The 216,160-nt window shown below is 43.7% G+C and overlaps 4 protein-coding genes across 13 annotated transcripts; 3 read left to right on the top strand and 1 right to left on the bottom strand.

Annotated features, from left to right (window-relative positions):
• Positions 1-23,468: 23,468 nt before the first annotated feature.
• LOC129335111 (uncharacterized) lies at positions 23,469-24,431 on the top strand. Its single transcript, XM_054987569.1, has one exon. The coding sequence runs from the start codon at positions 23,469-23,471 to the stop codon at positions 24,429-24,431; it is 963 nt and encodes a 320-aa protein (XP_054843544.1).
• Positions 24,432-45,106: 20,675 nt separating this feature from the next.
• On the top strand, positions 45,107-83,784 carry ERAP1 (endoplasmic reticulum aminopeptidase 1). 4 transcript variants are annotated; one of them, XR_008597511.1, is made up of 20 exons: positions 45,107-45,353; positions 48,329-48,884; positions 50,164-50,302; positions 51,294-51,428; positions 53,623-53,743; positions 54,135-54,289; positions 55,642-55,755; positions 62,930-63,061; positions 66,495-66,626; positions 67,674-67,754; positions 68,036-68,193; positions 68,735-68,814; positions 69,086-69,269; positions 70,126-70,282; positions 71,841-72,025; positions 72,775-72,936; positions 77,103-77,243; positions 77,331-77,412; positions 77,997-78,200; positions 78,979-79,064. XR_008597511.1 is itself a non-coding variant. In XM_054986461.1 (20 exons), exons 2-19 carry the CDS (start codon positions 48,406-48,408, stop codon positions 79,126-79,128), a joined length of 2,787 nt encoding a protein of 928 aa, XP_054842436.1. In that variant the 5' UTR covers positions 45,107-45,353; positions 48,329-48,405; the 3' UTR covers positions 79,129-79,161; positions 82,474-83,784. The 4 variants fall into 4 exon arrangements, 3 of the variants coding, with proteins under 3 accessions (XP_054842436.1, XP_054842437.1, XP_054842438.1); XM_054986461.1 differs by lacking the exon at positions 77,997-78,200 and adding an exon at positions 82,474-83,784 and having other exon boundaries at positions 78,979-79,161; XM_054986462.1 differs by lacking the exon at positions 77,997-78,200 and adding an exon at positions 82,474-83,784 and having other exon boundaries at positions 45,107-45,574; positions 78,979-79,161.
• On the top strand, positions 58,612-59,265 carry LOC129334376 (40S ribosomal protein S7-like). The gene has a single exon (XM_054986465.1). The coding sequence runs from the start codon at positions 58,625-58,627 to the stop codon at positions 59,114-59,116; it is 492 nt and encodes a 163-aa protein (XP_054842440.1). The 5' UTR covers positions 58,612-58,624; the 3' UTR covers positions 59,117-59,265.
• On the bottom strand, positions 80,217-160,549 carry CAST (calpastatin). Of its 7 annotated transcripts, none has more exons than XM_054986455.1 (34): positions 160,323-160,549; positions 146,183-146,242; positions 139,346-139,417; positions 130,940-130,999; positions 126,149-126,214; positions 125,024-125,068; positions 122,814-122,870; positions 122,611-122,727; positions 121,483-121,584; positions 121,330-121,398; positions 120,129-120,215; positions 118,845-118,925; positions 118,711-118,758; positions 118,035-118,133; positions 117,806-117,898; positions 116,329-116,430; positions 115,326-115,409; positions 113,401-113,448; positions 102,958-103,062; positions 102,101-102,202; positions 101,614-101,712; positions 101,070-101,168; positions 100,239-100,340; positions 99,200-99,283; positions 96,961-97,008; positions 92,802-92,885; positions 91,719-91,817; positions 91,101-91,202; positions 89,859-89,951; positions 89,373-89,426; positions 88,655-88,747; positions 83,775-83,849; positions 82,441-82,501; positions 80,217-81,521 (listed from the first exon to the last, which is right to left on the bottom strand). In XM_054986455.1, exons 1-33 carry the CDS (start codon positions 160,368-160,370, stop codon positions 82,451-82,453), a joined length of 2,628 nt encoding a protein of 875 aa, XP_054842430.1. In that variant the 5' UTR covers positions 160,371-160,549; the 3' UTR covers positions 80,217-81,521; positions 82,441-82,450. The 7 variants fall into 7 exon arrangements, with proteins under 7 accessions (XP_054842430.1, XP_054842431.1, XP_054842429.1 ...); XM_054986456.1 differs by having other exon boundaries at positions 117,806-117,901; positions 139,346-139,414; XM_054986454.1 differs by having other exon boundaries at positions 117,806-117,901; positions 160,323-160,548.
• Between the last annotated feature and the right edge of the window lie 55,611 nt (positions 160,550-216,160).

Raw genomic sequence — 216,160 nt, 5'->3', positions numbered from 1 at the left:
ACTCTTAAGAAGAAGGCAAACTGGTGTCTTTGAACTTCCTTGAGTGAGAGGGTCTAACTTGTTGTTTAGGCTGTAGAAGCCTGTCATAAACAATCAGATTCAAGGAAAAGGCCCTGAATGATAAAAGGCTGAACAACTGTCATTCAGTGGTAGTTTAAGGTTTAAAGTCTCTGATGTCATACATTAGACTGGTGAACTTAAATTCCATCCTGAAGCTGTAATTAGTGAATAACTATTAGTAATGAGGCTATTTCTTGACTGAGTTTAAAAGCTCGTGCCAGCTAAAGTGTTCTTTTAAACTTTGGTGACACAAATAAATATTTTTTTTTAAAAAAAACCCTCTTTCCTCAGAGATCTTAGTGTCCTGCTATCACAGATCAAAATTTACTTTGCAGCAGCAAACTATTTTATTTACCACAATATATTTTAATTGAAAAGAAGAGGTTTGGGGAAGGTTTTATTTAAATGAGTCTGATTCCCGCAAAATCTTAGGGGGGGCGTGTATCCCCTTGGTTTTTAACACGGGAAGCAACCTTGGTGTGACTGTAACTAGTTTATTTCTGGGGATATGTCATCTGTTCTGGAGTTCCTGTTTGCCTTCACTTATGACTTATATCCATAAGTAATGCAAATATTATAAGACTCATCATATATATCTAGTGTTTTCCTTGCTTGCCCTACATAAAAATTATATATTACTGTCTTGAGAACATTTCATCACTCAGGAGTGTGGAAAATGTGTTGCAAAACGTAATATGCATAGACGGCATGTTCATTTATAACACATCTACTCAAAGCCCAGGAGGTGACAGAAGTCAAGGAAGATTCCTACTGGTAGGGACGGGCAAAGGTTGAAGAGCCTGGAACTTTTTAGTATAGCAAAGAGATGCTAGATGGGGAGGCATGCTAGAAGTTTATAAAATTATGCATGGGGTAGAGAGAGTGGACAGAGAGAACTTTTTCTCCCTCTCCCAATATACTAGGGGCATCCAATGAAGCTGATGGGTGATAGATTCAGGATGGACAAATAGGAGCAACATCTTCTCCGATCTCTGCTCATTCCATGGTTTCCCATAATTTGCTCCAAGGTATCCAGAATGTGCTTTCCTCCAATCTAATGTTTTTAAAGGCAGTACCAGTTACTCCTTAACAGCACAGTACTCTTCCTGTATTCACAATTAAAATGGTCTTTGTCATCATATGCTGGACAACTTACCCCCCCTCCCTTGTTATCTACTGAATATCCAGTTTGATGAAGCGTTCAGTTGAATTGTTCTGTTAAGACAGTGTGGATAGTCCTAATAAAATGGTATTATGTGACTTTGAAAAAAATAGTCTGCTGACCAATGTAGCTACTTGCAATTTTTGATGGTTAAAGAATATCTCATTTGGCCACTTGTCCAGTTGACACCTTTCCTACACCCTCCTGTTCTTCCCTTTTTCTTCTCTCTCTTGTGTTTCTTCTTGCTTACTCTGTTGAAGACCAAAGAATTCAAGACCACAGATAACTCATGAGTGCACAATTAAACTATTAGAAGTGTCTTCACTTCTAAATAACTTTTCTGAATTGCAAGATTTTATGTTTGCCTTATTGTTAAAGATAATGCAAAATTTCAGTAAACTATTTGTAAAAAAAATGGTTGCAGAGATGGGAAAACCCAAGAGAAACAAACAATGTCTGGGCAGTTTAGGTGGGTAGTTGTGTCAGTCTGCAGCAGAAAAGTGGGGTTTAAGCCCCTCCTTCCACAGAGCAGGGTCCTGCAGCATCTCTGGCACCCCTTTGACGTCAGGAGCAGACCACCTGGCGCCCCGCCCAGCGGCTGCCGCTGCAAGCCCTGACAGATTGTATTTTGGTACTATGATACTTTTAGTGTTTCTCTTCAGCTTTATTCTAATTTTTGATATTAGCAATTCAAGATCTGTATCACAATCAGCTCCTGGTCTGGTTTGAGCTGAGAGAATAGAGCTTCTTCATCTTCTGCTTCCAATTATGTAATCTGTTTGGTTCCTGTATTGGTCACTTGGTGATTTCCATGTATACAATGGTCTTTTTGGTTTCCTGAAGCATGTATTAGCAATGAACAGGTTGTTGCCTTCACAAAATTCTATGAGCTGCTCTCCTGCTTCGGTTAATGATTCTAATCCAAATGTTCCAACTATGTTTCATTCTGCTTTATTGCCTACTTTTGCATTCCAGACACCTATGATTATCAGCACATCTTGTTTAGGTGTATGGTCAATTTCTTCTTGGACATTTGCATAGAAGTTTTCTATTTCTTCCTCCTCAGCAACCATAGTTGGAACATAAACTTGAATGATGATTATGTCAACAGGCTTTCCTTGAAGTCTGATTGATATTACTCGGTCAGACTTTGCGTTGTAGCTCTTAACTGCTTGTGCTATGTCTCGCCTCACTATTAGAGCAACACTGTTTCTTTTGAGTTCATCCGCAGTAAAACACTGTGATTTTCTGACTGAAAATGTCCCGAGTCAGTCCATGTTAGTTCACTCATACCCAGGACTGCAACGTTTAAACATTCAGTTTCTTGTTTTACAATTTCTAGCTTACCCGTTTTCATACTTCTCACATTCCATGTTCCTATTATGTGTGTCGCACAGCTTTGGATGTTCCTTTTGCATCTATTCATGTCTGCAACTGGATGTCCTTTTGGCTTTAATCCAGTCCCATCATAAGGAATAGTGCTATTTGTACTTGTCCTCAGCTCTTCCCCAGTAGCCAATTGAGTGCTATCCGACCTGGGGGTCTGTCTTCCAGCACTATATATTTTTTCATTTTGGATTGTCTCATCATAGGGTTTTCAAGGTAAAGAGATTAGGAGAAGTGGTTTACTATTGCCTTCTTCCTCTTCGCACTAGTAACCAGGGTTAGTTGAAGTAACACTGCCGTTGTCTGTGAAAGATCTTCCGCCAATGTCACCTTCCACTACTGCTGCAGCTCAGTAGCTAACCTTCAAGAATTCTTCCGCTCCCATCACCATTGGAACATTCAATTCTCTTTGATTGTTACCAAATGCAAAAGCATATGCTTCCTGGGAACACCTCACTTTGGAGCATCAGGCTTTGAACAGGTAACCATTTTATGGCACTTTGCAAGGAAACATCTCAGAAGTCTGAGGATGCATGATCTGTGGTGGTCCAAAGCTTGTGTGTGTGTGTGTTGTGTTTAAATATCATCAGTATTTATACCTGAACTGGAGAATCAGGAATCTACTACTGCAAACAGGGAGCTTCAACCGAGGAAACATTTTTTAAAAGGATTTACCCCCACCCCCGGCTATCCAAACTGGAGAGCCCCATGCAGGTTGACCGAGAGCTGGGAGGCAGAGGCCAGCACCAGGGGGCAAATCAACATAATGAGATCATGATCTTACAATGTTATAACATAAAAAAGTATTGGGAAAGGAGGGAAATGATGGGATGGAGGGGAGAAGGGGAGGGAGGAGCTGAGAGGAGGATGTAGAGATGAATTAGCAAGAAGTGGCCTACAAAAAGGGGGGGGCAGAACAGAGGACAGAGGTGAAAAAGCAATGGAAAATTCTGCATGATTGAAAAAGCTGAATCAAGAAAAACATTGGGGAATAAGTGGAGGCAGAAAATCTGAAGAGAAATCTTGAAAACGCCACATTGAAATCTGAAGGGGGAGTTAAGCATTTGGAATTCAGAAGAAAACCCAAAGAGATATGGGACCAAAAGCAGGGAAAATTGGTCATACAAAAAAGGCCTGAGAGAGGGAGAGAGGCGGCTTTTTGAGGTGCTTAGAGGAGGCAGCAGAGAGTCAGCTGGCAGTTAAACCTGTTCTGATACCTTGAAATGTTCCCTGTTTAACTCCAGTATGTTTTTGAATTTAAAATCATTCACTTCTACATTCCATCTTGTAAATAAAATTTAATTTTGTTTTATTTATCCTTGGCTGGCTTGGAATTGTTGGCTGAGGGAAAAGATCACACACACAGACCTCAGACACTCTAGTCACATTACATGGGCCTAGTGAAGCATACATAGGGAAAATAACCTCTAAGTTCCCTTTCCCCAATAGCCCTGGGCATTAACTGGGTGAGGGAAGGTAAATAAAGGGAATGGGCTGCCTGTCTGATGGAGCCTCTGAAAGAGGAAAGAGGACACCCTGTAAGGAAATGGGTCAGAGCTCTCTGCCTGCTAAAGTTGAGGCTAGACAGGTGGCATGATGTGACCAGTCTTTTTACCTTCCTGGGAAGCCCCAAATCTGTGAAGGGAGGTTTAGTGTGGGTGGCAGGGTGTGTGAAAGGTTGGTGTGAGAAGTCTTCACCATACATGCATAGGACTGAACTGTGACTAATTTCATATAGGGACTTTTCTTATGAGCATTTCATCATTTGAAAGTTGCTCAAAAGAAACCCTTATATGCATGGAATCTCAGATGTTCCAAATCTGCAGTCAGTAATTTTACCCACTAACAAGATGTGGCTTTCAGCACAGTCTGAAAATATTGGATAAACCGTGCTTCCCAAGCCACCTTGTAATTAGGAACATAAACTTTTTGTACCTTCTGTAACTCTATCAACATTTTTGCAGTGCATGTATATTTATACAATGGGTACCTTATCACTCACACAGGCTTCAGTTTGACTGAAATAGAACTTGGCAGCTGATATTTGACTCACCAAGACAATGTACTTAAAATGTATGAAATATGAGTATTGGCCTGACTACTGTTGTCTATAGGATTGCAAGGTCCAGTTTGGGAAGTTCCTGGAGATTTTGGGGGTGAAGCCGGTGGAGGGCCGGGATTGAGGAAGGGAGGGGCCTCAGTGGGGTATAATGCCATAGAGTTCACTCTTTAGAGCAGCCATTTTCTCCAGGGGGACTGGTATCTGTTACCTGGAGATCAGTTGTAATTCTGGGAGATCTCCAGCTACTACCTGGAGGCTGGCAACCCTAGTTGTCTACATAAAGACCTAATGGTCATCATGCTTGCTTACCCTCTGTAGACCTGAGACATATTTGGTGACCTTCCTAAAGTCATTGCTTGTCAGCAACAAAATCTTTCCTGTTCCACAGCTGATGACTGCAATGTGCTCTGTGTTAGTCAAGTATTTTATGAACAGTAGCTCCTACAATTAATATCACAGATCCACGTGTCCAGAGCAGAGACCTGTGCTGAGATGTAGTAGAGAGACAGACTACCTAAGTCCCATGAACTATTTTGCCACAGCTAGACTGCGCTTGCTGTATAAATGCCTCCTGATCACATAGTTAATGTAAAATCTTTGTATTTTCTCCTAGTTCAATACTCATAATTTTAACTAATGATTATTGGACTGATTATGGCCTTACCATGATTGTCTACGGATAGATACCAAATTGAAAAATGTAGCAAGTAAGACCACAAATCTGCTTGTATGGTTTCTCACATTTATGAGACATTTTTGTCTATCCCATAAGGACAAAGTAAATGCCCTTTACTTAAGTTTGCTGGCATGTTCTTGGGTTCTCACAGCAACTAATTCTTTGTTTCACATGTCCTGAAATTAGCCTTGAACTTAAGGACAAGTAGAAAAACAATCAAGAAAGCTTTATCCTGTTAATTGAGCTAAAATTGAGTTTAAAAAATCTTGCTTCCTTTTTGTACAGCCATGACTTCAAATGTCACCATGGTATATACAAAGACTTGGGGTATGTGTGTGTTAAATTTTTCATAAGAAATTATGATGTCCATTAGCAAACATGGGTTTGAAAGTGGGCTACACATATTCTTGAAGGAAGAATTTGTCAACATTCATTGGCCAGAAGAGATATACGGGCCCTGGATTTCAGATGCAAATTACTCTGGGGCCAAATAACATCAGAGGGCGTTTGTCACCTTCCCAAGCTCTACTTGTAAACTTTCCAGGGCCACTGATGGATAACAAAATCATACAGACACATATCTTTGAAAATAGCAGTTTATAAATACAAGGAAAAATCTTGCTTATAGACATACTTGCCCAGTGGGAATCCTAAGTGGCCTACATCATTCTGCTCTCTGCCATTTTATCCTCACAACAATCCTGTGAGGTAGGTTAGATTGAGAGTGTCTGATTGGTCCATGGTCACTCTGTGAGCTCCATGGCACAGTGAGGATTTGAACTTGGACCTCACAGATCCTAATCTGAAACTTTAACCACTACACTATACTGGATCTCTATGACATGGACAAAATGAAATTGGAATGCAAACTCTGTGCTCTTGATGTGGCAGAAGACAAACTGCTGGATTAGATAAAACTTTGCTCTAATTGAGAGGCTATTCTTTCCTTTCCTTTGCAGTATCACCATGTTGTACTAATTTTTAATTTACTGATTTTACTAATTTAGTGATCAATTTTTCTGTTCAGCAGTCAATGTTGTTCCAGTAAAAGGTATTATCTTACTACTCTGTATTAGAGATGGGCGCGAACCTAAATACGAACCAAATAAACCCATGAACCAGCCCGGTTCGGGGTTCACAAACCAGGGTTCGCAGAAACTCGTTTCCATGAACTTCAGTGAACTGGACTACTGGTCTGTTTGGTTCATATTAAAGGGCCAGTTTAAATGGCCATTTCCCCAGGGGAAATGGCCCTTTAAACTTTTCCTGCCGACTGCCAGCTGATAGTTTAAAGGGACCTGTCACTTGCAAGTGGCAGGACCCTTTAAATGGCCCATCCCCCTTCCCCAGCCCCTCACCCCCCTCCCAAACCCCATACCCATCCCCCACTTACCTTCCATCTGATGCTGAGGTGGTGGAGGCCTCCTCCACTGCCCTGCAGGCCCACGTGGCAGCGGAGGAGGCAGAAAAGGGCCCTCCCACATAGCTGCCATTTGAGGGGAAGCAGGGAGGAAAAGGGCCCTCCAGGCCCTCAAATGGCAGCCACAGCTGCCATTTGAGGGGCAGAAAGGGCATTTTTGGCCTTCTCCTCCGCTCCGTGGGCCTGCAGGGCAACAAAGGAGGCTTCCACCACCCCAGCATCAGAGGGAAGGTAAGTGGGGGGCTGGGGCTTGGGGGGGTGAGGGGCTGGGGCTGGGGCTGGGGGCTCAGGTTTGGGCTATTTAAAGTGTCCTGCTGCTTGCAAGGGGCAGGTCCCTTTAAACTATCAGCTGGCAGGCAGCAGGGGGATTCCTGCAAGCAGCAGGAAAGGGCCCTTTAAATGATGAAATGCCCCTTTCCCTGCCAGAAAGGGGCATTTAAACCCCATGAACAGGTTCGTAACTGGGTCAGTTCCATGGCAGTTCATGGTTCATGGAAATCCCAAGAACCACGAACCCCAAGGTTTGGTTTTTTTTCTGGTTCATGCCCATGTCTACTCTGTATCTCAAATAAAAAATAATTTATACCACTCTGCCTCACTTCACCAAAGTCAGAAACTCTTAATCCAAGACAGACCTGTGGCTTTCATTTGGGAACAGCCTTATGTGGTTTCCCTGTTGCTAGTGCAGCTGCCCAGAGCACACAGTGGCAATAGGTCTTCCACATAGAAGGTTTCTCTACAGTTTTGCTGCCCAGTCCCCCAGTAATGGCCATCTCCCCCCCCCCCCCCCCCGGACCACCAGGGCTTTTTCATTTTTTTAAAAAAAGTCAGTTTCATATTGAATATTGTAATAATAATGTGTAAGAGGTTCTGTGAATTTCTAGCTTTCAATTTTTTTAAAACGTAAGTCTCTAGCCTCTTTCATTGAAGAGACATAAGGGGAAAGGTAAACCTCCACAATGGAAGGGGCTAGATTTTCCCATCAATGCAGCAGCCATCCAGAGTTTACTGTAATATTTACCAAAACTTCTCAACAAAGCAGATTGGGAAAGATTTTAGAAAAGCCAGAGAAACCCTGGGAAGTGCACAAATGCACCATAGTGCTGTGGGGAAGCAGGAAAAAACTCTACTTCCAACAGCATTGAACCCTGGATGGATAACCCATGTGGAAATAACCACTGACTTTATGGCACATACAACTGGAGAGAGATTAAAGCAGTATGGTAAGGTTCACCCAGACCAAACCAATTTCCTGGATGCAGTTCCCCTTTCCCTCTCTACACAGAGCTACAGCATTCTTTGGGTTTTGGGAATTTTGTTTATCTAGGTCCCAATGCCAAACAACGACTATGTCTGCATCATTTTGATTTGCATCATTTTGCAGATTTAATCCTTTTGTAATCACAGTACTAGCTGTTTATAATAATCTAAAGGCATCACTTTTACATTCTGTTGGTAACTCAAGTGGTACAATTTTGGTTGTTTGAAGGTTTTGGGGGGCAATGTTGTTGATGTCCTGGATTTTAGTAAAACTTTGTAGCACTTAATAGTATACACAAATACTAAAGATGAGAGATATACTTCACAATATTGTAGTGATGAAATGTAATGTAGATGTACTGTAATCTGTATCATTCCAATTTTAGTATATGTGCTGTTGAAATGAGCATTTAGATTATACAGTAATGTTTGTAATAATTTTCCCTCCGACTTTCACTGATGAAAGAAGAGATGCATCTGAAACATTTGTTTTCTCAAAGCCACTAGTTGAGCCTCCCCCATATTTCTATTCAAGATACGGTACAAAAACATAATTGCCCTAAATTTTGTTAGCAATGCTTCAAAATATGCCTCAACACCTGTAGCAGGTGAAATAGCAAGATATGCTAATTTGTGGTGCTTTAGTGATCATGCACATGTGTTTGCAAGCATTTGCACTAGAGACAAGATGCAACCATTCCCCACTGTGAAAGTCAATTGATAAAGATCAAATGAAGGGGCTAAATTCTGAGGAATTATAAATCTACCAACTTGCATTAAGGTCTTGTGGCATCTTAAAGACTAAAAAAAAATCTAGGTTAAAAAAAATGTGACAGGGCATTTCACAAAGACAAAAATAAAAACAAAATTGGGAAAGTGAATTACCATGGGATGGGGCCATAAAATGCAGTCTCTCTCTCATAAATAGGGACAGAGGGAGCAGTTGGAGTACAGAAGTTAGTGGAAAGTCTGACCCAGGATTTAAGATGTCACCTGTCTGGGATGAGGTTGCACTCCCCTTGAAGGAACAGGTCTGTAATCTGGGGATGCTTTTAGATCTGGGCCTACTACTGGATAAGCAAGAGGCAGCAGTGGACAGGAGTACCTTTTTAAAAGCTTCAACTGGTTAACCGGATATAACCTTCCCTGGGCAGAAAAAGATCTCCCATGGTGATGCATGCCCTCATTACTTCTAGATTAGATTACTGCAATGTGCTGTACATGGGACTACTTTTGAAAAGTGTTTGGAAACTTAAATTGATGCAGAATGCTGCAGCCAGGATGTTGACTCAAGTAGGTAATAATAACCATATCACTCCAGTCTTGGCCTATCAACACTGGCTCCCGATCTGTTTCCAGGCACAATTCAAGGTGCTGGTGTTGACTTTTAAAGCGCTATATGGCTTGGGACCAGCATACCTGAAGGATCGCCTACTCTTTTATGAACCTACTTGACCAATATGGTCATCTTTTCAGGTCCTGCACTGGGGTCCCCCATCTTCTGAGATTAGGTGGGTGGTGATCTTTTCGGTCATGACACAAAACCTCTGGAATTCTCTTCTTGAGGAGATTCATCTGTTGCCATCTTCTATTAGTGGGAGAAAACATTTTTGTTTTGTTTGATGTTCCCTCAGTCATCCCTCCTTCCTATTCAATGTTTTATAGTTTTATGTTTTTGTAAGTGCCTTTTAGCTCAGAACTGAATTATTTTAATGATGTGTTTTTGTTAATAGTTTTTAAGATGTGATTTTATTGTGTATGTTTTTGTTAGCTGCCTTGATGGTCCTTTTGAGGGCTGAAGGATAAGGTATACATTTTGTTAAATAAAAAAAAAGTATAAATATTTGTCTTGTGCCAGAGTCCTATAAAAGTAGCTCCTTATTTTACAATTTACTTTGATTTGTATTAAGGAAGGAAACGGAGTATTATGACAACGTGCAATGTTTTTTTGACACTATTAAAAGCAACTGTAAAGCAAACTGTAATTGATGCTAGATTTTCCTTATTAACAACCTTCCTCCCCCTCCCCTGCAGTCTATGCAAATCAGCTGTGGAGAAGAGACTGAAGTCTGATGTTGCACCTTCCTTGTATGTGTTGGTGTATGTGTAGAAATTATACCTAATTCTTTCTATATAAATTGTATCAAAACTTACTGGATTCCATTTCACCTTATGAAATGAATTACCAACTATCTGTATGTACATCTGTTTCTCACTTTCTGGATTTTAGACTAAGAAGAGCTAAGCACACCCACTTGAAATGAGTAAGGCAGCGAAGGAGGATGTTGTGGTTGTTAACGGTTTTGATGTTGGCTCCATATAAGAAACACAGGCCAAGTGAGCCTGTGCCTTTTATTAGACTGAATAAAATACAAAAAGCTAGAAGAGCTTTTAATAGTTCTTACCCATGCTTAAAATATGAGGTTCATGGCATATTTGCAGTTACTTGCAATGCTCCGAGGCCTTAACCAGACATTGTTTTCCATGCTTTCACTTACAGGTAACATATAATTGCTGTGTATGTCTGATCATTGGCTTTCTCCTAGAGTGAAGCAAACATCTGATGCTGCTGATAGTGCTATGTTGGCTACCAGGAAGTGGCAAGAATTGCATGGCAAACAGAATATGCTCAATAGGGTTTCCAGCACCAAGAATCCTTCCTCATGTGAGAGTTTGGCCACCACCTGTCCTACACAGACACATCATGATCATCTATATTATGTCCTATAAATTACTTGAGTGAATATTGTGGCAAGAGTTGGCATCTGGTTTGTTGCAGGGTCTGGTACTCAAGCAAGCTAGCATGTGTTAGGAATGCTATTTTTGTTGATTTTAAAAAAAATGTTTTAGATAGGGTAACTGTCAGTGAGCAAGGAAAGGCCTGCCACCATGGATCTGAGAAAGAGAGAAGCAATGTTGTTCAGAATGGGTTATAGTTGACGTGTTGGACTGGCGTCAGCTGGTCACTATGGGGGGCAACCAAAAGTGTTCCATTATCTCTTTTGGACCTTTCTTGTATAAAATTATTTCTCAATGCCAGTCTGACTCTGTCACTATTTTTACTTTGCTGGACAAGTATTGCAGTCCCAAGAATTCTTCATGTAAGCCCTTCAGATGTGAGTCCCTGCCCAAGGAATGGGAGCAGCTTAGTGTTTGACTATAGATAATGGACTGCACGTTATGCTCAGAGTGTTGGAAGCATGTAGATATAACAATAACAATAATCGTAATAATAATAATGTGTTCTATATTGCCCTTCTGGACAGATTAGTGCCCACTAAGAGTAGTGAACAAAGTCAATGTTATTATTATCCCCACAATACAGCTGGGGAGCTGAGACTAAGAGAAGTGGCTTACCCAAGGCCATCTGCCGAGTTCATGGCAATCATGGGAGTCAAACCAGCAGAGTGTGTATTCCCATCCCAACCATTTAGCCACGATGCTACGACAGATATGCTACAGTCAGTACTTTGGGGTATAAAGAGGTCTGGAAGACTCAATGGATTGTAGTTTTCTGAGGTCAGCAATGTCTCTCAAATAATTGGAGTTGCTGTTGCTGATGATGTATGGCCTGCAGACAGAGAACATATGGCTTGGGACCATGAAAGCCCTTTATGGCTTAGGACCAACATACCTAAAGAACCCACTTTCTTACAAACTTACCTGACTGCTACAGTCATCTTTTGAGGGCCTGCTTCAGGAACTCCTACCTTCTGAGATTAGGCAGACGACAACCCTGGAAGGGGCCTTCTCAGTCCTGACACCAAATCTCTGGCCCTCACCATTCCATTGTGGTCTTCTGCCAGCGGGTGAAGACTTGTTTCATCTGGCATTCCTCCAGTGATCACTCCTTCCTGTCTATGTTTTAATTGTTGTTTCTATGTTTTTGTATGTGTACTTTAGCTTGGTTTGGTTTAATGATGTGTTTTGTTTTTGTTTTAATGACATGCTTTTTTATATATTTTAATCTGTTAGTGGCCTTGGTGATCCTCATGAGGGCAAAACCGCTGGGATATAATTTTTGTTAATAAATAACATAAACAAATACATCCAATCTATGCATGGGACTGGCAGGTTAAAGAATGCCTACCTAGATACCTTGATAGTGTCTACTGATTAAAAGTATCATAACCATATGTAAATAAGGAATTGCATCTTTCTTGTAAGACTTAAATAAAAAGTAGATTCTCTAGAAGCTTGCCTGGACCCTGCTGACATGCTAGAATATAAATAGATATATCCAGCCATGATGATTTTTTAAGTGAGTGATGAGTAGAAGAAAGAGATGTAAAGGGCAGGACATCATGCAAAACAAGGCAATTCCAGGAAAATTAGTTGCACTTAGGAAATCTTTATAATTAGATGATTTTGGAAAGCACAAAAGCTGAGGTAATGCTGTCATAGAGGCACTGTCTATTCATATTATAGCATTCTGATGTTCTGAAGAGGACCTCGTTATCAGTAGGGAAAAGGAGAATGATAATTATCAACATTGACATTAATTATCAAAATTAAATGCTATTTATACTGCTAATGAAACTAACTTAGTGAGCTAGTTTACAAAGATTTAAAACTACCAGAAATGTTCTATATTGGCCTGGCCAGGGAAGATCTTTGATGAAAGTTTTAGTCACAGTGTCTTCAAAGAAGATTGGTAAAAACACTGTTACACTCTATTTATGCCTTTCAGTTTGGAAAATTCCCCTCAAACCATATTCTCTTTTCTTAGTGGGAGCAATTTTAACCAATTTTAAATTTGAACGAAGCTGTAGTGTAGCCACTTCTAAAGAAACCCTCACAATGCCAGAAACTTGCACAATTATTGTCCTGTCCCCAATAATGTGTGATGGCACAATTATTCCTCTGAATCTGGTTTCAGGCCTCTTTTTGGATCTGAGATTCCTCGAGTCATTCTAGCTGATGAATAATGCTGGGAGATACACTGGAGTGGTGTATCCCTCAGGCTTCTTCTGTATTGGTTAGTAACTTTCCATACTGTTGGCAGTATCTCCCTCAATTGCCTTGCTTGGATGGTTGGCGGTAGTGGGGTACTACTTTGTAGTGGCTTTGATTCTGCTGCTGCGGGGGAGGGGGGTCCAGAGGGCAGTTCTGAAATACTGTTCTTGAATACTGTGGGTCTTTATTTATTTAAACATTTATTAGTAGCTTTTCTACTTTGCAGGAACTCAAAGTTGCTTACAACATAGACAAAAGAACAGTCATAAAACAAATATGATGCTGTTTAAAAACAGTTTAGGACTGCCAATAAACATAAAAACAAAGTTACTTAAAAGCAGTTCTTTAAAAAATCATTTTCCGCTGCCTCCTGAAGATCAGGAGAGGTGCCCAGGCACACACCCCTGGGATGCTGTTCCATAGTTGTGGGATTATCACTGAAAAGGCCCTCTCTCACGTACCCACCAAGTGACCTTCTTTAGCTTACGGGACAGTCAGGAGGGCCTCTCACTGTGATCTTAATACTCAGGCAGAAACACATGAGAGAAGTTGGTTTTTCAAATACCCCAGGGTCCCAAGCCAAGTAGGGCTTTAAAGGCCAAAATCAACACCATGAATTGTGCTTGGAGTGGATTGGTAGCCAGTGTAATAGTGGTAATATTGGGGACACGTCCCCGATAGCTGGCTCCAACCAACAGTCTAGCCTCAGCATTCTGTACTAGCTGCAGCTTCTGATTGCTCATCAAGGGTAGCCTCAAGTAGAGTGAACTGCAACTGACCAAACTAGTTGTAACTAAAGCATGGATCACTGTGGCTAGATCTAACTGAGCCATGCACAGGCACAGCTGGTGCACCAACCAAAAAACTCTCCCAGTCATCATAGCCACTTGGGTTTTCCAAGGTGATTGCTGTGTTGAGCAGCACACCCAAGCTGCGAACCTGACTTTTCAAGGGAAGCATAACCCTGCCCAAGACAAGAGAGATCTCAAGTTCCTGGTCTGCCTTTCTACTAACCAAGAGAACCTCTCTGTCTTGTCCGGATTCAGTTCCATAGATTATCTATATGAAGCTAATGGTTGCAATCAAATGGAGACATGGAGTGATATTCCATCAATATGGAGATTACACTTAGTTCTCTCTTCTGCTAGAATTTAGAAAAACAGTTGAGGTTCTAAACCAGTGTCTGAGATCAGCAATGGACTCACTTTGTGTGAATGACGTTTAATCTAGATAAGTAGCAGTACAGTTAATTAGGGATGTGACTGATAATGGATTATGTATTCAGCCAGTGTCAAATAGTGTTGAAAACGTCTGAAGATATTTAAAGGGAATTTTGATTCTTGAAAATTTATACCCTAAAAATCTCACTGAGTCTCTTGTTGGACTTGAATTATATTGATACCTTGTTGCCAAAATTTAGGAGGCAGATGAAGAGTCTTCTCTTTCTGTATACTTTTGGATTTAAGTTGTTTATTGCCTTATTTACAGTTTGATTAATTTTGTAATTATAAAATGTTCATGTTTTATATTTTATTGTAAACCATATTATGGATTAGAATTTCAGAAAACAATGTCAGGCCTTTGCCGACAAACTGACAATAGCTAACCACCTGACCTATACTCACCTCTGCTCTCTCCTCTCCAGGGTCCCAGATGTTCCCCGTTCTTGGCTACTCCTCTTCAGTGTCAATGTATGGAGCAAATTAACCTTCCAGTTAATAGGCAGGCCAACCCTTTACTGTTTACCATCTGACAATTGCCTAATAATAATGGCTTAAATTGCCAAAAATCTTCTCCTTTAAAAAACTGTTGAAATTAATATGAACTGTACAAAACAAAATGGCATTCCTTTCAATAGGGCTTGCATAAGGGAAGTCTTGGCTGACTGTGCCACAGGTCCCCCTGGATGAAGAATACAAGTCAACATATTTGCTCAATCACCCAGATGCAGTAAAGTTATTTTTTCCCAGTTTTACAATTTAATTAGGCATCATTGCTACAGAATCCTTTCTTTTTTGTTTCTTCAAAACAACCTGTAACCAGACAGCCAGAGGAGAAAGCGTTTAAATCAGTAATGAAATCCAAATGGCAGTATTGTTTAAGTGAAAGGTACCCCGATTCTCCTCATTTCTTTGAAACAATCATAATTACTTGCAAATGTTGACAGATGGACAGACAACTCTGAAGTAGAAGGTTCTTGTGAACTCTGAACACATTTGCTTTCTTCCCTGGAAAAGATTAATGCCAGGTAATTGACAGACCCATAGCATAAAACGATTTTAGAATAATAATATTTAATGATGGCTCAGTGCACATGAATGATCTCTTTTGAAATGCCTGACGTTCTGACCTCCTCGGCACTTCAGGAAATGGTTCTGTTCATAAGGAACTTTCATCTCTATACTGCATTGTACAAATTTTAAATGAAAAACAGCTACACATAGGACAGGACAATGATCCTTACTTTGTAAAAAAACAAAAATCTGATCTTGGTGTTCCAAATATATATTGTGCAGAAATTTCTTTTGAAATGTGAACAAAGAATTTTGATCATAAGTTTGTTTCATATAAATCCAGAGGAGTTAGCCATGTTAGTCTGTAGTAGCAAAAATAGAAAAGAGTCCAGTAGCACCTTTAAGACTAACCAACTTTACTGTAGCATAAGCTTTCGAGAATCACAGTTCTCTTGCATCTGAAGAAGAGAACTGTGATTCTCGAAAGCTTATGCTACAGTAAAGTTGGTTAGTCTTAAAGGTGCTACTGGACTCTTTTCTATGTTTGTTTCAATACACTGAAATACATTTCCCCTCAAGACTACTGTCCACATAAATGATAAAAGCCATGTTAGTTTGTATGACACTTTGCCTTGTACAGTTTTGCAAGCATCAAGCTATTTCAGATACATCATGCAGCATAAAGCTAATTAGCCTATAGCCAGATTTTCCCCACCCTTCTCTGTCTATATATGAATAAAAAAAAGAGAATTTAAAAACAGCAATTTCTTTAAAATAATTTTAAACCTTTTTTGTTGATGGCCATGCACTGCTGTAATATTTTGAAGATGTGTGTGATCTAGTTCAGCTTGGGAATAAATGGGAATTATGCATTTGTTGCTTAACAGCACCACCATTATTACTACCAAATATTTATGTAGTGCCAAGACTGTGCAAGATGTTATTCAGTCCCAGTACCTCAAAGTCTAAGAATCGTAAGTTTGGCCTTGTAATTCATGGGGTGGGACTTGCTGATGTCATGTTAGCAATGATGGTAACACTTCCACACACCACTAGCAATTGCTGTGAATGTACTCAGTCATGTGGTTTGAAGAGATGGATTATTCACCACAGAAACAAATAAACATATAGAGTCTATGAGCCGAAACAGACGTGACGCATTTCACGTGCCGTCCACGCGATTGCACTTACACGTGTCTCCAGCGGGTTTTGCTGTTCACGTGCTGCCCGTGTGTTTCGGCACCCCCCCTACACGCGTTCGCGGTCGACCGTCCACGGGTTCTCGGCTGTACTTCTGTGACGCGCTTCCCTTGGCGCATGCTCACAGGAAAATGGCCGAGAAATAGGCCATCAGTTGCTGCACCTGAAGTGGCCGGCAGGTGGCGTCATGCATTGATCGTCACTATAAGTTGGCATCGCGTCATAGCACTCTATGCGCGCTGTCCGGGTTTGCCGACGCTTGTTGGGGTTTGCTGAAAGGGCTGTTCGAAGTGACGCGGGGTGCCAGCCCCAAGAGCAGCGGGCAGGTCCTGCACCCGGCATGACCAGAGCCCGCCACACGCTGACTGGCCGCATGTGTGCAGGACCCACGGCTGTGCAGACACCTGTTGGCGTCTCTGGCCTGAAGGACTGGGCTCCCCGGTCCTGTGCCCGCCGATTCTGTTACGTCTTGAGGGCCGGCTCCCCGCCTGCATGTCCGCCCAATGAACATTTTGCTGACATTCAATTCCCTGGATGGTCCAATCCACCTTTCTTTGTGGTGGGGGCGGATCTTGGGGTTGCCGAATCGGGGCGCCTCGTGATGATTGATGTGTTCCGCATCCCCTCGGGGTGCGTGGAGTGTGGCTGTGGACCGTTCGCCGAGGGGATATAACAGTCCTTCCAGACGCGAGCGCGCCGCACAGCGTGGAGCGATGCCGCCTCGTGTCCGAGCGCGCAGCCCCTGGCGTCGGTTCGAGGTCCACATGCTGCTCACAGCGATCCTGCGCATGGGCTACGCGGGGGAGCTCATGCGCGGGGCGCGGGCACGTGCACCGCACGCCTGGGAGGCGCTCTCCCGCGGCCTGGCGGTGTCGGGCGTCGCGCGCTCGCCACAGGAATGCCGTGGGAAGTTCCGCCAGCTCCGGGACCGCTTCCTGCGCTGGCGCCAGGGGGGTCAGCTCCGACCACCGCCACACCACCGCGCAATGGAGCGCCTTCAGGAGGAGTCTGAACGGTTGGCGGCGGCGGGACAGCAGCCGAGAGGTGAGCAGCTTTTCCGCTTTGCGCGCTTTGCGCCGGCCCTGACTTTCTTCGCACGCCCCCTTTGCCGGTGGGGGACAAAAAAGTGCGCGGTGCGCCGGCTTGGCGGGCCAGGGGAGCGCGGCGCTGGAGCTCTGTGTCTTGACTGTTTGCTCTTCTGCAGGGGAGGAGCACGGGGCAGAGATCATATCCGTGACCAGTGGAGAGGAGGCGGAGGAGGTGCCGGGCGCGGTTGTCCTCCGTGCGCCGCCATCATCGCCCACCGGAGTGGTGGCGGATAGCCCGATCCGCCCTGAGTCCGCCACAACCATGGAGCAAGGTGGGTCTGCAGGTGTGACACGGATGTGCGGATGAGGGCGGGGGAGGGCTCCCCCCCTGCCGCGGCCAGGGCGCTTGATGGGCCTGGCGTTGGCAGAAGTGAATCTTTTGCCCGCCCTTGAAATCCCTGAACACATAACGTTTTGTACCGGCACAGACTCATCCGGTTCCAGCGCGGGGACTTCGCGGGAGGAGGGGCGCAGGGCAGAGCTGGAGCGGGAGGCTGTGCCCATAGCAGTGCGTGGGCAGGTCGCGGTGGAGGCCTGCCTCAGAGTGTGTAAGCGGGGTGCCATTTCTGCTTCGAGAGGCGGGTGGGCCATCAGGGTTTTGGGCCACTGGCGACGGCGAAGATCTGTGGCTATGTGGTGGCCGCGGTATTGATCACCGTGCCGGCAAGATCCATTGTCCTATGTTTCCCCAATGGAGACAGGTGGGGGGGGAGGGAACCCATTACTGGAGATGGGGTGAGCTGCCGGGATGGCGGGTGCGTGGCTCTCATTGTGCTCTCTCCTGCAGTGAACCGAACCGAGGCGGCGGTGACCAGGATGGCGGAGGAGATCACAGCTATTGGTCAAGCGGTCCAGGACATGCGCCGGGACATGGCCACACTGCTGGGGAGGGGGGGGGGCGGGTGACGGTGCACACTCATAAAGAGAGCCTGCTGTGATTGGGGTTTGTTCAAGCACGGTTGCGTTGTAAATAAATGTTTCTTGTATCCCTGTTTACAGTCGTTTCGTGAGGAGACCCCCCCCCACCCCCCACCTCCAGGGGCCACACTACCCTGCGCGTGCCTGGACATGTCCCGAGCTGAGAGGGACAAGGGGCTGGGGAAGCCTTCAGGTGGCTCTTGCCAGGCAGAGGGGGCACACATAGCACCCATCTTTGGCATGCAGGCTTGCTCCCTTCTCCTTTGAGGCCTACTGGCTCTTGCCAGGCAGAGAGGGCACACATGGCACCCATCTTTGGCATGCAGGCTTGCTCCCTTCTCCTTTGAGGCCTACTGGGTGGGTGCCTGGCGTGGGACGGGCGAGAAGCGTGCCTGGACATGTCCCAAGCTGAGAGGGACAAGGGGCTGGGGAAGCCTTCAGGTGGCTCTTGCCAGGCAGAGGGGGCACACATAGCACCCATCTTTGGCATGCAGGCTTGCTCCCTTCTCCTTTGAGGCCTACTGGCTCTTGCCAGGCAGAGAGGGCACACATAGCACCCATCTTTGGCATGCAGGCTTGCTCCCTTCTCCTTTGAGGCCTACTGGGTGGGTGCCTGGCGTGGGACGGGCGAGAAGCGTGCCTGGACATGTCCCAAGCTGAGAGGGACAAGGGGCTGGGGAAGCCTTCAGGTGGCTCTTGCCAGGCAGAGGGGGCACACATAGCACCCATCTTTGGCATGCAGGCTTGCTCCCTTCTCCTTTGAGGCCTACTGGCTCTTGCCAGGCAGAGAGGGCACACATAGCACCCATCTTTGGCATGCAGGCTTGCTCCCTTCTCCTTTGAGGCCTACTGGGTGGGTGCCTGGCGTGGGACGGGCGAGAAGCGTGCCTGGACATGTCCCGAGCTGAGAGGGACAAGGGGCTGGGGAAGCCTTCAGGTGGCTCTTGCCAGGCAGAGGGGGCACACATAGCACCCATCTTTGGCATGCAGGCTTGCTCCCTTCTCCTTTGAGGCCTACTGGCTCTTGCCAGGCAGAGAGGGCACACATGGCACCCATCTTTGGCATGCAGGCTTGCTCCCTTCTCCTTTGAGGCCTACTGGGTGGGTGCCTGGCGTGGGACGGGCGAGAAGCGTGCCTGGACATGTCCCAAGCTGAGAGGGACAAGGGGCTGGGGAAGCCTTCAGGTGGCTCTTGCCAGGCAGAGGGGGCACACATAGCACCCATCTTTGGCATGCAGGCTTGCTCCCTTCTCCTTTGAGGCCTACTGGCTCTTGCCAGGCAGAGAGGGCACACATAGCACCCATCTTTGGCATGCAGGCTTGCTCCCTTCTCCTTTGAGGCCTACTGGGTGGGTGCCTGGCGTGGGACGGGCGAGAAGCGTGCCTGGACATGTCCCGAGCTGAGAGGGACAAGGGGCTGGGGAAGCCTTCAGGTGGCTCTTGCCAGGCAGAGGGGGCACACATAGCACCCATCTTTGGCATGCAGGCTTGCTCCCTTCTCCTTTGAGGCCTACTGGCTCTTGCCAGGCAGAGAGGGCACACATAGCACCCATCTTTGGCATGCAGGCTTGCTCCCTTCTCCTTTGAGGCCTACTGGGTGGGTGCCTGGCAGAGGGGGCACACATAGCACCCATAGCGAGGGGTGCGGCAATGCAGCCTGCATGTTTGTGGAACGGGACACGCGGCTTGCAAGCTTGCTCTTTTCTCCTCTAGGGCCAAGCTGGGCACCAGGGGGGGGGCATGGGTGGACCTCCGTCAGGAAAGGGGGGGCTCGTGGGACTGGGTGGGTGCCTGGGTGGGGAAAAGGACAAAATGCGCATGCGCGGTCGGTTGATCAGTACTCCAATCGCCCACGTATGCGCACACCGGGTTCGAACGCGGGGCGCCATAGGCAGTGGGCGAGCGCCGTGCGCACTGCCCGTGGGGCCCCGCTAAGGGTAGCTGGTGCTATTCGGGCTTATCTCTCGCCCTGTAAGGGGGGGGCGGCCTCGGCCAACAGAGACCCCGGGGAATGGGGGGGCGTGGCCTCGGGGGGAAAGGTCCAATCGGTTTGGGGGGGTGGGAGGGTCTGCAAAACATTTGTTTGGATTGCCGGGAATTTGGGGGCGGGAATGAAGTGAACCAAAAATGTTTCCTGCAGCTTAAAAGTGGCAACCATTGGGCAAATAAACGGGAAAGGAGCCAATGGGCAATGAGCCCGAGGAAGCCATCACATCACCCCGTGATGGGGCTTTTGGGGGTCGGTGTGTGTGCTTGCTCTTTATTCTCCCAACCGCGTTCCCTCACTGGCCCGGGGGGGGGGGCCGTCACGGTGCAGGGTGGCGACTGATAAAAGTGCACACGCGTGGATGACTGCTTGAATGTTGCGATCATCCACGTGTGTGCACTGCGGATTCGAACGCGGAGCACCGATGACAGTGAGCGGGCGACTTGTTCACTGGCCGCGGTGCCCCGCCAAGGGCAACGGGTCTATTCGGGCTTATGTCATGGCCGGGAAGGGGGCCGTTCCCTCGGCGAAGTAGGAAACATAACTTTACATGTATTGTTTTCTGATAAAATGGGCAGGGAATGGGGGGGGAGGGCGCGCTTCCTTGCAGAAGGAGGTGAGGCAGCGTAGTTTGGGGTGGGGCGAAGTGAATGTAAAAGGGAGGAAAAACTTGTTCCCCTTTACCAATCCCCAGTGTTTGCTAAAAAGACAAGCAAAGCGGTCGTGAAAGTGTCTTTATTCAGGAAAAAAAACATGGTGCACTCAATTCAAGCGAACATTAGAAGTGCTGGAGCACAAGTCAACGAGGGTGGTGCTGGATAACAAGCAACCGCCCCCCAACCAACCCCCGTGGACCGTGACCGGCACAACTGGCCGCCACCCCTCCCCGGCCGGATCTCTCGAAAGGCCGGCGTCTCCCACCGCCCAAGCTCCCACCCTTATGCGTCCGAAATCCGCCCCACAGCCGACACCGGTTAGAAACAAAAAGTAACCCCCCCAACATTGGGAAAACACATTAATAGGAATGCCCGATCAGACGATTAGACCCCGGTGCAGAGGGGCCTCATACACCCTACAGCCGGTAGCGTCGTGGTGGGCAGCGCTGCCTTTTTGCAAACAGGTAGCCCCTAGGAAGGGGTTCGGGGTCGGCCCGGACACGGAACCTCTTTGGGCGTGGAGCGGGCGGCTCCGGCGGCCGGTTCTCATCTGCGGCGGGATCCGCCGTGGGAGCGTGGTCGGGAGCGTCGGCTGTGGGGGCCTCACCGTCTGCGGAGTCCCTGGGGCCGGCAGTGCTTGATGGTGGGGCAGCGGGGGCCTCAACCGCGGAGACCATCCTCTCCAGGAGGCGCACCATGTCGCGCATGCAGCTTTCTGCCGTGGCTGCTTGGCGCTCTGCCGCTTCAACCGCCCGGCTAAACAGTTCTTTTTGCTCGCCTCGGTCAGCAGCCTCACTCTGCCGCGCCTCCTTCTCCACTGCGCAGGAGTCGGTCAGCTCCGACGATATTTTCTCCACCGCACGCCGAGTCGCCTCCATGCACACGATCGCCTCGTTGCGCGGGCGCTCCCGGCGCCGAAGTCGGAGGTTCGACATTCGCTCCGCCGGAGACAGACGGCGTGTCCCGGCGGCCGTGGTGTCGGCTGGGTAGCGTGTGAAGAACGAGGGAGACGGTGTTAGATGGGGGCCTCCCTCCCGCAGGCACCCCGCATTCCCGACCGCACAACTGCCCACGGGACATTACTCACCGACGGTCTCTGCCGCGGAGTGGTCGCCGGCCGCTGCTGCCACAGATCGTTCTGGGAGGCAATCGCCGGCGGGCTCCTCGAAGGTGTCCTCGGTGTCCTCCGTTCCAACGCCGGCCACATTGTCGGTATCCCCCTCCGGTTCCCCCTCAGTGGCTCTGGCCGAACGTCGACGCCGGTCAACGACGGTTGGGGGGACGCCAGTGCCCATCACCCGTGGCACCACCAGATCCTGCTCCAGCCGCAGGAACCGGTTCAGTTCCTCAAAGAAGGGCCAAACCCTCCGCCCGTGTCCCGAACGACTGTTCCCGTCCACACACTCCTTGTAGCCCCTTCTCAGAGTCTTCGCCCGCTCACGACACTGCTCCCAGTCCCTGGGGAAACCCCTGGCCGCCATCTCGTTCGCGATCCACTGGAACTGGCTCACATTCGTGTAGCTTGCGGAAAGCCTGCTCTGCACAGCGTCGTCCCCCCAAATCTGGATGAGGGCTCTCGTTTCCTCGTCAGACCAGGGGGCGGCCTTTGCCTTCTTGCCTCGGGCCGCCGGGACCACCGAGAGTCCGGCACCGGTGCAGGACGTGGGGCTGGTGCTGAGGGTGATCAAGAGAGGCAGACTGCTTGCGGGTTCGGGAGGCGCGGTGGAGTCCATGTTGCGGTTGGCCGTTCTGGGTGTCCTTTGCTGGGCTCGGGAGCAACAAACGATCGTCAACGGCTGTCTTCGCGGTCAGTTTCGGGCTGCCTTTACAGTAAGTTGGAGGGGGGCGCGACGCTGACGTGGCCGGCAGGGGACCAATCGCCTGTCGACTCGCTGCAAGAGACGGCTGCTCGAGAGCGTCTGGGCGTCACACTCGCGCGGCATTGGACAGTGTCGGCCACGTCACGAGGGGGCGGGGGGGCGGACGTCTAAGGAGAAGGGGCCGTTGTGGGGCGGGAACCGTTGCGGTCGCCGTCACGCCATGGCGCCCGCTCACGGGAAGAGGAGCAGCAGGGGCCAGCCGCCGAGAGAAACACTCCGTGCCTTTGCGGTCGCGCTCTCCTTGTTCGCGCGGTCGGTCATCCGCTCTACGGCTGCCACAGCTGACACTGTGGCCCTGCTCGGGAGGCGGCTGGGAGAGGAAGTTAACGGCCGCCGCGCGCGACAAAGAAGAAGACTGCGGCAGTTGGTGGCAACACTTGCGTCCGTGGAGGAGATGGCGCAGTGCTTCATTGTTGCTTTCCCGCCGAGGAAGGCATGGGTGCTTCCCCGGGCATGCCCTCACTGGTGGCCGTGGTGGGAGCGCTACGAGTTCAGTGACGGGCAGTGGCTGCAGCAGTTCAGAATGCGACGTGCCACGTTCGAGTACATTGTTGGGGAGCTTCGCGAAGATCTCGTCCGCGAGACGACCCACATGCGCGACCCAGTCCCTCCCGAGGAGATGATCGCCATCACCATCTGGAAGCTTGCCACGGGAACCACAAACTCCGCGACACTGCCCGCATTTGGCCGTGGCGTCTCTACCGTCTGCGGGATATTCGACGAGGTCTGCGAGCTCATCGCTGCAAAGCTGACCGAGAAGTGGATCTGCATCGATTACCTCGAGGACATTATCTCCGGGTTCGAGGAGAGGGGATTCCCCAATGCCTGGGGCGCCGTGGACGGGACACACATCGAGATCCGTTCTCCGCCTTTCTCTGGGGACAAGTACATCAACCGCAAGGGATACTGCTCCATGATTCTCCAGGCGGTGGTGGACAGCGATGCACGATTCCTGGACATTTTTGTGGGCTTCCCGGGAAGGGCGCACGACGCGCGTGTGCTCCGTAACTCGCCCCTTTTCAAGAGACTCGAGGATGGCGCCCGTCGCCCGAAGCGGCCGGTCACTCTGGAGGGGGTCACATTCGACCCGGTAATCATCGGGGACCCCGCCTATCCTCTTCGGCCCTGGCTCATGAAGCCCTATCCGGCGCCATCAACGCGCGCCCAGGAGCGCTTTAACTACAGACTGAGCCGGGCGCGCATGAGTGTGGAACGCTCGTTCGGAATTCTGAAAAATCGCTGGCTTTATTTACAGCGGCCCCTACTTGTCAGCGAGCGCCTCATGGTCGCGGTAATCACCACCTGCTGCATCCTTCACAACATTTGCCTCTCGCGCGGGGACATCGTTTACGGGCCGTTCCCGCGCGAGCCGCTGATGGAGCCCGCGGATGAGCGGCCGCAGATTCCCTGGTCCGAGGCCGCTCTTACCGCGCGGGCAGTATCGATTCGTGCCGCCATAAGTGCGCACTTCCAGCATGGCCGATAATCCAATAAAGCTGTGACCGGTACAGCCGGTTTCAGACTGTGTGTCTCTATCCAGGGCGGGGGGGTGGGATGGTGGTGAGGCGGGCGGAGGGACAGCATCTGTGTGTTTGGGCGAGCACGGGGGAGGGGGGGCCGCGTCGAAGGTGGTGGTGGGCGGGGGGCGGGCGGGCGGAGGAACAGCATCTGTGTGTTTGGGCGAGCACGGGGGAGGGTGGCCGGGTCGAAGGACTGCTCTTTGGTGCCGTTCGGTGCCGTTTTAGGCAGAGGACCCCATGGGCACGAGGATAGAACGACGGTTTTGTGCTCATGGGGATCCTCGCTCGATCCTGGGCGACCCATCACGTTCGCGGTTTTTTTGTTTATTGCCGGGGAGGGGCCTCTAGAGGCTTGGCTGGTGCTTGGACCGCCCGCCTGACCGGAGTTAGGGCAACCCTCTACATGCTCTGACTTTTATTTTTCAAGAGATCGTGCTGTTGCAGCCTGGCGGTTGCTCTGGCCTGGGGGCGGGAACCGCTTCGAGTTGGGGCTCACACGGCATACCCCGGGTTTGGTTTGCTGTGTGTTCCCTATCCCCAGGTCCCATTCCGACCGGTGCATACAAATGGAAAGAGGCACACAAAAAAAAAACCATCATGGAAGACTTCACCCCAAAATGTGTCTCAACCTATAATGATGTTTAAAATCGTCTCTTGCTAAGCAAAGTCCAGCTCCTGGGTAGCCGTTCTTAAAATTACCCCACCCCAAAATTGCTTCTAGTCTGGCTTTCACTAGATTCCAACAATTTCCTGAAACTTTATATACCATTGATAAATATCTAGCAGTCACTCTTTATAACACCTAATGAGTTCATTGCGCTGTTTGGTCACCTGAATTAAACATGACCCCCTCATAGGGTTGCGGCAAACTGTTGTGTGTGTGTGTGTGTGTGTGTGTGTGCGCGTGCATGTGACATTTTGGTTTAATAAAACAACTATAAAGAATTGGCTCAACTGCATGAGGAAATCATATTTTCTTTGGGCAGAATCTCCCACATTTGGTGACATGGAAAACCAGCAGACTCCTCACTAAAAGCAAATCTGGAAGCTGCTTGCAGGGAGAGTTTTCACAGGAAGGGCCCGGGGGGAGCCTTGACTGTGCTCTGGGCCGGGAGCGGGAGCACACGCCTGGGATATTTTCCGGGGAATAATACAGAGGGGACCCTGGTTGGCAGGCCTGGGAGCAGGGACACAGAGCTGGGATTACTGGGGGTGGCACATACAGCCTACTGGGCTTCGCTTTGTGTGCGCCTTTCAGGATGCCTGGTGCTCTGCTAATGTCCTTTACCAAGAGATCGGGAGGGTTGCGTGAGGGCCCTCCCTTATTCAGAGCCAAATTCGAAGGCCAGGCTATTGGATCTTTAGTCTAATCCGGCCTGGTCCGGGCATTGCCGCACAAAATTTAACCACAAAGGAGTGCAATGGTGAGAGTCCCGGTTCCACGTGGAATCGGGGCCCTCCACCACCCTGCCGGCCACAGTGTGGCAGCAGGGCCATGTGGGATTTCGGCGGCGCCCATGGAGATGTGGCGACTACGCCGCCAGCACACCACGCAGCGATCGTGACGTTTCAGTCATGGTGGGCGCCAAGGCAAACCGCAATCCAGCCTCTCCGCAGCCTTGCGAAAGCCCAGGTGTGCTTGCAGCGGGGAAAGAATGTGCTGACTGTGCCTGCTCCTGCCCGGCGCCCGCCCAACCATTGCAGCTACTCTGCTCCCATGCTCTCTGCTCTCAATTTACATACGAATAAGCGGGTTGGCCAGCCAGTCATCCAGGCTCCGCTCCACCCACAGGACTTCCCCACCCAGGCCTACTCATGGTGATGGCTTGCCCATTGTCTGCGCCCTTCCTTTTGTCACTGTTTTGTCGGGCCCCCGCGGGGGCCCTAAGTGTTGTATCGTCTCAGCAGAAGCTGAGTTCATGGGTGGGCATATGACCGCAAGCATTTTTCGAGCTCGCGAGAAACCCTGCTCCACGTGGAAACGGGGCTCTCACCAAACCGCCACATTGCGCGGCGGTCGAACTTGGCTCTGAATAAAGAAGTCGCCCTCATATTCCCGGTTTTATCGCCCACAGGCTCCATCCCAGCCCTCTTGCGGTCAGGTCACGGGTGCTCGACGCTGCGTGGCGGATGCCAAGTTTCAGCATCGGGCGAAGACGAGGGGATGGTGCTTGGTCGGTTATGGGCTGAAAAGCCTTACTTTTCGGGGCGCACACCGGTTAAATACCGGCAGTACCGGGCGGATAGGCGTGCACAATAGGAAAAATCTGCATATTCCTTCCCAGCCTGCCGTTTCTCGGGGCAGGGGGAGGACTTTCCCCACCACTGTTCCAACGGAGCAGGTTTCGTTCGGGGGATCAAATGGGCGCGCGGCAAGAGGGATGGCTTTGAGTCCATTGTGATCCCCGTTCGATCCTTGCCTGGCCCGCGTTGCCTACTTCTTTTTTTCTGGGGCCCAAGTTGCTGTGCAGGCAGTGTGATTTGCACATGTTTCCGCGACAGGCATGCCCTGGCCGCGCCCCGGGGACCTCTCTTTTGTCCTTCAGATCACTCCTGCGAGAAAACACTAGCCTCTCATTGAATTTGAACGACTGGCCAGCCGCGGCCTCTGTTCTCCAAATCTTCCTTGTGTCCTGTCCTGCTTCTCCCTCCCTGCCCCCCCCCCGATCTCAACATGGAGGACACAGGCCACTTCGGGGAGACTTGGCGAAGGACTCCCCAAACCCCCCTGCCGTTTCTGTTCTCCTGACTTTGTGTTTGAGGGACAATTATAGGACTTGCAGGAGAGATTTGCCTTGTGCCAAGAGTGGCGGAGGGTTTCCGGTGAGGCCTGCCGCGGGGCTCCACCATGAATAAGCGACCTGGCACCTGGTTCCAACAGAGCAGGTTTCGTTTGTGGGATTCAATGGGCGCGCGGCAGGCCCCGTGGGGGCAGGTTTTGCATGTTCTCCTCTCAGGGCCCCAAGTTGGTTTGCGGGCCGTTTCATTTGCACATGTTTGCGCGACAGGCATGTATTCGACGCGCCCCAAGCGCCACTCCTTTGTCCTTCATATTTCCCTTTTGTGCGATGCAAGGGTGAAGTCATCCGATGTTAAGATGCGCTCTGCCTCCCCCCCCCTGAATTCCCTCCCCGAAGGTCGCAGCCGAAATATGCATGCTATCAGAGGGGGCTGCCGCACAGGAGTCCCGTAGAGCAACAAGCAGGAAGGCCTGCTTAGTGCCCTGGGACTCCTTGTTCGAGCCCCGCATCGCCGCCCGCCCGGCCCGCCTCCCTTTTTCGCGTCTGCTGAGACCGACGGGTGGGAACCGCGCTGGCGGCCGCCGGTGTCCCCATGAATTTTTCACCGACCGGGGGGGGGCGCGACCTGCGAGATCACTCCTGCGAGAAAACACTAGCCTCTCATTGAATTTGTACGACTGGCCAGCCGCGGCCTCTGTTCTCCAAATCTTCCTTGTGTCCTGTCCTGCTTCTCCCTCCCTGCCCCCCCCCGATCTCAACATGGAGGACACAGGCCACTTCGGGGAGACTTGGCTAAGGAGTCCCCAAACCCCCCTGCCCCCCCTCATGTGTCAATATTGAGCCAGAAAAGGGTTTGCTCCAGGCCTCCCCTGCCTGTGGAGACACGGCAGGGCCGTGCATGGCTCTTCCCAGCCATGGCCCAGCGGAGAAAGGAGCAGCCCTGCCAGATCTGTGTTCCTTCCCCCCCCCGCCCAAATCCAGGGTGCTGGTTCCAGGCCCTTTGGCCAGATCACCCCCCAGGTGTGCCCTGGACCTCATGTGTCAATATTGAGCCAGAAAGGGGTTTGCTCCAGGCCTCCCCTGCCTGGGGAGACACGGCAGGGCCTTGCATGGCTCTTCCCAGCCATGGGCCGGAGGAGAAAGGAGCAACCCTGCCAGATCTGTGTTCCTTCCCACCCCCCGCCCAAATCCAGGGTGCTGGTTCCAGGCCCTTTGGCCAGATTTGCACGTTTCCGCGACAGGCATGCCCTGGCCGCGCCCTGGGGACCTCTCTTTTGTCCTTCAGATCACTCCTGCGAGAAAACACTAGCCTCTCATTGAATTTGTACGACTGGCCAGCCGCGGCCTCTGTTCTCCAAATCTTCCTTGTGTCCTGTCCTGCTTCTCCCTCCCTGCCCCCCCCCCCGATCTCAACATGGAGGACACAGGCCACTTCGGGGAGACTTGGCTAAGGAGTCCCCAAACCCCCCTGCCCCCCCTCATGTGTCAATATTGAGCCAGAAAAGGGTTTGCTCCAGGCCTCCCCTGCCTGTGGAGACACGGCAGGGCCGTGCATGGCTCTTCCCAGCCATGGCCCAGCGGAGAAAGGAGCAGCCCTGCCAGATCTGTGTTCCTTCCCCCCCCCCCCCGCCCAAATCCAGGGTGCTGGTTCCAGGCCCTTTGGCCAGATCACCCCCCAGGTGTGCCCTGGACCTCATGTGTCAATATTGAGCCAGAAAGGGGTTTGCTCCAGGCCTCCCCTGCCTGTGGAGACACGGCAGGGCCGTGCATGGCTCTTCCCAGCCATGGCCCAGCGGAGAAAGGAGCAGCCCTGCCAGATCTGTGTTCCTTCCCCCCCCCCCCCGCCCAAATCCAGGGTGCTGGTTCCAGGCCCTTTGGCCAGATCACCCCCCAGGTGTGCCCTGGACCTCATGTGTCAATATTGAGCCAGAAAGGGGTTTGCTCCAGGCCTCCCCTGCCTGGGGAGACACGGCAGGGCCTTGCATGGCTCTTCCCAGCCATGGGCCGGAGGAGAAAGGAGCAACCCTGCCAGATCTGTGTTCCTTCCCACCCCCCGCCCAAATCCAGGGTGCTGGTTCCAGGCCCTTTGGCCAGATTTGCACATGTTTCCGCGACAGGCATGCCCTGGCCGCGCCCTGGGGACCTCTCTTTTGTCCTTCAGATCACTCCTGCGAGAAAACACTAGCCTCTCATTGAATTTGTACGACTGGCCAGCCGCGGCCTCTGTTCTCCAAATCTTCCTTGTGTCCTGTCCTGCTTCTCCCTCCCTGCCCCCCCCCCGATCTCAACATGGAGGACACAGGCCACTTCGGGGAGACTTGGCTAAGGAGTCCCCAAACCCCCCTGCCCCCCCTCATGTGTCAATATTGAGCCAGAAAAGGGTTTGCTCCAGGCCTCCCCTGCCTGTGGAGACACGGCAGGGCCGTGCATGGCTCTTCCCAGCCATGGCCCAGCGGAGAAAGGAGCAGCCCTGCCAGATCTGTGTTCCTTCCCCCCCCCCGCCCAAATCCAGGGTGCTGGTTCCAGGCCCTTTGGCCAGATCACCCCCCAGGTGTGCCCTGGACCTCATGTGTCAATATTGAGCCAGAAAGGGGTTTGCTCCAGGCCTCCCCTGCCTGTGGAGACACGGCAGGGCCGTGCATGGCTCTTCCCAGCCATGGCCCAGCGGAGAAAGGAGCAGCCCTGCCAGATCTGTGTTCCTTCCCCCCCCCCCCCGCCCAAATCCAGGGTGCTGGTTCCAGGCCCTTTGGCCAGATCACCCCCCAGGTGTGCCCTGGACCTCATGTGTCAATATTGAGCCAGAAAGGGGTTTGCTCCAGGCCTCCCCTGCCTGGGCAGACACGGCAGGGCCTTGCATGGCTCTTCCCAGCCATGGGCCGGAGGAGAAAGGAGCAACCCTGCCAGATCTGTGTTCCTTCCCACCCCCCGCCCAAATCCAGGGTGCTGGTTCCAGGCCCTTTGGCCAGATTTGCACATGTTTCCGCGACAGGCATGCCCTGGCCGCGCCCTGGGGACCTCTCTTTTGTCCTTCAGATCACTCCTGTGAGAAAACACTAGCCTCTCATTGAATTTGTACGACTGGCCAGCCGCGGCCTCTGTTCTCCAAATCTTCCTTGTGTCCTGTCCTGCTTCTCCCTCCCTGCCCCCCCCCGATCTCAACATGGAGGACACAGGCCACTTCGGGGAGACTTGGCTAAGGAGTCCCCAAACCCCCCTGCCCCCCCTCATGTGTCAATATTGAGCCAGAAAAGGGTTTGCTCCAGGCCTCCCCTGCCTGTGGAGACACGGCAGGGCCGTGCATGGCTCTTCCCAGCCATGGCCCAGCGGAGAAAGGAGCAGCCCTGCCAGATCTGTGTTCCTCCCCCCCCCCCGCCCAAATCCAGGGTGCTGGTTCCAGGCCCTTTGGCCAGATCACCCCCCAGGTGTGCCCTGGACCTCATGTGTCAATATTGAGCCAGAAAACGTTATACCTCAGCCTCCCTTCCCCCCAAATCCAAGTTGTGTGTGTGTTCCAGCCCCCCGGCAAGAGCACCCTCCAGGCTTCCCCAGCACCTTCTGTTTAAAGACTATCCCAGAAAATGGGTTCCCAAAACATGCAGACCTGCTCAAAGCGCAACCCGTTTCCGGATCCAGGACATGTGTATTCAGTGTGCGGAGCCTGTTAAGTTTAAACAAAGCTTTATTTTGCCGACAGACAGGGCTCACCATGGCAGGCGGGAACCCCAGGCCCCCTGTGTCCATTCACTCAACTGTCCATCGAGCCAGACGGCCCCCCCCTTCGACGGCCAAGCACCTGGGCAAAGCTCGGGACACGCGAGAATGCCCTCACTCTTTTTGGCGAGGGTGGACGCGGGGTCGAAGTCCCAGGCTCTTCGCGGAGTTGCTCGGGTGCGTGCGGTCTTCCACGCTGAGTTGCCGTGAGAAAGGCGGCAGGAGACATCCCACCATCCAGCAGGTCAATCTCCTCCTCCTCCTCCTCCTCTTCCTTCCCCGCAGTGGGGCCTGCTGGCGGGAAACCAATTGGAATGCAATAAGCAGTCTTTGCCCCGACCAACCATACTACTGAGCATTGTGGAAACACCGACCAAAGCCCCCATCTAGGCGCCCTCTGTCGACCCAACAGTGACCTCGCAGCGCCCAGTGGGCCGCCATTAGCCACTTACTCCAAAACTGGTCCCGGCGTGCCTGGATTCTCTCATGGGCCAACCCCACAGCCTCCATCCGTCGCTCGGTGTCACTGGCTGAAAGACAGGCGGTGTAACGATTAAGGAATTTCAATCGATTGGTGATGCCCATCCCCAAACCTGCAAGCCGTGTGTCCCTTCTCCCTGGCAATCGCCACCCCCAGCCTTCCCCAGCACCTCTTCTGTCATATTGGGGGATGACCGGGCCCGCTTCTCTACTGACCGTAAAATTGTCTGGACACGCTTCTCGCCCGACCTATGCCGAGTGCAAAAGTGGAACTTGCCCGGGCATGCTGCCGGCCAAGCCCATGCTCCGCTTTAGCCAGCTAGGCCTAGAGAGGAGAAAGGAGCAAGCCTGCAAGCTATGTGGACCCTCCCCAACCATGAGTGCTATGTGCGTCCCATCTCCCTGACAGTTCCCCGCTCCAGGCTGCACCAGGACACACAGCGTGCATATCCGCTGGACTCTTGTTGGTCATATTGGGACGTGTCCGCGCACGCTGCTGGCCCAGCCCATGCTCCCCTTTAGCCAGCTAGGCCTCAAAGGAGAAGGGAGCAAGCCCGCAAGCTGTGCGGCCCCTCCCCAAACATGCGAGCCGTGTGTCCCTTCTCCCTGGCAAGAGCCACCAGTAGCCTTCGCCAGCACCTTTTGTTGACCTATCCCCAGCACCCAGAGTATAGAAGTGGAACTTGCCCGGGCACGCTGCGAGGCCGCAGGCCAATGTCCCCCTTTGGCCAGCTAGGCCTCAGTGGAGAACAGAGCAAGCCTTCCAGCTGTGCGTACCATCCTCAAACATGAGCGCTGTGTTTCCCAGCTCTCTGGCAGCTCGGCCTGCGCCTGGCGCCACACAATCGGCTGTACAGTCGGTTTGTTGATGTAATATTGCCTCTGACAAGCAGAGCTGCAACCTTTTGTTTATGTTCACTTCTGTATCACCATCAATTGCTGACCATAATCATTATAACCATTAGATATCATTTTAATATTTCACAGTTTATTCAATCCTGTTAAGAGCAAGCACAAAAAAATCAGCTCTTTAAAAGTTCTCCTTTTGGAGGTTGGGTGTATAAAAAACATATAAAACCTGCATTGGTACTGCTGCATAGTCCTTTACCTAACCTCTTTCCAAAGTGCAGAATCTTGTGATCTCAATCACATTCTTCAGATGGTAGATGCTAAAATAGCATGCCACACTCCAGAACTTCCTATATAGCAAAATGCACACAAAAGGTTGAACACTGGAAGCTCTCTATCTTGCTTCAGGAGGTAGAACCATGCAGGCAATGTACTGTGCACTGAGCCCGGCTTCTACTGAAATCAATAGAAATGCTTTTCTAGGTTGTGGGACACTTGGGTGCAGACAGGATTTCTAGAACTCAGAGGAGAACCTAACTTTGGAGTGCTGACCAGCCAAATACCAGCTGGTAGAGCTGTGACTGACCCAAGGCCATGCAGCTGGCTTCAAGTGGAGGGGTGGGGATTCAAACCTGGTTCTCCAGATTAGAATCCCGTGGCTCCTAACCGCGCTGTGCGGCCGTAGGCCAATGTCCCCCTTTGGCCAGCTAGGCGTCAGAGGAGAACAGAGCCGGCTTGCAAGCCGCTAGGCTAGGCCTCAGAGGAGAATAGAGCAATAGAGCTTGGGCCGCCCAACAGAGAATATAGTTTGGGCTGCCCAAGCTCCTGGAGTTCAAAGGTGGAACATTCCTGGGCCCGCTGCAGAACACTGCACCCATCGAGGAACAGCTTCCGGGGGCCGCCGCCCACTCGTTTCTTGACAAGACTTACTTCGTGGTCGCTCGCCCAGAAACTCCTTCTCCACCATGTCGACCTCGATGTCCTCCACAACAGCGGTCAAGTTCCTGCGGACCGTGTGGGCGAGATCGACACGGTCAGGGAACAGCGACTCCAGGCGGAACGGCACCATGGTCTCCTCCGCCGCCTCCCGCTCGTGCTCCGTCAGCCCCTTTTCCTCCATGGCCGCGGCCGCCTGCTCCGCCCACTCCTCACGCCAGTTGCTTGGCACCCACTCCGCCATGCTTTGCGACGATGGCGGAGGCACGTCTGGTCGGCAGGGGAAGCCTCACGAGTTTGCGGGGGTTTGCGCGGGCAAACCAACTGCACAGCCAATTGCGTTGCACCACGCGGAGGCCGAAAGCTGGTTGGTCGTAGCCGAAAAAGCGGGAATCGGAGACACCGACCGGGTCAATGCGGCAGGTCAAGAGCTGATCAAGCCCCCCCTAATTCCTGGGGCCTCTGAACGGAAAACCAGACGCAGCCGTGATGGGGTCCACCCGGAGGCACCAGGGGCAGTGCGCCCCTGGATTTTTGGCAAGAAAATTTTTTTTGACAGACATGTCTTAGACCTCGCCCGTGCACTCCCCCCAAGCCCTGGGCGGGCCCTGGGATTTCGGACAGTCCCGTGTGTGTTTCTCACAAACATGTTCCCCCCTCCCCAAGTGAAGACATGTCTGTGTTTGCCTGTGTTTGTCAAAGGCATGCCCTCCCCCAGTGGACAAGCACCAACCAACGGACAGGGCCCCCCGCCCCGCTTCGAAGCCCTCAGGCAGCCGGGCAAGATCCCGGAGTGCGGGGGGGAGCCAGGGGGGCCATCTCTGACACGAAGCCAAACAGTCATCCAATCTTTTGAGGCCCGCGTTGGAGGCCCCCGGACCAGTCCATTGCGCGTCACCTGCTCGCTCGCAAGCTGCAGGCAATAGCGCCATCTAGCAGTCATTGAGAGGTCCACAGCCCCCGGGATGGTAAAAATAGCCGCTCTGTTCTGGGAACTCGCTGGTCGTCAGGAGGGGCACGTGCAGACGCGGACACACAATCACAGGTCTGGTGCGGGCAGGACACGCGCCGAAATTCTGAAACAGCCACGGGCGGGCCGAAACAGACGGGAGCGCGGACACGTGCGCAACCACGTGTAGTTCTTAACGTGTGTTTTGGCTCTATGTGCTGAATGTAAAATGTAGTTCAGCTGTTAATGACTTGCACCTCCAATTTACATTTCAGCAACTACCACAAAGAAGCATGCTTACAAGTCTTAAAAGGTGTGGGGGCTAGTTGATGGCCCTGAGATTTCAACATGCCACCACATGTAGAGGCCCTGATGATGAAGTCCAAAACTAGAGCCTCAGGGCCAAAGCCAGAGACCAGGCAATCCTAGTTCCTGTATATGACACAGAAACTACACTTCCTCTCTCAGAGTTTTAGAATGTACTACATGCTCAGGAGAAAGAATACAGTAATAAAGTGCTGGAATAGGAAGCATTTAACCACTAGTAGAATGCACAAGAAAGGTAATGGGGGGGGGGGAGGTAAACGGAAGTTGTAAAATGGAAGCTAGACATTTTTGTAATGAAATCTGGAAGCCTGTGGCTTTGCCCAAAGCAAGAAAAATTAAGAAGTACTTTCTGAAGTACTGAAGCAAAAACTTTAATCATTTGGTTTCCTTTTAGTTGTAACATTATTTATAATTGAAAATTTTAAAAGCAGTTAAACCAGTCAATTGTTTATCTTGAAATCAAGCGTACATTAACAGAAAAGGAGCACAAATTCTTTCATGTATTCTTTTGTTTTCTGCAGTTTTGTCACATGGCAGAATTAAAGAAGTGGGAAAACAGCCACCTCTTGTGGCAGCAAGCTGCAAGTTACTTTGTAAATTATTAACATCTTATTATTTATGAAACTAATATTCATGTCTGTTCCAAAAAAGAGCTTACCATTGTCGAAAATGGAAATTATATTTTGTTGCAATGATGTTGCCCAAATCCTTTCCCTTGTACCTTAGTATCCTGGCACTGGAATTCTAAAGATACCAGGAATGGATTATAGGATGGACAAGTTGACACAGATACCTTCAGAAGTGGCTTTTCAAGAAATAGGAAGAGAAGTTATTAAAGCATTGTGCTGTAGAAACATCACCTTCTACTCCATACATCAATATAAAACTTCTGAGCAAGCATAGATTCCGGTGCATGACCTGTTTCTTTCTCCACACCCTGCACCCTTTCCCACATAAATTCAATGCTGATATTATCAAGTTCAAGGAACCCATCTGATATGGCTTCAAAACAGGAAAATTCAGTGACCATGGTTTTCCTCTCCAGACTGCCAAATATTTTAAGGTTATCATATCCAGTGCAAATGCAGTAGATAATAACACTGAAGTTAGATAGTTCTAAACATTCATATATCATGGATTCTTTTTAAATAATGAGAACTCTAGTCATCTTAAACATATAGTACATGCTACTCTGTCAATAACAAATCTCTTGAAGTGCAAATGCACTTCTCACAATAAACTACTTTGAGAAAGGTAGGTTATTACAGTGAGAAAGGTCGACTACAAACATAAATAAATGGCAAGTACAAGGAGCCTCTGTATACTTAGCTTGTATCTTGCTGTGTTAAATCTGCACACAACTTGCCACAAGAGATGCATACCCTCTTAGGAGCGGAAAGATGGAGATGCCTTGGTCAATATGTGTGTCTACTTAAACATATTGTGCCTAACAGGCATGTCAGATTTTTGACACTGATAGCAATAATCACTTCTTAGAACAGGAGCTGGATTCTGCAAACATAACAGCAGACTCAGAATGTTATTTTATTTAGGGAATTTTTATGCCACCTCTCCCAGGGTATCAGCCCTAGGGAAGGCTTTCTGCTATTTTGTTGCGTGGACTGAAACAATAATCTTTTTGCCCTTTGGAAACAAAGTAGCTGAAAAACACAAGGGAAGGAATATAGTGATTCACATGTTGATATATTGTTGAGGGAAGTAGCAATTAACATTATATACTTTTCCACTTGGGCACATAACGATCCATGAGGAAATACATTTTTGTAAAGGAATGTTACATTTGATGCTGCTCTGAGAGTCAATTTATATAGCAGACATGATTATTCTGTGTGTCACTTCCTGAACCAAGAATACACACCATAATATCTAAAGGAGAGAACTGGCTGTGAAAACATATGGTGGGCATATACTGGTGAACTGCAGCCAAACTGTGGGTCTCAAGTAGGGGTGTGCAATTCGGTATTCTGATTAGGTTAAAAATACCGAATCAGGGCCGTTTCGGTTTTTTTCAGTATTACCGAAACTTTTTCTGAATACCGAAAAATTTCGGTAATACTGAAACAGAGATCGCCGAAACGATTCAGCCATTGTTTTCTATGAGAAAACCTTCTCCCGGCTTTCTGGGAGTCTGGGGGGCCATTTTCTGTCCAAATCACACCAAACTTGGTGGAGACCTTCTAACTCTCCTCTAACTACCCCCAAGTTTCAGAAAGCTTTGGGGGGCCATGTTATGCCCCCCCAAAATAAGGTGCCCCCATCCTCCTACACTCTCCATGGTTCTCTATGGGGAAAACCAAGTTATTTTTCTAGGTGGCTTGGGGTGGCATGTTGCAAGCAAAATGCAACCAACTTTCAGGGGACTTGCTCCCACCTGTCCTCCCACCCTCCACCGAGTTTCAGGCAGATTCTGCTTTGGGGAGCCATTTTACGGCCTCCCAAAGAAGGTGCCCATATCCACCTCCACACCACTATTCCTATGGGGGAAATAAGAGAGGCTTGTCTGGCTAGGGGTGGCATTTTGCATGCAAAATGCCCCCAAACTTCAGGGGCCCATCTCCTACCTGTCCTCCCACCCTCCACCCAGGCCCAAGCTGATCCCACTTTGGGGGGCCATTTTATGCCCCCCCCAAAGGTGGTTCTCCTGCCACACCACTTTGTCTTTCTACTGTGGGGAAGACTTCCACACCGGGATTGGGGCTGCCAATGGCCACAGCCACAGTCCACCTGCACCCAAACTGCCAAATACCCCACACCCCCTCCCCAAAACCTAACCTCCCCTGTCCTGTGGCCAGCCACTTTCTATTGATTCCTGTTATGGGAAAATCTCCCACAGCAGGAACTCACGGAATGTGGCATCTATGGCCACAGGAACAGCCCCCCTTTTAAATCCACCCCCCACACACTGACCCAAAGACACCCTCCCCAACATTCCCACACCGGCCACTACCCCAGGAGCAGGCTGGCCAGCCGTCCCCCATTGTTCCCTGCAATGGGAACTTTTAAACTCTCTTTCCCAGGGCAATTATGCAGAGCCCAAGGGTGCCATAATGGTGGGCACACTCCTGAGTGCGAGCTTGTCCCTGTGAAAGAGCACCTGAACCACAGACACCCTTCCCCAAATTCCCCCACCACCTTTGTTCCCTATGATGGGAACCAACTGCACAACAAAGAATAAAACACAAACACACTGAATAAAGTTTTTTGAAAAATATTTTCTCACTTTCAAAGTACAAGTAGGCAAAGCATTGTGACACATTACACCAGCAGTCCCCCACACAGAAAAATAACACAACTCAACATCAGAGAATCACAAAAACATAATTCCTGTCAAAAACACACTATTTCTTTAACAGCTATATGTTATACAGCAGGGGGGCACACCAAAGGGCATTCCAGCATCCCCCTACACAAAAATAACACATCTCACTTCACATTAAAGAATCAGAAAAACACAATTCCTGTCAAAAACACTTTATTTCTTGAACAGCTTTAGGTAACACAGCAGGGGGGCCCACCAAAGGGCATGCCAACAGTATCTTACACAAAAATAACACAACTCACTTCACATTAAAGAATCACCCAAAACACAATTGCTGTTAAAAACACTTTCTTTAACTGCTTTAGGTTACACAGTAGGAGGGCACAACAGGGCATAAAAGCAGTCTACTACACAAAAATAACACAACTCACTTCACATCAGAGAATCACCCAAACAGAATTGCTGTCAAAAACAGTGATGTGAGTTGTGTTATTTTGTGTAGTAGACTGCATTCATGCCCTGTTGTGCCCTCCTACTGTGTAACGTAAAGCAGTTAAAGAAATAAAGTGTTTTTGACAGCAATTGTGTTTTGGGTGATTCTTTAATGTGAAGTGAGTTGTGTTATTTTTTTTGTAAGATACTACTGGAATGCCCTTTGGTGTGCCCCCCTGCTGTATAACCTATAGCTGTTAAAGAAATAGTGTGTTTTTGACAGGAATTGTTTTTGTGATTCTCTGATGTTAAGTGAGTTGTGTTATTTTTCTGTGTGGGGGACTGCTGGTGTAATGTGTCACAATGCTTTGCCTACTTGTACTTGGAAAGTGAGAAAATATTTTTAAAAAAACTTTTTTTAAAAAACAATTTTATTGGATGGGTTGACATACAGTTCATTCATGTCTTACAAATACATTCCCCCCTATATCCATAGATGCATCCCAACCCCTCCCCCTCCCCCCTTTTCTGTGCAGACTCCCGACAGCACTACGGTCCCATATTTTCTTATCATTTGTTCTATGTTGCTTTTCATTTGTCCCTACTAACTAGAGGAAAAATCCTAACTTACCATTTCTTAATACAATTCTGTAACTATTAATAAACTATCAAAAAGCCATCAAAACATATTTCTTTTGCACATGTAAATTTCTGCAAGCCATTCATTTGTAATTCCCTTTTTTAACATACATTTACCTTAATGTTTTCCCAATCCTTTAATTTATTCTCTTCTATAACACTTTAATTTAAAATTAACAATTTAACCTTTCTCTTAGTTCCTTCTACAATTTTGTATATAAATTTACTTAGTATCAATTTGCCTAATTAACTTTACATTACATTTCCCAATTTTTCCATTTGTCTAAAAAAACTTTTAACAATTTAACCTTCCTCTTAATTCCTTCTACCATTTTATATATAAATTTATTTGGTATCAATTTACCTAATTAACTATACATTACATTTCCCTTATTCAATTTATCTTAATTTACTAATTTCTTCAATTAACTTTTAATCTTAAAAACAACATACATCCCAATTCTAAAAAGTAAAAAATAGACTCTTCAGACTTTAAACTGTGGCCTTAGTCTTTTAAGTAACTCCCACTTGTAACTTGATCCTTGTATTCATATTACTTTTCCCGGCTTTCTTCTTCACTTGAATTCTTCTATCACTTGGTAGCTTCTTCTGCTTGAAGTAACTGGGGATGGTTCTCTCTTTCATGCTTGTTGCTAATCCTTGCACTTGATTCTTTAAAAATCCTGGTAGCTCTTCATTCAATTCTTCGTGCAAATACTGCTCCATTTCTCCTCGCCCCTCGCGTTTTTGTTGCTTGCATCCTGCTGTTTTGTAGTCGATTTCTGCCACCTGCTCCTCTCCTTGCATTGTCTGCCTAGTTGCTTGCTCCTCATCTCTCGATTTCACTTCTGTTTTAAATGTATCCTTAATACTTTTAATTAGACTTTCGTTCATTTCCCAAATAAATTGTATCAATGCTTTGTGACCCTCTGCAACTTTTTCTCCCAGCGATCTTATAGCCGATCCCATAGCAGCCTGCCATTCCTTCTCCACTCTCTTCAAGCTTACACTAGATTTCTTCCCCCCCCCCGACATCTTCTTTATCTTTTGCTTTAAATATTCGTATTATTTTAATCTCACCAGATATTGGGCGGAGAGTCTCTATGGCAACTCTATGGTAGTTCAAAGTAATGAATATCCACTTCCTCTTGCCTTCTCGCTGCTATATCTCGCATTGTTTCTTCAGGGTCTTCTTTACTGCTTTGCTTCCTTCTTCCTGCTTTTCCAAATCAGGCCTCTCTAGGCAGTTCCTCTCGGTGTTCTTCTTGCATTCCGTTCTCTCGCGATATTTACTCAGCCATTCCTCCACCTCCTCCCATTTTCTCACAGCCAGCTATCTTTCTCCAAACCACAAGTATGCATAAACAAAAGTTATTTTCTCTTCTTTTGCACTTCATAATCTATCAAATTTCAAATCTTCCTTCAAGATGCCTTGCTCCTGTCTTATTCTATCATCTCAGTCCAAAATTTTCATTTTTAGTAGAAATTTTCCTTCTCTTTTAAAATCCGAAAGCCAGATAAAGATCTTTTACCTCCATTTGTTCCGTTTGGGTCTTTCGTGCTGCCTCATTCGTTACCAATAAGCCAAATCTGGTTCTGAAGCTTGGATCCTGGCGGGCTTATGCCGAACAACGACTCAGAGAGTGCTGCAGAGATGTTAGCTCATCCTTCTTCGAGAGTACCTCAAAGCGATGTGGGAGATCCATCGTCCTGGACCCTCCCCCCCGCTGAGATCTCACTCTCTCCCTGGAACTTGTAGCGTTCTGGCTCCTCTCCTACCTGGAGAGGAGTGGCAGCCGGTGATCTGAGCACCTGGCCTGCCCAAAACAGCCACTATTGACGGTCCAGCTCCCTGGACCGCATCAGCCCACCATTAGCCAAACCGGAAGTCCACCTATTTTTTAAAAAACTTTATTCAGTGTGTGTTTGTGTTTTATTCTTTGTTGTGCAGTTGGTTCCCATCATAGGGAACAATGGGGCTGGCCGGCCAGCCATCTCTGTAGGTGGTGGGGGAATTTGGGGGAGGGTGTCTGTGGTTCAGGTGCTCTTTCACAGGGACAAGCTTGCACTCAGGAGTGTGCCCACCATTGTGGCACCCCTGGGCTGTGCATAATTGCCCTGGGAAAGAGAGTTTAAAAGTTCCCATCATAAGGAACAATGGGGGGTGGCTGGCCAGCCTGCTCCTGGGGTAGTGGCCAGTGTGGGAATGTTGGGGAGGGTTTCTTTGGGTCAGTGTGGGGCTGGGGGGGGGGGAGAGATTTAAAAGGGGGGCTGTTCCTGTGGCCATAGATGCCACATTCCGTGAGTTCCTGCTGTGGGAGATTTTCCCATAACAGGAATCAATAGAAAGTGGCTGGCCACAGGACAGGGGAGGTTAGGTTTTGGGGAGGGGGGTGTGGTATTTGGCAGTTTGGGTGCAGGTGGACTGTGGCTGTGGCCATTGGCAGCCCCAATCCCATGTGTTTCTGCGGTGTGGAAGTCTTCCCCACAGTAGAAAGACAAAGTGGTGTGGCAGAAGAACCACCTTTGGGGGGGCATAAAATGGCCCCCCAAAGTGGGATCAGCTTTGGTGGAGGGTGGGAGGACAGGAAGGAGATGGGCCCCTGAAGTTTGGGGGCATTTTGCATGCAAAATGCCACCCCTAGCCAGACAAGCCTCTCTTATTTCGCCCATAGGAAATAATGGCGAAAGGGGAGGCTAAGAGCAGCATCTTTGGGAGGCCATAAAATGGCCTCCCAAAGTGGGATCAGCTTGGGCCTTGATAGAGGGTGGGAGGACAGGTGGTAGATGAGCCCCTGAAGTTTGGGAGCCAGACAAGCCTGTCTTATTTCCCCCATAGGGAATAGTGGAGAAAGGGGGGGCTAAGAGCAGCCTCTTTGGGAGGCCATAAAATGGCCCCTCAAAGTGAGATCTGCTTGAGCCTTGGTGGAGGGAGGGAGGACAGGTAGGAGGAGTTCCTCTGAAGTTTGGGCGCATTTTGCATGCAAAATGCCACCCCTAGCCAGACAAGCCTCTCTTATTTCCCCCATAGGGAATAGTGGTGTGGAGGTGGATATGGGCACCTTCTTTGGGAGGCCGTAAAATGGCTCCCCAAAGCAGAATCTGCCTGAAACTCGGTGGAGGGTGGGAGGACAGGTGGGAGCAAGTCCCCTGAAAGTTGGTTGCATTTTGCTTGCAAAATGCCACCCCAAGCCACCTAGAAAGATAATTTGTTTTTCCCCATAGAGAACCATGGAGAGTGTAGGAGGATGGGGGCACCTTGTTTGGGGGGGCATAACATGGCCCCCCCAAAGTCCAATCTTTCTGAAACTTGGAGGGTAGTTAGAGGAGCGTTAGGAGGTCTCCACCAAGTTTGGTGTGGTTTGGACAGAAAATGCCCCCCCCCCGACTCCCGGAAAGCCGGGAGGTTTTCTCATTGAAAACAATGGCCGAATCAAGCTGAAATGCGAATACCGAATCGGCTTGCTGTTTCGGTATTCCCTGGATACAGAAACGGTTTCCTGATTCAGTTAAAACCGAATCAGGTTTAACGAAACAGGCAGGCCTTGCACACCCCTAGTTTCAAGCGCATGCTTACCATTTGCACCTTTGTCGTTGTAGACAGACATCTTCCTCGCAGACACACAGCTGACACAGAGAGCCAGTTTGGTGTAGTGGTTAAGAGTGTGGAACTCTAATCTGGAGAACCGGGTTTGATTCCCCACTCCTCCAGTTGAAGCCAGCTGGGTGACCTTGGGTCAGTCACAGCTCTTCCAGACCTCTCTCAGCCCCACCCACCGCACAGGGTGATTATTGTTTGGGGGGATAACAACAACATAATTTGTAAACTGCTCTGAATGGGTGTTAAGTTGTCCTGAAGGGCAGTATATAAATCAAATGTTATTATTGTTATTAAAACACATTATCATGCTTTGTACTGTTTGAAATTGCACAATGGATAATTCTTCACAATTATAATTATTCACAGTTAATATGACTATCAGTGAAACCTGAAGCAAAGTTACTCCAGCCTAAGCCCATTGAAATCAATGGACTTAAGACTGGAGTAACTCTGAAATCAATGGGCTTGAGACTGAAGTAATTCTTCTTAGGATTTCACTGTATATGTCTTCCACAGAACTCGTGTCTCAGTTTCTGATACTAGCTTTCTTCTTACTCAATCTAGCCTGGAAGATGGCTCCTAACACTGACCCAGCTGATCTGGCCACTTGGATACACACCATGGTAACATCAAGAACGGACAATTGTAATGTATTCCATATAGGTCTCCCTCGAAGTCAACTTCAGTTGGTGCAGCATACCACAATTGTTATCAGAAGCTAAGCAGAGCATGCATATTACTCCCATTCCGCAGTCATTCCATTTGCTTCCCATCAGTTACCAGGCTCAGTTCATGGTACTGGCTGTTATTTATGAAGTCCTTCATGACCTATCTGCTGGACTGCTTCTCTCCCTATGCTCTGCCACAGCAATTTTGCTCACCTGAACAGGGCCTTCTGCAATACCACACTGTAAATGGCAAAATCAACATCTTCCCATACTCATGCATTCTCTGTTGTGGCCCCCACTTTGAGGAACAGTCTGCCTGATGAGGTCTGGGGAGCTCCCACTCTCATGGTTTTCTGCAAACTGCGCAAAACTAAATTATTTGGGATAGCTTTTTTTTTTACAAGGATAGGACTGTACTTTAAGGAAATGGTTCAAATTGGTAAAGAAATAGGGACTATAGATTATACTACTGTATACTGTTTGTTGCAGTAAATATGCTTCTGTGCTGTTTAACATGTCGTGTTTAATTACTTATGTTTTGTTTCAGCATTGTTTTGGCTCTGTATCAAATTTCTGTTCATTTTTAAATTACTACAAATTTTGTATTTGCATACCTTGTTGCATTGTTCATTGAATGTCCCAGCTGTTCCTCATATTGTTACACTCTTGTGAAATCTGTCTTGAAAGTATCAGTGAGAAAGGTGGACTATAAATGATGTAAACAAATAAATAAAAATAGTGAACTGGGTGTGCACCTGAGAGTTTCAGTTTGGCGAGTTTCCCCAGCTCTGCTATCCAAGATTCTCTCAATTGGGCCCTACCTACAGGACCATTCTTTTCCTTCCTATTCAGCACCCATACTCCTTAAGCATCAAAAATCACATATGAAGCTATGGTTTTTTTATCATATGTAGTGGATATGTAAAAAAAAGCAAAACATTCTGGAAAGACGCGCGCACAGAGATTCAGAAGATTTTGAAAATTAATTTTGCTATGAAATCTCAGACTATGTTGTTGGGTATTTGTTGATGGCAGCAAGAGTGGTAATGGTGAGCAAATGGAAAAAAGGAGAATGCCCAGCCAGAGAAACTTGGAAGGACAAAATGTCAGAATACGCAGTGAGGGCAAAACTGAAGAATTACATAAACAGAAAGTCTATTAAAGACTTTGAAGAGAAACAGGGAAAATATTTTGCCTATGGATAAAACTTATGTTTTAGTCCTGTAAATCTCTAAATGACTGCATATTGATACATTTTATAATTTGATTATAAGATAATTAGTTATATAAAGATATTTGGTAGAATAGACTAGAATATTGAAATATTGGTAAAAAGTTAATATTGTTATTGTTAAGCAAAGTATAAGTAAAAGGTAATGATAAACAGAGAGGAAATAAGGATTTTTCTTTTTTCATCTTTTAAGATAAGGAGTAGAAATAGGTCAGAATCTTTAATAGTTCTTTATATCAATATTCTTAAAGGATGTGACAATTAGTTATATTAAGTAATAAACATTGTTATTGTTAATAACTGTGTTAAAAATGGAAAGGATAAGTCGAATAATGAAATGAGTTTTCTATTATCAAAATAGTAAGTAGAAATAGGTTTGAACTTCGTATGTGTAATATATGTGGGAAAATATATACTAATAAGGCTTAATTATTATTTTAATTATTATCCTGATATCAACAAAGGGTATGATTTTTGTACTCTGTATTTTAAGAATCCTTGTAGCACATAGCTTTATATTTGTCTTGTTTGTCCCCTTCCCCCTTTATTTCTATACTCCCCTTTTAATAAAAAAAATCACGTATGAAGCTGAAGTGATTAACACCACCGTGTTGCGAGACAAAAATCTATCTTGTGCTTTCACCCTGCCCCCTCTTCTCCATTTCAAAACTCAAAACTAGCGAAGTTGTAAGAGGAAACTAATCTTCTGCCAGCCCAACAGAAACATTTGGAGAGGCCATGCTCTAGAACGGCGTGCACATGACAGAGTGTGCCCGCACGAATCTCTGTACCTATTAGATAGATAGAATCGGTTTCGGAGATGCCTCGTTGACCTCCAGCGGGGGTTCGAGGAAAGCAGGCTGGCCGGAACGCTCAGCTCACAGCGTTGCCAGCGCGGAGAAAGAGGGGCCGAATAGGCAGAGGAGCTAAGGGCAGCGAGCGACGAGGAGCTTGGGGGACTCCCTCGCAGTCTGTTCCCTCGCTTTCGCTTTCACTCCCGAGCTGGGCGCAGAGGAAGCGCTTAGAAGAGCGGCGGCCTCACAGGTGAGCTATGAACAGCTAGAGGGGCTGGTGCAGTCGATTTCTGTCCTGCAGCTGAGCAAGCAGAGGTACCAGCTCTCCCGGACTGGAAAAGAGACCAACAGTTGGCGGTTATTAAAGGAAAGAGCGAAGCGTAACAGCATACGCAACCCACTGCGCATGCTCAGAGTGGCCCCGGCGGCTGCGCCTTCCCTGCAAGGCCGGATCCCCTCGCTCTCTTCAGAGTAGGATCCGCTCGGTTGGGGTTTATGGCGGCGTTTCTCGGTTGTATCTCAAGGCCGCTTTCCAAGTCCCAACAGAATTTGGGATTAGGCGCCTCACCCCTGTCGCCTCCCTATGGGTCTGGCTTCGTAGGACCTAGCGCGGAATTTTCTGTCCCAGAACATGCGCAATGTTCCCTCCCTGTCGGCAAACCTCGCGAGTTCCGCCTGCGTTCAGAGCTGGGCTTTCGGGTTTGCTTTTCCCGGAGGCCCTCCTCGCAGATCCTGCCAAGGCCAACGTTGCTCCGCTGGCCTGGGCTGGCAAAGTTAAACCGCTCTCCTCCCTCGGACGGGCAGCAGGGGCCGCTTCAACATCTTGGCAGTGGGGCACATGCTGGGGAGGAGGGAAGCGGATGGCCGCAAGCTGTGCCCGGTGCCTCATCTCAAATCGCCGCCCTTCACCGGTTTGGTACTAAAGGGGATCTGTACCTGCGAGTCGCAGTTCGAGGAGCTTTCCAGCTCTACTCTCTGAGATCCTTTCAGGTGGCCCTTATTTGTGGGACTGCTCTTTCTCTTCTCACCCAGCGTCCGTATTCAAACAAGATTCCCCTGAAGCTGCCAAAGAGAGTCCCACATGCTGGGGCAATTCAGGGCTAGTCCAGTCCACATGTTTAGTTGTAATCTGTCAGGCAGCTTAAACTGGAAAACCAGGAGCACTGACCCAGGTTCCCTGCGCTGCTGGGTTGCTTAGCCGGTGAGAAATACGAACAGTTCCCACTGGGGCTTTCACCACAAAGCCTGTAATTCTCCCCAGGGTTTCGCAACATGGTGCCTATGGGCACCATTGCACCCACCAACACCTTTCCTCCCCCCCCAAATGTTTTTAGGAAGTGGGTGGAGCCCAGCATGGCACTGGAAAGCATGGCTTCTGATTGGCCATTGGAGATTTGATTGTGCAGATTTTTAAAACATTGCTTTAACAGAAGCTGCCTCCACACTGGTTAAGGGTAAGCTGTGGCAGCCATTTTGTGCTAGCACCCACCACCCTGTGTCAGAATTCCAAATGTGCCTGCAGGCTCAATAAGTTTGGGGATCCCTGTTCCAGCCCATTTAGAAAATACCAGTCTCTGGTACCACTGACTGACAATAAAATATCTATTTCCTTCCTTTAATCTACTGGAACTTGTTGATGTGGGAGGTGACAGCAGAGCAGTATTGCTTGTTCTTAGGAGTGGGCAGCTGACATACATACAATGGTCCATAGGAATGAGCCTCAGGCCTGTGCACTCATTGTTCCTCACTGTGCATATTGTTTATTTAAAATTTTTATAGGGCTCTTTCCCCATAAACAGGTTCCTTATGCAATCATTGTGTGTGGTGGACCAAGGACTACCTATATTTCAGTTCTCTTTGAAGGTTACAGGTGTTGGGAGAAGGTGCACAAGGTTGTCTGTGCCCCACTGTGCCCCACTGTGCCCTGTGCTTGTGTCTGTGTCCCACTGAATTTGTTACCATCATGCTAGATTGGGGATCAGTACAGGAATTGGCCAGAGACCCTGCATCTAGTGGACTTTTGCTTGCTCATGGGGCCCAGACATGTGTCCTGCAAAATTAATGGAGGCTTAAGTGCAAAAGCAAGTCATTTACACTTGGCCCAAGAGTAAGTTGGCAATAGTGAGGTAGCTGTCAATCTTCCCTTTTAAGGAAATATACCAAGCTTAAGGGTAAAATAGCAACATTGGGGTTAATGTTCACTCACTGATATTTGGAGATAAGCTGTGTTGTAACTTGTTTATTGGTTCCCTATTACTCTTTTGTTACAAAGGAACATAAAAGATTGTGATGCAAGTTGCTCTGTGCTTTTTGGGATGAAGACTCCCAGAACGTGTGCATGTAGAAATAAGTGCTTTCTAGTTTCAAGGAACAGAGAGGCGGTTTCCAGGTCCAGTCCAGCAGGGATAGCCTGGCTGGCCTAAATGAATAGGTTCTCAGAACAATTGGCAACCCAAGTACTCTGTCAGTTACTAAATATCTGTCTAGGAGCAGCAGTTCTACCCTGTTTTTCACAAAGCAGGCCTGGGTCTAGAAGCTGTTCTACGCTCTTTGCTTGGTTCAGAACGGTAACAGCAATCCCATCTGTCACAGGCAACCAGTTCCTCCCACAACAGTGACATTATCTCTATTTTGTCTGCATTGTTTGTTCACTTCCATCCACTTGCCCAGTTTGCATGCCCTGGTTCAATACAGAAAGGGCAGCTTAGTTATTGAAATCTGAAGCTGAGTATTGTCAGAACATTGATGGCGTCAGCCCAAAATACTGAAGATGAGCTCAGCTGCTTGATATTGATATTAAATAACTGGCAATAGTGCCAACCCCTGTAACCTTGAAAAGCAGCCTCGTGGGGCATGATTTGAACTGCAGCCAAGGTGCTGAGAAAAACAGTTTACTCTCCACATGGCAATTTCATGCAGACACCCCATTCCCCCAAACTGTTACCAACTTTGGTAGGGGGAAAAGACAGTTGTGATATGAACATCTGCCTTTTTTCTGTTCAGGGGCTAATAGCAGCTTCAGGGTGTGTGGTTTTCCTAGGGAAATGAGACAGCTCAACTCCTTCCACAGTGCTGTGGCCCTGCTCTAAATCGGAACGCCTGTGACTAAAATTTAAAAATATATCTAGAGATCCAATCATAGATGTCAATGAGAATATAAATGAAGTGCTAGTGAGGAAAAGCAAGAATTATATTTGTATTAATTTGATTTAAATTTTGTTCTAGCTTTGCATCCAAGAATATCATAACCATCTGAATAACCTGACATGCTGCTGTTTTGAGATCAGACTTTCGCTTTGAAGATGGTGAAAATATTCTTATTGCTAGGTATTTTAAATCTTGCTATTCCGTTGAGCTGTGATCACCATAATGAGACAGGCTATTCAAGCAAACCATTTCCTTGGAATAAAATGAGGCTTCCCAAACATGTTGTTCCAGTTCATTATGACCTTCTTATTCATCCAAACCTGACCACTCTTACCTTTACTGGATTTGCCAAAATAGAGATTTCAGTACTTCAACAAACCAGTTCAATCATCCTGCACAGCAAATATCTCCACATTTCCAAAGCTGCCATTCAAGGAGAAATGGAAGGTATTAATACTAAGCAAGGAGTGACAGTTTCAGAATACCCACCATTTGAACAGATTGCACTTCTTACTGGTGAAGCACTGCAGGCTGGAAACAACTATTTTATTATTATTGAATATTTTGCTAATTTGTCAGACAATTTCCATGGCTTCTATAAAAGTACATACAGAACTCCAGAAGGAGAAGAAAGGTAAGTCGTCTTTTAGACTAGCATTTGATTGGTTGGTGTAGTAGTCCTTGGAGCACAATTTTTTTTTAACCTTTCAGCAAAATTGTGGGTTACTATGATATCCACTAAGCAGATGCTGGAAATGCAAAAAGCTATAGAAGTACCTATTGTGAAAATATAGTCTCATCTCTCCACCCTTTCCCAGTATTGTTTAATGTTATATTTATTATCAGAATTAAGGTATGGATGGCTTGGTTTGCTTTATCTTTTAAAACTACTCTCTATGTTTTTAAAACATAAGAGTTGTTAACAGTACAGTTACACTCTTCTAAGCCCATTGACTTCTGCAGACGTAGACAGTCTTAAGATGGCAGTGTTTGATAAAATTATAAATACCTTTCTGAAATTAAGGTTACTTTTATTATATTTAAGGTTATATGGTCACCTGGTGCTCTTTTCCTCAGTGGCATAGTGTCAGGAAATGGTACTTCTGTACTAGTGGAAAGAGACAAAAATCCAGTCTTCAGTACTTTAGAATACTAGTATTTATAAAAACCTAAGGTGAATGCAACATCAGAGAAAACTTCATTTCCAAGAATTCTCCTTTGCCAAGAATGTTTTATGTTTCTTATTCTAAAACATAGAAACCAGGAATGAAGAGAACATGTGAAAAGTATCAGAATAAATCCAGTGTTAGATAACTACTCTTGGACCAGTTTTTCCAGTTGTAAGTGTTAGAAAAGGTGGTACATGACACCTAAGACTGCATTCAGATGACAAAGTAAGGTGACATTAAGCCAACATTGTGCATGAATCTGACTTGTTCCTTGTGCTTATGTATGCACCTCAACCCTGTCCTCATGTGGAGTGCAAGGAATCCTGGATAAAAAATCACTTACTGTGACATACAATGAAAACATCTAGGTTAACAGGAGCTAGCTTTTCCGCACAAGCTGTGATTCCACACCAGGTTTTAATCCAGTTTTAGAATCCTGGCTTGTCCAGGCAAAACTAAATCCAGCTGATTCAAACACCTGCATTTGTGTGTTGTTGGTAATTGGAGTTTATTTTAAACCTCCCTGCACAAGAAATGATAGTGAGTAGGCAGAATGAGCCTAGTAAGCTTATGAACCATGTTGGATTATTGTTATGTCTGAATGCAGCCTAAATGTTTTTGATTTTTAGTATTGTTTCTGATTTGCCCCTGATGACAAAATATAAGCTGTTCATTATGTGATTTATAATATACTTCTGTGAGTACAGTCTATATCAAAGTAACATTATTTTTTCTTAACTCTAGGGTGCTTGCATTAACACAATTTGAACCAACAGCTGCACGAATGGCCTTCCCTTGCTTTGATGAACCAGCATTCAAAGCTAGATTTTCTGTTAAGATCAGAAGAGAACAGAAACATCATGGACTATCTAACATGCCTTTAGTATGTATAAACTTTTAAGTGCCCAGTTCAGGAAAACAGAATAAAATAGGGGAAAAGTAACAATTTCTTTTAAAAAGAAAACTACCAGTTTAAACAACAGATACTATGCTTGATACTCACTTTTGGCATTTACATAACATCAAAATTCCTGTAGAAGGCTGTAAGGCTTACGTCAGTTGCATAAGAAGTAGAGAGCAACCAGCTTCTCCTATAGAAGTTTCCAGTATTGTTGAGCCTATAGGCTGCTTTGGAATTCTGAGGAAGGATTGAGGGTGTCATGACAAAATGGCTACCATGGGGATGGGACCAGCCCATTGGGAGAGAGAGATGCTCTTTGTTTCAATTCCAAGGAAAGGGAGAAGTTGCTGAGGCTAGAAACACAAGACAATCTGCATCTTTGACCAAGCCAAGGGTACATGGCTGCCCAGGAGGAGTTTGGTGCTTTGCAAGTTAGGGAAACCAAAGTTCACTGTTTTTTTTCTTTTCAGTTCAAGACATTTTAAGATTGTATTCCAAAAACTCGAGAAGTAACTATATATTAGAAAATTAGTAACTATATATTAGAAAATATGTTGGTGGGAACCAAGTTAGAAATCACTTGGCATGGCCAAATTTAGTATAGTTCACTTCTAGTAGGTTTTTTATATCCACTGCTTGGATCCCACCTAAATTTCCATAGGTGTAAGGGGTGACTTTCGCTGACACGCTCCCCTTTCCATGGCAGACCTCTGATTCCCACCCATTTTATTTCCTCATCCCCTAGGAACAGCGTTTCAGGGAGCATTTTAGGCTGCCATGGGGAGAACAGCAAAAATCCTGTCTTCCTTTTGGCTTTGGAAATTCTATACAGGATCAAAGGCATAGGTTTGCGGGTGTTAAAAGATGGTACATAGCCCTTAGCTATGAAGTTGTAAAATGTAATGTGTATTTGTGTAGCACATGCAATTCTGAGTCAGAGGTAAAGAAATAATGGAGTTTTTATTAAATTTAGGTGAAATCGATAAATATAATGGAATGGCTCATTGAAGACCACTTTGAGATGAGTGTAAAAATGAGCACCTATCTGGTAGCCTTCATGGTTTCAGATTTCAAATCAATCACAAAGATGACCTCTCGGGGAATTAAGGTATACTTTTCATGTCACTGTTTCATATTTATACTAATAATATACATTGTAAGAATTTATAATAACAAATCCAAGACCATAAAAGAAGTAAAATTATTATATTTCAAATAATTTTTCTCTAATTTAATATGTTAAATAATCAAAGTAAGAACTGGGTGCAGCCCCACAAGGGTCAGGTGTTGAGATTGCACTACTCTCAGCCTGGCCAGATGTGGAGTGGGTAGAACTTTGGTGTAGTGGTTTGGTGTAGTGGTTAAGAGCGCGGGACTCTAATCTGGAGAATCGGTTTTGATTCCCCACTCCTCCACTTGAAGCCAGCTGGGAGACCTTGGGTCAGTCTCAGCTTCTAGGAGCCCTCTCAGCCCCACCCACCTCACAGGTTGTTTGTTGTGGGAATAATAATAACATATTGTCGAAGGCTTTCACGGCCGGAGAATGATGGTTGTTGTGGGTTTTCCGGGCTGTATTGCCGTGGTCTTGGCATTGTAGTTCCTGACGTTTCGCCAGCAGCTGTGGCTGGCATCTTCAGAGGTGTAGCACCAAAAGACAGAGATCTCTCAGTGTCACAGTGTGGAAAAGATGTAGGTCATTTGTATCTACTCAGGAGGGGTGGGGTTGAGCTGAGTCATCCTGTAAGAGTTTCCCAGGGTGTGGAATGCTAATGGTGGGAGGCTTCACTGTATCCTGAGGAGGTTCTTTTGCATATGGATTGGTACTTGATGTGCTAATCTTCTCTGCAGGGCTATTGTCGGGGATAGAATGTTTTGTTAGCCTGGTGTTTTTCAGAACTGGAAACCATGCTCTGTTCATTCTTAAGGTTTCTTCTTTCCTGTTGAAGTTTTGCTTATGCTTGTGAATTTCAATGGCTTCCCTGTGCAGTCTGACAAAGTAGTTGGAAGTGTTGTCCAGTATTTTGGTGTCCTGGAATAAGATACTGTGCCCTGTTTGCGTTAGGCTATGTTCAGCCACTGCTGATTTTTCAGGTTGTCCAAGTCTGCAGTGTCTTTCATGTTCTTTCATGTTCATGACCTACATCTTTTCCACACTGTGACACTGAGAGATCTCTGTCTTTTGGTGCTACACCTCTGAAGATGCCAGCCACAGCTGCTGGCGAAACGTCAGGAACTACAATGCCAAAACCACGGCAATACAGCCCGGAAAACCCACAACAACCATCAATAATAACATACTTTGTAAACTGCTCTGAGTGGGCATTAAGTTGTCGTGAAAGGCGGTATATAAATAGAATGTTGTTGTTACAGTAACTTGGACAACATCAAGTTAGTCTCTCATCTTCAGATCACAGATCAGCCTGTCTTTGCTAATCCTAGTTTCTCTTTAGTGTTTCATTAGCCCTGTAAGTCAGGTTGGGCCTGAGAGGTAATGACTGTCCCAAGGACAGCTGGTGTGTTGCATGGCAGAGTGTGGGTTTGAATCTACTACAAATCTAAACTTTTATCCACTATACCATGCGCACAGTGAAATCCTAAGTAGGGTTACTCCAGCACTTAGGCTGGAGTAACTCTGCTTAGGATTTCGCTCTCCATGTTACTTCCATAAAGCAGCAGTAATTCACCCTGAAGTAGGAACAGCCTGTGTGTTTATTAATATTTTAGATAAGATTAAATACAATTTCAAAAACAATACCTTATTTAAGCTTACAAATTATTAACAGAATTATGTGTCTGTGTGTGGCCCTATTGCATCTCAGCATGCTGCATCCTGCCATTCATTACTGAATAAAAGAGAATAAAATCCATTCCTTACTTGCTTCATTGTGATCAAGACCTGATCTTACAGGGTGGGGCGTAGATTTTGCCCCATCACACCAGTTTGATCATTGGCTCTTCTTTCTATTAGAGTGTTCATGGAAGTCAGGATGTGTGTCTTTGTATTCTAATCACAAAGATGTTCATCCTTAAAACAGTAATATACAGAACCCTGCAGTGCCATTGTATCTACTCTGTTAGCTCAAGGAGTTTTTTTCCGAGGATTAATCTACCTAGCTAGCAGTAAACTCTTACATACTTTGGATCAGCATTGTACCACAATTTTCAAAGGAATTTGACTGTATATGGGAGGCAAGAATAACTAAATAAGATGATGTATACTTTTCTTTTGTTTCAGAGTTAGAATGAGTTTTTATAACTTCTTAAGGTGGCATTCAGAATTCATAGATGCCTGTTTTTTTCAGGTTTCAATATATACTGTGCCATACAAGATCAATCAAGCATACTATGCCTTGGATTCAGCCGTAAAACTACTAGACTTCTATGAGGGATATTTTAGCATTCCATATCCTTTGCCTAAACAAGGTATTTACGTATTTGTGGTTAGGTTTTTATTCCACCTTTCTTCCTAGGTGCTCAGGGCAGCATATATGTCTCCTGTTCCATGCTCACAGTAGCCCTGTGGGGTAAGATACACCAAGAGACAAAGTCTGGCCCAAAGTGACCTGAGGCTTCATAGCAGTGGGGGATTTGAACCCAGTCTCACTTTGACACTGACTACCATACTTGCTCTTTTAAATCAATGTTCCCAGGTGCTTTTAAGAAAAAAAAAGAAAATGTTAATCATTTTAATATTGTAAATCATGCTCAGGATAACCCATGGGAATCCTTTTCAAAGGAGAAAGTGCTAGTTTGTATGTGCATTGATGAATTAAGTGGTGTGAGCAGATAACATTTTAAAATCATTTATTTGCAGACTTAGCAGCTATTCCTGATTTTCAGTCTGGAGCAATGGAGAACTGGGGATTGACTACATACAGGGAAAGCTCCTTGTTATATGATCCCGAAAAGTCGTCAGCATCATCTAGACTTGGGATTACTATGGTTATAGCCCATGAACTTGCTCATCAGGTAAGTTACAGCTCAGGTTTATAAAGTGTCCGGATGGCAGTAACTGGGGTTTTTAACATGTTACTTGGCTGCAGGGTTGCATTTCTAAAATGATGTGTAAATTGTGAAAAGCCAGTATTTAGGAATTTTTGTTGTTTTGTAAATGACTGACAATAGAATCTTCAACATAGTGGTTGTTGTATCATCAGGTTATGTGTAATTTGAGTAAGCCATGTAACCAGTTTCCTGCTGTAGCATAGTGGGAGAGCTACTGTAGCATACTGGGTAGGTGGCTGGGCTCCGAGTCAGCATGCTGCTGGTTCAATTCCCTCTACTGCCACAAACTCTACAGATGGCTGTGGGTAAGCCACTCCTCTCAGCCCCAGGAGTGTGGCAATAGTAATAGCACTGACTTTGTTCACCGCTCTGAGTGTATCACTAATCTGTCTAGAAGGGTGGTATACAAGCACTTTGTTGTTATTTTTAAAATAGGCCTCTATAGAATTGGCAGTGAACAATCTGAAGTTTTAGCCATGCCATCTAAGAAAGTATGGGTGTAATCCATGCAGACTTAGGCACGGTTAGATCCTGTTGGTTTCAACAGAATCATTAAGCATTTTCATAAGTCTTTCTAATCGAAAGTAGTAAGGTTAAAATGCTGCATTATGGTTAGATTCTGACCTACGCTAACAGATGATAATATTGTGTAATTGAAATCTGGTTACTGTTAATGAGTCTATCCTATGGGCTTGGCCTAAAGTTTCATGCTGAAGGAGAGGGAAGCCAGAATCTACAATACAAGAATGGTAGTGTTTCTTAACATTTTGTAGCTGTCTGTTCAGTGGGCCTTAAACATTAAGAAATGGCTCTGTCCAAGAATCTCTGAAGGCTTAGAGGCAGAGCTCTCTTGCCAGCTGCAGGGAGGTGGTGGATGTTCCGTTGTATGAAAAAACAAATACACAGGAGGCTGATAGACATTGCTGAGGATTAGCTGAAGCAGTTTGAAGGTGTAGAATCTTTCTCTAGGGGTAGCTAGAGAAAGGGTAGCAAGTGCTAAACTATTCAGTGTAGACTACGGATGTCAACAGTCACACTTGTGATGGTCCAATTTTGTGGTCCAATTTTACTTAGAAATCCAGACTTTGAGGCAAACCTCCCTAGAGAAGCATCAGTTGTTGGCACATGAGGCAACATTTCATTCCTGACCAAATCCCACTGGAGTGGGTTGATTGGGCCAGGAGGCAGTGCCCACTCACCCATCTACTGAACTCTCACTTGGTATAGATGCAGGACTTTTCATGTTCATTGTGACTGCTAGAAAATGTACAGCAGAGTTTGTGTCAACTGCAGTTATGAGATGACCTTTCTTACAGTGGTTTGGAAACCTGGTCACCATGGAATGGTGGAATGATCTTTGGCTGAATGAAGGCTTTGCAAAATTCATGGAATATGTGTCGGTAAACATTACCCATCCAGAGTTGGGAGTTGTAAGTATTTTGCTATTAAGCCAATTCTTAAATAGATAAAAGCTGTGAGTTTAATATCACAGTTAATGTTATTAATGTCATTAAGAATAATAGTACTGATTTATGCAGTGCCATTGATGAACATGACACATTACTAAATTGGACGAGATCAACAAGTTCTACTCCTGTTGCAGGATGTTCATCTTATTTTTTTTTCTTTTTTCACATAAATTTTATCTGTGAGAGGCTGCTGTCCAGCCTGCATGCTGGACTGCTCTGTGCCAGAAGCAGAGCAGTTGCATAACAGAATGTGCTTAAATAGTAGAGGGGTAGCCATGTATGATGCCTCCCCCTTCAGTCTTCCTCTGTGAAGCAAATTTTCCCACCAAAATTCAGGTTCGCTGCTTTGACTGAGCAGCCCCAAGTAGCATGTTAATATTTGTGGTTTTAAAAATCTGTTAGTCCCACCCTGACATGCAGATATAATTTTGGCTTTTTAGGTCAACCCAGAAACTTGATGGGGAAAAGCAGGAGCCATCTTCCTTTTTGTTGGAAATGGCACTGGAAACTATATAACATTTAAAAAGAAATAACTTTATTTAACAGGCAGGGATTGAGTAAGTGTAGTCAGGTGATGGAAATGTGGAGGTAAAATTTTGTTGGTATTACAGAGTACACTTCGAGTAACAGGAAAAATAGTATCCTTGAAGCTTATTTTCGTATATTCTTGGTTCTTAACAATGGGAGGTGTTTTACTTAGTAATTTAGGTACAGTAACAATGTTTCTTCAAGAGGTTTCCTATGACAGTTAAGATTTTTGGAGTTCGTCATTTTCTTTGTATACCTAACTTGCTTTTTTCTTGAAACTAGAGGGCATTTCTATCTCCTGAGTAGGCTAAAACTGTCTTCCCTTCACAGTAGGCCCAGGGTCCTTCTCTCTCTGAGGCGGAGAACATCTTGGGTGATTCCCACCGTCCAGTCAGGGAGGCAGGAACTAATTTTCTTCCTCTTCCTGTCTAGCGTGTGGGACACCTTCTCTCTTCAGTTCTGTTCCTGCTTCCAGGGAGAGCAGTTCTTCAGCAGATTAGCTCTGCTGCCCCTTTTTTCTCTCTATCTCTTATTTACCTTTCTTCTTCCTCAAACCATTCTTTACTTTAGTCCTTCTCCTCCCATTTCCTCTTCTTTTACTCCTCTTGCTAAAGAAAGAAAAGAAGAGGACAATATGGTCTATAGAGAGTCATTGGACTCTGAGGAAAGCTTCATGGAGGAGAGTATGGGCTGTTCCCATGGAGCCATCCTACCAGCAGTGGGAACAAGCCCAGCCGGCACCAGCATGCCTCTTAGGCTGTGTGGTTCCCCGGCGAGGAAATGGCCTTGGAAGAGATGCAGGCCTCTAAACAGCCCCATCTTTTGCAGAGGGAGCTTGTTATAACAGCGCGCCTCAGCCAGCCAGCTGAGAACAGCACCACCTGGCGGAACTCAATTTTGGCGGGAAACATCAATGCGACGAGTGATTTCCCGCCTAATCTCAAAAACATGCTTGCCAGTCTCCTGGTGGGAGAGACATGGCAGAAACATAATCCGGACACCAGAGCTCCAGCCGACAAGCCCAAGAGGGCCACATAAGTGTTCCCCCAAGTGTGTTACCTCCAGAATTCCTGTCAGCAATTAGACTGAATATGAGGGCTGAACTGTGATGCAGGCCAGGCAGAAGCACCTTGGCCCAGTAAAGATGCCAGGTATCTCCTCAGCTCTGGCACCATGTGAATGTGCCCATGCCAACTTCCTGGCTGAAGGTTCTACAGCAGGCATTTCCCCTTTGGATCTAGCCCTGCCTTTACAACAGAACTTTCCCTGTCAGATGGGTAATGTATAAAGGGCACAAACTTGCCTGTGTCTTTGAACCTTTTAACTTCTTAAGACTAACCAGGAGGAAGGAAATATATAATCTCTGCCAGGCTGAAACCTCTGTTAATAGTGGTGTGGTGTCTGCCTCCTCCTCCTTCCTCCATGGGTAAGGCTGTAGCTCTGTGGAAGAGCTTCTGCTTTGTATGCATAGGATCCAGGGTTGTTCCCCATTAACTCCAGTTAAAAAGGTCAGGTAGATGATGGGAAAAACCTCTTCCTGACACCCTGGAGACCTGCTGCCGGTCTGAGGAGCTAACACTGACTGGTGGTCTGAGTCAGAATAAGGCAGTTTGTAATGTTTATCAGTCAGGGATCCCCATGGAGAGGGGAGTTGCCTTCAGATAGAGTCTAATGACAAGGAGAAGGATGAATTCCTTCAGATGTGGAGGAGGAGGAACTATCCCTACCAGAACAGTCAGCCCAGCTGTCTGAATCTGAGGTCTACCAGTATTTACTACCTAAGACATTCTCAGCCTTAGGGCTGTAGGAATTACCCTTGGGGGAGTAGGATCCTTAGACTGGAAATACCAAATCCGACCCAGGGAAACAAGTCTCTTCCTAGCGAAGGTTCCTCAGAAAAGGTCCTCCCATTTCTAGAATATTTGGGGAGATGGTTCAAGGCTGAGTGGTCTAAACCATAAGCCGATTAACAATCCCCAAACTTGGTAAAAAAAACCCCAACACCCCCCCCCCCGCCACACACACACACACACACACTGTACTCACTAGCTTTCTTTGCTATGAGTTGTTTCAGGTACCTGTGATCGAAACTCCAGTGGCTACACTTCAGTCATCTGGGCTCCGGTCAGAGAACAGGCAAGTATCAGTCAGAGACCACTTAGACAAGAGGAGACAGGCCATGCTAACAAGAACTCACAAGGCCGTGGCCATGGCTATTAAGGCTACAGCTATTACCTCAATTGCATCTAGAGTGTCAGGAGTATGGATCAGAAAGCTGATACGAGGCTGGCGCTGCGAGAGAATGGCCATGTTCAGTTCCAGTGCGAAGACTGTGAAGCCTAATGGCAAAAAGCCAGATGAATTTGAGTCTGGTATCTCCCAGGCTCTTCTGGAGTTGGGGATGAATTCTGACTTAAAGGCTCAGCTGAGAGTATTGAACATCACAGCTGCAAAGGAAATTGAAGTGGGTAGTGGTAAAAAAGCGACCATCATATTTGTACCAGTTCCTCAACTGAAATCTTTCCAGAAGATTCAGGTGCGGTTAGTTTGTGAGCTGGAGAAAAAATTCAGTGGAAAGCATGTGGTGTTCATTGCTCAGAGAAGAATTTTGCCAAAACCAACAAGAAAAAGCTGCACAAAAAACAAGCAAAAGCGCCCCAGGAGCCGTACACTTACTGCAGTACACGATGCCATTCTTGAAGACCTAGTTTTCCCAAGTGAAATTGTGGGCAAGAGAATCCGCGTAAAACTAGATGGCAGCCAGCTTATAAAGACCCACTTAGACAAAGCGTAACAGAATACTGTTAAACACAAGGTAGAAACATTTTCTGGTGTTCACAAGAAGCTCACAGGCAAAGATGTTGTGTTTGAGTTTCCAGAATTCCAGCTGTAAAGTGCAAAGAAATGACTGAATAAACAGTTAATTGTTAAGAAAAAAAGAAAGCTGATACAACTCCTCCCATACAACAATAGCTGCCCCCATTGAAGGGGCAAACAAATGTAAAGGCCAGTACCTTCAAGACAGACACCATCCTGGATACATTTACCTTTTCTTTCAGGATTATGGTCTCGACAGCAGTAACAAGTCGACACCCTGGGCTAAGAGCATGGCCAGAAGATTCACACTCTAAAAGTATCATCCTGGCTTACCCCTTTCAGAGAGACAAGCTGTTTGGGGATGCCCTGGGGAAGATCTGCGTTGAGACCTAGGACAGAAAACTCTTGCCAAAAACACTCAAACAATCTGAGAGGCGATCCATTGGCCCTCAGCCTTTTTATTCACCACACACTCTACTAAGGTCCAGACAAGATTCCAAATGGCCATCCTGGGGTTAATCTAGGCAGCTCTTTAATAAGGGGGGTCCTTTCAAGACCCCACTTACAGTATAGTGGTTAAGTAACTGAACTGTGATGCAGTGCTCTGCGGGTTCAAATCTCACTGCTGCCATGAACTTGCCACATGGCCTTGGGTAAACCAGTCCTCTCAGCCCCAACTCCCCAGCTGTATTGTGCGGATAACGCTTACCTTGTCCCAAGATCAAACAGACAGTTCACCACACGTGGAAAGAGATCCAGCCTTAATACTCCGATCTCTAAGACAGGACTCGCAAGCTGTCCCTGTGAGAGGACAACTGCTCTTTACCATCAAGCCTGGGTTGACATGCAGGCAGACCTTAGAAATAGTCTCACAAGGCTATTCCATACAATTTGAAAGCTACCCACCAGAATTTTTTTGTCATCTCTCCTCTATGCAAAATCTTAACCCAAAAGGTAATCCAACACCTTCTGGGCATTCAAGCAGTGGAGCATGTTCCCCACAATGAAAGAGAATGGGGGCTTCTACTCAGTCTTGTTCACAGTCCCTAAAAAGAATAGGGACTGGAGGGCATTATTAGACCTCAAGTTTTTTGCACAAGTTTATCAGATTGCATCACTTCTGAACTGATTCTGCGCTTAGTCGCAGTGACCAATCACTCAGAAAAACACATGACATCCAGATCTCACAGAAGCATACCTCCACATACCAATTCTGACAGCCCATCAACAATACCTAAGATTTTATGTTAAAAAAAATCAATTGGCAGTTCTGAGCCATCCCCTTTTGGCCTGTCCGCCAAGAGTATTCACAGAACTCCTGATCAACCCCATCATATGTCTCAGAGACAGGGGTATTCATGTTCACTTGCACCCAGATGATCTCCTGATCAGTTCAAGCTAAAAAAAAAATCTCACTGCAACACTGAATTCACCATTCAGTTCCTACAAGCTTGAACACCTGGGTTTGATCACAGTCACCAAAAAGGCTTTATCTGTCCCTCACCAAAGAAAAGGTCAGGAAGACCAAACAGCTGGCTGAGACTATCAGAGTGCAAAATCACTTCTCACGACACTACTGAAACTGATGGGTTTGCTAGTGGCCAACAACTATGCAATACCTTTGGGGTTGTCTGTAGGCAAGACCACTTCAGACCTGTCTCAGATCTCATTAACAGCAGATCATGGAGAAGACACATCGTCCCATTCAGGTACCACTTCAGATCAAAACAAGTCTGAGCCAATGTCACCAACCCAATGCAAAACAAAAGAGTCATGGCCCCTCGAGAACAACAAATATTTACAGATTTAAGAATCACAGGTTAGGTATGTCTTTCTATCAATGTCTTAGAAATGTGAGCAATTTGTCTGGCCCTATTCCAATTCAGAGACAAAACATACACAAATAAGCAGAGGGGATCCAATACCTTGAGGCGGCACGAGGAGACAGCAAGGATACTTACCTGGGAGGAAGGTCACCTTGCCTCAATCAGAACACATCAAAGTAATATCCAATGTCCAGGCAGACTGGCTGAGGGGACAACAGGGGAATAGTCCCTTAAGAAAGATCTTATCCAATAGATAACATCGCAGATTGCAACTCCTCATGGACCTGTTTGCATCCCAACACATCCATCAACTGCCAGAAACACAAACAGATGCCCTGACATTGCAGCGGCCATTAGGCCTCCTCTATGTATTACTACCCTTACCAGTAACAGACCATGCCTTTCCACCCTCCAACAGATGGTGATATCCCCACCTCTCATCCTACCGACCTCTCCGGTCAAGTTACAGCAGGGACTGATTTGGCCCTCTCATTTAGACTTACTATGTTTAACCATGTGGAAATAGAAAGGAACACCTTCCTAAGATAGGGATATTCCTGAGAGGTGGCCAACACTCTCCTAACATTCAGAAAAGAGTTCATGCTCAGAATTTACAACTCCTATTGGAAAGCCCTCACTCAGTGGGCATTTTATCCAGCCCTGACCAAACATCCATTTGAACTGGTCGAGGTTCCCCTGAGAAGGCTGAGAATGGAGACCATCTTCCTCATTATGTTCGTGTCTGCCAGAAGAATTAGTCAGACCTGAACTCTCTATCTTTCACAATGGTAAGGTGATACCTCGTACTGTCTTCCATAAGCGCATTCCAAATTCCATAGGTTGCAAGATACAAGGCTACCATATTTCTACCTGTACCCTAAATAGCCTAGGGAGAGGCTCTGACACAACCTAGATGTCAGAAGGATGCTCAAGGCCTATCTGATCCGAACAGTGTGAATCAGAAAGTCAGACTTACTGTTCTTAAATATATCTCACCGCAATTTGGGGAAGAAAATGCCTTCAGCAGCTGTAGGTGCCAAGAGCAAAACATACACCATCGCAACTCCTAAAACTCTCTTCATAGAGGTTCCTTGTGGAATACCAGTTCAGTCTTTGAGGAGTGCTACTACCAGTGCAGCATTACACAGGAACACTTTGGTAGAAGAAGTCTGCAAGGCAGCAACAAGGTTGTCAGTCTTGACCTTAGTAAGATGCTACAAATCAAATCTATATGATTCAGTGGACACTGACTGTAGTAGAAAAGTACTGCAGCGCATGATCTTGGATGAAGACCACATCCCACCCAGAAACTGGAAACTGCTTTGGGAGCACCCAAGATGTCCTCTGCCTCAGAGGGAGAGTGGACCTTTGGACACTTACCGTGAAGGGTCCTTCTCCTCTGAGGAAAGGAGGACATCTTGCCCCGCCTAGATCTTCATCTTCCTTTACTCTGCTGCCTCATTCTTCTATCTTCTTCGTGTTATGTTTTATTTACAGTAGATGCTAATGCTACAGGTGTTTTTTCTGTCAGTATTGACAGTTGCTGAATGATAAATTCAATGTTACTACTTTGTGTAGTCACCTGAACTGAAGAGAGAGGGTGTCCCACATGCTAGACAGGAAGAAAATTAGTTTCTGCCTCCCTGATTGGATGCTGGGAATCACCCAAGATGTCCTCCTTTCTTCAGAGGAGAAGGACTCTTCATGGTAAGTGTCCAAAGGTCCATTCTCAGAGCCAAACCCCCTTTGAAAACTTTGCTGGAATTAAAGCATTCTTCAGCTTATGCTAACACTTAGATTTTGAATTCTTAGATAGAATTCTTCTTCAGGACAGTAATACTACAGTTAAGGAAAAGGAGTCTTCTCTCTTCATTAATCTCACATTCTGTTGAGGCCTTGGTACATCATTCAAAAGTGAATTTCAAGTTCTGAATGAAATGTTTACAGTTTATTTTTTTCCTTAGGAAGATTATTTTTTAGATAAATATTTTAATGCCATGGAGGTGGATGCATTAAATTCCTCACACCCTATATCTACTGCTGTTGAAGATCCAGCTCAGATTCTAGAAATGTTTGATGAGGTATCCTATGATAAGGTAAAATAAGAAATTTGTATTGACTCGACCATATATGCATTTTATCTATTCAAACCTGTAAGAGAATTTGCTGTTAGCATTTAGGTTTATTCTGGCAACTTTGATTGAAAGATGCCAGTAGTATATTCTGATGGTGATTTGTGTCTGTAAATAACAGCTACATGTCCAATTTACCACATGTAGAAATACTATGCAAATTTATCACAAGATTTTAAATAAATTCCGTAATTCTGTGAAACTCAGTTTTTGGGGAACAATTTTTTAAAATTCAGAAGCAGCAGGTGTCAAATTTTGTCACTGAAATTTCACTTTGAGTCTCAAAAACATATTTGCGTGCATGAGATATGATGCCATTGTTACCCAAACCCTAATTAGTTGAGAGATATTGGGCAAAATGCTCCCTGGGGCAAGCTGACATAATCACCCCCAAAACAATAACTTGATGAGTTTTTCAGAGGTGGATAATAGGTGTAAATGATGCTTGATGACCCTGTGAGTACTGGTGAATAGTGTTAAGTGTTGCTTAATTAGGGTAAATGGGCGAGGGGAAGTGAGGCCAGGGGTTGACAAGATTAGTCAAGAGTAGAGGTGGGCACCGACTGGGGAAAAAACCATGGGCCATTGGCCCGTGGTCCGTTGCATTTTATGTTCCGCAGACCACAAACTTTTCACAGACCTTCCCCGGTTCGCAGACCGGTTTGTTGATCCATGGTCTGTCACTTCCAGGGGCCCTGGGACTGCCCCTGGAAGTTTGGCATCTCACTCAGAGATGTCAAACTCTCAGTGAGTCTTCAGCAGGCTCTCCTCCAGCCACCTTCTGAATTTGGCCAAGATTGTATTTCGGAGGTCCAAGTAACAGACCCCCAAATTGGCCACCCCCAGGAACCTTCCATTTGCTGTCAGATTCTTCCTCGCAATAGGAACAAATGGGGTGGAACGGACGCCTTCTTTGAGGTTCTTTAAAATGCACTCCCCGAAGTCCAATTCACAGGGGAGCTACTCTTAACTGTTCCCTAATGACCTCCCAAGTTTCAGGGAGATTTGACCCTGGGAAATGCAGGATCTATGTGTTTATCCAGTTCCTGTCAGATTCTTCCTCGCAAGAGGAACAAATGGAGTGGAAGGGGGCACCTTCTTTGAGGTGCTTTAAAATGCACTTCCTGAAATCCCAACATTGACCAAATTCGCATGGGAGCTACTCCTAACTGTCTCCTAATGACCCTGCAAGTTTCAGGGAGATTTGGCCCTGGGAAAGGCAGGATCTATGTGTTTATCCAGTTCCTGTCAGATTCTTCCTCATAATCGGAACAAATGGGGTGAAGAGAGGCAGCTAGATCAAGTTGCTGTCTTCCTCCTGCATCTTCCTTGGGCAAGCTGGCCAGTTAGCAAGCGCACTCAACTAGGACTGTCCCATTGTGCACCTGTTCTGGAGGGGGCCTCACAGGTCTGTGTTAAAAAACCACAGATCAATTAAAAATGGAGTCAGCCAACACGGGTTTAACTCCAGAAACTCAGAGCCCTAGCCTACTACCCCACAAGCAAATAAGAATAGAAAGGGGAAAAAATGAAACAGAAGAATGAGCCCTCAGCTGAGGAAACCCAATAACATAAAAGCTTGCTCCCAGAGCATTGCTGCAGCACAAGCCCCAAGGCTCCCTCTCGCGACGCACAGTGCAAAAAAACTCCCACAACAAGCAGTTCCTCGCTCGATAACTGCGAGCTGGAAAGTGAAACCACAGCTCCCGCCCTAAGCACTCACATAGAGAATAATGGGAGCACTCTGGTTAGCAGCCACAACTGCCCATCTAGGTTTTCAGGGCTAAGATTGGTGTGTTCCAAAGGCAGCAAAAGGTCTGCAGGCGGCTCCTATGTTGTCTAGGGAATTGATTGCTCAGTGTCGAGATGTCTGCGTAAAGGAGCAACGGACCTGCCCAAAAGTCATGGCTCCATGAAAAACACGCCTGCAAGTTCGTGAACGCTGAACAGGGCAAGTTCATGTCAAATTTAGGTCCGTTTTCGAGTCCGTACCCACCTCTAGTCAAGAGTTTCTTGGGATCCTCGTCCTAAATTATGCATCTCTCTGGGGCATGGAGGGGGCCATTAGTCAATCAGCTGCTCTGACTAACCTAAAATATTTTCCCAGGCTCTTGCCTGGCTGGCATCCACTTTGTTTCATTTTAGACTAGGCAGTGTCTTGCGCTTAAACTGTCCCTCAGTGAGAGGAGAGGTCTGACTGCTAATACCATTACCAAACCCGGAATTTTTAAAAATTTCAAACTCTAGGTGTAAAAGTTGCAAATTAGAATTTTATCCTGAATAGTAGGTAGACTTTATGGAGCTGCACTATATAAATGGCAACTTTCTTGCCTTCCTCTGCCCCTTCTATTGGAATCTTCTCGGCCTCCCAGAATTATGTCCCTGTAGGTCAGTGGACCCCAGGACAATCATGGAAGAAAGTGGAGAGCTGCAGAGAGAGGTGGGAATTGGCAAAAATTGCTGCCCTCCTCTTTGAGCAGGAAAGGGGGTGTAGGATGCAAACCTTTGTTTCAGTTTGGTTTTACCTTTCATATGTTACAATGCTGATTGTGATTTTTCTTAGATCGCTTTATTTTTCATGAACTTGAGTACTTATTGGTACCATTCTCATTACAGGAATGAGCCTGGGGCGTCCCTTGTTCTCTCCTCATTCTTCCTTCTCACATGGCTTGATAAGGAAAGATTTGTGGGTTTATAGTAAAAGCATAGTGTGTAATTATAACCAACCCACACATTATATTGTTGAAGGCTTTCATGGCCGGAGAACGATGGTTGTTGTGGATTTTCCGGGCTGTATTGCCGTGGTCTTGGCATTGTAGTTCCTGACATTTCGCCAGCAGCTGTGGCTGGCATCTTCAGAGGTGTAGCACCAAAAGACAGAGATCTCTCAGTGTCACCTCAGACACTGAGGTGTGATCTCTGTCTTTTGGTGCTACACCTCTGAAGATGCCAGCCACAGCTGCTGGCGAAATGTCAGGAACTACAATGCCAAGACCACGGCTATACAGCCCGGAAAATCCACAACAACCATCAATCCACACATTGTTTGCATTCTTTGCTTCAAACAAAGATTAGAACAGAGTTTGGAATCTTAGCCTGCTGTAAGAAGGTAAACCATATTTTGTTGTTTGGATATAATGACAAACTATGATTTGCTGTGAATCTGAAAGGCACTGAGGCTTGTGAGGAAAGAGGGACAAGAGGAGAGCTTCTTTTCATCTTATTCATGTGCATGGACAAAGAAATCTAAAATGAAAAACACAGCCAATAGATAAGAAAGCACTCAAGTATGTTGGAGTGCCCTGATCAGGAGACATAGATATTAGATTAAAATTTACAGTAGTCAGATGCCTAATAGGCAAATGTAGATTGTATCGCTTCATTCCTCTCATTTCAGGGATCTTGCATTCTCAGTATGCTAAGGGAATATCTTGGCTCAACGGTGTTTGAAGCAGGCATTGTAAAATATTTGCTGCGATTTAGCTATCAGAATACACAAAGTGAAGATCTGTGGAATAGCCTGTCAGAAGTAAGTATTTATTAATATTTTCCACAAACAGTGCCATAATTGCAGCGGCAAAAAATGCTTTCTATAACCTCACTCTAGCCTGGAAGATGGCTTATCTCGACACAGCTGACTTGGCCACCTGGATCCATGCTATGGTAACATCAGGGGTTGACTATTGTAATGCACTATACATAGGTCTCCCATCTAAGTTAACTAGGAAGCTCCAATTAGTCCAAAATGCTACAGCTCAACTGTTATCAGGAGCGAGCAGGAGCATGAACATCACTCCCATCCTACAGTCACTCCATTGGCTACCTATCAGTTACCATGCTCAGTTCAAGGTATTGGTTATTACTTACAAAGCTCTTCACGGCCTTGTCCCAGCATACCTCCCTATGTCCCTCCATGGCAGCTTCGCTCATCCAAACAGGGTCTCCAGCAGGTGCTAGGCTGCACATAGGTGAAATCAACGGCAGCCCATACATGGGCTTTCTCTGTGGTGGCCCCTACCCTGTGGAATGACCTGCCTGAGAAGGTCAGGAGAGCCCCCACTCTCCTACCTTTCTGCAAACGATGCAAAACCAAATTATTCAAAAAGGCTTTTTACTCGAATGAGAGGGCTGTATTGTAGGGACGGGGTCTCAGATGCTTCACTAATGAGTTAGGGACTGTAAACTTCACCACTATGTTGCCTTACATATTGTCTGTTGCTTTAAATATGTACTGCTATGTACTACCTATGCTTTATGTCGTCTAATGTCAGTCCTATAAATGATTATATTCTGTTTCAGTATTTCTTCTACTCTGTATTGGATTCTTGGTAATGCCGTTTCTTTTAAAAATTGTATCTATTTAACCAATGGCATTGTTCATAGAAATGTCCTTGATACTGTATGGAAATGTACTTGATACTGATTGCACTAATATCATACTGTGTAACCTGCCTTGAGTCTCAGTGAGAAAGGCGGACTATAAATAAACAAATAAATAAAATAAATAATGTTTGTAATGTTGCTGTTGGACTGCTCATGTTGTAATGTAACAGAAAACAAAGATTTTTTTTGTTAGATTTGCCCTGCAGGTAGTGCTGATGAAAGTCAAGCTGAAGATGGGGTTTGTGCCAGAAGCCAGGAGGCAATCTCAAGTTCAGTAAGCTTGTGTTTTATTATATATTTCTATTCAGGAGTCTGAAAATGCTGTCTCTCCCTTTCACTAGTTAAAGCTGCATAGTGTCGGCTTATGATCCATTAGGCATCATACTTTCCTCGGTCCTAGAACAGCAGTAAATTCTGACATTGATGTAAAGTGATGTAGACAACATAAAAACAGCCAGTAGTGTATGTGTGCTCCAGGATATGGTTGCATCAACTCAGACCAGTACATGTATATTCTAGCCTGTCTTTTTAAAAATATCTGTCTGTGATTTATAGCACTGGACCAAGAGTGCACTCCATGATGTGAAGACGATGATGAACACTTGGACACTACAAAAAGGGTTTCCATTAGTAACTGTGACAGTGAGAGGGAAAAACATCCATCTCCAGCAAGAACACTATATGAAGGGCTCTCATCTTTCCTCACCAACAGGGTAATGGCAAAGGAGCCAGTGAGGCTCATCTTGTATTAAACTCTATAGGTAATCCACTTGGAACGAATAGGTTAAGACAATCGTAGTGTGTTGTTGGGTAGAATCCATTGTCATTTGCTTATTAGCTATTTCAATTGCTTTTTGAAAAAAACATTATATCGGATATTGGTTTGAATAATACATAGAACATGAGACAAATAACACTCAGAAAACACATTATTCCTTTCCACAGCAATAATAGATCTGATCCTTGTGTTATAGTTTGAGTGCACACTCTAAAATGGTAACATATGAGGAGGACAGATGCATGGTCTGAAAATGAGACAGGAGACTTCAGCCAATCATGTAACTGTCTTTTGAAACACAAGGTTGTTTCTGCATCAAACATACTTTACTTCTACATTATAATCTAGGAGAAATTTTGTTTACCCCTGGATATCTCTCCCCTCAGCTGTCTCTAGTGTGTTGCTGTATTTACGTTACATATCGGAAGTAAGCATCCAACGTGTTGCTAAAAATCACCATTTTGCATTTGCTATAGGTACCTGTGGCACATTCCACTAACGTACATTACCAGTAAATCTGACATAGTTCAAAGGTTTTTGCTGAGAACCAAAACAGGTATGTTTGATTTCATACAAGTGAAAAGGCTTACAATAGTGTGTTCAAACTTAAACAGTTTTATTATTGAAGGGTTCATACAAAGTTCAAAGTTGAGTAAAAATTGTGGTCTCTGCTTCTTCAGTCACTGAAAAACAAATACAAGCTTTTATCCACAAAGCAATTAAATTCGGCATTTATCTATAGCAGATCAATTTTTAAAATTGTTCTTAATGAATGTAAAGACGATATGTTCTGTAGTGAAACAGTTGTGATTTTATTTTGGCTGCAGATAGCTTCATCCTCCCAGAAGAGGTGGAATGGATAAAATTCAACGTCGGAATGAATGGTTATTATATTGTGCACTATGGAGATGATGGATGGGATGCACTGATCAGCCTTTTAAAAGAAAACCATAATGCAATTAGCAGCAATGACAGAGCCAGCCTTATCAACAGTGTATTCCAGCTGGTGAGGTAAGGGGGTAGGAGAGTGTGTGTTACATGATGCTTTGATAAAGCAAGTTATTGATATTCTGCACAAGTGATGGAAAAATAATACAATGTCATAATAAAACAAACTAAGAGGTTTGTATTGAATGCACTAATAGAAATCCAGAGTCACTCCAGTGACTTTGTTCAGGTTATCCCTGAGAGAATAGAGGGAGACTAGTGATAATACTAATGAGAGAGGAAGAGTAGCTGATAATCTGAGATCTCAGTATGTTTCAGGATTCTTATACCATGTAGAAATGATATCAGTTCTCTTTCCTCTTTGACAGTTGTACTCCTACCAATGTCTGAGGCCAGCCCTTTGCAGGTAATAGTACACCTCTTGTTAGCACAGCACTTGAGCTCATTTAAAAGGCCTTTCATTAGATAGAGGACTTCTTTTCCTCTGCATAAGCAGAGTTTCAGCATCCCCCAAGGCCTTTTGGAGAGATACATGGACAGACAAAATGCCTACTTAGAATGGAGGACAATTTTTTGGATTCCTGGTCTTAAACCTGCATCCTTGCGCTTGGCAGGAATCTGTGTCTCCTGCTACCCCAATTCTAGTATAACCAGTGTCTCTTGGATTTACTTTTACATTGGTTGTTGTGGATTTTCTGGGCTGTATAGCCATGGTCTTGGCATTGTAGTTCCTGACGTTTCGTAGCAGCTGTGACTGGCATCTTCAGAGGTGTAGCACCAAAAGACAGAGATCTCTCAGTGTCACAGTGTTACTTTTACATTATTCAGCATCAGGTAAAGCAATTGCTCTTCAAAGCTAAACAATGGCTACTATGTATTTGTGTGTGAGTTATTAAAAAACTTTATTTTCTTTTTCCAGTGCTGAAAAGTTGTGCATCACCAAAGCTCTTGATTTAACTTTATATCTACAACATGAATCTAAAGTTAATCCTGTATCACAAGGACTGAGTGAACTGGTTCCCATATACAAGCTGCTGGAGAAGAGGGACATGAGTGACACAGCAGATCAACTAAAGGTAAACTGTGGCATTGCGGACTGCCTGCTCACATATTTAGGTTATTGGCTGTAAACCAGTACGATGCAGTTCAGTCAGACTGTAGACTGAAAACGATTCACTCTTGACTTCAAAATGAAGCAGAATGAGATGTTGCTTTTATAGAGCCATTTTGTGTGTGGGTCCCAAGGGTCCACAGAGAACAAGTGTATTGTTGACTTAAATATGGTCTAAAATATGAATTGACCAGGAATGTGGCAGACAAGTATGGGGAATTTATAATCAAACATAATAATATACCAAATGTACAGAATACTCTCTTCCTGCTCCCCTAGTGTTACTCAGTTTACCCAACCATTTATTTGGAGGTGGAGAGAGCCCTCAAGTCAGAGTTGACTTATGGTGACCCCTGGTGGGGTTTTCATGGCAAGAGACTAACAGAGGTGGTTTGCCATTGCCTGCCTCTGCAACCCTGGTCTTCGTTGGAGGTCTCCCATCCAATTACTAACCAAGGCCAACCCTGCTTAGCTTCTGGGATCTGACAAGATCAGGCTCACCTGTGCTATCCAGGTTAGGGCAACCATTTATTTAACACATAACAGTAAGATAGCAGAATACTCTATTTGCTTGCATGTACTCCCACTTCACTCCCTTTGCGTATCAGGTACTAAGTTTCAAGCTGCAGCCCAGAGGTTTATACTTTTCAGTTGGAAAACAGCAGAGGAGTACAGACTTCAAAAGGCCCACCTTCCTTATGGTGTTCTCTGTGTACTCTGACTGGCAGTAGCTCTCCAGGGATCTCCATTTCATACAACCTACTTCGTGATCCTTCAAACTAGAGATGGAATCTGGGATCCTCTGCATGCAAAGCAAATGCCCTAGCACTGAGCCGTGGACCCACATAGGCTCCTAAACTGAAAATAACTGTGTAAACAAGTCTTTGTGAGCTTGGTGCTTGCATGATGATTCAGGAAAGCTGTTATGTCTGGTCTAACTGAATAAATCTACTTTCATGGTCTAAATCGTTAAATAAATAATAGTGCAATCCTAAGCAAAGATACTCTTCTAAACCTATTGACTTTGATAGGAGAGTGCAACTGCTTAGGGTTGCATTGTCAATCATTTTTCCATTGTGCCTCAGTCTGAATATTTGGACACCTGAGTCTTTGAACTATAGGATACACTCTTACTGTCAGAGGAGCTTAGCTGAGCAGATTTTAGTTCACTTACATGGGTAAAATGATAAAAGCAACATGAGCCAGTTTGGTGTAGTGATTAAGAGTGGTGGGACTCTAATCTGGAGAACTGAGGTTGATTCCCTGCTCCTTCACTTGAAGCCGGCTGGGTGATCTTGGGTCAGTCACAGTTCTCTAGAGCTCTGTCAGCCCTACCCACCTCACAGGGTGATTGTTGTTGTGGGGATAATAATGACATACTTTGTAAACTGCTCTGAGTGGGCACTGAGTTGTCCTGAAGGGCAGTAATAAATCAAATGTTGTTGTTACTTGGTTTATTTTTCAGAGTTCATTTAAATGACTAGTGTCAGACTTTAATTTTTTTGTTTATAAAATTATTCTAGGGATATTTAGTCAATCTTTTTAAAAACATAATTGACAAACAATCTTGGACTGATGAGGGCTCAATGGCTGAACGAATACTTCGCAGTACCCTTCTCACATTTGCTTGTGTGCGGAAGTACCAGCCATGTGTGGACAAAGCAATGGAATATTTTATGAAGTGGAAGGACTCTGATGGAACTCTACAGTATGTGTTTCACTTTTATATATAAATTCAGCTCCTTGAATCTTCCATTAGGGCAGTAATGTAATGTTTAAGGCTGTGTGCAGCAGAGTTCATATCACCAAGGGTACCCCTTCCCCATGGAGCAATAGAAAAGAATTCATGTAATGATTAGTTGGAAGGTATGAGAGATACAAGAATCTGCATTCTTACATAGTTTATATGAAATGAGGGAAGCCAAGCTGGTCATGAGAGACTGATATATGAGGGGGTCATGAAAAACTGATACGTAAGGGGTTATTTATTAGTGGGGCCTTTGGGTAGACATTTCTGAGTATTGATGCCCTGAAGGTTTATAAGTCACCATCTTATCTAATATCCCTTTAAAATAGTGTTGGGGATCAATGTTTAGTTATTTAAAATATTTATGTGTGCTGTTTCCTGAGCATGTCAGGGCCCGAGGTAGGTAACAGACATGGCATGGTTCCTCCATCCTCAGTCAGGATGTACACAAAAACTGGAGAGGGGTCCACCCATCCTCAATAGGATTATTCACTCTTCAAAGAATCAGAAAGTGTGTCATTGTAGATCATGAAAATACTTTGGCTTTTCCATTTCATAGCACTGTCAAGGCTACCACATTGGCCACTGAGGTCCTATTTTGAACTAAAATTATAACCAAATGTAGAAACTTGCAGTTCGATCCATAATAAGAAGGGGAATACATGTCAGACTATAGCTTGAGGTTTGTTTTTTTTGTTGGTTTATTACAGTTTGCCCAGTGATATTAAACTGGCAGTATATGCTGTTGGAGCGCAGACGGACGAAGGTTGGGATTTCCTTTTTAGCAAATACCAACTACCAAAGTTCAACACTGAAAAAGGCCAGATTGAAGTTGTCCTTACCCTGAGTTGCAATAAGGAAAAGCTCCAGTGGTGAGTGTTTTTCAAATGGTGTTTTGAGGCTCAAAGAACTTTAAACTTCTGTGGCGCTCCTTTTTTCATAATAGCTTAATGACAGAAGTACAAAATGTTTTTTAAATTGTAATGGAAGGAACATTGTCTTACAATTAAAGGTCAATGCATGCACCTATTGTACTTTTGATTCATGTGCACTGGGTTCTGTGACTGCGTTTTATATGTTATCATTTCTCCTGGTGTTTCATGGGGGCAACTCACACTGGAATGGGATTCGACAGGGCAAATCAGATCTTTAGAAAAGGTATGAGAGACATATGCAAGCAGTGGCTGTTGATTTTCAGCTCTAAAGGGTTGGAATTTTTTTTTAAGGTGGGTGTGACTTGGTTGTGCTTGTTGCCCTCTTTCTATGTGTCTTGAGAGATTCGGAGGAGAGAGAAAGATTTGAACAATTGGCTTTTGTTTTTAATAAAATCTCTCCTTATTCCAGGCCCTTCATCGGCTTCTCCACCCACTTCATTTTCTTCACATCTTTGCTTTTCAGTTTGCCCTGTTTTTCTTACGGTTTTGCCCCTCAACCTCATCCACTTCTTATCACCGAGGGACAGAAATCTTGTACTTGCTTGTGCAAGTAAGATATGTTATCTTTTAGCATCCTCATTTTTTCCATCATGATTGTAAAAGTGAAGAGTTAATTCCCTGCAGTGAGGCATAAAAATAGCTGAAAAACGTAAGCTCCATCTAGTCTGCAGACGTGGATGGCCATTGCAGAGCATGCTGGTCTAGCTATCATGCTCTCTTTTCATCTGGTAACAACAATAACAACAACAGATTTATATACCGCCCTTTAGGACAACTTAACACTCACTCAGGGCATCTTCACGACAATCACCCTGTGAAGTGGGTGGGGCCTCTAAATATAGAAGCTTTTCTGACTAATAGGCAGTGATAAACCCTATCCTCCATGAATTTGTCTAATCCCAGTATATTAGTTGTTTTCACAACATGGGATAATAAATACCATAAATTAATAATGAACTGTGTGAAGAGAAATATTTCATTTTTTTTTCTTTCTAAAATTCACTTACCCTGAGTTCTATTTCCTAGGCAGTAGATGCTTGGAATATATCTTGATGGTGAGGGGATCTCTTTTGTTTTGCTGGACTATTTCAGCAAAAGCATGGAGGAGGACCTTCCCCGATAATTAATAATAGATTTGGCCTATCTTTCTTTTCTTTTTTTTGTCTTTGGTGAATGCTGGCTAGTTACTGTAAATACTCTGGCCTTTTTTTGTCTTCCTCTTTTTAAAATGGTTGCAATATTTTTAATTTTAAAGAGACAAGAGCTCATTACAGAAAATTTTTTGGTTGTTGTGGATTTTCCGGGCTGTATAGCCGTGGTCTTGGCATTGTAGTTCCTGACGTTTCGCCAGCAGCTGTGGCTGGCATCTTCAGAGGTGTAGCACCAAAAGACAGAGATCTCTGTGTCACAGTGTGGAGAAGATGTTGGCAGGTAATTTATATCTACTCAGGAAAGTGGGTTTGGGCTGAGTCATCCTGTAGGAGTTTCCCAGGATGTGGAATGCTAATGGAGGGAGGCGTCACTGTATCCTGAGGAGGTTCTTTTGCATACGGATTGGTGCTTGATATGCTAATCTTCTCTACAGGGATATTGTGGGATGTGGAGTATTTCGTTAGCCTGGTGTTTTGCGGGGCTGGAAGCCATGCTCTATTCATTCTTAAAGTCTCTTCTTTCCTATTGAAATTGTGTTTGTGCTTATGAATTTCAATGGCTTCCCTATGCAATCTGACAAAGTAGTTGGAAGTGTTGCCAAGTATTTTAGTGTCTTAGAATAGGATACTGTGTCCTGTTTGAGTTAGGCTATGTTCAGCCACTGCTGATTTTTCAGGATGGCCAAGTCTGCAGTGTCTTTCATGTTCTTTTATTCTTGTCTGGATGCTATGCTTTGTGGTCCCGATGTAAACTTGTCCACAGCTGCAGGGTATATGGTATACTCCTGCAGAGGTGAGGGGGTCTCTACTGCCTTTTGCTGAACGTAGCATCTGTTGTATTTTTCGGGTGGGTCTGAATACTGTTTGTAAGCTGTGCTTTTTCATAAGCTTTCCCATCTGATCAGTGATTCCTTTGATATATGGCAAAAACACTTTTCCTGTGGGAGACTGTTTTTCCTTAGTTGTTTCACTTGTCCTTGGTTTACTCGCAGCATCAGGAAGACTTATAATATTTTGCATGCATACTGTGGTGAACAGTTTTTCATGGGGGTGGCAGTTAAATTTCATTCCCCCCCCCCCCCGCCAGGCCGGCAGAGGCCCAACCTTAGCCATGAGCCTGGCAGAACAACTCTGTCTTGCAGGCCTGGCGGAAAGACAATAAATCCCGCCGGGCCCTGGTCTCAGTAGACAGAGCGTTCTACCAGGTAGGAGTCAAGACCGATAAAGCCCAGGATCTCGTCGTGGCCAGGCAGGCCTCCTTGGGACCACTAATAGCTGTTTTTCTCCCGATCGGAGAGTCCTCCGGGGAATATATGGGGAGAGACGGTCCCGCAGATACTGGCCCCAGTCTGCATAGGGCCTTATAGGTCAGTACTGGAACCTTGAATCTTATCCGGTACTCCACTGGCAACCAATGCAGCTCGCATAGTATTGGTGTTATATGCGCTCTACTTGGCATTCTCGTAATAACACACGCCGCTGCATTTTGCACCAGTTGTAATCTCCAGGTCAGGCTCAAGGGCAGTCCTGCGTAGAGTGAGTTACAGTAGTCCAACTCGAGATGACTGTTGCCGGGATCACTGTAAAGTCACAGGTTGACAGGTAAGGGACAAGTTGCTTGGTCTGCCGCAGATGGAAAAAAGTGGACCTAACAACTGCTGCGACCTGTGCCTCCATTTTTAAGGAGGCATCCAGGATCACCCCCATCGGGCCAGTGCCCCATCGAGGGCAATAGACGATATGGCACCCACAGGTCCAACCTGTGGCTGCACACACCATTTTAGAGAGAATTTGGACATTTAAAAATGCCATGGCACTTATACATAAAATGTCCAATAGCTGTTTTGTCACAGAAAGGTGGGAGGAAGAGGGAAGATCACTTGGTTTAGCTATACTATGGGGATCCAGCCCTTGAGGCATTTTAAATGGCCAAATTCTTATTCAGAATGGTGGTGGCCACTGGTTTGACCTGCAGCCACTGTAGTGTCTAATATGGGGCAGTAGCCTGTAGGGGTGTGTCATTCAGGTTTCCGATTTGGGTAAAATTGGACCCAATTTGCAAAGATTTGGGATTTCCTAATCGGGCCCAGCATGCTGGGCCCAATTCGGAAACCCCAAATCAGAGCTTCCTGAAGCGATTTGTATCACTTCGGGAAGCTTCAGGTCAAGGAGATGGATGGCTTCCTCAGTTCCAGTATCTGCAGCATTTTGATTGGAGTCAGTAGAATCCTTCAAGGCTGACTCCCACTGAGCCACTTTAAGCCTCAATGCATTTTCATGGCATGCTTTGGGCATAAATTGTTTGCAGACAGCACACCACCCAGACAAAACAGGCATTTGTTGTGTCCATCAGACTGAGCCATCTTGTTCCACATTGTGAACACTTCTTGAATAGTGCCTTCAACTCCATGGAGCCAAAGGCCAAACTTGTATCTGTCATTGGAATTGAGGAGTGAAGCGAAGGACACATTCTTCTTGAGCGGTGGCTGAAGAAGAACTGAGGGAGGGAGCCGCTTGCCCTGCCTTTTATAGCCATGCCTAGGGGACAAGCATGCAAAAAGGCTGGGGGGGGGGCATCTCATGCCTTTCAGAGCTTTAGAATGTCCATGGCTGGCTTGTGCATGCAGTATCCCCATGTGGAACTGCACAGGAGATAAGATGATGAATAACAAAAATACTGAAATTCAGCAGTTTTTTTTAAATGCTGTACTTACACTGCAGGTACATAATTAAATTCATCCATGTATTTATGTCAGGGCATATTTCTGTCTTCTGTCAGTGCTTTATGAGGAAGTTTGAAGCCTTATCTCATGGCAGATATTCCAGATGGTTCTATTACAAGGAGGAGTTTTTGGTAGGGATGGGTGGAGTTCCAAAAGTGTGTGCCTCTGAATCACGTTTGATTTTTACAGCTAATGTTAAAATATACATTTTATTTACTAACTTTTTTAGGATAATGGATCAAGCTTTGCAAGGTGACACTATAAAGACTCAAGATCTTCCACACATAGTTGTGTCTGTTGGAAGAAATCCTGATGGTTATCAATTGGCTTGGAAGTTTTTGAAGGAGAACTGGCCAAAACTTGTACAAAAGTAGGTGGTGATTTTAAATGTTATAGTTTGAACAAATGTTTGTTCAAATGTTGAAATGTTTACGGATCTTTATTACGGTTTTTATAGGTTTGAACTTGGCTCTCATTCTCTTGCAAACATGATTACTGGAGTGACAAATAAGTATTCCACAAAGGGACAGCTTGAGGAGGTAAGCACTTCTTTTACTGTCTGTTGCATAAAATCATACAGGACCTAAATTTTAACATGGATAATAACTTTTCTGTTTTGTCTAGCCTTTAGCATTCCCTCACAGATTCTTATTGACCATTCCTCCCATTCATGTCTTTGTGTTTTGCTTTTATTGTTTGCCACCTTGGGGACCATAAGTTGGGGGTGTGGGAAGGATGCTTATTTTAAATAAACTAATATTGAAGATTACCACAGTTCTATTTGGTACAGTTATAAATTTGTATAAAATTCCTGTGATCTTAAAATTGCAAACATTAGGAAACATGGTTCTTCTTACTTTGATCAGGACTGGAATGTTGAGGCCCTGACTTAGATAGACCAGGCTAGCCCAATCTTGTCAAATCTCAAAAGCTAAGCAGGGTCAGTGGTGGTTATTTGGATGGGAGGAAGTCTGGGATCACTGTGCAGAGACATGCAATGGCAAATAATCTCAGAACATCTCTTGCCTTGAAAACCCTACAGGGTTGCCGTAAGTCAGCTGCTTGATGGCACTCTTTTGCACCAGAACTTTATGAATTTTGACCAAAATTTTTTATCTACTAGAATCATAGAGTTGGAAGGGGCCATACAGACCATCTAGTCCAACCCCGTGCCCAATGCAGGATCAGCCTAAAGCATCTCTGACAAATATTCATCCAGCCTCTTCTTGAAAACTGTCAGCGAAGGGGAGCTCACCACCCCCCTAGGCAGCTGATTCCACTTTTGAACTACTCTGACCGCGAAAAAGTTCTTCCTAATATCCAGCCGGTACATTTGTGCATGTAATTTAAGCCCATTGTTTCTGGTCCTACCCTCTGCTGCCAATTGGAACAGGTCCGTGCCCTCCTCCAAATACTTAAAGAGAGCAATCATGTCCCCCCTCAATCTCCTCTTCTCCAAACTAAACATTCCCAAGGCCCTCAGCCTTTCCTCGTAGGGCTCAGTCTCCAGACCCTTGATCATCCTTGTCGCTCTCCTCTGCACCCTCTCGATTTTGTCCACATCCTTTTTGAAGTGAGGCCTCCAGAACTTCGCACAATACTCCAGGTGCGGCCTGATCAAGGCAGTATAGAGAGGGGCTATGACCTCCTGCGATTTCGACGCTATGGCCCCTTTGATACAACCCAAGACTGAATTCGCCTTTTTTTGCCACCGCATCACACTGACTGCTCATATTTAGTTTACAGTCCACTCTTACCCCAAGATCCCTTTCACATATACTACTGCCCAGAAGTGTATCCCCCATCCAGTATTTGTGCTTCCCATTTTTGTGGCCCACATGTAATGCTGTGCACTTGTCTTTGTTGAATTGCATCCTATTCACAGCTGCCCACTTCTCCAGAGTATTCAGGTCTTGTTGAATTTTAATTCTATCTTCTATCTACTAGTAGCAATGCAAAGAACACCAAGGCAGCAAATTTTGTGAAGTCAAGTACTGTATTACAATGTAAATTCTGGAGATATGAGCCTGTGAAATTTTATTTCAGATATGGTGGCACTGTGATAATCTGTAGATCTCCTAATAATAATAATTTTAACTTAACAGGTTAAAGACTTCTTCAGCGCTCTTGACAAAAAAAGCTCACAGCTCCGTTCTGTTGAACAAGCAATAGAAACCATTGAAGAAAATATCCAGTGGATGCATAAAAACCTTGAAAAAATCCAAAAGTGGTTACAGACTAATAGTAAAGTGTGAAATTGTGTGAACCACCATTTCTGAAAAACAACTGTAAGTTCCTAAACAAGCATGAGACACACTATCAACCACTCACTGTGACTCTTCATGTACTTGTGAAATTCTGACAGCAGTACATTTTAGTGCAATTGTTGAGGTTTACCCAGTGACAGAAAAGTTGACCATCTGAGCTCAGTTTCTCAAAGGCAAGAAAAATGCCTGTGTTTTATGCGTATGTTAATGTATTTATAATATTTTCCAAGGTTTATACCAGCATAAAAGTCATGCCAAGGTCAGAGATAAGTAATTTCAACACCTATTGGCTTCTCATGAGATGTGAGAGCCAGTGTAGTGTCGTCAGGAGTGTTGGACTAGGATCTGGGAGACCAGGTTCAAATCCTCATTTTTCTATGGACCAGTGACACACACACACAACCTACCTCATGCGATGGGGGAGAGGAGGAGGAGGATGTGTAAGTGCTTTGGGTCTCCATTGAAGAGAGAGGCGGGGTATAAATGAAGATAACTGAGATACCGGTAGACACTACATAGAAAACATGTACAAGAACATGAAGTAGCATTTAATTATTCCTTTGAAAGTGACACTGACTTTTAATAAGAACAAGCACAAGATACAAACAGGTATACGTGTCTCAGGATAATTGGCATAAATAATTGCAGAACTTGTTCTTAATATTTTCAGTTTGGAAAAAGTCTGCTTCTATCAATGCAACTTCTTCAGATCACTAAATCCACATCGGAAAAAAATTAATTAGGGGAAATAATCACATCTAGGTGAAGTCAGAAGGTGTTCAAATGTCATAAATGACAGAATATTTTTTAAAGGAAAATATCCTCAAGAATAACTCGGAAGCAGATCCCCAAAGTACGTTTTGTGATAATAGGCTGGATTCTATGAACTGCAAGCCTTTTCTCAGAAGATCCCAGGGCAGTCTCTCCAAACTGCCCCCTCCCATGTTCTGGTATTGCTCTTCAGAGAGGTCATGGGGACAGGGAAGGTTGGAAACATCTGCAAGACAGTACAATATTCTTCTCAGAAGTAACATGCAGTTGAAAAACTGAAGATAAACATTACAAATACAAAGAAATACTTTTAAAAAACTTTTATTAGTGTAACACAGAATCTCAATGCAGACTTTCAAATACAGTATAGTATGAACATTACAGATGGGCATGGACAAATCAGAATTCTGAGTTTCCTCAGAGGAAGGAAACAGTCCACTGAGAATACCTACATAGCCCCTCCTTTGAAATAAACTAGAAGTATGGCAAAATCAGCCATGCCTTAACATCCATTCAGTTCAAAAGAGTGCATGGATAACTTTGTGGTAGACTGTGACCTTTGTATCTGTCAATGGTCTAGACAACTAGCTAGCTGAGGCAGACTTTTGACCATTTTACTCTGCTCTGCAAATCAGTGGGAAGACTTGCTACTCAAAGTACATAGCATATCAGAGTCTGCTATTAGAGCCATAGACACACTCTTACCGCAAACAATACCATCAGGGAGAAGAGAGCAAATTTGAACAATCATTGCATCCAAAATTAACTCACAAAACACCTTCAAATCCAGCTGTGCTATGAGCATATATATCAGGAAACAACTACTGCTGTGTCATTTAAATTCCTGCAGGGGAAGGAAAGAGCACTATGCCAGTGTAACATGTTGAGATATATTCTGTCATTGGATTGGCACGTGCAGTTATGTCAGTCAGAGTGATGGAGACTGAAAAACTGCATCTCTTCTAAAGTATCACCAGTCTCCTTTAACAATTCTGACACACAGTTACATTTTTCCTGCAAGCTGTTTAGCAGAGGCAGCAAATACTAAAGGTGGTGATAGAGATGTAAGCTTTAAACTTAGAATACTAACAGTACTGTTCATAATCAGTATTACATATTTAGAAGCTAAGGATGAGAAACAGCTTCTACTTTGCTCTCACTTCTACTTTTCACAACTTACCATTCACTCTTTACTAACTACTGTTGCAAAGGCATACCCACAGTCAGATGATGCCCAAACCTTATCCCAGAATGTTTAATGCATTCATTCAACTAAAAAAAGGTAGTACAGATTTAGTGAATTCTGCTGAGATTTACAGGCACTGTGTGTAGATTATGTGCAAAACTGCAGACTTTTTTGCATTGCTATTAAATCCACAGGAAATACATTTCTTACAAATATAAAGCATCCCTTCCCTCTCAGAGCTGAAGAAAAATGACTAGAAAAAGTTAGTTCATCCATGAAAATAGCAATATGTATGCCTGGCATGGCAAAATATCCAAATACCACAAATACCAAAACCATCCAGGAAACAATCTTGCTTATGTATAATAGCGTTTTTTGTTCAAGTGCAGCTATCCACCATCAAAATGCACTAGTGATGAAAAGCCTGAAGAGAAACAAAAAAGGAAACACAGTATTATATTAGATGAGGGGTTTATCCATCTCATAAAACAGTAGGTATCAGTTGAGAATAATCCTTAAGGCTGAGAAGAAGCAAACAGAAAGCATACAGGAGGTTGGTTTTCCTGTCAGCAGTTTGTGAGGCTCAACCTGTATAGACATGCCCAGTCTTTCCATACATACTTGCTCACTGGTGGTGGTGGTTTTTCCCAAGGAGTGGAGAGGAAAGCAGATCCTTTAACTCAAGTATAGGAAAGGAGTAAGAGTGCCAAAAGCTGTCCCAATAAAGAGTTTCCTGCTTGACCTATGACAAAGAAGTCCCTCCTCCACCCCTTTCTAGAGGTCAGTACAGAAAGAGAAAGAGGGCCTTGTACAATGTGGTACCTCACAAATTAACAAGTGGACCATTTTGTATAAATGTGTGCGCGCACTCCTGATATTGAACAGAATGGACGTGAGCACTCAATGACATGAATTCCTTCAAGGAGCCAAAAATTCATTTTAAAGTAGTTAAACTTTCAAGCATAGCTGCCTGTGATGGCCCTTGACCTGCTATATTTCCATTCATCCTGTACAGCATGAAAAATCTAACATTCTCCTACTTATTTGCTTGTGTTTTAAGTATGTGTAAAAATGGACCTGTTAAAAATTCTGGAAATTGCTCCAAACAAAGGAGTGATAGTATGCATGATTCATCATTAATAATAATTTTTAAAATGTTAATTAATTGAAAGGTCTAAGCAGTGGCAGCTCCATCAATTGAGATTTGCTAATTCATCTCATAGCTGTGAAAAATTGTTTTTTCTTCTTAAAAGTCAGGGTTTTTTTTTTTTTAAAAGATATCAATCCATTTAAAATCATTCATTTATAACAGATGTGCACAAGGATAGCTTGAAAACTCTTACCCAGTGACATTTAATTTTTTTTTTGTTTTTCAGATTTTGCACCGGAAGACTGCTCCTTTGCCTTAAAAGGGAAAAGAAAAACCCACATCATGTAACTGCAGTCAAACAAAGAACACTGAGAATAAATATCAGAAATTAAAAAATAGCCAGTCTGTAACAAAAATTTTAAATATGAATATTTATCAAGAACAATTGAACTGAATGAAAGGCATTTTGATTTCTGGCCAATATACAATCAGAGGGCCAAGCTACAAGTGACAAATGACACTTGAATGGCAAGTGTATTTCTCCCTGTTCACTTGCCCTCCACTCAATCCACTTGCCAGGCAAGTGTCTTTCGTCATGTGTAGCTTGGCCCCTAGTTAGATCTCCCAATATTTTTCTTTTTCTCTTTAACTTCTCCATGTACTACTTCCTCAATCTCCCTCAGCTGCTATTCAGCTCAGAGGGAACAACATCAGGCAGGCCTGTCACAGATTTGCCATGTATAACACAGTCTGGCACTTGGGACAAATTTATACATGTATCGGAATTATGCCACAGCTACAAAACAAAAGGTGATTTGCTCTCACAGTTTAAATACCTAGAGACCAAGCTGTTGTATCACCTAACATTGCCTCAAGAAATGTGTGTACCACATTTCTTAACAGTCTTGGAATTGTTTTCATATCTCTTTATTTTCCTCAGATAATTTGACTACTGATGTGATCAAGCTCAGCCATTTTGATTTAACTTTTAGTAAGGTACATATTTTTTTAAAAGGTTATATGCTGTTATAATGTCATAAGTTCTTGTACAAAGATGGTCAGAGTATGCAGCTCTTATATACAATGAAGTAACAAATATTGGCTTTAAAATTCAGTAGAAGCTGGCACGTACAAGCTTGAGAATTTACATGGCCAACTTCTAAACATGCCACAAAAGCACTCTTAGAGAAGTGTGTTGCAACTTTTGGGCCTCAAATTCATGACTTTTATTTTGTGACCCTTTAAAACTATGGTGTGTGTACATCAGTACCTGCTGGTTCAGAACTATGTAGTCCCTTGTACTCCCAGATTCTCCCACTTCTTCTCTTAATTGTTCTCCCTGTTTTCAAATAATTTCAGAGTATGCACAGCAGCTTCACAAATTGCCCATGTTAGTAGTGGCAGAGGTGATGTAAAACAGGTCAGAACAGAGAATAAGTTCTTCTATGTGTCTTTTCCCCCCCCCCAATATCTCTTTACTTACGGACAGTCAGAACTCCCAGAACAGCTTCAGCCTCATGCAGTGATCCCATGACTAGTCTAACCACATAGTGTAAATTTTGACATTGCTAATAATAAATGTCCTACCTTTTTGGAAGCTTTGGGTTTCTTTTCATCCTTAGTAACTGATTTAGCTGTGGCAGTATCTTGTGCTTTTTCATTCTGTACTCAAGAGGGGAAAAAACTCTCTTTGAATGATTTGAACACATCAAAGGCTGAAAAAGTTTGAGGAACAAAAAACTTTGATCCAGGAAAGAGGCATCTATGCAGAGTTCAAGTTACACCCACAGGAAACAGAAGGGGGGAAAAACCCTTCATCTTCTACCAGCTCAACATGTAAATATGCAAATTCACACATATTTCTATTAATGAGAAGTTTGTTTACAAATTTGTGATCATTCATTTCAATAGATATACACCATATTCCATTAGCAGAAGTCTGGTTTCCAGATTTAAGATCATTTATACCTCAGAGGAAGAAACAGGACATTCAACAGTTCTCTTCCAGCAAAGACTCACCCTCGCACCTCATGTTTCCTATTTAAATTCTGTCACGGCTAACCATTCTTAGTGGGGGAGCATGTTGGTGATAAACATGACCAGGAAGGAATTTTACCCAGGGCTATAATTGGCTAATAGGCCCTGGGATCTTTGCCTTCTTCATATTAAAGAATATATACTAGAGACGTATACGAACCGAAGTTCATCACGAACCGAGGCAGTTCATGGTTTGCAAACCGGCAGTTCATGGGAGCTAATTTCTCACAAAATGTGATGAATTTTAGCCCAATTTGTTTGGTTCATATTTCAGTTTGTCACTGCAGACAGCATGGTGGTGATCAATCAGCTTTGTAGGCAACGGCCAGAGGGCGGGGCTCTCTGCAGACCTTCTGCTGACCCAGAAGTGATGTTTTCACAAACCGAACAAACCGGTTCATGAACTGGGGTAAGTTTGTGAAAGTTTGTGGTTCATGAAATGAGCCGAACCATGAACCACACAGTTCGGAATTTTCAGGTTTGTACCCATCTCTAATATATAGTGTATGCCTGATTGCACTGTTAATGAAAGCATACCTGTCACAACCCCTTTTCTGTAATTAGTTAGATTTTGCCTTTAACCCTCTTCTTACACCCTCTGGTGAGTGTGCCATTCGGATTTCCGATTCGGGAAAAATACCTGAATTGGACCAAATTTGTAAACATCTGGGATTTCCGAATCAGGCCCAGCATGCTGGCCCCAATTCAGAAATGCTGAATCAAAGCTTCCCGAAATGATTTGGGTGGCTTTGGAAAGCTCTGGGGCGCTTTCAAACCCAGCAGAGGGATTCCTTTCCTGCCACTTGCAAGCGGCAGGAAAGGGCCCTTCCCTCTTCAGCTGGCCTGCATTGGGTGAAGACTGGCATTTAGTTTCAAACTGAAAACTTCGCTTCTTCACCTGATAGAATTGCATTGGGTGAAGAAACTGAACTTCTTGCCGCTGTCATTCACCCAATGTGATTGGGTGAAGAAGCCCCACAACTTCCCTTCGCCTGCTGCAGACGGGCCAGGGGATTCCCTGGCTGCTTCCGCAGCAGGTAAACAGAGCGCCTGGTGGGGCTGCAAGCTTAAGCCTACAGCCCCGTCACTTCCCTTTGCCTACTGCGGAAAGGGCAATGGGATTCCCTGGCCCCTTCTGCAGCTGGTGAACAAAACGGCCACCGGCGGGGCTGCAGTCTTAAGCCTACAGCTCCGCCACTTCCCTTCACCTGCTGTGGAAGGGGCCAGGGAATTCCCTGGCCCTTTGGGCCAAGTGGAGGGGCAAGATTCCCTGGCCCCTTCTGTAGCTGATGAATGGAGTGCCCGGCAGCACGGTTACAGCCTAAGCCTATAGCCCCACCATTTCCCTTCACCTGCTGCGGAAGGGGTCAGGGGATTCCTTGGCCCTTTTAGCCAAGGGGGGGGGGCAGGTTTAAATCTACACTTGCAAGCGGCTAGAAAAGTGTAGGTTTAAAGTTCTCGCCCTGCTGCTTATTTGACCCGATGGGAGGGAGAAGAGGGAATTACCATCCTCCCCTTCACCAGATGGGAGGGGGGAGAAGGGAACTCCCTTCTCCCCCCTCCCATAGGGTCAAATAAGCAGTGGGGCTGGAAGTTTAAATGTCTTTTAGGTGTGCTCCAAATCTTTATGGAGCATACTGAAGCCAGTCAGTCGATAAGTGTTTTCCGAAGCGGAAATTCTGAAGCAGGAAAACTGAATTTTTTTTCTTGCACACCCCTGATTCCTACCACCAGGAATTATTTTCCAAAATAGTTAATTTAAATTTCCCCTTTAATAACATGCCCAATCGTCAGGCTCCTTTGTGGTACTATGTGGTCCTTAGAATGGGATATAGGAATAACATATTCTGGGATGAACTAAACAAAAACAAAATAGACTTTTATTTTTAAAAGAAGTGTTACCGGTTTCGCAGCTTGATGGTTTCATAGATAGTTATTCGTTCTTAAAGTTTTCTTGCATAGGCTCAGTCACACACACATAACTTTCTCAGCTGCACATATACACTTTGCCCTCTTTGGACAGAATGATTGTTCTCTCATAGACACACACAGTTCAGGCTTCCACACAGGTTGCCTGTCTAAACCAGAATCAATGTGTTCTCTCAGAAATATACAGACATTCTCAGGCTGCACACAGCTTGCCTGTCTAAACCAGAACGCCTTTTTTACCAATCAGATTTCACTCCAGTCACACTTCTCAACTCCACCCATACTCTCAGTCATCAACCAATCATCTCACTCATCCCCATCTTTCACCCCCATCACACCAAGCATTTAAAGATACACACACATTTAAAATCAGTAACAGTCACAACTCCTGATGTGCGTAGGTCATGTGTTCATCAACAGAATTACTGAAGACTGAGGATTGATATTGTGGAAAGAATATTTCCTGTATATTGTGAATGACTTTTGTTTTGTGGTTGTATATCTGCCTGTACACGTTATATCCAATTATCAAGTATTGTTAATTACCAGTTCACAACATGGTGTTATTTGGTTAACTTAACATTCACACAGTGGTCCAGTAGTATACAATTATATGGCATGTAGGCATTGCCTAGGAAACATAGTACAGGCTGGGCTCCCTGCATGACCATAAAAGTGGGGTCCCCTTGAGGGGGCCAGTGGGTCGTGGTACATGGCAATCACCATTAGGGCTGACACATCAGCCACATTCCCAGGAAAATAGTGATGGGTAGGAACAGCAGTCTCTGCCACATGCAGCCCTCATTAACAGCCCTCTTCCCTTGGTTACCCCAATATTCAGGCTAGGGAAGGTGATAACAGATGCCTTCTGACAAGGCATCAAAGAATTAAAAAGAAAAGCCAGTTATAAAGAAACATTTTGATCACCAAAGAGGATTCCCTTCAGGTAACTATTGAGAATGAATAAAAATGGAATTTATACTTAGGAAATAAATAGATGTTGACTAGACTTTGCAATACACAGATGGGGCAATTTAATGCTTACTCTTCCATTGCCACATAATCTAGTGTTTAAAAAGTCAGTTTGGTTTTTCCACTGCTCTGAGTCTGCCAAGAGATCTGTATTTTGCCTGGTGTGTCTACTTTTGATCAACTGCAGGTTTTTGTATCCCCAAAGGGGTGCCTTTATATTTTGCTTCTTTCCTGAAGGCTGAAGGCACAACTTAATAACAAGTACCAGCTCACAATAGTGCTAGCAAGTCAAGGCCTTAAGATCATGGCCTGAAACATTTCAAGTCCTCCCCCTTTTGTTTTTGACATCCTATCTGATAAAAAAAAAAATCTGGAGAGCTTGAATGTTTGCACACTGACAACCGCCAATTCTAGAGGAACGGTTTGATCTACATTCTTAACCTAACAAACATAGAAGCAACCTGTATGATTCATCCTCTATTAACTGCAACGTGGCTGATTTATTGGGAGTCATCCAGAAATCTGCTAAGAATACCAATAAAACAAGCTGCTCTGAAGGAGAAGTGTCATTTCCAACTGCAACACAACAGTTCCAGTGGGGTAGCCGTGTTAGTCTTTCATAGCAAAGCAAAACAGAATACCAGTGGCATCTCAAGAACTAACAACATTTATTCCAGTATGAAGTAAATCCCATCATTACCACAATTTATTACAAAAAATACCAACCCCTCAATTCATAAGAGGAAAATAATTAGGCAAAAAAAAGCCTAAATGGAAGAAAGTGCCACAGAGCCTTCAACAGCAGATGGAGCTCTAAAGCAGTTATATGAAGCTAGTGGAACCATGGATGTTTCACTGACTTGGAACTGACACGAGATATTGAAAGCATGGTAAACATGCTGTAGTTCACATGTTGCAAAGCACATATTTTCCTACACACACAGTGCAATTCTATGCAGAATTATCCCAGTGTGCCGCAACTGAAATGACAGGAATGCACTGACAAGGATGGATTCCATTAGAAGCTTACATGGAGCTCTTGTATCAGGATAAGACTCCTTGCATCAGAGAATAATACCACCATTAGCACAAGTCGGATCCAATCCAAAGTATTTCCAGGTAGGAAAATCATGGCTCAAACACAACCCAGAATCTGGCCGTCTTTTATATCCTTTCTCTACTTAAATTAAACTCCTCCTTCAACATACAAGTAACAAAAGTGACCCAATTTATGTTTTTGCTCAAATTGGTTTAATTTTTTTAAAAAATGTTTTAACCAAAGCGATTGTGCACACTGCATCTATGGAGTAGCATAAGCAAAACTCTGCTTGCAGCAATATGAATTAATAAGAAACATGCCCAAAGCATGCTTGACAGCAGCATGTTCTCCAGTTCCAATTTTAGTAACTCACTTGTAAACCTATGCAAGTTGACTCCAACTGTGCTGACTGGTGAATTACAGTAGCATCTTTAAAGCAGAATCTTCTACTGGAAAATAAATGCTTCAGATCTTAGGGAAAAGGCCTCACCTTTGTTGGTGGTTGCTGAGATACAGGAGCTTTCCCACAGTCATCAAAGTCTCCAGAAAGTGCATCAATAGCTGCTGAGTCATCAGCTGGCTTCTGCAATAAAAGAACATTTTAAAAACAAAGTATTCCCGTAAGTTTTAAAAGAAAAGACAATCCCCATTTTAAAAGCAGCTTCCCATTTCTAGTTTAAAAACAGCAGCTGTAAACCAGCTAAATGTTAAGAACTTAAATTTATAACATAAATTCCACTGAATTGATGGGCCTAACCAGGCACCGGCTTTCTAGATATATGTAAAATGGACATGCAACCTTTCTGCATACTCATCAGGCAGCTCCTACTATAATTGAGGAGGGCCATACTCCGTGATAAAGTGCAGACAAAAGATCCCAAGTCTTTGAAGCTACAAGTCAGATGTCAGGCAGCAGGCAATGGAAAAGAAATGTCTCTGCAAAGCTGCTGCTAGTTACAATAGACAACACTGAGCCAGATAGATCAATGGCCTGACAGAATAAGGCAACTCCATATATGTAGCTCTGCAAGTCCCACGCTAGATCCTCCTTTGCCACCACTCTCAGAGATAACTGATGAAGACAACAGGAGAGTAACAGGATGAAATTACAGGATTGGATGTGAACCCACTCATCTTTCAAGCTGCAATGCCCCATAAATGACTGAAATTTAATGCAGCATTTACTTTAGAGCAATTATTGTTTTTACCTTTTGTTCTTTAGGTTTCTTACCATCCTTGCCTGTTGGCTTTATAGGCTTGCCCTGAAAAAAGAAGGGAGAGATGAAATCTATCACCTTTTCTTTTCAAGCCTGCCCATACCTTGCTTATAATATAAAAACCCTATGTGTCAGTGGATTGCAGAGCTGTTCCTAAAAGGTATTTTGCTGTTAAGTACCACCTCTGAGTCCATTTATTGATTAATGTGATCAGATTGCCTGAAAACTGGGACTCTTGTTTCTCCTTGTTAAAAGCCCTTTTCAAGTGGTTAATCAAAAATGAATTCATGCAAGTTCCAAACATGAGCAATGAAGCTAGATACGTCTTCCTCCCAGGGATAAACCACTACTGTAGTTTATGTAGTGTTTGTGAACAAAATGGAAGCCATCAAAGACTTTATAGGGGCCTAAACATAATTCTCACTCTATACACACTATTAATATTGATGAGTCTGGACACAGAAAACATATGCTCACCTTCTCATCTGAGTCCAGAAGATGCCTATATTCAGGAGGGATTGTATCATCTCTCTCTCCAAGTTTGTCTTTATGCTCAGATTTAGCCTTTTCCTATAAATGACAAAATGAGCAATTTTTCTGGACCAGTCAAAGCAATCAGTGGTTACAGATAATGCTCTCTAACAGCAGCCGCCCCCCCCCCCCCCGCGCCTTTGTATTTTTGAAAGTACAAACATGGTTTGACTGGTATCACTTGGATGAACGTTATCATTGCTATATTTATAGGATTTTTTTAAAAAAAAACACCAATGATTGCACCAAATATTGAAAAGGTTGAACAGAAATAGTATTACAATTTGAGTTTCAGATGAAAGCTAAACTCAAATTAGTTTGTTGAATTATCAAGGGTTTTGAAACAATACCCCCCTCATATGTTCAATCATAGCGGATTCTTAAACACATTCAAAAGAACACTCTTGTAAACTTTCAGTTCAGCTTGCAGAAGTTACCTCCCAGAAGTTACTGGGCTCAGTCATTTTAAAAATTAGAGCTACTCATCTGCACACCATACCATTCTGATACCATCCAAATATATTTCACATACACAAAAATGCATTTTTTAAAAAATCAGTTGACTATCACATTTATGAACTCAGGGGCCCTCTCTCTCTTATTAGTTAGGAAAGGGAAGAGAGAAAGAATACTACAGCCAGAGATGGCTTTCAACACAATTAGGAGGGTACAGCCTCACAAAGTTGCCAAAATCAATTGCACGAAAAGGGGTACATAAAATATTGTGAAACAGATGTGTGTTTTTTTCCTTCTTCAGAACAGGCTGTACCCAGTAATTCTGTTAACATTTTCTTTTATTAATCCACATGGGTACTTTGGGACATCTAAAAAACCTTAAATTTATACAGCAAAACAAGACATATTTAAATAACTAGACCCTTTTCAACATATTAGATGATTAATAAATCTAACTATTTGGGGGGATTATAGCCAATGTATAATATGCATAGTATAACTTTATCTGGAAGTTGCAATAAGCGTGAGGCGTGTATGTTGAGATCATGAGACTAAAGGGTGTGGTGAGTTCTGTGAGAAAGCCCAGATGAATGGCCTGAAAAGTCTCTATGAGGTGCTTCCTCAAACCCCTCCAGACTCAGCTCTTTCAGCTTTCTATGCACATTCAGAGGAAAGTGGGGGAGCACAGTGCCTAGCAAAGCAGCTGTGCACAAAAAAAGCTTTTTTTCTCACCTTTACTTTATCCACAACTGGTTTGTTTTCATCTGGGTCAGGTTCTCTTTGCCCCAATGAGTCTGCGAGAAGATCTGCAGCATCATCAAGTTCTTTACCACCCTAAAAAAGAGGAAAATATAGAATCTCAGATACTGTATTTATATTAAAGATTATAATAATTGGTGTATTATTCTCACATGCAATAACAAACATTGGCAGCTACTAAAATACGAATAACCAGATGAAAGATCAAAAGGGCATGTGAAAGCACAGTTATTTGTACAACGGGATTCTGCTGCAAAGAAAGGCCTACATCTTCCAGCATGGATAAACCAGGGTCCTTTTTTCTGGTAATACTCAGCAGTACTGAGCACTGGCACCTTTTGGCGGGGGGTGGTGGTGGTTGTCTCTTAAGTCTGGAGGGAGAAAGTGGTGGAAATCACTGTAAACACATAGATTAGTACCAGGAGTATCAGAACTTTTCTTTTTCTACAGAAGTTTTAAACTCTAAAGATTATAATCAGCATTCCTTTACACAGCAAGTGGATAAAAATATTAAAGGGAGGGGAGGCAGCAGGAAATGCTGCAAGTCACAGGTTTTAGTCACAGGAAGTAAGTAAAGCATGTTCTGCTTACTGGGCCGACTGTTGCTGGTGGAGCTGATGAATGCACTGCAGAAGCTGAGGCAGAAGAAACAACTTCTTCAGTGGAGGATTTGCTAGCAGCAGTAAGTTTCTGCAATAAAAAGCAATTTCATAAACCCATATTAAAATTAAGGCCACAAATAAAAGGACAAGTATAAAGGAAAGATAATTTATAAAATTACACAGGCACCGGGCCACTTAATTCCAGACTAATGCTACATCAACTTGAACTAGACAGAAATTGCCATATGCCTTGCATCTTCTGCAACTTTACTCCAATCACTGTTCTAAACATTCATTTTCAAAATAGCCTCCAAGTGCTGCTCTTCTTTTCAAGACTTATCTGCCACCAAACTTTGGATGGACAGGGAACAGCTAAAATCCAAACCTCTCTAGGCTGCAAGTGAAAGGATCTCTGCAAGTGAAAGGATCTCTGCACTCCTTGGCAATCTATGATTTGCCTATTTTCTCCTTGATGTAGGAAATAGGAATTACATTGCTTGCACAGATAGAGATGGAGGTGGTAGGAAAAAAAGGGTGTGGTAGCCAAAAAAGGCTAGTGAGAATTTCTGTTTGTTACAGCAGGTAGGCAATGTATTGGCTAGTCAAGCTGCACTGCCATCTCCTCTGTCCCTTGATTTTCCCACCAGGTTATTTTGGGGGGGGGGGGGGCTCCACTTGTAAGTACTGAAAATTGGTACCTCACATAATTCCTGCCTTTTAAGATATATCATAGATTTCACTGCTGAGACCACAATTTAATGGCCTACAATTGTTCTTTTATTATAATAAATATCTTAATGTGATCTCTCTGGCCCATATTCTTGTTACTGAAGGACCTTTTATAGGAGATCACTGTTGATTCAAAATGTCATGTCTAGTTTAACAGAACCTACTAAAATGGTTGATTTTGACAGTAAATGCCTTATTCTGAGAATCTCCATCATTTCTAGTTTTCAAGAGCATAATTAAATGTCAGTGAATCAGATACTCAGATTGTCTACAACAAACAATAGGTACCTGTCTGTCACTGGACCTAAACTCTAAATAAACTCATATTTTCCCACAAACTTACTTGAGGTAGAGCCTTTGATGTTGGTGCTGAAGAACAAGAAAATCCTTCTGATAAAGCATCGAAAAGCTCACTTTCACTCATGGGCTGGAGAAGAAATAAAAGCATAACACTAGTTCCCTCTTATCCTTAAAAAATACTTGGCAATTAAAACCAACATTTGGTGTTCACACTTCAGTGTTAAAATATGAAAGAAATTAATGGAGACTGGTGTGAAACCGAAGTCCTACAAGCCTCTGCTTATTTTCAAGCAAAAGTACCAAACTATCAATCAAGTACTACAAATGATACTTGGATTCTCTCTCACTTTCTGTTTGTGAGTCTCTCTACACAAGACATCTTATATGAGGATGCTCAAGTTTAGGGAGATGCAATGTTATCTGGGAAGCTGGAGATTGCTCCTCAGAGGGTTTGTTAATTTCATCTTCGCCTCTGGAAGGGGAGAGAGCCTTTGGGGAGGCGAAGATGAAATTAACAAACCTTCTGAGGAGCGATCTCAGCGGGCTCCGCTACTTTCCTGTAGAGGGGTGAAACTACGCTTCCTGGCTAACATTGTGTCTCCCTCTACTTGAGTGTTTTTGTGTATGATGTCTCATGTAGAGACACTCTGTGACAATAGGAGATTTAGGGAACTTACTAAAGATAAGTTATAAACCAAAAGGAAGTGTTTAGAAAAGTTTCATAAAGTATAAAATGTGGCAATCCAATCAGGCCTATCCTTCGTTAGAATAAATTACTAAATGTGCAGTAAATAGTTGTAGATTTTGCAGGCTGTATGGCCATGGTCTTGGCATTGTAGTTCCTGACGTTTTGCCAGCAGCTGTGACTGGCATCTTCAGAGGTGTAGCACCGAAAGACAGAGATCTCTCAGTGTCACAGTGTGGAGAAGATGTTGGCAGGTAATTTATATCTACTCAGGAAGGTGGGTTTGGGCTGAGTCATCCTGTAAGAGTTTCCCAGGGTGTGAAATGCTAATGGAGGGAGGCTTCACTGTATCCTCAGGAGGTTCTTTTGCATATGGATTGTTGGTTGATATGCTAATCTTATCTGCAGGGCTATTGTAGGATGTAGATTATTTTGTTAGTTGGATGTTTTTCAGGACTGGAAACCATGCCCTATTCATTCTTAAACTCTCTTCTTTCCTGTTGAAATTGTGCTTATGCTTATGAATTTCAATGGCTTCCCTGTGCAATCTGACGAAGTAGTTGGAAGTGTTGTTGTTTTTTTAGTAGTGAACAAAGTCAAATACTTGGGAGTGGAAGTGACAGCGAAAAATATTGATTTATATAAGAATAACTATGACAAGTTATGGCAACAAATAGATAAAGATATGATTAGATGGAATAAAATGAACTTATCATGGTTAGGTCGTATTGCAGTAATCAAGATGAATGTTCTTCCAAGAATGATGTTTCTACTACAGACAATACCTATTGTTAAAGATAGTAAACAATTTGAAAAGTGGCAGAGAACGATGTTAAACTTTGTTTGGGCTGGAAAGAAACCCAGAGTTAAAATGAAAGTTCTCTATGATGCAAAAGAAAGAGGAGGTTTACAATTACCAAATTTCAAATTATACCATGAAGTGGTATGTTTGGACTGGCTAAAGAAATGGTTGACATTGAAGCATTGGAAGTTGTTAGCATTGGAAGGATATAATAAACTATTCGGATGGCATGCATATCTATGGTATGACAAAGTAAAAACAGACTCTATGTTTCTACATCATTATGTAAGAATAAGCTTGTTTGGTGTATGGACTAAATACAAGAAATATATGGAAGAGACTATACCAATGTGGATTATCCCTGCGGAAGTAGTAAATCCAAGAACAGAATATGCAGGGGAAGACTGGTTGACATATAAAGAGATTCTTGAGATAAAGCAGAACAATTATTTGCTTAAAGGCAATGATGAATTGCCATTCCAATATGGATGGTTTCAATATATGCAGATAAAAGATTTGTATGAGAAAGACAAAAGGAAAAATGGTTTTAGACTACAAAATTCTGAGATTGAGAATTGTTTGCTTCAGGGGGGGAAGAAAATAATTTCTAAAATATATAAGATATTACTGAAATGGTTCACAGAGGAGGAGGTGGTTAAAGTTCAGATGGTTAAATGGGCAATAAATTGTAATAGGAAAATTTCAGTGGAAGCTTGGGAAAAGGTATGGAAAAATGTAGTTAAAATTTCAGCATGTACCATGGTGCGTGAAAATGTTTATAAAATGATGTATAGATGGTATTTAACACCGAAGAATTTGGCCAATGGTAATAGTCAGATGTCTGATAAATGTTGGAAATGTAAACAGCATGAAGGTTCATTCTATCATATGTGGTGGACTTGTGATAAGGCAAAACAGTTCTGGGGGGATATAGTAAAGGTTATGTCGGATATTTTACAAAGGAATATAAATAAAACCCGGGAATTGTTGTTATTAGGTATGAACCTAGAAGACTTTGATAAAATGGACAGAGTTATGGTGTTTTATATGATTACGGCGACCAGAATGTGTTATGCACAGTTGTGGAAGACTCAGGAGATACCATCTATGGAAGATTGGATTTTGAAAGTTTTGAATATGGCAGAAATGGACAAGTTAACAAGGAAATTGAAAGAACAAGAAGAACTGGAATATATATCAAGCTGGGAAAAATTTAAGAAATATGTGGAGAAAAAGTGGGACATGAAGGGGAAATTGTGGTCTTTGGATAGTTGTTAAGGGGAGATAGAAACTTACTTAAGGTTAAAAGGGGGTATATTATTATATTTTAATGGATTAGTATAGAGTTATAGTATTATAAAGTTAAGAGTAAGATAGTATAATTATTTGGAAAAGTATAAGATTGAATAACAAGATTGTATGGGTAATAGGGAGTATATATGATATTTCAGTGATGTAATAGAAGTAATAATATAGATAATAGGTATTTAAGGAATAGTATATTATATATATATATATATATATATATATATATATATATATATATGTACTTACTATATACTTACATAATTTTCATACTCTTAATTTAGATAAGTATTATATTAAGATAGTTAATACAAGTAAATAGATTAGATACATATTATATATATTATAATAGATTTTAAGAATTTATATGATATATTCTTTAGATTAAGTTGGGGATGGAAAACTGTTGGGAGTCACTAGAAAAAGGGGGGGGAAGGATGGGGAAAATGCAATGGGGTGGAAAATGATAATGACTTGTATGTTTATATTTGTAAACCCAGCCAATAAAAATTCTTTAAAAAAAATGAAGTAGTTGGAAGTGTTGTCCAGTATTTTAGTGTCCTGGAATAAGACACTGTGTCCTGTTTGAGTTAGGCTATGTTCAGCCACTGCTAATTTTTCAGGATGGCCAAGTCTGCAGTGTCTTTCATGTTCTTTTATTCTTGTCTGGATGCTACGCTGTGTGGTCCCGATGTAAACTTGTCCACAGCTGCAGGGTATGCAATATACTCCTGCAGAGGTGAGGGGGTCTCTACTGTCTTTTGCTGATCATAGCATCTGTTGTATTTTTCTTGTGGGTCTGAATACTGTTTGTAGGTTGTGCTTTTTCATAAGTTTTCCCATCTGAGCTGAACATATTCATAAGCATAAGCACAATTTCAACAGGAAAGAAGAGAGTTTAAGAATGACTAGGGCATCGTTTTCGGTCCTGAAAAACACCAGACTAACAAAATACTCTACATCTTACAACAGCCCTGCAGATAAGATTAGCATATCAACCACCAATCCATATGCAAAAGAACCTCCTCAGGATACAGTGAAGCTTCCCCCCATTAGCATTGCACACCCTGGGAAACTCTTACAGGATGACTCAGCCCAAACCCACCTTCCTGAGTAGATATAAATTACCTGCTAACATCTTCTCCACACATTGATACTGAGAGATCTCTGTCTTTTGGTGCTACACTTCTGAAGATGCCAGTCACAGCTGCTGGCGAAACGTCAGGAACTACAATGCCAAGACCACGCCCATACAGCATGCAAAATCTACAACAACTAACGTTCTCCGGCTGTGTAAGCCTTCGACAATATATTGTGCAGTAAATACTTCTTTCTTTTTCTTAATTGGAAAAAAGCGTCAGTAAAAAAAGTATTTTAAAACATATCTCTAGTATTTTTTTTTTTACTTACTTGAGATTTGTCTTCAGGTTTTGGTAAAAGAGGCTTCCCATCTTTACCCTGCAAAGAAAATAATAGCTGTGCTATAAATACATTATGACAAATTATTAAATTTCATGCAAAATAATTTTGTGGCAATGGCAAATTCAGACAGTTGACTTCTAGTAATCATAAAAGTAACAAGCATAAGAGGACATAACCCTTCAGGCCAGGTACCTAATGGATGCAGTTGTGTAACTGAAGACCTGTAAATAGAACTACTGACTTTTTTGGATAGAGTATAAGACTAGGATTTGGAAGAACCAGGTATGAGTCTCCTTTCTGCCACAGAAGCTCTTGGGCCAGTAACATAAACTCAGCCCAAACTATCTCACAGGGTTGTTGTGAAGATAAATTGCAAGAGAAGAGAAAAATGTAAGCCACTTTGGGTCCCCATTGCAGAGAAAAGGCAGGGTGTAAATTAATAATTAAAAAATCAATACTGAATCTGAAATGACAACTTCCTACAGAACAATTTATAAGTCAAATAATCATTTAACAGAATAAGATATTCAGTGTAATCTATTCTTCAGTTCTTAATAGAAAGACAAACTAGATTTAGTATATAACAGATACATTTGTTTGTTGACTACACTATCTGTACTGATTTCATATCCCTTTAGGAAATACATAGCTGTTTAGAAGAAAAATACAAACCAGTTATTTGCCTAAACAATTGCTAAATGCCCACACAAAATTAATACATACAATTTTCACATCTGAATAGAAAAGCTTTGACTCTTAAAAGCTTATACCCTGAAAGTCTTAATGGTTTCTAAAGTGCCACTGGACTCAAATCCTTTTGTTCTACTGCAGACCAACAGCTACCTGAAGCTAACTTCATGGTAAATTATATTTGATGTCCAAAGTGTGTGTGTGTGTGTGTGTGTTATTTGTGTTAAGGACAATCAAGAAAGCTGCAGTTTTGTCATTTTAGCTTCTAGGGAGTATTCAGGCATGATTTGATCTAGAACCCATTTATTTGTCTTTTTGGCCCTCCATGATATCCATAGAACTCTCCTCCAGATTTCAAATGAATTAATTTTCTTCCTGTCGGCCTTCTTCATTGTCCAACTTCCACATCCATACACAGTAATGGAGAATATCACAGTATGAATTATCTTGATCTTGGTCCCCAGCAACAGATCCTTGTCCTTATGGATCTTTTCTAGTTACCTCACGGCTGCCCTTACAAGTCTCAGTTAGAGATGAGCATGAACAGGAAAAAAAAACCCGAACATGATGTTCATTGTTCGTTGCCATCCATGAACAGGGACTCACGAACACTTACGAGCATGACCTGTTCACGAACATGTTCATGGTTGGATATTTGTGGGGGCCAGCAGGCTCTCCTCCAGCCATCATCCAAGTTTGGTCAAGATCCCTACTGCATCACTCCCAGAAACCCTACCTGAGCAGGCACCAGGAAAGGTACCAATAATAAATAATAGCTTGGCCCCAGAGCCTGGCAGCAGCCCTGGAACTTGAAGGGGTAGTTCCCTACCGCACCACTCCCAGAAACCCTACCTGATCAGGGAGCAGGAAAGGTACCAATAGTAAATAATAGCTTGGCCCCAGAGCCTGGCAGCAGCCCTGGAACCTGAAGGGGTAGAACCATATCCCACCACACACAAAGAAAACTCAAGCTCCAATGCACTCTATCAAAATGCCAACAGCAACTGTCTCTTCCTCTCCACTGTCTGCAAAGACTGGCCAGAGCTGGGAGCCCACCCCCCATGGTCTTTGCTTTCTTGTAACAAATTTGGAACTCCACACTTGGAAGGAAGACCTGCCTATCAAGCTAAACTGGGCTTAGATTGGGGTTTCCAGGGCAACAGCAGTTCAGACAGAGTTCAGACAATCCCTGCCTACGTTACCAAGGGAATTGATTGCAGGTGCCAGACTGTCTGGCTTGACGAACAGCAATGAACAAGGCTTGCAACAACCACCTGTTCATTTAGAATGGGGCCTCACAAACAGCTTGTTCGCGAACAGCAGATTGGGCTGTTTGTGGCTTTTTTTTGTTCGTATTGCTGTTCGTGCCCATCTCTAGTCTCAGTCTCCTGATTTCTTGATACAGATGTGAATACAAGAAATTAGTTTGACACTATGTGATTTATGATCACAATTTACAGGGCGGCTCATCACTGATATAATACACATATTCCTTTTTTAAACACATCCACCACAACACATTCCAGAAGCAATTTACCTTTGCTTCAATTAATCTATAATCTGGAGGGATGGTTTCTTCATCTTCTCCAAGTTTTTCATACTCCTTTTGTTTTGTTTTTTCCTACAGAATGAAGGGGAACAAGAACTGTCTCAATACACTTAACTTGAGGCTCTGACCAGTTACATGGGTTAAAAATAGTATATTTATAATACGGTAACCAAACATACAAAAGATGGAGTCATTTTCCTTTAATCTAGAAACATCATTTGGTTTTTCATCAAGTAAAACATAGCCTATTAGAATTATCTAGTTACACTGTTTATGCTATCTTTAGAAAATACTAACTGCTTGCAACGCAGAGCTTTATTCTTGAACTAAAAATAACTCCTGTGGCAGGATGGATGAACAACTACCCAGCAACAGAGGAGCCATAAGATCAAGGCTTCAACAACAAGTGGGAGCTGTGGCATAGTATAAGTTAAGATTTGACAGTTGGAAGTAGTCTGTTATAGATAAGAAGCTAGTTAGAGGGTCAGCCTAACAGAAGAAGTAAGGAAACTGTATAAGGACCAGATTTTATTAAGTCTTCCTATATTTCCTGGGTAATGGAACGTCTGTAAGATGTTACTAATTTGCAGCCAAGATGCTGTTTTTGCTTCTAACAACATTATTAAAGCCTAATTGGAAAGGGTTTTTTTCTTGGTATGTACAGTTTGAATGAGAAAAGATCATATTTCCACAATGCTTATATTTACTTCAGTTTGTATTACAACATTCTTAAGAATGAAGAGGAAAACCATCCAGTCGCCATTCAGTTTACCTCCCTCCTCCTGTTATCAGCTACAGGCTTGTGTGCATCGTTTTGCATCCAAGCCATGAATTCTATCCCAAACCATTTGTTCCCACCAGGATTCCCTCTACAGTGGGGAAGACAGAAAAGTTGCAAATTGTCAGGGTGATTCTAAACAGACTAGCTTAAGACTGTACTGTTTGTTACCTAGTACGGTGATTAGGTGAGATCCATGAGCAATAGCCAGAAGTTAACAATACACATAAGGCATAGTCACTATATTACCTTCAGTTTATCCACAGCTGGCTTTTTTTCTTCTAGATCAGGTTCTTTTCCCCCTAGACTTCCAGATAAGGCTTCCAACGCTTCATCAGGTATATGTGCGTTCTATAAATAACATTATTTTAGACCAATTCGGCCTTATTAGAACACATGGGAAGGAAAATTCTTAAACAGCTAATCTCAGACCAGCTGATACTAAATTTTACATATAAAAATAATAATATAAATGTCAAGTTAAGAACTAAAATGTCCTATTACAGTGATGCAGCTGAGTAGTCCAGTGGTTCTAGGGATCTGTGATCCATGGAGTTCGCCATGTTAGTCTGTAGTTGCAAAATAGTAAAGAGCCCAGCAGCACCTTTAAGGCTAACCAACTTATTTGTAGCATAAGCTTTCGAGAACCACAACTCTCTGACGAAGAGAGCTGTGGTTCTTGAAAGCTTATGCTACAAATAAGTTGGTTAGTCTTAAAGGTGCTAATGGACCCTTTACTATTCTAGGATCTGTGAAACTGTTCTCTCAGTACAGACTACAGACTTCAGATGAAATCCACCCATAACTGTTCACAGACTAACCCAATTAAAATGAACAGTGTCTGTTTTCACACTGCTCCTATTTATGTTTCAGATTTTTTAAAAGCACCCAGAAGACTATACCAACCATCATTATTCCTGATTATTCCAAATGCTTAGGGAGAAGAAATTTGAGATTGTCACATAACTCCATGTAAGTTCTATGTTGACAAGCTGTGCACAGTGCATGCACACTATAAAATGAACCATGCTGATTCTTAAAACTTTGGCCCTTCAGTGTTAACTTCTCATGATTACTCACTGGAGCAGTTGCCAATGGAGCTGACGATTGAACAGAAGAAACAGAAGTTGTGGGTATCACCTCTTCTTTGGGAGGTTTTTTAGGCTCAGCTGATGATGGCTTCGGAAATAAGATAAAGATGATGAATTTTGGTAACAGTTTATTGTTATACAGCATGTGTACTGTACTGTTTATACAGTAAAGTTATCTGTGATTATTACAGTTTTAAGCAATTTTTCATCTAAAGCGCTCACAGTGGTATATACATGGGACTCCCATCTTCTGTTGTATATTAGTTATGCAAGGTTTATTGTTATATAGCACATGTCTTTATGAGCTCAGCATAATCTTGACTAGAATTCTAGATATCTAAAGTTATCTGTGATTATTAGTTTTAAGCAATTTTTCATCTAAAGCGCTCACCGTGGTATATACATGGGACTCTTCTGTTGTATATTAGTGATGTTGACAAGCTCTGTACAGTGCATGCACACTATAAAATGAACCATGCTGATTCTTAAAACATGGCGCTTTGGCCCTACAGTGTTAACTTGCAATTACTCACTGGAGAAGTTGCCAATGGAGCTGAAGATTGAACAGAAGAAACAGAAGTTGTGGGTATCACCTCTTCTTTGGGAGGCTTTTTAGGCTCAGCTGATGAGGGCTTCGGAAATAAGATAAAGATGATGAATTTTGGTAACAAAGTTTATTGTTATACAGCATATGTCTTTATGAGCTCAGCATAATCTTGACTAGAATTCTAGATACCTAAAGCTATCTCTGATTATTTCAGTTTTAAGCAATTTTTCTTCCAAAGCGCTCACAGTGGTATATACATGGGACTCCCATCTTCTTGAATATTCCATCTTGATAGTTTAAGCTTCTCCCATGTGATGTCAGGATTAGGTCTATTTTCCATTTCTAAGCACTGCAGTATTCAACCGGAGGTACACTTTCCTTTTAATTGTACAAGAATATAGATGCAGCTGGAGCTCCCTCCCACCTCCACACCCGTGTCTGCATTTATTTCTAATCCTTACGAGATTACTCACTGTAGAAACTGCGGATACAGCAAGAGATTGCACTGGAGAACCAGCAGCAGAACTGTCCACTTTCTCCTTAGGCACTTTTGGGGGTTCAGCAGCTGCAGGCTTCTAAAACGGAACAGATAGTAAATGTTGATACCAATGGATATTATTACTTTGAGCACTGTCAGCAGTCAAATTTCTACCCTTATTTTGCTTCCATGCAAGCCTCTCCTGCATTTATGATGCACATAGATTTCTTTCACAGAACTGTTTTGCCTCTGGAGGTGTAGCAGGAACAAGCTGATTTAAATTCAGTGCTCCAGCCTGAAGAATACAAAGGTCCCTAATCAGTTGTAAAGTTAGGGAAGATGATCCAAATGACATTACTGATTTGTTCCCAAAGTTCAGCCTGGGTGCAATTCACAGTCCAAGCCAATAAGAGAGAGTTCAGAGTCCATATCCCAGGGAATGCAGCCCTTACTGAGAGTCATTATGCATTCAGGGAATGTTCTATGGACTGAGAGAGCAGTGGGTAAGTTGGCCTCACCACGACTCATTGCTTGTCTTAGCTTTCCCATCACGTTCATAGTATGAGTGGTTAGCTGGAGTGAAGAACCCCCAAAACAGACATAATTAATTCAACCTTAGCATGGGTACTTTCATCCATCCTGGTTGTAAGTCCACATAAATTGAGCATAGATAAGCCCCTCTGACAATAACCACAAGCAACTTAAATAAAAGGGAAAGAGAATTTAGGGAAACAATGAAATCCTGTGCTGTAATTAAAATTCTTTCATTTTATAATGTTGGCTTATAATATAATGAAATATCCTAGATTTCAAAATTTGCATCTTTCTGAACAAAAGATCAGCAAAGCTCACCTTAGACACATCAATAGGTTTTGATGGCTCTGATTTTTCTGCAGGAGGAGCAGGACAGACAAAATCTTTGGAAAATTCATCAGCTAATTCAGATTCACTAATAGGCTGTAAAGAAAGCAGGAAAATTTTGCTATTTAAAAAGTCAAAAAAATGTACAGACACAAATGTGCGATTTATTAATGAGCAATGGATAAGGAATCCACAAAGGAAACCTGAGTCAGAACAGCTAGGTGCAATTCAGCTGGATCTCTACTTGCAATACTCAGCATCATATGCATACTTCTGTGTTCCATTGGGAACTGCACACACAACACCAAACAGAAACTCAGTGATGTCAGCTTCCTGCTTCCCTTCTTTCACAGGATTCAGAACTACGAAACAGGTTAATGGCACTGGACAAACTGACACCACCAGTCCTCTGGTAGTCAGGTGACTACTGCTCATGTGTAAAAATCAACCCCCAAGACAGAAGCCTGGCTCTGCTACATTTAGAAACGATGGCCACCGGACTCACCTGGTGGCCGGTTTGCGGCCAATGGGCAGGGAGGAGGGCTGAGGCATGGCAGCCGCCATTGCTGCGGCTCGCCCAGCATCCCCTGGGTGAGCCGGTGGCTAATCAGTTTGAAATCCCAGCTGACCAATCAGCAGCGGCCGGGGACGTGCTGTGGGGGGCGGGGCCTGGGGTCCGACCTCAGGGAGGCAGTTCTCCCTCTGGTCTGGCAGCTGGGTATATTTTTAGCTGCCGCCCCACTTCCCTGCATTCTGCTCTCGGGCAGCGAAGAGAGCAGAAGGAAGAGCCAAAGAAGCAGCGCGGGCCTGGGAAGTGGCAGAAGAAGTGGCAAAGAGCGGCAACAAGCAGCTCGAGACTGAGGGGGAGAGGCTGGAGCTGAGCTTCACCCCGACTCAGCTTGGCTGTCTTGCTATGCTGCAGCCAGAGAAGGGGCTGAAGAAGCGGCGAAGAGCGGCCACAGCTGTCACGGGCTGGGCCAGCCCAAGCAGGGTGGTTCAAGTCCAAACCTTAAAGCCAAAGGGGAGTTCCAAGAGCAAAAGCCAAGTCAAACCGGTGGTCAGAGCACGAGATAAAGCCAGGAGTGAGTCCAGAGTCCAAAAGCAAGGTCAGGCACAGTCCAAGGTCAGTCACCGATAGTGTCAGGTCCAAAAGCAGGCACGGGCAAGGTTCACGAAACACGGAGTGGTTGCAAGCAGTAGACACGTTGCTTCCACGCCCAGCAGTTCCTCCAGACTGGCTCTTATAGCCAGGCGTGGTTTTCAGCCAGCTGCTGGGGCTCTATCCTGTCACTACTCATCATCACTCTCCAGCAGCTGCCGTTGGCTTAAGAGGCGAGCACTGCGCCGTCTCTCCTGCAGTTCCAGTCTCTGGCGCTGCCTGCGGCGTTCCTTGGGCGTGGGTGAACCTGGGGGGGTGGAGGCTCTTGGCTGCGCTGCACCTGTAGAAGTCCCTGGCTGAGCTTCCTCTGTAGTATTGGAGCTTGAGGGTGCTGGTGCCTCAGCTGCTGGCTGTAAGCTCTGATCAGCCAGCAGCTGTTGCTCCTGATTGCTGGCTTCTGCTGAATCAGGGCTAGGGCTGGCTACACAGGGCTCCTCTTCTCCAGAGGAGTCCTGGCTGGCTACACGAGGCTCCTCTCCTCCAGAGGAGACCTCACTCTCAGACTGGGCCATGACACCATCCCCCCTCCCAAGGCCCCCCCTCTTCTGCGGCCCGGGCAGCCCCGGTTTCTGAGGATAGGCCCGATGGAACTGTCGGACTAGACGGGGGGCATGGATGTTCACGGCAGGCTCCCATGAGCGGTCTTCCGGCCCATACCCCTTCCAGTCCACCAAGTACTGTACTTGCCCCCGCCGGCGACGTGAGTCTAGGATCCGGGCAACCTCATATTCCTCTTGCCCCTCGACGGTAATCGGAGGCGGAGGGGGCGGTGGCCCGGGATGGTGCGGGTCCGGGGGTGAAGCCGGGACTAGAAGGGACCGGTGAAACACAGGATGGATCGGGAGGGTTCGTGGTAGTTGCAGGCGGTAGGCCACAGGGTTCACCTGGTCTGTGATCACAAAGGGTCCAAGGAACCGGGCATCTAGCTTTTTGGAGGGCCGTTGGCTGCGGATATGGCGGGTGGATAACCAGACCCGATCACCCACAGACAAGGGAACACCAGGTTGCCGTTTCCGATCCGCAGCCTCCTTGTAGCTTCCCTTGGCAAGCTGGAGTTGTTCCCGCAACAGCTCATGCATGGATTGGAGTTCCTGGAGGCGATCATCAGCGGCTGGAATTCCCGACAATGGTGCTGTGCTAGGGAAGAAACGAGGGTGGTGGCCATAGTTTGCCATGAAGGGGGTCTGCTGGGTGGAGGAGTGCACTGCATTGTTATATGCGAACTCGGCCAAAGGCAGTAGAGCTAGCCAGTCATCCTGTTGATGGTTTGTGTAGCATCTCAGATATTGCTCCAGGGTTGCATTGGTGCGCTCTGTCTGCCCGTCAGATTGGGGGTGGTGTGCTGAGGATAAGTGGACTTGGGTGCCAAGAAGGTAGTGCAGGGCCTGCCAGAACCGAGAGGTGAATTGAACTCCCCGATCAGAAATTATATGATCCGGACGCCCATGGAGTCGAAAGATGTGCTGAAGGTACAGGTGTGCCGTTTCCTGAGCAGTGGGGGGTCCAGAACAGGGAACGAAGTGGGCCATCTTTGTGAACAAGTCCACCACCACTAGGATGCAGGTGTGGCCTTTGGAGCAGGGCAGGTCTGTAATGAAATCCATGGAAATAGTCCTCCATGGCACAGTGGGTGTGGGGAGTGGATGCAGGAGACCAGAAGGTTTGCCGGGGACGTCTTTGGCCCGTCTACACGTTTCACAGGCTGCCACATACCGGGCCACATCCGATTGCACCCGGGGCCACCAGAAGTCACGGGTCAAGAGATGAATTGTCTTGTGGCGGCCGAAGTGCCCGGCAGGTCTAGAATCGTGGACCAGCTGCAGTACCTTTGTTCGTAGAGAGCCTGGGGGTACATAAATCCGGCCTCGGTGGGTCAGTAGCCCCTCTTCCTCTGCAAATCCCTCTGCCTGGGGATGGGGAGATCCCCGGACGTTCTGGAGGTACTTCTGGGCAACGGGGTCCAGCAGCTGTTGAGTCTGTATCTCCTCCACCAGCCCCGGAGGGGGTTGCGTGGCGGCGAAAGTTTCTGGAGCCAGGATGGTCATTGGAGGTTGTTCCAGGTCGGGGGATGTGTTGTACTCTGGCTTTCGGGACAGAGCATCGGCCTTCTTATTCTGGGAGCTGGGAACATAGGTGATCCTGAAATCAAAACAGGAAAAGAACAACGACCAGCGGATCTGTCTCTGGTTGAGACGGCGGGCAGTTTGGAGGTGTTCGAGGTTCCGGTGGTCAGTGAGCACTTGGACTGGGTACCGAGCCCCCTCCAGATGATGCCGCCAAACCTCAAAGGCTGCCTTTATTGCCAGCAGCTCCCGCTCCCAGATGGTGTAGTTCCTTTCAGCGGGGGTCAGCTGGCGAGAGTAGTAGGCGCAAGGCTGTGGAGAGCTAGAGGGGGTTGCCCGTTGTGAGAGCACCGCTCCAATGGCGGTGCTGGAGGCATCTGCTTCAACTAGAAAGGGTAGCTGGGGATCCGGGTATCGAAGGACTGGTTGCGTGACGAAGCGTGTCTTCAGGGTCAGGAATGCCTCGCTGGCTTCCGGTGTCCAACGGAAAGGTTCTCAAGGCCGGAGAAGTCGAGTGAGAGGGACGGCTATGGATGCAAACTGGGGGATGAATTGCCGGTAGTAATTGGCAAACCCCAGAAATCGCTGCACATCCTTCCGAGAACGGGGGGCTTGCCAAGTCTGTACAGCCTCGACTTTAGCTGGGTCCATTTGGATTCCGTGGGGTGATAGCACATGGCCAAGGAATTCCACGGTAGGCCGGTGAAATGCACACTTTTCCAGTTTGGCGAATAGGCCATGCTGCCGGAGTCTTTGCAGCACCGTCCGCACATGCCGAGTATGTTGCGACGCATCACGTGAATAGATTAATATGTCATCCAGGTAAACAATGACAAACTGATCCAGGATATCTCGAAAGATGTCGTTCATCAGTCTCTGGAACACAGCTGGCGCGTTAGTCAGGCCAAAGGGCATTACCCGGTACTCGTATTGTCCATATCTGGTACTGAAGGCGGTCTTCCATTCATCGCCTTCTCGGATACGCACCAGGTTGTAGGCTCCCCGAAGATCCAGCTTGGTGTAGATCTGGGCTCCCTTGACTTGCTCCAAGAGGTCGGAGATCAGAGGCAGTGGGTACCGGTCGCGAACGGTGGTCTTGTTCAGGGCCCGGTAATCATTGCACAGCCGGAGTTCTCCACTTTTCTTTTTGACGAAGAGGACTGGGGCAGAGGTAGGCGAGGTAGAGGGCCGGATGAACCCTCGCTGCAGATTGGTGGTGAGGAAGTCCCGGAGTGCAGCCAACTCAGGCTCTGATAACGAGTACAGGCGTCCCACTGGCAGGGGGACTCCAGGAATCAAGTCTATGGCACAATCATATGGCCGATGAGGGGGAAGTTGGTCTGCTCCCTTTTCCTCAAACACATCTTCAAACTCTGCGTATTCCTCTGGCATCACAGAGGCCTCCTGTACAGCGGCTGCAATGGGACCTGGGCATTGATTTTCGTGTGGGCATGGGTCCCGGAAGCAGAGGTCCAACTGGCCCCACCGGATAACCGGGTCATGGCGGCAAAGCCAGGAAAGTCCCAAGACCAGCGGGAACTGAGGGATGCCTACCACATCAAAGCGGAGCCGTTCACGGTGCTGCTGGATCTGCAAGAGGAGGTCCTGGGTCTCCTTGACCACGGGCCCAGAACGTAGCGGTCGCCCATCAATGGCCTCAACTACGGTGGGGGTCTTTTTTGCCCGCAAGGGAATTCGGTGCTGTGCGGCAAACTTGGCGTCCATGAAGCAGCGGGATGCCCCTGAGTCTATCATGGCATACACAAATAGCCATCGACCATCAGGCAGGCACAGCTTTACTGGCACCAGGAAGGGTTCAGGAGGAACACTGGAGGCATTGGCCGTTCCCACAAGTTGTTTAGTGGGAGTCTGCTCCTGGACTATAGCTCGGGTCCTTCTTTTGGCAGGGCACCCATCGGCAAAATGGCCCACCCCACCACAGTACCAGCAGAGGTTGTGGGCATGACGCCTCGCCTTTTCCTCTGGAGGCAGGTGGGTAGAAGGCATGTTCAATGGTGTGGGTTCCGCTGTCCTTTCAGGCAAGGTCTGGGGCGGGGGTGGCTGGCGTAGCGCACGTGCTTGCCGCCGGCTCTCCAGTCGTCCATCAATACGGAGGCATAGGAGAATGAGCGCTTGCAGCCCTCCTGGTCGTTCAGATCGAGCCACTTCATCCAATACTGCGTCAGACAGTCCTTCCAGGTACTGGTCGACTAAGGCTGCTTCGTTCCAGTCCAAGTCCTGAGCCAGTAGCTGGAATTCAGTGGTATATTGGGCCACAGTCCCATCTCCCTGGGTGAGGGCACGTATTTTCTGGTTTGCTTTCACAGCTTTCAGTGGGTTTGCAAAGGCGGCGGTAATGAGAGCCACAAAGCTTGGAAAATCCCCCAGCAAAGGGGATTTGGCCAGTAACAAGGGTGTGGCCCATCTTGCTGCCTGCCCCTTTAACAGGCTGAGGATGAAGCCGACTTTGACTTGATCTGTGGGGAAGTCTCTAGCCCGGAGTTCAATATATAGCTGGCACTGGGCGAGAAATGCTGGGAATTCTTCCACATTGCCCTCAAAACTGTCAGGAGGCTTCACTGGGCATTTTGCAGGCAGAGGTGCAGCAGGGGCGGCAAGGAGAGTAGCAATCTGCTGCTGCAAAGTCACCAGTGCTTGGGTTAGTTGTAGTACCTGGTCCTGCAGCATTGCCAGGCTCCCTGGGGTGGGTGTTGCCATGTCCATGCCAGGGAGTTTTGGGTGGAAGCAATCTGTCACGGGCTGGGCCAGCCCAAGCAGGGTGGTTCAAGTCCAAACCTTAAAGCCAAAGTCAAAGGGGAGTTCCAAGAGCAAAAGCCAAGTCAAACCGGTGGTCAGAGCACGAGATAAAGCCAGGAGTGAGTCCAGAGTCCAAAAGCAAGGTCAGGCACAGTCCAAGGTCAGTCACCGATAGTGTCAGGTCCAAAAGCAGGCACGGGCAAGGTTCACGAAACACGGAGTGGTTGCAAGCAGTAGACACGTTGCTTCCACGCCCAGCAGTTCCTCCAGACTGGCTCTTATAGCCAGGCGTGGTTTTCAGCCAGCTGCTGGGGCTCTATCCTGTCACTACTCATCATCACTCTCCAGCAGCTGCCGTTGGCTTAAGAGGCGAGCACTGCGCCGTCTCTCCTGCAGTTCCAGTCTCTGGCGCTGCCTGCGGCGTTCCTTGGGCGTGGGTGAACCTGGGGGGGTGGAGGCTCTTGGCTGCGCTGCACCTGTAGAAGTCCCTGGCTGAGCTTCCTCTGTAGTATTGGAGCTTGAGGGTGCTGGTGCCTCAGCTGCTGGCTGTAAGCTCTGATCAGCCAGCAGCTGTTGCTCCTGATTGCTGGCTTCTGCTGAATCAGGGCTAGGGCTGGCTACACAGGGCTCCTCTTCTCCAGAGGAGTCCTGGCTGGCTACACGAGGCTCCTCTCCTCCAGAGGAGACCTCACTCTCAGACTGGGCCATGACAACAGCAATTCGCGTCTGAGGGGAAAGGTCAGAGCTGAGCCTTACCATCGACTTGACTGCCTGGCTGCGCCACTGAAGACTGCCAGTGAGGGAGCTGCTGGGATTTGGTGGCAGCAGGGTCTAGCTGAGCCCTGCACTCCGAAGCAGCAGCTTCACAGGCCAGTGCCAGTGGCCCCTTCCCAGCAAGGCCAGCAGCACAAAATAAAGCCAGCAGCAGGCCAAGTGAGGTCAAGGGGAGGGGTAGGTGTCAGCAACCCTCAACAAGGCCTGGTGGGCATCCCTCCTCTTCTGCTTCCTCCAGGGGGAAGAGGGATGAACAGGGCAAGCACAAGCCCCCTGCACAGGATGGGGCATGCAAAAAGAAACCTACAGCCACTAACATGGATCCTTCTTCTTGTTCACTGCAGAGCATCAGCTGGGCTTTAGAACTTCTTACGGTCCACGTGGAACTCCTGGGAAACTCTGGGCCCGGGATGGCTTCACCATCCCTGGAGCTGTCGAGGTCCCCCAACAAAAGGCAGCAAGGAAGGGCAGACCAGCCAAAGGACGGCAGGCCAGGTGATCGCCTAATTCCTCCTTTGAGAGTTCTGGCAGCTGAGAATGCAGGCATGCTTCCAAGAGAAGGAAGATCTCTTGAAGGCGAACCCATCGGCGCAGACAGCATGAGGACTCAAACAGCGGAGGATCCTCAGGTGAGTCTTCTTCCTCTGAGGAGGGGGCCCAATGGGAGGACTATTGGGGCATCACACCATGGTTCTTGGTCTCCTGGGGTGGTCCCAGGGGCGCAGGAGGGGTCAGGATGGGAAGAGTGACCCTCGGGAAGTTTGGGATGCCGAGCTGGCTAGTGACATCCCCCCAATCTTGTCCTTCATGGACAACGAAGACCTCCCCCCCACCCCGGGATTCACCTATCCTGCAAGGTTCGAGAGAGGATTCTGGATGGCTATTACGTAGACATCCTTTCCCTTCTCAGACCCAAGGCGGAGGATGGGAGGTGTGCCCTCACTTCTAAGCAAGATAAAGAAAAAGGGGGAAAAGGAGGTGGTTGAGCGTACTTTCAGCAATTGGTGAGAGGGTTTTACTGTTTATATGGGGGTGGTGCACGCAGCCTACCCTGAGAGGGGCTGGCACCTTGCCAACCACCAAGGGAATGTTCTCCATGCTCGGGCTTTGGCAGGGACAATGCGGCCATAGAATATGATGAGGTCTTCGTCATCCATAAGAGGGCCTCCCATAATCCCAGGGCCAGAAGGGACCTCATCAACCCGAAATTGTGGCTTTGGCTGGTGGGGCCCCACATGAAGGGGAGGGTCAAGGGCACCCACGGGGAGAGATGGTTTGCGTGGGGGGACAGGCCTCGGGGAGCATGTTGGGAGTTTAACCAGGGCAGGTGCCAGTGGCCACCACCTATGGTAACCGGAAATCGGCCAGGGAAATGCTGGAGGTCGTGGCAGCAAAAATAGCCAAGGAGGTGGCTGCCGGGCATGTCTTCTCCTCCCCCCCTGCCCAGCCTAAGGGTCTCTCCTCTGGGAGTGGTCCCTAAGAAAACTCCAGGGGAGTTCAGGCTGATTCACCATCTATCCTATCCCCATGGTTCATCTGTCAATGAATCCATTCCCCCTCTATAGGTTATGTCTCCTTTGATTACGCAGTTCGCTTAGTTCGCTGTTGTGGACCTGGGACCCTTATGGCCAAATGTGATGTTCAGTCCACCTTCAGGCTTTTGCCTGTCCACCCCTTAGACCACTGCTTGCTGGGCTTCAAATTCCAGGGCGAATGGTATGTGGACAAGGCCATGTCCATGGGTTGCTCAGTGGCCTGTGCTGCCTTCGAAAAGTCCAGTACTTTAATTGAATAGGCATCCAAGGACTGCACGGGTTCCCCCCACATTATCTGGACGATTTTTGATAATGCCCCCTCCCCAGGAGATTCGTTTGCGCAGATCGCTCAGGCATTTTTCAGGCCTTGGCCAGGGAACTGGGTGTCCTTCTCGCAAAAGAAAAAACCGAGGGCCCCGCCTCCCGTCTCACATACCTACGAAATCTATTAGATTCCATGGCTGGGCTCTCTAATCTCCCCAAGGACAAACTGGGTCACTTGCAGGACCTCATCAATCTAACCTTAACACGCAAAAAGTGCACCTTAAAAGACCTTCAGTCAATTATTGGGCACCTTAACTTTGCCTGCAGGGTGGTCTCTCCGGGTCGTGCGTTCTGTTCTCATCTCTCCAGGGCTTGTGGGGGAGTATCTCCCCACCACCACATTCGGCTCACGTGGGGCATTAAGGAGGACCTCTGTGTCTTGCTTGATTTCTTATCCAGCTACAATGGGATCTCCTTATGGCAGGAGTCCCTGGGCTCGGGTACAGGTTTACAGGTACAATCAGATGCTGCTGGCAGCCTCGGGTTTGGGGTTTATTTTAATGGCAGATGGCGTGCTCAGCAATGGCCTGCCTCCTGGGCAGAGACTCGGATCCTCAAGGATCTCACCTTCCTGGAGCTATTTTCCATATTAGTGGCCATAACAGTGTGGCGTGATCAATTCCAGGATAAACGAGTCCTCTTCTGGTGCGATAATCAAGTCTTGGTCAGGATGATTAACAAACAGTTCTCTCGCTCTGAGTGGGGCATGCATCTTGTTCGCCATTTTGTGTTGGTTTTCCTTGCTTCTAATATCACTTTCTCAGCCCGTCATGTAGCAGGTGTGGATAATGGCATTGTGGATGCTTTGTCTTGGTTCCAGATGGCTACAGAGGCTCATTGCACCCCCGATCCATTCCCTGAGGACTTGTGGCTGATTGGCGGGACGCCATAATGCACAGAATGCTCAGGCTCGGTGGCTCCATCAACCCTGCATGCCTAATCATCAGCTGCGGCTCACTTTGTGGCCTTCTCCCACAAAGCGGGGGACCAGGCCCCTTGGCCTACCTCACAGTCAATGGTGTTGCAGTACCTGGCTCACTTATGGGGGCTGGGTTTCACACACCTTGGTGGTTTGTCATTGGATCAGATCTCTTTTGTGGGGAGTCAGGGCCTGCGTGCCCAGGCTCCCCTTGAAGGGGATTCCCATGAGGAATCTTGGGAGTGGGTGATAGAGTTGCATGCCCAGCTCGGGGGCTGCCAGGGCACACTCACTCCTAGGTGGCAGGGGAATAACTCAGGGGTGTACACCCAGGTGATCTCCCCCTTAATGTCACTCCTTGGTCCCCCTTCAGATGGGGTCTTAGGGGGTGAGGGGTCATCAACTGGCAGGCGGGTCAGTCGATGCTTGGGATCCGATCCATATGATTCGCTAATGCTCCTCTTTATGCTGTATTCAATAAAGTTGGGGCCTTATTTTCCTCCAGCTAAGTGTGTGGGTTTGGTTTGTTCAGCTTGCATCTGTCTTCTTCCCTGCTCTCAGCACAGGCTGCAACAGTTATGTACATACAAGAAAACTGAGCTGTGCTATGTAGTTATGCCATAAAGTAGCAGAAACTTTGAAACCTTAAGACAAAGTGATGGTGTAAAATGATTTGTAATGTGAGAAAAACAAAAAGGGTACCCCACATAATATTAGAGAATGCACATCTGGGCTCAAGTTTGCAGGAGAAGCCTAAGCCAAAAAAGGGGATTACCTAGCATCTTACTTAAAAACTTGCTTCTATACCTATGTTTCTCTTAACCACATTTCACGCACAAAAATATAAAATAATTTGTAAAATTCAGTGTCACGTTGAAGAATTCAAATCAAATATGTACTAACTTTAGGTTTTTCTTCAGGTTTTGGCAACAAGGGCTTCCCATCTTTATCCTAAATACAAAAAAGCATAAATTGCATAAATGACAACAGTTATATTAAAGGAATTTTATTAAACTTTATTTCAAAGTTTTTAAAAAAGTTGATTATGTGTAAGATTTAATCCAAAGAAACCTGATGGTTCAATCCTAAATAGAATCACAGCCTTCTGCAATATCCCCATTGATTTAAATAGACCTAGACGGGTGCAGCTCTTTAAGAATGCACTGTAAATCTTTCCAACAGTTATTCCAAGGAATACTTCTCCTTCTGAAATGTCACTACGTGTCCTGACCTGACTTTCAAGAGAAGAAATTAGTCTGAAAAAATGCATTTATTGTAATTTGTGTCCGTCACATTTCTTGCCTGCTTTTCAAAAAAATATAGAAAAGCAATAAGCATCCTTGACTACACATTTTTCTAATACAGAAATGGTCTTCTGCTAGATGGAAAAGCATGAATGTCAGAAAAGGTTTTGAAAGCAGATTCTACCAAACACATTTCTGAAGCTCAAACTACATATTAGACAGGAAGGGGGGCACAAAGATTTGCAAGAGCGTCTCATTTTCCCTTCCTCCACTATTTCCTCATTCCTTTTCCTGAACGCTCCCATAACCTCTTGCCTTTTTCCTGTTTTCTTCTTTCCTTCCCATTCACTGACCAAACTTTATTTGCCCGCCCTCTTCAGCTTTCACTCCTTCCCTCCCCCTCACAGCCTTTCCCCAAGAAAACTTTGGCCTGGTTGCATGGTGCCAGTCACCAGGCCAGATCAGGCCCAGTTGTGTGGCAGGAAACCTGCAAGGAATTGCAGAGGTCTTTTCACTTTCCCCTGTACCCCCTTCCCCACACTTTTTCCTCCTGATGACCCTTCCCCTGCTCTCTTCTTTCCTTCACCCACCAATCAATCTATCTTCCATCTATCCGTCTTCAGCTATATTTCTTTAGTTTATTCATACCCTGCCTTTCTCCATAATGGGGATCCAAAGCAGCTCACCGCAATCTCCTCTCTTCCATTTGATCCTCATAACAACCCTATGAGGTAGGCAAGCTAAGAATGAGATTCCTCAGCAGAAAGCTTCCACAGCAGAATGGGGTTTCAAACCTGGGTGTCCCATATCCTAATCTAAAACTAACAACCCATTTTTTGTTTGACCACAGACAATTGCCAGAGAACTGGATGCTGATCTGCGTTCCCCTTCCTGTTAGTGATCCAGAGGAGTTAGCCATGTTAGACTGTAGTAGCAAAATCAAAAAGAGTCCAGTAGCACCTTTAAGACTAACCAATTTTATTGCAGCATAAGCTTTCGAGAATCAAGTTCTCTTCGTCAGATGCATGATACAGAGACTGGTCAAATACAGAAGAGGAGGGGGGAGAGGGGAGAGAAGGAGAGGAGGGACAAGATGTGGCAGGGAGAGCTGAGGTTATCGAGGGCTTATACTACATAGAAATTGGATGCTTTTACTGCTGCAAACTAACACGGCAAACTGACTACACACCAAAAGGAGATGTTTACATTTACTAGCAAAGGAATGTTTTGGTTGCCTCCCCCCTAATTGCATCTTGTCCCTCCTCTCCTTTTCTCCCCTCTCCCCCCTCCTCTTCTGTATTTGACCAGTCTCTGTATCATGCATCTGACGAAGAGAACTTGATTCTCGAAAGCTTATGCTGCAATAAAATTGGTTAGTCTTAAAGGTGCTACTGGACTCTTTTTGATCTTCCTGTTAGTGTTAGTTGGTATAGGAAACAAATACAAGAACAGTGGCAAAATACGGAAAATCCTGATGCCAATTAATTGAGTCCCATCAATTTCATTTTTTCGCTTCTATTTTACACCTGGAAAAAACCCAGAATTTACAGTATATGTAATAAAAACTGAAGATAAAAAATTTACCAGGGCTGGTTGTAATCTGTATTCTGGAGGAATGGTATCATCCCGTTCACCAGCCTTCTTTTCTTTCTTTTCTTTGGCTTTTGGCTGAATAAAAAAGAATCATGATATATTAATATGGGATTTGCCACACTGGATCATATCAAGGTTCATCCAATCCAGTATTTTTATTTCCAACACTAGCCAAGTAAATGTTTTAGGAAGGTCACAGGTGGGTATGGTAATAATATTTATCCTCGGATTGTCCTTAGCATTTCATAATCATATTTAAATTTGCTAAAAATGTGGTGGTTCTATTTTTTAGTTATGATAGTTTATGATAATAGCCACTGAGGTTATAAAAGCTGATGGGCAACAGGTCTTTCTAAAAGCAATCTAAGCGTCTTGTGATGACGGAGTGTCACAGAGGACAATTTCCTTTAGTTTGCTTTGAGCTTATTTCTGTTCACACAATCTTCTATCATGTCTTTTTTATAAACAGAATTGGATACATATTACAGAAGCAAAAGAGCTGCATCAGCTGACAATAAAACCAAGAAGGAAATATTTTTAGAAGGACTATTGAAGGAATGCTTTTATTCTCAGAAATAGCCTAACGCATTTCAACTTTTGTAATCAAGCATATTTAATAGGAAGACAAAGTAACTGAAGAAAATATACTGAAGATACCTTTTAAAAAAGAATTGGCAAAGCAATTTTTGAAAATAAAGCTATTTCTTTACAGAAGAGCCTTTTCAACATTTTGATCTAGTTTTCGTTACTCATACTAATGGCATAATTTTGCCAGAGTTAAGTACTTTTAACTTTAACTACTTTCAATAGCAATGTTTTAGCTCTTCCACTGAAAACAATGAGGCTCATACATTTATAACTACCACTGATATCAAGAGTTAAACGCATGTTAAAAATTCTATCAGCTGCTATTTCCACAGACTTTACTGTGCACCATGAACTGCAGGCAAAAGAGTTTTTACTTGTTTCAAAATTATTCACAGTATATTCATACCTCTTCAACTTCCACGATGGAGCTGAGGTCTACTTCAGGCTCTGGTTCTGGCAAGCCAAGAGCATCCACAAGAGCATCCAGGGCACTGCCACTAATTTCCTCCTGCATTTTAAAAGTACCATAGGATTGTGTGTTTTAAAACAAGTCTGCATCTTTCTCAATACATTCTTAGGGCTGAGGCTCCATGAACGGAGAACAATTGTTTACTCTTTTGCTATTGGGCAGCATGTCACGTCAATTTATGTAAAATTAGTACTAAGCCTCATCTTTTTAAAAAAAAGTTAGATAGTTGAACCCCACTGGCAAGCCTAGGGCATTTTAATAAAGCTAAAGCCACACTGGGTCTGGAACCTTGGCTGCCACCTTATTTGTGGTCTGACACTGAGAAAGTATGTTAAGGTCAGAAAATGATCTGTACTGGACACAATCTCTCAAGCCCCATTTAAATGAGCTGCACCCTTGCATAAAATTATCATGAATTTAAATAGAAAAAAATTGCCCATGAACTGTCTCAGTACTTTCTGTACTCCAATAGAGACAGATTTATTATTTCTGCCCATTTTTACCATACATTCTTTCACATTTGTATAACAGATGAATTTGTCAATATAGTTTTAATGCTTATGCCCATCCAATCATATAGAAAGCAACAAGGACTCTCTCATAATCAAACCTCACACCAGTAAAAAGGAAACACTGAGGCCATGCTAACACAAATCCACACATACTGAAAACAGGCAATGACTTATTTTTCAGATACAGAAAGGGGGGAAACACATTTCAAATAATAAGGAAATGAAATCATATCCCATGTTCAAAACCTCTTGGAGTGATAATTAATTCTGAACTTTTAGAAATTGCGCAGGCTTATCTGGCTTTGGATGACTACATAGAGTGCACAATATATTTTTTTCTACATCTTATGTGCACAGTATTTTTTAAGGTTACAATTCAACATGTAAGTTTGTAAAAACTTGTAACCTGCACTGGATAATTGAAGTCATTATTGTTCCCAAGTTGAAGTTATTTGCATATGACTAGTTAATTCAGAAAATATAACTTTTAATCTACAACCCAATCTACAAGAATTTGCATGCTGCATGTGCTCTCTCTCTCTCACACACACACACGCGCATGCATGCACGCGCGCACACACACACAGCATGTTACCAGCAAGTAAGCAATTTGACAATGGAGAAACTGAAGAAGAAATGAGATGTGAGCACACATGCTCTTACACATATGTAGCTTCAGCTGATAGATTTCAACCTGTTCTACACAAGTTTTTGACTAATCCAGCACAGTTTACAATTCTGTACAAAGGACCTTATTGGAAACCCAGACGTCCATCACATTCTCAGACACTCTTTATACATAAAATTCTGCAATACCTTTTCAGAATAACAGGTCATGAAAGATTCCATACGCTTCTAATATTTTTACAAAACTATTTAATACATCAGTGGAGCGTTTATACCTCTTCCAGTTTTGGTTTCTTCTCTTTAGGAGGAGCTGAACTGCTGACCAGATTTGTAGACAGGGCTTGTACAAGATCATTATCTCCCGCAGGCTTCTTTCACAACATAAATTTTTTGAAAAACATGTTAGTTTATTGGAATAAATTGTAAAATAATTCCTTAAAAAACTTTTCCATATTCATGTTTAAAGTTCAGTAGGCATTCTTTTAAAGGTACCAGAACCATTACCTCTTTGGGCGTGTCTTTCTTCTCTCCAGCACTTGAGGCAGCACTGCAAGTAAAATCAGATGACAGAGCATCTGCAAGGTCATCATCTGTCATAGTTGGCTAAATAAAAACACAAACTGGGTTACAGTTATAAAAGTTGCTCGACAGCAGATTAGGATCTGTGGGCAACGCACATTTATTAATGCAAAGTTTTGCTTAGGCTTGCCAGCTTCAATGTGGGGACAACACAACAAGACTTAACACCTCTGTGGAAGCAGAATATTGTCTATTTGTCTTACAGATTGGCAACTAACAGAATATGATCATAACAAAGAATTCTAGTCTATGTTTCAGAGACCAACAACTTCACGACATCATAGGAATTGCATCTCTTTTGTACAGTGTCTCTATCAATATTTAGGGCCTTCTGCTAACTGACTTCAATGGAAACTGAAGGAAAGACTATATAACATGCCTCACAGCAGAATATTAGAAAACATTTAAGTCTAAATAGCTGCAGTTAAGTCAGCTGGATTCCATTTAAACCAATAAGACAAAGACTTCTCAAGTGCAACATCAGACAGCATACATGGATTGTAATGTAAATTTATGAAACAACAGACATAAGAAGACAATATTTAGAACTTCATAATGATGTCCTGTTTTCACATTTGGGGCCAAAGACATCTAATCATACCTGAGCTTCTCCCTCTGTCACTGGTGGAGGAACAACTTTGCCATCACCCTAAAAAAAGAGGTAGTTTTGGGATGAGTACTGCTACCAATATGCAGAGAACGTATCTGAAGCAGAGTTTGGAGCCAGTTACTTACCTCCAATAGTTTCCTATACTCTGGAGGAATGGTGCTTTCTCGTTTGCCAAGCTCTTCTATATACAAGGATGACATTGGGTCCTACAATATACAAAATGTTACCTTTGATTCTTGGAACCAATGTGCACAGATAATGTAAGCACATATTCATGTAAGATTATAAATGACTATAAAAAGGGTCCTACTAAACTTACTAGTTGCCTTAAAAGAATAAATTCAAGGGTGTCTGCATAATCTTTTAAATAAAAAAAAAGGTGTACAGGGCACAGGTAACCCTACTCTCTCTGTCTTTTCAAGTTGTAGGGGATTCTATTGCCTTTATTCTCCCCCTGGACTAGGCTTGAAGCCTAGATTGTCATTTGATCTTTACAGCCCCACAGTTAAGCTTTGGTGAGTGTGTAATCTTTGCGAACACTCCAACGGTATGGGAGGTGATTAAAGTCTCATCTTCACTTTATTCTAAATGACTTTACCATGCTGGAATATGGTTATAAAATGCAGGTACAAAGGGAGCATATAAATAAATAAAGGTCAATAAAGAGAGCACATAACTGAAAAAAGCTGTCAGAGCAGAAAGAGCATGCTCTGAGACCTTCAGAGCGGGGCTGTAAGTGGATGAGGAACATGGATCAGAAAGGACTCCAACATTCAGGTGCTCAAAAATTATTGGAATTGGTACATTCAAAAATGGTAACTAGAATGGTAATGCAGTTCAAGAACATTAATAGTATTAAGTAAAAATGCTACTCCTGAATCTTTCCTTTAAGAAGTTAAATGTGGGTGTGGCCTTTGCTGCCAACCGATAGATAAAAGATTAGCCCCTAATCGCAGGGCTAATATGGCTGCAGAGAACAGGACAGGAATATCCCTTGGGGCTGCCACAATCCATGACCCAAAGATCTCATGGCTAGAAAGAAAGGATCTACAATACTTCCCTCAAACATCAGTTTGTAATTGGCAAGAATGTCTGAACAGCAGAGAAGACGGTCCAAAAATTTAAAGCCAAGGTGGAGCCACCAGGATGTTAGAGGAGGTCTAGTTTCCTCTGCGTTCTGTTTAGTTATTGCCCACATTGGACTGAAGTTATTAGTTCTGCTGCCCATTGCAGATCCTTTGTATTTAACAAAGCTGTAGCCTTTTAAGTTCTAAAAACTGTATCAGCTCCCTTTATTCCATGTCCATCCCTTTTCATGCATATTCTAAACCATTTGCTCTCATAATTTACTCCCAGATCTTGATCTAATAAGTAAGGCTTAATTATCTCTCATATATGAGATTCCATACCAAAACGTGTGGTCCAGTATATGCAGGACTTGGTGGCTCATTTTCTTCAGGACCTCCTAGGGTATCTATTAACTCATCTAAGGCAGACTAGAAAACAGATGTTTGTTTATACGACACTCTAGATAACATTATATAATAAGAAATTCATTATTATTTTATAAACATCTATGCATTTAAATAATTGTTTATTTTCTATACTGTCCTCATTAATTCCCATCTATGATATGCTTGGAAGGCACATGGTATAGAAATCTTGCTTAAGATCAGCAGATGCCTAAATGGGGAGACTTCCTAGTAGAAACTCTGAACGTCTCCTCATTCTCTGTGATGTCAGAAAAGTAGGATAAAAACATAACAGCCGCTGATGGCACCATATTGCAAATCTATTGTTTTCAACATGTGTGCGTGTTTTCTCTCTGTGCCACAACTATGACGTGAAAAGCAATCACATTTTACATTTTCCCCTCAAGCTAGGGCTGCCACCACCCCCTTTACCTTCAAAGCAGGAGGTGGGGGCTGCCAGCCAGGTGGAGGGTTTCTATCTAACGGCTATGTTTTGGGCCAGTTTGGCCCTGCTGAGCCCCCAGTTGCTTCCCTTTTAAACCAAAAGTGACATCAGAGGAAGGCCTCCAGAGTGCAGGTGCACCTTTTTTTTGTATGCTACTAGAGCTTCCACCAGCCTCCTGACACATCCCCCACCAGCCAGGTAAGCGGGGGGTGGGGGTGGGGGAGTGGAAGCGGGGTATCCCTTGGCCCAAGTAGGGGGTGGCAACCTAACCTCTAGGTCACCTAGCTTAGAATTTAGATTCTTCCTCCAGACCAAGTACTTAATTCCCCAAACCAGATATCCTGCCCCTCTGAAGAACAGAAATTCATCAGTAAGCCAGAATTTCCTTGTTCTCCAAAGCAAAGGGAGAAAAAGACTAAACATCCTAAGCAGACTTATACCCTTCTAAGCCCATTTAATAGTGTAGCTCTGCTTAAAGCAGTACTTTTAGGTAATTGACTAATTGTGTCCCACCTCAAAAAAGACAGAGAGAACACAAAATTATCTGTGTTAGAAATGCCAAAATCAAGGGGGAAATTACTCCTTTTATAAAAGATAGTATTATATTTATTTATTTTATTACATTTGTATTCTGCTCTCCTTGAAAACCAGGCTTAATGTAACCCAGACAGATAGCAAATAAATATTCTTTACCTTTTCTGATGGTTTACTCTCTGTACTTGCTGCAGCTGGAGTTGTGACTGCCATTTTTTTTTCTTTACTCTGAAAATAAGAACATTTTGAAGAGTTGTTACAAAGATCTTGTGCTCACATGCACACCTGATTAATGTCAAATATGAAACCCACCTCTACAGTTGCAGAAGTCAAACCACCAGCAGCAACTGCTCCAGCTGTGGTAGCAGCTGCAACAGCTGCCTTGCTAGACAATGATTTGTCATCCGATTTAGCCTGAGATAGAAAAAAGAGATAAAGGGGTACACATGGAATTTAATGCAATCCAAGCTAAAAGCAAAAAATCCTTCATTAAAAAGAGCCTGGCCTTCCAAACATGAAGTCAGTTATACTCAAAAAGTTGCAGCATGACCATAATCTTAATGAGATATATTTAAGACTACAAGAATAGTGTAGATTGTTTAATTTCCATTTTTGGACATATATTATTTCTGAAGCTCAGGAACATTAGGTGCTTGCATATAGGTTTGTTGTCTTATTCTCACTACCATGAATACTTAGTTTTATATAGCATTCTTATAAAGCCTACCCTCAGCCTCATTCTGTTAAAGAAACTGATCTGGCCAGAGTGTTGAGGAGAAATTTAAATTCAGGTCCAGGTTTTACCTACTAGCCCCTAAATCACAAAGATCAATTCACAGCTGTGCTGATCCAATAGTCATTCAGTCAAAGCATACCCCCATCCTCTTGTATGTGTGCACATGCAATTTGGTTAGAATAATGAAATTAAACCAGCCGGCCTAGAAGCACAACAGAATTTAAGTGATTGGTCAGGGCACTGGAATAGATAGCCATTGACATGAATTGATTATTCCTTCAGAAGATAAGCCTGCAACAGCAGCCTCTCTTATAGCTGAGGGTCACAGGGGTGAGGTCTACCCAATGGACATCTAAACTACGGGAACAGATCAATCCCACAACAATTCAAGATTTGAAAATATTACGAAGAGCCCAAGACCATTATTATTTTGTTTCTCCCTCATTCTTCTGCATGTTCTATAGAGTAAATCAGGTTCAATCATGAACTGTGTGCTGAACATAAAGAAGAGGACCCCAGGGAGACAGAAATGTGATAACTACAGGTACTTAGTAAGTTTAAGGAAGTAAACACCAGAGCTTGCCTGTGGTAGAATTTGCATACCTGCACTTGACCTAAATCTGCCTCTCCCAGTTTTCCTCCATAGGAAATCTTAGCAGCAGTACTCAGTCTGAGCTTTAAGACACTTGTTACTCTTGCGTTACCTTTGGCTCTTCTACTGATGTTTCCTTTGTTGACTTGTCAACCTGACCAGCAGTTGCTTTTTCAGTACTTGGTTGTTTAGGTTCTGCTACCACAGAAGGTTTGCTTGGATTTTGTGTCTGCGCAAACAGAAAAAAAATTACATTTTTTTTGCACATATTTATGTTGGAAAGAATAGCAACATCACAACGTGTAAATACATTACCCCTCCAGGGTCTCTCTGTTTATCTTCTGAAGGATGTTTTGTCTGAGAATCTGGTGGCTGCATGGAACAATACAAATAGCAAAGTAAAACTGATAGTAATATAACGTAGCCATCATTAATTACTGTTGTTTGCTTCTGAATCAAGAACAAACTGCACTGCATCAGTAGAGAAAGAACATCACTGTCACTTTCAATGAACAACACAAAGCTCAAACTCATCTGTAATCAATAATACTACTTAGCATTTATATACCACTTTCAATATTCAAAGAGCCTCAACATTATCTTGAAATCTTTGTGACAGCATTGAAAGGTCAGTATTATCACGTCCATACTGCAGATGGCAAAACTGTGGCCTTTCCTAAGCATTCAGTTGTTTTATACATTGCACACAGATCCTACTTTGAAGTTGTTAAGCTTTATATAGAAAAGGTTTCCTTAAATTTATTGGAAGTGACAGAAGCATTTTAAAAAGAATTGTTTAATTTATCTGAATGCTTGAAAAATTTAATATAGCTTCTGATATATACAAAACTCTTAATTTATGATTACTAAAATATCCTCTCAACTAAATACATCAGAACATTCTGATTTAAAATATGAAGTCTGCTATTTTTTGTACCATACACTTCACTCAGAATAAAAATTGCAGAACCTGCAGAAGACAAAGATCTGCTACCATAATCTAAACACACTTACTAGGCAGTAAAGTCCTATTTAAAATAATTGAATTCACTTGAACACATGAAACTGCCTTATACTGAATCATACCACTGGTGTATCCAAGTCAGTATTGTCTACTTAAACTGGCAATTGCTCTGCAGGTTCCCAAGAGGGAGCCTTCTATATCACCTACTATCTTAGACTTTCAAGCGGAGAGGCCAGGCATTAGGGATGTGCAATTCAGATCCAGGATTCAGGAAGAAAGCCAATTTTTGACAATCCACCTAAATCCTATTTTACAGAATCAAATTAGAGAATTCAGGATCCGAGCTGGGAACCCGGATCCAGACCCCTGGGCAATGTAAATCCAAGAAATGTGGCTTCAGCCTCTGGCTGGCTCCTCCCATTTTTTCCAAGAGGGGCGGGAGAAAAGGGAGAAGGAGTGAGGAGGGGAGAGGGGAGTGAGTGGCCAGCCCATGCAAAAGCTCTCCTTGTCTGCCTGGTTTTTGAGAGTGACACTGGTTCAGTTAGGTTAAGCTGCAACAGTGTCCCTTGCTTTGGTATGGTTTGGCTGGAATTTGCTATTTTGACATGATTCTTTGGATTGATAGTTCTCTTGATTCACTTTGGTTCTGGAAGGATTCCATCTAGTCCCTTGCTTCAGTTTTGTTCTGTTGGGCTTCCTCTTGCATATCAGAGTGTGCCTTTGGCCACTGGCAGCCTTGACCCTTTGAGCCTGCTTGGAAGTATTTCTCCCATAGGAAACAATGGAGAGTGGCTGGGCAGCTTGTCTAGGGGACACTTGGATTTGGGGGGGGCGGATTTAGTTTTGTTCTGTTAGGCTTTCTCAGGATTGCGGTTGCATTTGAGATTGTGGCTTTGGCCACTAGCAGTCTTGCCCCTGTGTGTTTCTGCCTAAGAGCCTCCTTGGAAATGTTTCTCCCATAGGAAACAATGGAGTGGGACTGGGGACAACTTCTTCAGGGGCCCATAGAATTGGACCCTAGGCACCAACCTTTCTGAAACTTGGGTGATATTTAGAGGACAGTCAGGAATAGGCTTTCTGCAAATTTGGTGGAGTTTGCTTGAAAAATGACCCCCCCCCATCCCTCCGGATAACCCCAAGATAGTTTTATCCACAGGGAAAAATGGCTGAATAAATCCAGGATTCACTGATCTGTCTTAAACAGATCAGAGAATCTTTCCTGGATTATAGGAATCCCATTTTTTAAAAAAAATTTAGATCTCTGAAACCCAGATCTGGATTTCCCAGTTTTTGATGTACACCCCTACCAGAGACTGAAGTGGGGACCTTCTACATGCTGCAAGCAGATGCTGCTGCAACCCACACTTCTGAGTAAGCATGTGTTAGGTCTGCAGTCCTACGCATGGTTATCTGAAGCGTCCTAGTGGACACAGTGTTACTTCCTTCCAAATAAATATGCAGAAATCTGCACTGCCAATCAGTTTCCACTGATGTCAACGTAAACATTATGTTACATCCATTCTTCGGGCACAATATTACAAACATTGATATGTTAATTTACCTTGCTTAACTGTGCTGCTTTTTCAGGTTCCATTTTTGCTTTTGACTGCAAAGTGAAACAAATGTTAAATTATAAAGCTGCTTAGATTTTTCTCTCTTTCTTTCTCTCTTTCTTAAAGAATTTATGTACTGCGAACTCCTGAACTGGTCAGCACAAACCTGTTCTTGGGATCCTTCCACCAACTTCTCTTCCCATGAAAATAGAAACAGAATAGCCCAATATTTACTGGTTACAGGATTATGAGCGCCTATGAAAGGCTGTGGATAGGGACTTTAGTCTTTTGAAATTATATTAAGATTGCAGCCAAGAAGTGTAAACACAACATTATTACTATTATTATTATTATGCAAAACGTTTTTTATTGTGTCATGACTGCTTACATAGATCAAGGCACATAAAAAGATCAGACTGTGAAAAGAGGGAATAAAGGGAATCAAAGCACACCAAGTAGACCAACAAGCATCAGAAGAAAAAAGATCAAATAAGTATATGAGTGAATTTAAATAGTGTGTTAGAATGAAAATCAAGAAGGGGCATTCCTTGGCAATGCATGGGATTTTCTAACAGGTTTTGTGAAAGTGGAATTCAGGCATCAGTTTTTGTTGTTGTCTAGTTTGTTCAGCAATCAAACTTTCCATATGTTACTGCAGTTGAGCACAAGCATTTTTGGGATGCACTAACAATGTATACAAAAAAGAGGGAAAGAGAGAGAGACTTAAATGCATAAACTTCCAATCTAGCAGGAAATTCTAGCTTTCTTTGTTTGACAATCAAACTTTTAGCCTAGAGGGAGTGTTAGGGTACTATTCCCCTTTGATGTTCTTATTCTAGTTCAACAATGGTGTTCTATCACTAAGTAGCGTTCTGCTAGGATAACTTTAGGTTGACTTGGGATGGTAAGAAAGACCTCAATAGCAAGACTAAAGGTCAGACTGCATTTGGATGGTTGGATTCCATGATGTACAAGCTGCCTTTGTTAAAAGATTGTTGTGCAATCCTATGTAATATACGACAAACATGAACTATGATTTTTTTTAGTTCAGGATCAATGGACAAACATGCTGCTGGCATGACAGGTGTTATTTTCAAACACAGACACACAAAAACCCAGTTTTCCTATATCACCTGCTTCTTGTTTCTTTTCCGTTTGTGGGATTCCAATCCACTGGTCTGTTGATGGCTTGAGGAAGCCTAGTGGTGGGAGTACAAACTCAGAATGTTTACAGAAATTGCTTAAGGATTTTTTAAAGAGTGTGTGTTAAGCATAGAGCATTGACATTTTGCCTTGAAAGAGATTTTATAGTGCCAAAATTTAAAATAATTTCAATTGCTAGTTAACTTTGAAACAACCCATACTCTATATTTTCCTAGAGGGCACATATAAGTGGAATAAGTGGGCACATATCAACATGCATTACTGAGTACTTCACGAGATTCTTTCTTTTTTAGAAAAAGAGTTATACCGTGTATTCTTCATAGGGCCAAATGCTGACTTTAACGTTATGGGTTGGATCTAGCCTGTATTTTTCACTAATTTACTAAGTTTCTTGTAACCCACAGCCCAAATCACAAGGTACATTTTTTCCTCCTGCAGCCCTCTGAATAAAACTGCAAACTTCATTCACTTTTTCATTTCTATATATCTTGAAATCATAATACACCTATAGCCATGATGTTATTCTACTGATTTTACATAAATATTGACATTGCTTAATGATATATGGAAAGATGACTGGAGAAAATGCTTAATAAAATGCCAAATGTGCACCGCTTACTGGGAGTGTTTAATGTTTCCCAAAATACTAAACAAATTTGTTCTTCAAAAGGGAAGAGTTTTTCTGAGAATACTTCAGATTGCTTAGCAACTTTATTAGGAGTTAGAAAGAAAACTGGCCTTAACATTTATATTACCGGCTAATAGTTTAATTCCTTCTATTCAGCAGGGGAGAGGGGAGCACGGTAGGTCTTTTTCTGCAGCATATAACTTGGTTTACTAACTTGGATGGTTTACAGAATGGGGCATGTGATCTCTGCTTGCTGCACACATTGTTCTACGTTGCATGGATTGATCTGCCAGGAACTACACAACCCATTTTTCATGAGTTGATCAGTGGGAAGCTAATGTCCATCAGCTAAATTCTGCTAGCCTTTTGCCCTCTGATTGTCTTTTGTTATTAATTAGTCAGTCCCTTAACTCAGCTGTAATAAAGCAGCTACTGAACTGAACTGTACACCTTATCGATCTACCATAATCACGTCATAAGAATCCAGGGTGGTATGGTTCTATGGTAAGAGGAGAGGGTCAGCCAGGACTGATCCATCCACTGACTGGAAGCAAGTAACTGCTAAAGGGGACATGGAACAGCAGGTGGGTGGGAGAGATTCCAATAACTTTTCTTACTGTTTTTGTTGCCTAGTTTTAGGTCAGCAGGAAAGATACAACAAAATCAGAAAGCAGCTTAGGCTGAGTGAGAAGAGAAGAGGGGGAGAACAAGAAGTAAAGAGCTGAGAATGAGTGAGTTGGGCTGGCCCTTTGTCAAAAGACATGAACCTCTTTTAACATTACAAAAAATCCCTTCAAATTATGTATGTTACCAGGGGATATAAATGCAAACATATAAATAATGTGAAATAGCAAGGAAATCCCAGGCTGCTAATGAAACCACCACTAACTAATATACAGCATGTTAATTTAATTGGATACTCACTTCTCTTTAAGAAACTGTCAACAGCTATATTCATTTTCTTCAGACCGCTAATAGACTTGCGGCAGCTGCTTCTACTCTGGTCTGTAATATACTACAGTACATTGCCTGTTGTTGCAAGTATGATCCTACTGGATAGTTCTGTGTTGCTTAATATGTCGTATCAACTTGTTTGTGCTCTGTTTCAGCATTTTCCCACCCAGCTACATTGGGTGGTTGGACTAGATGGTCTGTATGGCCCCTTCGAACTCTATGATTGTATGATTTCTGCTTGTTGTCAAATTTCTGCTATCCTTACCTTATTATGATATTTATTGACTGAGATATAAATTAAATAAGAAGACTCCCTCCTGAGGAAATCAAGGTGAGGCATAATCATATGCTAGTAGGGAAGCAATAGTATCAAAAACTTTGCAGTTATGGAAATGGAACAACGTAAAAGGTTTTCAACCACATTCACCAAACATACTAACCTCCTAAACAGAAGAACTGCACTTCAGCAGAGGCAACATTCCTACAGGCCAGAGTGGGAAGGCCAAGGGAAATCTAATCCACAGCACAACCTAAACGGAGAGCAAACCTCCTCTTTTTATTGCCCCTTTTTATTGCAAGAGATGGAAACACCTCAGAGGAAAACAAAGGGCAGATATTTCTTATTCCAAGATTCAAGAACCATAAGCAGATTGCATGGTTCCAAAGCATCCTATGTCATTTGACTAATAATCTGGAAATGTGCATAGAAGATAACTAACAGCCCCTACTGAGGCAATAGCCCGCTTGCTCCTAAGTAGCTCTACTTCCTCCTGTATTAAGTACCTAATGGCGATAGGAATTACTCACATGTACACATTTATGTATACCCTTCTATCAGTGGATGAAGAATTTGTTTTGTCTGGCGTTCACTCACAAATCTTCCTTGTTCATGTGCTTTGTTTTAATTGTTTTTATATATTTATATGAGTTTTTAATCTTGTTTTAATGTTTTTATTGATCACCAGCTTGGAGTGAAATGTTGGGTGAAAAGGTGGCTTTAAAATGTTTTAAATAAAATAAAGTGCAACGATTTAATTAGCCTTCTGTTTACAACACAGGCAGAGCATTTCTAGGAACCATTCACCAAGATCTTGACAGGATGTGAATTTTACCATTTAACCACAGCATCTCTATTTTTCCCTTAACAAGTTTTGCTTTGAGGGTCTCTCTAATTAGATGGGGAGAACATCAAGCCTATCTGGTTGTCTTTTGGACCTATAAATAGGATAATGACTCCTTTACCTATTTTTAGAACCACTCAAGAGCCAACTATATGAAAAGAGGGTGTGGAAATAGCTCTCTCTCGGACTCTGGCTTATAATTAGAACAAATGATGACATGCGCATTTACAAGTCATGATGATCCTGTTTAATAAACAATGTGAATCTTAAATTATCAGCTGTACCTATTGATTAGGACTGTCAACATAAGTTATCAACATAATGAGTGAATTGCAATATTTCATTTTTCGAGGAAGGGCCTGTGTAAGATAATTAAGCGTTAATTTAAAACTCCTATTAAATAGTTGAATATTTGAAAACTCTGCTATATATTAGAAAGCATAATGTTCACAAGGGGCAGGACGGCTAGGAAGTTCAAGAACATAAGAAAAACCCAGGTGTACCAGACCCAAAGTCCCACTAATCGAGCATCTTTCTCATAGCAGCCAACTAGGCACCCCAGGAAGCTCACAAGCAGGGAATGAAGACAGAAGCCTCCCCCAACTTTAGTCATGGTGGTGAATACATGCTGCAAAACACCCTTCATGGTTTTCTGTCCTTTAAATAACACTATTTGAAGTTACATAAACTAGCGGCCATCAGTACAGACTGTGAAAGTGAGTGCCTTAAGTGAATTGCGCACTGGGTGAAGTACTGTGCCCATCTGGAGTCTACTTCTTATTCACTGGATGCTGCTAGTATTGCAGGAGAGAAGATTCTCTCTTTTTCTCCGCACGAAGCCTCATCCTATGAGGCCCTCCCCCATTTCTTATTGCTTTGTGTTTTTTTGGCTAAGCAGCCCCAAAGTTCTTTATTGTTTTCCAACTATTCACTTTTAGGGCACAAGTCTCAGATCAAACATGACTAATACCAAAATACACCCTACAAGGATGCCTCTGATTTTACTATCTGATCACTAAAAATGGCAGATAAGATTCAGCCATTTATGGAATGATCATGGAATCTACCTCATAAAATATTCCTTATAATATATAATTTGCTGCTAATTTTGATGGTGATAATTTTTATTGTTTAAATACCCTATTAATAGGCCTGATAACAGACAGGTAGAGTGGACTGCCATGTTTATATATTTGCAAATAAAGAATGATGTCATATCTGAGAAATGTAATAGGAACATAAGGATTAAGGAGCTAAAGAGAAAAGTATTCTGGTCTCCAACGGAGGACCAGCATAGGACTTCCTTATATAAATAAATGCTGCTTGTGGCAAAGGATTGTAACTCTTAAGTGTTATTTATCTTTACCATGGTACTTGGTCATAGAAACACTCAAGTCAGGAGTTAAGATGGGAGTCATATAGAGTTGCCAAATCTGAGTTGAGAAATTTGGATATTTAGGGGGAAATGTGATAGTACAGAGTGCACCCTCCGAAGCTGCCATTTTCTCCAGATCATGGGAGAATCTCTTGTTTGGAGATCAGTTGTAATTCAAGGATATCTCCATGCCCCACCTGGAGATTGGCAAAGCTAGCAGTACATCAACAGAACTATAGTCTTGTCAAAAGTAAACCTACTGGAATAAACTGGAGATTGCTACTGATGTCTCTAATTTTCAATATTCAAAATATTATATGAATAAAACTACAATAAGTAGGATGCACAGAAGTAGAGTGCCAGATATGCAATATGACAACAGTCTGAAATTTAAGGTACCATTTCCCAGTATTAAACCACGTTAAAAGGTATAAATACCATGGACTTTTAAAGGATTTTTCCTCCTTGCAGAGTGATCAACCAACTTTTGAGCTCATTTATTAAGAAGGCTCGCTTAAAGACAGAAAATTACAGCCAGAGCAAAATACTTGGGCAGGTTGGGGGTTGGGGGAATTACAGCTACCGCTGATATTACAGGAGGCCATCATAAGGCAAGCGATTTAGCTACCTATCTAGATCAGTATCACAATATTTAATCATCCTTTGTTTCAAAAAGACTCACCTTTGTTTCAGAAGGCTTCATAGCAGGTGTCTTTGTTGCAGCAGTGGAAGGTGGCTTAGTCTACATTAAAGCACAAAGAAAATATTTAACTACCCATCTTAGTTATTAACACCAACCAAATTATCTTTTCCTTTCTTTATTGGCTCATTTGATCAGAGGTCTCAAGCTCATAGGCTTAGGATTAACCAAATTATATGAATTTCACTTCAAGGCAGCAAGGGAGATACACACTCTGAACCCAATGCTTAATGGCAGATGGGCTGCTGATCCTGTCTGCAGCCACAAACTGCATACAACATACACCAGTGCAAGCAAAACAGAGTATCACGAAGGGGAGCTAACAGAAAATCTAACTAGGCAACCCAAGTAAACGAGATGCAGAAACTCTTATTAAATAAAGTTCTCAAACAAACGTAGTGTAGGATTCATTCTTATTTGTATATGTGTATAGTACCACTTTACATATATCAGAGATCGCATACAAAGTTAATCATTGCAGCAAATCAGTCTCCAGAGTAGTGCTATCAAGTATCCACCTTGAAAACAGTAATGTATAACAGTAAAGTGCTAGTGCCATCCAATCTCATACATATACTTTCAGTAAATAGATAAATATTACACTAACCCACACTCTATAACAAACAAGGAGTCTATAGCAGCATAACAAGGAAAACAGTTTTTAAAATGACATTGCTTAACGTAGTTCATTCATAAATATATTCAAAAAGTCCATCTAGAAGTTCCAGTGTTGCTGCAAAATCTCATGTTGTCCTGTACTTTTTCTTTGAGAGAAAAAAATCAGTTGTATGACTAGCTTACGGGTAGTCTGGTGCATATTTCCCCATTTCACAGTCTTCCTCAAAGTAGTTACACTCGCAATAATATCATAAATATATCACTGAGGAGCCTCAGCCTTTCGCGTGAGCTAAATAAGGATACTTTTCTAAGAGTCTGAGCAGTCATCAATATTATTTAAAATAACCCACAAAAATATAACATTCCACAAGATGTGACATTAGCATTGCTGTCTGAGCTTTGGGTGAAAGTGATAACGGCTCCCAGACTCACCTGGGGGCCTGAGTTGCGGGCGATGCGGGGGGAGGCGAGCGGGGAAGCAGCATGGTGGCCGCCATGTTGGGGAGGGGTGGGGAGTGTCCAGGGGCCTGGTAACTCCACCCAGGCACATCCGGCGTGGGCCCCTGGTCAGAGGGCTCTTCCCCACCCCTCAGCACTTGGCCCGTGGCGGCACTGCAGTGCACTGCAGTAATCTAGCCATAAGGATTGTGAGGAAGACTGTATTAATATAGAAGTGCTCTCTTTTTAATTCCCTGCAAAACAGGCTGCTGTGTGAGAATTCTTGATCGAGTCAGTTTCTTTTCTTTTCCTGTATTAAATAGCACGAAGCATCTAATTTTCAAAAACACACACTGTTCACATCCAGCTCAATCCACAAACAAGCAAAAGTTTTGCCTTCTGAGGCTACACGTGAATACATGTTCGACTTGGACAAAAATATGAACATGTTGCCTGGTAACCAACAATAGCTGAATCATAATGCAACAGAACTTGGAAAGACTGTAGCATGTTTGGAGGGAGGCACACCCAGTTCTAACACAAGACCAATGGTTAACTGCCTGGTAAATTGTATGCAACTCTCTGGCTTTTCTGAAAAGGAGCGATTACAAATGCAGAGCAGAAATAAAGCCTCATTATATATAGTTCTCGTTTGTCACAGGAACATGAGAGTTCTGCTACTAAATAGTTGCAAGGGGGACCTGCAAGGATCTGCAGAGGAGAGAAAATTCCCATTTCCCTCTATTTCTTCTTCCACTTCTCCCTGCTACTTTCCCCTCTTTCTGCTTGACATGATGTCTGCCACCTCCCTCCTCCGAGGACCTGCACCAAATCTCAAGTTTGAGGCAATAACAGAAACCCAAATTGCACCAGGACTCTAACCAAGGTCGAATCCACATTCACCCATTACCCGCATGTTTATCGGATATCTTCCGTTTGCCTCCAATCCGTGATTTTTTCCTCTTCATTCACATCCCTGCTTCCAATCCGCCTTTCTCGCACGTCCCTCCGGTCACACGGCCGCTCGAAAACTGCTTTTTTGGGCGGGACCTTTTTTCCCCGCCCATTTTTTAAAAATTTTTTTGAGCTCACTTTTCCGTTATTTCGATCTTATGCCTCTCTTTCCCCCACTGACAGCACTGATGGCTCTTCCGTTTCTTTTTTGGAAATTTTGAAGCATGCGGGAAGCTTTTGTGGGCATTTCCTATGCAGGACAGTTCAGTGCTTGAATTTTACTGAAGTTTCACGAAGCCAAGCTTTGGGCGGGTTCAGGCCGGTCAGTCACTTTGGATGAAGAGGCTGGTTTGAAAGGTGGTTTGAAAGGTGCAGTTTGAAAGGCTGGTTTGAAAGGTGCGGGTTGCATGTCTGTGCGAGTGGAGCGTGCCGAGACGCCACCCAGCCGTCCGCTCCCCCTTCCCCCCTCTCCAAGACTGGAGCGGCAGCGCCTGCGGGGTCAAGCCGGCTTGGTGGCCAGAGGGCCGTTTACCCCAAGGGGGGAAGGCTGCGCCCCCTCCCCTCCTACGGACCGCCGCGCTGATGGGCGACCTCGCAGGGGCAGGCGCCCCGCGAGCTGGGCCTCTGCGTGGCGAGCGCCTGAGCCGGAGCGCCCACAGTGGAGAGGGCGCCTCGCAGCGCAGCGCATCCTCGCCCCCCGGCAGCGCAGCACTGGCTCACTGCAGAGAGAGGCTTGGAGGGACACGGCTGTCTCCTCGGCCGGCATCCCCGGCCCGCCGCCGCCCGCTTCTCTCGGCAGCAGTTTTTAAAATCCCTGTTCGTCTTCAGCCCCCCTCCGCGGATGTGCCAGCCCACAGGCCAAGCCACCTTTGCTGTCCCGGCAGCCCCCGCAAGCCCCGCCGTTCGGCTCAGCCGGGGATGCCTCGGCCAGTCCCTTCTCCGCTCTGAGCCGGGAGCCTCCAGCTGCGCCCGGGCTTCGACTTGGTCTGCCGGGCACCTTCTTGACCCCGGAGGGAGAGGAAGCGAGCGATGAGCCCGCCGGCTTCCCAGCGCCTCCAGCCCCACCGCTGGGGCGGCCCTCGGCAGCGACTGTTTTCTTTATTTTGGATGATTGATTCACTGTAATTTCGATATTACAGTAATATAAAATAAAAAAATAAAAAACAGTTAAAAAGGAAGTTTTGCGAGTCCGTTCTGAGGATGGATTCACCCCAAAATGATTTTTCAAACTACCAGATTTGATTCAGAAACAGCATAATCAATAAATCCAATGCTATGAAGTCAAAAACAGTCTTTTGCAGACTACGGAGCACTTGCAAGTTGAATCAGCCAATAGGAACTCTCGGAACGGCCGGAGAGACAGGAAGGGGGGTGGTTTTTAAAAAAACCACGTAAGTTGCGCATTGGCCCGTTCACGGCCACCGTGAAACTCCCGTTGAAAAACTGTGACCACATATTCGGGAGAAATGCGAATGAAATGCGTCTGTTTAATGAGGTAATGTGACCGGCACTCGGGATTGCGGGGAGAATGCGGGGAAAACGCGGAAAAAAAGAAGTAATGTGGATTTGGCCCAACTTGCCTTTCATTTTTGATATCTAAATGTCCACAAAGGTTGCTAGCAAGTTTTTTGTGTGGTGGGGCGAATTCCAAAATTAGGATTCTTTCCATAAACCCCAGGGAGCGGACCCTCTGGGTTTGCAGAAATCTCATCCATAACTGCACTATTGCACAGAAATCTAGTATCTGCATGGGTGCTAGCACTTCAGAACTGGATACTGTCATGATCATAAGAAATCAAATGTATTTCAAAATCAGCCTTCAAATTACAGCTAAAAATCAGGTCAAAATCGTATCTAGATCAGGAAAGTCTCTAGTTCAAGAATATCTGGCTCAAACTAAAGGTTCCAGAAGCAGAAGATTGAAGTGAACCAAAATGGTGACATTTCTCTGTTTAACAAGTTTACAAAAGGCCAAGGTTCTATTATTTAAAGCAATAATTGGCCAATCCAAACACTTCCTGCTGCAGAACAATCCTGAGGCCTCTATTCGCAAACTGCTATTTCCTTTTGTGCTTGAAGATGACTCTAATACTTGAGCACATACAGACCACAGTTACTTGCTATGCACTGGCTTCAAACACTGAGATTTTCCATCAAACCCTATAGTCGCTGACAAGTACTATTTGCTAATTATCAATGAGTAAAACTTACCCATCTGTTTTCAGAATAGTCTCTCAGTTAATTTATTTTTAACAGCAGACTATACTTATGACTTTATTGGGAATATGAACCTGCTATATCCCTGGGGGAAGCTGTGATGGGACCTGGAATGACAGGATACCTCAATTTATACTCATACTGCAGTACTATGGAAATGTACAGGTCCCAGGGATCCCGGAATCAGGGCCAGTTCAGCATCCAAACAAACCGAAATGATGAGTAGCAAAGGAGAAGGTGGCATATGCCCCTCACTTTTAGTTTGCTAGAGCCCAGCTGAGCTCAAAAGCAGGCAGGTCTCTGGAGCCTGCAAGACAAGCAAAGGTGGCAGGGAGAAGAAGCACACATGCTGGACCCATGTTTCTGCTGCTCAGTTCAGCTCCAGGGTGGATAGCAAAGGTGTCACATCTGCAGCAACCTTGTACCTGGCAGAGGAATGTGCTTGGGATGGAAAAATGCCTTGAGCTTCCCTGACCTTCCCAAAGGAACAGAGCTCTTTACATTCCCTACATTCTCTTTAAATGTATAAGGAGATGAAGGTTGTGGGTATAAATACATTAACAGAAATAAGGCAGAACATAGATTGTAAGGATAAGAGTTGGAAAAATTTGGGACATTCTTCTAAGAGTTTCAAAATGGTGAACTGCAAAGGAAACTATTGTAAGAAAGGTAGATCAAGATGGGTAGCCATGTTAGTCTGTCTGTAGCTGTAGAAATGAGCAAGAGGCCAGGGTTGTTTCCACGACTTAACTATTGTGCAAAATTGCGCAAATCTCATGGAATGACGGCATCTTCATGGCGTGATTTCCCATCATGACACTGTTTCATGGCGCAAGGATGTCAGAAATCGCGCCACGAAATGGAATCATGATGACAGGAAATTGAGCCACTAAGACACCATCATTCTGTGAGTTTTGCACGATTTTGCATGATGGTTAAGACATGTGAAAATGGCCCAGTAGCATCTATAAGACTAACAAAATTTGTGGTAGGGTATGAGCTTTCATGAGTCACAGCTCACTTCTTCAGGTACTGTAAAGAAGGGTGTGTGATAATACATTAGTACAAGCCAGAGATCAAAAATGAGCCAGTTACAATCTAGAACACTTTGGATCCAAGAAGTGTAGCTGTGGCTGACATATCAAAAATGTTTCTTGCCCCTTACCTACGGGACAGTCAACTCTAATTAGTGAAGTAGCTGCCAAAACAGACATAGCACGTACAACTTCTTTTGCACTTTCCCTAAGAGTCTCAGAGCTTCACATGTGCTGCTCACAAGCCCTTAGCAACAGTTTTAGCCTTCACTTCCATTGTTATCAAAGTATCTAAAATATGACATCACAGTAAATGTCATCTGTGGTATGGAAAGGACAATACAAACCCAGGCATGTCTCAACAAAGAAAGAAATCCTGTTACACAGATCACCCCACCCTGCATACACAGTTTCCAAGATACACTAAAAAGACAATCAGCAATGACACATCGAACTCTTAAGATACAAACATGGGCTTCCTACAGTCAGTTTAAGTGAATAAAAGTTAATAAATCATCAGATATGAAGATTTCACTCTTCTTTAAAGATTTTGTTAAAGTCACGTCACTGCTTTCACAACATCCTTTCTGAAAACAGCCCCGTAGAGGACAATAAGCACCCCTTAAAGAAAGGGTATCTCAGATATGGCTGAAAATGATGTGATGCAAACATTATTAGGGTAATGACTTTCTTTCAACTTTACAACATCTGGAATGCTTCGCCCTACTTTTGAAAAATGTCACTAACAAAATCAGCTGCTCATGTTTTGATAGCAAAGAGAATGGCAGAGAACTCGGAGGAAGAAGAAAAAAGGAACTACATACTGCAATTAACCCAGACAGTAACAATCCATTCTGTACAATGTAATACTCACTCTGCACAATTGGTATATTCTTTCTTAAATTCTAGCTAAGCAGATCAGATGCTAGCTTCCGTTCGGCCCATAGTTTCAGATGTAACAAGCCCCGATCAAAGCTGTGTTGTTGGAGGAGGAGCTCACCTAAGCAGCTGCTGCCTGCAGGCTTAGTGGCTCCACCTCTCTATGAATATTTAGCAAATGCATCTGACAGTTCCTCAAGAAAAGGCAAGGCTAGTCTAACCAGAACAGGAACAGGAAGTGTTGCTTATGTCGAATGCCTTTACTTTGCCTCAGTGGTTTGTTATTAGAATAGGCAATGGACACATTTATCCTAGCTATATATAAGTAAGTCCAAGTCTTATCACCAGGCTTTGAGGCTACTTTCCTGACCTTAAAGTTTATCAAAGGAACCAGCCGGGCTTAAAGTCAGAGAATGAATATCTTAGCCTTTTTTATTGGCTTTCCTAAAAGTGGAAGGAACACAGACACACCGCCATCACTTCACTCCCATCAATCACTTAAAGACATTCTTTGGCAGTTCCCACTTATTTGCCAAGAGAAACCCGCGGGCACAAAGATAAACACCTCATCACATGATCACCTCCATCTTGCTTTGCCATCTTAAGAAATATTCAGAACACTACTGCACAAACCCATCACCACCAACGTGCAGCATGTCCTAGAACACAGATATTCTAGATATTCAAAATAAGCAAGAGATTTTTTTGAATTAGGATTTTTAACCCATTGTAGTCCAGAATGCACATGGAAAGGTCATTACAATTCAAGGTCATTACAATGAAAAGGGGGGCTGCATCCAAAGAACTGTCAGCATAGCTCCACCGACCAAAAAGAACTTTCCCTCCCATTGTATTCACTAAGCTCCCAAAATGCTGCTGGGGGAGGGGGTCAGAACACTATTAGGAGCAGCGTGTGGAGATACAGCAGCGGAAGAAGGAAACGGGTTAAAATCACCCCCCCCCTTCTCTGACAAAAGTGCCTTCCTTCAGTAGGAAATGATCTTCAAATCCAACCTATTCCATCTCTCTGTGTATAGACAACTTGCTAAGAATTCGTTTTACTGATGAAGCAGATTCAATTCCACAAAAGCCTATCCTACAATAAATTTGTTAGTCTTTAAAGTATCATAGGACTACACGCTACATTGCAAGCAAACATTACTAAGACAGGTAGACCAAAGATCTGACAGCTTCATATCTTTATATTTTTCCTGTATCTCTTGTCTTTTATAAAATAATAGTTAACCCCCCCCAACTACAAATCCAGTGAAACGTCTAGAAATTTTATACATTATTAAAGAGGTTACATATAAAAATGCAACAAAAAAAAAAGGACTACAGGCGCCACCCTTCAAATCGGCAAAAATCAACCACTGCCAGTACACACACTTTCTCTGTTGTGGCCTCCACCTTGTGGAATGGCCTGCCTGATAAGGTTAGGAAGGCTTCTATTCGAATTTCTACAATCCAAACCCTATTTCATTGTTTCTTAGATGTCCCACGCTGTTGATCTATTGAATTACACTATGTAATCCACCTTGAATCTCAGTGAGAAATGAGGACTGTAAATAAATAAACTCTTACTAGTTCAAAATCATGTATTTGGGAATTTCTGTAAATGCAAATAGGTTAGGAAGCACTCTGCATGGATGTGGGTTACGGTATTAGGCATGAGGGTCCCAGAGCTGATGCAAACTCACTGAGTTCATATTGCTGTGTGTAGGAAAGCAGAGCAGTGCAGAGGAAGGCATGGGACAAGATAGAGGATTCCCAGAAACAGTACTGAGGGGCATCTGGGGCTGCAGGGGTGGGTGGGAATGAGAAAGTCATACTCCATGTTTAGAAATAATTCTTGTCCCAAAAATATTCCAGCGGATCCAAGCTGAATGGTTTCTTCCTAGCCAAGAGAAATTTCACTTACAATTTCTAATGCCTGGGGTGGAGGAGGGAAGTAAGTGAAGGGAATGAAATATGCCAGCCATGTGCCCCAAACTGTTTGCCATTTCCTGTCTGTAGGCCTAGGAAATGTAGAAGAAGAACACCAACTGTAGGAGAGGACCATCATGATAAATGGAACATGCTGGATTGTTTACAACATGATAAATCGAATGCTGGGATATCTTCGCAAAGACCATAACCTGACCATGTAGATAAGCAACATCGGCATAAATGTAACTATAGAGTTTAAACAACATATTTGTTGATCTTGCTTTCAACAAGATGGGCAATACGTAAAAACTCAGGTTACCTTGCTGGTGGAGGGTGTTCCACTTGTGTGTGTTTTGGGAGATTCAGTAATGCCAGCGCTTGAAGGCTTCTTCTGCGAAATGAGTAAAAAAAAAAAAATTGAGATAATTAGTAACAACTTTTAATGCCTTGGAGAATATGCTGCAATGAAGTTAAACAGGACATTTTGATGTAGATGTATTTAATATTACGATCTAAGATCAGAAATTGGAATCAAAACCATCGACAGACTTATATAAACATGTCATAAATATATAGAATATACTAAAATTAAAATACAGTTCATAATTAAAATTTGCTAAAGCAAAGCCATGTTCTTCTGCTTAATTAAGCATGCCAGAGCACAAAGTCTAGCTACTTTAAAAGAGATTTCATTACAGGACATTTTCAGAATTTTTATTCCTGTTGCCTTATTTCATTTTCTTAGATCTTTGGAGCATTACTTGAAAGCTTGAACATGAGTAACCTGTATAGTAAGTCGCTTCCTGATTCAAAGATATGTTCACCATAAGGTAGACTTGTATGATTTCACATAGGTTCAGTTCAACTGTTCCTCGAAACATAGGAATGACCTGTGGTGCAGACTCTTACACTTCTCCCTCCTCCCTTCTCGTACACAGCTTCCCAGTTTCCTTTTCAGGACTTGCCATAGTTTGGCATAAGGTTCAAATCAACAAATTAAGTTGCCTCTAGATTGCACAGGGGTGGGAGAGGGGATGTTAACCTCCACTTGGTTTCAAAGCCTGGCTCTTGGCTTTGTTCTCAGCATTTCAAAGGAAAAAAATATCAAAAGTGTCGTCTCCTGAGCAGTCTCCTAAAATTTTACATATCTCTCTTGTGGCACTGCTTTGCTGACACCCAGTTGCCCTACTCAGAGTTGCCACCACTTGGCAGCATGGAGCCCAAAAACGTCTGCGGAACCACCAGATTGGCACAGCAGCTGCAAGCTGCACCAGAGGTGGTGGTGGAGGGCATGTGGTTCCCAGGCCGTATGTTGGGCACCCTGGGAAAGAGGAAGGAGACGGAAAAGTAGGAAGAAGCCTGTGGCTTGTTTCCAGTCCTCCAAACCATCAAATCAGCTGAATTAAGCCATACTGACAGATATTTTAAAAAGTCATAACTGAGTTGTATGGGAATAGGAAAGTCTATTGATGATATAAAGATCTCTCACAGCAGATTCATGTCTATGCTGAATACTGCTGATAAAATGGAATGCTGGCATACCTCAGAAAACAATTGTCATGATTTAGCCATTAACTAAATAGGATTTGCAGCTTTAATTTTTAGAAAACGGTCTCTAACTCTTGTAGAGATATAATGCCAAATGTAGCAACAACATTTGATTTGAATACTGCCCTTCGGGACAACTTAATGCCCACTCAGAGTGGTTTACAAAATGTGTTATTATTATCGTCACAACAATCACCCTGTGAGGTGGGTGGGGCTGAGAGAGCTCCAAGAAGCTGTGACTGACTCAAGGTCACCCACATACCATATTCTTCCCAACTGTTTGATGAAAAACAAACCTGGTCCCCCCTTCTATCCAATGAGGAAAATCACAGTAAAGAGAATATGCTTTCTACCTCTCCCCCCGCCTCCAAGAGGCTCTGCTGTTATCCAGGGCATGAACAAGAGGTCTGACAAAGAAGCCTTTTCTCCAATCCTTTCTCACCTCTTCATGGTGATTGCTAGGAGTAGACACAAAGTAACTGGTAGCCAATGCAAAATATTAAATATTAATATATTTAATTTAGATAATTAGCAAATATTTTGCAAAATATGCCAGTTCAGCCATCAAACAGGAATATAGCACTCCTAACCATCCAACAACTTCATAGCCCACTCACACTTGTGTGATTTAGGGTGCCTGTATGAACAGATGGGACAGGCCATTCTCCCAGAATGAGTTAATCCTTGTCCAAGACAAATGTGCAAACAGCTAACTGGAAGGCCAAGACTTTATGCATTATCAGCCAAAGGGTGACCTAGCTGCAACAGTCAACTCGCCTTCTCCCACATCACTGGCAAAAGCACAATGTACCAGCCCATAACAGACTGAAGTATAGCCTTGCTACATGAGAGGATGAAATGCTGCTGTTCAACAGAGTAAATAAAGGAGAGAATATGCGCAAACCAGCACTTGACCAGGAGAATGTATAACTTTAAGAAAAAAGCCCTCTCAAAATGGTATAGACATGGACATAGGGAAAGTTGTACAGAAGATGTAAAAGAAATGGTTACTTCTATAACCACATTCTATGCAGCAATTTCTGCTATGTAAAATGTATTAATTGACAGACTAAGGCAACTGAGCATAGGATTGCACTGTTAGTCTGATGACTGCTGCCCAAAACTTGTAACTATAATCTCAGTGTTACTTACAGGCTCCCATCCCCAACAGCTCTGTATTACTGTGCGCTCACATTTGATGTTTCACAACTTATGGTATGCCACCACACAACAATTATGGCACGTTTGACAGCAAACGTGAACACTACTGTCACATCACAATTAACTAGTAATTGGGATCTGGACCTTAAGAAGCTGGGTTTACCTCACACCCATCAACCTAGATTCTCTGGGCAATGCCACCCAGGTTTTTGTAATATTTTAAAGACAAGCTATGTGTAATTGCCTCTCAAGTTCTGTTTCCATTCTGGGAAAATGGAAATTATGATGGCCCCTATCATAAAGGCTTGGGAAGGAAAGAGACAATAAATATTGTAATATGCTTTGTAACCTGAACACAATCTAGCCAAAGTTAAACTCTTTAAATCCCCATTGGTCTCACACAGACACCAGTGAATGAAAAATTCTTCATGTTGGCTGGGCTGTAATGCTTCCAAAGTGTCACAAGTTATCAATAAACAAATTAAAACATTTTTATTCCTGTATTAAAGTCCATATCAAAATCTCACTTATCAGACAAACCATCTAGAAAACATGCTGAGAAATGCCACTTCTGTTTGCATGCTACAATTCTATCAACAGAAGTGGTACAATATCCTCACAGCATGTGTTTCATGTTCAGTTTAAGTGCTGTGACTGTTGACGCAACCCAAAACAAACTTTATGCTCAACCCTGGAAGATACATTGACTGTTACATATTTCTGAAATTAGAAGATGTTTATTTTCTTACACTGGCTCATTCATTTCAGTATTATCTTATGTGTATTGCCTAATGGCCTTTCATCTTTTATGATTACTGTTTACACTTTTGGGGCAGGCTATAACTGATCATCTTACTTGGCTACTAATACTGATACCCAACACTACAAACAACAGAACTAAATTACACAACAGAATTCAGGAAACTCTTTTCCCCTTTCCTTTCATACCTCATCACTGTTCTAGCACAACAAATGCAGAAACACTTACCCAGCACTTTCTACAATAACCTCTACATCAGTGGTTCCCAAAGTAGGGGGTATTGCCCCCAGGGGTTTGGTTGGATTACCTAGGGAAGCATTAAGAAGTGAGGGGGTAGTAGGGGGCACTGGAGGTGGGCTCCTCTGAGCGCATTGTTCACTTATTTATGATTGACCAGGCTAGAGCCTAGAGTGAAACACTTTCCTCACTTCAAGTTTCTGCCTCTGCATTTCTGTACTGAAATCTGGTGAAAATCAGACAGAGTAAAACTGGTATCACTTCATCAAGCCCATTCATTGCATTAAGAATTTACTGAACAGTGAAGCGGTTACTAAATGTGGTATCTAAGATTTCTTATTAAATGACTATCAGACTTTGAAAAGCTGGTATCACCGGATCAAGTTCATCAATTTTGTTGAATTAAACTAAAAAGTTTTAACTGGATTTTAAATAAATATGCAATTAATTGTCACTGTTTTGAAAGTTACTGTTGTTATCTTCATTAGCGGGCAGTGCAAACCACTATTCTGTCAGGAGAACCCCCACTCTCCTAGCTTTCTGCAAACTATGCAAAGCTGAATTATTCAAAAAGACGTCTGTATTGTAAGGAGGGGCTCTCAGATGCTTTGCTCTATTGAGTTAAGGAACATAGACTTTACCACTATGTTGCCTTACATACTACATGTTGTCTTAAATATGTGTTCCTTTGAGCTACTTGTGCCTCATGTCAGCCCTTGAATTGACTACGTTCTGTTTCAGCATTTCTTCAACTCTGTATTGGATTCTTATGCTATGTCTTTGTAAAATTGTGTTTATTTACTCTATGGCATTATTTATGGAAATATCCTTGAAACTGACTGTACTAATCTCACACTGTGTAATCCGCCTTGAGTCTCGGTGAGAAAGGCAGACTATAAATGACATAAATACATATTCTGAATAATGCTTTTTACAGGATAGGATAGGGGGCACTTGGGATGAGTTTATGGAACCAAAGAAGCAGTGGTCCAAAACAGTTTGGGAACCACTGCTCTACATAAAAGATATTTCCTGCCCTCTCAAATCAACCTAATCTTTGATATAGTAATCGAGTTAGCTTGTCCACACTGTGTTTGTAGCTTTCAGAATGATTACAGTCTAGGATTGCCCCTCCAATAAAACTCTGACCCTGGTTGTTAGTTTCCCTAGCTGCCTCCCCCTCTCCAAAATTCTCCTTGAAGACATCAAGATTACTTTGTTCAACAAGTTAAAATGTGTTCACTGAGCTGCCAGCAGACCAATCCTAAAACTTGCTGAGAGCCTTATAACTATTAGAAAGAGATAACAAAGCAATGTGTGACTGCAGCATTAAAAATAAAAAATGGCACCATGACGTTGCTGCAGCAAGTTTACATATCCAACACAGGCATGCATATCAGTACAAATTTTAGATTAGGTGCCATCCTTTTATTTAAAATATATGAGAGTAATTCAAGAAAGCAAATTTCATGGATGAACCATATATTTCAAAGAATTATGCACAAACTTGTACATTTTCCACCCAAGTATTAATTTTAATGATAGACTAGAATAGCTGTACTTCAGCGTGATCCCAGGAATAGAAATGACATAACTAAAATGGTCTGTCCTTGACTCCCCCATTACCACAAAATGTTCTCTTTCCAAATTCAGGAGTGAAACTTTGGCATGAAGCAAGGAAGATGAGTTTAATTGTCCAGTTGAAGGTGGAAAACAAGTATTTAAATATAGTCCTCCTCCACTTTTCTCCAAAAAGGACTCAAAGCAGTTCATGATATTTTGATGACAAGTTTCAAACAAATCAAAAAGTGCCGATGTAGGATAGTCTTGAACTAAGATCTGGAGGACCCAAGCTGAAATCCCCGTTCTGCCACGGAAACTTGCTGGATGACCTTGGGCCAGTAACACACTCTCAGCCTAACCTACTTCACAAGGTTGTTGTAAGAAAAAATGGAGGGGAGAATGATGCTTACCCCACTGCAGAGAGGGGTATAAATAAATAAATAAATAAATATAGAATGTCTTTTCCTTAAAAAAAAGTCATCTGGTAGTATCTGTCTTTATTTTGCAGGCATCCAACATGCTTAAACAAAAGAAAAGGGAGACCACCAAAGAAGACTAGGGTCACTATGCAGAGGCAGGCAATGGCAAACCACCTCTTTTAGTCTCTTGCCTTGAAAACCCCAGCAGGGGTCGCCATAAGTCAACTGTAACTTGATGGCACTTTATACACACGCACAAGCTTTGAAAACGGGGGGGGGAGGGAGCACACAACAACTTCTGGAAGAGACTAGGGTCTTATCTCACACTTGACCCTCAAACAGGCAATTTGATCAGAGAACACTTATTTTATCTTAGAAGAGGAAGAAGAATGGCTTCAGGAGCACAGAAATGGCCATGCAACCTCCTGTCTGAGCATTATTAATACAGCACTTTCCCAGTGATGTCTGTTGCCTTCTGATATACTGCAGATTCAACAACTCTAACCGTTAAATGTTTCAATAGTATTTCAGAAGTTTCAAAAACTATGATCTCAGAAGGAGGGTTTTCTTTTGTAATGAACTAGGCTGTTTAGTTGATGCATGGCATGACAACACACCACTGTTTCTGAACAATGATTCATGCATTTCCAGTCTCTGTATCTTCAGGAACTAGAGTAAAGCGCAACATCATGCTTTATGCCAGCAGACTGAAAAAGGTTAGGCAACGAAAGAAAAGACTGGAAAGAGTCAGGAGGAGTGTATTACAGTAGCCCTTGTTCTTTAGGCAATCCGATATGTAGTCATCTATCTAACAAGAGACAGGAGAGCTCATCTTACAAGCAAACTGCCATTGATTCAGGAAGTTTCAAAGGCACAACTGAGATTCTGGTGACATGATGGCTAGTGTGCTTGAAATGCCTAATTCTTAGTCATTTGAACTCACAGACATCATTTTTTTATAAAGCTGTTGGCTTGGGTGTACCTCCCTACTTCTTTGTGCTCCACAGAAATTAAAGCTCAGAAATTAAAGCTCAGAAATGTCTTTGCTGCTACTATATATGTAGTCATACAACACTTACTAATAGAAGAAGGGACAGATCTGCACATTCATGTTTACAAAACAGGTTTACTCAAAAAAAATTTAACTGCTAAAATTAGGATCAGTTCTAACAATGATTTGTTCTTAACGGTGGATTCAAATACAGCTACTGATTCACAATAAAGCTTATATAGAACCCCCTTCAAATATTAAATCAAAATAGTGCTAGATCATTCATCAGTCCCCTTAATGAATGAAAATAAAGACCTTTTCCCAAATTACATTTGTCAACAAAGAGCAGTCTTCAGTAACTACCATATAACAAAATGGGAAGACTTTTTTTTTAAAAAAAGAAAGAAATGTGACTAAGTATATAGTGTAATGCTTTGAGTTAGAACTGGTTATTGTGGCATAGTGCTTTGTACTCACCTCTGCTGCTTCTGTTCCTTTTTTATCTCCAGATGCTCCACCTGCATTTTTATCACCATGCTGAAAAAGAAAGGCCAAAGTATTAAAACATACACATGACCCAACCAAGTTATAAGCTGTGAGCCAGAGAACTACACAACTAGTGTTGCATGCTCACCGGAGCTTTGGCCTTTGAGGAAGCCCACATGTCTCCCAGGGCAAAGAGTGCACCTCTCCACCAGGGACTGTTTCAGAATGAGAAAGTCACCCTCTGTATATGATAGCTCAAAGGGTAATTGTGAGCATAAAATGAAGGCTGGGATAACTTTACATGCCATGAGCTGTTTTAGAAAGAGCACGATTAAAAAAGGAACAGCTAGATTTTATTTATGTTGTTTGTAGCCCACCTTTCTTACTGAGACCCAAAGTCCATTACACCATGTAATTCAATATAATCAACAGCTGGGACATTCAAAATTGTGCATAAATTTGAAGCAATGTTGAAACAATATATGAGCAATTTGACAGGACATCATAAACAACAGTAACAACCTTAATCAAAGCACATCTTTGAACCATTTCATTACAGTTCAGCCCCTATTAGCTGTGTATGAATGCCCTCCTGAATAATTTGTTTTTGCAGTTTGCAGAAAGTCAGAAGAGTGGAAGCTTTCCTGAACTCTTCAGGCAGGCCATTCCATAAGGTGAGGCTACCACAGAGAATGCATGTGTATGGGCAGCTGTTGATTTGGCCCATTTGCAGGGTGGTACCTGCAGAAGGCCTTGGTCAGATGAGAGAAGCTGCCATGGCAGAGCACAGGACCAAGACCATGAGGTGCTATGTATGTGGTAGCCAAAACAATGAGTTGAGCACAGTAACTGATAGGTAGCCAATGGAATTACTGTAGAATGGGACTAATATGCATGCTTTACCTAGCTTCTGATAATAATTGAACTAGGGTTGCCAGGTCCAGGTTGGGAAATTCCTGGAGATTTGGGGGGGTGGAGCCTAAAGAAGGCGGGGTTTGGGGAGGGGAGGAACCTCAGTGGGGTATAATACCATAGAGTTCAACCTTCAGAGCAGCCATTTTCTCCAGGGGAATTGGTCTCTGTTGCCTGGAGATCAGCTGTAATTCTGGGAGATCTCCAGCTACCACCTGGAGGTTGACAACCCTAAATTGAACTGAGGCATTCTGCACCAACTGAAGCTTCTGAATTGATTTTTAAGAGAGAGACCTATGAAATCAATTATCAATGTAAATGAATTACTTCCTTACAAGCAAGAATTGTGCTTATAAATAATTCGTATTACTGGACACTGTTGGGATGAGAGCTAGGTCTGCCTCTGGACAACACACACTGAATTTCTCCTTACCCAGGAAGGTTGCCTTTTGCAATCCTTTTATTTCCTCATAAAGCTCGATGGGAACCATGATAATCAAGCCTGCTATCTCTTAGAGACCCTCATCTACACAGTCTTCTCTTAAATTCTGCTAGACTTTCTAGAATTTGACAGAAAGATTACCCATTCCCTACATTCTGTACCACATAAATATAGATCTTCTCACAAACATTTAATGCAAACACTGAGATACTTATTTATCCAGGATTCAGTTGTGTTAAGATTTAGGCAGGGTTGTTAGACATCACATGGATATTCACCACATGCATTCAGAAATCTCACATTATCTTATATTAAACAAAGTATTGCTATAATTTGCAAGGTAAATGTCAACACTATGAGAACAAACACAATCCCACTAGTCAACCACAATAAATTTCACTACATCAGTCCAACAGATTGTAAAATATACACCCTACAGTTACACAGATAACCTACATAATAAAAAAAGTTGCATGTTGTTTGCCTATGCTGTGTTATGATGCTGAGGAGGTAGTAAGTTCCCAAAAATTTCTAATACAGGCCTTTATATTGTGCCTCTTTAATATATGTAATGTAGAAATGCCCGAAGTCTCTATTATTTAGCACCACAGGAAACATTCCAAAGCCTCCCATTATCTTTTTATAAACCCAAACCAGCATATTGTGTTGTTCCAGCAATTGGATAATATTAACATTGCAACCTTTAATACATTCACTCAGATTTGAGGTCAGCAAAGGACAGACAGCAGAATACGGCAAACCCACCAAGGTGGCAGACTTCCTTCATCTCAAAATAGAAACACACACAGGAGACAGAAACAAACAGCAAGACAGTGACTTTGACAGTACTGTAAAATAATGGGTTGCCCATATAACTACACACCAACATTTTTCATAAGACATGTTTAACCTGCTAAACTGGTATCAAATACTGTAAATAAAAAAGAAATTGAGTCTGTACAAGAATAAATGACATAAATAAAATGACATAAAATAAATGACATAAATAAAAATAAATAATCTCCTCATGCTCATTGCAAATAATGGCAGCCAGGGGTGGGGGTGGGGGTGGGGGTTGTCTGTCCTTTTGACATTACTCAGATTCTCTCAATAATTAACAAACGTACCCTTAGACACAAAGGCCACAGCACTAGTTGCCCTACTGAGGAAACTCATGTGTTCTCCAGAGCAAATAGTACCCTGCAGGAATTGTTTCAGGTTAAGAAAATAGCATGGGGGGAGGCAAAATCCCCTTTTCACAGTGGTTGGGATCCAAATCAGGTACCAACTTCGTGAGAATTGAGAGGGGGACCTGCAACTCAAGTCTAACTGAAAGACCCAGACACAACTTGCAACTTGCCACCCACTGTTGATACAGTAAGGGAACTGGAGACCCCTTGGCCGTCTTCTGGGTCTGTATTAGATCATTTCAGACTGCTCTCCTGGGAAGAAGTTGACAGGATCCTGCAGGGGATGAGGCCAATCACCTGTCCTCTGGACCCCTGCCCATCCTGGCTGGTGAAGGCCAGCTCGGAGGGGCTACCGGACCATTTGGAGGACATTGTTAACATCTCCCTGAGCTCTGGGGTTTTTCCAGGAGCGTTAAAGGAGGCAGTGGTGCGGCTCCTCCTTAAAAAAACATCTTTGGACCCCACTGACCCGTCCAGTTACCGCCCAGTGTCGAACGTTCCGTTCCTGGGCAAGGTGATTGAGCGGGCAGTGGCGGTACAACTGCAGGAATTCCTGAATGATGCTGTAGTCCAGGATCCATTCCAGTCTGGCTTCCGTCCTGGTCATGGGACGGAGACGGCCTTGGTTGCCCTCAGAGATGACCTTCACAGGCATCTGGATTGAGGCGAGTCGGCGCTGCTTGTGTTACTCGATCTCACAGCAGCGTTTGACACAGTCAACTATGATTTGTTGGCCAGCCGCCTCGCCGATGTAGGGATTAGGGGGATAGCCTTACAGTGGCTGGTCTCCTTTCTCCAGGGTCGGGGACAGAGGGTGGCACTCGGGGGAGATCTATCACCCTTTGGTGTGTGGGGTTCCGCAAGGGGCGATACTCTCCCCAATGTTATTTAACATCTACATGTGCCCCCTCACCCAGTTGGTGCAGAGGTTTGAGCTGGGCTGTCATCAATACGTGGATGACACCCAGCTTTTTCTGTTGATGGATGGCCGGCCAAACACAGCCCCAGACGATCTGGCCTCTGGAGGCTGTGATGGCATGGTTGAAACAGAGCAGGCTGAAACTGAACCCAGGGAAGACGGAGGTCCTGCAGCTGGGACGGGGGCTGCCAGATGTTGGGATCCAGCTCCCTGCCCTGGATGGGACACCACTGGCAACTTTGCCAGTGGTGAAGAGTCTAGGCGTGCTCCTGGATGCCTCCCTGTCGATGGAGGCCCAGGGCATGGTGGTTGCCAAGTCTGCAATCAATCAATCAGATTTATTTACAGTTAATAACCAGTACAGACTTGTAAAAAACATAAGTATCATACACAAAATACACCACTTTGTAAAAATAATTATATAAATATATAATTATATAAAAACTTGGCAATATAAATACAAAAGTGTGGGCTTTAGCCAAGTTTGCATTTTTCCATCTGTCAGATTAGGCAACTTGCCCCCTACCTGACGCCCCAGGACCTGGCTACAGTGACCCATGCAAGGTCACCTCCAGGCTAGATTACTGTTACTACGCTGGGCTACCCCTGGGCCTGATTCGGAAACTACAACTGGTCCAGAATGCGGCAGAGCGGGTCCTGACTGGTATATCCTACCAGTCACATATCACACCTGTCCTGCGCCAGCTGCACTGGCTTCCAGTTGAATTCCGAATCAGGTTCAAGGTATTGGTTCTTACTTTTAAAGCCCTGAGCGGGTTAGGATCGGCATATCTTCGGGGCCGCTTCTCCCTGTATGTTCCCCAGAGACCGCTTTGATCAGCGGATAAATGTTTACTGGTGGTCCCTAGCCCTAAGGAAGCCCGCCTCGCTTCAATCAGGGCCAGGGCCTTTTCAGTCCTGGCCCCAGCCTGGTGGAACGCTCTGTCAATGGAGACCCAGGCCCAGCGGGACATATTATCGTTCCGCCGGGCCTGTAAGACAGAGCTGTTCTGCCAGGCATTAGGTGGTTGAAGGGGGCGGTGCCATGTCGGCCTCCCACCTTTGGGGTGGGGGGGTTCTCCCCACCATTGCACTTGGTTAATTTATTTCATTATTGTTTTGTATGTTGATTTTAGTTGTTTTCTTGTTTTTATTTATTTTAACTTGTTCACCACCCAGAGCCCCTGAGGATGGGTGGTATATAAATTGAAATATAAATAAAATAAATAAAATAAAATAGGCCATAATGTATAAATCAGCCCCTGGTAGCTAGAACAGGCCAGTCAGAAATTCCTTCAAAATCACAGCCTGAAAGATATCACTAAGACTGTCTCCAACAACCTCCTCCCAGCCTTTAGACTTCCCCTTCTTCCTGACAAGTTTTGCTGGTTTCACCTGAGCATAAGAAGTTTACCCATTTCTGGCACATGTTGCATACCTCCTGCTCTTCACTGTTCCTTCCCTTAGATTTACCTTTCAGATTACTGGATGCCCTGACATCTAAGACCCTTGCCTGAAGATCAGAATCTGTCTGGACTCCCCTCAGATAGGTAGCTGTAAACTCAGCTTCACCCTCTTGTTCTACTTCTTTCAGTTTCTTACCCTTCTTGAGAGAGAGATATTGCACAGTATGTCTGGGTGTTTGGAACATTTTCATCTTAACAATATTTCAATATTTAGTTTAAAAACATTAAGAAAATTGTATTTTAAACAAATATATCAACTAATACCTAATATGGTATTGCTGCTGTATTGGCCTCTTACACATGGTGAAATTTACATCGGGCTTTCTGCATATTCAACTCATGAGGATCGGATCCGCTTTAATCATCAGTTCTGACCCCATATTGCTTTGCTTCTTTAACAGAGGTAGTCAAACCCAAGTGGTGTCTGTTTTTTATTCCCACACTAAAAAAATGCCCCGTTAAGCAGATCTCTCTGGGAACCAAGATCAAGATAATCCAAACTATGGTATTCCCCATTACTATGTATGGATGTGAAAGTTGGACAATGAAGAAAGCTGACAGGAAGAAAATTGATTCATTTGAAATGTGGTGCTAGAGGAGAGTTTTGTGGATACCATGGACAGCCAAAAAGACAAATAAGTGGGTACTAGATCAAATCAAGCCTGAATCCTCCCCTAGAAGCTAAAATGACAAAACTAAGGCTATCGTACTTTGGTCACATCATGAGAAGACAAGATTCTCTGGAAAAGTCAATAATGCTAGGAAAAGTGGAAGGCAGTAGGAAAAGAGGAAGACCTAAAACGAGATGGCTTGACTCAATAAAAGAAGCCACGTCCTCCAGTTTGCAGGATCTGAGCAAGTCTGTTAATGACAGAACGTTTTGGAGGTCTTTCATTCATAGGGTCACCATAGGTAGGAGGCGACTTGACGGCACATAATACACAATACCTGTCAAGGAGAATTGTATTTTCTGATTTCACCATACTCAACACTGCAGAACTTTTTTCAAACCTGCAGAAGGAGCCAAGTCACACTGCCAAAGATCCTTCAATGGCCTTGCTAGTGAAGTGACAGCAACTAGAACACATCCAAATATGCCTATTACAAAGGCAACAGTGGGAATTGCGTACAGCCTTCAAGAGAACATACATTTCAATTTTCATCAGCACTTGCAATAATGCTCAATAAAGCATAGTAAAATGCCATAAAAGTATGTTCTTTAGAAGCCACACCTGTCAGTTCCAACTCATTGATCTTCACAGCACGCTGTGTAAACTAGGAAGTATAAGCTTTAATTTTTTTAAAAAGTATGTATATTGAACAAATAAAGACAGGTGCACACACCAGCACCAGAGGCAGCTACTCCACTTTATACTAACCCACAGTAAAGTTACAATTTCAAGAAAAGTTGGAATTCTCTGTATCCAGAGCACATTCTGTGCTCTTCTACAGGAAGGCACTAATTTCTGTTCGATCTGGATCAGATTCTTTAAGTCAGCTCCAGTAGATGAATGCTCTAAAACAATATATTATCTCTCTGTAAAAAAAAAGAAGTTGATTTCAAGACTCCTATTCACAGGCAGATGAACTTAGCAAGTACAGCCTGCTGATTTGTATTTCTCCAAGTGGACAAACATTTAAAGTAGAAGCCCATAGTGTCACTTCCCTGAAAAAATCTTAAATGGAAGCAAGAAATAACCAATTAATTCAGATGCCTGTCTAAACAGTTTAAAGCTAATAACAGTTTTCAAGTTCAATTCCTTTTATGAGCCAAAACTCTCTGGGTGGTTTTCATAATCAACTTTCCCACAAGCACAATTTTGATAATATAATTCACAGCTGCTTCTTAATATAATTCAGGTTTCCATCTGAATTCCCAATGCTAATTGAGTACATTAAGCACCTTTCATCTGCATTTGTCAAATAAATCCATTTCCTTAAACAAGACAGTGACTGAAATAGAAACAAATATTAATAGGAACCAGGGCTTTTTTTCAGCAGGAACGCAGTGGAACAGAGTTCTGGAACCTCTTGAAAATGGTCACATGGCTGGTGGCCCCGCCCCCTGATCTCCAGGCAGAGGGGAGTTTAGATCTCCCTGTCTGGAGATCAGGGGGCGGGGCCACCAGCCATTTGACCATTTTCTCCGAGGGCAACCCACTGAGTTCCACCACCTCTTTTCCCAGAAAAAAATCCCTGATAGGAACATATATCCTAACCAATTAGGGAAGAAAGACACCCTGTAGAAATTCATGGTCATGTATTTCCAAATCAGCCAACCTTTTATAAATACAATGAACAAAGAGGAAAGTCCCTGTGAAAAAGAATAAGTAGACACATCTGATCACAATATTCAGAAATCAGTGGAGGAGCATTGATCTGTTCTGTTGCTAATCTAATGCCAACAGTCTCCTGCAAAAGAAGTTCAAAGGAAAACTCCAGGGTAAAATGACCAAACTGGAATTCATTAGGAGGTTTAACGCTACCACTCACCCTGACTTAAACAGACTTGGGATTTATGAGTCATTTCGGTACAGGTGTCAACAATCTTAACTACTATACTCCACACCCATTAGAGGTGTTAACTAGTTTAGAACTATTGAATGGACTCTCTACTTTTCTCGATTAAATTTTAATTTTACATCATTTACATTTCAGGGCTTTTGACAGTGCTGTTCCCCACCCCCCAACTCTCCTATAAGAAAGTGTCTGAGCTCATTGCATCTGAATATGTAGGCTTTAGTCCACAAAAGCTTTTATCGGAATAAATTTTTGTTAGGCTTTAAGGCAGCATGAGACTCCTGTTCATCTTTGCTACAGTAGACTAACTGGCTATTCTGCTGGAATTAAAAAGTTAAATTACCAAATGCATTTTTGTCATGAAAAAGGCTATGTTTCAAAAATTAACCCACCATATTTTGTTTTGGGAAATGATAGCCCCAATCCAGAAAAAATCAAACATGCACACATTTGTTGCTATAAATCATCCCCTTCCCACTCTGTTAATTAGGCTGTTGCTTTGATACCCCAATCCATTTCCAGATGTGCGCAACTATTTACAAGAAACACCTTGAGGCCTCATGCATCTGTCTCATAAGACAGAGATAACTATGCCAATAAGGCCCAGACAAGCTAGGCACTTTCATGAACTATGCACAGAAGTGCACTTTCACATGCAAACCTTCCTTGCTGGATCAAGTTCAATGTGGGGGGGGGGGGAGTTGCTTGTCTCTCTGTACCATTTTACCAACATTTCCTAAAGTTTGTGAAATCAGACAAATAGCATGGATGGTTTCTTTTAAAAGATGTAATTGTAGGTTAATGCACAGTGATCTTGCGTGACAGGCACTGCCCAACTTCATAGAATGTTATGGTTTATTTTAGGAAAGTTCCACTATGCTAGAAATATTTTAAAATAATATTTCTGATACCAATCTATTTATTTTAAAATAGTTTTATGTTCTCAAAAAGAGAAATCTACCATCAATTGGTAAAGGAACTTAAAGTAATAAGATTTTTTTTAAACTATGAAACCTGACAAAACCACAAATTAGTAGTAGCTTTGCCACTAAATTCAACCAGATGCCAATTCTATGTTCTAGCTGCACTTTAAGGAGCCATTTGAAAGTTTTCTCATCAACCTATAAGCATGAAAAGCTCCTGAAACAAGAAAATCCTTACACATTTAAGCACCTGTGCCATCATCATAAACTATTAAGTTGCCTTCACAAGTTTTAAAGATGACAAAGAATTATATTTAGGCTGTTTAAAAACTGCCTTGGTTTAACACACACATTCCAGGACAAAAAGTATTTACCGAATCAGCTGCTATCTACAGGAATTGAAAGCTGGAGTACAACTTTTTCTCTGCTTTTTGAGGTTCACTTTCTTTTCTCCTGTCTCAAATTCTTCATAGTTGAGTAGTCCATAGGAAGCCTGCTAGATATCACATACCAGAACAGGGTGAAGTTTCCTGTTCGATGGGGAAGTGCATGTCTGGCATAATCTAGGCTAAGGTGTTGCTCTAATGCATTTGGCTCTACTCTTTCCACTGAGCCTTTTCTAGAGGATTGTCTAGCAAGATCTACAAAACCCAAAAGCTGCGATAATAGCGAAACCCGTGAGTATTTACCGTAGCGTACCACCAGCTTGCAAAAGCCATACTGAGACCGAACTGCTCCCACTCCAACAGCCTCAGTGCCTTCCAGACTCTGTTAGGCACGGCACGCACAGACCAAGCCTGCAAATTTCTTCCCTGTGGCAGGGAGAGGCAGATTGGGAGAAAAGAGGGGGAATCGGCGAGAGGCGTGCCGGCAGCCGCCCGCTTCTGCTGCCCCGCCCCGCAGCCAGCAGCAGATAAAAGGCAGAGGAGGATTTGTTGGTTTTGTGCCTCTTGCGGCCGCACCTTTGCGATCGGCTATTAACCCGCAGCGAGACTGGAAGGGGGGGGGGCTGTTGGCCCAAAGTAAGCGGACTCTTTCGCTTTAAGGGTGCAGACAAGAATAATCCCTGGAATGGGGCCTCCTTAGACTAGTCAGGGCTTCCGAAGTGGAGTTTTATTTCCCTGGGTCCCCCTGCCACGCCACTTATAGCTCAATCCTAGACCCAGAGGAGTTTAGCCGTGTTAGTCTCTGGTAGCAAAATAGTAAAGAGTCCAGTAGCACCTTTAAGACTAACCATCTCTATTGTAGCATAAGCTTTCGAGAGCCACAGCTAACTATCTGACGAAGAGAGCTGTGGTTCTCGAAAGCTTATGCTACAATAACGTTGGTTAGTCCTAAAGGTGCTACTAGACTCAATACAATCCTAAACAGAGTTACTCCGGTCCAATCGAGGTCCACTGAAATCAATAGGTGTAGACTGGAGTAACTGTTTAGTTTTGCACTGTTTAGCACTGCGTCCTCGCCTCGCTCCCTAATCTCTAGAAGGCTGCTTCGGTTTCTGACCACGCCCCCTAAACTCTTGAAAGGAGTACACGGGCTCCAGCGCGAGTCATTCCTTCACCGGCAAGTAGCGTCGCATTCCTCAAATGCGGGATGTCTGGGAACTATGCGGGACTGAGCCAAATTACTCACCACGTGCCCCTCCCCCAAAGGCTCGGTGATGAGTGAGATATTTGTGAAAAGAAAGGGGACCTGGTAGAAGAGGGGCTGGTTAGGGGGATCCACTCTCAGAGCAGTAGGCGCCTTTTACTTACTTTTGCACCAAGTGTAGCATTTTGCACAGGGATGAACTGCAATTTGTCAGAGAAATTAAAGAAACGCACGATCGGGATAGGAAGGACAAAATAGGCCCCTGCGTCTGCTGTTAGAGAATCAACCCTGCTCTTATCTCCAGAGCAGTATCTTGGCCCCAAAGAATGTTAGATCAGCAAGTCAAAATGCCCATATATATATTTGGGGAAGGGGGGGGGAGTGCCAAGACTGAACTGTGGTGTTACAAACAGCTTCAGGGGCCATCAATTAAAGCCTCCGCTCAAATGGAGCCTTGACATTTTTAGGCAGTCTTCATTGCATTCATTGTACATACTAACACAGTTTTCTCTATTGTAGCAAAACAATGTTACATACACTGTTGTTCTTTAATCTTCCTGCTTTATTTTACATATCATACAGTTCTTACTGCATTGTTTGTTGCATTATACTCTTCTTATTGAACTATCTTTAATTGTGTGAGCTGGCTTCAGCAAGAAAAGAGGACTATAAATGAAGTAAATAAACATCAGTTCCCTTACGTAGCAAGCTACGAGTTGTAATATGTTTTCTGACAGTCACATCGCTGCAGCATAGCCTTTAGTTTTATGTATGGTGTCTTTTAACACCAACTTTTAAGTATGGTGTCTTCCACATAGGTTATCTACCCCAGGGTCTAATGTTGTTGGGAAATTGGGTTTTTTTCCTGCTTTCTATTAGCATACATTCTTACACCTCTGGGTGGTTCCCTGGTTTTTCTCTGATTTTTCTCAAACCTGATTTGCTCCAAAGTTTAGGGAAAGATTGCAGGAAAAATCTGGATAGCTGCTATGTGGTCAGGAAAATGTTGTTTTTCCTCCCCCCCACCCCACAACCATTTCCCCTGACCCTGTTCTTGTGGCAGCCATTTACTACCCCTGCCACCGGAAGGGGCCTCTTATTTTTTTAAAAAATTATAGGAACTAGAATATATCGCTATCACTTTGTAACAATAGGTGTACCCATTTCTCTGAATTCCCAGCTTTCATTTAAAAGGCATATAAGAATAAAAGCATATCCCCACAAGGAAAGGAGCTAGAGACTTGCCTTTTAAGAAAAAAAAAGTTGGGAATTCAGACAAAGTGCTACACTACTTGGTACAATGGCAAATTGATATGATATTCTAGTGCCATTTTTAAAAAATGCAGAAGCCCTGGGAGGCCAAGGGAGGGAGGTGGCCACTTCTAGCGGGCTGAGGCAGGAAAGCTGCAGGAAAACCTGCCATGTAGAAGACCTGTTGCTACTGCCCTTTAACTGCAGCCACACCAGCAACAGGGAAACCACCAAAACCTTTTCCCTGTGTGGAAGACACCTACATGTGATTCTTCCCCCCCTCTCTCTCTCTCCCTCCCCCATTATCTATTTTAGATTGTAAGCATCTTGTAGGTAAGGAACGATCAAAGTTTTGCTTATTAAATTCTACAAGAGTCTTATGACGGATGGCTTTGTATACAATATTATTGGTAATAATCATGAAGGGCGGAGGATCCAGATCCTAGCCCTTCTCTCCACACTGATATGACTAGTCCATTGCCACATCTAAGGCTGCATTCACACAATGAGGGTTTTCCATTTCACTCTCACGGCTGCCCTGAACGCAAAGGCATCCGCACTGGCAGCAGAACATCCACACAGGAGGTTTTTTGCACACTTCTCTCCAGCCTCTTACAGTTCCCCTGCTGTGCTGTCAGATGATTTTGGAGGCCTTTAAAAATGATAATTGTTAGGTTGCCATAGTGCTGTAATGTTATAAGGATCTACTGGCAGGATCTACTCATTCCTCTGAATTCCCAGTTTTTATTCTTGTAGCAATTACTGATCATTTTTAAATCACATGAAAAGGTCCTCAAGTGGTGATAGAGGGAGTGGCAATCTTAAAGGGGGGTGGGGGGAGAAAGGAAAAGGTCACAGATGCACAATTTCAGAAATGCACATCTTCCCATCCAGATAGCATGAAAAAGCACTTTAATGTTTCAAAAAACATATCAAGCCAGTTTGGTTGAAGGGGCAAGCCAGAAAGTGGACAGTTGGGGAGGATGCCATATGGATGCTCCAAAAGACACATGCACATACAATTTGGATGCCAAACTGGAGAGAAACGTCCATACGGGAGCAGACTAACAGTGAAATTACTAGCTCCTGGTGACACCTGCTATTAAGGATGATGATGATGGCCTCAAAACCTGGCCACCTACAGATAAGGTAAAGATAAGGTAAGGTAAAGCATGCAGGAAAATATGAGATTGTTTTTGAAGGGGCTTTTCCTTTTATTTATTTCATTTATACCTCACCTTTCTCCCCAATGGGGACCTGAAGAGCCTTACATCACTCTCTTCTCCAGTTCATCCTCACAACAGCCCTTTGAGAGTGTATGACTGTTCCAAGTTCACCCAGCAAGTATCCATGGTGGAGTGGGGATCTGAACCTGGGTCAGCAACATCCTAGTCTGACACTCTAGCAACTATACCACACGGGCTTTGATTAATTTACAGTCTGATGAAGACTAAATATTGAGGGCTGCAGAGTACCAGTCAAAGGGAAAAAGGAAGAGGGGGAAATCAGCCTGTTGGATCCCACGAGAATCTAGAGAACCCTGTAGGAGGAAATATTGCGGGTAGAATGGGATTGATTGCTAAACTGTTCTCCCCTTCACAGTTCCCTTGTTTCTTTACATCTATTTTCCTCTGGCTTTTCTGATTCCATCTTCTACCATGAGTTTCCTTTTTATATACTTACCTAGTACATTTTAAATCCTGTTCTTCCTCCACGAAGTTCAGGGTAGCATACATAATTCTCCCCTTCTCCATTAAATCCTCACAACAACCCTGCAAGGTAGATTAGGCTGAGAGTGTGTCACTCAACCCCCAAACTCTAGCAAGCTTCATGGCAGAGCTGAGGTTTAAACCTAGACTTCACCCATTCTAATCTAACATGTTTCATTTTAATCAAACATGTTTCATGTCTAATCTAACATGTTCTAACATACATCTGACGAAGAGAACTGTGGTTCTCAAAAGCTTATGCTACAGTAAAGTTGGTTAGTCTTAAAGGTGCTACTGGATTCTTTACTAGTTTGCTACTAAGGACTAACACCTCTGGATATATCACTTTAGGACTGTAAGCCTGCAGACTGGGCATCCTTTATTTTTAATTTCTCTGCAGCTCATAGCAATTTTAGGTGCTTTGTAAATAAATAAACAGCGTAATTCTTTCATGCTCTTTCCCCACCACAAAGCAGGAAATGACTTTTCTCCTAGCTGTGCTGTCATCTCTCCTTCACCTTTATATACCATGCAAGGCACCGACTCACATCCCAACCGTGGCTTAAGTTAGGCCAGAGCACATCAGAATGCATTTCTAGGCACCAGAGGAGTTAGTGATCAAAACAGTTGTCTCTGAGCTCACACGGAGTACTTTCTCTTATCATGGAGGAACTTTACCCTAGACAGCCCCCCGTTCATCTGGAAGTAGCAGGGCAATAGAGGTGGACTGTCTGAATTCTTGCCAAGCCGTGGCTTTCATTCCCCTTTCACAAGTCGGGACGGAGCATTGCTTACATAACTGACAGGACCCCCGCCCTCCACAAGCATTCTAGGTGGGGATTCATCCGAGCTCTGTCAGCCCACTCCCCCTGTGACCAAGGCATACGAGCCGCTCCCACCCACCGGGCGGGAAGGGAAGGGGCCACTACTCTCCCCCCCCCCCAATGCCACACTAGCGCCCTTCTCTGTCCCAAACGCTGGAGTTGGAGAACTTAACCTAGCCTTCCCTTGGCCTATAATAGGCGGTGAGACGTCCCACACCGCTCCGCTCTGCCCCCTTCTGGCCGGCGCCCGCACGGGGCGCTGGCAAATTCCTGCGTCCTGACACACGCCTCAGCCGGGCCGTCCTGCAGGGAAAGCCGAGGAAGTCCCGTTTTTCCAGGCAGGCAGGCTGTGTCGCCAGGGGCATCCCGCGTCACCGCTCCTTACCGTTCGGCTCGCCTTGGCGGACTTTTTGCCTTTCGTAGGCTGAGACATGACAGCGAAGGAGGCGCCTCCGCTCGGCCTGAGCGCTGCGCTTCCCCTCCCCAGTGGGGTGTTTACGGGACGCTGCGCGAACTGCAAGGCAGACGCCGGAGGGGGCAGGCTATGAAGCAGCTTTTCCGCGGGCCCCAGTGCCAAAGCCCGGCCGCTGCAGCGCGCTAGTCCCTCCTCTTCCTGCGGCCGCCGCCGCTGTAGTAACAACCCAAACTCCTCGGGTTCACTATTTATTTTGTGAGGAGGGAGGGAGCCCGGCCTCGACAAAAGATGCTTGCTGGCGGTTTTGTTGTTTGCCAGGACATACCATACCATACAGACCTGGGCTATTTATACAGAGCCTCAGCCTGCCCTGCTGGGCGAAGTTCGCTTTTACGATGTTTGATCGGATCCATGTCTTCCTTGCCTGCGATAAGACCCAACGCTGAGGAGAAGCAAAACTGACCCGCAAAGATACCTGCTGCTTGGGCCAATTTGGATTACGCCTCCTTGCAGAAGCAACAAAATACTGGGGGCTGAGCAAGGAAAACAGCCATTCCTTCTTACACCAAGCTGATTGTGACAACTAATAAATTCTCCATCCTCTTTCCTTCAGTAGCTGTCAATTTTTAATTAGGATCTGGGGAGGAGGAGGAGGAGGAGAATTTTTAAAACAAATACTACTGGATCCTAGGCATATTTTTGTAGAGGCCAAGATCAAAAGACACCCCCCCCCACACACACACACACACTGTCATTTTAGACACACCCATTGTTACATAACATTTTAGACACACCCATTGAGGTATTTTACTTTTTTACATTGCATAGCATACTCTGGCAATACATTACATGCTGCTTTTGAAAGTTATCTCAGTTTCAGAAACACTATGGCAGTTAAGGGGTTTCTCTCTGAAAAACAAATCTGTAATGCTTGCACAAACTAATTCCAGGGGATCTTTGATTTGCAGCCAGTTAGTGAAAGCCTCTTCCTGCCTAAATGCAGATTATATCCATCCATTTAACCACAAAGCCAGCATATTGTGATGCCACAGCAGTGTTCAATTCAAACTTCATGCCCTGGGCCCACTAGATCCTCTTCTCCCTACAACTCCAGTCCATTGTTCTAAAGGTTTATATAATATCCAGCCATTCTTTTCCCTACAAAAGTTTTTTAAAAATCCAGTACATCCTGTTATTTTCATATTGAAAAATCACACTGTTAAAGTTTAGCAGTTTATAGATGACTAATAGTACAATCCTATGCTAAATTATTCCAGCCTAAGTGCATTGATTTCAGTTGACTTAAACCAGCCAAACTCTGCACAGGATTGCCATGCTATTGTATCAGAAATGAACAAAACAGGTATCCTGAATATTTTTCCATGCAGCTATGGTGATACTTAAACGAGATGTACAATTAATATGTACATATGGGACTGCTCGTTTTACTACTTCATTTTACTGCCTTCAGGTTATCAGGCTGGCTGCCGAGGAAAGGACTAGTTCAGCTTTGCCCAACATAATTGCTCACATGCCATGCCCTAACTTTGTATCTCAACTAGATACCAACCAAGGGATGAGGCCTCTAATATGGCTGCTGAGGGGGGCAAGACAAGATGGGGGAGTCAGCTATATCCAGCAACTACAGTCCTCAGGGTGTCACCCAATGGTGGTTCCTCTAGTTCAGGTAGTCCACCTGGCATCTATCAGAGCCTTCTCTATTGCACACTGCACTCTTTGGAATGAGCTCTCCAAGGAGGTACCATATTTATACATTTTCAGGAAATGCTGCAAGGCCATTTTATTTGCCAGGACTTTTAACAGGATATAGACTGCAGGCATCTTTTGTTGGGGGGAGGGTTAATCTGGAGTTTTATTTTGTATGTTTTAAATTGACTTGTAAGTCACCTTGAGCCATGAGGAAAGGCAGGATATAAATATTTAAATAGACAGAACAAGCATATCAACAGCAACTCCTCTTGTACTAATGAAACCATATGCTCCAGAAATACCAACTGTTAAAGCCAAAGTTTAAACAAGTCCCACCTCAAATATGGATGAGTGAAGCCATGATTGTACAAGGCCCTTTACCGACAATATCACATACTAGGATAGATCTAAACCTGACACAGATCCAATTGTACCACTATCAAGAGCTATGAAATACAAAAACTAAAGGAAAAAACAGCTAAATGATGAAGAACCTTGAGCTAGGCAATCACATGAGACAAGAGGAAAGGTAAGATACAGATAAATAAAATGTCTTCTGGAAGTACATAACTTGCATTGATTTTAGAGTCCCAAGGGAATTAACCTCTGTAGTCTAGAGACCAGTTGTAATTCTGGGAGAACTCCAGGCACCCCCTGGAGGTTGGCAGTGCTACAATCCTCAGGCTTTTACATGGGACCAGGAACCAGTAGGGAAATAGATAATGGGCTCACTGGGACCACTCTTGTTATATTACATAGGGAAGTACAGAGGAGGCCACCAAAGTCAGGGAGTGTCTTACTTGAAACACTAAGAATCTTTATGTGGCTTCATGTGTATATGTATGTGTATTTTAATTTTAAGCCATATTTGAGCCTCCCAAACTGGTCTAACAGATTGTACTGCATTCCTGAGGCTGTAACACTCAGGCTGCTACTCCCTGCTTCAAGTGCTACCAGAAGGTGGAGAAGAGGGCAGATAGAAACAAGAATGGTGGGGGGAAATGATGGAACTCACAGGAAGACTCAAATCACATTAGTGGAAAATCAGAATAAGGACCCCAGAATTCTTCAGCCAATATTAATTCTGGCAGACGACTACAATTCCTAACCAGTTCAATAAAATATGCCTAAAGGCAAATAAATGGGCAACAAAGATATTATATATTTACATTTCAGTGGCAAAGGCCAAGGATTTTGTTTGTTTGGGACTAAAGTGTTCAGTGGTTCAAATGGCAGAGTTATTAACGTTTCCTAATCCTCTCCTATCTAAGATCTGTTAATGTTTTTTCTTCTGTTTTAATGATGAGAGCCCATTAGATGATTTTACAGATAACTTGCACCGGAGTAGTCCATTAAAATCAATGAAAAACCACCAATTTCAATGGCCTTCAAATGAACTACATTTAGGAATAAATAATTTTGTTCTGATTCAGAATATTTACAGTATGTACAAAGAGGCATTCAGGTTTTATCTTAAACTGTAAATCTCTGATTGCATGTTCCTTCCTGTTTTCCCAAGGTGTTGTTCCATAGGAAAACAGAGCACTTTCCTAAATGCTAAATATGCAGGAAAAGCAATGCATGGCATCTCTGCTGCTAGACTAGGTTTGCCAACTTCAGGTTGGGAAATTCCTGGAGATTTAGGGGTGGAGCTTGGGAAGGGCAAGGATCTCTATAAAGCTGTAGAGTCCAGCCTCCAAAGCAGCTATTTCCTCCCAAGAAACTGATCTCTGTCATATGGATATCAGCTGAAATTCTGGGAGATCTGTAGAATCTGCATTCTGCCAGTCAGCCATTCTTCTGTAGTTACAGGGAAGCAAAGAGGTGCACGATATCTCCAGGGATGCAACTGTGGTGGAGAAACCCCTTTGGGATTCCATTTTGAAACTACAACTATCTATAACCTAAAAGTAGCCCCAATTTTTTCCTAAAAATATTTGGGATTAGTCTAAGGCCTAATTGCTCATGATGTTGGTTGAAGTTCCATGAATTGAACTTGAAACACGTTATTAGGTTGTAGGGATCATCTTCAGGACACTGATATGACCGAGGACCATGTGGCTGAGAAACTCTCCTCTCCCATGCCGTTTCTACAATAAAAAATTTCAGAACTGGCAGCTTCAAGCTGTCTTACATACCAATATCACACATCTCTATTTCCTTACCTGGGCTTTAATTAATTCTATAGGCTGCCATTTGCACCAACATAAGGTCCCAAAGGCAGCTAACAATCCTAGAAATGTCAACAGTACACAGAATTATAACACTGAACTCTGAAACATTATTATGAAAACATTAAACCCACTATAGGATACAATAAAAGAGAGCAACATTCAGTTAATTAGATCCTATCCAGTGTGGGGTGATTCAAATCAGAGAGATAGCATTTGGGAGAAGAATTAAGCCCTCTTTCCCCTTTACTTATTCCATGTAATACAAACGTACACACTTTTTTTTTGCCAAATAACTTCAGAAGTTGCAATAGAAGAACTCTGTTCAACGTCACATGGGTCCTTTTGTGTGCTTTGTCATAGTTAAAAACATAGTACGAGCAAGGGTCTCTAACTCTAAGTTAGGGAATTTCTGGAGATTTGGAGGGGGGGAGGAGCCTGGAGGGACATCAGTGGGAATGTGCTGCCCTCCAAAGCAGCCCTCCAGAGGAGCTGAGTCCTGTAGTCTGGAAATGAGATGTAATTCCTGGAGACCTCCAGGTCCCTCTTGGAGGCTGGCAATCCTGGTACAAATCATGCCCACTTGTTAAACATCTAATCAATCAGCAATACCTAAAAAATACATGTCTTCTTAACAGAAAAGTTATTCCTTTACTATCCCATGGGTCATCAGTAATTAACACCCCACTTGAAAATGCAGCTTCAGTGTAATATCACCCTTGGTTGGTCCTAAACTTGTAATTAACACTAAACCTGATCAACAAGTCTAAAGCAAAATCTCAACCTTGAATGTGTCCTTTTTAAAAGAGAGAGACTTTTCCCATAAAGGAGAAGAGATGTCACTCAGTCAGGGAAGGTGCAGACTCATCTGTTTGTGAATATGCTGTGTTTTAGACTGGTAAATAAATTTTAGGGCTGGGTCTGTTATCTGGCAAAGCAGTTATCTTTGTAGAGCAAGAGTTCATTCCCATTATTTTTTCTTTCTTAAATTGCCTGTACCTGTTCATGTCTTTTTCTTCTCTGAATGTTACCCATAAAAATGCCTTTTAGGGTACAAAGTCTGAAGAATGTATAACTGGAAGCTCACATGGAGTCCTCTGTACCTAAATGCTTGAGTAACATTACTGACTTGAGAAGCGGGACTGAGTGAGACTGAAATAATCACATACTTAAAAAGCGTGGGGTAATAGAACTTGAACCCAGAATATATTCTCTGTAGAAATTTTTCCCAAGGAGGAAACAGGGAGAAGGGACAACAAACAGGGAGAAGGGAGGTAGTCATTTCAGGGTATCGTTGCAGAAATATACCTTTGGAGTATATTTAATACATTTGTATTCTACCTTCCTCCAAGGAGTTTAGAGTGGCAGCAGGTATGGGTCTTTCTTTCCCATTTTATCCTCTAAACAACCCTGTGAGATGGGTTAAGCAGAAAGAGAGTGGCTGGTTACAGTAATCCAGTGAGCTTCATGGCAGATCAGAGGTTGTCAGATCCTAGTGTAACACTCTTACCATTACATAACTCTGTCTCCCAGTAAAAGAGGCTGTAGCCAGAATCTGAAAGGACTTGTACAAAAGATGGTGTTCAAATACCTCCAGGTGAGCAGGTTTTTCTAAGATCCACACATATCCTCCCTAAAAGCCATTTACTATATTGTGCTTTCTGATATGCTGAACAGTCAGTAGAAATAGCTGTTGTCCTCTAGGGTACACTTTGATGATTTCACACCTGCATCCTCTAACTCCCATAAAGGTGGTGATAAGGAAGAATAAACGGAGTGTCCTATATCCTGTTGTTAAGGAGTAGATTGTGGTGTACTGTAGCTGTCTTCCATTCTAGAACTTCATTAAAAAAGCTAACAAAGCTCTTCTGAAATACAACTAATAGCATTGCCCATAGGTATAAAGATATGGATGGGAATTGTAATCAAGAACCAACTGAAAACAAAAGATAGATGCAGACTATCTTGCTGGGAGGAAGACGTGGTTGTTAGATGAGAACCTGAGGACTTGTGAAAGGTTCTTAGGTTTCCAGTGAATAATAAACTTTATTATTCCAGTGAATAATAAATGCTTAAGTATATGCACAAATTAATTATTTGTGCATATACTTAAGCATCTGATGAAGGGCTTCATCTGTTGATTTTGCCAAAGCTTCTAGCAATCTTTTTGGTGACCTTGGTTTCACCTTGCCTTTCACCCTGTATTTCAAATAGAATTGCCACATCTTTTTCTGGCAGGGCTCCAGTGATCATGAATCAGGCAGCTGCTGCTGTGTGGTGGAAAAGCAAGTTGCAAGTAGGATAGTTGTATGCTCCAGCCTTGGGATGGTTTATCATGAACGTCTGTTCCTGACAACATCTATCCTGATTCCTGAATAAAGATTTACAACTGGATACCTGCCTTAATATTTAATCCTTCGAAAGAAGAATTTTATAGAAAATATACTGAACGTGTAGCATAGCTCTAGTTCAACACTTACTGCTGGGAAATGCCCAAAGCCCAATACAGAGGATGGACTTGAATGATATCACATCCCTGTTGAGCTCTCTCCCCAATCTACACCCTCCCCAGATTCTGCCCTTAAATCTCCAGAAATTTCCCTACCCAGAGTTGGCAACCCTATTCCCACTCTCCACTAACACCCAAAAATAGCCACCAAGACTGTAGTCTAGTGACATTTCAATGGGTATTAATTTCTTAAAGCTACAGGTGCTGCTTCTATTATTTGGATTTTTTTTAAAAAAACCCTGTATTTTAGATTTCAAACTGTTGTGCAAAACTGGAGCTTTTCTCAGGTTTGCAGAAAAATCACCCCCATCTGCTCTTGGCTGCTTTGTGTGACCTTCTTGATCCACTCAACAGCTAAGATCAGAATAAAATATAATGATTATACTGTTTGAAAAAGTTAAGTCTAGATCATCAGACATTTATTTGGTAAGCTGGGTGTAAGCTTATCTGAATTCCAAACATTGCAACTGGGAGTGAGCGTCTGATTACCTTGCTTGCTTGCTTGCTTGCTTGCTTTCCTTAAAAATAATTGCTTTGAGATACATTATAACTCAGTTTTCCACCCCTTTGAAAGAGAACTTGGAGTATTTATTATTATTATTATTATTATTATTATTATTATTAGATTTATATTCTACCCTTTCTCCAAAGAGTTCATCACAGTATGCAAGATTCCCTCCCCCATCCTTACAATAAACCTGTGTTTCTAGGAGAATGACTAGACCAAGCTTATCCAGTGAGTTTCATAGAAGACAGAGGACTTGAACTTGCACTTTCCAAGTCCTACTCTAGCTGTTACACCATATTGGCTTCAGTACACTGGTGGGATCACTTTGCAAGGCTAGGAGCCCAGTGTTGACAATAAGAGCAAACTTTAGAACTGTTTCAAAAATAATGATGGAGGAAAAATGGCTCAAACTCTGACCCAGGGGCTCTGGTACAAAACTATAAATGGAGGCTTTGTCTGCTGCATTCCAGCTATACAGAGTAAATCTGCTGCAGAATCTAACTGCATTACTGAATGTAGTTCTGCATATACCGTGTCATTGCTGGCCATGGGCTAGTTTTGCTTGCCAAGATGGATCAATGTAAAAACGTTTGTGCGGACACACAAACTGAAATAACTGGCCTATGCTCAGAAAGTTTCTCTGTTGTGAATATGAAGCCAAGAAACAAAGTCCTGATTGTGTGTAAAACACCTGGGATTCAAAGTATGAGGCATTTTACCATTATTTTCACAGAATCTTATGGTGGACTACATGTAATCTAATCCTACATCCTGAAGCACAAGCAGTGATCCAAATTTCAAATAATAAAGAAATGCGAATGAAACATATATGAACAAAATATCAAAAATCAATCAACTATCAGTAAACAGATAACAATGTATGTAAATAAAAATTTCAGTTCTAACTATAAGGGACATTTAGAATTTATTATGTATTACTTTATGTATTATGTATTACTTTAATTTGTCAAAAATTACTTTCAAAATTATTATTTTTATTTTATTTATGTTATTTATAGTCTGCCTTTCTCATTGAGACTCAAGGCAGATGATACAGTGTAAGTCAATATAGTCAATGGCTGGGGCCAATACAATAGCGTATAGACTGCAGAAATTTGAAAACAAGCATAAATCTGAATGTAGAGATGAAACACTCTCAAAACAAAAAATAATTTGACATGACATATGAAATTATGCAGAAACTACCTAGTAGGTATATATCTGGACTGAGCATACATCAGTCCAAGGTGTGGCCTTTTTCATGTGCAGAGCCTTTGCCACTATATGAGAGAAGCCCAGGGCAGCCAAAGAAGCTATGAAATTCTGGAGTGGCCATTATGTAGAACATGAAGTCACCTAGAACAATCAGTCTAGTCTCCAAGACCACATTCAAGAGCACCTCTACCAACACAGAAAAGATGCGGGAACTAGGTGGCTAGTAAGCAAGAACAATACCTAATCTTCCCTGTGAAGGAATGCACTTTAAAGAAGGTTTCTTAAGTGTAGCAATCAGAGAGTTGGAAGGGAAAGATTTAACAATTACCTGGAATGAGAGCTTGTGCCCTTTTCTCTGATTGGCCAGTGAGAACCAGTCTTCAAGCTGATAGTTGCTTGTTGACAGGATTTTGTTTTGAGAGAGGGGGTGTGAGAGTCTAACAGAGAAGATCAGTCAGGTTCCCCTCTGGAGTGAGGAAAAAGAAATCTTTTGCCTTAACTGTAACATCATTGTTCTGAGGAAGAATTCTCATTAAGAATCCCAAGTATAATAGTCAGCACAAACTGAAGCCTGTATACACAGTCACGAGAGAACTGGGAGTGTGTGTTGGCAAGAATGATAGGGTAGTGAGTTGAGACTCCCTGTCAAGTCAAAAGCAGAAGGGCTTAGGAGAAGAAGATTCATTCCTGCCCAGTTTCTAAAGGGGTTTGGCTCTGAGGAGGACCCCAGGTCTGTTGTGAAGGGGAAACAGTTTGAAACTAACTCTGGGGAACCTGAGTTGTCAAAGGGAATGCTGTGAAGAAACATGGTTGCTGTAACTAAAAAATTAAGTAAAACACCTCTCAAGAACCAAGAACATCAGAAACTAAACTTCAAGGGAAATATTTTGCCTATTACTCATAGTGTAATCTATACTATTAACAAATGCTACCTTAGCACTTTCATTCCTTGACTACACTTATTCCATCCCTGCCTGTTCAATAAAGTTGTTTCTTTTAAAAAGTTATGCAGTCTCCAGTGCCATTTCCAACGCAAAGGCAGAGAGCTCCTCCTTTTCCCACATCAAGTTTCTGAGCAGGGATAAAAAGCCAGAATTATAACTGCTTATCAGGGTACAACAAACAGACTTTCAAACCATAAATAGAGACACGGTCCTTGTGGCAGCTCAGCCAAAGCAGGCAAACTTGAATAGTGGAGGGAAAATCTGTCTCATAGTGGAGGAATGGGGGCGGGGGGCGGGTCTGTCATAGCAGCATTCAGTTGGGAAAGACACACCATGTCATTTTCTTCCAGCCATGTCCTGTTATGCAAGTTAAGTCAATTCCCTTTTCCTACAACAACCTGGAGAGGTGTGTAGTTTTGAGCTTCAGTGATCTGGCACTGCATAGTAGTAGCAGAGAGGTGAGGGAAATAAGAGGTCCTACATTAATAACTATCAAGATGCTACGGAGTTTAGGTAGGCCACGAGCAACTTGGTCTGACACTGTCAATCTTTGATAAATTCCACCTCCATATCTACTAGCTCCCATCTGTACCGGAATAGTGCATTCACCATACATCCTGTTCCAGGTAGAAATTACCCCCACAACCACAAAGATACCCAATAAATACCTCGCTACCCAACATATTAGTGTCCACAGATATTTTTATTTATTTTTATTTATTTATGTCATTTTAGTTCACCTTCCTGAGACTCAAGGCGGATTACATAGTCTGAGATGAATGTAATCAGTATCAAGAACATTTCTATACTGTATCAAGATCATTTCTGTACAGTATCAAGGACATTTTCATACAGCGTCAAGGACATTTCCATAAACAATGACATAGGGTAAACAAATACAAGTTTACAAAGACATAGCATTAGCAAGAATCCAATACAGAGTTGAAGAAATGCTGAAACAGAACATAATTCTAGGACTGACATTAGACAATGTGAAGCACAGGTAGTACACAGGAGTACATATTTAAAACAACAGATAATGTGTAAGGCAACATAGTGGTGAAGTCTAAGGTCCCTAACTCATTAGCGAAGCATCTGAGACCCCTCCCTACAATACAGCCCTCCTATCTGACTAAAAAGCCTTTTTGAATAATTCAGTTTTGCATCCATACAACTGTCCAAGTCTACAGTTGTGATGTATTAATGTTAGCATTGTCCAGCAGGTGGTGTTTCTATGCCAACTTTTCCTAGTCATTACTGATAGAGCTCATATTCCTTTTCTATAGCGAGGAACCTTCTTGGAGTCATTATGTACAATGGCTGGGCCCTGACTGCATGTGTCAAGCCTTCAGCTTACACCAGCAGGCTTGCACCTCTGATGAAAGGCTATCCCTTTGAAGCTGTGAGAGTCTCAATTTTTGCAAGATAAAAAAAAGCAAAGAACCAGTAAGGGTGCTGTCTTCTTCCCCCACCCAATATGGCTCAGCTGCTCTGAGAGCCAAGCTACAAGTGACACCTAACACAGGTTGGACACTTGTCAGCTTCCCTCAAGTTTTGATGGGAAATGTAGGCATCCTGGTCTTGCAGCTGTAATGGAGAGCCAAGCTGTAAAACCAGGACGCCTACATTTCCCATCAAAACTTGAGGGAAGCTGACAAGTGTCCAACCTGTGTGAGGCGTCACTTGTAGCTTGGCTCTCAGTCCTCTATTCTCTGGCCTGCATATATTCTCCTTTGACAATTGCACAAATCCTGCACCACTACTGCATAAATTTTGGGAGATAATTTCAAAGTGTTACTTGATAGTGATTTAAAAACCAATCAATTCCTAATTTTATTTCCATCTAAATTTACTAACTCTCTATATAGGGTTGAATCCAGTGATCTGTGGTCACAAACATTGTTGATGTTTCCTGTGTTCCCCTTCCTCTCAGGAGTCCTTTCTGCCTCAATGAAAGTTTATTCCCAAGATCAAGTAACCCACATGGACTATTGGTCTTGCAGGTCAGGAGACTGGAACCAGGAGGAGGACGTGAGCAAAATTGCCTTCTTCCCTCTTGTTCATCTTTCAGCTGATGGCTCTGTTTTCAACCAAATGGGCTAGATCCTATAACTGAGCCGATGGAAATTATTCCCCACCACCACCTTTTCCCCACTGCAGTACCTGCAGCCTCTGAAAAACTGGTTTTGGAGGTTGGGGAATGTTCAAGGATCAGCATAGTGATAGCCATGAGCATACATAGCTCTAAAAGCGGGTTAGACAGATTAACGGTGGTGACTGAACCAAGCTTCCATATACAGAGGCAGCAAACCTCTGAATACCAGTGCCGGGAGACAGGAGCAAGGAAGGCCTTGGCCTCTGTCCCATTTGTTTGGTCTTCCAGGGCAAATGCTTGACAAATGTATGGGATGGGATTTTGGAGTACATAGACCACTGGTCTGATCCAGCAGGATGTACACAGATTAGCATAGAAGTGACTCAGGAGGCTGCAGTCAGTAGGGAGAATCTGCAGAAGTCCACCCCACCACCAGCAGCTCCTAGGTAAAGTCTCATATGAACACATCACCAGTTCTCCTCCTCCTCATACTAGTATTACCTCATATGCCCTGCTGTGGGAGACTATACAGGTTGTCTGCATGTTACCTGTATCCTATCTCCAGTGGTGCAAGTAGCTGCTCCAGGGAGCCAACTGAGATTTAGAAAAACAGCACACGAGAGCATCTCTTCTTCAAAGCAAAGAGCCAACTCCAGTTTCCTTCTGCTTCACTGAAGTAGGAAGAGCCTGGGAGGCATCATCTTTGTGTCTACAAGGAGCGCTCATTTGGAAACAGTTGCTTCTACCAAAGACCTGGGGGAAATTGTGAGGGGTCCCATCCCTACAATAAGCATTTTGTTGTAGTGCCCACGACCTGTTCAGCATTCTAGAAGCGCCCCCAAGCTTAATGAGTTTGGGACCCCCCCAACTTAAGGAGATATAGGAGCGTCATTGCATATTGGCATCAAATCAGAAATATTCCATGGTAAATAAAGTTAAAGAAAAATATGGTTTTTAGTCACTAGTGATTCAGAAATAGGAAAAGAGAAATATCACTCTAACAGTGCAATCCTAAATAGGGGTGTGGAAAGCACACAGGAAGAGAACTAAGGCTTGTGCGGGCATAAATGGCATTTACGTGGAAGTAGCCCCCCCTTTGCTGGTGGCTACCCGAGGCGCATTACTGTAGATGGTTCGCTGCCGGCAGGCACGCTTGGTGGCCGGGTGGAGGTGTACGAGCGGCACTAGTCCTCGTGCTGGAGGGGGCAGGGTGGGGGTAGGCTGTAAGTTAGTTGGCTTCCAAAGCTGCCCTAGGCCTGGGAACACCTCCTGCAGTGGCAGAAAGTTACACCACTAAAAAAGGTGGCGTAGCCCAAAGGCACCCATTAACCAGGAAAACTGGCCCCCCCTCCTGGCACCCCGTCCCACCCATGCAGCCGAAATGGGGCATAGGATGGCAACTACCATGGGGACCAATTGCTGTGCACTTCTGGGGTAGACAAGACCCCCTCCTCGTATCCAATCAGCTGCTCAGACACCTTACATAACCTCCAGCTGTGCCGCCAATACTCAGGTAAGTGGGAAGGGGGCCAGAGACTCCTGGCAGCCCCTGCTGCTGGGACTTTGAGCACAAGGCAGGAGAGTGGGTACTTATGGTAGCAGGTCATGAGTGCACTGGAAGGACTTAGTGGAAAATTGGGAGCACTTTGCATTCGCTCAAGGAAAGAAGAGCAAAGTCCAGAATGTCTGACTAACAACAACCTCCCAAGTCCCCTTGCAGGTTATCTTACTTTGGAGTTCCAGCTTGGGAAGGGGAAAGGGAGCACTGACAAGTAAGAAGGAGCTGGTGCAGTGGCTATTCCAGCTCACTGATTTGTGCCAGCTCCCCCCCCCCCCAGCTGAACCCTCCTGAACACCAGCCTCTGCAGGTGAGGCTCTCTAGTGGAGCGGGGGGTGGGGGGGCAGCGGCAGTGTCTGCCTGCCTGTCAAAAGACAGTTGCCAGAAAAACTGCTCTTGATGCAGCAATTGGGGGGGGGCAGCTACCCATTTGGGGGCTCTATTCAGACTCCCTCAGCCGGGGCCCCTCCTGGCAGAGGAGGAAGTGCAGCCACAGATTGGGTTGACTGGGTGTTCATAACTCCCAGTTGCTGGAGGGTGCTCAGCCCTTTGACTTTCTCCCTCACAGAATAAGACCATCCTGATGCAGAGTGCTTTCTTGCCAGAGGGTCATGCATGATCTGGTTGCAAGCCGCACCTGTGGAGCTGTCTCTGCTGCTCCCAACCATGGAGACCTTCCCAGAACATTGCAGATTGGGCTTGGCCTTGGGCATGGACTGGGCTGGGTCACTTGCAACACACGTGTCTGTTTCCCTTGCAGGCAGGTTACAACTTGTCCGGGAGACCAACAAGCATGGCTGTTCCAGCCCCTGGTGATCCTCCTCGAGTGCCATTCAGGTTCAGCCCAGGGAGCAGTTTCCCAAGGCAGCCCACATCTCAACCTTGCACCTGTGAGGGCAGGATGAGGGATAGATTTTGTAGCTCTGACTGCTGCACAAACTGCCTTTGTTGCCTTTCCAGCTGAGGGGCATTGGCAAGACACATGTCCAGAGAACCTCTCCACCTTTTCCAGTTTAATAAAATGTACTGAAAAACAACAAACTGCCTGTCTGTTTGCTTGCTTGCCTGACAATGACAGTAGCCCCCCCCAACTCCCCGTCGGGACGTCTTTTCACACATCCCCACAAATGTTTCCTGGCTCAGGGCTGGGAAGGATGGGGTGGGCCCTGCTGCCAGGAAGAGCAGGTGTCAAATGGCACCCCGTCCAGCTTCCCTGCCCCCTTCCACCTCTGAATGTAACTTCAGGCAGTGGGGTGGGAATTGAAGTGTGGCCCATGAATGTCTGGCAGGGTAGGTGGGGGGGGAGGCTGCACTGAGGATGGTCATTCTCTGACAGAGCTGCTGGCATCTGATAAGCCAGGCTGATGATCGCTGCATGCAGGGGAAGGAGGAAGTTGCTGCTGGGAGGTGGGTGATGTGGACCGACATCTTGGGATCTCCAGAGCGCCTCCTCTAGGAGGATGGACCATCCTCTTTTTCACTGTTTATGGAGGCAAGGATGGACTTGGGAAATCTGGCATGGGGAGGGGTGGACGATGGCCCCTGGAGCAGTTTCTCTGGTCCAGCAGGCCGTCAGTCCACTCTGGGAGGCATCATCCCAGGACCAGAGCATGGCTCTCAAGATCTAACCTGAGTTCTCCTCGCATCTTTGTGATGCAGTTTATTTTAATTTTATTTTATCATATTTATATTCCGCCCTCCCCTCAAGCAGGCTCAGGGCGGATGTATTCAAATGGCGCCACCTCCAGTCTGTGGGTGATGTATTCAAATGGCGCCACCTCCAGTCTGTGGGTGCTTTTCATTCCCATCACCTCCAATAGGCCTTCTGGCCTCACATGGTTTCCAATGGGCATTCCTGTCACTCATTGAAGAACCCGCCCCCCACCTGCCTCTCCAGAACCTGGGGGCTGATCCCAAGTGCTGCAGGCTGCAAGTGCGACTCTTGACAGGTCATGCTTCCCTTCTGGTCCCAATTTTCAAGGAGAGAGAACTTGTTTCTCACAGCAGTGATGGCAGTGTTGGTGGCAGCGAGGGGCATTTGCAGGCACATGGAGCTGCAGCCACTGGCCTGGCCCTCATTGGAAAGGGGGTTGGACAGGCAAGAGAGTGAGTGCCCTATCTGCACCTTCAGTGTTATCTTTGTTCACACACACACACACACACACACACACACACACACACACACACACACACACACACACAGCAGGGATGCCTGCTCTCTGATGGGGGGGTGTTGGTGGGCAGTGGGGGTTGCAGCTTCCCCATTGGCTGTGCTGCTGCTTGCACCTCACCTGCCTGTCAGGGGAGTGATGTGGCCATTGGCTGCTGTGGGTGGGGTTGCCAGGGGAATGGTGGGCAGTAGCCGCATCTCACCTCGCCAAACTCAGGTGCTGGCATGGCTCTCCCGCAAAAGTCCATAGGGAGTGGTGGAGCAGTGCTGCTTTTACATTGACGTGTGGGCGGCAGTGTCAAGCTAGCCCTTAGGATTGGGCTGCCCATGGGAGAAAAAGCAAATGCAGTCAAGATTCTTTAGAACAGGGAAAAGGAAAATGTTGAAACGCGTTTTGGGTTCTCATTGGAGAAAAACTGGGATATAAGTGAAGTAGACCTAAGGAACAAGTCAAAAGCATCTTTTAACTTTGTTGATATCATGTTTCACATAATTCAGCTCAATTTGATAAAGATAAAATAGAAACTGCAAAAGATGCACTTTCATAAAATGGCCCTTATGAACTCATGGCAAATAGTGGACAATTAAACAATATAGGAAACAGTTTCTAATGAGGAAAAAGTAGTTAAAATTTTGTAAGTATCCGGCAAACCAGATCATGGAGGAAAACAAGCAATGGACCAAAATATTTTTGTTTTGATTATAAATAAGATGTATGCCAAATTTGCAGTTCAAATACTCAACATGGCAAAATTTGTGGATACTTCAATCTACAAGTTAGATCCACGAACAGACTGGACAGATCTTTCTACAGACCTGAAAAAAAACCCAAGTTTGCAGAAAAATGAAATCTAAAAACAAATAAACAACTCCCCCCCCCCCAAAAAAAACATTGGTGTTAAAACTAACCAAATAATAGAAGCAGCACCTGGAGCTGTGATAACCAAATGTCCTCACTGGCCCTTGCTAGGAAACCACGATAATCACAATAATACCCCAAGCCTTGGTTTCTGTCAGAAAAGGGCAGGGGGAGCAACATATAATAGCTTTATACTACTTTCACTGTATGTCTTCCCCAAAGAATCCTGGAGATTCTAGTTTGGTGAGAGATCTAGAGGAGTTAGCTGTGTTAGTCTGTAGTAGCAAAATCAAAAAGAGTCCAGTAGCACCTTTAAGACTAACCAATTTTATTGTAGCATAAGCTTTCGAGAATCACAGTTCTCTTCGTCAGATGCATGGAGGGCCAAAAGAAACTGGTCAGATATAGAGGAGGAGAGGGGGGGCAGAGTAGATGCAAACAACTCCTTCTGATATGGAGATGCAAACAGCTCCTTCTGATATGGAGATCAGTTTGCTTCTGTAAAGGTTCAGAGGAGTTAGCCGTGTTAGTCTGTAGTAGCAAAATCAAAAAGAGTCCAGTAGCACCTCCAAGGCCAACCAATTCCACTGCAGCACAAGCCTTCGAGAATCACAGCTCTCCCCGCCAGATGCTTCTGACGAAGAGAACTGTGATCCTCGAAAGCCCATGCCAGGTGCCACTGGACTCCCCTTGATCTTGCTTCTGTAAAGGAAATCAGTTACCTGTGATAATGAGATAACCATTCATAGTCCCTTTTCAGTCCCAGCTTGACAGAGTCAAATTTACATATGAATTCCAATTCAGCAGCTTCCCGTTGGATTTTGTTTTTGAAAGGTTTCTGTTGAACCACAGTGACCTTTAAGTCTTTGATGGAATGTCCTGGTAGATTGAAGTGTTCTCCCACTGGTTTCTGGATATTGCCATTTCTAATGTCACCTCTTTGGCGAGGCTGCTGAGAATTTTTCATTAGAGATTTTTAACATCTCCCTTCCCAAGATTGTCTAAGGTAGTTATTAAACCAATTTGTCTATATTGTATCCTCTACCTATAGTATCCTCTAGTTATAGGCAGCTCCTATTACTATAGAACAGGGTTCCCCAATTTAACACTCACCAAATGGTTTCTTTCCGCCTTCAGGCTTTTCTTCTTTTTATTTCCTAGTCTTTTTACTTCCCCATTCTATTTCTTTATCCATCCCCTTATATCCCATGTATGATTCTTTTGCAAAACAAGCAAGGAAGAATTATGTTTGAATCCTCCTGACATGGCAGCCATCCTGGGGTGGCACTCCTAAACCCCTCACAAAATTCCAAAGGTGCCCACAGGCTAGGGTTGCCATTCCTCCAGTGGGGGCAGGGGATCCCCGCTCCCACCCTCTGCCCCTCACCACCTATCACCTGGCCAGCAGGGCAGAAGGTGGGGGAACAGGCCTCAAGAGTGAGTTCTCGGGGCAGCACAACAACATCACTTGCGCAGGCCCAGGAGCATGCACATACTTTGTGCATGCATGTAGGGGGAAAGAAAGGTATCTACTCTTCCCTCCCACTGGGAGGGTAAGGGGACCTGGCAACCCTACCAATGGTTCAATGAGGCTGGGGACTGCTGCTATAGAAGCACAAATTCTAAGATATAACACTTTAAACTGCTTTCCAATATAAACATTTGGACATGTACATTATTTCTTTAATGGAAACATAGCCTGAAAGTAACAGCCTTCTCTGCACAAAGTCTGTTAGATCCCTGCAGTCTACAGTAAGTGATGATTCAGCAGGCATGTGGTAAAGCTTTTGACATGCCAGCTCTATTTTTTCCAACTCAGTGGAAGGAAGGCCTGTTGGCTCTTGTTCTTTTGGATCACTGAAGCCACAAATCTAGCTTCTGTAGTATTATTTCCTCAAATATTCTTGAAGCCTTATGTTTTTCTAGTCCTTTGGTCCCATTAGGCAATAGTAGCAGCTATTTTCATAGAAGAAAAAGAGCAAGAGATTGCAGAGGCTAGAGGTTACATGTCTGTTTCTTGGTGCAGTTCTAAGAACACTTTCCTGGGCATAAGTCCCATTGAATGAAATGGGACTCACTTCTGAGTAGACCTGCTTAGACTTGTTCCAGTTCTTGCTTCAGTGAAGTCAAGAAAGGGTCCTCCTCCCCTCTTGAATCTGATTTCTGTATACATTTAAGAAGGCCAGCACTCCCCCTCCTTTCGACCCTGGGCTGTGATTTCAGAAGCATGAGTCACTCCATGCCTCTCCTCTGAATCACCATCAACAAACAGGCTGGTGAAGTCTTCCTGGCTTGCTTCTACAACAGCCATAGGCTGATTAAAAAGGGGAGTTGTTTTAAAAGCAAAAAAGCAGAAATTGTGGATAAATATTTCATGTAACATTCAGCTTGTTTTAGTACCTCCAAGTTAGATAAATAGGTTGTTTCAGTGTTAGGGGAAATGAGACAACATGCAGATTAACTTTTAAAATTTAATCCAAATTGAGGTTTGTTTGTCTGTTTTTTACCTTCTCAACCTTTTGCTTCCCAAAGAGAATCTGTGTGCAAGAAAGGAAGCTTTTAATTCAACTGAGAATCATGTTTTATTGTAATCAAATAATCTCATTCTATTTTCTTTATATGAACAATTACATTCTTTTTTACCGCTATTTTTTATTCTGAACTCTAACATAAATGGCCTTGTAATAGTGAACCAATATTGATCAAATGGCACCTTGCATTGGGAAAGGACTATGGTCCAATGGTACAGCATCTGTTCTGCATGTAGACTGTCTCACATTCAATCCAAACATCTCCAGTTTAAAAGAACAGGTAGCAAGTGATGGGAAAGGCCTTTCCTGCATGAGACTAGGGTTGCCAGCAGGCCTCAAGAAAAGTGTCCTGTCTGTTTAATAGATGCTTAATGTGTGAAAATGGGCAGTGGAAACTTTTTGCGACATGGCACATCCCATTAAGTTTCTGGTAAATGAACAGGACAGTTGGCAACCCTACTTGAGACTCTGGGGCTCCACTGCCAGTAACAGAAGACAATATTGACCTAGATAGATTAATATGTATGTTCAACAATCCCGAAATAAGACTGCAAGTGCATTTCTTCCACCCCCAATCTACCTAATGGGTAGAAAGGAATGTATTTGCCACTTACCTTTTGATTTCCTTCATACCATCTTGGTAGTGTGGGATTGCTGCCATCCATTTTTTTCAGAGAAAAAGGAACAAACCACAGTTCCACTGGCTCTGGTTAACCTCAAAACTGCCAGTCAGGATTAAGCCAACTTAGGACTCCTTTTGTTGCCACAGGAGGAGAAGTTCAGCTGAGTATTAAAGCAGGCTCTCAGCCCCTTGGCCTTTGGCCTGTGGGGTCCTGCAAAGTTCCATCCTGTCCTGCGTGCTTTTTAACATCGACATGAAACAGCTGGGTGAGGTCATCCAGAGATCTGGGCTGGGTTGTCACAATATGTGTATGACACAGCTTTATCTCACACTTCTGGTTGATCCCAGGGAGGCTGTAGAAACCCTGAACCAATGCCTGGAGGCTGTTTTGGAGATGATGCAGGTTAACAGACTGAAGCTTAATACTGACAAGATGTAAGTACTACTGGTGTTGGCCTGTGGTGTTAGTGAACAGAAGGTCTATTCCAGAATTTAAAGCACCACCCATTCTGAATGGGGCTGCTCCCCCTTGAAGGAACAGGTCCATAGTTTGGGGGTGCTCATGGACCCAGTTCTAATACTGGATAAGCAGGTGACAGCTGTAGAAACGAGTATCTTTGACCAGCCTGGTCTGTTTAGTCAGCTTTTGCTGGGCAGGAAAGATCTGGCCCTTCTGGTACATTCCCTGGTTATATCCAGATTCGATTACTGCAATGCACTCTATGTGCTACTCTTTATCCGTAGGATATGAGAGACATTTCTTTACCCTGTCACCTTTGCTGTTGGCTGTTTGTTTTAATCTCTTTCTCATACTGATTGCACAAGCAACATATGCTTCATAAGCTACTTCTTTGTAATGCCTATCTTTTCTTATTAGTTTAAAATGTAGTTATCTTGGGAGTTCTAGGCAAGCCAGATTCCATATAAAGATACTGCATATAAATTAGAAATCTACTTCATATTGAAAGCCAACAGGATTTTAATGTATAAATACATTAGAATTTAATGTAAATCCAAGCTCGACTTAATAATTCTGTGATTTAATGGTACAAAAAGGGGAAGTGAAAAATAATATCTTCCGAACAGAAGGCAAAAACTGCCCTGTGAGAGATAGCAGAGAATTTGCTAATATTGTCATTCTAAACTGAGTCGCACCCTTCTACGCCCATTGAAGTCAGGATTGTACTGTAAAGTCAAATAATGGTTTCTGCTGCCATCTGATGGCTCTTTCCTTTTTAAAAAGGTTGATGGTGTCATATTTCAGTTTGTACATATCCTCCCACAATTCAGCAATTAAAAGATTCATAGTAGTCGCTCCTCTGATCTGTGTTTTGAGAATATGTTCAGTGCAATGCCAAAAGCCAACTACTGGGTCACTCTTGTCCACGTTGGGGGACCTTCTCACAACCAGAAGAGGAGGGAAAGAGAGTGAGGGGAAATGCAGCAAAAAAGAAAGCATGCACAAAACTTCCCCATGGATGCTTCATTGCTATTGCAAATGCCTCTGCATTTGTAATGGCAGTTATAGGGAAATAGAGAATCCTTGCCATGTGCGTGTGATCTTTAAGTGGAAAAGTTAATGTAAAGAATAGTTGACATAAACATTTGAATCAGTACCCAACTGAATAAAAATATCTCAGTGCCGTTTCCACTTTATATATTTCTTCATCACGTTTACTTAACAAGCTGAACCTCAAATGCTTTATTTCTGCAGTGATGCTTATATTGGAGTCATTGATATTTTTTCCCAGTGTCCTGCCAAGTGATACAGTTTTCTGCAGAGGTCATTTTGTAGAAAAAGAGCTGAAGGAAATCATTAGCATAGCTCATTAGTATAACTCATTAGCATACGCCACCCCCCCCCCCCGACATCACTTATCTTGGCTGTTTTGGACCCAATCCTGGCCATTCAGGGCCGAAATTGGGCCCAAAATGGTCAGGATAAGGCTGCTGCTGAGCGGGAGAGTGATCCACCACCCACCAGAGGCCCGATCCGGGCTGTTTCGGCCCCAATCCAGCCCGAAATGGGCTCAAAATGGCTGAGAGTCAGGTGGGCGGGGCCACATGACATGTGACTGCTTTGGGGAACTGCCGGAAGTGCGTTCCTGAGCGTTCCCCCTTGAAATGAGCCCTGGTTTTCTGCCCTTTCTTTTTGACAAGAGAATGTTTCAAGAATGGCATCTGTTTATACCTGCTAAAAAGCCAATATAGTTGCCAGAAACTGCTCCATTGCTGTTCTTTATCACAATTCCATTGCACTCTTTGATGCCAGGATTCTCCCTAACAAATCAATTCTCAAAGCAGAAAAATTCTGAGCTCCTACCATTATTTAGTAATAAATGATACCCACCTAACCCCCACAAAAAAACCCTTTACTACCAAATGAATTATAACTACATTTCTTTAGTCAAGGCCACATATAAACAAATGCACAAACTACTCATGAAACAAAGTGGGAGAAAAGAAATCAATGAATGTTAATTATTAAAATCAATTTACTATGTACATAAATAAAAACATTCTTATTTTTAGAAAAATCTCATGAAATTTACTTCCCAAGGTTGAAGATATGAGTCTCCAAAGTCATCCTAATTCCCTATTTTTATTTCATTGGATTTCAGCTGATTTAATGAATGTGAAGCAAATCGATTTTGTCCAGGATGAAAGATGAATGGCATATAGTTATTTCTGTCATTTCCACTTATTTATGACAGATTGTCATTTTTGTCCAATAGAAAATGGAAATCGTCAATGTATGCTGCTTTGCTGAAAATTATGTAAAAGACCAAATTTCAGGAGCGATCAGTTGAAATATCTGATGTTGTGGAAGGAATATTGGACCAAATAGATCTGGTCCCCACTTCGTCATGAAGTTTACTTTGTGAAGGCTGTCTGATGGCCCTTGCCTCTGTTAGTTTCTTGTCTTGTGGGTTGAGTTACTTTTAATCATTTTCAGAGTGGGTTTTGTATTATGATTTCTCTTCTGAGAGTCAAAGCGAGGCTGGTGAAGGTTGCCTGGTTACCATGGAAGTCAGGAATGCAACATGAAACTGCTGAACTAAACATTGCATCTTTAGAGAGAGAGAGATCTGAGCAGTCAGTGGGAGACCATGGAAAGATTTTAAGACAGGGACTTTTGTTGCTGTATATATGTGCCCACTGCCCAAATTTTTAAATAAATATTCTAAACATGTTTTACCCACATTTTACATCAGAACAAGTGTTCGTGGCTGAGTGAACACAGTCTGGAAGTCCACAAATGATACACTCCTGTAGCTTAGTGGCAAGAGGGGCTCTTCTTCTAGTAGCTGATAGATGAAACTAAGGCCCATTCTGCACGGCACACTTTAAGCCAACGATGCTGAGCATTCACGCCAATCAGTGCTGAAATGGCTTGGGGTCCCATTATTTTGTACTGCACAGCCTCAAGGTGATTTAGTGTCTGCTGATGAGTTGAGATGTATCTATTTGGAGCTGCATTTTGTGGGGGCTGAAGCTGATGTCATTTTTTAAAAAATGTTTTCACATGCATCGTAACATTGCAATGTTGGAACCCATCTCTTCCCCCCCCTCCTCATATTTGCTGATTGGGCTGTCTCATGCCCATTGGAGAGGCAATTGCTGGTGAAGTTCTGGGGGAAAACATGTACTTTTCATGCTTGTTCCACTCTCATTTATTATTTTTTAAAGCCAAACCAGGAAAAGATTTAAAATGCTGCTGCTTTATTACCTCCCTGCAGTTTCCCTGCTGAAATGGCCGCGCAAAATGCTTGTTGGAAAAACAGCCATTTGACCCTTTCCTGGTTTTTTAAAGCCAGGAGGAATGAGCAGTAAGGTTACTACTCATTCCTGGCTTTGAAAAAAAATAAATGAGGGTGTGCACATACCTACTCCCCCATGGAGGAAGGGAAAAAGCAGTAAGTTACACTCATTCCTGGCTTTGAAAAAAAGTAATAAATAATAATAACATTCGATTTATATACCGCCCTTCAGGACAACTTAATGCCCACTCAGAGCGGTTTACAAAGTGTTATTATTACCCCACAACAATCACCCTGTGAGGTGGGTGGGGCTAAGAGAGCTCAAGAGAACTGTGACTCGCCCAAGGTCACCCAGCTGGCTTTGTGGAGGAGTGGGGAATCAAACCCGGCTCTCCAGATTAGAGTCCCGTGCTCTTAACCACTACACCAAACTGGCTCTCAGTAAATGAGAGTGTGTGCATACTCCCAAGAGAGGAAGGGAAAAGCAGCCATTTAACCTTTTCCTGACTTTTAAAGCCAGCAGGGAATCAGCAGCAACATTAGGACTCATTCCTGGCTTTGAAAAAAAATAAGAGAGTGTATGCATACCCAGGAGGAAGGAAGCAAACAAAGAAGCAGCCTTTTGACTTTTTTTGATAAAAATAGTGGAAAAGGAGTTCAGAGAGCTTAGGAGGGTGGGAGTGGTTACTGGCAGACAGACCAATCAGCTCCTGGGGGAAAGAAAGAGGGGGGGCATGAGAAGCAGAACAGGAGTTTTTGATTCTGCATGGATATAACACGCAATAACAGCAACTGGGCAGCGGCTTTAAAAAATTGCAGAATGTGCGCAGGAGAAAAAATGGGGGAAGACGGACAAAAACCATTTTTGCTTCCCATGACTCCCTTGCATGTGCGGAACTCTGGAGAACATGGGAAGCAGAATAGATTCTGAAACAATGTAAAGTGACCTTGTGGAAAACACCTAAGATAATCAGACTGGACTTTTTCAATGAGTTTGCTTTCTGGTGATCTCCACTCCCTCAGCAGGGCTATATGTAACAACCTGATGTCTTTGGGTCTAGACATTATGTCTTAACTTAATGTACTTCACAAAGCAGTTGTGAGGATAAAATGGGTAACTTCATGTATGCCATTTTTGGCTCCTTGGAGGAAGAGTACGATACAAATGTGATAGAATAAATAATTCCTGTCACTATCAATTTTTCATTATCCTTCTATTACCACCCCCAGTTTAATCTAATAGTCCTGTTTTGAAGTAACTTGGTAAAGTTTGGCACAAACAGTGCTCAGTAATATGTTTACTTTAATCAGCTAATGAAAAAAATTCAATGAGATTGTGCTTTAGGTTGAAAATAAAAACTTGCAAACTGTTACCTCAATCATATTATTCCAATAAATGATATCACTTTATATGTTCTGTAGCTTTTACTCTCCAGGATGTACATGACAATAGTGGCTTATATCAAGCCAGGTGCATTCTTGACCAATGAGCAACAGAAGCAGCTGCCCTGGGCACCATGCTTCTAGAGTCTTCAACCACCCATGGACCAACTCCCTGAAAATAGGGCTCCTAGCTTAAGGTTGGGAAATTCTTGGAGTTTTAGGGTGGAGCCAGGAGAGGGTGGGATTTGGGGAGGGGAGGGAACTCAGCTGGATATAATGCCAGAGAGTCCACCTTCCAAGGCAGCCGTTTTCTCCAGGGGAACGAGTCTCTGTGGCCTGGAGATCAGTTGCAATTCCAAAAGATCTCCAGCCACCACCTGGAGGCTGGCAACATTATCTGACAAAGAGTGGGAAGGAGAGGAAAAGAACATTCTCCCACTACTGCCACTTGTACTTACCTTGTCTGTGGCTCAGCCACCTACTGTGGCTCATGTGGAGCAAGGGCTACCCCTTGGCCACTGCAGAGGGGGCCCCTGTGAAACGGCGGTGGTGATTCTGAATCCCCATCCTGGACTTTTACTTAGCACCAAATAATCACTAAGACCACCCCTGTATCAAGCCAGTATGAATTATGATGTTCAGAGCTATTTTCCCCTTCCATCCTAGTATGATTATTCAAAGTTGATAAGTAAAAACTGGAAGCTGTCATAAATATTACATGTTTTAATAGATCACAGGAATAAAGGAATTAAGGAATTAATTATGAAGATAGACACAAACAGCACCATCTGTAGAGCCAGGAGGGCTTGTTCTTCCCTGTATATGGGGATCCCACCAAGTTTTATGATTCCAGTGTATTTGTTTGGCTTATATATTCCAAAATATCGACAAGCAATTATGCTTGCAAGACTAACAGTGAAATTCTAAGCAGAGTTACTCCAGTCTAAGCCCATTGAAGTCAGCGGGCTTAAACTGTCATAACTCTCCTTAGGATTGAGCTGTAAATGCACTACTTTCTGCAGTCTCTGAAGCCTGCATTTTGGATGTACGGTTCTCAAATAGATATTGTGGCTGTGGTCTGGGTGCTATCAAATCTGTAACCCATGTTTTATTTGAATAGTATTAACCTTCTTGGGCCTGAATTCTTCCTGTCTTCCTCATATTTTCAGTAATGTTTGAAGAACATTACTTAAGACTAATATGTTAAGAAGAAAGAAAGAAAGAAAGAAAGAAAGAAAGAAAGAAAGAAAGAAAGAAAGAAAGAAAGAAAGAAAGAAAGAAAGAAAGAAAGAAAGAAAGAAAGAAAGATTGGCCAAAGCCCTTCTTTTCAATCAGATCCAGAACTAAAATAAGAGGATGACACAGACTGTCATCCTAGCAATAGACAAGTTTTCATTTTTCATAAATGATTCAGCTGGTTGTCATGGCACCCTCTCACTTGCATCAGAGATATCATGTCAGCCGTGGCCTAGTTCTCATCAAGGCAATAAACCTGTTTGGCCTGTATCACTTCAGAGTGCAGGTGGCAGTGATGGAGTACTTCTGTGCGTCAAAATATTTCTACATGTCAAGGAAAAAGCTAGGCTAGAACCATTCACCTTTGCCCTGTTTAAAGGTGATGCTGGTGAGTGAGAAGAACATAGCTATGTAATGTTGCTGATGCTCACCATTTCTTTTAAGATGGGCTCCTATACATGCAATCCCATTAGCTTGCAATGTTGGTATGTCAGCATACCACTTGTCTAGGCTATCAATCTCTGGCATGCTAAGACTGCATGTGTAAGAACTTGAAGCCCAGATTTAAAAAACTGTGGTCATGCAAAATGTCACACAGGTATGATGCCTGCTAGCATCATATTTGGTTTTCTTAAAACACTTTCCTGAGCCCCACTGAATAAAATATTTTATCCAGGGCTCTGGGAGAGAACTGAAGGTGAGACCCCACCTTGACAATGTCTAGGAGGAGGAGCATGTCATGGATAGGACTGGTTTCAGCTCTGCCTCTCCTCAGAAACAACCAATGAGACTGGGCAGAATGCTCGGCCAGTGACAGTTTGAGTCTGTTGGAAGGGAGTTAGAGGGGAGAGAAGGCTTTTGGATCTGCTGAGAGAAAGCAGTAGAGATAATGCTAGCTGTTAAAAATTTGTTCTGATACATTGAAACATTCCCTGTTTAACCATTGTATATTTATTAGTTTTAAAATCATTCAGTCCAGGGTTCCATGTTGTAAATAAAGCTTATTCTTACTTTTTGTTTTAACTCTGGGTGGCTCAACCTCAAACACTCTGGTCACGACCAATGGACCAATATATCTAAAGTAAATGGTGGCAGTGTATACAAGGAAAAGTAAACACTAAGTTCCCTTTCTCCAATAGCCCTGGGCAGTAGCTATAGGGAACAGGCTGCCTGTCTGATGGAGCCTCTGAAAGAGGAGAAAGGGGACTCTGAGTGTATTTGGGTCAGGGCTCTCTGCCTGATAATAGAGATTAGACAGATGGTGTGTTGTGACTGCCTTTTATAACAAAAACATTCAATTTATAACTGCCCTTCAGGACAACTTAACACCCACTCAGAGTGGTTTACAAAGTCTGTTATTATCATCCCCCCAACAATCACCCTGCAAGGTGGGTGGGGCTGAGAGAGCTCCTAGAAGCTGTGACTGGCCCAAGGTCACCCAGCAGGCTTCAAGCGGAGGAGCGGGAAATAAACCTGGCTCTCCAGATTAAAGTCCCGTTGCTCTTAAACATTACACCGAACTGGCTGAGAAGCTCCCAAACCTGTGTAAAGGAAGGTTTAGGGTGGGCAGCAGTGTGTAAGGCAGTCCCATAAAGCTTACAAAATGCTTCAGGCAGAGAAAGATGCATATATTTGTTTCACTTGATGAAGAAGATGGATGAATCTGAGGCATGGAAAAACAAAAGGAAGAGGCTGTGTTGTACGAGGAAGAAATAAATTCTAAACAGTCATATTGCCCCATTTAAAATCCAGAACATGCAAAAGGGCCCTGCCGCTTGCAAGCTGCAGGAAATGTTTAAATGGCCATTTCCTCGGGGAAATGGCCATTTAAACTGTCCCTTTCCCAATATGACCCAAATGAACCCGAACCAGTAACCAGTTCGTAGAAGTTCATAGAAAGGAGCCTCCAGGAGCCGTGGTTCGCGAACCCCAAACCTGCCTGGTTCATGCATTTTTTTGGGTCGTAATTGGATTCATGCCCATTCAGAACCCCATTGTGGAAATATGAACCAGGCCTCCACATCTCTTCATGATGCTGTTGTAGATCCACCACTCCAGAATGAATGCATGAGTCAGGACTTGTAGGGCCCCCAATAGGACAGGGTCATGACACACTGTATTCCAATTTATCATGTTATGAGAAGTTATCATGATCTTTACACAGCATATAATTTCAGAATTTCACCATAATTTCAGAATATGTATTCTGAACTAAAGTGTGCATAAGATGAAGAAGGCTTGGTGACCTGTCTCTTATTATCTAGCAAGCACAATTGTATCTTTAACAGCATAGCTGCGTGCTGCTAAAAAAAGGAAGTAAGTAAGCCTTGTTATCTTACTAAATATCTGCAGATTTGTAATCTGTCTGACCTGAATGTAGAAACCACATATCCACTGAGGCCATAATGTTTGCATGCTCTAACCAAAAAAATTTCCTACAAATATTCTGGATCCAGCTAATCACTTTCAGCACTTAGGTATTTTCAGCTGTCGGTCAGGCTCATCCTGGAAAAAAGCTTGGAACTTACTTGAACCATTTCTTTTCAACCCCATTTGATCCCATATAAAACTTTTAATGTAGACTGAGCTGCTGTTGCTGAAATATTTTAAAAAATTGCCCAGTCTAACACTGATCCATATTTCTCAACTCCATTAAGAAGAGGAGTAAACACAAAGAAGTTATTATTGTGACATTTTTCTTGACTAGTACAGTAGGGCATTTAAGGGAGACAGCTAATGGTTCTATAGACAATGACTACTGTGCAAGCTGTTGATTTGAACTTTTGCTCTGATGATTTTACTGTGTCTCTGTTTTAGATAAGAATTGAGGGCCTTATTCAGAATTCAGCTAGACGATCCTTAACATTTATTTAGGGTAATTTTAGATCCAATCTCTCAGTATAAATAGTCATGAGGTGAATATAATCCTATACAGAATTATCAGAGGTTTTAAATGTATCATATGGAAGCATGGCAGTGAGAGATTTGTTCTAACTGACATGAAGTTTTTATGATTGGTTTTAAGTTGTATTTTAATCAATGTTGTACCTCGCTCTGAGCCTGCTTGCGGGAAGGGTGGATTAAAAATAAAATAAATAAATAAAAATAAACAAGTCTTTGGTAGGAGCCAGCTGTTGTCCTGATTCCTGTGGGATCCTTGTGGGATCCTTCCCCTTTATGTTCCTTCATACAGGAGTCAGCTTGGATAAGCCTCTCCCATCATTCTGGGGGTAAATTTTTAAATTGGGGGTCAAGATTCTTGTATAACTGAGCATGACACTGGGCCCATACACCTTGTGACTGATCACAGTGAATGCAACCAGCAACCTTGATTACCCTCCTGTCCTGCCTAGAACTTGCAAAACAAGGAGGCTATAAAACACTCGACAGACCACAGCCTGTGTTCGGGTTGGTAGGCCACAAGTTACTCCATACACCCTTTCTATAAACTGAAATGTAGATAACAAAGAATGTTCTTACCCACTTCTTATTTATTTCCAACTCAATACTCTTAATAACTTATCCCGAAGAATTTTATTATGTATTTTTTCAGTGTGTTTTTACCTTGCCTTTCTTCCAAGGAGTTCAGGGTGGCATACATGAATCTCTGCTGTGGTTGCTAGCTGGCAACCAGTAGGAGTCCAGGGTATGGGGACATGGGGGTGTCATTAGGCAAAAGCATGATGTCACTTCTGGGGAACAACCAAAAGTGATATCATACCTTTCTAGGAATTGCTGGAAACTTTATGGTAAAACCACTGATGTCAGCAGACTGATGTCACTTCTGGGTGATGGTGATTTTTTAGAAAAATATTTTTCTTCCACCAAACACAGGAACAGTAGTGGGAAACAGGGCTCCTCCTCACTCTCAGCAGGAAATTAGCAAGCATGATCTCTCCCTTTCTCTATTATATTTCCCCCCAAAACTAGAGATGGGCATGAACAGGAAAAAAATTGAACACGATGTTCGTTGTTCATTGCCATCCACGAACAGGGATGCACGAACATCGATGGACATAACATGTTCACGAACATGTTCCTACTTGGAGGTGCATGGGAGCCAGAATGGCCCCCTTGGGACTTAGCTGAACTTGAGCCGTAGAAAGGAGAGTCCATGGGTCTCCCCCTTTCATGTCATTTTCTCTTCACTGGACTGTCTGCTGGAAGCTATATGAAAGGTTACAAACTGACCTTCCCAATGTCCAATACCCACCAAATTTGCAGGGGATATAGTCCTCATGGTCCTCTGAAGACTCCCCAAGTTTCAGAGAGGTTGGATCCTGGGAAAGCCATGATCCATGGATCCTTCCCTTTCCTGTCATTTTCTTTTCACAGTGGAAAAAAACTGGACTGTCTGCTGGAAGCTACTTTGAGGGGGTAAAAGCCAGAAGGAGTTCAGACAGAGTTCAGACAGTCCATGCCTATGTTCTCAGGGGAATTGATTGAAAGGCGCCAGACTGTCTGGCTTTATGAAGGGCTGACGAACACCACGAAGAGGGCTTGGAATGAACACATGTTCGCTGGGAATGGGGCCTCATGAACAGCTTGCTCGTGAGCAGTGGATTTGGCTGTTCGTGGCTTTTTTTTGTTTGTATTGCTGTTCATGCCCATCTCTGCTCAAAACCCAGTAAAGTAGATCAAGCTGAGAGTGAATGACTGGCTCAAGGTCATCCAATGCATTTTATGCCAATTATGGATTTGAACCTGGATCTCCCCATTCCTAATCCACCGTGCTAACCACACTGCCTTTCACATTGACGAAATTGTCCACAGAGGCAATAGATTTGATGCATCACTCTGAACAATATCTGAGATATTTTTATTGCTAACCAGTTTGATATGAAAGTTCTATGATTAACTTCACAGTGTATGCAAATCACAGAAGACAATTATTTCAAAATTATTGGACTACCCATGAATTTGGGTCTGATGATGAGCAAATAGCTTGTTTGTTGGGCTAAAGACAGCTGTGTTTGCTTTTCCCTCATTATGTTTCTTGCCAAATGTCTGAAAATAAATCAGACAGATCCAAAGGGCTTCACAGACCAGCAGTTGCAATTTACAATATTAATATATCAGTCTTGCTGTGAATACAAAGGCCAAATTAAGTATGGATGTAAATTGGCAAAATGCTGGTAAATGTCAGCTTCAGTTTCATAAATTAGAATCCTGTGAATATGCATGCACATGAAGCTTTTCCTGTATGGGAATATACAAATACAAGGGGAAAATGTACCTTTCAGTGAATCTTTTGGGTTGCTGTAAATCATAGGCTTAAGCCATTAGTCTTTTATGGTTTAAGTCATAGGCTTAAACCATAGTCCCAATAATTTCTTTCCGATTCTACCTGTACTATCTTTATAGTTTCATATTTAGATTCTTTGTGTTAGCCACATTCTCAAGTCCCCGTGTAAATGCCCTCAAACATTGCTATACTTGAACGGTAGTTTACTGAGATGGTATGAGGAGGTGGTGGCAGCTACAAGCATTGCCAGCTTCAAGAGGGGACTGGACAAATATATGGAGCAGAGGTCCATCAGTGGCTATTAGCCACAGGAGATAGATGGTATTCTCTTTGTGGGGAGGTGGTGCTCTGTTGTCTTGGTGCTGGAAGGAAGGCAGTGGGAGGGCTTCTGGTGTCCTGGCCTCACTGACAGTCCTTTAGATGGCACTGGATTTCTAGCCACTGTGTGTGACAGAATGTTGGACTGGATGGGCCACTGGCCTGATCCAACATGGCTTTGCTTATGTTCTTATGTTCTTATTTTATTATATGAGCTCATCTGGATATTTAGATCATCTTCAGAGGCCCTTCTCCATGTTTCTTTAGCATCTGAAATGTGTTGGTGGGTGGTGGTCACACAAGACAGAGCTTTGCCAACTAGCCTCATCTTAAATATCTCCAAGGAAGGAGACCCCACCACCTCCTGAGGTAGCCTATTCCACTGAGGAACTGCTCTAACTCTCGGGAAGTTTTTCCTAATGTTTAGCTGAAACCAGTCTTGAAGACAGAGGTGCACAGAAGCAGCAGCAAAACAACCAGCATTTCACAAGGAGAAGAGAAGATGCACAAACGGATTTGGGGGTACATGGACAGATCCAGACCTCAAGCACACTCCCTGGTAGCTAGGGAATTCAGTTATAGGGCAAAATGCATCCTAGGGTAAGCAGTCTTTGTCCCCAAAACAATAACTTAATGGGTCACCTGGAGGTTGGACAGTAAGTTGGGAGAGGTTTTATAGTTCCTATCTGAGGTCGACTATAGGTGAAAAAGCGTTTGATGATCCTTTAAGCACCAGATGGGAAAAGGTACCAGGTTTGCTGAATAGCTTGATTAGGGAAAGTGGGTGCAGGGAAGCGAGATAGGGTATTGACAAGATAAGTCAGGAGTTTCTTGGGATTCTCATTGTTCTAAGTTGTACATCTCTCTCTGGGGTGTGGAGGGGCATTAGTCAATCAGCTGCTCTGACTCACACTCTGACACTCTGGTAATTTTCTCCGCTGGCTGGCCTCCACTCTGGGCCAGGCAGTGCCTTGGACTTATGATGTATGAGGAAGGGGGTGATTAGCATGAGGAGGGATCTGACGGCTAGTTCAAGGACTGACTGACTGATGATCTGTTGGAAAATCTTTCCAGGTATGGGCATCAAGCAAAGAAGATAGTTACCTGGATCCTCCTTTTTTCCATTCTTGAAGATCAGGACAACATTTGCCCCTCTCCAATCTTTTGGCACCTCACCTGTTCTCCAAGAACTCTCAAAGATGATAGATAAATAGATGCTCTGAAATGGCATCAGCAAGTTCCTTTAGTACCATAGATGCAATTCATCGGGCCGTAAGGACTTGATTTCATTTAAAGAAGCCAGATTTCATTTAATGAAGCTGCCTTTATTATGGGAATTACAGAGCAGGCAGAGAGGAGATTGGCATCTCTGAGCTGTGCTCCCTGTTTCATCTACCTTGCTCTTATCTGCCTCCTTTTAAAAAGTCTTTTATGTTTTAGCTTTCGTTCTATACTTGCTTATGTTTTTAACTTTTTCTCTTCTCAGCTTCAGTAGCTAGGAGGTAGGGAAGAACTAATTTAATTGTTTATTTTGTATTTTTTATTTTGAGTTTAACTTCATTTATTTTATTTTTATTCTTTATCAAATACTGTTAAATAGAAAATTATCTTACTGTGTCAGTGCTCCTATTGATTTACATTTTTTATTCTGTTGAGTTGAGCTCAGCATCTGTAGGAGGTGGTCACAGTGGCAGTGGTTCCCTTCTGCTCTACCCTTCCCCCCTTGTTTAACTAAGTATAAAGAGAAAGGGAGGTTTGATAGAGAATACCGTTAACTATGTTAGTGACCTTTTTTCCCTTCTTTCTTCTTATTTTATGTTTATCCCTTCTTATGAATGTGGGGAGAGGCTAGCTGGTTTTAAAATATTCAGTGCTAATGTATTTGAGAAGGGAAACACTTAGCTATATGGTTTAAATTTTGCATACAGTTTACATCCTATTTATATTGTATTGGTTAAGGGTTTTATATTTTTATTTTATTTTCATCTTTTTAATTTTATATTTAATATTTTTATATTTAATTATTTTAATCAGTGTTCTAGGCTCTGGAATAGCTTTGGAGCAGTTACCAGAATTTATAGTATTCTTTGTGGATTGTTATTTCAGTATCCAGTACAGAGATTAAAAACGGGAAGGTAATTTAAGGACACCTTAACTCCATCTATGAAACAAAGCAAGATTAATAACTTTCAGGAAGGCTCTTTTTTTAAAAAAAACTCACTCTAATTGATATGTGTGCCTTGAGGACAATGACCCTTTTTCATACCCAGAGGAAACTAATCAGACTTACCCACTGGTCATGGAAGAATTTATTAAGCCAGAAAAACCAATGTTAGATTTCAGGAGCCCCTAACATCTAATTCTAATGTGTGCATAGGTCAAACTGACACCCTTTCAATGCTTGCTCAACAGATTTTGCTTATAGTCCAGTTTCTCAATAAAATGTATGAAAGACTTAAAAACATAACAGATTTATCAAAAGCAACTCTCTCTGTATAAATATTTCCAAAAATGTTTAGAAATCCAGGGATATGACTTCAACAGCAACAAAAGTGGAGAGATGTCACGGTTCCTCTGATTGTTCCAATAAGAGGGATGTTTAACTACAGCACGTTTGGGGAAGAGAAGCCTGATGCTAGATAGACATTCTGATATTCTGAATGTCTATCCTTATCAGAGTAAAATTATAAATTGGACCCCTAAATGGAGAGCTAGGCAACACCTTCAATTTCTTTTGAACTTATCTTATGTTGACCTAAAGTGGGTCAAGTGATTGCCCAGTGTTGTCCATTCTGACAGGATTTTACTCCCTTTCCTCTCACCTAGAATACCATCATTGCTTCAGGCAGAAGAAGAAAGGACTTTTGGTATAGTGGTAACAAGATATGATGGACCCCCCCCCCTTCACTCTCCCCACTGTGAGGCAAATTTTCCTGCCACAATACAGTTTCCCTGCTTTGACTGAGCTACCCCAAGTAGCATGTTAATATTTGTGGCTTTGAAGGTCTGTTTGTTCCTCTCTGACATGCTGATATAATTTTGGCTTTTAGCCCAGCCCAGGATCTTCATGGGGAAAAGCAGGAGGCCTCTTCCTTTTGTGCTTGGAAATGGCACTAGAGATTGTTTTAATATTCCAAAAGAAATAACAACTTTATTTAACAGGCAAGGATTGAGTAAGTGTAGTCAGGGGATGGAAGTGCAGATGAAAAATTTTGTTGGTATTACAGAATACACTTTGAGTAAAAGGCAAAATAGTATCCTTGAATATTTCCATATATTCTTGGTTCTTAACAGTGAGAGGTGTTTTACTTAGTAATTTAGTTACAGCAACAATGTTTCTTCAGAAAGTTTCCTATGACACTTCAGGTTCCTAAAACTAGAAGTTTAAACTAAAACAGCCTAAAATTATTGTCCCTTCACAACAGACCCAGGGTCTTCCTCAGAGCCAACCTCACTTTAGAAACTGGGCAGGAATTAATCTTCTTCTCCCTTTTTCTTTTGGCTTGAAAGGGAGTCTCAACCCACTACCTAATCTCTCTTACCAAAACACACTCCCAGTTCTCTCATGGTTGTGTAAAGTGTGCTTCAGCTTATGTTGACACTTATACTTTGAATTCTTAGATAGAATTCTTCATTAGGACAGTAATAGGCATAGAATTATAGGATCATACAGTTGGAAGGTACCTCTAGAGTCATCTAGTCCAACCCCCTGCACAATGCAGGAAATTTACAACTACCTACCCCCACCATACATGCAGTGACTTTTGTTCCATGCCCAGAAGACAAGAGTCTTCTCCTTGCTCCATGCCCAGAAGGCAAAAGAGTCTTCTCCTTTTGCTCTAAAGGGGAACCTGTCTGACTTTTCTTGTCAGACTCACTCACACTAAAATCCTGTCAGAAACCGACTGACTGACTTCAGAATGCTTCTAACTGACCAATCAGAGAAGAGAGAGCAGCCTGTCACTCCTTTCCATTCTAGGGAATAGTTAACCTTTCCTCTCCAAGCTCTCTGATTTTGTTGCACTTTGGAACCTGTTGTTAAGTGCAGTCCATCACACAAGGTTTTTCTGGGACTCTATGGTTAGGCCTCTGATTTGGTTTGAGAATTCTTCAAAGTTACCAACTTTAAGCAGTAATTCAGGACCTGAAGCTAGTGTCAGGCTCTGCCAGTTAGATCCCCAGTTACTTCACTGAAGATGCTTCAAGAGTTCAGTTAAAGTTTCTTTATTAGAGATCCATCAGTATCAGTGCACTCAGACAGCAGCATTGGCAGAAGTGACGTAAATGGGCAAAGCAATGTTAGTTATAGAATCATAGAATCATAGAGTTGGAAGGGGCCATACAGACCATCTAGTCCAACCCCCTTCCCAGTGCAGGATCAGCCTAAAGCATCTCTGACAAATATTCATCCATCCTCTTCTTGAAAACTGTCAGTGAAGGGGAGCTCACCACCTCCCTAGGCAGCTGATTCCACTTTTGAACTACTCTGACGGTGAAAAAGTTCTTCCTAATATCCAGCCGGTACCTTTGTGCATGTAATTTAAGCCCATTGTTTCAGGATTCCCAAAGTCAGACAGGGCAGGATTCCCGCCTTGGGATAAAGACCATTAGAATTTTAGGCATGCAGGGCCTAGGAGGTTGGAAGGGGTAGGGAAGGGGATGACAGGGATGAGCTCATTTCATGTCTCAGGGAGATATGGCTCCGGCTGGCATTTCAAGGACACTTTCCCATGCCAGTCAAGAAAGTGAAAGCAGCCACCTGTGAGATCAGCTACTCTTGGCTACATAATCAGACCGTTACAGATAGTTCTTTACACATTCTCAGAGGCTCCGAGTACAGAGTACAGAGAATAATAGACATACATGGCAGATAAGCAGGGCACATCTGACAGCCAGAAAGTTAAGGAGAAAATCAGATAATCATTTAACCCTGACTGAGGAAGACACAAGTGATCAGATTTCAGGGACATATTCTAGGGTCCCCTGATAGAGTGTGCTTGGAGAAATTAAGGCAGAAACCTAGCTTTACTTTACTTCTTAGAGTCTGCTCTACACAATACTGCTTACACAAGGATGCTTAAGTGAAGGGAGACACAATGTTAGCTGGGAGGTGTAGTTTAAAAGCCAAAGGATCTGTTAATTTCCCCTCTCCACAGGAGAGACAGAGCTCGATCACTCCTCTAAGGAGCATTTCTGCCAGCTGTCTTTTTAAATTACCCTCCTGTAGAGAGGGGAAATTGACAGAGCCTTCCATTTTGTCTTTTTAAACTACATGTCTCAGCTAACATTGCGTCTCCCTTCACTTGAGCATTGTCATGTAAGAAGTATCATGTAGGGAGACTCTTACTGTTTTTGCAACTTGAATCATAAACAGCAGACCCTCATCCCATGGGAAGAAAACCTAAAAATTAATTATCATGTAACTGAACAACAGCTGCCAAAAATTTCACCACATAGAGAGTAGTTTATCTTTATCTTTGAGTACCCAAGATGATTTTGCTTCTGGAGAAAGAGAATTCTGATTGAGTAATGGGGAGATCAATTCAGCTCTTAATTCTGAAAATTTAGGACAAAGAAAATGTGGTCTACAGAGTAAATTTTATTGCTACCACAATTGCAGAGTCTTTCTGAATAGGGAGTACCACTGAATCTTCCTAGCATCAGAGCTGAAGGAAAGGCATTCAGGTGCGCTAGCATAAAAGCCCTTCTGTACTATGGAATAGTTAATTCTGATAAATATTTTAGCATTTTTGTTGGAAGAAGAATGTCGACTGAGAAGGATGAACACACTCTGTGGGCTCTAATCAGTGTACTCTTGTAATCAAATTCAAGTGTCTTCTGGTGAGCTGGGTCAATGTGAGCACTCAATTATTTTGCTCCAGGAAACTTGGAGCTTGAAAATTGCTCCCTTACAGGCTATCCATCATATGATGAAAGCACAAAAAGTGATGAGAGCCCCCCCCCCCTTACAGCTGGCCTCACCTGCTTGGTCTCTAATGGGTTGCTCCTAGGAGAAATCTAGGTTTTCGAACTGCCACCTCTGGCACTTGCAGTATACCTTGAGCTCCCAGAGTTGTCCTTTGTTGTAGTGTAAACCTACCTCCCCCCTTTTTCAAGTTATGATAGGTCAAAAAATTGTTGGATTAGTCTGGGGAAAAGTCGATCTTTCTTAACTTAGTAATTGTTGGGGATTTTAGCACACATATTGGTGCTCAAGGGAGAGATGGAGAATCTAGATCCTTTGGAGATAGGTTACCCGTTTTTCTATTACAGAAGCTCTTAGGACAGTAAAATCAACCAGTTGGGACTAAGGATGCTGAATCTAATATTTGAACATGATCTGGTAGTGCTTAATGGTAGAAGGGGAGTGGATAAATTCAGATATATTAACCTTTGCTGCAAGCCCATCTATGGATCCACTTCTAAAGGAAGGGCAGGATAGTAATCTTGAAACAAACAAACACACTCCTTGTAGATGTTGCTGTTCCAAATATACTGTATTCTTCTAATCATTTTACTTTACGTACACAATGACTCTGTAGTAACACAACAAGTCCAGGAGAATAAATGATGTTCCACTTATGCAATGCTTGCTGTGCTCTTCTCTAGTTTACAGGGCTCTAATGTACTTTCAAGGGTCATTGTTTTCCAGAGTGGACTCAATCACCTGTCCACACCTGATTGCAGCTGCTTCCTGTGGTTGTGGGGAACTGTTTACAAAAATGTGATAAATTGATTCAGAGCATCTCTCTGCTGGGCATCTCTCTGATGGGTACAATTTTGAAATGTCCATAAGTACATCTAATAATAAAGAGTGTTTCCAGTTGAACAGAAAATTGCAATGTATCACAATACTGAGGTCAAGCTGTGCAGTACTGTGAGTGGAAACTTCCTGAAACAGGTGTGTCTTGAAATTGCATGCCAAGGGTTTTGGGGGATCATGAAAGCTAATTTTTCATGCTTACTCCTTTATAACTTTATTTTCAATAAGTTCTAGTGATTTACAGGACTACTGGTTAGAACTTTTTGGTACAGACTGAGAGACAACAGAGCATCTCATCAGGATTTTGGCAGTTAGAAGAAGATACTTCTACCCTCTCCACGTCTATATTGCAGAGATCAAGCAGGAGGTGCAATAGCAGGGAAAATATTTAAATAGACCAAAGCCAAAACTGCCCAAGAATACCCACTGTTGTCCTAGTAGATGACAAAACTGAAAAAAAAATCTAAATTATGCAAGGAAGTGTAACAGAACAAAGCACACATATTAAACAAACCAATGCAATGTTTTTGTGTATTTTCCCCTGAAGCTGAATATTTGATGACAGAAGCTGGAATACTCTCCCATTACTAAGCACTGTTTATCACCTTGACCTGTCATGTACGTAAAATCTGAATTCTCTCCTATGCAGAATCTTTACCAAAGGGTTTAAGTGTACAGCTTGCATTGCCCCTCACCCAATTCCATTTATGCTCACTTTTTAATTTTTCCAGATCTATTTTCCTTCTCTTTGATCTCATAACAGAGGGAAAAAAATCATTGTAACTGTTGCTGAGTCTTGAGTTTAAAAATATCAGGATGCTTTTAAAAAAAAAATAGCTACCCAAATTAAAAACTGATTTAATTTCCCCAAATCTTAGCAAACAGCATCTCTACATGTGCATAATGTATATCATATCTTTAATTTAATAGCGCTTTCTATTACATTCAGTTGGTACTTGATTTTCCAAAACCTTTTCTGTTTACCAAGCTTTGTGTTTTGTAAATGGACATCTTGGGAATATTTGCAACAGTTGTCACAAAACAAGACATACCTTCTTGAATTTACATATAGTAGAAATAAGGTTTATATTTTGTCCGTTGAGCATTTGAAAAGTCAGGAGAAGACAGGGGAATGTTGATTTATGACCTTGCTTGCAAGCAATTTCTATATTTAAATACTCTTAATATTTTTAATGTTCATTCAAGATAGAGGGCATTGCTACTAATTCTAATGGCCAGCAGGTGGCATAGTAAGCTACCATATCAGAAGTCACTCTTGGGACTGGTTAGAAATAGCCTGAAATTCTAGTCTCAGGTCTTATGCAAAGACCTTTCTTACATAAACCCTCCTGTTTGAAAACCTCCCTAGTAAAGGAATACAACCAAAAATTATCAGAAAGGAATAGGTAATGATGCACACAGCATAAAAATTACGCCCTTTTAAGCACTGGAGATTTTTTTTTGCCCATGCAGTATCAACATGAGACTACTCAAGTATTTGTGTTCTGTATCTAACATCAGTACCACAGAGGATACACTTCCTTGCAAATCTTTGTCTATGAACGTTGGAATATTCTGCATAGATAAATATCTTAGTCTGCACCACATGAACTAGCCTTTGTGTCTCCAGAGATTCATTCACATGTATAAGGACAGCATATTATTTGAGCTGTACAGCAACTTGGAAGAAATATTGTGATTGCAGTGTTCAAAAATGTGCTGACCTAACCAGAAACATCTTAGAAAATACTGCTGGGTAGATGCATGGAATATATCACATCACGTGCTACTGTTCTCCATGTGAATAATCCATCCTCAGAGCTAGTAGAGGCACAGTGAGGCAGCAAATTTTTAACATCTGAATTTGTCATATATGTAAGGACAAACATATGATAGTGGTCAAGAACTGTGAACCAGTGGCCCCCGAACAAACAGGCTAACAGAGCAATCCTAAGCAGAGTTACTCCAGTCTACGCCCATTGATTTTAATGGGCTTAGAGTATAGTAACTTTGCTTAGGATTGCTCTGTTAGACTTCCTTCTGCAATACAGGAATAACAACACTGGCCTTCTTTTCCAAGCCATTGTGAAGATTACACAGAGAATACATATAAGATAACACTCTTAAGGGCTACACAAATACTATTGCAGGCGAGTGCTAAATGGGGGGAGGAGAGCGGGGAGGGGGCATGGCGACAAGAAACACACGGACACAGTGCTGGAGGTAAAGAGGCCACAACTTTATGGAGATTACCGCTCAGGGAGCAAAGGCGCGTATAGGGCACAGATCCGAGCATCGGCTGACCCGTCTGCCAAGCCGATGAACCACACGCCCCTCAGACCCCTGCTGAGGGGGGAACCATGGGATGACAGTCAGTGGGATGCCAGGTGGTTGTACACCCCTGTATGGATCATCCCGTCACCTGGGAGTGAGGCGGACTAACAGCCCCCGTCTGGATATGCACCAGCCATTCCTCACTCCCCAGACCCCTTATGGGGATCCCCATAATAGGGAAACTGAGCCTGAGGGCTCTGTTTCCCCACAAACAGATTGGTGCCCAATGCCCCAATGCGCAGCCTGCTCACTCCAAAGTCATAACAAAAGGGAGGGCTGGGCAGGATGCCGCCACGGGCCAAGTGCTGAGGGGCGGGGACCAGCCATCTGACCAGGGCCCACGCCGGATGTGCCTGAGCAGAATTACCTGGCCCCTGGACACTCCCCGCCCCTCCTCAACATGGTGGACACCATGCCGCTTCCCCACTCGTCTCCCCCTGCATCGCCCTCAACTCAGGCCCCCAGGTGAGTCTGGGAGCCGTTATTTATCTTTACTAAAAGAACAAAAAAATATCATGAGTTTAGTATTAGATTACTTTTCTGTTTTTATGCCTATCTGCCTGTTCAGAAGGAAAGTGAATGTGGAAAATAATTTTATCAAATGAATGAGTCATCCTCTAAGCACAAATTGCCTTGAATCACTTCATCTCTTGTTGAGCGTGTTGATGTAGTATACTTATCAGATACAAGGATCTTCCATTAACTAAGAGAACTCTGTATTGTCAATAGTTTAGAAATAGCATTTTCTAAGCTGCATGTTAATGATTTGAATGATCATTACCAATCCTACATTATCTTGCCAAGTGGAAAAATAAACTCCTTAGTAATGTGCCCTAGCAAGACTCATATATTTACTGAAAAGCACCCATCCTAGAGAAAAAGCATTTAATCAAGACATATTCCTGTCCTATTTTCTGTCACTCTTGGAATGGAAGTTTCCATAACTTTTTAAAATCTGCCATTATTTTGAAGCTCTTGTGGAAAAGAAGAGATCATCAGTTGTTCTGCCTCTGACTCATGGATCATTAAGAACATATTGAGACATCGCTTGGGTTTCCCAGAAGGCAAACTTACGTCAGCAAGTGAGAAAATAATCACTGTCATAAATCTTTGATCACGTTCTCAGCTGCTGATTGTCTTTATAAAAAAAGACAGTAAAGATACTATTTCAATAGCCTAATCAAATACAAAAACAAGATGTCATATAGGCTGCAAATTTTGTCTGATTCTGTTGCAATACTGGCAGTCAACAAAGATCAAACCAAGGTACTGCTACCACCATCAGAATTGTCCTTCATGATCAAGTGTTTTGGAAGCTTGTGACACAAAAACTTTCTTACAATAACTAGGGTTCATCTCCTTTCTCTGAGAGTCTGTGAGGTGCATGCAGAGAAAGGCAACCAGAGTGGGACTTACTGGGCAGTGACCACCAAGCAGGGTAAAAAATGGTGCTTGGTGAACCCTGGGGACAACCATGGAAGCTGCAGCAGCAAGACCAAGCACCTGGCCCATGGGAGCTGGCTGTCCTTACCACCCCTGAGGCTAACAGCAGAAACATGCAGGGTGAAGAATATTAGGGTGAGAGGGGGAAGAAGAAACTGGGGTCAAGATCAGAAGGTCACAGCAGCAAAGAGAAAGGACTGAGGCATGACATATAAAGCCAGGTAAGAGAAGACGAGAAGGTTGGTGAAAAGGAGAAAGATGACAGATGGTAGTGGAAATAAAACAGAGGAAGGAGACCAAAAAGGAGTGAGAGAAAAATGTCAAAGAATTGCAGCAGAGAGGGAGCCCTGGAGCTGGGGCTAACAGCCCCAGAGGGGCCTGGGAGTGTGTCACAAAAATCACAGAATGGAAGGGGCCATACAGACCTTCTAGCCCAACCCCCTGCCCAATGCAGGATGAGCCTAAAGCATCCCTGACAAATATTCCTAGTGCCCTAGTGCCAGTGAGCCTATCAGAAGGCACAGAAGCTTTGTGCCTTGAAGGAGTTCACTGCAGGGGAACAGGTGAAGGGTACCTGTGTGTAAGCAGTCCCAAACAAAGAACAGTATCAGCCTCAAGGAACAAGCCATGAGCATGTCTGTGCCCTGGGGTTTAATATGCCTCTTCCCTTGGATCCCAATACAGAACCATTGCATGAATATCAGAAACTTTACCAGTAAACAATTTAGGCACAGATACAGTAGACCACACAGAACTACGCCTTAAACTGTGTATCTTAAACAAGAAATATTTATAAAGGAAAACACTTATTAATCAATACCACATTATAAAATATAAAGACCGTTGTTTAACCTTAAGCAGCGTTGGGGTTCCTTTAGACAAAATATGGAATTCCAGGCTTAGTGTCTGAGAAGGATCCATTTGAATTTTAGTTGATAGACATTTCCATCAAGGACTTTTGCCATCTGACAACAAAGAGTACATCCGAATGGAGTATTGTCTTTATTTTAGAAATCACTTCCAATGGCTCTTAACGGTCAAAACAGTTAGGCAGCATTTTTCTTCATATTTAAATTGCAAAAGATGTAAGGATATTGATTTTTAAAAAAATGTTCCTGACCATTGGCAACTGGTTCTGAAAAATTCAGGACCAGAATGCAAGAGATCAGCGTGTGCAATATGGTTTCTTATATAAAATTCTAAAAATAATATAAAATTAGACTCATTTCACAATTGACATTTCCCTTACACAGATGTAACCTGATAAAAAAGAAAGCCATATGGCAGTGTGTTTCCAATGAGTGTGCTCATGACAAAATAGCACTGTGTAATCTTTGCACAGGAAATTGTAAATCAGTTTATAAAGGGAAATATTCTATACCAGTAGTATATGAATTTGGAAAGAAAATGCTGTATGTAAAGAGGACCTTATCTACAGCTGATTCACACATGCATGTATATCCCTTGATATCTTGTTATGTGATGACTCACAGCTTAATCTGTTAATTTTCTCCTCTGAAAAATACTGTGCTGGAGGTGATGAGAAATGGTACGAAAGCTCTGCTTGGTGGTGTTTAATGCATGAGAACAGGTTTGCATGTGCAACCCTTAATGTTGCGAACACTTGCTTCATATTGATTTCCAACTCAATGCCCTCCCAGGCTCCCTTCTTAATTGTCAAGGCCATTAGCAATGGCAGACCCATGAGGAACTGACCCACCTGGCTTGTGGGCCACGCTCACACTGCTGAGCAACATTTACTGTCCACGTGACTCCTTCTAAGATCACAGCTCAAATAACTCTTCGCAGAATCTGGTCTTGGAGAAGATACAAAGAAAGGGTAGGACTGCTTTCTCCTAGCGTGAACTATTTAATCCTCAGTCCTGGCTAGGATCTTCAGTCATTCAACTCTTTTGGTAGTCCAGCTTCTGCATCCTTTTTCCTGTCAGCTATTCTGACTTCACCTATAACTCCACGTCCCTGGAAGGAACCTGGTGCTGTGATTGGCCTATTTGGCTTGTAGACATAGCTGCTTCCAGGCTTCCAAGCCATATCAGTTGTAGACAGAATAGCTCCAAGTCAGGTTGCGTGCATTGCGCTGTGAAGAACTGTAGTTGGAAGAGGACATTAGGAGGGTAGCTGTAGGTATCTTCAGATGAGTTAGCCGTGTTAGTCTGCAGTAGCAAAATAGCAGAGTCCAGTAGCACCTTTAAAACTAACCAACTAGCATAAGCTTTCGAGAGCCACAGCTCTCTTCTTCAGATGCATCTGAATGCATTTGACAAAGAGCTGTGGCTCTCGAAAGTTCATGCTACAATAAAGTTGGTTAGTCTTAAAGGTGCTACTGGACTCTTTGCTATTTTGTAAGTATCTTGGCTCTCTCTTTTTTTGCCTACATTTGCTCACTATCATCACTGTGGAAGTCGCATGGTGCCATGCTTGCAATCATAACCATTTGCCTGAAATTAAGAAATAAATTAAGAAACAAAACTAAGAAATGCTCTCCTTAACCACTCCTAATCATGTCCTTTGAGTCATTTTCTTGTAACATATTTGTACAACACAAATGATTTCCATGTAAGTTTTTGAGTATGATCCATGAAGTAAATTGTCTCATTAAATTTACAGTGGGTGGCTTGCTCATTATTTTGGGTCCAGGTATTAAAGCAAGACACAGAAAGAAATAATTTTGATATATTCCATTCAGCCCTCCACACTATGGTGTATTAAGATTACATATTGAACCTGAGTTAAAGGAAAATGGGAGATGATGGAGATAGGAGACATGCTGCTTTGTATATTAGTTTTAGTATTATTCTTGGCTGAGGTGAAGTGTTTTGTAATGTCATATTTATTAGAACCAAAGCTGAAGTCTTCTGTCTGACATGCCTGGCTACCTGTTGTGTTTTATATTTATTCTATATGAATGTGACTTCCTCAGATATTTCTTGATAAGTGTCAATGTTTTTCTGCCTGCCTTCTTCCTCATGATTCTAAGGGGCAGTACACGTGGTTTAGTGCAATGAGAACAAACCTGTGCTCTCACACACCCTCTTCCTCTTCCCTGCACACTGTTAGTTAATTGGTGACTTACAGTTTAGAACCATGCCTTGCACTCAAACCAAGAAACTTTGTTTTGTCCTTCCCTTCCAAACTGGAATTGCAAACCAGCTTTGAACTCTGACTTGCAGTCCTGGCACAGAAGTGAAAACTGTAGTTCACTGGTGCTGATGTAGGTGGCATGGCCTTTGTCTATATTCAGATGGAGATAATCCACTAATGCTACTAGTGCTGTTTCTGTCCCATGCCCTGGTTTGAATCCTGACTGGAAAGGGTCCAGAGTGCTAGTTATCCAAGAAGATCTGGAGTTGGTCAGCTACTGCTCTCTCAATCACTTTTCCCAGAAAGGGCAGATTAGAGACTGGGCGACAATTGGCCACATCATTTTTGTCTAGGGATTTTTTAAAAGTAGCATACGGATAACAGCCTGTTTGAGCTGCCAGGGAAAGCTGCCCTGAGTGAGCGATTGATTTACAATAGGCCCCAGTGGTTCACTTATGTAGTCCTTACTTGACGTTAACAGCCAGGATGGGCAAGGATCAAGCACACAAGTAATGGCTTTCATAGACATCAGGATCCTGTTAAGTTCTGTCGTTGTAATTGGTTCAAGGCAGTCCAAATGTAAGCTAGATGGTGTATTAAGCATTTCTTCCATCTCATTTGCATTGCAGTTAGCATCTAGATCATACCGTATTTGTGCTATTTTATCAGTGAAAAGCTTAGCAAAGGCCTCACAGCTAATTGTCTGTTCTTGGGACTGTAAAGATTCAGATTTAGGGGTTAGGAGGTGTCTGGATATCTTAAACAATTGGGATGGTCGTGAACTAGCTGATGCAATGGTTGCCAAAAAACAACACTTCTTTGCTGCTTTCATTTCTGCTTCATAGGTCCTCCAGTGGGTTCTGTAGCATGCTCTATGTGCTTCCACATTACTTTTTCATCAGCGCCTTTCTAGACATCTTCCAACCCTCTTTAAATCAGCCAGCTCTGTGGTAAACCATGGGGCTGGCTTCTGTCCCAAAGGCTGGAGCGGTCGACAAGGAGCAATAGAGTCAATAGCTTCAAGGAGCTTCGCGTTCTGTGCTCCTACAGCAGCTTCTGTGGAGCATGTGTCTGGAATTCTAAAATCTAGAAGGGTCCATAAGCCTTTGTGGGTGAATCATTTTAACAGGATCCTCCATTTTGTGGGGTGTTGGGGCCATGTTCACTTTTGCCCTCAGCAGATGATGGTCTGACCATGGTTCAGGCTGACTCTTCAACACTGAAACAAAATTTTCCCTTAAAGGCTCAGTGCAAAATATTAAGTGCAGTGTTCCCATTAACATGAGCAACTGAGCAATTGCTCACAGATTCTGACTCCTCTGCTCACAGCTTCTCAGCTGTAGCTCACAAGTACTAACTTTACCTGCAGAGTAATTTAGTTTGATATTTGGAAACCATGTATGAATGACTGCTTGCATTGCTTTTTCCTAAGCGAGAAACAATACAAATTAAAGTAGTTTATAGTTTGTTTGTACGTTTTATATGTTTGTAGACTGAATTTTTTTTTTAAAGGTGCTCTCAAAACTTTAATGCAACTTGTTTTGGCTCACGAAGTAGATTTTTGGCTCACAATGCTGCACAGCTTAGAGGGAACATTGAGTGTAAGGTGTGGCCTCTTTCATGTGTAGGACCTGTAACAATTTGAAAGAGGCCCAGGGTTGCCAGGGAAGCTATAAATTCCTGAGCTGGGCCTGACTTTGAACATTCAGCATGGATGCTGAAGTCTCCCACAACAATAAGACTAGGTGTCTCCAACACCATGTCTGCTAGCAGCTCTGCCAACTCAGAGATGGTGCTTAGGGGGGATCTGCGTGGTCTATACACAAGCAGGATACCCAATTTATCTTTAATTCCCAGAGACAGGAACATGCAGTCAATATCAGCTATAGCTTGTACTGGAAATCTGCGGAAGTTGAAGGCTTCAAGGAGGATAACAGCAACCCCTCCTCCCCGACTACTATAGCGAGGTTGGTGTAGGATCGCATAGCCAGTGGGAGTTAGTTGGGACAGACACACCATGTCATTTTCCTACAGCCATGTCTCTGTTAGGCAAGCCACGTCAATTTCCTCTTCCTGCAACATCCCAGCAATGCATGCAACCTTGTTCCTAACAGATCTGGCATTGCATAAGATTAGTGTAGCAGGTTGGGTGGATGTAGCCCCATTGTCAGCAGGTGGAATCCTAGAGAGGTTAGACAAGCAGTGAGCATTACTGCTTGATGCTGGACATCATTGGTAAGTCCCACTCCCATATCTACCATCTCCCAACTGCACTTGAATACTAAATTTGCCAGACATTTTCTACCAAGCAAGTAAATAGTAAGAAAGAAATTCAGGATTACACTCCAGAACCATATATTGGAATATCAAACATACTGGTGATCTCAACTCAGACAACAGTCTAGGGCTACAATCATGGTATATTTAGACAAGCAGTGTTGACCATCCAAGAAGCAGTTCATAGTATAGTGAAGTTCTCCTCGTGTCCTCTCATGTCCTGCAACTCGTGTAGCCGATGACTGCTCCCCCAGCTGTGTGCCCTGGGCTAAGAGCAGTGGGCCAAGAGCCCTTGTGCTGTCACCCTGCAGCTTGCACCAAGAGGCTCGCGCCTCCCTGGCCTGTGCCCCATTTCTATAGCCAGCCTAGCAAGCGGTACCTGAGCGAAGAGATGAGAAAGCGGGGTGAAGCTGGGTTCAGCAGCCAACTGGCCTGCAGCTGCAGATCAAAGGGAAGTCCTGCAGGCATCCATCAGGCTCTCAGATAGGTCTCCTCGTGAGCAGAAGAGCCCCCACTGGCTTTCCACAAACGATGCAAAACTAAATGATCCAAAAGGCTTAAATGGGAGGGCTGTATTGTAGGGATGGGGTCTCAGATGCTAATGAGTTGGGACCATAGACTTCACCACAATGTTGCCTTACATATTATCTGTTGCTTTAAATATGTACTCCTATGTACTACCTGTGCTTTATGTTGTCTAATGTCAATCCTAGAAGTGATTATGTTCTGTTCCAGTATTTTCTTTTACTTCGTATTGGATTCTTGCTAACTCTATGTTTTTAAAACTTGTATCTATTTACCCTATGGTAAAATTGCCCAGGGTGATAAGGATGGTGCGTGACTTTACCCTTAAATGCCCATGGTTAAACATTTTGTTTAAGGCCAGACACTTTCCTGGAATTAACAATGGTGTGGCAGATGCTTTGTCTCTTCAACAGATGGAACAGTTTTGGCAGCTTGCCCTGAGGGCCGATCTGCAGCCAACATGGATGCCCAGAGAGCTTTGGTAGTTTGGATGGCAGAAGCAAACAGGTTGATCCAGCTATCCATTGCCTCCAGAATACGGAAGGTGTACGACCATGCAGTAGGGCAGTTTAACGAGTTTAGGTAGATGGTGGCGCTTCAGCAGTTGTGGCCTATTCCGCCGGAACATTTAATGCCGTTTTGTGTGGTGCAGCAGGGACAGGACCTTTCAGTTATTCCCTTAGGGAGTAGCTGGCTGCCTTGGCCTTTGCCAGCAAGGCCTGTGGCCTACCCAAACCTACTGGGGATTTTAGGGTTTGCAAAATGTTGGAAGGCTGGTCCTGGGAGGCAAGAGTTCCTGGGGACCAGAGGCAGCCTATTTCTTCATTGGTGCTTAATGTGCTGAGGGCAGCTTGGGGTGAGGTCTTCCGCCAGTTATGAAAAGAAGCTTTTTCATACTGCATCCACATTTGTTGGGGCACTGTGGGTGAGTGATCTGGTGCCCCAATCCCAGAAGGACAGGGAGAGCTTTATTGACCCAAGATGTTAAGTTTGTGGGGGATAAAGTGTCCATTAGAATCCAGCAGTCCAAGATGGACAAGAGGCAGGATGGAAATACTTTATTCCTAGGCCCGTGAGCTGATAAGGAGCTTTGCCCCATTAGGACACTCCAGGATTATGTGAAACTTCATGGAGACAGCCAGGGTGTGCTGTTCCGGCACAAAGATCGGACTCCATTGACTCTTTACTAGTTTTTGGTGATAACCAATAGGGCTCTTTGCAAGATAGGTTTATCAGGGGTCAAACTGGTACTCATTTCTTTAGGATTGGGGCTGCCTCTACTGCAGCAGCCATGGGTTACCCACAATGGGCGATACAGCATTTGGGCAGATGGCAGTTGGGCACATTTCAAACCTATGTCTGCTCCTTGCCTGAGTTTTAAACAGCCATACTAACTGGTCTTTTCTTAGGTGCTGTGTCGGGCCAAGGGAAGTGGCAGATCCTGGTTTGTGGACACAGCATAGGGTTCTGGGTGACCCATCAAGCCAGGAGAACGTCGATTGGATCCCAGCTGGGGCTGAGTGCTGTGGCCACGGTCAAGTGGCAAGGACGGCATGGTCTCAGGTGGGCAGACCTATTGCCGCTTTTGTTTAGGGGAAGAACAGGTCCTCCCCCACACATTTTAGTCATCCATCTTAATGATAATGATTTGGTGTTGGTACTGGGCAAGGCCTGTCACTGCAGGTACCGAGGACCTGCAGGTGATAAGGAGCTGATGACCGGGCATGCTTATCTTTTGGTCTAAAATGCTTCCACAGCATGTCTGGTGGGAAGCTTTGAGCCCACGAGTGATTAAAAGGGCCCAGCATAAGACTAATAGAGCCATTAAAAATCACTGGGGGGGGGGGGTTGGGGATTTGTTTACCACATCCCAGGATCAGGGCCAAATTTTCCCACCTCTACTGAGGTGATGTTGTCCACCTATTGACTGAGGGCAACAAGATTTTTCTTGATGACCTGCGGCAAGGACTTCAGTTGGCTTTAAGCCACCTGTGGGAAGCGAGGGCCTAAGCAGAGGCTTGGCCCTGGTGGTGGCAGGAGAGTATTGAGGAATAGGGAGTGGGCCAGTGAGCACCCAGTGGCACTTTCTCGTGGGTAGGGAAACAGAGTCTGCCATGAGTGGGGTTATCCTTGTGATGGCTACCACAAAATGCCTGTGGGGAACCCCAGGGACAAGTCCTTACCTCATGCTGTACAGCTGGGGCTTTAGGAGGTTGAAGGGGGTACCCATTTGCCTGGCCAGCCAGGTTGCAGCCATTCCATGAATGGCCTACACCTGAGGCAGGGGGGCTTGCCCAGACAGGTCAAGGCAGAGGTCCAGTGGCTTGACCTGTACCACTTAGTTGGCCCTGGCTATAGTTTTATGTTAATGTTATATTAATACAATGGCCCTTTAGATCCAAGCCTGTGTCTGTTTCTTCATTCCGACTGAGGGGGCAAATGCTGTTTGTCTTTCACTTAGACCAGTTAGACACATACTCTCTGCATCTTCAGACAAACTTGATTTTCTTTCATGTTAAAGTATTGCCTCTAGCTAAGTTCTTTCCAACAAAAGAACTTTACTGGAAACATGGGTACAAAATAGCTTTCCCATCTAGCCACAATTATGAATGCTGGTTTAACTTTGATCTATTTAGTAATGCTAACCTTTTGAAGTACCTATTATGTATCTTTTTTTCATACCAGATAGTAGACTTAAAAGGGTATCATTTTGAGGCAGATCATAATAACAAAGAGAATTACAGACTGTTTTTCTTAGAATGAGAGATAGAAGATCAAGCTGTGCTTTTTTAAAAACCAAGATCATAGCCTTGGATCCACAGAAATATCCTTAATTAATATTTTTAAAATTACTAATCAATAGTTATTATGATTACCACCACCCCAAACAGAGATGTCATAATTAAATATAAACATTTCCTTTCATGATTCTATGCATTTTGAGGTATCCCAGTTTTTCACGTACAACCCCAAATGCCTATTTGCCACTTGCGTAAACCAAAACAGAGTATGTAAGTTGACATAGGTGCAGAGAGTTTAGATTTTGAAGTAATTTTCAGAAATGTATTTAAAATGTGCATTATTTTAGACACCCAGTTACCCAGAGAGCAACCCTAAGGAAGTCTACTCAGAATCCTACTGAGGTCTATTTAATAGGGCTTACTCCCAATAAATTGTTCTTACAATTACAATTAGAATTCAAAAGATAAAAAGAATGAGTGTAGTCCTAAATCTTGCTATAAAACAACCTTACTTTCTCCAACTATAGTATACAAGAAGAAAGTACGTGTTAGCTGGTTTCTAAATGACTTTGTTCAGGCTGTTTCAAAGTGTTCAGAAAGCTCTAGTCACATGGTCTCTGAGCTCAGGTGCAATTTCTACATCAAAGGGAGGTCCACTCAGCTCTGGGGATGTGAATCCAATAATATTTTAAAAATCAGAGGGGAAGAACAAGGCTTTTGAAATGCCAATGTGTGGAGTTTCTGCTTCCTTTGTTTTCATTTCCCACATTCACCCAAGTTTTTTTTCAAATGATGTGGAAAGGTAGAATTTCTGCTTGACACTCCTCCAACTGGCAAAAAGATTTTTAGCATTTAAACATTTATGACTTCTAAGGGAGGAAAATCTGCCAGGTCAGAATTCATAAACTTGGTCCTGGTGTATTACAGAGGATTAAAGAGACGAATATCTGAATATCCAGAAGACTGACTACTTTACAGTGATTGTAGGCTCCCAAAATGGAAATACGGGATCCATTTTTAAAATGTTGGCAATATCTGTGCCAAGCAAACTTGATTCATATCACTTGCCCGGATAATAGCCGAGCTTGCAGAGTATTTTAATGTTAACCAAGAAACTATGAATACTCAAGCTATTGAATGGGAAACTTGTAAAACTTTTGTCAGAGGAAGGATTATTGAATATGCATCTCACAAGAAGAAGCTTAAAGAAAGGGAAGAAATGGACATGAAAAATAAGTTGAAATATTTGTTCACTCAATTTGCTACATCTCCTAATCCAGATCTCTGTAGAGAGTTGCAAAAGGTTAAATATGAGTTGAATAATATATTGTCAATAAAAGCAGAATATACTTTGACATGCTTGAGCCAGTTGGCAGATTATTGGCCCATTGTTTAAGGCAACAAAAGAGCAAGAATTATATTCTTATGATTGAGGAGGAGGAGAATGTAATGCATACTACCTCAACTGAAATAACTTTGCAGTTTCAAAAGTTTTACTCTAAATTGTATAGTAAGGGGAAAGAACCAGCAGAAGAAGACTTGGAAACATTTTTCTCTCACCTTGAGCTTCCATATTTAAATATGGCTCAGCAACAGCTACTTGCTGAACCTTAAGTCTGTGATAATGAATATGAGTTCTCGTAAGTCTCTAGAATTGGATGAGTTTCCTATTGAATGGTATAAAACCTTTTCAGCTTTTTTAATTCCCAAATTATACCAGTTGTAAAATGAGATTTTTAAAATCTGGTATATTGCCAGCATCACTGCAGAATGCATATATTACTGTCATTCTGAAGCCAGGCAAAGACCACACTCGATGTGCATATTTGCGACCTATTTCTTTGATGAATGTGGACATTAAGATATTAACTGCCATTCTTTCTAGCAAACTTCAAAAAGTTATTAGAACTTTGGTGCATGAAGACCAGATAGGATTTATACAAAGTAGGCAAAGATCTGATAATCTCAAATTGGTAGCTGATCTGATTGCATTAAATAGAAAAAGATCTGATCAAGTTGGTTGTTGGGGGTTTTCCGGGCTGTATTGCCGTGGTCTTGGCATTGTAGTTCCTGACGTTTCGCCAGCAGCTGTGGCTGGCATCTTCAGAGGTGTAGCACCAAAAGACAGAGATCTCTCAGTGTCACAGTGTGGAAAAGATGTAGGTCATTTGACCTACATGACCTACAAATGACCTACATCTTTTCCACACTGTGACACTGAGAGATCTCTGTCTTTTGGTGCTACACCTCTGAAGATGCCAGCCACAGCTGCTGGCGAAACGTCAGGAACTACAATGCCAAGACCACGGCAATACAGCCCGGAAAACCCCCAACAACCATCGTTCTCCGGCCGTGAAAGCCTTCGACAATACATCTGATCAAGTTGATATTATTTCACTTGACACTGAAAAAGCGTTTGACAAAATATATTGGAAATTTATTTTATCTACATTGATTAAATTTGGCTTCCCTAATGAAATTTTGAAATGGATTAGAATTCTGCATTCGTCCCCTAAATCTAGGGTATAGACCAATGGTATTTTTTCTGCACCATTTCCTCTTGAAAGAGGTACTAGGTAAGGTTGTCCTCTTTTTCCTCTCAATTTTGATTTATGTTTGGAACCTCTGGTTTGTACTATTAGACAAAGGAGTAATATACGTGGCTTTATACAATCAGTCAGTACCTTTATCGGCATTAAACAAAATCAAAATCAAACAAACCTATAGTTAGATTTATAAAATACAGTCAGAATTTATATTTTATAATCCTTAATCCTGATAGCAATCAAAAGAACTCTCGCTACTGAGAGGGTAATATGGGGGCACTGATCCAATAAAAGGGAAAAAACAAGCCTCACTTCTGGTAGGCCGTGACTATTATGCAAAATAGGGTTAATTAAGACTTCCCATATTTGAGCATAAAATTCACATTGGAGCAGAATATGGGCAATCAACTCTGGTTCCCTCTTATTACATGGGCAGGTTCTATCATGATAGGGCGATTTCACAAATCTTCCATAGAGAACTGCAGACAGGAAAACATTGAATCTTGCTAACATAAAAATATGGTGTGTGTGGAGCTGTGAGCTGTGTAAACTAAGTGGCTGGAAGCCCCTGTCTTGATGTTATAATGAACTGCAAGGGAGAGCAAATTTTGCCTGCATAGAGTTGGAAGGTACCTCTAGGGTCATCTAGTCCAACCCCTGCACAATGCAGGAAATTCACAAATACCTCCCTCACACACACCTAGTGACCCTTGCTCTAGGCCCAGAAGATGGCAAAAAATCTCTAGGATCCCTGGCCAAACTGGCCTGGGGAAAATTTCTTCCTGACCCCAAAGTGGTGATCAGCATTACCCTGAGCACGTTAGAAGGGGCCACGAGAACTAAGCACTGATGTAACCCTTCCTGCCCTCCCACTCATGATCTGCCTAGGTTCACAGAATCAGCATTGCTGTCAGATGGCCATCAAACCCCTGCTTAAAAACCTCCAAAGATGGAGAATCCACTGCTGCCTGAGGAAGCCTGTTCCACTGAAAGACCATTCTAATGTCAAGAAGTTCTTCCTAATACTTAGCTGAAAATTCTTTTGATTAATTTCAGCCCATTGGTTCCGGTCCATCCTTCTGGGGCAACGGAAAACAACTCTGCAACTTCCTCTATATGACAGCCCTTCAGGTACTTGAAGATGGTTATCAGATCACCTCTCAGTCGTCTCCTCTCCAGGTTAAACATACCAAGTTCCTTCAACCTTTCCTCATGCTATTAATTATCTTGGAATATTGATTCCAAGGAATATTAAGGACATGATTTCATTGAATTTTAATGAATTAATCTTTGATATATAATTGGATTTGGATAGATGGGCAACCCTAAACTTGTCATTATAGGGTAAAGTGGTGGTGGTGGAGAGTGCCTTCAAGTTTAACTTATGGAGACCCCTGATAGGGTTTTCATGGCAAGAGACTAACAGAGGTGGTTTGCCATTGCCTGCCTCTGCAACCCTGGTCTTTGTTGGAGGTCTTCCATCCAATTACTAACCAAGGACAGCCCTGCTTAACTTCTGAGATCTGATGAGATCAGGCTCATATGTGCTATCCAGGTCAGGTAAAGTAAATGCAATCAAAATTAATATTATATCTCAAATTATATAAGTTATGTGTGCAATCCCTTTTTATATACCTTGTAGATATATTCATAAAATTAAAATTTTGTTTCAGAAATTTATGTGGGATTCAACACCACCCAAGATTTTTTAAAGAGGATGCAAATTTCAATTAATGAAGGAGCATTTGGTCTTCCAGATCTTAGTACTTGTTATCAGGCATATTTGTTAGCATGTACAAATTATTGGGATCCCTCCCCTCACTTGGAGTATCCTTTTGGAGGCCTCTTTTTTGGAACCACTTTTTAAGTGGAATACATTAGTGTCTACTTACGTTAAAATGAATTTTGTTCCTTCAACAATTTCTGCAGCTAGAGAAGTATGGCACATAATATGACAATATCAATTTGACTGTTTCTTACATGCCAAACTAACCTTATGGTCAAATACCGATTTCACTTTTTCTCATGGTTGCAGTTCTTCTGCAGAGAAGGCATCCCACCCACCCCGCATAATATTATTGCACACCATAGTCATTTTTACATGGTATTGTGGTTTGATTTTTTTTTTAATTACCCAGCAGGTGATATTGGTTTTTTCCCCCAACATAGTGAATTTGTAGGAGGATCAGAAAAGAGAGAGTCTGGAAAGATTCGGTTTCGTTTTCTCGGCCATGTCGGACGCTCCTCTCCGCAGGTCCGGGAGGAAGCGCCCGAGCAGCCTGACCGGGCGGCTGATCTGCGAAGATTAGCCCCCAGGACTCCCAGTGAGGGAGGCAGGGTCCAGAACACGGTGGGAAGAGCCCCCTGAAATCGATGCAGGGGGTAAATTGCCTGTTTGTTCCTATGGAAGCCGGCAGATGTGCGCGGCACCTCGAGTGCTGCCAGGCCATGGAAAACGGCAAAGAGCAGAACTAGGCGGAAGCTTGTAAGTAAGCAAATCCCTTCTGTTATTACAAGCGCACGCGAAGGAGTGGTGGGATCTGAAGCTAAGAAGGCTCATTCTTCCCCCTCGCTGAGTTTCAGAATTTGGTCGGCGGTCCCCCCCCTAAAATGGCAGCGAAAAAGCTGAGTCCCGCTTTGGGCAAGTCAATCTCGGCTGCCCTGCAGGGGAAAGGAGAGTCGCTCGAGGACTTGGTGAAGAGGTCAGTTATCGAATCCATAAAGCCCTTTGTTGACAAGCTGAATGAAACAGATCAAAGGGTGGGCTTAATTGAGAGCGAAGTGAAAACCATTAAGGAAGTAGCGGGGGGGCAGAGAAGTCTGCTCGAGAAAATGCGTCACTTGTGAGGGCAACGAACAAAGAGTTAAAGCTGGTGGAGAACCAGCTGATCGGGCTACAAGTGGAACGAACACAGACAATTTTGCACCTCCAGAACGTGAAAGAGGAGGAAAATGAGGATTTAAGGGATCTGGCCTCGGAACTATTGGCGACACCCGCGAGGGCAACTAAAGAAGAGGTAAAAAGCACCATTTTGGAAGTCCGTCGGGCTTCTTCAAAATATGCAACGAAGCGTCAGCTGCCTCGCGAGATCATCATCGATTTTTCATCTAAGAGGATCCGAGACACTATCCTATACAACTCATATAATGCGGATCTGGACTTTCTGGGTAATAAAGTTAAGATACTGAAGGACGTTCCATTCTTAGTTCGGAAAAGGAGATTTAAGTATAAAAGGTTTGCA

Source organism: Eublepharis macularius, chromosome 8, assembly GCF_028583425.1.
Source record: "Eublepharis macularius isolate TG4126 chromosome 8, MPM_Emac_v1.0, whole genome shotgun sequence".
NCBI lineage: Eukaryota > Metazoa > Chordata > Lepidosauria > Squamata > Eublepharidae > Eublepharis > Eublepharis macularius.
The sequence above is the reverse complement of the archived record's forward strand: the minus strand, read 5'-3'. Positions and strand labels throughout refer to the sequence as shown.

Coding starts and splice junctions, on each gene's coding strand:
- LOC129335111 (XM_054987569.1), top strand. CDS start 23,469: ATGCGACGTGCCACGTTCGAGTACATTGTTGGGGAGCTTCGCGAAGAT.
- ERAP1 (XM_054986461.1), top strand. CDS start 48,406: ATGGTGAAAATATTCTTATTGCTAGGTATTTTAAATCTTGCTATTCCG. Junction 68,194..68,734: donor CATCTTTCCTCACCAACAGG/GTAATGGCAAAG, acceptor CATTTGCTATAG/GTACCTGTGGCACATTCCAC. Junction 72,026..72,774: donor GACTCTGATGGAACTCTACA/GTATGTGTTTCA, acceptor GGTTTATTACAG/TTTGCCCAGTGATATTAAAC.
- LOC129334376 (XM_054986465.1), top strand. CDS start 58,625: ATGGCCATGTTCAGTTCCAGTGCGAAGACTGTGAAGCCTAATGGCAAA.
- CAST (XM_054986454.1), bottom strand. CDS start 160,370: ATGTCTCAGCCTACGAAAGGCAAAAAGTCCGCCAAGGCGAGCCGAACG. Junction 122,871..125,023: donor AAGCAGCACAGTTAAGCAAG/GTAAATTAACAT, acceptor TGTTCCATGCAG/CCACCAGATTCTCAGACAAA. Junction 116,431..117,805: donor AGAAACCAAAACTGGAAGAG/GTATAAACGCTC, acceptor TTTAAAATGCAG/GAGGAAATTAGTGGCAGTGC.